Genomic DNA, 288,358 nt, shown 5'->3' with positions numbered 1-288,358 from the left:
TAAACCGATTTTTGGAAACTTAAAATGTTGTCAATCAAGGCGGTTCGACCGTTTAGGGGCTACGATGCCACTGAAAAACACACAAACGCACAGATAAACACTTTAAACTTATAACATTCCTTCTTAAATCATTATCAAAGTGATGATCAAGGACATCAGATGAGATGAAAATGATACTTAGAGAGCTATCATTTATTGGGACAAATTTTTGGAAATATTTTAATTAAAATTGAAATATTTGAGTTGACTTTGTTCTTTTGAATTATTGTTTTGAATTACTTAATTATTTTACCATTTCACTTTTCGAAATAAATTAAGCCAGGTTTATTTGACCATTCATTACCATAGTAATTATTTATATGCTAAATTATAGGTCATGCCTTGTCCAAACTGAATCGGTTTTGAAGATCATCGCCGATTTATAGGTTTTTCGGGTCCGGAACTCTAAATTTAATTCACCTTTCAACCAAAACCAAAATAATCAAAATCGGTTCATCCGTTTAGGCGCTACGTTGCCACAGACAGGCACACACACACACACATATAGCGATCAAACTTACAACACTCCTTTTTTATAGCTCGGGGGTTAAAAAATACGTTTTGCAAGCAAAGAAAGTTGTAGAAATAAACTTTTAAATCATCCTTGCGTATTTTTACTATCAAATTAAACTCTTTTAGTGAAGCTTTTGTTGTAAAATACTTTTTTCTTCACCAAGTTGTGAAGAGTTTTATTATATACGATCTTAGTTATAATAGTACCAAGTGTTTCTAAGATTTGAGTTTGTGGGTCAAGAAATGTGAGGCATTGAATTGAAATTTATTTTCGCGCGCCACTCAAAAAAAAAGTACAGGAATGAATGCGTAAAAAACCTGTATACAGTAGAAGTAGAAGTCATTAAAAGTATGCTTTATAATATAAGGCTGCTAATTTTCTTAAGATTCTTTTGGAAAACTTATAGTTGCTAAAAACATGACAAACATTTTCCTATAAAGAAAATTATATCCAGGGGCACTCGTTTTTCCATAAAATACATTTAAAATGATGAAATGAGTGGCATTTGTGTGTTATTCTTCTACAAGTAATTTTTTTTTTTGAATCTTTAGGCATCAATGCTGTTAATTGTCCCAAGTTTTTATAAAATCCACCCTAAAAAATTTGAAAATTAATTTTATACTTAATATTTTCATTACTTAGCGAGGAACGTCCTTAAACAATTATCTGATTGGAGGAATTTGTCAGTCAAAATTTCCAAGTCTAGATGAACTCTTTAAAAATTATTCTAGATCTAGACGTTTCACTTTGCTCGTGAGTATATATAGAACTGTAGATAACAAGGGGCGCTATCGAGCAAACACCCGATATAAACTTTGTATATGTGTATAATTTTATTACTAGTGTTGTTACATGTACAATTTTCTTGCCTTTCTCTGACATTATGTGTGTATTTTGTTACTGGTACAAAAAAAATGGAATTTTTTTTCTATCCATCACCACCACAATAAAAACACTGCAAAAAAAAGAAGAAAAAACCTCTCACAATCACCACACTTTGTACACTCCACACAAGCACCCAACAACCAGCAATCACCCTTCATTTCCCCTCAGGCTTAACCCCATTCATTTGTGTTATTGTATGCTGCAATAGAAATATATGTACATTTATATAAATTTTTTTTATTCCATTCTGTATTATTTAGAACGTACGGCTCACATAGATTTCAATTTCTTAAGGAGGGATATGAACCTGGAAGATTCCTGTAGGTCATCGGGCTTTTTATTATTATTTTATCGTTCAAAGTCGACTGAAAAAATGATGAATCATATAAGGTTATTCTGAGAGTGTGATAAAAAACTATCTAAAATATTCAGACAATCTTGTTATTCTGGCATGATAACCTGGACAAGTTCCAACATCAGATTGGAAAAAAACAATCTCCCGCGTGTGACATATGCGGAGAAAATTCAGAAGAAACATCAATCCACTTTCTCTGTTACTGCCCGGCGCTCATGCAGCAGCGAATTAAATGGTTCGGTCCGGCCATAGTCGAACCAGAAGAAATTAGAAAACTCAGCGCTAGGCAGATCCTGGGTTTCAGTACATCAGTTGGTTTTAATAGCCACTGAAAAGCGTAGCGGGGATAGAGTACAAGGGTCTATTTGGCTAGGTGCTCTGAACCATTGCTTCGAGGCGCGATGCTCGAGCATGGCCCGCTAACCTCCATACCCATGCCCATCTTGGACAGAGACAGTGGTGGAAAATGTCTTCATAGATTATTCATTTCCTTTCTATGTACTTACGTACTATATGTAACTAAATAAATAAAAAAAAAAACATTTTCTTCATACATATACATCTTGTGATAGACTTTTTCTTCTGTGTCATTAATTTTTTTTCGCTTCTTCCCATTTCCCATTAGTTATGAATTGACGACTCGCCTCTACTGTTATTTCAGCCAGCAGTCATGATGTTCGTTAGATGAAAGAAAAACTGTATTAAGTATACATTCATATATATGACATTATGTGAAAAATTGTATTTTGTCTAGAAAAATATTTCCTTGATTGGTTTTCTAGTTTTCTTTTTGTGTGTGTGTGTGTGTAATTTGTTTTGTATATCCTTGGTATTAAGGACACGTTACATGGTTCAAGGTTATATCAATAACAAATATTATAAATAATATATGAAAACGATATGCCATCATATATCATTTAGGGTCTTTCAATAAGAGTGATACATTTTTTAATTTGAATTTAAAAAAAAACAAGTGAAAACAAACAATAGACTGTGTTAATTGTTGAAATACCATGTATAGACAGTGTTGATTATGGGAATATCATTTATGATATTCCCATATAATACATACTATACAATTTGCGATTAATTGACCCATGTTACTATCATGGATTTCACTTTTTATGTCCTCAGCACGCTGTAATAATTTCAGCTTGATATCTCTTTTCATTTTTGAGTTATCGTGTTGTCAGATAGACAGACGGACAGAACAGACAACCTAAAATAGACTAATTAGGTGATTTTATGAACAACACCTGTACCAAATTTTTTTTCGTGGGATCAATATTTTTTAGCGTTACAAACTTGGGACTAAACTTAGTATACCTTGATAAATATTACATATATACATGGTATAAAAACATAATTTCAAGATATCGAAGTAAATTGGATTTTATTTTGTAGCTTAAGGTATAATGTCCGCTCTAGTCAACTTCATAAAAACATGCTGCTATATTCATACCCTATCGGTGACAACAGGCCTGTAACTGTGTTTGTAAAAAGCCTCAACTAAACCTGAAAATAACTGAAACTCACTGTTATTTGCTGATCAAACGATTAAACCATAGAAATATCTATTTTCGAAACTTAAATAAGTCAAAAATGCTTTGTGTGTGAAAAAAAGATAAAATTTGCTTGTGATACAACAAGCTGAAAGTGAAAAACTCGAAAACACAGAACAAATGATTGTTATATCAACAGTGGCGTAGCTAGGGGGACAAGGGCCCTGGTGCATAGGGAAAGAATCGGGCCCTCCTCCTCCCCTCTTTCCGCGTAGTTTGAACTTATATTTGCCTTCAAAATTATTGATAAGAATAAGAATAGAAAACAGTAAGTGAACTTATCCCTAGTAGGCTAAATCCATGCGTCGTCTCTATTAGAATCTCCATGTGTTTAATAGAATAAAAATGGAATAAATAAACAACGACGCACATGACAATATAGAATATTTATTATACAGATGAGATTAATTAATAGAAAAAACGATTTTTAACAGAATTAAAATTATAAAAAAAAATTTTAATTTTTTTTTTTTCAAAGCTGAGGTTTGAGGGCCCCCTGAGCTCCGGGGCCCTGGTGCACTGCACCACCTGGCCCTATGATAGCTACGCCACTGTATGTCAATCCGCTGCTTTATATAACTTTAAAAAATGTTTCGAATTTAAAATTGGAAATCATTCAAATTATAAAAACTCTCTGCGAAGAGAGTAAAAAACCAATTTTTTTGCTAGTATCAAATTATATAGATTTTGGTATCAACTGAAATTCTAAATATTATCGTGTGGGAAGAAAAACAATCAAAACTGAGCCAGAAATTCTCTTTTTATAAGCATATCGACTATCTCTATATATTATAAATGCGAAAGTAAGCATGTTTGTTTGTTTGTTAAGCTTTTAATAGTCAATATAAAATATTTCACGGCCATCTTCTCTGATATACTCAATGAATAATTACTAGTATAGATTTTAAAAAAAATAGAAAACCATACATATATTTTACCTGTGTTAAACAATCGTTACTATTATTTCGAGTGTAATAGAAAGGGGATAAGCGAGAGAAATCTTTATCAATCTTTACTTTTACATCCAGCGAAGCGGGTGGGTATCACTCTAGTAAACTTATATTTGTTAAATATTAAAACACAGAAAAACATAAAAATATTATACTGCATTCATTTATATGTATGAATAAAATTTATCGAATCAAATAATCAGCAGTTTGTTTTTGGGCACTTAACCAAAATAGTTTTTTTTTTTATTAAAAATCTAGTAAAAAAAACTTTGGAACAATAAATAACATATTATGGTGTTATATGTTTACTTCCATTCTAATATTAGAAACATTCGAGGTCAAATTTTCTAATATATTATATGGTTTTAAAAGTTTATTTTCTAATAAAGATGCAATTTGGATAAATATAATGTTTTCTTTTCCGTTTCAGAAGATATAAAATACGCTAGTAAACAGTGCTCCATTACTCATATTTTCCCCCTCAGTAATAATAATAATAATAATAATGGGGTTTAACCTCCGTTTCTCTGACATATATGCCTATACGTTCTTATCCAAGCGACGACAATGTGATCAATTCTGCACTCCCATTAATTATAAATTGTTCACACTGCCGCTGCCTGGATTCGAACCCGCAACCTAATTCTAAATGGACAAACAATTTGGATTCCATTTTATCAGCCTTAAAAGTGAAGAAAGTGGCATTTAAAAGAATTCGCTTAAAATTACTGAAATGAATAACCACTGGGCTTGTAAGCCTTGGCCAAGATTTGAGCAAACATTAGTGTTTGAATGAGGCTTGGGGCTAAAGACTAAAATACTAAGGTTTGAATCTCTTATGGTCCCACTTTTAGGGTCTGTATGGAGGACGCTGAAACCTTCATAAATGTTATTTACATCTGCAGAAACCTGCAAAACGTCAAGTTTAAAATGTTTGGGTCCGAAACTGTGTGGGATTTATGCTTAAAATAGCATCTGTAACTCGGCGACGTATCGTCTTCCCTTTCACAAAAAAGATTCATTGGTCTAGGTACTAGGAACTTATTTGGAGTGCCTTTCTTTTGTATTATTACCGTCAATTTTCTTGGGTAAATGTCATAAATTATGGAAGTTACATATGTAATATTCAATACATAAATTTATTGGACATTTATCAAAAAATTTTGTATAAACATTTCTAAAACAACAACAAAAAAAAGACTGTTAAACACGTCCTTGTTTTATAAATTCAATTTTTTGGATTCACCAGAAACAAAATAAGTGGGTAGTAAAAAAAACATGCATCTGAATAGTTTGAACAATAAATACATTGGTGCGGCTTTGGAATCTCAGACAACATAAAATTCCCTATCACACATAATAATATGATAAAAATATATTCATATGCTCTAACAATAAATGGATTGCGATGGCATCATAGTTTATTTAGCTCACTACAGTAGTCTAGGGGCCCATCGAAAATGATCTCGATTTGAAAAACAAGATAAACTGACACAAAGATTCAATAAGTGAAATTTTTGACTTGGATCAAACGCAGCTTTTTTGATTGGCAATCCAGCAGAGATACCACTGATTCATCAGAATTGAATTATTTACGTTTATTTTCGAGCAATGTTTCTGCAGAGGTGTATATTTATCAGTGAAAATGTATGCTGATTGGCATCAGGAGTATGATATTCAGGCTGCTAGGCCACTGGTACTATTTTATACACAAATAACAGGATGAATTAATTATGAAAAAAAATAAAAACTATGTATTAAAAATAATAAACAGGGTCACTGTACCAAGAACGACCGCCATTTAGATTCAAATGTATCTATCATCTCATATACACGCATTTTAAAAGTGATATTTTTAAGTAAATTGTATTAAAATATTTATATATCAACTTGTTTTATTTTTAACAGTGTGGTGTGTAAAAATTATCCAACCTGTGCTAGAATCAGGGTTCGAAGATATATATGAATGGATATATACCATGATATATATCCGATGTATATCCGATATATATCACGTGAATTTTTATGATATATATCAATACAAAAATGATTTTAAAAAATTTAATATTATTTAGTAATTTTTGGCGTATTTCTACTTCCCAAATTTTGATGGCATTGGAGTAGAGTTAAAACCTACTAATACTCAGCTCAAATCGTGTCGTTTCAGAAAAAGTTCGTTACTAAAGAGTAAGTTTAAGTAAGATTCAGAATCGGAAGATAATCTAGCTTTATCTTCCTTGCAGTCAAACCACGCACAATTATGAAACGACATTTTTTTTATTTTTTATTTGATAATTAACAGTTTATTACGAATGACTGATGACTGATTTGATAATTAAAAGACTGATTATACTCTAGAGTTATTATTTGTAATGTTTATTGTTTTGTTGTCTAAGTGTAGGTATGACCATTGACTGATAACAATTTATAAAATTGTTTTTGTTTTAAATTTGATTTTTATTTATAAAAATTTTATTATTTTTAATTGATTTTGCCTGATCTAGAATAATATTTTATGTTTTGGTTTCATTTGTCTGATTTGAAGTGCTTAAGTAAATAAAACCTTTAAAACATTTTAGTTTTTTTTAAATATCAAAATTTTGATTTATAGGTATCGGATATATATCAAAAATATCCGATATTTTGATATTTATAATAAATATCGGATATTTTCGAACCCTGTTTCTAGGGTAATCAGCTTCTTGTATTTTTTAAAAAATCAAATCTTGAATATATTTTTGGCATCAGAAGGGTTCAAAACGAAAAAAATCATATTTGAAATTCATACGTTGAAATTTAGATACCAACATATGGCGGTGAAAAAAAATGAAAAATTATATTTGGCAAGAATTTCAGTCAAAATAATTACAAAAATATCATTTATAACTTTTGAATGTATAAAAAGAAAAAGTTATGCAACTATAAGCATCAAATTTACGCATGGAAAACTTTTGAGCGCAAATTTTTCACACACTTGACAATCATCGTATACAATTTTCGTAAAAATAAAAATTAACCGTAGAGAGGAGTTATCAATATTCATGTGTCTATAAACATTTCGTTGAATGTTCGATGTTCGACTTGTAAAATTATATCGAATACATATTAGGTTGATTAGATTATACATTCAGCACGGCGGATTATACATTCAAAGCTTAATAAATTATTGAAAAACAGAAGCTTAGCTTTCGATATTTCGAAAACCAAGGCAGATATCGGAAAATTTTATTGTTATTTTTCGACTACATTCATGAACTTTCTTCATTAAAGTTGAAAATCAGGTACAAATACTTTCAAAAAGTCTAAAGTAGCCTTGGCGCTTGTACTACCTTAAAAAGCTGTTTATAGTTTGTCTTTTTTAATGTATCTATGTTTTTTCAACGTGTCGTTTTTTACTTGTTTAATAAAAATAAACATGTTTATACTTTTGGAACAAACAAACAAATATTTAAAAATAAAGCATAGACAGTTGTTATGATGTCTTGTAGTGTCTGGATACAACGTCTTAACGTCGTCAGTTTCCAAAAAAAATTTAATTTAAGGTAGTTTTCTCGCTACATTAATGTCAAAAAAAATTTAGATTACAATATTTGAATGATTTGAGATATAATTTTAGTCTAGTACAAAATATTGAGTATGATCGAACCTCCGGAAAATTTCGGGCTTACCTCGGAAATTTTCGGGCCTATTTGTGTACTTTCGTTAGTTTAATATAAGTCGTACTCAGTACATGAAAAAAAAACTTGTGGTAGAAATATGGTGGATTTTGTTAAAATGAAAGTTATTCAGATTTTTTTTCTGCTCTAATATAACAAAATTCATCATAAAAGTTGAAAATAGCGTACAAATAATTTCAGCCACAAGTCTAAACTTGCCTTGGCACTCGTATTGCCTTAAATCGCGTTCAAATTTTAACACGGTTTTCAAGTTTTGTAAATTTGAAGCAACTACTAATTGCCAAAACGTTTTTAATTTATTGAAAATATTAAAAGATGCTTTTCATTACTACTCACTTGAACATATTTTATTCTTTAATTTTCCACTATTTAATTGTTTTTGTGGGATCTGTTACTAATTATCGTAAACTACAGAACCCTTGTTTTAAGAAAATTTCAATCAATACACGCATAAAATAAAAATTAAATCCACTTAAATAATATTCTCTATAATACATATAAAACAATAAAAAAATAAATAAATTCAATTTTTATAGTTAAGTTATTAAATCATTTAAAAATTATAATTTTCCAATAACTATTAATCTATCCATTATGTATATCAATTCAAATCCATATAAAATTCAATTTTCAATAATCAAATCAAATAAAAACTAAATTTTCCATTCACAATAATATTAATAATAAAATCATTTATTGATGACTATTTTTAATTTTTTTATTATTATTAAACAATATAATTTTAATTACTGAAAAGATTAATAATTTTTATACAGTGTGTCAATATAATAAGTATACTGGATCGCTTAATTTTCTCCAAAAAAAAATATGTTCTCGGAAAATGAACTATATATGTCTAGAGGTATTTGACATTGACAGTCTACCTTTTTTTACAAGTTCGTGTCTAAAAACTTTTTCTTCTAGAAAAATTCATAGCCGAAACAATTTTTAAGAGTAATAGAAGCCCTAAAAATAAAATTCTAAGACGAAAAATCCTCTTCAATCACAAGCGGGATACAGTTTATTTAACGTCCCGGGGAGTAAAAATAAAAAAAACTGCGAGAGTTACGCTTGCGTCTAGGAAGGAAGGGTGTAAGTGCATCGAATCAAAAAATTCAAAAAAGAGGACTTTTCTTCTTACATTTTTAATTTCTACCTGATACAACAAGGGCGTCCATTACTCCCGAGACACCCAGTACTTCGAAGTTGGTACCATATAATTTTGAAACAAAAATTTCGCTTCTAAGGGTAGAAAAAATAGGGAATGATTAGTTGTTGATCCACTGAATTATCATCTACGAACCGATTCTTATGTATATTCACCGATTTTTCCACCAAAATTTTTGTTTCATCAAAATCGGTTCTATAGTTTTTAAGATATAAACTAATACGTGTAAGTAACATTGTTTTATCTATTTTTTGAATTTTTTCCTCCGAAGTTTTAGAAAATGTTTCATCTAAAAGTTCAACGTGAAAATATCCATATTATTGCTATTAGCTTTGCAAAAAAAAAATTTTTTAACCCAATAAACAATAACTTAACTTATTTTACCTACAAGGTTTTGTTATCAAATAGTGACCACAGACTTATGAAACACGCTGTTATATCCTATACATATACATATGTATATAATATTTTATTTCAATAATTAATAATTATGTTATGTAAATTAAAATTATTCATATATTAATAATATTATACACGTCAAAACATTATCATAATAGTAATAAAAATAATTCTAATAATAAAATCATTTAACCATAATGTACGACGTATACTGATTGTTTAATTTATATCTTTGCATAGCACATCACCCAAGAGTAAGAGAGAGTACGTATATGTATGCATTAAGCAATGCGTACAAGAAAGAGGTATTATAAACATTTGTTCTTGTTATGTATTGAATATACATTTGATACGCATTGAATTGTACACAGCAAATACAACCGCAGTGGAACTATCGTACAGCTTAAAGGGAACTGAGGCTATAACACTTGCAAGAAACATATAACACCTCTTTCTTACACGCATTACTTAAAGCATGTACACTCTGTCATACTCGTAGGAAATCTCTATGCCAAAGTGTAAACTAAACATAGTGTATACACTACAGTTACACTTATATTGGGTGTATACAATTTATAGTTGTTACGGAAATCATTACCGGAAGTGAAAGTATTACTATCGTTATCAATTTTATTGGGAATTTTCTGAACAACAAATTTAATTGATATGTTACATTATTATTTTTGTTCCGTTTTTATATCGAACGGCAGAACAGTAAAAAATGGTATTTTTTTAATCAAATATATGGGAACTTTTGAACATATTTTTATGACACCCAATAGATTATAAACTTTTCCTGTCTTTACAATAAGCAAATACAAGTTTTAACAACAATAATATAATTATTGTGTTTTAATATCATCAAACCATATTGTTTTAAAATAGATTTCGTATCGAATTGATTGAGAATTGTTAAGAAGTGAAACTAATTATTGTAGATCACATGAGAGATGTTTAATGTGACAAGGCATGTTGAGAAGGGTTGTGGTGCTCCTGACAGGGACACTGTCAATTGATCCCACTTGTAGGGCCTGTATAGAGAACGGTGAAGCTTTCATACATGTTATTTGCATCTGCAGAATCCTGCACGGCGTTAAGTTAAAAACCTTGAATTCATTAATCCTAGGAGAAATCCCGGATGAGAAGCTGCGCGCTTTATGTGTCAGGCACCTTGACAGAATCCTATAGCTTCATCTGCTTAGATATGCATCTTTTATCCGAAAATGTCTCGTCTTCGAATGACAGTTTTTTCTCAAGTAGGACACATCATTAATTTGGATATTGATATCCGTCAAAAAAGAAAGCCCCAAGCTTATTCACCTTTTAATGAAAGTATGTAATCCTACTAAATTTGGGCCATACTTTTCAAATTTGTGGTCAAAATTAACCTAGCTCTATTAGATTTCAAGAATGTGGAAGTCTGGTTCCGGAATTAAGCACATAAGTGATAACTAGCGAAAAACTGACATCACAGCTGAAAAGAATGATCCAAAATTAGTGGGTTTCAAAAAAAATTCCAATAAGATCACATCAAAATTGTCTGTGTTATTAAAAAAATCAAATTTTTGAACTTGATGACGTCATCAAAATTCAAAATATTTAATTTTGCTCTATTACATCGAAATTTTATCCAATTTTGATAAACAAAGTAATTAACCAATCAAGTACCGAACTGTCACGGAATTTAGAAGAATATGGCTCCTTGTACAGATCTTGATATTGGGTCCCTTCAGGACGTAAGCAACGCGTCTGGTAGATAGCTTTCATATCAGATTATATTATTTTTAGATTTTATTTTCTCAATCAATTTAACACCAACTCTTTTATCAATCATTTTCATTTGTTTATTTATTAATTACGTACATATTTTACAAACCTATATCTCATCGTGTGGTTAATTATAATTATCTCGTACAAAATATAATACAGAAAAAAAATATCGAATTTCTTATGAAACATATAATTTTCCAAAATAAAAACATTTTCTATAAAAAGATTCTCATTATTTTCATTAAAATTTAATCTTTAATATAATTTCAAATTTCAAAATTATTATAAAATTTTATATAAAATAACAAAAATCTTTTTTAATAAAATTGGTAGTACGATAGAAAGTCAAAAAAAATTCACGTTTGATGAAAATTTTTTCTTAAGCACATAGTCCAAAATAGACTTCATGAATCTAGACGAAAAATAAGAATAAAATTTTCGTTTATTTGCCTTGGTTTTCGAAATATCGAAAGCTAAATAATTAAACAAAATTTTCAAAATTAATTTAGACTTAGTCCAACTTCGTATAAAAAAAATCAAGCTATTTATTTAAAATTGTTGTCTTGGTGCTCGTACATCCTTAAACAGATTCGAAATTTATATATCATTTTAAATTTATCAGGAAGTATTATAATAATCATATCTGACCTTCGACCTTCTTTAATTTTTTTGCTAAATGATTAAATTGATATTTAGTACATAATCTAAAGTTACTTACTATATAGTCCTAGGGCCAGCTATTTATATTTTAGTTCGCAATCCGAAAAATCCTGAAAATAGATTTGTTATTTTAAAAAATCGATAAAAATTAAGCGGTTTTGATTACCGGACATTTTCAATTATCGAGCTTTCGAAATACTAAGTCTCTACTGTAGGTTTATCAAACACTTAACTTATTTCGTCTATCAGACACTTCGAGAATAAACTATTTTTCAGCCAACCCAAAGCGGCTATAAAACAAATTAACCTTACCGCTCCCTGTAGGCTTCTAGTGCCCACAAGATAGAGTTATCGCCCACTTGCAGAGACACTGCTTTACAAAGTGATTATTGAAATTCCAACGCCTATTTATTGTGTGCGAAGTCATGGTAGGGACAATAAAATCGATACCAGCGCTTCCAGTGAAAAAATTTGGCATTAAAGGAGGCTGTTATGACTAATTTGCAATTCTTTACATGTTAATGTTATAGAAAATGTCAAATTAAAATTATTGAAAAACACTAATTATAATTAATCAAACTTAATGCATTGAAAATTATGAAAATAAGAAATCAAATTGCACAAATATTATTTTTCAAATGTAAATTATCATAATTATTCATTTAAATTTGTGAGACAATAATATTAAATTTTCAATGTAAGTCATAAATGCAATCCATTCAATTATATATTATGCATCTATACAATTCTATAAGTAAAGTAGTGTATCGTTACCATGGAAACGCATCCAATAAAACTCACGCACGGTGCGAATTAGTGAAAAATCTTTACATTTGGATCGTAAATCCCATTGAGATTCCTGGCTACAAGACTAACAATACTTAAATACTTAGGTACTGACTACTGAGTATACATGGTAAGTTTTTAATTCACACAATGGCTATACTAGATTACTAGAAGCCACAAAGTATGTCCAGTTAAACTTGTTTAGCAAGTATGATTATATTACTTTTATAATCTTTTCGCTTGACGATGTCACCATATTCTTTTATTAGAATTTATGTGTATATTTCTGAGTATTAGTGAATATTTTTAGGATTCCGTCATAAAAAATGACGAAAACTATCTATCTATGACATATAAAAATTTCTCTCTCTCTCAGAGAATAATAAAAAAATTCCTAAAGTTTTTCTGCTCAACTGAACCTAGTACGAAGCTCCAATTATCCAAAAATTGTGGGTGTCCATCTAACTTTTAAGCCTTTATAGAAATCTGAACCATATGTATTGGTAATAATACTTACTTAATAAAGACTTCGATTGAAAATTTCGAACCTAATACGGGCGGTGTCTTCTCAGAAATCCAATGTCGATAGTAAAATACTCGATAAACATTTTCAAAGAAAATTATTTCGAAAGAGGATTCAAATGAAGCGGGCTTACAGTTAATTAAAGACTTTGCCTAATGATTTAGAGAAAATCATTTATAGAAGAAATAACACACAAATGACCATTCATTTCATCACTTTAAATGTATTTTATGGAAAAACGAGTGCCCCTAGATATAATTTTCTTTATAGGAAAATATTTGTCATGATTTTATCTAATGCATAGTAGTTTTCCAAGTTAATCTTAAAGAAATTAGTCTTACATAATAAAACATAAATTGCTTAATGAGAAAATTTCTCTGCTTAATAAGAATGCATATGCACGATTTTAAGTCCCCAGAACGTTTGTAACGGAATCCTTGTATGCGTTGTACGATACACACTTGGTCCATATTTTCATTAATATTATCAGTGGGATATTATCATTTTAAATTGATGATTATCAGCATCATCAATTTTATATGCAAATTAAATTCAACAGTTGAGAGTTGTGAATTACAAGAATTTTAACATTTGCATTTTAAAACGATTTAATTTTTAACATGAATATCTTCTATCTCAATTTCGATCGCATTTTGGACAACAGAAACTGTGCATTAAATTAAAAATAAACAACCAACATAGTACGTGTTATAATACTCTGTATATGAAATTCTATAAACGATCGACAAAAGAAAAGATAAACTTGTCATTTTAACTCTCGAAAAGGAGATTTTATGAAATATAAATACCTTATCCATTTTTATATTTTATAATACTTCAAGAGCTTAAAATATTGTGACATGTTTCATCTGATATAGTAATTTTTAAACTGTAAAGCTTATTTAATAGTCCTCGCATTAGAGGACTGATATTCGTATAAAATTTGTTTATTTCATTCCTTCATAATTTTTGAAACTGGAGGTCTGGTCCCGAAATTAAGCACTTAAGTGATAACTAGCGAAAAACTGACATCACAGCTGAAAAGAATGACCCAAAATTAGTGGGTTTCAAAAAAAATTCCAATAAGATCGAATCAACATTGCCTGTGTTTTAAAAAAATCGAATTTTTGAACTTGATGACGTCATCAAAATTCAAAATATTTAATTTTGCTCTATTACATCGAAATTTTATCCAATTTTGATAAACAAAGTATGTAATCCTACTAAATTTGGGCCATATTTTTCAAATTTATGATCAAAATTAACCTAGCTCTATTAGGTTTCAAGAATGTGCAGGCCTGGTCCCGGAATTAAGCACTTAAGTGATAACTAGCGAAAAACTCACATCACAGCTGAAAAGAATGACCCAAAATTAGTGGGTTTCAAAAAAAATTCCAATAAGATCGGATCAAAATTGCCTCAGTCTATGAACCTAATGGTCTAAGATTTCCAATCTATAAGCTTCTAATCAGCTCGAAATTTGAAATTGAAGAACGTTTGCTTCACTGCTGTGATTGGCTGAGAAGCTTTCTTAATTAAAACGACTTTTTTGGAGATCCTGAAGTAATTAACTGAGAAATATATGTCAAAAATTAAACACGACGGGAAATTACAAAATAAAACTTAATTACATTAACTTTGTTTAGTGTTATTTCATAAATATACGATTATGGTACAATATATGTAAGTTTGATGTTATTAATGATTATAGTTGCAATTAAAATTTATGATATAATCAACATATTTTATATACACCAACAAAAAACTTATTTAATTTAAATTTTAAAGTATACTCTTTATGTTTATTAAATATTAATAATAATAAATTAAAAGATTATTATTATTAATATAAAATATTGTATACATACATATAGTAATCATAACAAGTGAAAACAAACAATTGACTGAGTTAATTGTTGAAATACCATTCATAGTCAGTGTTGATTTCTTTATCACATAACACATACAAACATGTGACACATACATAACTGATAATCAAGTATAGTACATATTATAAAATTTCCGCCTAATTGGCGCCCTCACGAGTAAACAGTGATGTTTACGAAAAAATGTTTCAAACAAAAGTTGTTTAATTTTTGATAAGGAACATTTTTTACATTTAAACTTTTGTTCTATCTCTAACGGTTTACAAGATGGGTCCTACGGACCCAAGAACCAATTGACCTATGATGCTCATTTACGAACTTGACCTCACTTTTTACGTCCTGAGTACGCTGTAAAAATTTTAGCTCGATATCTTTTTTTGTTTTTGAGTTATCGTGTCCACAGACGGACGGACGGACGGACAACCGGAAATGGACTAATTAGGTGATTTTATGAACACCTATGACAAAATTTTTTTCCTGACATAATTATTTTTAAGCGTTACAAACTTGGGACTAAACTTAACATACTATGTATATTTCATATATACATGGTATAAAAACTTGTTATCAGTTCAAAATATAAAAATAAAAAGAATTATCAAAAAAAAGTTGTATTTTCTTGGTATTTTTATGTATTTTTTAAGTGTGATTTCCTTGAATAATTTTGCCTATTCATGACTAGGAATTTATTATTTTTATAAGCACTTTTGCGGTTGCTTTTAAAGTTAACAGATAATAAGTCAACATTAATTTGTAGTTCTTAATTTTCCTTTCCATAAGTAAACTTGCCTATATATTTTTCTATTTTTCCTTTCGAATGGAAAACAAAATTTTCGTAATTCTTATTTCAAAAATGGAAAAAAATGTGAAATAATGATATGTATTGAATTTTCTAAGGTAATTAGAACTCTAAAGCCACAAAAATCTAAATCATTGTACTATTTAACACATATTTCTTTAGAAATTACCTGAAATCGATGCAGAAAATCGGTTAACTTATGAGATTTTTGACATTATCTTGAAAATTATGTCTCTAATCATCTAATCCAAGCTATTTTTGTAATTTTTGGGTCAAAATTACCTTATTTACTGAGTTTTATTGAAATTGTAGATCAAGAATTTTTTCCGATTTTTCGGAATTTTTCTTAAGGGTAGTTTAAAAAAAATCGAAAAAATCGAGAAAAATTTTTGGCTTCCAATTTCGATAAAACTTAGTTTATAAAGTAATTTTGACCCAAAAAATACAAAAATCGGGTTCACTTGATGATTGAACGAATAGTTTCTGAGATATCAGTCAAAATACCCCATTAAGAGCGATTTTCACCAAAACTTGGCCTCCAATCGTCAAATGCACCCAATTTTTGTAATTTTTGGGTCAAAATTACCTTATATACTGAGTTTTATTGAAATCGGAGAACAAGAATTTTTTCCGATTTTTCGCAATTTTTCTTAAGGGGTACCCCTTTAAAAAAAATCGAAAAAATCGAGAAAAATTTTTGGCTTCCAATTTCGATAAAACTTAGTTTTTAAGATAATTTTGACCCAAAAAATACAAAAATCGGATTCACTTGATGAATGAACGAGTAGTTTCTGAGATATCATTCAAAATACCACACTAAGATCGATTTTCACTTGTGAACATAGTACCCCTTGGTTGGTGTCTTATGGTCGGTGAAATCACAATGGACAATAAAACTTAAGAATACGTGTTCCAGTATCCTTAGCTAAGATAATTTTATCCATCTGTCATTTATATTTATAAATAAATTATAAAATTTAATTTCATATATATTAAATTTTATAAATAAAACATTGAAATTATGTATTCATTTTTCATGTAAATCAAGGAAAGTATAAACTACTAAGACGATGCGATGGTGGTATAGGTATATCTCATAAAACACGAGCAATTCCAGGTTGATTCTAAAAATAATAATAAAATTTTCACCATTTACATAAAATACATGGTAAAAATGTTGTATTTCAATAAAGCATTTCCATTTGATAGATATAAATATAGATATAGTGAAAATCTTTTATAAAGACAATAAAAATCGTGTTCATTTAACCCGTCAACCGTTTGGTAATCGCGTTCTGCACATGCGACAAATATTTCGCACTAACTAATTAAAAATAGCTTGATTATGTGATTATTGAATGATGTTTGAGAATGAACAATCTTTGATTGCTTATAACTTCTTAATTTTTTTATCAATTTTAATTTCACTATCAAATTTTGTCATGGTATCAAATCCTAGTTTATTATAGTAAGTTATATTTTTATGGGTTACATGGCCAATTCGACATAAGGATTATCACTTATTGTGAGTAGAGACGACAAGTTACCTCTCCTTGAATTCGCACTCGATAAAGCTGTTGAACTAACTATTTTGACTATATTATTAATAAATGATTTTGACTATAGATAATGTAGTTTACGAATATCTTTTGAATACTTGTACCTACTTGTGTTGTGTTAAATTCAATTCAATTCAATTCCAATGTTGGTTGTATTATTAAAATAACATTATTTGCATATAAATTACATTTAAATATGTACACACAAACACTAGGTACTGTGTTCTGTAAAGACTGTACCGTTTAAATTAATACACAAAATAATAATACAGAAATGTATTTTATATTTGTCCTTTATAATATCATTCCATCTTTTGGATACGCTTCCCAAAAAAAAAGTTCGATCACAAATGTGAATTGAATTGATAGAACAGCCTTAAAATAAATATTAAATTTTTTAATTATGGAAAAACTAAGCATAAAAATGTCGTACATTCATTATTTTGATTCCGTGATATAATTAGATTAATTTCACTATCTCTAGACTTCTCAGAATTTTGAGGTGACAATCCTACTAATAATTAAGGATGTATGAGCATGGTAGTGGGGAGACAAATTTAAAAATAGATATTTTCAATTTTGATGATAAATTTATATTATTACTTGACGATATAAGACGAAAAGTAAGAATAAAATTTTTCGATATCTGGCTTAATTTTCAAAATATCGAAAATTGAAAATTTTGTTTAATTATTTAGCTTTCGATATTTCGAAAACCAAGACACATATCGAAAAATTTTATTCTTATTTTTCGTCTACATTCATGAAGTTATAACAAAATTCATCATCAAAGTTGAAAATAAGATAAAAATAATTTCAACCCTTAATCTACCCTGCTCTTACATCCCTTATATGGACACTTAGTTTTTTTCTTTTCTAATTCATTGCTAATATGTTTACTTTCTATTAAAAAGTTTTTTTTTAATTTGTTTTCATTCATTCCAAATGAAAATTATCAAAAACTTCCAAAATATGTCGTTTTTTGAGATTCCTCCATAAGAGCCAATGTATTTTATATCGATTTTTAATGACTTTTTTCTTAAAAATTTGCACGGATATCTAAGCTGAAATTTTAACCACATATTCTTTGAGTAAAATACTACCTACAAACAAATTTTGAGCCTTTAAATCAAACATTGTTGTCATGCTCATACATCCTTAAAACATTCAAATAAACAAAATTTCCTAGTTTTTTTAATTTTATTGAATCGATTGTCGTAAATAGATATTTATGTTATTTTTTTCTTCATTACATATATAAATAAATTTAAATATAATTACAAATACCCATTAAAATATAAAATTGTTTAAAATAAAAACAATGTATGTACAGTCTACACGAACTTTTTCTAATAATAATTACCTATACATGAATAATAGTGTAGTAAAAGATGCTACAAAAATCGGCTAATAAAGGAAAATGAAAGAAACCGCTCGCATTTTGCTGAAACCTCATGGAATGTGTTTCTTAGGTGTCAAATATCATGATTAAGGCATAAGTTAGTGGTGCAAATGTTTCTATTTGTTAATAAACAATAAATTTTTAATTCAATGTATTAACGATCAATGTTAAAGTTCACTAAAAAAAATTAATAAATAGGCAACTTGAATGACGTAAATGTTAAGTATTTGTCAAATAATAGAAAACTATTATACATGTATAACGTATACGTAATTCAAGTTGCCTATTTATTAATTTTGTAAGTCAATGTTTATTAACAAATAGAAACATTTGCGTCACTAACTCATGCCTTACTAATGATATTTGGCACCTAAGAAACACACTCCATGAGGTATTAGAAAATTTCGAGTGGTTTCTTTTATTTTCCTTTATTTGTAACATATTTAATTGTACTATAACGAACGCTACTAAGTCCATAATATAACAATAGTCAATATAATACGTATTCAATACAAGATACAAAGTTTATTTTCTAAAAAAAAATTATTTACATGGAAAAAAAACATAAATAATATAAAAATTATTGTTATTATTATTAAATTAAATACCTTTATACAATATATATAAATGAGTAAATGTATGTTATCCATTAACAACCACAATTCAATGTGGTTTAGTCACACGATAGCGTACCCGTAATCTTATTATTATTGTCACAGTAAATGTACTAAATGTGTAGCACTTAGTAATTTTAATTTAATTACTATATATATATATATATATATGTCACCGTAAGATTGTAATTTCCGTTAGATTGTAAACTAACTAGTAAAATAGTAAATTTGACTTTTTCGAAATCCTAAGCTCGCTCTTGAAGGATATCTGAGAACATTCTCTATTAAATTACTTTTTTCATTAAAACCTTCTTCAAACTGAACCGATTTTGAAGATCATCGCGCTATGTTTTAGTTGTTTCGGGTATGAAACACTCGGGTAAAATTACAGTATCATTAAATCGTTTTCCAAGGGATAGAAAAGGGTTTCCCGCGACTGTAATAACGATTTTACTAAGCATAACAATTTCAGATGAAAAGACTCAACTATCTTAGAGCTATAAATTCGTCATAAAGTATAACATTATACACATATTTGAAAAATGCTAATTACGTCCTTTTATTCGATATGTAACATGATATCAAATATAAATATAAAAAAAAGATGAAAAGAAGTTTTAACCACTTTAGACCGATTAAGAATTTCAACTGAAATATATAACAAACACAATGAAAATCGCGTGATTTATTCTGTTAGTTGGTGTGGAAAGAAATTATCACGCTAACGTTTGATTATACCACATACAAAAAAAAGTCAATATCGTTGATTATCTCTATTGAAAATTGTTATAGAAAAATGCTTCTGATTAAGTAAATAAATAACTTATTTTGAAAACAAAAAATATACATTTATAGATACAGACACAAAATATATGTTATATAGTAGATAAAAATATAAGTACCTTTAAACAATAATGTTATTTATATGAAGACTTGGATCGTATCGCGTCGCAATTCATGTTATTTACACTAGACCGATAGCTAACAACACTTTAAATTGTCTTCTCAACAAATGCCTAAGTAGTTATGCTAAATCGATTAAGGTACAATTTTTCATACACCATTATTTTCGATGGCAATGCATGGTTAGTTAATTGATGTCATTCTAAATCTGATATGGTTGACAGCCCCAACATGGCAGACTAAGGAATCAAATAAAAGGGTTTGCTGAGGAAAATACGAATAACATATGTAAATCAGATAACAATGAATTTTTATGGTAAAAGCATAACCTATTTTTTTCATCGCTTCCACCATATTTGATATACATACCTTTTTTACATTTAAATTAAAAATTTTAATAATACTTTTTTAAAAACAAACTTTTATTGTACAAAAAGTAGGAAATAATTACATTTCTTTGAGTCACTCATACATGATTGTTCGTAAAAGCATGAGGCGCTTTTTAGTACTAATTTTCCTCTGTCGCTTAACACTTACTGGCATGAGTTATTATTTTAGCCTTAAGCTCCTAGGAGCTTGGGTAGGGATTGAAATTTAGTGCTAATGTTCTTTTAAAATAACTAAATGCGTGTATCAAATGTATGAGAGATTTAGTTTATAAAACAATTTAAAATGTTGTTAGCCAACGGTCTATTATTTATATACTGTTTAAAAATAATTTGTAAATGCAAATATTTATTATTTCAGGGACAAAAGTAATTATTTAATAACAAAAATCTTTTTATGTTATCTATCAAAATTCTTTACTACTTAACATGATACGAAATATTACATACAGCTTATTTCTACAAAGGCTAAAAAATAACCTGTACCATATGATTATCTCACTTCTGTCCGCCCAGGGGATTGAAGAATATTCTGGTATTGACTAAACTGATAATAAATTTTATAGGTTTATCCACTTTTTTTTTCTTTTTTCGAGGTTTAATGAAAAATTTTTTATAAGCAGAACGTAACATTTAAAAACGGTAGGACAAAGATTTGCAAGGGGGAAAAAGGCTGCAAACATGAAAAGACGGATCTGTTTAAGAATTCGAAAAAATGGAAGAAGCAGTTCACCTGCAATTTCACCCTCACTTGAGGGTACCCTCATTTTCTTTCCAAAAACATTCTATATGTCGTCAAATACCACGTCCGATGTCTCTGTTTACGTCTAATTATTGAAGTTTAAAATCTTGTATCATTTTTTGAGCGATTTTAATTTTAATTTCACTTTTTGGCATCTCTTTTACGATATATTTTCATATTTTGTTAAGAAATGCGTAAAAAAATTGCATAAATATTTTCTATTTCCAATTTGAATAGAGTAAGTACTAAGTACAACGTACAAGACCATCAAACTATTAAATTACGTAAATCTACACTTAGCAAAATAATACTTACCAAGAAATTACTACATTACCTAAAAGTTAAAAGTCCATGCATACTTTTATACTCTATTATAGTTATTTTTATACCCTGTATATATGAAATATATATCAAAGTATATTAATTTTAGTCCCAAGTTTGTAACGATTAGAAATATTGATAATACAAACAAAATTTTGATATATAGAGGTGTTCATAAAATCATTTAATTCGTCTATTTCCGTTTGCCCGTCCGTCAACACAATTACTCAAAAGCGTCCTTATAGCGTGCTCAGGACGTAAAAAGTGAGTTTAAGTTCGTAAATGACCAACATCAATTGAATTTTGGGTTCGTAGGACCCATCTTGTAAACCATTAGAGATAGAACAAAAAATTAAATGTTAAAAATGTTTCTTATAAAAAAATTAACAACTTTTGTTTGAAACATTTTATCGTAAACATCATGTTTTTTACCCGCTTCTTTGGTGTCCATTTTTTCTTGAAACTATAACAGATAAGGAGTTGAAAATTTGTAGGTAGCTTCAACTAAAGGCGTTATGAAACATTCTCGAAAAACGAAAAAAATTTATATATATTTTCGAAAGTTTCGAAACCAAAAAAAATGAACACCGAAAGGCTGCCGTAATTGTGGCATAATGCAAACACTGGCATTCAACACTTTCTATACAGGGTATTTCAACAGTTAACTCAGTCAATTGTTTGTTTTTACTTGTTTTTTTTTTTTATAATACCTATGTCAGTCATTTCTATTATGTTGTTATTTTGTTCAAGGTAAAATATGCACACTATTTTTCAGTATTTTCCAATATCAGTTTCTATATATTCAGTATTGTATTATTGTAGTATTGTTATTTAGTTGTTCCAACATTTTTTCTCTTTTTTGTCCCACAAAGGAAATAAATTAAATTGAAGTTTTATATCAACTGTTTTTTTTCTTTCTAAACTTACATAACCAGGCAAATAAAGGATGTTTTATTTTTTGAGGTTCATCACATCTTTGAATTGGCAACAACTTTTGTTTGATAAGCGATTTCACAGAAGACAGTTGCTTTTTTGTTTTAGTTTATTTTGCCATTTCATGATGAATATAGACTCATGTCAGAGCAACGCTTGCAAATTGTTGAAAATTGTTTATTTTATGAAAGTTTTTATTAGATTCAAGTAATATACCTCCGAGAATTGCCCTCCAAGATCGTGCATTCTAGAGCTTCATTCAATTATTTTCTTTGGGGATATGTAAAGTCTCTTGGACACTTGGAATACAACATTTGGCGAGATATTGGCGAAATAAGACCGCAATTGTTGCGAAAAGAGTGTGAAAATTCGACACCCAGGTTACTCCATCTACGCGACAGCCCTTTATAACAACGTTTCAAATGACTTACACAAAGGGTTTATAGAAAATTTTTAGTTTAAAACTCCATCTCGTCGGGTTCCTCAAATATCCACTTACCTATTAAAATTTTTCTCATTTTCTGCCAAATCACACTTGAGGATGATGGTCGTCTTCAAGGATTTCAAACCAGGATTGCTCATGAATACTTCGAAGAAATAAATCGCCTGGGACTGATTAACAATGATCTGAAGACCAGCTAGTGATGAGCTTATGCTAGACAGAAGCAGACAGAACCAAAACTAATATGTAAGGCACCGGGTGTTAAAGGTAATCAAGTCTACCTTGATAACTGGAATTTTGTACAAAGCATGCGAAAGGTTAATTCTTGCATAGCCGCAACCAGACTATTTGATTGTGTTCGCTTGAAACTGACTACAATACTATTGAAAAGGATTATGAAGCTTTTTACACGACAACATGGGTTGAACTAGCATCTTCATAGTTTATAATCTCAGATAATCCAACTTTTTTTGAAGAGCTTTTGCGAAGAACGCTTATATATCTCTACGCAAGTCATTTGCATCTGGAGAAGCCTACAAGGAAACAGATATATTTTGATCCGAAACTTTCGACACATTCCCGGCATACAAGCTGTGAGGTGAATTCTGTAGATGGAGAGATGTTCTCAAAGAGAACTTGAGGTCTATTAACATTATTATTAGGCTAGGGTCACATTCTTTGGTCTTTTTCCCCCAAAACCCATGCTCGACGAAAGAACGAAATACTAAAAAAGGAGACATTCCTATATTATTCTATGTATGTCGTCAACAACAAATCATTATTTATTTTTGCTGTTACATATCTCACCATGTTTTTTTTTTAAATAAATATTAATGGGATTTTGTCTACTTTATAGAGTAGTACACGATACACCTCAACAAAATATGTAAATTTACGTTTTATGAAAGAGAAATAAAAAACCATTAATGTAAAAAAGTACCAACATATAAAGAGTGTTCCAATAAGACGTTTTTGGATTACGCGCCATTTTGAAAGTTACCATTTGTCATTAAAAAAGAAATGGCCGTTCGTTAGTAGACATCCGGAGGTTAAGGATGAACGACTAAATAAATTCTGAAAATTTTAGAGGGGAAGGATTTGAACACCTTTATTCAACGTCCGTTATCGAGCCAAAACATCGGGTGAAATCAATTTTTGTTTAGAATGAAAATGTGAAGAGTTGAAATGTACAAATAGAAAGAGAAGAAAATAGCACGTGCTGACGTCAGAACTTGCGATTACCATAGAAATTACATATCTTCTTGTACATTTTCAAGTTTCATCGAAGGATACATTGAAATCAACATACGGGTAAAAGCCTTTTATGGGCCATCGGAATGCTCCAAATGAAGCCACTGTGAGAATTACAAGACTACTGACAAAATTTGATAAAACTGGGTGTGTAAAGGACGTGAAAACACAAACATGCTCGACTAAAAATATCGCAGCAGTGCGTGCAAAGAGGAAAATAAACTGAAGAGCTGAAGCCGGAACAAACCCTCAACGATTTAAACCTTAAAAGGTGAAATTCAACGCTGTATCACTGACGTTCTTATTGGAGCACTCTTTAGTATTGGTATTACCATCATCACATGAGAATTGTGGTGCTATGCTGTTGATTTAGTAATAAGTGGAGTAGTCTAACATAACTAGTTAAGGAGCCAGTTCATCGAAAGAAATCCCAGTCGTTCATCTTGCAACTTTTATTCATGGTCGAAATTTTACTATTGTACAACTCAATCCGATTGTCGAAAATCTTTAAAAATTTTGAAAGAGAATCTTTCTATTAGACAATTATTTTCGAAGAAATGGAATCGACTCGAAAAACGACTCTTTGTATTAGATTTTGAACGATATTTCAGAAACTAAGCACACTGATTTTTAGCGAAATTGGGAACAACAAAATTTTTCAACAGATTGGCCTGGCTCTTCGACTATTATTCTATTATTTTCTATTGTATAGTGAATGCACAACGAACAAACCCAAGTCACTGATGTGTACAAGAGAAACGAACTATCCCAACACGAACAGAAACGAAAACACACGATTCGAATTAACATGACTGTTGTACAAGAAGCTTTTTGGCATGACTGACTGGCTGGCGATGATGGGAAAACAAGAAGAGAAAAACAGGGTCACACAATTTTCTTTTAAAAACACAAATTTTTTTTTGAATCAATATATATTTTATTTCAATTTTTTTTTCAGATGCAATAATAAATATTCTTAAATAAATTTTTACTATTTTATTGATTTGGTTTTTTTTTCTTCATGTTTTTATTTTCCATTCTTTTATTTTTACTTTTTTTTGAGAAAAATTGGTGGTGTGATGATTTTAGTTTTTATTTTTTTATTATTCATTTAAAATAAATTTTAAATGGTTTTTTGATTTGTTTTTTGTTTTATATAAATACATTTAAGTTTTCTAAAATTAAATAATAATTAATATCTTACACGAAAAACACATTTTTTTTTATTTAAAAATATTATTTTTTTTTTTTTTAGTTTATTTGGTGATGTTTTTCTCTTTCATCTTTGATACGAATCCCCAGTACTTAATTTTTTTTTTTTTATACTGTTTACAACAAATTTTGAAACTTTCGTTCTAGGACATTTTTTGGGACAAATAATCGGAAAAGAGATCTAATTAATTGTGAACATAAAATTTTAAAGGACACCCATTTTTTTTATTATTTAAGACAGAGCATTATTATTGTTGAATGGGAAAAATTCCTATGTTCACATAGGAATATACACTTTGACATAGGAACATAATTTCATTCAGTGTAAATATAGGGAAAATTTTATACTTTCCACGGGAATTTTCTATATTAAAAGTATACATTTTTCATTGTGGAAAATTATAACCATGTAAGCATAGGATTTTTCTCTGAAATAATCCTATGTTAGCATTGGATTTTCTCTGTGAGCATCCTATTTTAGCATAGGATTTTCTCTGTGAACATAGGATAAATCCAATGTATGATTATTGGTATGCTTACATGGGATTAATTCCGATGTTAACATTTTCTATGTTAGCATAGGATTTTCTATGTGAACATAGGATATATCAATGCCTGATTATTACTATCCCAACGTAGAACTCATTCTGATGTTTAAATTCGAGTTTTCCCTATGTTAGCATAGGATTTTCTTTGTGAACATAGGATGAATCTAATGTATGATTATTGGTTTGCTTAGATGGGATTAATTTCGATGTTAACATTCGAGTTTTTCTATGTAAGCATTGGATTTGCCATTATTTCTAGGTTTCATTATTTCCCTCTGTTTGTGCTATTGAAATTTTATTGGAATAATAAAAAACAACGAATATCCGATAATTTTAAGTTTCCATTGATAAAAAACACAATTTTTTGAGAGTTTCAACTACGTCACAGGGCGAAGTCACCATAACAAGTTTCAAATAATGTGGATAAACAATATAAAAAAAGAGATTACATACCGTGGACTATGACCTTGACCGTTTTATCTTGCGTTAATATTTTTTTTGAAAGTCATGTTGATGGTGAGTTTGACCAAAGAAAAACATAACACAAAATGAATGAATTGTTATTTTTTTTTAATTAATTAATGACAATAATAAATATGGCACAATTACTGATAAGATGATATTATTTACAAATGCTACTATTTTCTTCTTTTTTTTTATATCTTGATGAAAATTTTTTAACAGGAATTTTACATAAATATTTTTTTCTCTTTAAAATTACAATAAACTAAAAAAAAAAAACAATTAAAAATTACTTAACACATTTTCATTCTTTACTTTTAAATACAATCTCTTTTTTCTTCAACCCTGTTGTTATATATGATTTTCTTTTGTAGCCCCCCTCAGAGTGCCCTTTAACAAAATATTGAAATGTACGACCAAATTATTGTTTTATTTAATTTAATGCACAACGTTTCGGTAATTTTTTTAAACTTCATCAGGCTCTTACAATGTGATGTATGAAAGCTGATTTTATTGCAAATTCAATCTTTAACAAAAGATCTATTTACAGAAATCACAGTTTATGTTGTGAAGAGTAAATTTTGGGGGTTCTCTCACTTTTAGCAAATACCCAATAATTTTGCAGTATTTTTATAAAATCGAAATTTTAAACTACCTACACTGGTGGTCATTATTTCCACAAGAACGGAGGTAAGGAAACGCGTATGAAGAAAAACACTTTTATGTTCGTGTGGGAACGACTTTCTTTAAATAGATAAATATCGTAGAGGTGAAACAATTTAACTGTCCACTATACATCCTCCCTTCCTTCTATTTATTGTCGAAAGAAAATGTTTAACGCCCCCCCTCCTAAAAGGGAAGTGTAAAATGAGGAGAAAATATGACAGTTGACGGACCTGTGCTGGTAAATATACATAATATTCGGTGAGGACTGCTTTCTAGATTCTAAGATGTATTAAACCTGATGAAGATAGAAAAATATTGACGAAACGTTATGCGTTAAAATTATAAACATAATTTGATCTTAAATTCCTGATTTTTTTTACAAATTTAAAAATTATTAAAAGACACTTGTTTATCAAACACCCGTTGTAAAATAAAAAGTACAAAAACAATTTGTTATAAACAAAAACAGATCTTAGAAGATAAAATAATACAATACTGGTTCATATTATTTCTTCACTTGAATCCAACCCTGTGTCTATTACACTATATACTTTATCCATAATAAAATGTATCTTACATCATCACATCTTTTCAAAAAAAAATTTGTAAGTAACCAAAAATAAACGATTAAAAATTAGAATCCGTGAGGTGTGAAAATGAAATATACTAATATATATTTATAGTCCACAGTCAAATTGATTTTTTTCATAAATATTGTTTCGGATGGTGAAATTAAAAACAGATAATTTGGAGCGAAAGAAATAATTTCCTTTTCCCAAATAAACAATATTTTAAATCCACCATAACGAAAATTCGCGAACGAAAAAGGGACGATGTACTGTGGACTAGAAAAATTCACTAAATATATTTATGCAATATTACGAATTTGTTTGAAAAAGGGATTTTTTTCTTCATATATTGAAATTTTTTTTTTAATAATATTTTATTAATTTTTTTTAAATATTTTTACGAAATTTTTTTTTCTTGATTTGAGTAAATAAGCTATGTTTTTTTTATTTTTAATCTGTTCGGACTAGGGTCAAGCATAGTATTTGTGACTCATTTCAGAACGATTGGAATTTTAAGATCAGCAAATTTCCTGCCGTTATGAAAAGACTATCAAATACTATGTTCGACCCTAGTCCTATGTTTATATATGCAATATATATAATATAATTAATTAATTAATATGTAATAACTATCACAGGCATTAAACGCACAAAAAATTTAATATAACGCAAAAAATATTACATATTCTTTTTTTTTCTCGATTTTAAAAATTATAAATATTTTTCTTTTTTCTCTTAAACAATTTGTTTGATTTTCCAATTAACGAAAGAAAATTTGATATATTATTAGGAAGCGGTTTAATTCAAAATATTCCGCTTGAAAAATGTTTTTTTTTAAATACGTAACGAATGATTTTCTTTTGTATACGTAAGAAGCAATTTTCGTGTTTTTAGAATTTTCGAATACAAGTATTTTTTTTTTAACAAATAATTTTTTTTTTTAATAAGCCTACTATCAAGCAATTTAGACAGCTTTACACACCCCTTTTTTGTGATATTTAAAAAGTTGGACCAAATTTTGGTTTTGATGGATAAAATTGGAATGCCCTACATTCTTACAATTTTAGAATTTCTAATATTTCGGATAGAAATGAAGATGAAAGAATTGAAAACTTAAGGAAAATCGAGATCGAAAAATTACTTAAATTTTTATGACCATCTCGATTCTAATAATTATAAATTTAGCAATCCTCTCACAAGTAGCATGTTCTAGTTTGCGTTCCTCTACAGCAACTCTTTTTGCCTGGCTTTTACCTCAAAATATTATGTTTTTTGGTTAGTGAATATTCCAAAATACTTATCGCACCTTTTTTTTGACCCAACTAATTAAGATATGTTTTTTTTATTTATTTTTAAAACCAAACAAATCGATTAATTTAATAATTTGCCATTATTCTTAATTATTTAAGTGATATTGTTTCTTATTGTTTTTTAATACTAGAAAGATAAAATTAACAACAAAAACTTTTGAAGGCAACAACATCGAATTGTTTTTTTAATATTTTTAATTACACAATAGTATTCAAAATACGTAGGTGTATGTAAATGGGGCCCCGAGGTCACTACACTCAAGTTAGTTATTAGCTTAGAAAGTTTGACAATACTTAAGTGTTTGTCAATTGAGTATACATTTTAGATTAGATATGTATTTTTAATATTTCGTCAATTTTTCTTATGCTAAGATCACACGAGCGTCAAGTTTAACGCACGTGTGTTAGAATTATATACGATTATATAGAACTTTAGCGAGCGTTGAAATTGGTTCTCATTGCTCAAAAATAAGAATTTATTTGAGCTAGATATATATATTTATATTTATTTTAAAAAATACCTTTACAAAACAAGGTATTTGACAAAGGAACCATGCAAGAAAAGAACCAAATAAAATTGGTCTTGTATGCCCTTACAAAAATGTAAAGGCGCTGTTTGTTCCTCCACAATATTCCCAGAGGATTTTACTAGAATTATATTAATATTTCTTTCTCTTTTTTTACCCACTTAGAAGTTGAAGTGATGTACACATTGATTAGTCACCCTACCACCTAGTGGCTAAACGTAAAACATTGGACCAGTGTGATAGAAGTCGCAGGTTCGAATCCCGCTTAATTAATCAAGTGTCGGATATTAATTGCAAGAGTTTTAAAAGTCTTCCTAAAGATCTCTTTAGAAATGTAACCCTTTGTACCATCTGGTAAAGATTGAAGAGTTTAGTGAAACTACAGGCCTTGACAGGATCCCATAACTTCACCTTCTACCGAGAGCCGTCTCGCCTTCAACTGACAGGTTGTTCTCAATAAGGGTACAGAGAACTCTCTAGGTGCTACGAACCCATTTGTGATACCTAAAGATCACCACGTTGATTCCTACCAGGATCTCAAATATCAAAGAATATTAAAAATACAAAACATTCTTATTTTCCAAACGGGACCTTTTTTTCCAATAACTAGACCCCCGATTTACATACACTGAACTAAATAGACTCAGAATAAACTGATCTACTTAACAAAACGAAAAGTTATAATGAATCCCATAATTTATTTGGTAAAAATCTGTTGAGGGGAGTGTTTTTGTGTAATGTTTGATATTTTTTTTTTTTTAATCATTATTTTATTTAAATATTTTTTTTCTTGTTTCTAAATTTAAAACACTTATTAAATTCTCAAATTTATTACAAAAATATTTTCGTCTAGAACACATTAATTTAATTAGTTTTAGATTGTTTAGATATATTTTTTAAGTAGGGCATATTCTTTTTGTACCCAAGTGTACACATCCTATTTACACTGAAATAGAAAAGGATAGTCTGATAAAACACTGTAGCCACTATCCATGTTTAAATACACTGGTGGCAAAAAGAACAACCGTTGAATTTTTTTTTTTTAGATTTTTAATTTTTTTTTTTTTCATCTAAATAAATTACCCGTCTTTTATTTTAGTTTATTTTTGACATTATTCCAAAAAACACATATAAATATATATATTGAGAGACAATTAAGAACTTGTTTTTGAAATTTTTTGATTTATCTCGGAATATCACGTAAATAATTATTAACAAAAAAAAACTAAATATGTTAGATTGTTCATCGGTCAACGAAGATTAATTTCGCTTAAATTGACCTGTGTCCAAAAAACAAAATATAATTTTTAACTATAGCCCGTATTATAAGTCCCTTAAAATATGGTGGTTTGAGAAGTTCTGAAAAGTCTTGGGAAAATTATTATTTTTTAAAGTTCCTCAAATTCAAAGTTTCGTTTCAAAGATTTTAGGAAACTGGTATGTTAAGCCTTCATTATTAGTTTCGGATAATGCGCCCAGTTTGATTTTTCGCGCCAGCAATATGTTATGAATATAATACCGTAGCTGAGTAAACTAAAACTTTTTCAATCGAAAAAACGACATCTATGAAATAATAATTAAAGCTGCAATAATAAATCAAAATTTGTGTATTTTGTATGTGTTTCAAAGCGCAACGAGCAGAAAAACAGCTCATGTTTCTTTTTGGCAAGTTTAACCATAGTTTTCCCAAATGTTCAAGATCGTAGGAATGAGATATCTTCCAGAAATTTTTGAAAGGGATCTAATTTTTATAAATTGGAGGTTATGATTGAAATTGTTCGATCGATACTTCGATGCATCTTTATGATTATTTCAAAAATTGGTCCAAATTTATTCCGACTTTATACAGATTTTTTTGGGTTCAGTTTTGAGACTTTTCTTAAAAATAGTTCTAGAACCTCAGAAAAAATACCAAATTAAAGCATCTTTTATGTAGATGACGAATCCGTTGTCGAAAATAGTTAAAAATAAACCTTTCTGCAAACAATTCATTTCTCGGCTAATTTTTGGAAAGTTGGATGGACCCTTAATATCGACAAAGTTTACAACAATTAATTATTTTGGCTATTTGTGTACCCAAACTTTCCCTTCTAGATTCAAAAAGATATCCCCCAAAACTAGAAATTCCACATAAATGATTTGGAGAAACTGGAAAACAACAACAGAAAATGAAAAACAAACTGTTTCCCAGTGTTATCAATATTTTCATAAACATGGAAAAGCAAAATTTTTCAAGTTTTGAATTTTAGACACAAAACTACTCTTTTTCAAAATCTCAAGAACTTTTCAAAATTTCAAGGACCTCATACTCAAAGGAACATATAATACGCACCGTAATGGCGTTATGGAGGAGTATGGAAAATATATAAATATATTAGAAAAATCGATGTTTTTAGATTTTATGCGCTTGACTTATTTTTTAAAAAGTAACAAATTTTTTTTGGTGTTATCAGTTTCTTTAGAATCATTAAAAAATCCCCCAAGCCAATTTATAAAAATTATATTTTCTTTTCTTTGTAAAAAAAAAAAAATTGAATCAAGAGGACATATTTTGCATTAATCCACATAACCTAGAGCTTTTTTTTTTCCAAAAAATCGTAAACAAAAAATATTTACAATAATTAAATTTTCTTTTTTTAAAGAACTACACGACGTTTTCATCCCTAAAGCTACGATATTTTCTCAAAAATAAAAATTTTGAAATTGGACATTTCGTGCAAAAAGTGATGATTTTTTTTTTTTGACTCTTTTAAAACTTATGACGTAACTAAAATAATTATGACATAATAAAATAAATTATTGGTCATGTCTTATTTATTCTCTAATGGATACAAACACAAATTATTAAAATGATGAGAAAATTACTTATTGAATTTTCTTTTAATTTCCTCGGTAATGTAATAAGCAATTTAAAATAAATAAATAAATAAAAACAAACCTCCCAATTATACACATTTCCCCTAAGAAAATTAATTCTTCTCTCAAGAATAATCATAGATCTGGAGTCAGATGTAGAATTCGAAAGTCATTTCAGAATGACTAAAAATTTGAGAGACTATTGTCACGGTCTTGTCTATCAAAGTCTTTTCTTAAAGAAAATTTTGTATAGCCGAAGATTTCATTCAAGAAGTCTTTGTTTTAATCGATTTGTTGAAAAACTTGTTCGTAGTGAGTATATGTATACACCCAACGTCTAAGTATTTTAACTATTGTCACAAATGAGCTTTATGAATTTGATTATAATGTCCAAACTACCTTAAGGTTGTTGCGCCATTATAATTTTTCTAGGCTTCTAACAAGAGAATTTTCCGGTTGTGGATATTTTCGTGGGGGAAAACGTTGTAGACACAACGTTGATAACCGCCTCTGAAATTTTTATACGTTCTGAAATGACAAATGATACATCTGGCCCTAGACTATACTAAAAAAACCACATAAACACGACCATACACGAAAAACTTAAAAACAAAGAAAAGTATAATATTTACATTTTGGGAAAAATTACGTGAAAATTTGAGAAAATGATATTTTGAATAATTTTTTTTTAAAGATATTTGTTTTAAGTCCTACAAGATTTTTCCTATGATACATAATTTTTTCCTATATATTTAGAAATGGTCAGAGAAATTTATTTTTATTTGTTTTTCCTACACAACGAAAAAGAAAATTCGATAACCCCCAAAAAATTCTTGATAGAAACATTTAAACACATTCTTTTATGTGAGTTGTGTTGTGTTGTTTAGGTGGTGTGTGAACGGTGGAACGATACTATGAACCGTACGGTTTCTTTTTTTGACTTCATGAACTTTTGTCCCATCAGGTAACTTAGAAAATAATATATTTTGGTGTTTTTTTTCTATGAAAAAATTTGAACACTCCCTGGTTTGTTTTTTGTTATTTGCTATTTTCCGATATAAAATCAATGGGACGACGTTTTCATGAACCAATCGGTAACGACAAAATTATTTATGTGCCAAAAAATTCTATATATATAAAATTCAAGAACATACCGGGACGCTAAAATATTATCCCGTCCGTCCGAACTGAACAGCTGTATACACTCTGATTTTTTAAAAATAGAAAATTTTTTTTTTATATTGCTTATTAATTTTTTACAGAAAAAATTTTAAGTCTAGAGCCAAGTGGAGTATTTGGCAGTCATTTCAGAACTAATTCCATCAAGTTAGGTGAAATTTTGAGTGCAGAAATTCGATGCCAATTTTGAGCTTCTTTCTTGTAAAATAAAAATTTTCATAGGCGCAGAAAAAAAGAGTAATATCGGAAAAATTAATGATTTGCCGCATTTTTCCACAATTTCCCTTTTTTTGGCTTTTAAATTTCACCACTAGAGGGTGGAAAATAAACATAAGTATGCCTCATATATATTTATATAAATATATCGATTTTTCCAAAGATTGAAACCAATCAAAATATGAAAATCGATTGGAAATTTTATGCTTAACAACTTTTATACTGAGAAATTTTTCCCAAAACTGTGCAGTTTTTAAGAAAAATTTAAAAAAACTCGGAAAATTGTAAATTGAAGTTGATTTTTCAGAAAATATGGACGGAAATGCCCATATATACAAATCGATCAGAAATTTTACGCACGATAACTTTCTCTAACCCACTTTTTCTCTAAAATGTATAGTTTTCGAATAAATTGCAAAAAATTCCGGAAAAACGAGGTAAATCGTTGATTTTACCGAAAGCACCCCTTTTTTCATCGCATATGAAAATTTTGCTGAACCGTGAATTCCTGCACTTCTGTAAGTCATACGAAATTTCATCTAATTTGATGAGACTAAACAGTTGGAAATTCTAGAGCCACTTTTCTTAGTCAAGACTTCTTATTCAGAAGACTTGGGCAATTTTAAATTCCGTAACAAGCTTAAATTTATTGAGGGCGATATTCAAAATTTCTAGTGTCGGGCAAAAACCATTTTGTCCGAATTTCCGCTAAGAAATCTCCGGCTATGCAAATTTTCGTTAAGAAAAAATTGTTCGAAAAGATCATTCTGAAATGAGTATCAAATACTAAACCCAGCTCCAGACCTACTTTTTATGTTACTTGAGTTTTATACTAAGAAACCTAAGAGCACTTGAATTAAAAAATAAAGCGCTTAAATTTTCTTTTTATCCTAGCAAACAATTAATTGGGCACTTCAAAAAAAAAAGCTTTTTTTTTATATGGGTGATTTTTATATTTTAAACTAATTACGAAAAATGGCAGCGAACGGCAGGGCTATGTAGGTGTGTGTGTGTGTATTGTTCCAACAAAATTAAGGTCCAAAAAAAACGGTTCCTTTTCGAGAAACACACCAATCAAAACCATTTTTTTCTTCTTCGCTTTTACAAAATTTTACAACAGGGAAAAATTTAAAACGGACTTACTCCGTTTTCACATAAAATTTACAAAACTTGGATAAAACATAGGAAGCCCCTTTTTTTGTGTTTTTTGTATGTTTTTTTCGCTCTCTCTCACGAGGGGAAATCTCCTCTCGTTTGTTTTTTAAAAGCGTGAGCACGCTGCATTTGTTTTTGAAATAAATCAAGGGATAACAAATTAAAACTTACAAAAATATTTGTTTAAAATCAGTTTAAAAATTATTTTTAGGGACTTATGTTCCCAAAACACATAAAACCTGTTTTAAAAAATCCACACTGGATGTCCTTGCTGAGGAAAATCTCAAACACTGAATTAAAATCCAAAAAGAAAAAAGTAAATTCACTTAAAAATTCGCAAATTAAGTTGAGACAATTTTCCAAATATTTTCACTTTTTTAGTTGTCGGCCCCGCGCACAAACTACACAAAACAAACAAACGCAACGGAACTCTCGTTAGAATATGAGGAGAGGTCGGCGGGGGAGGTGGGGGTGGTAGTGATGGAGAGGGTAGGAGGTAATAATAAAATCCATTTTATGAGAGGAATAATCAAAAATGAATTTTGGATTGGATTATGAGAAAATGAGATATTTTGTAATCACTCAAAATTCAGCAAACTCCTTGGCACACTTTTCAGTTGATGAGATTCGTAATGCTTCTTCCTCGTAATCATCAAAATTACTTGTATCACCTGGACCCTTACAACGCGGTATAAACGGTGCTTCAATCTTCTTTTGAAACACGGCAATCCAATCAGTTGATGCGAACCATTTATGACCTTTGATATCATTCACCCCGGCTTTTAAATTCCCATAACGTTTAGTTAAATCAACTTGTAATAGATTACGTAATAAGTCTTTCAAATCGGATCCAAAATGTGATGGAAAACGCACTTTACCACTAACAATTTTCTCATAGATTTGTATCGGTTGATCGGCAAAGAACGGTGGATAACCGGCAGCCATTTCATAAACAAGTACACCTAATGCCCACCAATCAACAGCTTTATTATAACCTTTACTTAAAATAATTTCCGGTGCCAAATATTCTGGTGTACCACATAATGTCCATGTACGACCTTTAACACGTTTTGCAAACCCGAAATCAGTCACTTTTAAATAACCTTGTGAATCGATTAACAAGTTTTCTGGTTTTAAATCACGATAAATTAAATCTAAATAATGTAGATACTCGAATGCCAATACAATTTGTGCTGCATAAAAGCGTGAATGTGGCTCAGAAAAACGACCCACTTTACGTAAATGTGAGAACATTTCACCACCTGGTACATATTCTAAAACCATATATAAATTAGAATTATCTTTAAAATGAAATTTTAAACTGACAAGAAATGGAAAACTGATCGCTTGTAAAATACGTTTTTCATTTAACGTATGCTCAACTTGTTTTAATTTCACAACTTTTTGTTTATCTAAAATTTTCATTGCATAATATTCTTTTGTTGGTTTATGTTGAACGATCATAACACGTCCAAATGAACCCGTACCTAACGTTTTTATCCGTTCGAAATCATCTAATGCAGCAGTATTTGTTGGATTCTTTTTCCATTTTTCTTCAAATTCCTCTTTGGCTTGATCGAGGAATTCTTTAACACTTTCGGCAGCGTCCACCTTTTTGTTCGCCGTAGCGGCATTATTGCCCATGGTTTTAACTTTTAATCCTTCCAGGGCGCCCGACGAATGTTTATTTCTAACTAAACACCCTTATCTAAAATTAATACCCAACACAAACTATTTATCAGTATTTAGTTTGTTTTGGTCCGACGTACGAGAAATCACTCGGTCCCACTTATATTACGTAGTGAGTTCTAAATAAGCTACACCTTTATTGGTGCAAATTTAAACGTCGACATCATATTCACTGAGTTAAACTCACAGAAAAGGTCACTAAGTCGAGAAAAACAACACAAATTTTTTTTTATCACAAAATTACTTTTGTCCGTGTTTTTAATAAAATTTTTTTTTCTTTTAAATTAATTACGCACTATTAATTAACAGGACACAAATACTTTTTATATTTTTTTTTTTGTTATTATTATTAAAATATTATAAATAATATTGCACTTGAAGACACTTCAGTTGTTGATCTTAAAATGGCTTCCGTTATCCCAGATTTACTGCTGTAACCAGACGAGCCCACAGACGGGTCAATTCTGATGTGATAGTTGTACAATTGTGCCAGTAGATGGTACTAAGTTTACTGTCTTTAATCAATCGAATAGTGCTGCCTCCATACGAAATTATTATGAACTAACATAATATAATCGGCGTCCATTAATTTTGTACTTTTTGTAATCGTGAAAATAAAATACTTTTACTTATGAAGTTACAAAATTTTGTTTAAATTGTTTTGTAATTTTTTTATGATATGTTCTAATTTGAAATCAAGTTTTTGTGGTGTTTCCAATTAAAATTTTGAAATCATCTTTTACGGTAAGTGACTTTAATTTACAAAAATATAATCTGAAGCTATGATGGTTCAATTCATGTATCTTCAGAACTGTCATTTTTTTCTTTATGGATATTTTGTGGGATAATTATGCTACAATAATGTAATATTTTTCAATTAATTTTAAAACATTTTTTAGCAATTGTTATTTATTATTATATTTCCAACTTTCCATGTTTTACTATCGTAATTTTATTCTTAGTTATTTAATACTCTGTTACTATGGAAATTTAAGTCCTACCATTCTGCGCTCTGTCTTGGTGCTCGATACATAAACATAAATAATGAAAATTTTGATTCTTACACAAAAAAATCCCCTTCATTAACTCAAAGCAGTTTGCTTATTCTTTTTAGCAAGTTGTGATCTTCGGGAAAACCTCTGTCACACTTCACAGTAATGTTTGACCAAAATATCATATTTTATCACTGTTTCAACGGATTGACTTATGATTTTTAGTCCCAAGTTTGTAACGCTTAAAAATTTTGATGCTCCGAACAAAATTTTGATATAGGTGTTCATAAAATCTAATCCTTTCTGTCCATCAGTAACACGATAACTAAAAGGCGAAAACAGATATAAAACTGAAATTTTTATAGCGTATTCAGTACGTAACGAGAGAGGTTGACTTCTTAAATGAAAAACGTAGGCCAATCGGGTCTTCGGTCGATCTTAGGATCGATCTTGTAAACCATTAGAGATAGAACAAAAAAATATGCCTTATAAAAAAATAAACAACTTTTGCTGAAACCTTTTTTCGTAAACATCACTGTTTACCCGTGAGAGCGCAAATTGGGATCAAACTTGCATATACATTTTCTCCAAAACTGTACAAGATATGCTGTTGAAATTTGCAAGTAGCTTCAAGTATTGGTCTTGTGAAATATTCTCGAAAAACAAAAAAATAATACTCGAAAATACTTTCGAAAACCTAATAAATGGGCGCCATAATTGTGTTGATTTTTTAAACTCTTCTAATTTAAAAAGAAGAATGCAAGCACTGACATTCAACATTTTCTGTACAGGGTATTTCAACAATTAATAGTGAATTGTTTATTTTCAAAATAGAGGCGTTTGGAATGACTCTTGCCATGTGAGTGTATATGCTGCCTCTTTCCCTTGTACGATTGAGTGGTTCGGTACTAGGATCAGCCTGACTGTGCACCAGCTAGACCTTATTTAATTTTGGAAATTACAAGAAACGTGTATTCAGCTGTGAAGCTATTGTACAAATTCTGGCTCCAAAGCGCTTGAATTCAAAATCAAAGATAGTAAATACTTAGTATCTTAGAATATGTATGTCGTACGTTAAAATCGACCTGATTGAAACAAGTTCTTGTTCGAGTTGGACACAAAATATTTTACCTTATTCTCGCATCAAATGGAATCTACTAGAATTACTACTATGATTCCTATATAAATTTTATGCATCGTACCCCATCGATCGATTCTAAGGCGGTGTTTACTATATACGTTAAACATTTGTATATATATGTCCATCTGTCTGTCCGTCTATACAACACTATACTAGTACATTATGACGTATGCACACAACACAAATGAGGGTGATGCGCACACCGAGCGACCGTCACCGGCAGCAATATTTGAAGATGAGTTGATAGAAAAGAAGAGAAGAGACCGAACAAAAGCGAAAAGTGGCGGGAGGGGGGGAACAAAACCAAACGGTAGAGTGTGGTATATTCACTTTGTACTCTGTTTAAAAAGTAATGTATTCAACTTATATACAATAGTTAATTGGTTAGAGTGAGATATGAATACAATTTCTATATAGACAATTTCATATCTACCTTGTACATTATGAAAACGGTCGATGGTGGCTCCTCTATATTCCTTTATTCTCATAAAATCATTCGTTTATCTTCGTTTAATTTTCATTTGTATGTTCTTTTTATGATCGGTGAACTACAAGGAAGAAGATAGTGCTATTATAGTGTAATAAAAACTATCCTTTTCTATTTTACACTCAGTGTAAATAGTGTAGACACTAAGGAGAAAAAAAAAGAACCTACGCCATGTTTATTTGTATAGAAAAATGACTGTACATGCCAAAAGTGTAGGATTATTATTATTATGCTACATTTTATATCGCAATTATTTTTATAAATTTATGAAAATTAGTTTTTCCACCACACACAACTTTGAAAAACATGGTAAGTGAAAAGTTAAATATAAATAGATTAGTTTAAGAGAGGGAACATGATCTCTGTGTAATGAACATTTTAAATAATAAAAAATGTATTTAACGATGGTAATTGAATTTCGAAATACTTTACAATTTTCTAGTATTGTTATAGAAAAATTATGAAATCAGAGCAAAGGGGTAATGGAATTATAATTCCGATTATAATAAGGAAATTATTATCGTCTTTTTGGAGATTGTTCTTCTTTTTACTACCATTCTCGGCATTCTTGTACACTTACAAAGTATCCAAAACCAGGAAAATCGGAAATTATCAAAGAAGTAGCACACTAAGTACTCAACTAATCACAAATGGGCCCAGTTTAATCAATTTTTGAAATAAAAATGTGCTTTTTTCGATTTTTTTTGTTTCCAATTTCTATAAAACTCAGTAGATAAGGTAATCTTGACCCGGAAAATAGAAAAATCGGATTGTTTCTGACGTATCATTTAAAATTTCATTTGAAAAGTTCGATTCTAGTGAATTTCTCAGAAAATATTCGCCTTTCAGTTAAGTTAACTAAATTTTCGTGACTTTTGGATCCTAATTTCACCAAATAAGAATTATTTTCCATCTAAAATTAAGTTAAAAATTATCCAATCTGGCAACACTGCTCTCCCCCATTCACATCTTAATGTCCAATATAACCAAAATCTGTATATGTGTAAAAGTACGACATCTGCATACAAAAGACTGAACTAAACTAATAAATATTATTAATAATGATCCCATAATTTTTATAAACAGTGTACACATACAAACACAGCAGTGAACGTTAAACAAGGATAGTAATATATACACTAAATATAAAGTACACACAATTCCCGTACATACAATAATCTTACACAATATAAAATGCCTGAACTAGCATTCAACCAGATATGGGGCTTGTTCTTTTTAACTCGGTGTAGTACGTTTTAGGTGTAGGTAAAAAAGGATATTGCCATTGCAGTCTTATAAGATAATCTCTTTTTACTTACACTTATTTTAAATAGTGTTTACATGAAGTGCTTACACTATATGATTCAAAAAGAACGAAATATGTATGTTGTATATTTTGTATACTACCTTCCACCCCTCTCTGTACCCCGGCTTCTTCCAGTCCTCTTTATATAGTATGTTCCATATAAATAAATTATTATGTAATATATAAAAAAAACGTTTGAATATTGTTTGTTAGTATAAAAAGATTATTGAATTTTAATACGAAATTTAAAGTTTTTCTTCTATCGTTGAAACGAGATAGAGAGTATTATGTACTTACGTAATACAGAAAAATTTATACCATATTGTACTCATGTAGATTATAATTATTATTTTCAGTTTACTAACATATTTTACTTTCAAAATGCTTATTACCAGGGCTGAGAATGTAAAATTCTTAGAGGTTCACATCTTTCATTTGGTGACACTCTTTTTTGTTTGATAACCGATTTAAGGATGTAAGAGCACCAGAGAAATTTTGTATAAAAGGCTTGATTTTTTTTTATAAGACAGAATTTAAATCAACTCTGAAAATTTGGGGATTGGGATTGAAAATTCATCATTAAAGTTGAAAATAAGGTACAGATAATTTCAACCACAAGTTCAAACTAGCCTTGACGCTCGTACTACCTTAAATTGATATAAAATTTATTATTATTTTATTGATATAAAATTTATTATTATATATTATTTTAAAGTGAAATAGGGTATTCCACTATTTTTGAAAAAGTATTTCAAAATGTTGATTTTGCTAATAAAAAGTCACCAAAAATTTATTTCGGAAGAATACACACGCTTTCTTGTCAAAAACTTAAATTAAAATTTAAACCTTTTTTAAATTGTCAAAAACGCGGGCATCCAATTTGATGACGTAATATGGGTATCACTATATGAAATAACACAAATAACTTTGACAGATATATTCATAGACATCTGAGTATAATAAATATAAATACTTATTATCTATGTATATATTATACCCAGCTGTCTACACTGAATTAATTGATGGTCTATGACTCATATCGCTATGACAGCACCGCAGAGCTTATCCGCGTTTTAGGTCACGTGATATACAGTTTAAAAATTACGATTTTTAAGTTAAATATTTTAAAAGAAAAATGTGCTTTTGTGACTCGAAATCAGAATATTTAAGTATATTTTTACATAAATTTTAACTTTTTTTCAAAATGATTTATTTTTGACTAACGATAATACCCTGTTAATACTTGTTTTAATTCAAACTTCTACACCATATCCCAACAACATAATCTTTCAACAAAATGTAAGTTTTGTACAACCCTGTTTATGATAACTACCCAATATAAAAAGTTGATCAGGGTGTTTCAATTAAATTATATTCTGTTGAACTCACTACTCTATATACATTCAATATCCACCTAGGTATTATAAGTGAATGGTTTTTGATAAAATGAAATAACCGTTCGTTCTCATAACAGTTCCAGGTCGGTCGATTGTGTCACCGTTGTTGTTTCGATGTGTTTTCAATTTTTTTTTGTGTTTGTAATTTTATACCATGTATATATGAAATATACATAGTATATTAAGTTTAGTCCCAAGTTTGTAACGCTTAAAAATAATGATGCTAGGAAAAAAATTTTGGTCATAGGTGTTCATAATATCACCTAATTAGTCCATTTCCGGTTGTCCGTCCGTTCGTCCGTCTGTGGATACGATAACTCAAAAACGAAAAAAGATATAGAGCTGAAATTTTTACAGCGTACTCAAGACGTAAAAAATGAGGTCAAGTTCATAAATGGGCATCATAGGTCAATTGGGTCTTGGGTCCGTAGGATCCATCTTATAAACCGTTAGAGATAGAACAAAAGTTTAAATGTTCCTTATCAAAAAGTAAACATCTTTATAATATGTACTATACTTGATTATCAGTTATGTATGTGTCACATGTTTGTAAGTGTAATGTGATAAAGAAATCAACACTGACTATGCATGGTATTTCAACCAGTAACTCATTCAATTGTTTGTTTTCACTTGTAATTTTCATAAATTTAATTAAATTAATCTTCGTATCTATTGAGTTTGTGAAATTTATTTTATTCATAATTGATTTTATTTTTTTCTAAAAATATTTTATTTTATTAAAGATTTTCTTTTTTTAATTGATTATTTTTTGTAAACTTCCTAATTTGGAAGTTATATTAATTTCATCGGGAAAAACTTCAAAATTTTGGGAAGTTGGGAGTTGTGAATGTTTTATAGACCAAGCTTTTCCATAATTAGAAATTTTAATAAGTATCTTTAAAGGGCGTATGGGGTAGATTTAGAGTTGAAATTATTTTTATCTTATTCTCAACTTTGATCATGAATTTTGTTATAACTTCATGAATGTAGATGAAAAATAAGAATCAAATTTTTCGATATCGAAATATCAGAAAGTGCGTTTACAGCATGCATTTACTAGCTTGACTCGTGCAGAATTTTGCAATGCAGTAGTACCTGTGACTAAAAACAGGCTAGACAAAAAACATAGAAGTGATGAATGTAAATAGTAATTTACTTTTTTATATTATAGGCAATTTTATTACTGATATGATATACAAATTACATAATGAACAAAATTAAATCTTATATAGTATTTCTATTGTGTATTTTATCCTAAGCGGTACATTTTTAGACCGTGAATCTTTTTTTTGTCCTTAGCCAAGGACTATAAGCTTGAAAATGAGTCGTAAATCATGGAATTTGATAAAGGAATAAGGGAGATTTCGCGTAGGCAGGAAAAAACAGGCTAAAGAAGTAATATACTCACACAACTTGGTTTTTTATTTTTTTTTTTTATTTGAATTCTAGATGATTGTTTCAACATGTATTGTGTTCTGTCGGTGTTGAATAAATAAATACAGTTTGATAATTTAGTTTAATTGGTACAATTTTATTCGAAACTATGGAACCAAAATGCTTTCAAAAATCCAATTAATTTTTGTAATTTTAACCCATAAATATAAAAATTCGGTTCATTTGATTATTACAGCCCCTTTTTAATGGTGGTATATGAAATAGTCGTTATAAATGTTGGGTTTTTTAGTCAATAAGTGCTTTTAAAAATGTTTTACCATTTACATAAAAAACTTTTATCAATATTCCTCAACTTTTAAGCTTTAAAATCATATCAAAATTAAGAACTGTGCATAAAATGAAATTTTTTTTTTGGTTAAAAACACTGACTTTTGATTTTTAATTTCTCATAAAGCGTACAGAGAATCGATATGAATTTTTCACAAAAGAAAATTAACTTTTTAGATCATTTTTATTTTTTTGGTATCGAAAAACTGGATGCCTAAAACCGTATCTTTAGGCATCAATATTTCAAAAACTATTAAAAATTTTATTCTTAATTTTCGTCAAATTTTCCTTTTTTAAGTCCTAATAGAATTCATTGTAAAAATTTGAAACGTTAGTCTCAAATATTTTTCATAAACTCATTTCTTTTGGAAACATCCTTCATGTTCAAATCAATCTTAAGTTTGGATAGATGGATGGATGATTTGATGATTGTTACTCTTTCACGCAAAAACTACTGAACGGATTTGTATGAAATTTGGCACAGATAGATTATACTTTTGAATAGCACATAGGCTACTTTTTACGGTTCCTATGGGTTACCATACAAGAACCGTGTTTTTTAAAGGGTTTTGTAAAAGTTTGATTAATTATTGATTAATTTACACAATAAAGATAAAAAAAAACTCTCAAAATCACTTTTAATCGCGCGTAAAACCACTCTCTTTTAATCTTGGCTAACACCGCAGGACGTAGCTAGTTGTAAATATATGTGTATTCTTTATTTAAAATTGTTTCAGTTGAGTTTCAGTTTTATTGAATTGTTGTGTACCTCTTATAGTACATGTTGATTAGATTAACATTACCCCACTTTAGTTTTATAACAACGTATTAATTATAGATGGTTTTTCCAATTTAAAATAGGATATAAATAAATAGTGTATGTTGAAATACATTTTGTTTGTAGTAACGTTACATAGTTCACAAAAGCCATTGGAAATCAATAATTTTATATACAATCAAATATTGTATTTTATTTATATTTGCACGAATACTTACCTACTCTTTTTTACTTCCTTGGATAAAGTAAAGGAAGTATTTTAATCGTAGAAAAGTACATATTTTGAGCATTCAGAGAGAATAACACGTAAGATCATATCAATACACGGTGAAAAAATCTACAAATTTAAGGTAGTTCAAATAGATTTAGGTAGCATCCATAAACCACGTGATTCGGTCAAGTGGGATGGTTATTAGATCAAAAGCTATGCTGAGCTACGTCAAACCTCCCCTTACGTAGGTCGTAAATCTATCTGAACTATGAATACATTTTAACCAGTTTTTAATCGTACAAGGAAGTCATGTGATCTGTACATCAGAGTATTTTTTTTTTTTGCACGATATACTCTTTTTAGGGTTCTGTACCCAAAGGATAATCAACGAAATTTTATTACCAAGACTTCGCTGTCTGTCAGCGGAATGTATTTTATAAACCGCAATAATTAGACAGGTGAAATTTTGACAGAGTTGTTGTATTCCTATTGTCGCTCTAACAATAAATAATTACACAGAATATGGAAGGTATTCACCCTTTATAACTCTTGATGTGATTATGGGAAGCTCTGTTTCATCCCTTCTTGCCACCTTAACTTTGAAATTTCAAATATCACTCCCTACTTTGTGATACTCATTTAAAATGGCAGAAAATTCTCTCTTTAACCATGACAAAACAAATAAAATCGATCGATTGGTTCTTACGATAGACTACACCGAAGTTTGAATTCATACCTTCCATATTTCATCATACCTTATACAATGATGGTACGGAATCCTTAATGTGAGAGTCCGGTTCGCACTTGACCGAGTTTTTTTTTCATCAATTGTTTTACATGATTGTACTACATACAAGAGTACTCTACACAATATAAATATGGTACTTGGTACATGCAACCAACAAACTTTTGCTTTCTATAAAATTAATAAATACTAGAAATATAATTATTATTAATAAAATTTAATCAATTTTAATTTCACTACCGTGTATTTCAAACATAGTGTGCATGGAATTTTATTCGTATATTTCCATATTGATATTAAAATTAGCATTTTAATAAAAAAAAAAAATATATTAAATAAATTAACATTTACAAAGTCAATAACTTTTTAAAATGTAATTTTAATTTGAGGATGGAAATTTAAGGTGATTGTAAATCTACAGTATTGTAAAAAAGTTTCGGTTTATTACACGGTATACATACATATAAACCAAATACATGTTTTGTGGTGAAGTAATGAGTTATTTTTAGCTTTACAATACCACGCAACTACAAAAATATATAATATATTGTATGCAAGAGATGTTTATAAATTTGATAATATAGATATCGTTCTTCAATCATCAATACTCTAACTATAGTCGTCTCTGTTCATCAAAATGATGGATCTTCGATGACATAATTAAATTAAAATTTTGTTGTTATATCATCGACAATCTTATATTTTTATGATTTTATTATAAACTACAAGATTGTCTAAATATTTTAGATAGTTTTTTATCACACTGTCTATAGTTTTTGATATAGAAATATCCAATTGAAAAGGATAACCTATATGATTCATTATTTTTTCAGCCAACTTTGAATGATAAAATAATAATAAAAAGCCCGGTGACCTAGGAATTTTTTGTGATTTTTGGAAACTTTGTTAATCAAAAAAAATGTATTTATATAAAGTTTTATTGAAATCCCTAGTATTATTCAATCCTTGCATATCTTCTTAAATTGTTTTTAATAATAATTGAATCATTTGATATAAGTAAAATATCTAAGTATTAAATTTACTTATAAGTATAATAAAAATAAAAAAAAACATAAAATTTGCATATCAAGAATAATATTGGTATACTTATTTTTAGAGAGAAGGATATCCGTATTTATTTAAGTATTTTGATTATTATTATTATTATGAATTAAGTACTCAAAACAATCTATTTAAAAATATAAATTCAGCATAAAATTGTTATATACATATTTATAATTGTAATGTATATTATTAGATGAAAAAGTATATACACATCAAAATATTATATCTACTTACCTCCATATAGTGGTAATCTCTTCCCTCATGGGATAATTCGCCTCGCTGGTGGATATTCGGTGAATATTTAACAAAATGAACCAAAAAAAGGATATTCGAGAGTTTTTGGGGTATTTGGTCACGATTTCAACGTTAAAATGGGGATATACTACTCCCTTTTCTGGTGTTATTCCACCTTCGCTGGCCCAACAACGCAATATTCTGTAAATATTCAACAAAATGAAACAAATGTATACTTGAGGATTTTTGTAGTCACTGGTCACGATTCCGAGGTTAGAACGGTAAACAACTCCCCTCCTTTCCTTCTGGGGGTAGTCGTTCCTAGCTGGCCCAACACAGCAATATGGTAGTAAAACCAATCTGCCAAATCAAAATTTCAAAGAAATCGGAGGTCATACCTCCTAAAAATTGATATCAGAAGAAAGATAACTTTATTATACGAAAATAATGGTATAGGCTTGCCTGAAAAAAACTGTTCATGGAAAAATTGATTAAAATTAAATTAATTAAAAATAGCCATGAACACTTTTTCAACAGAAAAATCGAAAAAATTTCATAAGAAATATCTCATCTGGTTATAAGATGGATGAAGATCGATCTTATATCGTGATTTACATATATATGGGGGTTGTGTGGAGTTCAGATGTAGTATTTTTTTGATGTAGTAATGATAATATAAATACAATATGCAAAATATATATATATATATATTTTTTTTTTGTAATAGAATTAAAAAATTGTGTTGAATGAATCAAATATTTATTTGAAAGAATACAACAGTAATGATTTTTATTTTTATAAAATTTATAAATATTTCAATGAAATAAAAATGAGATGAAATAATTTATACAATACAATAATGAACTCATATTTCAAAATAATAATAATTATTAATATTTTTTATTAGTAAATTTAACAATATAGGTATACAATATGGTTCATAAAAATGGTATCTATGACATTAATATAATTCATTATTAATTATCGACGAATATGTTTGGTTAATCTTTACACATAGTGGTGTAAACCATTAATAAAATTATAGACACTCTAAAATGATTTGAAAAGGCTTTATTTAGTTTTCGATCTTACGAAAATCAAGGCAGATATCCAAAAAATGTAATCTTATTTTTCGTCTTCATTCATGAAGTGAAAATAAATTTCATCATCAAGTCTAAACTTCCCTTGGCGCTCGTGCTACCTTAAAATCAAATGTTTTATGACGTTAAGTTGAAAACCATTTCCAAAATTACATTCTTTTGGTTATTAAGGATTTATGAGCATGACAACAATGTTTGATTTAAAGGCTCAAAATTTGTTTGTAGGTAGTCTTTTACTCAAAGAATATGTGGTTAAAATTTCAACTTAGGTATCCGCGCAAATTTTTAAGAAAAAAGTCATTAAAAATCGATATAAAATACATTGGCTCTTATGGAGGAATCTCAAAAAATGACATATTTTGGAAGTTTTTGATAATTTTCATTTGGAATGAATGAAAACAAATTTAAAAAAAACTTTTTAATAGAAAGTAAACATATTAGCAATGAATTAGAAAAGAAAAAAACTAAGTGTCACCGTCCATATAAGGGATGTAAGAGCAGGGTAGATTAAGGGTTGAAATTATTTTTATCTTATTTTCAACTTTGATGATGAATTTTGTTATAACTTCATGAATGTAGACGAAAAATAAGAATAAAATTTTTCGATATGTGTCTTGGTTTTCGAAATATCGAAAGCTAAATAATTAAACAACATTTTCAATTTTCGATATTTTGAAAATTAAGGCAGATATCGAAAAATTGTATTCTTACTTTTCGTCTTATATCGTCAAGTAATAATATAAATTTATCATCAAAATTGAAAATATCTATTTTTAAATTTGTGCCCCCACTACCATGCTCATACATCCTTAAAAAACTGTTGTCATCACAATCCCCCCTACGTTCTTGAAAATAAGGAATCAGTATAGGTTTCAGATATAACATAAATAATAAATATAATATATTTTATAAGGAATAAACATTAATCATATTAAAACAATAACACCATTAGTTTAATTATGATAATTGCAAAAAAAACAATAAATTATTTTTTTAAATAATCATAATAAATAATATCAAGTGTATTTAGTGGATTTTTATTACATCCGGTATTAAAAATATTATTAAAATATGTTTGAGAGAGTTGTATAATGTTGTTTTATACTGTTTATTTCAACCAACAACCAGATTCATAGCGTTCTTCTTTATCGAGTATACAGTGTGATTTTTCCAAGTTTTCACTATTATATGGGGTGATTCTTTTAACGTAACATATATACGTGAAACACGAAAAATAAATTTCATCAAGGAAAATGCTTTGAACGAAAAATGTTACACATCATTTATCTATGGAGATAATGATCGTTCCACCATAAGCTGTAGTACATGATCGAAGACTAATCTATGAAGGCTAACAAGACTTTTTTAAATGTTTTTTCCTCTCTGGGAAGTTACTCGTGTGGACTGCAGGGATCGCACTCACACGACTTCAGTACCACACCGGCTATGTACTGCCAATTTTTTCAGCTACTTTGACATTTTATAGGTAAATGTGGCTACTTCTTTTAAAAACGCCCCATGGGCTAGCTTTGCTGAAGCTCCCTGTATACAAAGATAATCTGGATGTGGGGTGAATTTAAAGTACATATATAAATTGTAATTTTACTGAATTGAACAAACCCATTGGTTGTGTACTTACAACAAGCAGTACTTAAGCAGTATATACTTACATATTCTGTATGAGTGGTTCAATAAGTTTTATAAAAAGAACTTCTCTCTAACTCAACGAACCATTTCATTTCATATTATAAAATGTATAAAATATATACTTCTTGTAAGTTTATACTACAACACACAAAAACTTTATAATAATTCTTCTTTATATGGAATAGTAGTTTTTTGTACATGATGTTTTTATCATCATTGGCCATAGACAACATACAAATATATTGTTATCGCCTTCTATCTCACTTAAACTGCGATATAGTCAATTCACTTATTATACTTATCTATGAATTGAATGAGAAATACATATTGAACTGAATGTGTTAGAGTGAGTTAAATATAATTTCTATGTACAGTTAAACAAAAAACACTTTGTATAACATTCATGTTATGTTAAGTATGTTATTTTTCAACTCACTCTTTACACTGAGTGTAAGTGAAAAAAGATAAACTTATCAAATTGGAATAGTACTATTATTTTATACTTGTCCTAAGTGTACTACACTGGGGACAAAAAAGAACAAGTTTCCATGTTTTGTATTATAACATGTAAAATAAAGTTTGAAAACCTTATCTGTGGGTTCTTTACATATTATTATGAAGGTATAGAAGGTATACAACAGTTTTACACAAAGCAATTGAAAACTTACAATATGTGCTGCTTCAAGTGTTCAAAAATTGTATTAAAATACAGAGTGTTTATTGTGTGATGCTATGGAAATGCACATGCAACCCGTCAGCACTCGCGTCAACCATTCGAATTTCATTGATATCCTCTAAGTTTGTGTGGTATACCCACTAAGTTTGGGTAGTATTATCAATTTTTCCTGTGAATAATAACTTCTTAGACCAAATGTGGAAATCATGATAGTTAAATTTTGAAAAATATTACAGCTAGGTTTATTTTGACCAAAGATTTGAAAATTATGGCCCAAAATTAGTGGGATTACATACTTGGTTTATTAAAATAGGATAAAATTTGGGTATGATAGAGCAAAATTAAATTTTTTTTGATTTTAATGACGTAATAGAGTATAAAAAATCAACTTTTTTGATATCTTAGTCAAATTTTGTTCGATTTGAATCAAATTTTTTTAGATACCCACTAATTTTGGGTAGTATTTTCCATTTTTCGTGTTACTTATTCGCTTATAACACTCCTTGGACCACATGTGGAAACTATGATAGTGAAATTTTGAAAAATAATATAATTTGAAAAGTATGGCTCAAAATTAGTGGAATTACATACTTAATTTATTAAAATAGGATAAAATTTGGGTGTGATAGAGCAAAATTAAATTTTTTAGATTTTAATGACGTCATCGAGTATAAAAATTCAATTTTTTTGATATCTTGGTCAAATTTTGTTCGATTTGAATGAAATTTTTTTTGAAATAGACTAACTTAGCGTCGCATTTTTCATTCGTCGCATGACCCAAAATTAGTGGGATTACATACTTGATTTATTAAAATAGGATAAAATTTGGGTGTGATAGAGCAAATTCAAAATTTTTGGATTTTTATGACGTCACCGAGTATAAAAATTCAGTTTTTTGGATATCTTGGCCAAACTTTGTTCGATTTGAATGCAATTTTTTTTGGAACCTATTAATTTTGGGACGTAGTTTCCATTTTTTGTATTAGTAATTCGCTAATGCCACTTGGGTCAAATTTGGAAACCATGATAGTTAAATTTTGAAAAACATTACAACTACGTTAATTTTGACCAAAATAGGATAAAATTTGGATGTGATAAACATGAAAGGTCTGATACATCCGTCTAGGAGTTAAGTATAGTAATAATGTTTATCTTTAAGAAATTTCATTTCTGATACAAATTCATATATTTTTCCATTTCCTACAAACAAATATTTACTCATCATGAAGGTTACATAATATTTATTTATATATATTTTTTGGTGAATTATTAAAGTAAATAAAAAACCACAAATATGCAATTAGCACACACAAAAAAAAAAAAAAATAATAATAATAACATGAAACTTTCAAATTCACGAAAGTGTAAGTTATAATTTATAAATATAATATCAAACATTGAATGAATATTCATAAACAATTATTGTAAAAGCAGAGTTCTGCACAGTCAAGCAAGTAAAACGTTTTTTTAATGACCACACTGTATAAAAAATAAATTTGTAAAAAAATGGAACAGCAAACTCAAACTGCATATATAAATGCATTTGTGTGCATACGTAATGATTGTGTATTTTAGGACAATCCGAATCCGACAACTATATATATATATATATATATATATATATATATATGTATGTATACTCGAGTCTCTCTTGTGTCAACATCATCTATAATCTAAACACATATTATAGAGATGGGATATAAAAGGGAGTGAGGATAGTTAAGGTTGAAATGCATAAAACAAAGTAAACTTTGTCCGCCCAGAGCCCGCCACGGTATTTTAAATATTTTAGTTAAATTTATTACCCTTTCTTCTGAAAAGTATTTTTTTATTTTTGAGGAGAAATACTTTATAATAACATCAAGTAGCCAATAATATGTATTATATATTCATTACCGGTACAATCTTCTATCTTCTGTTAATCAAATACGTATTCCCTTTGTCATTTCACTTTTGAACACAACAAGCTCTACATATATACTGTCTCTCTCATTTACTTATAAACATATATTACATATCTCAGTCATAACAAAATCACACACACATATATTATATATGAATATAAATTTTTATTTATTTTTGAAACATGTTTTGTATTTTTTAACTATTGAAAGAAATATGATATGTACTTGTACATTTCATTTTACTGTCTTATCTTATTATCTATATTATTTTGGAAAACAAATTACAGGTTCGAATTTTCATGTCTCTGGGAATGCGGGCATCAATAATTTCTGGAATAATGCAATTAAAATAAAATTCTTGCAATTTTGGAAGCATTACAATCTTCCAAAGATCATTATTATCCCTAACGATTTTTTTGACTGCAATTTCTTTTCCATTATAAATTACCAAATCGCATAATACACTTTTTGTAATATTTAATTGCCCTTGTATTTGATAATAGTAGGGGTAAAAAGCTTACCGGTTTTTATTTCCCTCTACAGTGTAACATTTTTGTTTATTTGTGGCCAAAATATCTTATTAACGAAACGAAGCATTTAATTTCTACAATGTCTTCGGTCCCAACCAAACCACCGGGACTGACCCAAGACAAGGATTTTCAAAATCAATAAACAGGCAGCATCTTTCAACTGCTACATTATTCTGTATTTCATACAGATTTAATGCCACCGTTTTCATTGATACGACCATATTCCATTGATTTTGAAAATACTTACTCCCCATTTAGTAAATTTTCAACTAAATTATGGAAGGAAGTTGTTTCTTTACGATTAATCAACATATTTTTGTGAAGTTTTCGCCATTTTGCATTGTCATGTTGACCCCTTGTTTCTTCCTCGACTTTTTTTTTGATGGTACGTTGTTTTTTAATCGTCAAAGAAATGTTTTTGCTTCCTCTAACATGGCCTCTTCACAAATATTTGGCTGGGAGTTATAAGGCCCGTAGTTTTTATCAGGTCCAGCAAACACTTTTCTTTTCTTAAGTCATCTGGGAGCCGAGCTTGCTTTTCTTTTCATAGCTTTATTGTAGCTTTATTGGCCGTTTTGATAAATACTTTACTAAATGTTTTACCAATGATCGTGCATTTAGGTGAAGATGGGCCTAAATGTTAACTAGGTCCACTTGTATGCGATAGAGCAGCGTCAACGCTACGCATTTCATATCCACCTCGTTTCGTTAAGCTTGTCCTCTTCCCCTCATTAAATTTGGACACTAACGACATGCATCTATAAAAAACAATTAAAATCCTTATTTATTATTATTTTTCTGTAAACACTCCTTCTTATCATACCTGTGTTGTGTAGGTGGAGGTACAAATATCATACAACATTATTTTATAACACACAACAAATATTCATTGCATTTTGTATATGCATACAACATTGTGTGTATTCTTTTATTATTAAATTGAAAGCGTTTTTCCCTCTTATAATGAAAAGTAAAGAAAAATTTGAAATTTGAAATTTTCTTTCGCCAATTGGATAGGAATGCTATTTTATTCCATTTAATTAAATATGATTTTTTTCGAATTTAATTATATATTCGTTTTGAAAATGAAAATTGGGGAAATTAATGAAAATTTTGAAAAATCCAGCTAGACATAACAGGTAGATTTGAAAGTAGTACAACATATCCAAATTTCAAATTGAAATAATATTTGGTTCAACAGATTGGTAGGAAAAACCATCAAACGATTTTTTCGAATACAATTTCTTTTCCATTATAAATAACAAAGTCGCAGACTGCTTGTCAGGTAATATTTAATTGCCCTTGTATTTAATATTAGAAGAGATCCGCATCAACCTGAAATGGTTTTAAATGGACTTTAGTAAAATAATTTATATACAATTCTTGATTTTATAAGCTTACCTTATTTTAGATCCCAATTATAATTAAAAAATTCATATCAGCATTTATTTCATATAAGTTTAATTTTTCTTACCAATGTAAAATTTGTAAATGAGCTCATGCTGTGTGTCGTGAAGCGACCCTCATAATTTTTGAAATATAAATGTGGATTCATAATTTAATAAAAAACTAACCCATAAAAACAAATTAGCTTATCAATTTCTAAACAAAAGGTTCAGGAGATGCTGAAAATTTTCGCCCTTTTTGCCCTAAAACTAACCGTTCTCCAAATATAGCCATTTTCCCACTTTCACATGTAAGTTAAAAAATACGTATTCGACCAATAAACACAATAAAATTAAAAAAAAAAAATCCATTATGGGTATAACATTTTCCAAATTCTCGAGTTTTCCCAAAATTTTGCATTGATGTTATTTGGAAAAACATTACAAGCAAGAGGTTTAGGAGATGCCCAAGTTGTCCGTCTTACTCTATAATTTTAGAAACTGAAAAAATTTAAGATAATTACCTTGAATTGGACTGAACTAAACGGCTAGTAGACGCTTCAATATCAGGGAAAGTTACATTTTCAGTCGAGCTAATAAATGATATTATATAAAATTTGTTTTAAAAAATTGATTTAAAAACATACCTAAAAGTTTTCTGTGATCGAAACTAAACGTCTATTTATAAAAAAAATATTATTAAATTATGGTTAAAATAATTAGGTTATTAGAATAGCAGTATAATGTACATACCTTCTATATAAAAATCCACGTCAAAATAAAACACTTTAAAATAAATTTACACAAAGCTACAAATACTTCTTTAACTCTTTAAAAAACTGGAAATTTTTGTCACCAAAAAATGAAAATATCACTTAAAACTCAGTGGCACTAGGAAAAGATAAAACAAACCATATTCTATATAGACAGGCATACAAGTTTAAACAGACCTAACTAAACGAGGAGAAATTGAATACACATACATACACAACGTTTTATTGCTTATATTGTAGATAGGAAGGAGAATTGTAAAAATATATAAAATTGAAAGTATTTTTCCTACCAATAATGAAAAGTAAAGGAAAATTTTGAAATTTTTGCAAATGCATACTTCGCAAATGCTATTTGCTCCGTTAAGGCTATCTTGAATTTTTCGAATTTAATTATATATTCGTTTTGAAAATGAAAATTGGGGAAATTAATGAAAATTTTGAAAAATCCAGCTAGACATAACAGGTAGATTTGAAAGTAGTACAACATATCCAAATTTCAAATTGAAATAATATTTGGTTCAACAGATTGGTAGGAAAAACGATCCAAAATTTAATACATTGATAAAAAATATGTACAGAACACCCTTAAGAAACACAGTGGAATGAGTGGGATAACAATATCTAATTTTGCGAATAATATTGTGAATTCATACATAGTCCGGGCAAAATAGACATTTGGTTACTTAAATTCTGACATGAGTTTCAGTTGCGGGTAAATCTATCGGATTTTATTATAAATTCGTAAAATTTTTGGGAAACTTCCGAACGCGGTTTTTATCTCTACATTGTCTTCTTTGGTGACGTTTTCTTGAATATCTCTACTTTTATGGATCGAATTGAGGCGAATAAGAAAAAAAAGAATTGTTTGTTATGAATTTCCGCATCAATCTTGCTTGCTATCGCATCCTGAACATAGCAAAATAACTTCAAAATCTCAAGAAAACCGCATTAACCTCATATTTTCCACTTTCACTGATAACTTTTCGAAAAATGAAGGAATTGATTTGAATTCTGGAAAAAGATGTAACTTTTTAGCCCGATATATATCTTCTGGAAGATTTCTCCAGAATTTCAACTGAATTCTTTCATTTTTTTGAAAAGTTAGCAGGCAAAGTTGAAAATATGAAGTTAATTATTTTTGATCTACAAATAATCTTGAAAATTTACTTGGCTTCAAAAGTAATTATCACAGACGAATGACGTTTATTGTCCTAACTTTTTTCTTAAGCTAGCGTCGTTTTTCTTCATCAGATCAATAATGATATATTTTTGAGTTGCATTTACTCCAAAATCTAACGATTTTCGAACAATTGTTTTCGGAAAAACTGTTAGTTTTCTTGATAAGGATCAACTTTCTAATTTAAAGTGTTTTTCTATCTCTCTGATGTCTGAACATGATGTTCCCCCATCAAACTCTGTAACTTTTGTTTAAGTTATTTTTTGATTGGTTAACTACAAAACGAGCTATTAGCCATAATCGATTAAAATGGGTCCACCCTGTTTATAATTTTCCAGGGAAAATAAACTTAATCGATTAAAATGGGTCCACTCTGTCTGTAATTTTCCAGGGAAAATACACGAAAAATGAATTGCTTATTTGCTTGGACTAATACAGAAAATTTTAACAAGAGAAAACTTTGTGTAGTTCACACAATACACAAACAAACACATACATACTACATGCATGCATACATATATATATAAATGTGTGCGCCTGAATTTAGTTGATAGTGAATGTCTTTTCAGTTGAATATTGTATGGTATTGTAATAAGTTTGCTTTATTTAACTTCTCCCCTCCCCACCCACCACCACCACCACCACTTCTGCTCCATTCTGTTGCTACCTTCACTCCACAATCACCCTCATCTCTCTTAACATTTATGTCTTTAAACGATCACATTTGTGATATTAACAGTTTTGTACACGACTGTACAAAAATATATTGAATGCGTAAAGGAGATCATGAGGTACATTTCTTCAAAATCACATAGATGTCACTAGTGAATTTTTACTCAATATGTAAACAAGGAGGTGCAGAATTGATCACATTGTCGTCGCTTGTATAAGAACGAAGTAACCGAATCCATCCACATCAAATATGTAATGTAAATATGTAATTTAATAAAATAAATGTTAACAAATAATGATGTGGGTGGCCTCTGTGATAAGGCGTATATCATAAAAACGGAGGTTAAACCCCATTATTATTATTATTTATCTATTTAGTGGGCTTGAGAATTCAAAGTTTACATCACTGAACGTATAGCCTTCTAAGAATTTTATCTCTTTCTTCAAACCTTAGAGCCTTCATCGAACCGATTTTGAGGATCATCGCCGAAATGATCGCCATCTTGTGACGTCATAGTGTTCATCACATAAAACATATCTAAATATTAAAAATATAAATATATTTTTGTTAAGTATGATTGATGCATACGATTTAATACGATGTCACTTCTTCTTGACCATTCGTTTTCACTTAACACACAACAGTACAGCGATATAAAGTGAGATAACAAACTATATCTTTATCTTTATTATATTCATAATATAAATTTTATTAAGCGTGTTCTAGTTTCAGTTGAGTAAATTTTAAAATTAACGTATTATATCAATAACTCACGCAATTTAATATTTTATACTGAAAAGAATTGCAAATAAAGAAAAAAAAACAATCCTTTTTTTTTTGGAAAATCAACGGAAAATCTTTGTTAAAAGCTTATTAATGTAAGAAATAGCAGAGAAAAATTATTTTTCGAATAAATATAAAAACAATCATGATAAAAGCCATCAAAGCCATTTGTTTCTCTCTCTTTTTAACAAAATAGCATTTAGCATAAAGTAAGTAGCCTTTGACGTCATAGTATCTGTCAGATCTCTCTGTTTAATAGATCAGATCTCTCATATTTTGTTAAGAAATGCGAAAAAACTTCCGTGTATATTCTCTATTATGTCAATCTTGTCTCAAAACACATTATGCCATCTTTTTCTTTGTACCTCAATTTTCATATCCGATTCTTTTTTTTTCAGGAATGAAAATTTTTCTGGCTAACCAAGCGTTTCCTATTCAAGATGTCTTGAGATTATTTCTTCTGCACTTCCGTGATAAGGATAAGAAATGAAAGGTTTGCTGAGAAAAATTCGAATAACATTTGCAAATAAAATGCATTTTTATGGTAAGCATGAACTTATTTTTCCATAATTTCTAACTTTTTTTGAAGTACTGACAATTATTACATCTGACCCTAGGCTTAATAAAAACAGATATGAAACGTAAAAAAAATTCAACTACTAATAGCCTTTAAATTTTATGAGAAGTTAACATATATTAAATTTTCAATTTGTATTTTTCAAGGTTTTTTTGATAAAAGTCAAAATTGCATTTTTCTGTTATTATCGGTTTTCATTTGCATTTTTTCTTTTTTAATTATGAAAAACAATATTTTTTTTCCATTTTTAAATTGAATTTTTCGAGATAATTAAAAATATTTTGGGGAAAATGTATTAGAAAAAAATTTATCCTTCAGAAAATTATGAAAATAAAATATTTTTATTAATCATCGTATTATAATTTTGAAAAGGCATATTGCCAAAATTTACATGTTGTTACTATTTTTAAGTTAATAATTTGAGAGCGGAAAATTTTTCCATATTTTATGTTTTAATTGATATATTGACAAAAGCATACTTAGGCCCGACTTACCTGTAAATGGTCCTGGACGATAATTTACCAGATGATACTTGAAACGTAAACAACGTCAAAAATTTCGAATTATTTTCGTTATAGTTTTTACTCAAATTTCATTTCTAAATAAATTCACTGTATATTACTTTATTTTGAACCTTCTTTGAGTAGGTTGCATTAAGAACACGGGTGGCGCCAAATATTTTCCATTATATACAATAGCGAATTAAATATGATTGTAATTACGCCCTGAAATGAATTAAATGGTCAGATTAGATGATAAATTGTCCACAAGCAAAATAGTTAATACAGTAGAACCTCGATAACTTAAACCTCGGTAACATAAAAACCTCTGTTACTTCAAAAAATACTATGTTCCCTTCCCATCAGAGCCCAAAACCTCTATAACTTAAAATATGCAACCTCTATAAATTAAATAAATAATCTCTGTATAGGCCCTCAGTAACTACATAGAAACATGTACATACCTCTATATTAACCTTTACCTAACATAGACACTTGATAACTTAAAACCTCTATAACTTAAAATATTTTGTGTTTCCCTTGGACTTTAAATTATCGAGGTTCTACTGTATTAATAAATCTACAAATGTAATTTTTTACCGATATCAGTAAGTAAATTTGGCATTTTTTAAGGTAGAATGTTCCGTAAATCCACTTTTTTACAGAATGAAATAATGAACTTTTGTCCGTCAATTAAAAAAGATATTTGCTATTAAAGTTGGAACTTTTTTTTTTTGGGGGGGGGGGGAGGGCTTAAATGTACCAGCTTAAGTGTACAAATTTCGAATTATTCAGGTTTATGTTTTTGAACTAAAATATATACTTTACCGTGAAATTTATTGAGAAATAAATAATAAACTCAAAAAAAGTAGAGGTTCTTTTGCTACCATTGTTAACTTTTTTTTTTTTTAATACACAATTTACTTCCAGCTAGCGAAACGATATCCTTAAAATACTGAATACATACCAAAGCGTTTCGTACAATCCAGATTTAAAGTGCCCAATTTACATACGATCATATCTATATACTTTTTCAAATAAAGTAGCAGAATCAGTAATAAAATTTCTCAAGGTTTTCTCAACAATAAACACTATTTATACATTTAAATAATGGAAAAATTTTTTTTTTTAATGTATAAAATATATTCTCGTGTTCTAATAATATGAATTTATTATAAGCCATTTTTACCCAAGACAATATTGTGTCTTTCTTATTCATAAAAAGTCAATCAATATGTGTTAATTAAACCATTTTACTTGTTCATAAAGGGATATATGCATGTTCATAAAACGTTAATACCACTCCTTGGACCAAATGTGGAAATCATGCTAATTAAAAAATGCTACGGTTAGGATAATTTTGGCAATTTTGGAGCAAAATTAAAATTTTTGGATTCTGATGACGTCATAAAGTTCAAAAATTCAATTTTTTTGATAACACAGGCAATTTTGATCCGATCTTACTGGAATTTTTTTTGAAACCCATTAATTTTAGGTCACTCTTTTCAGTTGTGATGTCAGTTTTTCGCTAGCTATCACATATGTGCTTAATTCCGAGACCAGGACTCCACATTCCAGAAACCTATTACAGCTAGATTAATTTTGATCATAAATTTAAAAAGTATGGCCCATATTTAGTAGGATTTCATACTTGGTTTATCAAAATTGGATAAAATTTGGATGTGATAGAGCAAAATTAAAATTTTTGGATTCTGATGACGTCATAAAGTTCAAAAATTCAATTTTTTTGATAACACAGGCAATTTTGATCCGATTTTACTGGAATTTTTTTTGAAACCCATTAATTTTGGGTCATTCTTTTCAGCTGTGATGTCAGTTTTTCGCTAGCTATCACATATGTGCTTATTTCCGAGACCAGGACTCCACATTCTAGAAACCTATTATAGCTAGGTTATTCAAATTAAGATGAGCATTTCTGTGGGCTGTATTATGCATTTTGTTAAAATATCTCCCCTTAAGGACCCACAATAAAAATATTTAGCTAGATTATAAAATTATTAATTAGCTAGACCGGTTTCGATTGCTTTGGCAATCCTCTTCAGTAGCATTTATTCAGTGGCATAAATGCTACTGAAGAGGATTGCCAAAGCAATCGAAACCGGTCTAGCTAATTAATAATTTTATAATCTAGCTAAATATTTTTATTGTGGGTCCTTAAGGGGATATATTTTAACAAAATGCATAGCTAGGTTAATTTTGATCATAAATTTGAAAAGTGTGGCCCATATTTAGTAGGATTACATACTTGGTTTATTAAAATTGGATAAAATTTGGAAGTGATAGAGCAAAATTAAAATTTTTGGATTCTGATGACGTCATAGAGTATAAAAATTCAATTTTTTGGATAACTTGGCCAAATTTTGTTCGATTTGAATGAAATTTGTTTTAATACTCACTAATTTTGAGTACTATTTTCCATTTTTCGTGTTAGTAAATCGCTAATAGCACTCCTTGAACCAAATGTAGATACCATAATGATCCTAAGAAGGCGCGAAAATTCAAGAAAATGTAAAAAAATTACAAATATTGTCGACCATATTTAACGTATATCGTCTGCTTTTCAAGTGAACAAATTTTTTTTTCGTCTGACTTTTTTGTCGGGGTTAGGATTATATACAGATAATTGGGGATTATTGAACTGATTCTATAAATATAACGAAGAAAGTAAGAAAAAAAAAGAAATTAATATATTATTAATACATTTACGTGAAAAGAATTTTTTGGCAAAAATTATATAAAATAGCTTTACGTATACGAAATATTTTAGTTATAGAATGGGCGCTAGTCGGAATTGAGTATGTCAGAATAAACGCTTGTAATTTTCATCATTCAAATCAGTGCTTCTACCATTTGATCGTCTTAAATTTCGTTTTCTCAAACTATAAATTCAGAAAATTAGGACGAATTAAAAAAATATGCATTTTTCTGACATTCCAGGTCAGTTTTGTGCCAATTAAAAGCTCGACTTAGTAGAGGGCATACCTCCCAAATTGTAAAAAGTATAATAAGCGGTTTTTCACTAGTTTTTCCATAAAATTCATTCAAAGGGATGAAATGAATGGCATTTGTAAAGTATTTCTTTTAAAAGTGATTTTCTCATTAGGCATCAATATTTCACAAACTATGATTTATATTTCGAAAAATTTTTCTCATAATTTTCGTCTAATTTTTTCCAAGATTCTGACAGAATCTACCTTTAAAATTTGAAACGTTAGTCTCAAATAATTTCATGCACTCGTTTTTTTTGGGAACGTCTTTAACTTTTACTCATCAGATCATTCTCAAAAATCAAAATTTTATGCAGATGAAGAAATTTGGGTTTTTATTTACTGTAAATTTTTGTTTTTTGGTGATACGAATTTTTAACTTATTATGGCAGAGATATTTGTATCATCAACATCGACTAGAATCCGTTCTATCAAATTTTACACAAAAAAAATATATATATATATAACGTCGTTAATAATCGTAAGAATCGCGAAAGAATCGTGGGAGGTAACAGTGAGCAAATAAAACATCATATTTAATAAAAAAAGACAAAAAACACTCACTATACTATGCTAAAAATAAATTGACATACTAAACGAGGACTTTTTTTTTCTAAATTTAAAAATATAAATATTTTTTAAGATTATTATTAATTCCATTACAACGTCATTCATAAAAATACCAATTACCATATGGCATTTAAAAACTGTCCATTCAATAAAAAACATTTAATTTTACATTACTTCCACATACTATTACATGTTTGATAGTGGATAATTTTTATGAACCATTCGGTGATATATAAATCTGTAAAAGTGTTGTTGTTGAGCCAATTTGTCTGGCTGGCTTTTATTATGAAAAGAAAACATTTATTGATGCTTTTTCATTGAAATTTTATTAAAATATTTTCTCAAGTTGTTATATACAGGGTGGAACCAAAGTTCATTTCATAGTAGATTCAACTCTTCGAGTGTAGAGACATGATTAAGTAGAAGAATATAGATCGATTTTTGGAATATTTTATCAAATTTTGCATGTGTATTTCTCACCAAAATGACAAATTTTGATGAAGACTCTGAAGCTCAACTTTTTGATTTAGACTATTCAATTTTGTACAATGATTCCCGTGACGAGACGTCAAAAATTCTCTCGAATCATTCGAAATTTGCAATAGAAATGCGTTTTCAAATGTCTACCAAATGATTCACGTTCTACAAATTTTCGAATGATCAAATTTGCGTCGTCGAAAACATACCTTAAATCGGCAATATCTGAAATCCAGCTAAATGATTTAGCCTTACTCAATAAACATTGCGGTGTTAAAGATCGGTGCACACAGAGTTTTGAAAAATGTCACAATTATCTTTTACTCGAAAAAAGATTTTCGTGATTTTATGGGCTTTATAAGCTAACATAATAATAAAAAAAAGTTTGAACCCCTTCCTTCGATAATTCCTGCGCACAGACCTTCCTACATATTTCTTCACGGTGTATATTCAAATTTGTTCGATGTTATTAATAATTTTTCCATTAATAATAAATAAATTTGTCATTTTTGATGATTAATATTTATGGGTCAATTAGTTTTTTGTGTTTAGAGGTAAATAATATTAAATATATTAGCTTTTTGAAATAAATAATAACGTATCATTTATAAAATATTTATTTTTTTATAATTAAAATTATATAAAAGTCGATAATATTTGTTAATCCAATTTTAATTAACAATTATTTTAATTAATTTTCAATATATAAACTATCTATGTGGCTTTTAATACATAAAATAATATATATTGATTAAAAAATAAATAAATTATTAATATTTCATAAACGTCATCAGTTTATATGGTTGGATGTATAGGTGATCAAAAAGTTAACCCTTCGTCTCTCGAGTGAAATTTTCTCACAGTGTTGATAGCTAACGTAATTTGGCCATCCCACAATTTGATCAATTAAAATTATTTATTCAATCGTTGTTTATTTATTATTTATTAGACAATTATTTATCATTAAGTTAGTCTCCCATACTATTGATTTCCAATTTTTACTTCTTTAATCAATGTATTTTAAGGAATTATTGATTGTTCGTTTATTATTAGCAATTATTATTTAATTTTTTCATTAATTCAATTGCAAACGCTTTTCCACTTTTACTGTCAATGTTTAAATGATAAGCGCAGGTGTATTGATATCATTATGTAGATTTATATTTGTTTTGATCTGTAAAAATTAATATTCTTCCGAGATAATTAAAAATTCCGCAAAAAGTCTTTACACGTCTAAAATAATTAAAATATCTATTATTTAATAAATTAAAAATATATAAAAATTTTATAACAGATCAAAAACATTTGAGCATTTCTTATTTTCATGAAAAAAAAAAAGATAATTATTGCTGCTCTATCAAATCATACAGAACAGAATTTTGCTTTAAAAAATATAATATCAAAAAAAAAAATTTATTGAAAATAGATGAGTAAAAGGTATTTATATTATATTATTGATGTGTTATATATGTGAAAAGCGGAGTAGTGGCTAGCCCAGTCGGCTCAGGTTACAGAGTACCTCGGTTCTTATCTAGCTTTGTCCCGATTATTTTTTAATTAAATAAATTATGTACCGAAATAATTTAACTTTTTAAAAAAAATTTAAAATTTATATTAATTTAGAAAAAATGAAAAAGTTTTTATCCCGAAAATTGATTTTATATTGTATAAAATAATCATTATTATTCATTTATATTTATTTTAGGTGAAATATGTACAAATTAATAAAATAAAATATCGTTTTTATCAATATTTCTGGTTTAATTATTATTATTCAATATTATACCTACCTTTATCCTTTATCCTTTACATCGATTTCAGGAATACGAAACATAATATCATTTTTAACAAAATATTACTACAATTATTCATTTATAGGTAAGCTTATTGAAAAAAAGGTAAGTAAAAAGAAATTGATAATGGGTAAGTTTAATATGAATTAAATGAAAAAAAGTCATTAAAAGGAAAATAAATACTAAGAAAATAAGTTAATAGTAAATAGGTAAGTAAAAGGTATGTATATTACATTATTGATAATTAAAACATGTCATAGTTGGAATAGTGGGTAGATGACTCGCCTTGGGTTATAGAGTCCCTCGGTTCGTGTCCAGAATAGGCCCGATTAGTTTTTAATTAGTTAAGTAATTATTATGCCTTTTTGAACAAAATTATAAATTAATTAATTATTTACTAAAGGTAAGTATTAAGATAATTATAATATTACATATAGACCAGGTAGCTGTGTGGATACAGTACTTGACTTGGAAAACCAAGGTACCCTGGTTCGTATCCTGGTGGAATTAATATTTTTACTTTTAAATAAATGAATTTTTCCTGTTGTTTAAATTTTCCACTCTTTTTATAATTAAACCCGCCTTCTTGTCATAAATCATGTCAATTATACATAAGTCATAAATCACTATTCTTTCAGGGGGTGGTAACTTAAATAATCATAAATGTTCTTTAAAGTCATAAATCATTTTTGAATAGGAAAACATGTAATGAGGTTTATCTCACTCATATTCTCCTATTCGCATCCAAGCGGTGTTTCTAGTATATTAATTATTTATTAATTTCCACTCACCAAAAAAGTGAACAGACCAATAAATAATAACTTTCTGATTTTCGAAGTTAAAACAATTACTTACCTGTCAGGCAATTCCTTCCTGTTCATCATATTCTCCTAGTACAAATGTGGAAAAAAATCAATCATTTTCTCCTGCATTCAATCAAATTGAAATTTTTTTATCAAAAAAGATCGAAAAAATCTTCAATTTTTTCAACATTTGTACTAGGAGAACATAAGTACGAATTAGTAGTTCCTGATAGGGAGAAAAAGCAAGTAAGTGTTTTCACCCCGAAAGTCTAAAATTTTATTTTGGCAGAAAGTTATTGGTCTGCCCAGAAGTCATACTCACCAAACACGGGTGTGCAGACCACTAACTTTCTGACTTACGAGGTGACAACAATTACCTTGCTATCAGGTACTACTTATTCCGTCCGTCCATGATGTTCTCCTAGTAGAAATGTGAAAAAAATTGAAGTTTTTGAACGAAAAAAAACTAATTTTTTTCATCATTTGTACTAGGCAAACATGTTGTGGTGGAAATTTGATAAAAAAAATGGAAGTAAAAAGTAAAAATATTAATACCACCAGGAAACGAACTAGCGTACCTTGGCTTCATAGTCAAGTGCTGTAACCACTCAGCTACTCGGCTTATGTTAAATCATGTAATTTATAATCATATAAGTTAATACTTACCTTTACTAAATAATAAATTAATAAATAATTTTGTTCTGAAAGGAAAAATGGGATAGATAAAAATCAAACAAAATTTAAAATATACAACGATTATTATTTATTTAAATTTACTTTTATTAATTCCTAAAATATGAAAAAGCTGTTATATATTGATGGGGTTAAATAAATAATTTGAACTATAAAAAGAGTAAGAAATTTTTAAAATTAGGAAAAAATTCATTTAATCTAAAAGTAAAAATGTTAACGCCACCAGGATACGACCTAGGGTACGTTGGTTTCAAAGTCAAGTTCTGTAACCACTCAGCCACTCGGCTTATGTGTAATCATATAATTTGTAATCATATAAGTTAATACTTACCTTTACTAAATAATTAATTAATAAATAATTTTGTTCTGAAAGGAAGAATGGGATAGATAAAAATCAACAAAATTTACAGTATATAACGATTTTTATTTATTTATATTAATTTAGAAAAAATGAAAAAAGTTGTTATACCGAAAATCGATTTTAAATTGTTTAAAATAATCATTATTATTAATTTATATTTATTTTAGGTGAAATATGTATAAAATATATATAATAAAATATAGTTTTTATCAATATTTCTGATTTAATTATTAATTTTCAATATTATACCTACCTTTATCTTTTATCCTTTACATTGGTTTCAGGAATATCAAACCGAACCTACATGACATGTTCTTAAAGAGTGAGATATATTTATGATAGTTTAAATCCCCACCCCCTGACAGAATAGTGATTTATGATATATGTATAATTGGCGTTATTTATAATAAGAGGGTGGGGTTAAATGAATAATTTAAACTATCAAAAGAGTGGAAAATTTTTAACATCAGGAAAAATTCTTTTAATATAAAAATAAAATTTTAACACCACCAGGATACGATATAGAGTACCTTTGTCTCAGAGGCAAGTGCTGTAACCACTCAGCTACTCGGTATATGTATAGGCATGTAATTTTTAATCATATAAATTAATACTTACCTTTACTAAATAATTAATTAATTGATAATTATGTTCTGAAATAAAAAATAGGTTAGAAAATTTAAAAAATAAAACAAAATTTAAAATATATAACGATTTTTATTTATTTGTAACAAAAAAAAAATGTACATTTTTATAAAACAAATTTACAGAGATTCTTTTCTTCTTTTTAAAGTTTTTATAAAAAATAAGTAAAATTCTATCACTTTTATATAATAATAATTATATTAACAAAGGGTGTACCAAAATTAACGTCTAATTCGAACTTCCTGCGTTAATTTTCGGACACTTCTTTATAAAACAAAATATATACTTTTTTATAAATACTACTAACTAAACCATGGAAATATGAACATAGCGAACGTCAGCTTATAAGTGGATATGATTAGCGAAGCCAGAGAGAAAACTGCCAGTAAGTTCCCCTGTGTCCTTGTCTAATAATAAGTATATATGTTCATATGATTATGACAAGGACACAGGTGAACTCACTGACAATCTTCTTTTTGATTCATCTTATCGTATTCACTTACAGGCTAGCAAATCTCCCGCGTTCTCTATGTATAATTACAATTCTATGAACAGGTAAGGTTTTTTTTTGTAGTGCCTCAACAACCTTAATAAAAAATTTGTGACAAATTTTCTATGTAAACTAAAAAATAAAACCCTAATTTAATCTGTAATATACAATGTATACAAATAGTACACTAAAATATGTTACAAAAATCGGCTAATAAAGGAAAATGAAAGAAACTGGGCGCATTTTACTAAAAGCTCATGGAATGTGTTTATTTGGTGTCAAATATCATTAGTGAGGTATGAGTTAGTGGTGAAAATATTTCTATTTATTAACAAACAATAAATTTTTAATTCAATGAAACGATTAACGTTCAAGTTCATGTTAAAAAATTAGTAATTAGGCAACTTGAATGACGTAAATGTTAAGTGTTTGTCAAATAATTGAAAACTATTATACATGTATAAAGTATACGTAATTCAAGTTGTCTATTTATTAATTTTATACCATTAACCGTGCCATTAAATTAATAATTTATTGTTTATTAACAAATAGAAACATTTGCGCCACTAACCCATGGTTAGTAATGATATTTGACACTTACGAAATACATTCCATGAGGTTTCTTTAATTTTGCTTTATTTTTAACATCTTTAACTGTACTAAAACATATCAAATCAAATTCAGAGCATATCATAATCTGTTGTTTTTTTTTGAAGAGAAAAATATATGTCCCCCCTTTCAAAAAAAAAAAAATCACCACGTTAAAAAATACCTTTATACAACCCAACATACACATTAAAAGAGAAAAACATCTGCCTGCCGAAACGATGCCATAATAACATAAAAGCAATAATAACAGCAGAGAGAAGAGTATTTAAATATCAATGAGGACATTGAGAGGAGTGTGTTCCTTGTACCGAAAAAAATATTCAATAAATCGTATGGTTTTTTTTTACGAACACGTGGCATTTTTTTTTTTTTTTGTTGTAAAAAAATAACTGAATGATGGAGTTTTTTTTTCACGAAGAAGCGTTTACCGATTCCATATACATAACTGTACTCAAACACCTGCTTTTTTTATAAAAATACATGAGTGTTTTTAATTTATTTACTTCAATAAAAATGAAATGTGCAGAAATGTGTTTTTAATCAAACTGAAATCGCGTTTTTTTTTAATTCAACTAGATGACGGTTCATAATATATATCAGTTTAGCTATTCAGCTAAACTATATATAAAATAGGAATACAAAAGATAGGATAATTCTGTTTTTAAGGAGATATGCCAGGATTCAATAATACTAGGGATTTCAATAAAACTTTATAAATACATTTTTTTGATTAATAAAGTTTCCAAAAATCACAAAAAAATTCCTAGGTCCCCGGGCTTTTTATTATTATTTTATCGTTCAAAGTTGGCTGAAAAAATAATGAATCCTATAGGTTATCCTTTTCAATTGGTTATTTCTTTATCAAAAAATCTAGAGAGTGTGATAAAAAACTATCTAAAATATTTAGACAATCTTGTAGTTTATAATAATACCATAACAATTTAAGTTGGCCGATGATATAAAAATAAAATTTTAATTTAATTATAATGTCATCGAAGATCCATCATTTGATGAACAGAGACGACTATAATTAGAGTATTGATGATTGAAGAAAGATATTTATATTATGAAATTTATAAGTATCACTTGCACAGAATATATTATATATTTTTGTAGTTGCTAAATTGTAAAGCTAAAAATAACACATTATTTGATTACAAAGCATGTATTTGATATATATGTATGTACATACCGTGCAATAAATCAAAACAATTTTACAATATTTAAAAAAAAAATATTGAAGGATATAACTGGGGATCAAACGCAAGTCCTTTCATTTCAGAGTCAGTTATCATAACCATTGGACCACATGAAGATATAATATGATGATGATTCAGATTTATCGCATCGTGTGGACATAGTTTTAAGTTTATTTGTATACCATGTGTGTTTGTATCATCTAGGCATATACATATCTGTAGTATGGCAGAATACATCCGTTTAGTAATGCATCTAAGCATGAGGTATTATATACATGTATTGAACATTAGTTGGAAGACGCTTGGAGAGTGGGAGTTTTTTAGTTACAGATAACTAGTAAGTATGCAACAAAACTCCCACTCTCTGCATGCATACAACAGAAGATCTGTCGTATCGTATCTGTAGTCTTACAACACATGTATATAATACCTCTCGCTTAGATGTATTACTAAAGGGATGTATTCTGTCATACTACAGATATGTATATGCCTAGATGATACAAACACACATGGTATTATAAAAATGGTAGTTAAATGATGTTTCCAATCCACTTTTAAATTATATGACATATCAATTAAAAGAGGAACAACGATCATACATTTAACACAAACTAATTATAAGGAGGAAGACACGTGTGTGTGTTATGTAATTGATAACACAACTTTCATACATGTTTTCATAACCTCATATTATATTATTAAAAATTAAAATCAATTATTATTATTTTAAAATAGGAAAATGATAGATAATATTTTTTAATAAAACATAATTTAATTTTAATGTAATAAATAATATTTGATTCAAACTTGTAAAATCCACGTGAATAAAAAACCTTCTGTCTATCTAAACACTAAAAATAATATTTATAATAAATAAATCTATCATCCAGTTATGACTTTTGTTATTTAATAACAATATAATTATTAAAATCAATGCACATTTAACGGTAAAATAATATAAAATATTGTAATGAACATTATTGTTTAAAATTAATTAAAAACTCTATTCAATCTTAAATTATTGAACATAAACTATTTTATATTGAATTTATATACCCTGTGTATATAGTTTGTTCGATTTTATCTTTGTTACTGAACCCTAAATTAAGCCAGGAAATAATATCGAACCTCCAATGAAATAATCAACACTTGATGCTTGTAAAATAATAAATTTTTTAAAATTATTGATTATTGATAAATTAATTAGCAAACGCGGTAAACGCTTCAGGTATCCAAATATCCAGCCTTACAAATTCAGTCTCCTTATACAACCTATTTACACTTTTAAAACAGACCTTTTGAAACAAGATTGATCCAAAAGTGGTCCATAAGGAGTCTATGGAAATAAAAAGGGGTCTTCGGTAGTGAAAACAAGAGATCTATAAAAAATAATTATTGTACATATATACAGGCATTGCATAACTGAGGGCCCTCGAACTCGGGGTGAAAAAATTTTGAGAAAGAGCTTCGATCATAACGCCAGTTTGTTGATGATAGAAGGATTAAAGGTACAAAAATTATAAAGAACTCGTTGTTGATAAAGAAAAAGGGAAAGGATACGGACAAGTAAATGAAATGTCGGCTGATAATACAATTTGTTACGGGCCCCACGCTATCTTAATCCGACATTGCGTAGCAAAGGGTCTGTCATGAAAAAAGGGCAAATGGTCTACGAGACAAAAAAAGGTTTGGGACCACTGCTTCAGACCTATACTATTCTCTATTTTTCCGTACAATTAAAATTGAGTTAGTTGTTCAGAAGTGCAGACAGTAAAGACAGACAGACAATACACAGGGTATAAAATTTGATACTTATGAACGAACACAACAGGAAATAAATGGCCTTCTTTTATGTCTCTTTTAGTCTTGTAGTTGTTATATGTTTGAATAGTCTAAAACAACAGGACGGCCATGAACTTAAAAAAATAATGTAACACAACATACATACACACAAAAAAAAAAACTATTAATTTTTATAAAAATTATTTTTTAACTTCTTTTTATATGGCCAAGAATTTTTTACAATAATTTAAAATGTATAACACACATGCCAAGTTAACACAGACAGACAAGTTCATCTTTTTTTTTTATACCATGTATATATGAAATATACATAGTATATTAAGTTTAGTCCCAAGTTTGTAACGCTTAAAAATAATGATGCTGCGAAAAAAATTTTGTCATAGGTGTTCACTAAATCACCTAATTAGCCCATTTCCGGTTGTCCGTCCGTCCGTCCGTCTGTGGACACGATAACTCAAAAACGAAAAGAGATATCGAGCTGAAATTTTTACAGCGTACTCAGGACGTAAAAAGTGAGGTCAAGTTCGTAAATGAGCATCATAGGTCAATTGGATCTTGGGTCCGTAGGACCCATCTTGTAAACCATTAGAGATAGAACAAAAGTTTAAATGTAAAAAATGTTCCTTATCAAAAATTAAACAACTTTTGTTTGAAACATTTTTTCGTAAACATCACTGTTTACCCGTGAGGGCGCCAAGTAGGCGGAAATTTTATAATATGTACTATACTTGATTATCAGTTATGTATGTGTCTCATGTTTGTATGTGTAATGTGATAAAGAAATCAACACTGACTATGCATGGTATTTCAACAATTAACTCAGTGAATTGTTTGTTTTCATTTGTTTTTGTATGAAAATACAGTGTGACAACAATTCTAAGAAATGAAATAGGGGATAATCCTTATGTCGAATTGGCCAGATTACCCATAAAAATGTAAAACTAGACTTGATACCATGATAAAATTTGAAAGTAAAATTAAAATTGATTAAAAAACGAAGAAGTTATAAGCAATCAAAGATTGAATTCAAAGGTTTCCCATCTCCTTTTACCAAAACAAAGTTTTATATGTAATCTTTATGGCAATACACACGTATGACGTCACTAGTGTGTATCTTTCTCTTTGTTTAATTAGAAATTTTAAACGTTTTTACCAGTAAAGATTTTTAAAAACCAACTTCACCTTTCTATTCGTGTAGTGAGAGTTCTTCATCTGAAGAGATAAAAAAATTTAGTCCGATCCCAGTGGTTGTTTTTTTATGAAGCTGTAATTTCGGGGCCTCGAGTTAAGAACCTTAAATTCTCCTCAAATATTATTTAGTTGGCAAATGTCTCAGCGCTTAAAAAATTTCAAATAAAAACTAATTTCTTTTGAAATTAATGTGTAGGTTAAAATAGTTATGTTTTATTTTTAATAGTTGGCAACAAACAAAAAGAAAGTCGGTGTTATTTTATTCATAGAGTACTCTTTTTCACATCCACAAATAATAAATTAACAGGAAATAAATGAAAAAAACAATATTTTAACTTTTAACTCTAAATTCATCTTTAAAAAAAAGAATCAAAACTTTAAAAATAAAATACATGAACCTTGAATTTTAAATAGGTGGTAATATCTATGAATTGATGAATAATCTAGATTAGTAATAATATCGATTTAATCAAATATTTGATTAGTTATGGAATTGAAAACAAATAATTATGGATTACCTAGACGATTATCAATATTATTTTACCTTGGTAAATTTATTATTATTTTAGTCTAGGGCCAGGTGTAAATTGTCAAAATTTTTAATATGGATTCTCATGCTGTTCTAAACTTTTTGAAAAAATGTCTCAATGGACACAAAGAAAAATAATGAACAATTTTAGAGTGATTGCGGATTTTATTCACTGAAAAAGCAATATTTCATTCTCATTTCAATATACATTTAGTCAATGATATTTTGTTGTAACCATGGAAATAGTATTGAATAAAAGATTGTTCTCATTTCATAACGAACATATTTTTTAACCCCCGAACCAAAAAATGGATGTTTTAGATTTGACCGCTATATGTGCCTGTCTGTGGCATCATAGCGCCCAAACGGATGAACCAATTTGGATTTTTTTTGTTTGGTTTTGTTTGAAAGATAATTTAATTGGGAGTGTTTTTAGTTATGTTTTAAGTGCGATTTTAGGATACCGTAACCGGAAAAACTAAAATGTAGTCGATGATTCTCAAAATCAACTCGGAGCGAATATTGAAATAGCAATGAAAAATATGACTTTTTCCGTGGAGAAAATGATTAATAACTCCAAAACTATTATTTATTTGTCGCTGTACTCATTCAGACATTTATTTAGAAAGCTTAGAACTACAACATATCAAAAATTCAGACAATTAAGTTGGGAGCCAATTCCCATAAACTTTCGTTTCCCATTTCTACCATTCTAAAACGGCTGTCAAGTACTGTGTCCTGGCCCTAAACCTATTATTTATGTTTATTATAATTTCACTTGTAACTTGTTCCAATGACTTACTCTAATCATTAAATTAAACCGCGTGTATTTATTATGTGAGTGAGTACGTTCATACGTACGTCGTACATACATACCTCATAAAATTGTATTATCAGTCCAAAAAACAAAACCGAATAAATACGAAGATTGGCGGAATTGTTTTTTATAATAATAATATAAACGATGAAATAATGAATATAATAAATACTTTTTATAAAAAAACAGAATATGAGAATATAATAATAACAAAAATATTATACAAATAACTTATACAAGAGTTTAGATGAGATAAAAACTAAGATTGTGTACCAGTAAGAATGCTTTCAATAAAAAATGGCATAACAAAAAATGACCCATTGACATTACAGTTACATAGAATGAGTTTCAAACGATTTTAAGCGTGCCAACATCTGAGGTTATTGCTTAGATCAAATCCATTGTAGATTCATAAGAAAAAATGTTAAATGATACGTGATACGTATTTTTTTAAGTCAAAAAGCGAAAAAGTTCAGTGAAATCACGATGTTTTATGAAAAACATTTTGTGATATGAAAATATCTCTAGCTGACCTAAGCAAGCAATAGAGTATTCCACTATTTTTGAAAAAGTACTTCAAAATGTTGATTTTGCTAATAAAAAGCCACCAAACATTTATTTCGGAAAAATACACACGCTTTCTTGCCAAAAACTTAAATTAAATTTTAAACCTTTTTTAAACTGTTAAAAAACGCGGGCATCCAATTTAGGTATCACTATACGAAATAACACACATAATTTTGACAGATATATTCATAGACATCTGATTATAATATAAATATAAATACTTATCTATGTATATATTATACCCAGCTGTCTACACTGAACTAACTGATGGTCTATGACTCATACCACTATGACATCACAGCAGGACTTATCCGCGTTTTAGGTCACATAATATTTTTACATAAATTCTAAGCAATTACTTCAGATGTAGGCACGTTTCTCACTGTACAGAAAGATAGGCGATGCTTAGTCTATGTATAACTATAAAGTCAATGGAATGACCCCTTAATTTAAACAATTATACAACAGTTTATACAGTGCAACCTTAATATAACGAACCTCAATATAACGATTTCCTCGATTTAACGAATTTTTCGTAATCCCCTTGAATTGTCCATAAGAGTCAATATAAAATATACCTCTACATTACGAATATTCTTTGCGTACAACCTCTATATAACGAATTTTCAACTATCAAGAAATAGTATAAATACATAGCAAATACATATACATATGTAGTAATTTGATAAAAATGTGTTATCATTTATTAGTATAAGTACGTAATACATATTGAGGTGAATAAAACTATTCTTTTACCTCTTTATAACGAATTTTAGACCAATCTAACCTCAACATAACGAACCTCAGTTCAACGAATTACTTGATATAACGAATATTTACTGGTTCCCTTCAGATTCGTTATATCGAGGTTGCACTGTATTAATAAATTTATGAATAAAATAATAAAATAAAAACGAAGTATAATGAAATACTCTACTCCGGCATTGAGTAATTGTGTTTTACCGTGTATGGTATCTATAAATGTGTGTGTGTGTGTGTGTGTGTGTGTGTATTTCGTTATATGACTTTTTTGTATAAAAAAAATGATTGCCGTTGGCTACCGGCCGGCCGGCTTCAAACATCATATTTAAGTTAGATTATAGATATAATATACCTAACATAGACAACATTTTATTATAGATTCAGCTCCTAAATACATACCGTCATGTTACCCAACACAGTTTTATGTATCTCATTCTTATATTAAATACATAGGAATGATAAAGACAAACTATAATGGGCAGCATGATGGAGTGTATTTAAGAACAAACTTAAAATGTATATTGTGTACTCATTTTATTTGTTTTTTAAATATTTTACCTAACCTTACAATATATTTACGTACATTCCCTTCCACCTTTTCTTGATGTCTTGTAAATTTCCTAACAAATATGACGTCACAATACAGCTAATGTAATGACCTTCCCTAGGAAAATTTATAGATATGAACTTTTATTTATTTTAAAATATTGTTTTTTCATTTACATGACATGATCTTGATGATTTTAAAAGGGGTAAAAGAATATCAGTTTTTACCAGAATGGAGACAAAATTCGCAGATTTCGAAAAATTCGCTGTTTATACAGGCCTATCTGGGCATAGGCACCGATCTATTTTTCGATCGTTGCGTACTTTGAACTACGCATCAGGCTGTCTTTTGTTTTCACTTAAATAGCCTGATGCACAGTACAAAGTACGCAACGACCAATGAGTAGACCTCGCCCAGATAGGCGCCGTAAATTCAGCCACAGGCGCTTATAGTTCGGCATAAGAGTTTCACGTCCTCATATATAAGGATAAATATACGTTCTTGGGTCTGATTTTGTAAGTAAAAGTGGACACAGTGACATCTACAAAATACCCTAAGTTTACTCGCAAGATTCCCCTCGATTTAGTTTTACAGTCTTTAAAGTGTTTAAAGTGGTACAAAGGAGGATCAAGAATGCCTTAAGGAGTTTCTAGTTAGAAAACAGGGCAAAATCTATGAACCATTACTTTCTGCCGCGTGGTAAATAAGCTCCTGAGTCGATATGGAGCATTTTATCTCAGAAGCTTATTTATCACGCGGCAGAAAGTCAAGGATCATGGATTTTTTATGCGCCATTTCCTAGAATAATAAGTTTTAACTGTACAACGAAGGAATTGTAAAATTAGAATTATCCTAGCGGGTAATGGCTAGTTGATATCAAAATCTATATTTAAATTACATGTCTATGACTTATATCAATGTGTTGAGAAGCCAACCTCAAAAAAAAAGATGAATTCTCTATTTCTCATGATTCTTATAATACAAAACAAGAGAACAGACAGAATAAAATATAGAATGAACACGAATAAACAATAAAAAAAACGCAGAGGAAAGATAGAAAAAAAAGAAACCTTGAGAATTTTTTTAATATAAATATATAAACAAAATCAAATATTTTTAATCTAAAAAATTCATCTTTGGTAATAATAAATTTTATAATCTATATTTAAAAATTAGACCTCGTGGTACAATTAAAAAAAACGAGCGAAAATAAAAATAATAAACTATTTCAAATTACAATTTTGTGTAACGGTTTTATAGAAATTAAAAAATTAAATATTTCTAAGAAGATTATAAATTAAAAAAAAAATAATAATAAGCACATCTATGAACTGAGATGAAGTGATGTTAGAGTGACCTTGAATTGAAAGTAAATTTCTGCAATATAATAATTTATAAATAATATGATCAACCGTTAAATTTTTTAAATGGAAGAAATGGTTTTTTTTTAACTCTAATTTTTTTTTTGTATGTATATGAAACAAAAATAGGCCACCATGTTCTGTTATTCTAGGATATACCGCGTCAAAAATTCCATGAAACCGATTTTTCTGGTAAATAAGCTCTTGAGGCGATGGGAAGCATTTTCTCTCATAGGAATTATATATATATCAGAGGTACCACTTTCGAGTTAGGGGAGGGGGGTCGGTGGGTCGCTGAAGGGGGAAAGGCAGCTGAAAAGGGGGAAAAAACTCACGCACGGTGCGAATATAAAATTTATATAATATATTTTGAGTAATATAAAATTTATCGGTATTATATTTTAACTAATATAATTTATCGGTTCACGGACCGTAGGTAGAATAGACACGATATATATTTACAACAAGTGAAAACAAACAATTGACTGAGTTAGTTGTTGAAATACCATGCATAGTCGGTGTTGATTTCTTTATCACATTACATATACAAAGATGTGACACATACATAACTGATAATCAAGTATAGTACATATTATAAAATTTCCGCCTAATTGGCGCCCTCACGGGTAAACAGTGATGTTTACGAAAAAATGTTTCAAACAAAAGTTGTTTAATTTTTGATAAGGAGCATTTTTTATATTTAAACTTTTGTTCTATCTCTAACGGTTTACAAGATGAAGACCCAATTGACCTATGATGCTCATTTACGAACTTGACCTCACTTTTTACGCCCTGAGTACGCTGTAAAAATTTCAGCTCGATATCTTTTTTCGTTCTTGAGTTATCGTGTCTACAGACGGACGGACGAACGGACGGACAACCGGAAATGGACTAATTAGGTGATTTTATGAACACCTATGACAAAATTTTTTTCCTAGCATCATTATTTTTAAGCGTTTTGGGACTAAACTTAATATACTATGTATATTTCATATATACATGGTATAAAAACGTTAAAAATATATTAAGATCCATAGAATTATAATAAAAAGACAGAGAGAACACAGTAAACTTCACAAGGTGGTATCAACCAAGAAGTATTAGTTGTAGGTATTATTCTTATTATAATAGAGTAGTTAGTAGAATGGGTCGTTGACATATAGTTTGAACTTAAATGAACTTCTTGAAAATTTTTCACATTATTGACTTGGATTTAAAAAAAATGTTTTTGTTATATATTTTTTTTTTAATTTGAAATGAACTGATTACAAAAATTATTTATAAAATAATTATTAATTGAATAATATTTAGAACTACTACTTTTTTTGCAAAACTTTTTTTTTTTTAATTTACATATAATCTTGTGTTATGTAAGAATAAAGAAACAAGTTTTTGTGTTGCTTGTATTTAAATAAGCTTTTTAAATAAATTTGAACGTCTCCGAGGTCAAGATTTTATCAATATGGTATAATATTATGATTAGTATTTTTATCGATAAGAAAATGGTACGGGATATGCATCGGAAAATCGTGAAAAACATGGCTGTGTCGAGATTTTTACTTAGATTAAGAATCAATCTCGTAACTCTTTTAGGGAGGCTTTTTTTACAAGGTTGGATTGCGAATCGATTTCAATCAGAGGAGAGTTATATAGCCCAATTTTTTTTCCAAAAATTTTCAATTTCATGAAGATAGATGGACTAAATTTGAGGTATCGTCGAAGATAGGTCTATAACTCGTGATGTTTTCCTGTTTCGTGGGGCAGATTTGTTGAAAAAGCCTTCCCGGACATATTTTCCCCTGATTGGAGTTACGATTAGCGACTTTGAATGCAAAACGGTAAATAAGACGCTATGTTTAACTAGTTTTAAAAATTCCCGAACATCTCCCGGACCAATACTAGTTCATTTTAGTTTTAAAGAGTGGGGATAGATCAATTATTTGAAAATATTTACCCAACTTAAGCCCTTTGTCCACGGAATGGTATAACAGTACTCCCTGCTTTTGTCAGCAGAACCCTCAAACACCGCACTGTTATTCTATCAAGAGATTTTCCGTATTCTTCTCCATTTTTCTATATAAAATATTAAATTTTCCAATTCTTCTATTCTCTATTAGATAACTTGAAAGCAAACTTACCTGAAACTGGAGAAGATTTAGATTCAAGGATGCAACTCTCTTTGCATTTTCGCCTTCCTGGTGTCTTCACGATTGAAACATTCTCTTAAACGGTAGAAGATCCACGATTCTATAAAATAATCGAAAATAAATATTTATGAGTATTGTATAAAACCCAAGAACTAAACAATTTGTATTCGGGGATAGTCCAAATAGATAATATGCATAAAATCGAAAATATTCAATATCGCTACGATTAATCACCGCTACGCAATAGATTTCTAACCCCTATGCAAAATACGTAAATATTTTATTTCCGATATAAAATCAGGTTTAATTGATTTGTTTGCGGCATCGTGCTGAACTAATTCCGATTTTTTTAAAGGTAATTCGATCGATTATGTTACAAAAAAAATCTGTTCAACCGTTTGAAGTTGATCACCTCTTTTCTAGTTCTTTCATGTACGGAATCCTATGCACTTAAAACATACAAAATCGGTTCATCCGTTTAGGAGCTAGGATGCCACAGACAGATCGACAGATACCCAGACAGGTGGTTATTTCCTTTACTTTGTACAAGGAAATAAAAAGAAATGAAAGTTAAAAAATTAAGACAAAAGAATAAACAATTAATTAAGTTTGTGATTTGTAGCGTAAACTTCTTCTGCTTTCAGAGAAACGTCATTGACATTTCTTTGTTTACCTTATCTATGTGTGTAATCTAAACGACAAAATATAAAAAAAAATAATTTGAATATGTTTCCTCATAGAAACTAGATATGGAATTTTGTTTAAAGAAATCGAAATTCATGCCTTTTTGACATCAATCGAATATATTTATTTAACAACAATTTTGATATTTCTCCTTTTGACTTAATCCTATTCAATCCCCCCCCCCCCCTCCTAAAATATTCGGAATAGGGTATTATCGTTAGACAAAAATAAATCATGAAATTTGAAAAAAGTTAAAATTTATGTAAAAATATACTTAAATATTCTGATTTCGAGTCATAAAAGCACATTTTTCTTTTAAAATATTAAAATTAAAAATCGTTAAACTGTATATCACGTGATCTAAAACGCGGGTAAGCCCTGCTGTGATGTCATAGCGGTATGAGTCATAGACCATCAATTAGTTCAGTGTAGACAGCTGAGTATAATATATACATAGATAATAAGTATTTATCTTTATTATAATCAGATGTCTATGAATATATCTGTCAAACTTATTTGTGTTATTTCGTATAGTGATACCCATATTACGTCATCAAATTGGAGGCCCAAGTTTTTGATAGTTTAAAAAAGGTTTAAAATTTAATTTAAGTTTTTGGCAAGAAAGCGTGTGTATTTTTCCGAAATAAATTTTTGATGGCTTTTTATTAGCAAAATCAACATTTTGAAGTACATACTTTTTTTAAAATAGTGGAATACCCTATTGATTTAGATTTAGTCTGGAATCATATTTAAAAAAATCAATGCTTTTATCCAAAATTGCCCTAGCACTCGTACATCCTTAAGTAAACAAACATTAGTTACCGTTAAAATTTGAAAAATGAAATTAGTTTAATATATAATTTCTTAGGAATTTTGATTAAACTATATCAATTTTCTCACATACAACGATAAAAAAATTTTATAGCCATAAATAAGCTTTGAAAATAAACATCTACACATTTGATTATTTGATAATATAAAAAAAAAACACTAGTAAAGAATTCTTTCACATTGAAATGTGCTGAATTTGTTTATTTATAAATTTTTCAAAAATGATAAAACATGACTTTTATCTAATAAAAAAAAAAGTTAAATAATATTTTATTTTATTTAAGAGATTAATTGTAATGAATAACGGTTAGTTAGATTATTTTTTTTTTTTTGGAAAAGTGTCTTTTTTTTTGGCATCCATTTATTGGACGCTATTTTAATTTAAAGTACGATGGCAACGGAATTTTTTATTACTTTAACACTTTTAACTTCCTAGTTTTTCTATAAATAAATATATATTAATTTATTAATAAAAAAAAAACGTTGAAAAATCTACGGCACACTTTTTTAGGCTCATTTGCAAAATAGCAAATAATATGGCCTCCTTTCAAATCCGAAAAACTTAAAAAGTTAAATTTTGATATCATTTTACAGCCAGAATCTTTGAAATAAAAAAAAATCCTAAAAAAACTTCCTAATTGTAGAGATAAATTTCAACGTACATACTATATAATGTTCTAACCTAATATGCGCTCTCGCGGGAAAAACATGTTTCAAACAAAAGTTGTTTATTTTTTGATAAGGAACTTTTTTTAATATTGAAACTGTTGTTCTATCTCTAAAGGTTTACAAGATGGGTCCTAAGGACCCAACACTCAATCATCACAGACAGACAGACATTCGGAAATGGACTCTTTAGATGATTTTATGAACACCTGTACCAAAATTTTATTCTTTGCATCATTATTTTTAAGCGTTACAAACTTGGGACTAAACTTGGTATACCTTGATACATTTCATTTATGCATAGTATAAAAATTTAATAATAAGTAGATTGAAGAGAGATTTGACCCAAAAAATTCTCGAAATAGTTTTGATTATTCACTTCAAAAAAAAAAAACTGAGATATAACAAAGCTCAATATATTTGAGGGCTTTCTTTTAGAAAAAATTTAAGATACGAAAATGTTTAGCTAGGCTTTTTCAGTTTGAAAGATAAAGCTGACATCTTATTTTCATGATCATAGATATTTGTGATATCCAAAGACAAAAAAAAAAGATAAAAAAAAATACCTTGAAATATCCATTAGTTTCCAATAAATAACCGGGAACAAATTAAATAAGAAACAACTTCTTTACAAAGGTATTAATTTAATTGAAACAAGAATTTAATTATTTCATTTTCTGACAGAAACACAACATTGGCAACATTGGCCTATTTTTTTTTTAAAAACAAATGACAATCAAAAACGAAAGGAAACATAATAAAAAAAAAAAACCGCATAACTCAAAAATTAAAAAAAAGAATACTTCAAGTTAATTGAATAATAATACAAAAAAATTAAATAATAATTACCTAAACTTTCATTTTATTAATTAGCAAGAAAACAATTTATTTATATTCATGTTTATGTATATGCATACGTAATTTTAAAATAAATAATAAAAATAAATTAAGATCAGAGAGTACTGCTTTAAAATAAACTTTAAAACATACATTCTTTTGTGGAATTTTCCATACCTAATGTTTGTTGATAGGTACATATGAAATTTTGCAATATTATTTTTTTTAATCTGAATTAGTTTACTTAAACATTAAAAAAAAAATACTGAATATATTATTGAAAAGTTTTAAAAAAAAAACGTCGATAATACATATTTTTTTTATCATCAATTGGAATAATTAAAAAATAAATAATAAAAAAAACGTAAACGAAAAATATAAAACAGTGTAAGTTTTATATTTGATATTTTTTCAAAGGTGTATTTTGTTTGTATGTTTTAGAAATATACAATAAAATAAACTTTTAACGGATTTATAGAAATATCAACTGTATGGTAAAGAATACGTATTCGTATTATTCACATTGAGAGAAAGTGTTTTTACACACGGGGTGATGATCATAAAAGTAAAATATACCAGTGGTACCACAAATCATTATTTTTAGGTTCGTGTACAGTCTATACCGACCGGTACATTGTATAGTTACGATAAATTTGTAAATACAGTGCAACCTGAATATAACGTATCTCAATATAACGACTCGATTTAACAAATTCTTCGCAATCTCCTATTGGCTATATATATAATTGGCTATAAAAGCCCATGACAAAATCTCTTAAGGTTAGGTTAGAGTGGCTGTCCTGGGGTGGGACACACTTAGACCATAGGGTCCATTGTGATACCGTAAATGGGTTGGCCCACTACTCCATGAACCATTTGGAGCTGTTTAAGAACAGCAAGAGGGCTTTGACGTCGACTGACTTTAGGTCGGAGAGGTCGTCAAAGAGAGGCTGGGACAAGTAAGTCCATCTCCTCATGACAAGAGCTGGGCAATGACAGAGAAGATGAGACATTGTCTCCTATTCGTCATCACTGTGACAGCTCTTGCAGTAGTCGTGATACACTGCCAGGTCTAAGCGTTCAGCATGCTTGCCGCCCAGCCAGTGTCCTGTGATAGCCGCAACAACTTTGCGAACATAGGCCCTTGGAAGTGATATGAGAACTTCGGAACGCCTGCGATTTTACTCAGACCATATCTGTATTGTAGTACCACAAGTACGTTCCTCCCTCAGAACGACACAGAAACGTAAAAAGTGTTCCTTATCAGTCGTAGAAAAGCGAAACATCATTAATTACCTCTATAACAAATTTTCGACCAACCTAACCTCAATATAGATTAGATATTTTAGATATTTATATCTTTAACAAAAGTTGAACGTCCTTTCTACAGTATTATTTTATTAACTAAAGACAAAAATTATAAAACGCTCAGTAATGGTTGAAATTTCCATGAAAAACACAATAAAACACGGATGAAGTCATGTTAATACAATTAATATTTAAGATATTAAATGTTAAAGAAAATAAAATAAATCAATTATAAATTTGAAAAAAGCATTATTATTAATTCAAAAAGAAAAAAAAAAAGTTATAAAATGTTCAAGGTGAATTCAATAGTTGTTGCTAGGTGCTATACACTCATGAATAAAAACGTTTGAGTATCACTGAACAGTACCATCTCTTTAGCGCGGGAACCTGTGCGGGTTACCGAGTAGCATGCGCTTTTGGCTTCCTCTTTCATTCGAGCGTCAGTCTTTCAAAGTGTTGCTAGCAGTGAACACCGTTGCAAGTGTACTTGTTGCAAAAGTTTATTAATTTTTATTAAAAAACCAGTTAATTATTTAAATTTATTCAATAAAAATGGCAGACGTAGCAGTTGAAAAGTAAGTGAATATATTTTATTAAGAATTTTATCGATTTTCATTTGAAAATTGATGAAAAATAAATGGAACAAACAGTGTATCATGTGAATTGAATATGTTGAAACGCTAATGCCGGACAAGATGGCTACACATATAACAGTGTTTGTTCGTACATAGTCTGTTATTACTGTGTTTGCAATATTGCGCAAAACATTTTCATTAATTAATATGATTCTTCTTATGATTTAGAACAATTTTCCATTTTCTTTGGGATACTTAGACAAATTTTTGTTGTTATTTTTTTAAAAGCGCGATTTTTTTTCATTTACCGGTAATTGTTACCTTGATTTTAATTGAACCACATGTTCGAAGTTTTCAAGAAAATCGTCTAATTTTTTAAAAATTATATTTATTTAACAATATATTTGTAAATAATTTAATATTTTATACAGATTTTTATATTTAACATCATAAATATGTATTTTTAGTATTGTTGAACTATGATTATTGCGAAACTAGTTTGGCGCCAATAGTTACACAAGCTGCCGCCATGTGGCGTTGGGCGCTAGTGTTGCGCGTCGTTATTTTTTAAATAAACGCGCGTTTATAATAACCTAAGAGATGCTTCTTTTACATTTAATTTTTTTACAAATATATTTCAATTTTTATATTATTAGAATTTGGAATATTTTATATTATTTTTGGTGACCTTTTTAATGATGCTTCCAAATTTTTTAAATTTCAATTTTCCATTTTAAAAAACACTTGGAACCTGATGTACCATTCATGAAATAAGGCTTCGTTTATATTTTATTCACAGAAATATTATAACGTTAAAGTTCAAAGAAAAAAATGTTAATGATTCAAAAATTATTTTCTATAACTTTGTTTCTTATAAAAAATTTAATATGCCCAAAAGTTTTATATTGGTAGGGGAGTTTTATATTCACATGTCTTTCCCCTTCTGTTTGCCACGCTCTACCAATGTTCTTCATAAATACAGTAGAGCCTAAATGGCCGAGCGGTCTAAGGTGTTTTCTTTGACTGTTTGTCCATTTAGACTTAGGTTGCTGGTTCGAATCCAGGTAGCGGCAGTGTGAACAATTTATAATTAATGGGAGTGCAGAAATGATCACATTGTCTTCGCTTGGAAAAAAACGAAGTAACCGACTCCACCCATATCAAAATGTAATTGTAAATATGTTTGTAATTAAATAAATAAAGGTTAACATATGTCAGAGAAACGGAGGTTAAACCCCATTATTATTATTAAATACAACATTATAAAAAAACTAGTTACGACAAAAAGTTCATTAATTAGCTATGATTTGCGAACGTCATGTTTGCCCAGACACCCCTTCCGTCTATATGCGTGACGTATTTTATCAGCGCCGAATTACCTAGGGGGCTGTAGCCTCGGAACCAACAAGCTTCGAGATCTCTCATGCTATTAGATGATATTGGTATTTTACCATGTTATTTAAATTAAACTTTTGCTTCAATGAAAATTCATTGTATTAATCCAAAACTTTATTTGTAAACAGAGAAACTAAAGTCGCTTCCCCCGAAAAGAAGGTAGAGAAAGAAGTAGTAGAAAAGAAACCAGTAGAAGAAACAGAAAGTAAAACAGAGAATGGTGATGAACCAGCGGCAAAAGAAAATGGTTCAGCTGAAGAAAAAACTGAGGAGAAAGAAGAAGCTAAAAACGGGGATGCTGAAGCCAAAAATGGTGCTAAAGGTATAAAATTTGTGAACATTTAAACGAGTGAAACATGTTTATACAACGAAAACTTTAAATTTTCAGAAGATGCCTGCATCATAAAGAGAAAATCAGTAGGCGCCGATGCTACAGATGGTAGCAAAGCAGCAGATGGTGCAACACCCGAAAAGAAAGCTAAACTCGATGAAAAAGTCGAAGAATCCTCAAATGGTGAAGCAGAAGCAACAGCTTAAACGCGATTTTAAAATATATTTTTTGTCAAATTAGTTAAATACTATTTAATTTTTTTTATAACTGTTGATTGAGCGTACAATATAAACTAGAAGCGAATTGGAAATGGGTTGCAATGGGTTTATTGTGAGAGAGAACATCAATTAATCACACCCACAAAATATTTTCAATTTTTTGTTTTTTTTTTCCTGATTTAAATCTCATTTGTATAATTTTTTTTAAGTAAGATAGAACTTCGAAACGAGTGTAGGGGGTATTGAATTTTGATAAAATTTCGACAACGAATCTTATTTGATTTCAAACAAAATTTTTGACAATTCAGAAAAAAACTGAAGATAAAAAATTCCATGTCCACTACACCTTTCGAGTTTGAACGATTGCACATAATAATTCTAAAACCACATGTAAATAATAATTTTTTAAGTATTCCCCTCTTATTTGTACGCTCAAAGATTCCGTTTTTCGATTTAAAAAAAAATATATTTAAAGAAAAGTATATTAATTATTCGCACAATGCACCAAAAAAAGTTTTGCAAGAGATGCATTTTTTTTTAAAAATAATTTTAAAAGATTTTGTTTTGTAATTTTTTTTCGTAACATTCCTTTTGTGGAGACAATACAGGATGCCGCAAAATTACCGCATACGAAGAGTCAAGATCAGAAAGTTTAAATTTTTCTGTGAAAGAAACAAGTTTCATTCTATAAAAACGATCTGCTTTCGTACAAGGTCATTTTGGGACATCCCATATACAGGGAATTCTATAATTGATTCTAGAAAAGCATACTAGTGAATTAAGCTTAGCAAGACGAACGAAAAAGCTTTTTACCAATTTTCGATCCGGTGCGTACTTTCCGAAATACTTAAACAAATCAATGTTCGGTGAGGTGATCAATAATAGAACACTCTGTATACACCAATATTTTTTTTTCATACAAAAAAAAATTCAAAGAAAATTTGCATCGGAATTTTGTGTGGAATTATTTAAAATTAAATAACAAAAAATGGTGCTTAAATTTTCCACATAAATTTTCATCTTAGTATCAAAAAGAGTTCAAATTGTTCAAATAAATGTACCTAATTTTATAAAGCATTTTGAGTGGAATTTTTTTTTGAAATCGTATTTTGGATAATACGTTTTAGCTGTAATCATCTCGAAACATGTTTCCTAAGAATAAAAGTCTTATTTTATTGAAGGGGATTTAATAATGCCTTCAATTTTTTTTCTTAACAAGGTTTTTTAGGTGCCAACTTTTTATATTTAAAAGAAACAAAAAAAACGGTGCAAAGTGCATTTTCGACTTAACACTCACACACATAAAACACGTTTAAAAGATTGTTGAAAGAAAACAAACGGGTAAATTTTTCACAAATTTTTGTTGTTTCATTTTCTAAAAAAAAAGAAAAACCTTTGTGTGTTCAAAATTTTTGTTCAACAATTTTTCCACGTGTAATTATTTTATAAATAAAATCGTCGCGTTTAATAAAAAACTATCTCAAATTTTTCTGTGTATTTGTGAAACTGTAAGATAGAAGAGAAAAAAAAATTCAATTTTTTTTTATTTTTCAAATTTTGTTTTATTAAATTTTCCAACAAAAAAAAAATTCATCATATCACTGATATTCAAATTTTTTACTAAATTTTTCTACTGGCTTTAATTTTATATACTTAAAAACAAATAAACCGTATTTGTATGGTCTCGAATTATTCCTTCAAAAATTTAATCGATTTAAATGTCGTCCAAAAGAAAATAATAATACATTTCCCCCCAACACGTATTTGGAGAGCAAATTAAAATGGATGCTCCACAAATACTACAAGTAATTACCTGTGTAAACAATTTTTAATTCTTTATGTGATTTTAAAAAACGGTGTAAAGAATTGTAAAATTTTCAGTTAAATAAAAAAAGAAAACTGAACGTCATAAACACATTTTTTCTCTTTTCAAACCATAAATTGGGCCAAGAACGTAAAATCCTATATCAAAATTTTCCTTTCTTTTAAGTTTCGAAGTTTTACACACGTAATTGAAACGAAAACTGTATTAAATATGAACAGTGGTGGATTTTAGAAAAGAAAAAGGTCAAAGGGGGCAATTCTTGTAGAGTGCTCGAGTAAAATTTTGAATAATTTTACCAAACACTTGAATTATTTGAATAAAACTTACAAATAATTTCAATAATATCAAATTATGGCCAACTAGGTTTTGGGTTGAGGCAACTCAATTCGATCCTTTCCAACTATTTTTTTGACGAGCAGGCTTTCATTTTCGTCGAAGACAGATTTTAGTATCCTCCAAAGAAAAATGAATTTCGATAATCAAAAGATAAACTGAAATACCAAAGTGTTGGGTTGGGGCGACCCAATTCGATTCTTTTGCATTTCAACTGTTTTTTTTTTGCCTTACTTTCCCGGAAAAGGGACATCTTAGTATCCATAAAAAAAAAAATTAAGTTCGATCGTCAAAAGACAATCGGGAACATCAAACTGTTATTTTGGAGCGACTTAATCCGATCATTTCGTATTCCAACTTTTCTTTTGATAAACAGACTTTCGTTTTTCCTAGGAGAAAGAAAAATTTAGGGATGGAATCACCAAATATGCTCCTACTAGTAACATAATTATTACTGGATACTAACACACATGCTGTGTAAGAATTTCGACGTAGAAAGCGAAATCGGTACAACCATTTCTGTCTGTCAAGTTTACTCGAGGAAATTTTAGATATTTAATATCCCTAGGTATGAGGTTAAATATTTACCGAAAGCTTTAAATCCGCCACTAAACGTGAACCAATTTGTTACATAACTACTGCCAGTGATAAAAAAATATATACATGTTGTTTAATAAAAATTGCATAATACATAGTACCTTTCAATAACTTAAGTGAAAAATATTTAAAAAAAAAAAAAAGAAGAAAATGAACAAAAAAAAAATCAATTTATTATCTTAGCTCGGGTTTGTTTTATTCACAACATTATGATGGCATCGGTATAATATTTGCGTCCAAAAGAAATTACAAACGCAAATCATCCTGGACGGCATGATAGCATGTGTTGCAGGAACAGAAGCTAACATTATATCGACGTTATCATATCGTGATGATATCCTTGATGTTGTGAATAAACAAACACAAGCTTTTAATTCTAGATTTAAAAATAATAAAAGAAATATGGATTTTAAAAATAAATTTAAAAAAAAAAACCAATCACATTTAATAATATTACAATATTTTATGGATGTGTATACTAATAATAATAATTAATTATTAATTAATTAATAATATTAATAATTATATATTCTGTACAAAATATTTTGTCTTTTTAAAACAAAACAAATATATCTTAACTCAGTTGTTAGTCCGGCAATAAAGAGTAGTTTCAGTCTAAAAAGAAATTTTTGATTTGTTCTTTATTTTATTTTTCATTTTTTTCCAGAAATCAAAAGGTACTAGTGATTTTAAAAACTAGATCTCATTAAAACCCATTCCCCTTCTACCTTTTACGATGGATATCAATCCTAAAACTGTACAGGAATGTAAATATTGATATTCGAAAATGTGTGATTTTGGAAAAACAATAGCCATCATGTTATTTCTATGTCTTTCTTACCGAACTAAAATACCACAAAATTTTGAAAAAAACATTTGAATTTTTCGTTAGTTAATAAATGATTCAAGTTAGAAAAAGTGGGATGAATCATTTTATTGGTAATTGCATCATTTTTTCAGAAAAGTGGACCTTATGTCTACTAATTTTGGTTGTATCAAATTGACATATCGAAAGGAATAAAAATTAATACCTTTACAAAAACGATTTAAAATTCAATCGGTTTACGCATGATTAAGTAATATCAATAAATTTATTAAGCCGTTATTAATTAGCTAAACATATAATGAATAAATTTCATAAATCAAATGTAATTATTTTAAAAAAGGTAATACAATTCTAAAATAAAATAAAATAGTTACCCTTTTCCTTTTACAGAGGTAAGCATGTTTTCTTTTTATTCAATAGTTTTTTTTTTGAAGGTTATCTTGATAATTACCCGTGGCACCATGTTTTAAGACTCGAAAACACTTTTTAATTCATATTTGTCCCATAAACTATAGACTTATGCACTGTATCGAAGGTCAATAAGGAAGGAGTTTGATTTTTAGTTATTTCAAATAAGTCGAAATTCGATATTTAGGGCTATTAATTCAATCGAAATTGAACTAGAGTTAATGAAAATCTAAGAATTTTCAATTAAGGAAAAATACGCACTGACAGATCTAAATAAACAACTTCAACCAAAATGGCGGTGACTGGTACCAGTCATATCTCTATATAGGTAAGAGAACGCGAGAAAGATCAACCAAGAGTGAGAGAGTGAATCAATGCAAGAATCCTTGTCTAACTATATCATAGATTGATCCATGAAGGTTATAAAGAAGGATTTACTGTCAAGGATGTGGCCTCTTCTCGCGCTTTGTGTAAACATTTAAAATCTCATTTCAATAAAAAGCATCTAATGAGGGGGGAAATATGACCATAGTGATGCAGCTTTACTGATCTTTTTTTTTTTTAATGAACTATTTTCTAGAATGAACTATTAATGTTTTGATAAAAAAAATTATAAATAACGTTAAAATTTATTATTTTTATCAAAATTATAATTAATTTGTATGAGCTAAAACACAAATTCCAAGTGAATTGTGTGTCTGGGTTAGAAAACCAATAAAATTCATATTTAAAGTTTAAAAAAAAATTATGTATAAACTATCGATTAGAATATTATTCAAATAAACATAATATTTACTAAATTAGATTAATAGAAATCAATAAATATTTATTTTGTCTTATATGCCTCACACCAAACCCCGCTTCTTCGTCATTTATTAATATCCTGATAAGAAGTATATTGTTTTCACCCCCTAAAAAAACTAAATCGAAAATTTTGTGATATTTAAATCTTTTACAGTACCTCCAAATTGAGCTACAGAGTTGAAAATCGTCTAAAGAAAGTGCCTTTTTGAGTGTTGTCAATTTTTTTGAACACCTCCCCCCTTTACTTATGTCGGGTTTTTTTACTATCAAGGCTTTATGTAAGTTCAGATAGCATTAAGGAAGTTCTTTTTTGGAGTGGCAACTTTTCCGCACTCCTACCCATTTTACTTTTTTCGCGATTTACAAGCCAACATCCTCGCCAAATTGATTGGGAGGTTTAAGATTTTGAGTGAGACTTCTGAAGGGGAAATGTGACTTTATTACAATAGACCTTTTCATCTAAAAAATCGATTCTTGTCTGTTTCGAGGAGATGTCAAAAAACTGTTCAAGGAAAGACATATCAAATATCTTCCACCTTTTTCAAAAAACGCTGTATGATAAAATATATTTATTTTCTTTACTTGAATAGTTTTTTGACAACTGCTCGAAACAATATTGTTTCGGAATGAATAAAATGTTTAGATTTATCAGAAATTTATTGGTCTATCCCTTCAAAGCCATACCCTACACGGTTTGTATTTATATGTTTTTTAGCGTTCTCAACAAAAATCAATAACTCCATTTACCAGTTTATGAATAATAATAATTTTACCGAGCATACAAAATTAGTATAATGTATGAGGTAAAATGACACATAATTTTCTTGTTAAAAATGGCAAATATTTATTGTTTTCTTATAAGTTTTGTTTCGCTGGCATATTAGATCATCAGAAATATCATACATTTTAAGACCAAAGAACTTAAATTATTTCGTCCTTGAATATTTTTATGCAAGGGGGGCTAGCTAGCTAATATTGAGAAAATAAATTTTTCAATGTCATTAATTAATGAATTAAATTATTAAACTCGATTTGAGTGTCAGTCGGGTCATATTTATTTTCATAATTATAAACGAATATAATTAAAAATTGAGTTCAATTCCTTTATTCTTAAGTTTATTAATTTTTAAATAATAGTATGGTGTGAACGTCAAATAACCTCTATATACAGACTTAATATGAATAAATGTCAAATAATTAACGAGGCGCGAAGAGTATGTCGAAACATTTCTTTAAAAGAATATGTGTCTAGAAAATTACTCCTTCAAAGACATCAAAATTTTGGACAAAATGGGCTCCTTCAAAATAAACAAACACATTGCGGTGTTGGCCAAACAAGCCAAATATATGTATATAAATAAACATATGTCAGCCATTTTGTTTCTTTTAGTAGCAAGATCAATAGCATGAGTCGGATTCTTGCAATAGACTTATATATTATAGAGGGACTTTACTTTTGTGAGAATCAGGAATTTGAAGTCAAGACTTATGACATTTTGGACCTGGTATTATGATACTTGTATACATTTTTTGATGTAATGTATTTTTAGTTTTGCTTGTTTCGTAATCCTACTTGAACTTTATTTTACCTTCTATTTGAATTTTATCTTTTAATTGATACATATTTTTAATATCTAAAGTATCTTAGAGTGTGGTGGCCATATAGATACTTAAGTATCCGAAAAATTCCAATGACATAATAGTTTGATTATTTATATCGGGCTATTTTTTTTTATAAACATGTGAGTAACTAGCTGTTATTTGCCCGCCTCGATAGAAAATTTAGTATTTATTTATTTTCTGGGATAAACTTGCAAATTTGGAATCACATTGTACCCAAACGAAGAAACTTTGTAACAAACTTAGTTAAATCGTTTTATTAGTAGAATTTTTATTATCATTGTATCAGTTTAATGTAGTTCATAGCTGTGTATTAGTTTTCAAATCCAATGATGCGTTAAGTGACGACAAATTTTGTCGTCACTTAACGCATTTGCACGTGCTCTACGTTTTCCACATCAAATTTATGGTTGAATCCAATTAAAATTTTAATTAAGATTGCATTTCATTCACGCACGACAAACATGGGCATTCGGTGATCGTAATAAATTAAAAGCCTTCTTACTTGCCGTTTATGGCACGACAAAAGCTAATAGAGAGTCGTTACGTTAACGCTTGACGTCACTCTAGAGAGTTATCTGTATATTGAAGTAAAAATATAGAAATAGAAAATTAGTCCAATCTAAAAAAGAGAGTTTTTTTTTTGAAAATTATTATCGTAAAAATTATTAAGTAGTTCTTCTAAAATAAATATATTAAAACTATTTTGAAATTCCCGTACTTAGTACGTCTGCGTTCAATAGTTTTTTTTTTCTCTAGCCGCAGCCGGTGAAGAGTAAAAGAAACAACTGTATATAGTGGTCTCATACTAAAATCATATGACATAAAACAAATCTGATTAATCATTCAAAATATTCTGTATTTTGAAAACAAAGAGAATAATTTTTTTTTTATCATTCGAAGTTTAAAATATATATATATAGCAACAAACTGTACAATTTTTGCTTACTAATTAATAAAATTGATAAGCAAAAAATATTTAGAACAATAGCAAAACGAAGCAACTGAAAATGTTGCGTCTTAGCCTTTTATTTTTAATAACATTTTCCGTTGTGGTTAATTGTTTTGTCAAGTAAGTTTTATACATTAAAATTAAAAATTTTCGTTAAATATTTTTTTTGCATTTTTCATTTTCTTGTGTAGAGTACCTCTTACGAAATTTCAATCACCAAGACGATCATTAGAAGATGTCGGTACACATGTACAACAAGTACGACTTCGTTATGGAACCAAAGTTGGGTCACCAGAACCATTATCAAATTATTTAGATGTAAGTTTTATTTTTTTTAATTTTTGGGTGGTTTTATTTCGAACACTAGCGGGTCCGAGGCACGTACGAAATTTCCCTTAAGGTGTTTCGATATCAAGACGAAAGTGTTAATAAAAAACTGAAATTTTGTGTGTCAATTAATGAGTATTTAAATACGCCTTCTGTATGAAATTCAAGGCAATTCTTTGTACGATTTACGATTAATTATTAAAAACAGCCCTTTTTACATGATGGTAAATGAAGAAGTCGTAATAAATGTTGGGTTTTTAGTCAATAAGTGCTTTTAAAAATGTTTTATCATTTACATAAAAAACTTTTATCAATATTCGTCGAGTTTTAAGCTAAGCGAATTTTTCACAAAAGACGTATAAAAGGCTTATTAATTGATAAATTTTTTGAATCATTTTCATTTTTTTTGATATCGAAATACTTTAGGTTAGGTTATGAGTGGCTGTCCTGGGGTGGGACACACTTAGACCATAGGGTCCGTTGTGATACCGTAAATGGGTTGGCCCACCCTTGGCCACTACTCCATGAACCATTTGGAGCTGTTTAAGAACAGCAGGAGGGCTTTGACGTCGACAGACTTGGTCGAAGAGGTCGTCAAAGAGAGGCTGGCTCAAGTAAGTCCATCTCCTCATGACAAGAGCTGGGCAGTGACAGAGAAGATGAGACATTGTCTCCTCCTCGTCACCACTGTGACAGCTCCTGCAGTAGTCGTAACACACTGCCAGGCCTAAGCGTTCAGCATGCTTGCCGCCCAGCCAGTGTCCTGTGATAGCCGCAACAACTTTGCAGAACAACAGAAGCCCTTGGAAGTGATATGAGAACTTCGGAACGCCTGCGATTGTACTCAGACCATATCTGTCTTGTAGTACCACAAGTACGTTCTTCCTTCCATTTAAGATTGGTCTTTTCCAGAATATCCTCTTAAAGTGGTTTAATTTCGTTGATACAACTCATGCAATCTTAGCGAAAATCAATAACAAATTTTCGTGCAGTTAAATTTGTTGGTAATTTTTATTTTTCATGTATTTAGGCTCAATATTATGGACCAATAACTATTGGAAGTCCACCACAATCATTTCGAGTGATCTTTGATACAGGATCATCCAATTTATGGGTGCCATCAAAACATTGCAGTTTGACAAATATCGCCTGTTGTAAGTAATATTGATATTTTTTTTAATCAGAAATAACCCCAGAATGACCTTAAAATTGTTGTGAAACTAAAAATAACATTGATCTTTGTTATTGTTTTTATCTCATAACATAATTAACGAAAAAAACATGATTTTTCTTGTTTTCTTTTTTGAAAATAGTATTACATAATAAATATGACAGCAGCAAATCATCGACATATGAGAAAAATGGAACTGAATTCGCAATTCGTTATGGAACTGGAAGTCTTAACGGATTCCTTTCCACAGATGTTGTAAATGTAAGTTTTATGTCAAAAATGATACGAATATTCATACGTTAGCGTGATAATTTTCTCATACGAAAATTGTTTATGTTTGGAAATTTAAAAACAAACTAAACTAGCTTCATGGTAGCCACTGTTTTTCTAAAATTACTTTTTCATGTTTTCAACCATTCTCTGATCAAATTAATACTTCTAAATTGATTTGAAAGAAAATGGAACGAAAATTTTATAAATCACAAGCTTGAAAAATCTTAATATTAAATATGGCTCAAGATATTACGATCAAATGCGCCATTTATTTAAAGTACAGTAGACCCTTGATAGCTCGAACTTCGTTAAGTCGGAAAAAAATGCCATTCCCTTCCGACCATTTCGTTTATAACTCCGTAAGTAAAAGTAAAATATAATTCCTCCCTTTCTAAGTCGAAATTTTAGCAAGTAAATCCTCTTGTATTTCAAACTGCTTGTTAAATTTAAAACTCATTAACTAGAAATTTTTTGTATTTCCTTTGAGGTTCGAGTTATTGAGGTTCCACTGTAATTGGAATAGAAAAATAAAATTATAAAAATATTTCAAGAAATTTGCTAAGAAAATGATAAAATTCCTTGACTTTTCCTTTTTTCACAGAATTCCCTGACATTTCAAAATTTTCCAGTAATGTAACCACCGTGAGCTTTCAAAACACTATAAATTTTGAAATGTTTTCATAAAAAAATCACTTTTTTATTTGCTTTAGAAAATTTATAAATTGTTTTTGTATTCAACTCAATAATTTTATCTAAACCGGAAACTCTTAACCACCAAAGTTTTCGTGATTTCATTGAAGGAATATTACAAGGAAAAAAATAAACGCTAGCGTGTGAATGGACAATGATATACTGATGTTAGTAAAATTCGTAATATGAAAAATTTGTAGATTGCTGGATTAGACGTTAAAGGTCAAACATTTGCTGAAGCAGTGAAAGAACCAGGTCTAACATTTGTTGCCGCTAAATTTGATGGAATTTTGGGTCTTGCCTTCAGTTCAATTTCAGTTGATCGTGTCACACCTGTATTCGATAATATGATCTCGCAAGGATTAGTTCAAGAGCCAGTTTTCTCATTCTATTTGAACAGGTAATTTTTTAACGGATGAAACTTTTTTTTTCTCTCATCACAAGAGTAATAATTGTCGTACGAAAGAAGACCAATCTGAAAGGTTAATAAAATAATCAAATAATACAACGTCTGACACTAGACTGGAAATGGGGGAAAACGAAGTTGAAAGAAAATTAATTTTGACTCAATTTCATATTTACAGAAATCCATCAGCTCCTGAAGGTGGTGAAATAATCTTTGGTGGTGTTGATCCAGCAAAATATAAGGGTGATTTCACATATGTGCCAGTCGATCGTAAAGCATATTGGCAATTCAAAATGGATTCGGTAACAGTGGCAGGTAGTAAAACATTCTGTGAAAATGGTTGTGAAGCTATTGCTGACACTGGTACCAGTTTAATTGCTGGACCATTAGCTGAAATTACTGAATTGAACAAAGCTTTAGGTGCTACACCAATTATGAATGGTGAATACTTTGTTGATTGTAATTCGATTCCCAATTTACCAGTTATCAACTTCAAAATTGGCGGTAAAGTGTTCCCATTGGAAGGAAAAGATTATATTTTAACTGTAAGTAGACATTTTTTTTAATAATTGGTTATAACGACCAAGTCCACACTGAATCCAAATTATAAACGACCAACATATGCTATTTTGAACATTTTTCACTTAATATTGAACCTGGAGGCCCATTGAGACTCAGTGCCGGATTAACCGTCGCGTGAAGGCCCCTAGGCAATTCAATTCTCCAGGGCTCCTAAGTGATGTAAAAATCAGACTTTGGAACCCCCACTTGTCATAGAAATTAGCCATTTCCCCTTTTTTTATTTAGTCTTCGTAAATTAACTTGGCGCGTCCTTGTGTGTGGCCCCTCTCATAAAAATTTGTTTTTTTTTTTCCTTCGTAAATCAACTTGGCGCTCCCTAGTGTCGCCATTCTCGTACATATTTATCTTTTTCTCTTTTGACCTTCCCCAGGGACCCTAGGAAGTTGCCTAATCCACCACTTAATTAAAGTATTATTAAAGTCATAAATATCTCTGTAAAGAATTACGACTTACAGAAAAAAGAATCGGATAATAAATTGTTGTAAAATTTATTTTCTACAACTTTTATAATGATAAAAATTTCGATTTTATCAATACTATTAAACAAAATTTTTAAATTTTGTTTCCCCAAAACTGTATTTAATCTAGAAGTCTTTCATAAATGAGTTTCTGTTGCCGATTCGTTTCCCATTTTTATTCTAGTTGAACATCTGCTAAACACTCCCTTATTGATGCTTACACTTAACCAATCTTTTTACTGCAAACATTATGGTTTCCTCTGCTTCAAGCTGCAAATTACACTTCGTGATAAAAATTGAATAACACCAACGTAGGAATAAAGAGCTTCTCTAGTAATTTCCATTTTTTTTTTAAGGTTAATCAAATGGGTAAAACCATCTGCTTATCTGGTTTCATGGGCATTGATATCCCACCACCAAATGGACCATTATGGATTTTAGGTGATGTATTCATTGGTAAATATTACACAACATTTGATGTTGGTAATTCACGAGTTGGGTTCGCTGAAACTGCTTAAGAATAGTATTTTTTTTTCCAAAGCCTTATAATTTTTTGTTACCAAATAGTAAAAAAAAATCAAAAAAAATAAGACTGCTTTAATAAGAAATGACAATTTGTTAATTGTAATTAAGAATGACAATGTGTGAAGTTTTGAATAAAAGTAATTAGAAATAAATATTTTTCTGTAATTTCGAGTAAATATTTTAATTTCCTAATTTTGAACTATATTCTTTAGTGTCAATTTTCGTTGTTTTTTTGCCTACTTTTCTTCAAGAGGTAAGTTTCGACTACAAATAGTCATCAATTTAGATCCAAAGGTTGAAAAATTACAAAATTTCTGACCATTTAACAAGTAGCCAAATAATTCTCATCTCGAAATATTAGAGTTCCAGTACTCAGATACAAACTACGGCGACGAAATTTCCAAAAAGTTCGATTTCTTTGAGAGAAGCTGTTGCAAGTCATCTGTTAGTGACCAGGGATTCCAAAAATGTTATTGTATGCCTGCTCTGAATCACCTTTGCAATAATAGATGGACTTGTTTTAAAAACAAAGTTCTTTGTGGATCCAAATGCCATGGAAGTTATAAGTTGCGTCAACAAGTAATATTTTAATTACTTAAAAAAGAAAATGAACAATTTCTAATTTCAGATAAAACACCTTTTTTTGTCAAATTTATTTGCATAAATGGCCTAAGCATCAGACAGTCAATTCATTGAATGTTGTTGTATTAAACGCTTCGGCTGAATATCGAAAAGATTAGTTTGTTAACTGAACAGCTAATTATTCTAATTGGCTGCGACATATACACTGATTAAGTTAACGAGATGTAGCAAAATATGTCCTGAACAGAAACCAATCCAGAGAAAGATGATAATTTATCGGCTCCACACAAGAGGGGCTACTCTTTTTAACAATTTCTTAAATAGTATATCCTTTTTCTATGTTCACTGAACACTTTCGATAAATGGCGGGCGAAATATCTCATAAAAAGAATGTATAAATTATTTTGGCACTCGGTATTTTAAAAATTATCGCATCTATGTAAGGAATTTCTATTATCGGTTAAAAAATGTGTAAATATTTGAAATAATTGAGCATATCTTCTCACCTATTTATTTTCACTATAAATTTTTCTGTCAATAATAAATATGATAAGATATTCCAAATGGTATACATTATCAAATTCCTTTGAGTTAGTGAAAATTTAATTATTTCTAGCGCCAGTAAATCATTTGTGACGTATTCTTCCCGAGAATTTTAAAGAACAGAACCCAAATCACTTATAATTATTTTGCCTTGGGTGTCCTCAATAGATCGAACCAAAGACTGGATATCCTATTTTGGCTTAAAGAAGGCATTCTGCCAAAATTTAAAGAGTATGTTATGTATGCTGTCTTAATCCGAGCATGATGCTCAGCCCCAAAAAAGGTTAAATGCCTTTTGGCTCTAGCATAACTAGCATAGCGATGTTTTTAAAGCTCGAATTGGTGTATCCTGTGTAATAGTAAATCCGGTCCAACTGTACATTCTACTGTTTCTCTAACTTGTCCATTTTAATCATCCAGAAGAAGTGAGCTTTTTAAACTTTTGTTTAAAAAAAATTTAAGATTAGAGTAATAGATTTAAAACAAGATATACAAATTTTCAACCGTTTTAAAATGACTGTCAAATATCTCGCTTGACTCTAGACCTATCAAAGAGAGATGATGTAAATTATGAAAATTAAAATAATCAGACACTGATAATACAATTTTCAAATTTTTCTACATAATTTATTCAAGAATAAATCATCACTCAATCAAAATATCACTAAATTAAGAGGCGCATGCTGAATTTTTTTTATTTTTTAATAATACATTTTTTTGTTAAATTAATAATCTTCACTCAAATAACCAAATTTGTTAAATTTATATTATCATTCCTTCCTCAAACTTAAAATATTATTCACAAAGTTTTCTTCTTACAAATTCTTTTTCCTGTTTTCAATTCATACTAAATTTTATTATTTTTTTTATGTTACAATTTATTATTAAAATTTGTTTGCATGTATTTATTCAACGATGGCACAGAAATTCAAACTTTCGATGAATTCTAAATAACGTGCTAGGTTTATTTTAAAATTTATTCGTAAAATATTTTCTGGCGCTGCCCTGATTAGAAGTGTAATTCATATATGTTTATGGTTATTTCTGATTTTATTACGACTATGGAAGATAGAGATAAAGAGAACCAAATAGGGGTCACAAAGTACAAAATGCCCAGTTGAAAACAGAAAATAACAGTTCTAAAATTAACCAGAATGGCGCTTGTGTAACCAAAGGTGTTTCATGTGAACTTCTCCACTCTTCTTCTCTAAAAATTTGTTTACATCTTTATCTTAATCTTATTACTTTGTGTTTGATGTGTACTTCTCTATCCATCTCTAACCATTTGTTTACATCTTTATCTTTCTCTTATTACTTTCGTTTAAACAATTTTCTGCTTTTTGGTGGACACTTTTTATATATACAGAGGGTTCTCCTTATCTCTACCCTCCATAATTACGACAGACCTGCAGCGCTTTTAATAAAGTAAGTATAAAAATTCATTCATATTTTCTTCGTTTTTGGTCGATTGCAAATTTTGGCTTCCAATTTAATCCCTGCCAATGTTACTTCCATTCATTTAATATAAACTCTCATAGTGGAGCGTATCTTTTTATCTTCAACGCTTAAATCGACAGATTATTGGAATGTACGTACACTTTTTAGCATCTTAATATGACGCGCTTGAGTTATTCCCCAAAGCCCCTCTTAAGCTCCCCTACTACAAAGAATTAGACATAGCAATACACAACAGTGGGATCTGATAAGCAAGATTACGGAAAAATTAATATATTTAGCATCAATTTTTAATATTGTCGAATAAATCCGACGAATCCATGGGTCATTTGCCATGGATTTTTAAGTTTCATACTATTTGAGATAAACTTTTCAAGGATGGCGTCTTGTCTAAATTATATAAAATTATAAAGGGCGTGCCATCTTTCATCAAAATAACCGATTTCTGGTTATTCAGTGTTTCAAGGCAAGCTTAGGCTATGTTCGACGGCCTTCCACAAAAAAAGTTTTTTTAATTTGAAGGTAATCTGCAGCTTTAATCGTATCGTATGATGATAGTGAATTCTTCAAAATATTAGGAAATTCTTGCAGAGGCCGTCGTTCAACAGACTTAATACGTTGGATTCTATTTTTACTATCTTAACTCTAAGACGATGGCAGTGAATTGTTCTTACGTTTATTCTTCACGAAATCACGTGACATCGTTGAATTTTTTTTAAAATCAATTATTGGAAATGATTACCTCAACACCACACGCTTTTTTTAAGCGAACTCGCCCTCTCTCTGTAAATTTGGAACTCGTTATGTTTTGTTTTTTGTAAGAAAAAGATAGTTTACAAAATTTATTGGAGTTCTAAATTTACAAGGAGAGCAGTACTACAGACAATAGAGAATTCTTTCTTGCGCTAAATAACACAAAATCCTTACAAATTTGAAAGGCGGAAGTGCCAGCATTTTGAGAAATACCATTTCGACCTATTTCTCAGTAACCGTGCATTTTAGACCAAAATGGTAATAACCTTTATTGTAGATAATTAAATTTCCTATAATTTTCATCATTTAGCGTTTTGTTCTCTTTCAAAACTAGTCGTAAACGATAAATGATACAAAAAAATTATCTAACAAGAAAGATAGGAAATTTAATTACCTATAATCAAGTTTATTACCATTTTTGGCCTAAAGTACACGATTATGGAGATATAAGTCGAAACGGTTTTTCTCAAAATAGCGGAACTTCCGTCCTCTAAGTTTGTAAGGATTTTCTCCATTTAAATTCACTACGTGATACTGAATCTCTTTGAAATGCATTAGGGACAAGAATAACGAGCTTCTCTATGACCTGTAGTACAGCCACTTTAAGAAAAACGCGTCGTATTTTCTAACCATAGCCATTAATTTTTCAATAATAAAATTGTAAATTTTTTTAATTTTTTTATAAAAAAAAACTTTTTATTTGAGCATTCACACACTAAACACAACAAATATATTTATATAGTTTTTTTACACATGCGCACACCACACACACGTTTTCACACAACACCCACAATCATGTATTACATAATAATAATATTAATTTATTAATTTTAATAATTATGTTATTACTAATTTATTAAACTAAATTGTTTTTTTGAATCGACAATCGAAAAACTTTCATAAAATGCGCATGTACATATACAACTTATTTGTTTTAATTTTTGTTTAATATAATAATTAATTAAAGTAATTAAAAAATAAAAATGTTTTATGTACAACAGATATAATAATATAATTAATTAGAAACAGTTGCGAATTCCGTTTGTTTTTTGTTTGTTTATCCCCAAGTCCTATCCCCACATTTATTTATGTTTTTTTTATAAAATGAAAATGAAAAATTACTTTAAAAAAAAGTTTAAAAATAAAAATTGTTCTCTTACACATAAATTAATTACACAATTATCAAAATACACATTCATACAATTTTTTTAATCGATTGTTAAGTTATTTTATCTCCTCGATTTGTTTTCGAATTCTTAAAATGTTTGTATATCAAGTTTACGATTGCGGAGTGTAGAGGTAATGGAACACAATCTCTTATGGTTGTTTTGACACAAAAAGTGTCCATAAAAGTAAATCAAGTGGCTAGAATGGCGCTTGTGTAGCAAAAGATATTTGAAAATTTGTTTTCCAATAAAACCCTCAATCAAGTTGTCAAATCCTTATTTAACTTTTTGCTAAAAATGTGTAAAACTTGATCATTTTTAACATATTTTTCTAAAAAAATTGCTTATATTTATCACCTCTGTATATACGGGGTGTTAGAATAAAGCCGAAAAAGCAAAATAATTTTTGTAAAGACTAGTTAGTTTTTCGAAAAACGTATTCTACAAAATGCATTCTTTCTATTATACAAATCAATTTAAAAATTTTCTCTGTCTCTTTCTATTATTAGAATTTCAACTTTCTATGCAAGAATAATTCGAATTTTATTCAAATCTATTGAATTCGCAAAAAAAGTTTCGAACAAATGTTGTTGGATTTTTTATGAGGAACAACTTTTTAAAGTTTTTTTATCTTTCTCTTAACAGTTACATGTTCCCCTTAAGTTCAGAACTCTTTTACCTTTACAACTATTGTATGAAACTTTCTTTTTCTAAAAAACAATTTTTTTCCGAGCTTGGCTCCTTATACAAACATTTTCAGAATTATAAATATTTAAAATTTAAATATTTTTTAAAAAAATATATGTATAATTTTTTTGAAAAAAGAAGGGTCAAAATTGAAATTGAAAAAAACCTAGAATAATAAATTCTAATTTATACAATATTTATGAGATGAATGTGATAAGTTCTAAAGCAATTTGAACGTAACAAACCTGTACTTACATTTTTTTTCATCATTCTTTTACGCGCAGTAAATAAATTACATTTATACAGAAATATCGCATAGAAAACAATTATTTGGGCAGTAATATAAACGCGTGCTTAACATTTAGGCGATACCCAGAAACTATACGTTAAATATAATATGAACCTCTTTTAGAATCGTTTTGTTGTCTACTTAACTCCAATTTAGTTCAAAACTAAATTGATCATTGTAACTGATACTTACCCTTTTAGAGAGGTAAACAAAATCCCTTTCTTAAGTTTAGAGAATTATATTGTTTCAACTCAAAATAAACAATGTTTTGAAAAAAGGTGCAATTTATAATAGAATTCATCCAACAGAGGAAAACAAGTTCATATGAAATAAGCTCCTAAATTTTTTTTCACTGTCGATCCAATAAGAACTGATTTTTTAGAGAGTAATTCCGAAGATTTCACTCGATTATTTTCGAATATATTCATTTGAACTTGTTTTTCTATTTTTAGTGAATTTTATAAATTTATTGCATCATTTTTCCAAACATTCTGTATATTGTATGGTAAGTTTTAGTGCGTTAAAGACTTTTAAGGTTATTCTCAGTTAGCTCTCAAAAGAACAATAATTTCCATTAAGATCAATTTTTGTACGTCAATGAATGCGATCTTTGAATTTTTTGGGTCAAAATTACCTAATATTATCGAAATTGGAAACAGCAAATTTTTGCTGATTTTTTTTATTTTTTTCTAAGGGGTACCCCTTAGAAAAAATCAAAAAAAATCGGCTAAAATTTATTGTTTCAGATTTCGATAAAACTTAGTATATAAGGTAATTTTGACCCAAAAAATTCAAAAATCGTGTTCATTTGGCGATTGGATCCATAATTTCTGAGAAAATCACATTTTGTATAGAATTTTGGACGATATATCAAAAACTCTGGATCCAATCACCAAATGAATGCGATTTTTGAACTTTTTGGGCCAAAATTACCTTATATACTGAGTTTTATCGAAATCTGAAACCATAAATTTTTGCCGATTTTTTTGATTTTTTCTTAGGGGTACCCCTTAAGAAAATTCCAAAAAATCGAGATAAATTTTTCACCTCTGATTTCGATAAAACTCAGTTTATAGGGTAATATTGACCCAAAAAATTTAAAAATCGGGTTCATTTGGCGATTGGATCCATAATTTCTGAGAAAATCACATTTTGTATACAATTTTCAAAAATCGCATTCATTTAGTGATTGGATCCATAGTTTTGATGATATATCAAAAACTATGGATCCAATCACTAAATGAATGCGATTTTTGAACTTTTTGGGTCAAAATTAACTATTATTCTTTGATCTGAGACATTCTTTAGTTACTACTATTTTTCTCCACGACAGAGGCAGAAAGCGGCAACTCCGTTTTGCACAGCCGGACGAAAGTTGACACTTTCTGCACGGAGGTGAGAAAAATAATTTTATTTCTTTAAAAAAATTATATCTTAATGGAAATTTTGTATAGTTAGCTAGATCAGATCCATAAATGAAATTAAATTGCCTACAATCTCAAAACTAGACCCACTTAAAAAAAAAAAAAAACATCCTGACCTGTTATACTCTTACAACATACCTTCGTCATTTTTACAAGGATAAAATAAATTTGGGTACATCATTTTTTTTAGGGAAATACTTAACTTTGAACTAAATTGGGATAAAAAACAAAATGTCTTAAGTATTTAAAAACCCGACGTCTTTTGTGTCCCGTACCATTCAAATAAAAAAAAATTGGATATCACACAGTTTCACTGAATAAAATTATTCTTTAAACTTGCTCATCAAGCTTTTATGTTTTGATCAACACTTTATTATGGATTTTACGATTTTTTTTTTTATTACTTAAATTATTTATAAATATATTCTCACATTCGAGGAGGCATTTTGTTTTGTTACCGAATAAAAACTATTCGAATATGTGGTGGTGATGGAGATTTTTTTTTTGTTAGATTATACTTTTACTCTAGAATTCAACCTGATCAGCTCCAAAATGTCGTTTTTGTCCTATAGAGAGGAAAGGAGATGATAACATACTTTTAGAATAATTATCAAAATAAGATAATATATGATTTCAAAAATAAAATAATTGATAATTTAAAATTAAGAAAAAGAATTTACTCACGGTTTTGGTAATGTTTGTGGCATTGATGAATTCGTTTGTACAGCGTTGTTATTGTTGACACCACTATTTGTAACACCACCGGTGTTACCACTATTTTTACGATTTGCAATACGTGCTCTACGCACGTACGCATCTATTAGAGATTGAATTTTCTTTGGATTTATTTCACCAGATTTATTGTGACAAATCTATAACAAAATAAAAATAAAAATTAATAATTTATTGTTTAAATATTGTGCATATACTGAGTTAATTTTTAATCTCTAAACTGTTTAGACGCTTATCTGGTGCAAAAGAGGGTCTTTACTACAAAAAACATTCCCTCCTGAAGTACTCAAGGTATTATATATGGTAGGTAAGGTTACAGAAGCTGCCCTTGGGTAAGACAAACTTAGACCCTAGAGTCCGTAGCCTCCATTACTCCATGAACCATTTGGAGCTATCTAAGAACAGAAGTTGTTAAAGAAAGACTGGCTCATGTGAGTTCATCTCCTCGTGACAGAGAAAGATGAGCCATCACTTCCACTTGATACACACAATCTATCTTCCTCTTTAACTTAGATCAATCTGTATAGAATACCATTCCCTTTCGCTTAACCAAGTTCTCATACCATTTCTGTCTGGTGGATATCTTTACTGAGAACTTGTTCCCATAGTTAGGAAAGTGAACTCAGTCCATGGTGAGACCTCATTTAGCCTGAGAGCCGTACCTGCTGCACATTTCTCTCCAACTCAACTCAAGGTATTGCTCATTCTAAAAATTTTCAGTGGCTATCTATTTTATAATTATTGAGAGGATTCTGAAAATTTCTACCGCTTAATTTCGTGATATGCGGGGTTCTGTTTATAGGTATCACTAGAGAAATTAATGAGGGGGTATCGAGACACCGAGTAAAAGTCAAGTTTTGTACTATTTTATAGTTTTCGAATGTGTTTTGAAAAAATTAAGGTTATTTGGTAGATGTCTACAGCGTTTTAACTCTTGATTATTTAAATAAGAAATGCAATAAAGTATAAAATTGGACTTACCTTTGGTACAGATCGTCGTAAAATATCTTTATATTGTTCCTTAGTAACATGTTTCTTATTATAATGTGGTTTTAATACAAGTTTTACTTCTTCAACAACACGTTCTTGTCGATTCAATTTCTTTAAGAACTGAAACAATTAAAAATAAAAAAATTTATTAGAAATTTTTGAAATGATTATTTATCAATTGAAAATTTAACAAAAATTCCCTATCCTTACCTTATTTTTAACTTGTAGTTCAACAGCAGAACTGGGTAAATCATCTAAAATTTTTAAACTATCTTCATCTAATTTGACACCAACTTGTTTACCTCCTGTAAAAAATAAAAGAACATCTTTAAAATAAATCCATTTCTTTTAATCATAGCTTCTAAAACTTCTAAAAGAATAATTTTTTTTGGGGGCAGGCCATGGTCTCGTCGATCACGACACGAGGTCCTGGGAAAGTGTCTAATGGAAAAAAGAGGGCCTGAGTGTAGGTGTTTTCGATAAAGAAGTCAAATAATAAATAATAAATTACCTTTCTGTTTCTTATCATATTTAACAGGTATTTTCATCGCTGTTCCACTCTTCGATTTCTTATTATTAATAGCTGATGGTTTATAAACCGGTGAATTACCAAACAATGAATCGAATGCATTTTGATTATTTGGATTACTATTTTTGGCGGGTGATTTAGTATTTTTAGTATTATTTGAACGTGAACCCTTATTATTTGATTGAATCTCCATTGGTGGTTCAAACAAATCTTCAAAATCACTTGAACCAGGTGAATATGGCGAATCAAAATCCAGATCCACATCAATCACTTCAATACCATTTTCATTATTATTATTACGATTATTTTGTTTCTGTGGCTGTACAGTACCGCTTTTCTTTAATTGCCTACTCGGTACATACGGTTTGGTTGACGGTAATGGTAATTTTGATATAATTGTCTTTTGCATCGGTTTAATCGGTTTGGATGTAATTGGACCTTTTGTTGTGGATGACACCGCTTTGGTAGGACTTGATTTATTCGCTGCGTTTGGTAAAACAATCCTTTGTGGAATTGACGAAGATGTGGCTGTATTACGTGCCCCACTTGCGTTATTAAATATATTTTGTCGTGCTTGTCCTGCGACACTCTGTACAACTGGTGTTGATGTGATCATCATTGTGGCCGCTTGTGATGTCATCATTGATGACACCATTGGTTTAACAATCGCTGGAGGTGGCTGAGAATTCGAAGTTTTCGCTGATGTAGTCGATGTTGTTGCGTTATTTACGATATTCGTAGCAGAATCTAATGATTTCTCTGGTGATGTTCGTGTTTGTGAGTCCTGTTCAGATACAGTTGCGGTGTTTGGTGTAGGTGGTGAAAGTTCTGGTGTTGCCCCTTGTTTTGGATTTAATATCGATAGTACCCGTTGAATAGGAGTTGGTTCCGTTGCGCTATTTAAATTTGTGCTTGGTTTTTCAAGTGGACCAACTGCTAAATCAACCAACGAGGACTCTGATTCAGCAATGTCAGGTGGAGTAGCTTTTGTGGAGATTGGATCAACATCACTACTCGCCACTGGAGGTTCAGTTGGGGACGGTGATCGTGATTTAGTAGGTTCAAATGGATCATAAACATCTGGAGAGCTTGGTGGTGAACTAGGTGGTTCTGGTGGTGTGTTTGGTCCTTTATGCATAACTTCATTTAGACGTAATTCCAATTCTTCTTGTGGATCAATCATATCCTCTTCGGGTCCAACATCATCGTCTTCGTCATCTTGATCATCGTGTAATGGATTTTGTACATTTCGTATTAATTGTGTTGGTTTTTGTATTAAGAATTTAATTTGTGGTTCTGGTGGAGTTTTTGGACCACTTGTGTAATTATTTTCCGTTGGAGATTGTGGTACAGAATTATTCTCCTCTTCCATTTCTAATAGTTCTTCACGTAACATTTCTTGTCGTTCCATTAATTCAGCCTCTTTTTCACCGTTGTCACTGTCACTTAATATAATAACGTCACGTGGTGATGGTGCTACTTCCTTGAACGGCGATTGATCTAAATCAATTATTGCTACTGGTTTAATATTTGATGTATCCTTTTTCTTCTTTTTTGATTTATCACCACTCTTTTTCGATTTGTCTTTGTTACTCTTTTTCTTTTTATTAGAGCCATCTCCGTCTAAATCACCACGTTTACGTTTACCAGACGATGATATAACGTCTCGGACATTTGCCACACCGTTGCCATTATTTTCATTGACTTTGGGAAAACTAACGCTTACTAAAATATTATCACCAGATGCGAATACTTCCTTTGATGGAGGTGGAGTACGTTGACGTTGTTCAAGACGACGACGTTTAGATTTGCCTAGAAATAAAAATGAATTTGTACTCAAAGATTTCTGAATTTCTAGTACAAATTATCACACCTTTCTCTAATTTCTTAGAATATTAAAACCACACTTTTAAAAAGAAAGCTAGCTCGACCCGTGCGGAATTCCACAGTTGCTTAAATTAGTATTAGGAGTACATGTTTTGAAAATAGTACAAATATTCTTCTAATAAACATTTATCTTTATATTTTCGAGTAATACATTCTAAAACTAGAAAGTACAAGTTTTCTAATGAGTTTTCAGATTAAAAAAAAGCCTAAAACAGGAAAAATTCTGTTTTTTTGCATATTTTAAAATCGAAAAGTGGGATTTTTCGCAGAGATACGTCTGTTGTGAAATTTGGGTAAAATTTTATTCCTTTAAATATTTGGTTATATTTCCCAACATCCTTCAGAAATGCTTTTTAGAATTCCCTGATTTTCTTGATGGTTCCCAATTTCCCCCAGTTTGTGGCCATTTTGACAATCTGATTCTATCCTCTAATTTTAGATTGAAAAGAAAATTTAAAAAAATTACCTGATGTGGCATCTTTGTTACGCTTTTCTCCACTCTTTTTCTTCTTATCCTTTTTCTTACGTATCGCTTCATTATTCCGTAAATATACAGTGAGTTTCGGTGATGATGGAAGGGCTGTTGTCGCGGCTTCATTATAGTGTAAGGGTGGTGTCCAAGTAGCTATATTTTGTACATTCGAACGTTGTATCCGTTGATGGGGTGATGGAGATCGAGACCATGATGGTGTCCAATCACGACGATATCGGGTACCTCCGCCACCCACCCATTCAGTTTGTGTTTGCGTGATATTTGGATTATCAACGTTACGATGTAACGGTGGTGTTGCTGATAACGATAATCGGCTACGATGATCATCGGGAGAAACACTCTTCTTCTTTTTGTTTTTCTTTGATTTCTTATTAGTTGTAGACTTCGATTTCGGGACGTTATGTTGTTTGCGATAACGATTTTTATTTGCTGGAGCATTTGATCGAGATCGCGATCGTGATTTACGACGTTTATTTGCATGTAACGGGCTACGACTACGTCGAGTTGAACGTGGACGGTATGGTGAATAACTACGTGAACGTGATACTGATCGTTTATTACGACGTGGTGAATATGAACGCGATCGTCCTGATGAACGTCGACGTGTTGGTGGTGGAGTTAATGATCTTCTATGATTTGATAAGCTTCGACGACGCGGTGACAGCGTACGTCGTCGAGAAAATGATCTACGACGAGCACCACGTACAATTGGTGTAACAGAGCGTCGTGTTCGTGGTGACAGACTACGTGAGGATGATTTTCGTCGACGTGGTGGTGGTGTCACTGTTGTACGTCGACGATTACGTGATGCCGGTGGTGTGAATGATCGTGAAGATGATCGATCCCATGAATTTTCTTTTCTTCGTCGATTTTCATTACCAGCGCCAGCCGGTGATTGAGAACGATGTCGTGTTTCATCACGTCCAAACATATCCTTTTTCGCACGTAATCCAATTACATTACGTACATCGTACCGTTCTAATTCTTTCTTTTTCTCTTTTTTCTTTTTTTGATTCTTTTTATCACCAGCGTTACCAGAATTACGATCTTTACCTGATTTTTTATCTTTAGATTTACTACGATCACGATTGTCACGATTGTTTTCTTTATCACGATAATTACGTTCTTTTGTATTTTTACTAACTTTCTTAAACGATGAATTTACAGCACTAGATAGTCCTGATTTCTTTTTCTTATCTTTAACTGGAGCTTCAGATGGTACTTCTTCGTTATCGTCAGTTAAAACAATTTGTTCTTGTACAGGGGGTTCAGTAGGTGCTGGTTTTGGATCTGCTTTCGCAGCTTTAGCGGCTGCATTAGCAGCACCCTCAACTATTTCACCTTCTTCATAATCTTCAGGACGTGCCGCTAAATCAAGTTCATGATCCTTGGCATTAATTTCCAAAGCTTCACCATCAGATGCAGTTTTCATTTCATGTGATTCATCAAAATCATTTTTCTCATCTTCTGAGACCATTTCTGTATCCAGCCCACCAATACCTAGTGATTCGTTCCGATCATTTCCGTCTTTGCCATCTTTCTTTTCGTCCATACATGGTGTATAACATCGTTCCTCTTCTTCACTAACAGCTTCTGTCATTTTTTCAATTTCAGCCATAACATTATTATCGGTAGATTCCTTAGATGGTGCATCTTTATCTGTAGATGCTCCAGGTGGTGGAGCACCACCTTCAGACCATTCTTCAAAATCACTATCGTCATACAATTGTAAAATTCGCATAGAACTACTACTTGTCGGTTTTCGATCTAAATCTTTCTTCATATTTGCATCAATCTTAACCGGTAATTTTTTTGCAGGTGTTGCTGAAGATGTCGACGATTCGTCAACCTTCTGTGTTGTGGTCGTTGATATTTCTTCACTTTGATTCTCATTTTCACTATCTGTTAATTCAGGTTCACATTTTTCCATGTTATTTGAATCGGGTTCAGCATTTTGTATACCCGAATCAGGTTCTTCCTGCTTTTCTTCATCGACAGTCGTAGCAACAACTGCTGGTGGCGGTGCTGGTCCAGGTGGTAATGGTAACGATGAAATTGAATCTTTTTCAAAATCTGTTGTGCTCGATTCAACTTCATCATTTTGTACGGAATCTGGTTCATCATCTCTTGATTCCGCTGGTTTATCACCACTTGATTCCGCTTCAACGGACGCAGTGCTTGGTATTACTATATCATCGTCATCGGTAACTTTTGCAACGCCCATACTTTCAGCGGAATAAATGGAAAAGTTTGGACAATCATCGTCGTTATCATCTTTCTTTTCTTTCTCTTCATTTGGCAATGTTGCTTCTCCAGCAGGTCCAACATCTTCATCGTAATTTGCAAAGTTTTGTGACGAATAAATTGACATATTTGGACATCGATCATCATCTCCACTATCTTCGGCATCTTCACCGACTTCGTTCACTGATTTCGGTTGCAAAAGTATGATACGTGGTTGAACAACATTCACTGGTGGAAGTTGTTGTGTTTCCTCGTTAACTAATAATTTTCTCATTTCTTCTGGTAATTGTGGACCAATAATTTTACCTTCATCTTCACCAGAAGTTGATGCTACTATTTGTTCGGATTCAGCAGATTGAGATGGTGGAGGAACCGTTGTCGAAGATGTTGAAATATCTGGTTCACTATCAGTTTCAGCCGATGGTTCAGCCGGATCGTATCCATCATCTTGTTTATCTGTGTCATCAATAACTAGCTCTGTGTCACTGTCATTTACGTCTGAATCACTCCCATAAACTATTCCAGGTAATGATGGAGGCATTGGTGGGGGTACTAATGTAGGAGCTGAGCTTCCAACAACTTCATTCGATGGAGATGATGTTCCTGTGGAGCAAAAAAACAATATTAGAAAAAATTATTTAAAGTGGAACTACACAAAACGGGTCTAAATCCTATTTTATTTAGTAATTTAATTTGCTCACCTGTATCTTTTGTTTCGATATCACTGTAAATATCCAAATCATCATTATTAGCATCTTCGTCATACGACGAAGTAGTTGTAGTGGACATCATCGACGATGTATGATCTTGTGGATGATTACTTGTATCTGGTGGTGGTTGACGGTGAGTCTCACTAGATCGTGATATTTCATGATCTTGTACATTACTACCGGACGTCGATGATAGATCTAATTCTTGTTGAGTGTGCTGATCAAATGGGAAACTATGCCTTTGATAATTATTCTCATTTGGTCGTCGTGTTGATGGAAAACGTGGTGCACCACGTCCCCGTTGAAATGGTGGTCCACCACGTGATTGTTGATACGACGATGGTCCACGATTTAAGAAATCCATATATCGATTGTTATCGCCACGTGAATCATACTGGTTATTACCACCATAACCACTGGTACCACCTCCTCGACCACGGAAACTATTATTTCCATAATTATTACCACCATAATTACCCCCACCACCGCTGCTGCCACCACCACCACCACGATTATAGGAATTACCACCACGATTATTATTAAATGAAGATGATCCTCCATACGAGGAACGATTTCCACTATTCCCATATCCAGGATACATAGGAACTTGTGTTGTGGATTTAGTATTTGAAGAGGATTGTACGTCGACTTTTTGCTCGGTAGGAAGTTTTGAATTTGTTTCAGCATCAATTACAATTGTTCCATTTTCACCAACTGATAATTTTGCATTTTTTGATAAGAATTTTGATTGTTGATCTAAAATACTTCCTAGAATATCACATGGTGTTGTAGCTGCTGGTGGACTTGGGACAGATAATGTTTTAAGTTTATGCCGATGTTGTGGACGTAAACTGATTGCTGATGCAGGTCGAGCACGTGCTAATATACTTGAACCAGCTGAACCACCTAGAATTAAAATTATTATATTAATTAGAAAATTATTGGATTACATCTTAAGAAAATTCTATTACCTAAAAAGATATCAGCACCACCACCATCGTCGTTATTATCACTATCAGAAAAATAATCTAATTCATTACGATTTCCAAACAAAGAAACTGATGTAATACCAGCTTGGCTTCGTTGAAAACCAAGTACATTATTATTCACTTGTTTTGGTTTCAAAGCTCCTGAATTCGCATATATTCCTAATTGATTGGCTAAACGTCGTTTAACAGTTTTTGGGGCTGCACTAACCGTACGACGTAATCGTTTAACTTTCTTTTTACGACGTCGACGTTTCTTTGCTTTTAATGCAAATTTAACACCAGACTCTTCATCAATTTCATACTCAATCACACCGCCAGTTCGTCGACGACGCCTTCGTCGTTTTCGCTTTTTTGGTTTATTTCTCGAGGTAGAAGTTGTTGTGGTACGACTACGTCGCCTAGAACTTGTAGACGGGGACATATTATCATCAAAACCCGATGAAGTCGATGGTTGATTATCTAATAGGGAGGATGATGATGGACCTGGTGTGTTTAAGGTTTGTTGATGCCGTTGTGTTTCGATATTTGCACGTACACGTTCACTTTGTCGAGTACGTGGTAATAATCGACGACGTCTTGGCGCTAAACGTCCACCACCGATTTCTTCCATTTCTGTGATTAATGCATCTAATTCACCTTCATAGATTTCAACTGCATCTGCTAATGGACCTGAATTGTCTCGTGAACAGTCTGAACAGTACCTGAAAGAAGAAATAAACTTTGTATCAAACATGTCAGAAAATAATTTTTTTTTTGTTAAGGCCAGATTTAGTATGGGGTCAATGGGACCGGGACCACAGGACCTCCATCAGTCGAGGGAAATTTTAGTATAGCCTTATTTTAAACAAGTATGAAGGGCAGAAAGATTTCATGGAAATATTCGTATAACCTGGAAATTATCATGAAGATCCAATAAAAATCAAAAAAATATTAAAGAATGATTACCATTCATCAACAGGAACCGTATCCAATGGTGGTTCCAAACATTCCATATGATATCCTAAATCACAACCATCACACAACAACATACGATCTTCACGATCACTTTGTCCACATATTTCGCAATAAGTTAAATCAACAATCGCACCACCATCTCCCCCAGTCATCAATTCATCAGTAGCTTGTTTCCGTGTGACCGGTATACGACGTACAACACGTCCATGTAATTCACGTCGCACCAATATTAATGTAAACTCTTGTCGATCCACCGGACATGTGTTCACATTTTTCGACCATTCCTGTATACATTCCACACAAAATGTGTGATCACATGTTTCCGGACTACCAATATCTTGTGTTTTAAATGTTAACAAACATATTGGACATTTCTCCGATTGTCCATCACTACTATCTGACCAATTACCACTTTCTTTTGATTGGGTTTGGGATTGTGTAGTAGCACTTGCAGCGGCCACATCTTGAGTATCATCTTCATCGGATTCTTCGTATGATGATGCACCACTATCATTGTCTGTTGAACATTGACTATCGTCTTCTTCGGCATCATCGTCAGAGCTTCCGCTACTTACAACACACATTTTTTTAGTTTTTCCACGTTTATGGACTAAACTAGAATCAGATTCACCTTCTGATTCGCTTTCAACTCTCTGTAAATGAATAAAAACAAAAATTACGATTGTTCCTAAATTCATTGAATATATGACGGCTGATAAAACCTCCTTCTGGAAAAACTAAAATGCCGAAATAATAAAACCAACTTCAAAGTCTAAAATTTTATTCTCGAATTCAATTTTCTCGTGTTCATTAACTCACATTCTCGATTAAGTGGAAACTTAGTGATTTTTGCGGGGAAATTGTTGAATTAGTTACACATTAAGTACCCGTTTTGTAATTTTTGGTAAGTTCTATTACTAAACAGAGGACATTCACCATTAAACACAGGCAGCTTTAAGTAAACTTAAAGAAAATTCATGTAGTATAAACCTAATTTCATTCTGTTAGCCTACTAACTTAGCCGTTACATGACCGCTTCGCCAGAAAATTCCCATTTATTTTCCTTAAATCTCGCTCCGACGACGATTTTGTAATCTACGTAAAAAATATTTTAATAATCACGATAGTCACCGAAAAACCTTTTCGAAAAATAAATCGGTGAAAATTTGAGTACTTTTAACTTACAGATTCATAACTTGCTGAATCTTTCAAACTGAAACTTAGTTTCAATAGACTAAATATATGGTTAGGATTATCAAAAAATACACTTGTAGAAATTTAAGAGTTTTAACTTATCAACCTATGAGTACCTTAACACTTAAAACTGTACCTAGTTTCAAATTCAATGGATTTCAAAGAAATTATAAATTGAAGCCTACACAAACCAAAAAATGCACTAATGGAAGTTTGATTAAGTTAGGTTAGAGTGGCTGTCCTGGGGTGGGACACACATAGACCATAGGGTCCGTTGTGAAACCGTAAATGGGTTGGCCCATCCCTGGCCACTACTCCATGAACCATTTGGAGCTGTTTAAGAACAGCAGGAGGGCTTTGACGTCGACTGACTTTAGGTCGAAGAGGTCGTCAAAGAGAGGCTGGTTCAAGTAGGTTCATCTCCTCATGACAAGAGCTGGGCACTGACAGAGAAGGTGAGACATTGTCTCCTCCTCGTCATCACTGTGACAGCTCCTGCAGTAATCGTGATACACTGCCAAGCCTAAGCGTTCAGCATGCTTACCGCCCAGCCAGTGTCCTGTGATAGCCGCAATAACTTTGCGAACAGAGGCCCTTGGAAGTGATATAAGAACTTCGGAACGCCTGCGATTGTACTTAGACCATATCTGTCTTGTAGTACCACAAGTACGTTCTTCCCTCCATCTAAGATTGGCCTTTTTCAGAATATCCTCTTTCAGGAGTAACTTGCAGTTCGCAAATGGAACTCCCGGGTATTTATTGATGCTTGTGTCCGGCAGCATCGTGCCATTTCTGGCAAGCTCGACGGCTTCACAATTTCCTGGAATGTCCCTGTGTCCCGGTACCGATACCAGATCTACATTCATTCGTTACCGTAAAACGTAAAAAAACGTATTACAAATCAATTATTTTGTCATTAAATCGTGTACTTAATGCGTAGAATGAAAAGATTCTATAAAAAAAAACGGAAAGTAAAGCTCAAATTAAATACAGGAAGAAATTGTGTAAGGGTGATGCGTTAATATGACGATAGTCGAACACGCTATCAAGGGTAAGAAAACTAATATTTATTTCTCATAAGCCTTACCTTCTCATGTAATTATATTTATAGAATTTACAATATCACTGATACGTACAACATCAGCCATTTATATTATTCATCCCAATTTATGGATCGAACTTAATAGAATATAAGAAAAAACTCGCAAAAACTTACCTGTAAACGTCGTCTACGATTATTATTTATAATTTGAGAATCATCTGAATCTGAATTACTATCATTAACAACACAAATTTTTCGTTTGCCTTTACGACAAACATTTATGTCTTCAATATCACTATCGTCACTCATTTCTTAAATATTATTCCTACAAATAAAAAGAATCGTGAAAATAACGATTTAAAAATTAAAAAATCGGTAATAAAAATTAAAAAAATTGTGTACACATTACCTCTCTCAACTAAAACTAAACAAACTAAATGAAACTTTTTACATTATTTTATTTTAAACTCTATATATAATAAGCAAATGATTTTAAACTCTATATATTGAAAATTATCTTAATTAAAACATTTTACAAATAACTTGATATTTAATTAAAAAATCACATTGATATTTGATTTGATTCAACTAATTTTTGATAAATATTTCAATCACGATTGACAGTCAAGCCGCCCATCATAGCTTTTATTTGTGTCGGCCATTCCCTTTCGTGTTCATGATGAGTGCAAACGCAACTATTTTTTTACAAAAAAACTAAAATGCCTACAATATGCTACGAAATTTTTATAATTTATCAACAAATACTTGTTCGTTCACTTATTTATCAAATAATTTATATAAATTTTTGTTGATTTTCTTTATATTTTACTTGAATATTTGCAATTATTTTTATTTGATTAGTTTTATATATATAAAAAAAATTGATATTGATGATTGAAGCGACATCTATATCTACGAATATTTTGTTTATTCTTGTATTGGTCTGTAGGTATTAAAGCAAGCACCATTATATCAATAATTGCAGTGAAGAATGAAAATTTTGAGTCTTCGAAATACTAAAAATTAACAAGTGAAAACAAACAATTGACTGAGTTCATTGTTGAAATACCATGCATAGACAGTGTTGATTACTCTGTCACATTACACATACATGCATGTCACACATACATAACTAATATCGCTGATATTCCCACATAATACCTACTTTACAATTTACGCCTAATTTGTGCCCTCACGGGTAAACAGTGATGTTTACGAAAAAATGTTTCAAACAAAAGTTGTTTTGTTTTTTATAAGGAACATTTTTTACATTTAAATTTTTGTTCTCTCTCTAACGGTTTACAAGATGGGTCCCACGGACCCAAGACCCAATTGACCTAGGTTGCTCATTTACGAACTCGACCTCACTTTTTACGTCCTTAGTACGCTATAAAAATTTCATCTTGATATCTCTTTTCGTTTTTGAGTTATCGTGTTGGCAGACAGACGGGCAGACAACCGGAAATGGACTAATTAGGTGATTCTATGAACACCTATACCAAAATTTTTGTCGTAGCATCGATATTTTTAAGCGTTACAAACTTGGGACTAAACTTAGTATACCTTGCATATTACATATATGCATGGTATAAATATTCTAAAGGAAATTGCCTTTGAACGAATCACAGGATTTGTTAAACTTGGTAAATACATCCGGGTTATTTTAGAGATTCTGCTTTAAAATAACTTATATTTAGCAAAATTATAAATTCGAATGAGCTTAATTGTACTACTAGAAATCGAAACAAAGTTTTAAGAACCCAAGGTTGGCCTCTGAAATAATTCTCGCGTATAAAGTAATTTTAACTAAAATAATACAAAAACAAGCCTGCGGTATACCTCGAAATCCTACATAAAGCTGTATAATTCGAAGATATTTTCGTCGACATCTCGAGAACTCTTTATCTAGCGATCTAATGAACTTGAGTTTTTTACTATTTTGGTATTCTTTATCCTATCTATCCGAAAAAAAGATAACAAAAATTTTAAATTTCTTGGTTTTAAGAAAATAGCAGGTTCGATCTGGAATATAGCTCAGTTGTGATTATAGCTATATTTTCAAGAATATTTAAGTGTTAGCTTTTTGGAAAAATGAGTACCTAGACATCTCTTATGGCATAGTGCATACACACTTGACAATAATTATAATCTTAAATTTATATTTATTTTCAGAAAATGATTATAATTTAAAGAATGGAAAATAGAGTGAAAATAAAGATTTCAAATAAAAGAAATTTGTTTAAAAAAAAGATTCAATTTTAATAGAAAATAATAAAATCATAGAATAAAATAATAAAAGTGATTGAAGAGACATCTATAGGTGATCAACTACATCAAACTGAGTTTGTCTGGAATCGGCCATTTCTTGTTCTTTCGGAAAACTAAAAAAACGTGAAACATGGGTCGTATGCACGCTCCTGGGTAATTTATCTTGTTTTATTATAAAATTTTAACAAATAATTTAATAAATATTTTCATAAATACTATTTAACATAATTTAATTATGTTTTCCATTAAATATAGTTTTAGTAAATCGATTTTGTGTTAAAAATTTAGGTTAAATTTTTACTAATACCACGTTGTGATTGTATGTTTCAGTAAGGGTATTTCCCAATCAGCACTTCCATACAGACGAAGTGTACCAACATGGTTAAAATTAAGTGCCGGTGATGTCAAAGATACAATCTTCAAATATGGCAAAAAAGGTTTAACCCCATCACAAATTGGTAAGTAATTCACAAACAATTTTTTTTATGTACGAATTCGTAACTTAAACATGTTTTTTTTTTTCAACAGGTGTAATTCTTCGAGATTCATATGGAGTTGCTCAAGTACGTTTCGTTACTGGTAACAAAATTTTACGAATAATGAAGGCAATGGGTTTAGCACCAGATCTACCTGAAGATTTATACTATTTAATTAAGAAAGCTGTTGCTATTCGTAAACATTTGGAAAGAAATCGTAAAGATAAAGACAGTAAATTCCGTTTGATTTTAGTTGAATCACGTATTCATCGATTGGCACGATACTACAAAACAAAGAGTGTACTTGCACCAAATTGGAAATACGAATCAAGCACAGCTTCTGCTCTTGTCGCTTAATTATGTATTATTATATATTATAAACTTTCAATAAACAAATTTTTTTTTTTGATTAAGTATTGTTTTTTAATTTACTCATACCCAGAGTTTTGTAACTTTAGGCTGTGACGGAAGTTAGATTTAACCCCGTGAGGTCTAGGCATAAGTAACATTTAACTAGTTTCTCCTCCCAATCCTGTCTGGAAGGGATCTTTACTGAGAACCTGTTCACAAAGTTAGGAGAAGGAAAAACGTAGTCAACGGATTTTGGAAGCCAAAGGTGGTTGTTTTCTACACTGACGGATCTAAGTTAGAGAAGAAGGTGGGTTGTGGGATCTTTTCTAAAGATCTTGATCTGCGTCTATCATTTCGGCTGCCGGTTCACTGTAGTTTGTATCAAGCGGAAGTGATGGCTATTCACGAGGTTTGTGAATGTCTAAAACTGAACATCCTTAGGTGCAGGAACATTAAAATCTTCATCGACAGCCAAGCGGCTCTAAAATCCTTCAGCTCTGTCTATCTAACGTCAAAGATAGCACAGGACTGCCGTATATCCTTAAATGAGCTGGCGGAACGAATGAATGTAGACCTGGTATGGGTACCGGGACACAGGGACATTCCAGGAAATTGTGAAGCCGACGAGCTTGCCAGAAATGGCACAATGCTGCCGGACACAAGCATCAATAAATACCCGGGAGTTCCATTTGCGAACTGCAAGTTACTCCTGAAAAAGGCCAATCTTAGATGGAGGGAAGAACGTACTTGTGGTACTACAAGACAAATATGGTCTGAGTACAATCGCAGGCGTTCCGAAGTTCTCATATCACTTCCAAGGGCCTCTGTTCGCAAAGTTGTTGCGGCTATTACAGGACACTGGCTGGGCGGCAAGCATTCTGAACGCTTAGGCCTGGCAGTGTATCACGACTACTGCAGGAGCTGTCACAGTGATGACGAGGAGGAGACAATGTCTCATCTTCTCTGTCACTGCCGAGCTCTTGTTATGAGAAAATGGACTTACTTGAGCCAGCCTGGATGACACGAGGACGATGAAACCTCTATGCATGTTATTTTCACCTGAAGAAACCTGCAGGGTATTAGGTTTAGAATGTTGGGATCCTGCTAGAATTCCCGCTGGAGAAGGTGTGAGTTTCTTGCGTGGCGTCAGACAAGTTGTTCTCAAGGAGGGCACAGAGGACCCCATTTGCGGTACTTTTGTTCTTGGAACATAGCTAAGAACACTCTCGATAAAATTACCTTTTAACACACACACAGACACACTTAGCGGTTAAATTTCGACGATTTAGAATTAATTAAAAATGATTTAACGATATGAAATGCACGATTTACAATTTATATACAAAATATATTATATTTTTATAATTACACAGACTTTTGTATTAAAAATAACAATTTTATTCGAAATAAATTAAAAATCGTTTTGGACTTTTTTCCATTTTTCTACCAACAATGATACTTCTTTTTTCTTTAATGTTAAACCGCTACCTAATTTTGTCTGAAAGCATATCAATTAATTTATTAAATTGTTTAATTATTTTGTTAAATCAATAAAATTTACTGTACGAACTTTCTTTTTCTTCTTTTTGACTTCTTGTATTAATTTATCCTGGACTGGAGGAGCTATTGGTCGTGTTTCAATATTATTTATTACAGGAGTTTCATGTGTCTCAGTAGTTGTGGAACTAGTTGCATCCAGAGATGCAATGTCTGAATAAAACGATTCCAATTCAGAGCCTAAACTATTATTTTTATCAACGTTATTCTGAAAAAAAAATATTTAAATAATATGTTACTATTATTCGTCTACATTATTCTGGACTGATCTCGAACGTTCTCGATTAGTCTAGATATTTCTAGAATATAAACTTTGAGAAACTTACTTTATGCAAACCATTTTTAGAGACTTCAGAAACACCAAACGAAACTTCCGATGGTGAATCGATGCCTGGAGGTAAAGGTTGTGAAATACCAGCCGTCGGTGATGGTGATACACGTTCTGAATTTAAATCTCCTGTATCATTATCAAATGCACTAATTCGTGGCGGTGGAGGTGGGCTTGGACTTTTTTCACGTATTTGTGGAGGTGGTGGTGTTTTAGGTGATTTTACACGCACTTCTACTGGACTTTTAGGCGGTGTAGTAGGTAAAGGTGGTCCTGGCACCGTTGGTATTGCTGCGGGTAACGGTGGCTGAGGAGGTTGTTGTTGTTGTTGCTGCTGCTGCTCTGGCACATCGTCTTCTGGTGGCGGTGGTGTTGTACAGATATCCATTGCTTCAGCTCCGCCAACAATATCAGTGTCAGTTGGATATTCCCATTGTATATGCCCAGTTTGTTGATTCCGATAGAAATACCGTTTGTTCAATCTAGAAATAGCACGAACAAAAAAGAAAAACTAAATAAATTACCTGGAAGTGGAAATATTTCTAAGTAAATTTTTTTTAATGAAATTGTTACACAAAAAAGTATTTTCTACACAAGAGTTCGTGTTTATTCGATGTAAAATTGATACAAAGATAGTTATTCGATCTAATAAAATTCGCTTCTAGACTGATACATAAGATAGTGATAGATTTGAGTGCCTCTTTTTCTCTTATGCTTAGAAAGTGGCCAAAAGAAAAGGAATAAATATTGTTTTCCGATAGTGGATTCTATCATAGAATTTATTCAGTAAACATGGGACATTCGGAACTTTTTTTCTCATTCTAGACAAAACTGATATTCGTTTCAGCCACCTTTGGAGCAAAAGCGAGAAAATAGGGCATCTTGACCTGTCATTATCTTACGATTTTCTTCTACGCAGTGTTGAAAATATTCAAGTAATTGAATGGTGGCATTGATGATGTCACATATTGCATATTTGTAAAATTTTAAGAAGTAAATTTTCTTTGAGAGTTTTAATTAAACGGAATTAGATTAAAATCAATTCGAGTTTCTCTAATAAACAGATTTGAAATTTTTGTTAATATCTATGAAGGTTTTGGTTCCGAAGTTTTTGTGTAATTCTGACTTTTTTCTTAAAATGCAAAATAAGAAAATTTACAAGTAGGTATAGATACCTCTATCCGGGGACACACTGTATAATTAAAAGGGGGGATATAAAGTGATAAAATTTTTGTGTAACAATTTCTCGGTGCGTTTTCAAATATTCAATTTCTTAAAATACTAAAAAAAACAACTTGATAAAAGAGTAGATAAAGATAAACACCCATATAAGTATAAATGTTTTTTTTTTGTTTATTGGCGGTTGTTTGTACTATACCTTTCATGAAAATTTATTTTTCCTAATAATTAAAAGAAAAAGAAAGAATAATAATTATATTTTGATAAAAACACAATTTATAACTACTAACTATAAAATTGTTTAAGTTTAAATCAGGTTGTTTAAGCTTTTTTTATTTAGAAGAAAGTTGCAAGCAAGTTGTGTACGTAGTAGAACGAATAATGATCCAAGAATGGGAATAGAAGGTGTTGTCAAGTACTTGATATCCATTTTTATCCACAACGAAGATAGTGTCTCTGCAAATCTAAATCAGTAAAAAAAAAACAAAACAAAAGAAAAACAAAAACCAAAAAAAAATTATCGGTTAATCAAATTAATCATTAAATATTTTATAAAAAATTGATACTTACCATATTATTCATTTATCATTTTGCGAAGAAAATCTTCATTTTAAAACTATAATTGAAGGTGAGAGAAAGATAACACTACGTTACTAATTTTAGCTTTTTTTTTGGTACCTTTGATCAAAATAGCTATTTTCTATAAAAAAAATTAATCTGCTATTTACAAAAATAGCTACCGAATTTTACTAATATGTCAGTTTTGATACGTTGGTTGGCTTTCGGAGTAAATGCGACATAAAAATATGTCATTATTAAATTTAATCGAAAGAAAATACGCTTAAAATTTATTGATAATTTTAGATCAAAGTCATGGACACAAGCGAATGTCCTATATTGCCCTTGACAATTTTTGGCTAAAATATTTTTCCGTAGTTAGCGTGTTTTCTTTCGATTAAATGCAATAATGCCATATTTTTAAATCTCATTTCCTCCGAAAGCTAACGTTTTCCGAAAAAATTAGTTTTTTTATGAGGTTCAACTTTCTAATTTAAAATGTTATTCTATCCCCTACTCTTAAGGATCTGAGTTAGGCTAGGCTTAGTTAGAGTGACTGTCCTGGGGTGGGACACACTTAAACCATAGGATCCGTTGTGATACCGTAAATGGGTTGGCCCATCCTCGGCCACTACTCCATGAACCATTTGGAGCTGTTTAAAAACAGCAGGAGGACTTTGACGTCGACGTGACAGAGAAGATGAGACATTGTCTCCTCCTCGTCACCACTGTGACAGCTCCTGCAGTAGTCGTGATACACAGCCAAGCCTAAGCGTTCAGTATGCTTGCCACCCAGCCAGTGTCCTGTGATAGCCGCAACAACTTTGCGAACAGAGGCCCTTGGAACAGAGGAGTGATATGAGAACTTCGGAACGCCTGCGATTGTACACAGACCATATAAGGATCTGAGTTAGTTAACTATTAAAGGATCCACAAGACGTAGATCAAATCTGACGCTAGAATATGATGTCCCAAGTATTTTAGAGGAATTTGAGTCCGATTAAAATGGGTGACCCTGTATATTTCATTCAGATATAATCATTTTTCGCCGAGATTGACCTGTTTAAAATTTTGTTAAGTTTGTTTTTATATAGTATTAAGAAAATTTGATTGCTATTTCTGTTTCAAGCAAATTTAATTTCATAGAAAATGGATAATATTATTTCGGGTACAAAAAAAATCATGTAACGTAGTGTAAATAAATGAAAATCTTTTTTTAGCGGCTATTAACCACAAATTAGCGGTAATTAACCACCACAATATAGGGAGTACATTACAAGAAAGGAGTGTCTGTATGAAAGGAATGGGAGTAATGAAAGGTGATTGGATAATAAATAAGTAAAATTAAAATTTTGAATTAGAATACCGTACCTGTCCCATTGACAACACCAGCCCGTAGGTGCGGCTTCTTGTTCCAATTTACTTAATTCGGTATTTGTTTCTTTTAGCCAATCGTATAAGTATTGATTTGTTACACCTTTTTTCCCATGTGCTTCGAGTAATGTCTATAAAAAAAACAAAACGTTAAAAATTAAAAGCTGATTTGGAAGAGGGTCGTAAATGTAAGAAAAATCGGAATAAATGGCATCCCTGGTGGAAAAAATATTTGAAGAAAGAATAAGAAATTCTGAAAAAGTCTTAGGAACTTTGAATTTCTCAACGTTTTCGTACTAGTCTAAATCAGAGTTATTCAGAGTTCTTAATACTTTTTTAAAGTTTCTAAAGTTTCAGAGTTTCCTAAGACTTATTAAGACTTATTCTTTTTTCAAATATTTTTTCCACCAGGGACATCTTTAAATTTTACTTACATCTAATTTAATTAACATGACTTGAATCGGTGTTATTGGTTCTTTACCAACTTCTAAAAATTGCACTTTTTCACGTAACAACGAAGCCATATCATCTAAGCCATCAATATTTTCATTATTTTCCATAATTTTCTCAGAACACTCTTTTGGCATATTTATTGTTTCAGCTTTAACAAATGAAATACCATATTTATTATTTGAATCAGATGCTGTTACTGCTGTTACTGTTGACGACGGATTCGTTGTAGACGTACACGACGACGTTGTTGACGATACTGTGGTGGTATTTATTGTAGATTCTGTAGTGGTTTGTTGTTGAAAACCAAAACCAATATGAGTGGAGGATGATGGAAGAAGATCACTATCAAAATTATTAACAAGTTCAGTTTTTTTAATTTTTGTTGGAAGGACATCTAATGCAATACGACGTTTTCGTTTAAATACTTTTGAATCGAATTCTTCTGGTATTGATTCTAGTAAAGTAGTTGATTGATTTTCAGAAGGCTCAGAATTTTCCTTAAAAAAAAAATTAAACATCAATTAATCAATATTTTAAGGGATTGTTTTAAAATATAAATATTTTCCTTTCAACTGAGCCTGTCATTTCCATAGCAAGATCAACCGTAATTTGCCGAGGAATGGCTACAAACTAACCACAGCCAGATTATTCGACTGTGCACGCCTGAAATTCACTAGAGCACAGTAGAGGAGGATGGTAGGACTCCGAGCACTGTCGATTGAACTACCATTTTCAAAACATGGGAATCTCTGATAATTCCACTTGTAGGGCCTGTATGGAGGACCATGAAACCTGCATACATGTTATTTATCACATGCAGAAACGGAAAAAGGATGCGGGAAACCTTGGATCCATCAATCCTGGGAGAAATTCTGACCGAGAAGCTGTGGCCGTAAAGTCCGACTTCGATAGAATCCTATAGCTTTATCTGCTTAAAATAGCATTTCTTACCCGGAGACCCCTCTTATGTATTATTATTATTACCTTTGAAGCTTCTGTAGCTTTGAGATCGGTTTCAATGTGCTGTAATGTTTCCGTAACATTCCCAACAGTTTTTAGCTGCAATGATACCACGGTACTGTCTACATCACTTTCAGTGATTGGAAACAAACTTTTTACAGGTATTTGATTAATTTCTGTCGATGTATCAGACTTCTTATCATCTTCATCCTCTTCCTCTGAATCGTCGCCATAGCCCGCCACTAATGAAATTAACGGTTTACTAGACGTGCTGGTCACGTCTTTCTTTTTTAAATCAGGCGGTTGTTCTTTTTCAATTTGTGCAATAATATCATCAATTTGTGGTGTTGGGCTCGTTGACGATGGGGACGATACTGTCACAGGTTTTATTAATTTTTCAACATCTTGTGATACTTCACCGCCTAGTTCTTGTAAAATTTGTGCTTGTTTACGTAATTGATTTAAAATTAATGTATCCGAATCCACTGGGATTGCGCTACTACTGCTGGTGATGGCGTCATCTGCCTTTTTCATTTCATTTTCTCGATGGAATTTATTAACTAATGCTCGAATGTCATGGAATTGTGGTGGAGGAGGTTTTAAATTATAATCGAGCATTTCTGTTGTATCCGTTTTTTGTGGTTTAATGACTTGTGGTTCGGGTTGTATTCGGTATATCATTGTTGATCCAAATGGAACCTGTATAGAAATTTAAAATTTCCAAGTTTATTTTTGTTTGAAAGGTGGTTTGGAGAGGGTCGAAAATATAATTCAACTCTAATAAAAATCGAATTAAGTGATATTCTTTTTACAATTTTTGGGTCAAAATTACCTTAGTTTTATCTAAAAAGGAGCAAAAAATAAAAAAATCTGATTCATTTAACGATTATGCGAATATCTTTTATGGTATCGCTCGAAATCGGTTTGAGAAATCGGCCGTCGTATGGGATTTTGCGATATCTCAAAAAGTATGCCTCCAATGATTAAATGAACACGACTTTTGTTATTTTTGGGTCAAAATTACCTCAGGTACTGAATTTTATCGAAATTGAAGACGAACAACTTGCTGTATAGAATCAATTTGACCCAAAAAATTACACAAATCGGATTGATTTAGTAATTATTTTCTATGGTATAATCTAAAATCAAGTCCAGGTGCTTGATTTTTTTGCTTATGTCTTGACTAAAAAGTTATACTTTTTTCAATAATTTGCTTTATTATAATCCTCAGTATTTGCGAATCTTTTATTTGTGGGTTTTCGGGTAGGGATTCAAAAAGAAGATAGAATTTTGGTTGTGTAAATCGGACAAAAGACTCTAGCAAATATTTACATCACAGGATTTAACAAAAATAAAACCAAAAGAGCAAAAAAAATGCATCATTTTGGAGTCATTCAGATTGAAAACTTTTAATATACAGTGTGTACCATAAGTAAATGATACACTTCAGCATTCAATTTATCATCCTTATGACTAAAATAATAATAGAATATGTTGGTTCGAACGTTAAAAAGCTAAAAATTGGCAAAGGTAGCATTGCTGCACCTAAAACTTCAGTAAATCATATGAAATTTCATCTACTTTCATGGAACTATTAATTATTAATTTAGACTTACTTTAGGTATTTCTACGGTTGTCGTTTTCGGTACAGGTAATGTGACTTTATTACGTTTACTTTGTGTTTTTTTCGTAATTGGATTTTCATCTTCGGATTCAGATTCTTCACCATACGACGTTATCAATTCAATTTTTTCATCTTCTGATTCACTCGACTTTCGATGTGATCGTTTTGATACCACTGATGGTTTCTTTTTATGATCTTTTGGGTGTGTTTTTGATAAAATTGATGTAGTTTTTGATGAAGTCGGTAAAATTTTCGTAGCGGATATACTTGGTTTAAGTTGTGGAGATAATAGTTGTGGAGTATTTTCTATTGAATTTGTACTTAATGCTAATTTATATTCTGGTGGCATTTCCCATGTTACCGCATTCGTGTTCACATTCCAGTAATATGGATAACCTGTTGATTCGTCAAAACATTCTTGCCATGGGCAACCCATTTCTGTAAAATATATTTCCCCCAAGTTGTGTAGAAATAATATTTTAAAATTATTTCTAGGTTAATTTTTTACATGTGTTAATATCGTAAAATTTTTCATTTTCGCAAGGAAAAATAAACAATTACCTTAAATATTTAAGTAAATTTTATGTTTTAAGATCCGGTCTACAATCATTTATTACTGATTTTTATTTATATCGTAACTTAAACTAACGCCCAAATTGTTTGAAAAAAATTTTTGGCAATAACTTTCATTTAAAAACATAAAATTGTACAAAGTTTATTTTGATATTGAATCGTTTTTACTTTGAAAAATTAGATTTTTCTTTGAGTTTAATTTTTAAAGCGTCAAAGTGTCATCACACGCTTTACAAATATTCATGAATGGATTTACTTTTTATTTGACATTTTGTAGCTTATAGCGTTTCCACTTTGCTTGTTAGGTGTAATATACAGTGCAGCCGGGGTGCAATAGTGTAATCAAACAGTATCGCACAAAAACTACTGGACCGATTTTTGATTGAAATTCTTATTTTAAAAGCTTATGGGAGTTAAAAACTGGTATTTATATTAAAAAATTACATATCAACCCGACAATATTTTTATGATTTCAGCGCTTTGCTAGTTAAAAAATTAACCTTTTATCATTTTCATTGAATAAAAAGATTATAGAACGATTATAGAATGCTGTCCTATGTTACTGATATTGAAAATTTAATAAAAGCTGAATTTGAAAGAAGAATTTGAAAATTAATAGTATAAAAAATCTTTTATTTTAGTCATAAGGACGATAAATTGAATGCTGAAGTGTATCATTTATTTATGGTACACACTGTATATTAAAAGTTTTCAATCTGAATGACTCCAAAATGATGCATGTTTTTTGCTCTTTTGGTTTTATTTTTGCTAAATTCGATTGTCCGATTTACACAACCAAAATTCTATCCTCTTTCTGAATTCCTACCTCAAACCCACAAATAAAAGATTCGCAAATACTAAGGATTATAATAAAGCAAATTATTGAAAAAAGTATAACAGCATCTGTGTGTTAATATACTTTTTAGATCCCTCTCGAGAAATAAGCGAAAAAATTAAGCACCTAGACTTGATTTTAGAATATACCATAGAAAATAATAACTAAATCAATCCGATTTGTGTAATTTTTTGGGTCAAATTGATCCTATACAGCAAGTTGTTCGTCTTCAATTTCGGTAATATTTAGTACCTGAGGTATTTTGACCCAAAAATAGCAAAAATCGTGTTCATTTAATCATTAGAGGCATACTTTTTGAAAATAAAAGTTCCGCTAAATTTTTCAAATAAATGAAATGAATAATGAATTAAACAAATCTGTAGGTACTTAGAAAAAAGTTTTATTATTTAAATCACAGTCAATTCGTAATAATTATAAAATTAAACAAAGTTATAATTTCACAATAACTTTTTTGTATAAAGTTGATAAATACTTTTACTAATAGCAGGACCGATAAAACGATTCATTTTACTATATTGTATTGATGATAATAATTTTTCACCAACATAATCTGGATTTTTTATGTAAGCAATACGTAAACGTAATGGCGTTGGATATTTTTCCGTGATTGCCATTGCTTTTTCAAATGATACTCCTTTTATTTGTAATAATTGTCGTATAAATAGTTCACGAACTTTAACATTCTACAAAAAAAATAAAATTGAAAATGTTAATGATAAATTAATTTTTAAACTATTTCGAATTGATAATACCTTATTCTTGGTTGATGCTTTATTGAATTCGGAGAAAATCATTAAAGGAATTATCCGATCGGTAATATCCGAATCAATAAGACTTTCTTTTGAACAACCTGTTAGAGTTTTATCCTAGAAAAAATGATTTTTTATAAAATAGATTATCAATTTTATTTTTCTTAAATTAAGGTAGTATAGCAGTATCAAGGGTCAAAGTTAACTACTAGTGGGGTAAATCTACCGCATTTTGATAATCAATTCAGAAAATTTTGGGAGTAGGCTAATTTAAAAAAAATATATAAGTTTCTTTCGTTGTAAAAAACAGAGAATAGGAATTATCCGGTTCAGAAGCGTTCCGCACGACTTTCTGTACGCGGTTTTGGGACAGTTTATCTCTACATTGTTTTCTTTTCTACATTGTTTCCGGGACTCTTGATACGTACTTTAAAAATTTGTATCAATTGTTTTGTAAATGTTGAAATATATGCCATTGAATGTTTATGACATTCTGTAAATTTAACAATAAAATTCTCTTGCACTTGAGTATTTGTAGCCGCTTGTAAAAGTGTATTAAATGGTAATCCCAAATGGTCCTTCGAACCATAACTCTCGACTAAATACATTAAATTTTGTATTCCACAATGTTTTAAACGAAATTTTTGCTCATGAAATCGACCATCTTTAATACTTGAACTTAAATCATCCATACGTTTCCGTTCTAAAATATATGGTAATATTAATTCTTGATTTAAATTGTTCCGTGCAATCCAAGCAAAATCTCCAACACTTAATCGACGTATCTCGAATTTGATACCGTGCCGTGTTAATTCATGTTGTGTGACATCATTTAAGTTAGATTTTTTCGGACCAGCAGTTTCCTGTGTATCGACAAGTAAGATAATTTCAAATCGAGATGGTTGGAAAATAATATCATCGAAATTGCTTCTGGTATCTTCTTTCGGTGAATCTTTTTCTACTAAAATATCCTTATTCAATTTTTTATTTCCTTTTTTCTCCTTACTTTTGGAATTATCGGATAAAATCGTATTTTTATTTGAATTATCAGTGAATTTTTTTGAGATAGTATTTTCATCTGTTTTTGTCTCTTTATTTTCTAATTTCTTTTCTGCATTATTAATTTTTGTTTCTATATCAGATAACTTATTTTTGATTTTCGAAAATATTGGATTTTCCAAAATTATGATATCATCATCCAAATCAATTGTTTCCGAACTTTCTGAATATTTTTGTTTCCAATTTAATGACGACTTTGGTGGGCTGATTTCAATATCGGAAAACTTATTTTTGATTGACATTTTATCAGAGCTTTCTGGAGATTTTGAATTCCAATTTAATGGCGATTTTGGTGGACTATTAATCGGTAAATCGTAATCCTCATTAAAATTATAATCATCGCCTCTTTTATCATAATCTAAATCAATTGTTTCCATGTTATCCGAGACCTCTGGGGATTTTGATTTCCAATTAAATGGTGATTTTGGTGGACTATTAATCGGTATATCGTAATCCTCATTAAAATTATGACCATCGCCTATTCTATCATGATTTAAATCAATTGTTTCCATTTTATCCGAGACTTCTGGGGATTTAGATTTCCAATTTAATGGCGATTTTGGTGAGCTATTAATCGGTAAATCGTAATCCTCATTAAAATTATGATCATCGCCTCTTTTATCATAATCTAAATCAATTGTTTCCATGTTATCCGAGACCTCTGGGGATTTTGATTTCCAATTAAATGGTGATTTTGGTGGACTATTAATCGGTATATCGTAATCCTCATTAAAATTATGACCATCGCCTATTCTATCATGATTTAAATCAATTGTTTCCATTTTATCCGAGACCTCTGAGGATTTTGATTTCCAATTTAATGGCGATTTTGGTGGACTATTAATCGGTAAATCGTGATCCTCATTAAAGTTATTACAATCTTCATCAAAATTAAAATTAGATATTCGAAATTTATTTTTAAACAGGGGTGAATTTAATATTCCTTCAATTATTTCTTCATTACTTTCGACTTTCGGTGTTGTTGGTCGATTAAATATTTCGGTTGTAGTCAATAAATCGATTGCTACATTTAATCCTTTATCTGTAATTGAAATTTTATTGAAATCATCCTCAATAAGTCCATTCTTGAGTAAAATTTCCATTGAAGAAATATTTTCAGGTGAGAGATCAGATTTCAATAAAAATCCTAAATAATTGAATTCTTGACTTTGTAAAAAGATTTTCCTTAAAAGAATGAATTCATTACTTCCAGAATCAGGAATGTATTCACTGGAAACGCGTTTTCCACCTTCTAAAGATTTTTTGTCCCCGGATAAATTAAACTCGAATTTGTGTTCAGAACTGTTTGGAGAATTACTGTCATCATCGTCTAAGCTAATGATTTCACATGGATCAACAGGATCTGGAGAAATTTCAGGAGAAGATTGTTGTGAGGAAGGGAATACGGTATTAAATTTATAGGAATCAATATTTGGATACTCATTTTCATCATTCAAAGGTTTTGTAATAGTTTCGCATTTTTTCTCCGAATTTAACACAGTTTTTTTGGAATTATATGTTTTGGTTTCGAAAGGTTTTTTGAACGATTCTTCTGGTGAAGATTTCGATGAATTTTTCGACTTTTCTGAGGACCGTGAACTATTTAGGAATTGATTTTCTAAAGGATTTGAAACGATTTCGTCATCTTCGTTTGTAATATCTGCATGTAGGTTGATAGCAATGTTTCTTCCATCATCAGTAAGCGAAAATTTTGCTGGATTTCCTCGTTTTCGTACTAGATCTTTTTCTAGTAAAGTTTTCATAGAAGACCAACCAGTATATCTGGTACCTGGTTCAGCAACCGTCATAGATTTATCACAATAATGTTGAGCGCTTGTAATCAGGTCACTTTTTAATACAAATCCTGGATAGGTGGCTTCCTGTTCTTTCGTTAATAACGCTAATAAAATTGCATACCCTCCAGATCCCGGCCGTGGGATGTAATTATTACTAGATGTCGAACTTTTTTGTTTCGAAACTTTAACAGGTGAACCTTTTGATTTTCTCGAACGTTTAGGTTTTGAAACTGCTTCATTTTCTATTATCAGATTATCATCGTTTTTATTTTCTCGATTTGCTCGATATTCGCGTAAACGTTGATCTAACATTTGACATATTCGTGTAGCAAAACCTTTCAATATTGCACATTCTTTTCCACTTTCTAAAGGGATTGGATATTTTTGTAATGACTTTAATGCATGTTGAAAACTATATTTTAACTTTGAATCTTTCGTTTCAGCTTCAATTTTCCATTCTGTGAGCCATTTTTCAAATAATGGATTCGGATGAGTTAATTTAACGGTTACTCGTCGTTTCTGACCTGCAGTTTTTGGATTATTTATTTCCATTTTGTGGCAATCATGTTACTATAGCAATCATTTGAGAAGAAAATAAACAATTGGATTAATTTTCCAAATTAATTTATCCTTTTGACAGGTGTCAAAAAAAAATTATTCATGTGATAATCAAAATTGCCGATTAGTGTATTCCGTGTTTATTTTAACTAGAAGAAAAATTGTAATGCTGGATAAATTCGAGCGGAATATTAAAATCTTTTGGAAAAATAATGCTCAGCATGATTGCTGGAACCCCTGATTAAGAAGTTTTACATCTCAATTTTATTAGGGGTAGCCAAAATTATTTTTTAATTAGGATGTGTTTATTAAAATTGTTTACATATAATGAGTAGTTCGTTCACTTTAAGTAAATAAATTTTCTTTTTTTTATTATTTTAGAACCAGTATAAGCAGAATTTACTTTACAATCACAATAAATGTAAATATTTTGAAATCATATTCAAAAATTTAAATTTTAACTGTTTATAAACTTTATAAATTGGATACGTTCAAAGCGTTTTTCTAATGACAAGGATGCCTATAAGGTTGTCCATTTTATACGCTCGAATATTCAATGTACAATTTAAAGTAAATGATATCTTATACTGCGATTAATTATTCAATCACTTTTATAAAATTGCCCGTATTTAGAATTACATTTCGATTTTTGCCCCAATTTCCTAGATCAGTTTTTTGTATTTTATAAATACGTATTTCGACTACCAAGTAGTCATCATCAGTAAGAATTAGCTAGTCGTGATTACTCTTATTATGAATGTTACTCTTTGCTAATTTGGTGGCGGACTGCAATTAGCAAAAAGAGTAACATTCATAATAAGAGTTATCACGATTAGCTAATTCTTACTGATGATGACTATGACTGATCTAGAAAATTGGGGCAAAAATCGAAATTTATTTCGAAATATCCTAGAGTTCTCATTTATTATCTTCGATAATATCTATATACGTATTTAGAATATAAAGTATTGGAAAAAATTGGTGAAGGATCATTTTCAGAAGTATTAAAATGTCAGAATAGAGTTACTGGAGAATATTTTGCTGCGAAACGATTAAAAAAATGTTATCGCAAGTAAGTGTTAAAGTAAAAAACCCCTAATTAAATGATTCCCCGATTAATGAAATCTAATTATATTTAGTCGTCAAGAAGTATATGAATGTCCTGAAATTGTAGCCATGAGAAAAGTCAGCCGACATCCAAATATTTTATATATTATTGAAACGCATTAGTGAGTTTTTTATTTATTTATTAAATTTGGGAAAAAGTACGAATTTGTACTTTTAAATGCGAAACGGAGAATAAATTTTGATCTAGCGCACTTACAAATTGATGTTGTACCCGTTACTTTGTCGCTTGCCAAATTTTTTTCAGAGATACGAATTCGTACCTTCATCAATTGGTTTTATAAATATAGGTAACATTTCGATCATCTTAATTTTAGTGAGCACTTGTTGGGACGTGTTACGTTAATTTTTGAACTTTTGGATATGAGCATTTATGATTATATGAAAATAAGAAAACGGTATGTTTTATATAATTCCGCAGGTTCCATGAAAAACCAAAACTTTTTTAAATCAATTATCCGTTTAATAATTGTTTTTCCTTTCAAGTTGTATTCCTGAAGATCGTGTTAGAAATTATCTTTATCAATTATTAAAGGGTTTACATCATCTCCATAAAAATGGATTGTTTCATCGTGATATTAAACCAGAAAATATATTGATTAAAATTACTAATTATGATCCATTAGATAGAAATAAGGTAAATCATTTTTAAGTGAGCGCTAAAAAAGACTGTAATGGCCCCTAGACAATGCAGTTCTCGGGGTCTCCTATCAGTCGTTTGAACATATAGTTTTAAAGTTGATATGACTAAAAATGAGAACTGATTTTTAGGTAGAAATAATCAAATTAGGTGATTTAGGATCAATTCGTGGTATTTATAGTAAACCACCCTACACTGAATACATTTCAACTAGATGGTACAGATCACCAGAATGTTTATTGACAACTGGCTATTATGGACCTAAAATGGATATATGGGCAGTTGGTTGTGTTTATTATGAAATGTTGACGTAATATTTTATTAGACATATAAGTTTTTAAAAATCATTTATTGTATGATGAATCCCGCTAAATGTATGGTGAATTCCAGGTCCAAACGGAGGACAGTTGCCTACCCCTGCTCTCCTCTTGATACGTCCATGAATAAATGTACATACCTTTCTTGTACAGTTTATTACGAAAAATAGGGATTGGGAATCCAAGCCGAAAGTCCTCTGATTTTTTTCGATCTGACGCATGGTTAACGAGTTAGACCTTCGCCAATTAACGTTTTTAATATCAGGAACTTTTCGACTAATTTTAAGAAAACTGAAATTTGTAGAATAAGCAAAGTTATCACTTTTCTTTTTTCACTATTTTTGACCATCCTGTGTAAACTTATCATTTTATAAATTTCATTTTATACTTAATTATTTATTCACAGATTAAAACCATTATTTCCTGGTAATGATGAAATCGATCAAATTCATAAAATTCATCAGTTATTAGGTTCACCTCCATCTAGGATTTTAAATAAATTTCGTCGACAGTACGTATTTTTAGTATTTATGGACTTTAAAAGATCATTTTAATAGTGATTGTCATTTATTCGAAAATTATAAAAGCGACAACTTAATGAAAACAATGGCTTCAACTCAGAAATAGATTATTTGGAAAATATTTCTTACTTTTCGTTAAAGAACTATCGAACAACTTGAGTCCAAAATACCCCTTCCTGGACCATATCTTTATACGGATGGGTAAAGGGCCGGAGATCCATTTGGTGTAAGCCTTCCCCGGCAATATAGATTTATTAAAATGATCTTGTGGTATTCCACCTTTAACTTGCTACTATATATTTTATTTCATTATTTAGTAAATCGCGTAATTGCGATTTTACTTTTCCAATTATTGATGGTTACGGATTCAATAATTTATTACCGATATTATCAACAGATGGACGTGATATTTTAAAACAGATGTTAATATATGATCCGGATAATCGTGCAAATGTGCGTTTGCTACTGGAACACAGATACTTTAAAGAACTTCGAGATAACGATATTTTATGGCAACGTAGATCTTTATCCTTGAGTAAAAATGTTACATCGGCTATGTCAATTGGTGATTATGTTGTTGAAAAGAAAAAGGGTTCTTCAGAAATAAAAGTAAACTCATACATTTTTTTTAAATATTCAACTGAAATCAGAATTTTGTGATTTAGTGTCCCAAAGGTGTCTCAAAGGTGCAGAGTCCTCAGTTCTGTCATTTTTAAATTATACAGGGTGGACTATTTTAATCTATTATGGATAATATCTCGTTTTGCAGGGATGTCTGAACACGATGTCCCTCCATCAAACTCTGCAACTTTTGTTTAACTTATTTTTTGATTGGTTAACTACAAAACGAAATATTCGGTGTATAGATTAAAATGGCCCACTCTGTATGTACACGGGTTTCGATAACAATTGTCAAATCAAAATCAACAATTGAACCTAAACTTAAGTAAAATTCTTCGAAGTCCCTTCAACTTTATTTTAATTTCAATTTGTATTATTTTGTTTATACTTAGAATTCGATTGAGAAAAAATCCATGTTTTCTACGCATTCAGTTGTAATTGAACATGAATCCGATTCAAGAAAAGAATTACAATCAAAGAGCGGTTCAATAAATTTAAATCGCATAATTAAAAAATCAAATATTTCAAAGCCAATAAGTGGAATACGTCCAGCATTAAATATTAGTCGTTCACATTTACCATCAAATAATATTACATCGAATAAATATCGTAAAGTTGAATCGCCATTAAATCGTGCATGGGATATTGCAGCAAAATTACAAATTATGCGCAACACTCAAAAATCAACTTACACAACTGGGATTCCGAAATTAAAACTACAAGAGAATACTAAAGCACATTCTATGGAAAAAGTGCAAAGTCAAGGACGTGAAAATTATTTTCAAATTTTAAAGTAATTTTTAATTTTTTGAAGTTATAAGAGAGTGAATAGGCAAAAATGTCAAAGATTTATAAGAAAATTAATTTTTTTAAATTGTTTTAGTAAAATAAGGCAGCCAGTTATAAAAAAAACTTCGGATCCAGGTACGTCAAAAGATTTTGAAATGATGAGTTTTATAGGTAAACAATTCGTTTCAAAATCGTTTGTGTTACCGCATACAGTGCAAGCCAAAGAAAAATTAACACCAATTCGTGAACAAGAGAAATATCATCCAACGTTTGACGCTGGATCACGAATGAAAGCTGCTGAAAATAAAATTGTCATTGAACGGCCACAAGGTCGAAAATCTACACGAACACAAATTGGAGCTATGATTAAATAAATTATAATTCTCACTCATTTTTCTCCAATATTACCATTCATTTTCATTTAGGCTGTTGTAAAGTTTTTGTGTATCATTTGTTTATTTGAATAAAATTTTTAAACCATAGAGTGACGTATCTCGAAAATGGTTGGGTTTGAAGAAAAAGTTTTTATTTTTTAGAAATTTTATAAGTCCTTAAATTTTAACCATTTTGAAATGTCTGTCAAATAATTACGATTGGTTCTAGACTTATATTTATAGTATTTTTAAAATACATTTGCAAATATTATTCAATTTTTATCAATTCGACTTTTTTATTGAAAAATAGGAAAATATAAAAATTTCAACATTGTTTTAACATTTAAATTTCTTACAAAATTTGTGAATAAACAAGAATATATATTTATTTTAGGGAAATTAAGGCCTTTTAAAATATAAATTTCTATAGCATATATCAAGCAGAATAGAAGAGTTTGCTTAAATCCACATAGATTCAAAAAGTTCCAAAATTTCCTGCAAATTATTTCATGTCATAAAATTTCAAAAAATTTACCGTCAAAGCATATAACAACAGTTTGGACCTTTTTAAATGTATGTATTTTAACAAAATCATATCAAATTCTACTAAAGCTTTTTAAAATTTGTCATTTTTTTTCTAATTTGTAAAAAATAAATTTTTTTTTGTATTAACATTTTTTGTCTATCAAAAATATAATCATTTAACACTTAATATATATTTAGGATTAGAAAACGAAATTTCCATTTATTAAATTCTATGAACATTCAAAATCAACAGTTCAAAATATTCATAGAAATTAATTTGAAAAAAATTCTGAAAACATTAAATGACTTAAAACAATAATAAATTCGTTTAAAAATATTAACTTAAATATTAAATTCACAACACTTAAATTTTATGCTTTGATCGATCATGAATTAGTGACGACTTTATTTGAAACAAATATTTCCATTCCACAAAGCGTGTGTGGATGACAATATCGCTTATCACAAATAAAAGACACATGGCTTATCAATTAATAAAATATTGTTAGCACTTAAGTTGCATAGAAGCCACTTATAGAAGTCACTTCATTTAACAAAAAGGATGTTGTCCCGAGGACTAAAATATCCTTATTCGTACAAATAACCTACACTTTTTATAATAGGAGAGCCTAAGAGGGGATTTATGTAGTAACTCGAGCGCGTCAGATTAACATATGGGAGGTTCCTTGGACCTTCCTTAGTACCTCCTCCAAATATTAGCCCTAAATATAGGGGGATGCGTGTAAGCGTACAGACGATCAGATATGTAAAAAAAGAAATTGCAATAGATGAATTAACTCGAGCGCGTCAGATTAAGATGTGATGGATTAATTACATGCTAAAAAAAAATGTACATTTCAATAATCTGACGTTTTAAGCGTGAAGCAAGGAAATGCGAGGCTTGGAAAGTTTCGTTACCCGTAGTAACTCGAGCGCAATCAAAATTTTTTCAGATTATTAAAATGTACATTTTTTTGCATGTAATTAACCCGCCATATCTGACCCGCTCGAGTTAATTCATCTACCCCCCCCCCTTATTTAGGGCTAATATTTGATGGAGATACTAAGGAAGGTTCAATGAATCCCTCATATGTTAATCTGATACGCTCGAGTTACTAACGCTCTGCTCACGAGCCTAAGCATAAATCCACCTCTGGTGGTAACAGTACAAAAATTTGAAAATTGCCCAAATTTCAAACGATTATTTTGTAGTAAAGGAAGATTCAAATGAATGTTTTACCCCTTTTTAATTTCATAATACTCTCAACTAATTGCAACAACCGTTAACAGATTTTTTAAAGCCGTTTCTAAAAAAAAATTATACGATAAGTCTTATTTCGATAAATCTATCAATTAATTAATTGTACGTCATATCTATCTGATATCTGATATTTGGTAACTAAATAAATCTTAAAATCTAAAATGCACCTTCATTTTCACAAAACAAAATTTTATGGCAATTAAATGACTATTACTGTATTCTATATCAACAAATCCCTAATTCCCCCCATAACACAAATAAATTGGTCATGTATAGTTTCAAAATAGAGTGTGGAGAACCGGAATTTCCGGTATTTATCAAATTAAACATTAACTTATAACATAATTAACAATATTTCAATCTTAAAATCTATACAAAAATATAATTATTTCTCACTTGCAAATAAACGTCAAAAATTCAAATATCTAGCTCTTTTCCAGGAGGACCTCGTGCCTTAGGTAGCCTACAGCTAGGACAGACAATAGGTCATCAGAGACTGGACACTAGATAGTCAAGAATCCGAATCGTTAACAATTCCTTAATTCCCTATACTAAAAAAAGGTCATGTTTTAAAATAAAATGTGGAAATCCGAGAGTTTCCGGTACTTAATTTCTTTTATCCGGAGATCATATTTGAACTTACGAAAAAATTTCAAACTTAAAATCTAAACAAAAAAACATATAAACTTACAAATCAGCATTGGAAAATAAAAAAAGTAGGGTTTTCCGGGAGGGTTGCATCATGAAACATGCAGTCAATAGGACTTTTTAAGAAGCCCTTTTTGGATTACGTTTTACGGTACCAAAAAGGTTTACCTGCACATTTCTCGATGCAATCCAAAGTATATTGTGATGTTACATCTTGTACGCCCATCTCGTTACTTGGTCATTCAAAAGATCCAGAAAACAAAAATATTTTCTGATACTGTATTGAACTTTAAAAGTAATAAAACGGATAATACTGAACTAATTAAAATAACGATTAAAACCAATATTTTAACGCAACGATCGAGATGGAATTCGAAGATAATTATCTTGTTTTAAATTAAGATAACAGTCATCATGGTTAAGTTCTCCGTTTTCTTTTACCCAATAATTTTAGGCGAATCTAACATAATTTTAATTAGTAAAAAGTGACAAATATTGATAAAATCCTTAGGTTCTAAAGTGATGTGTTTTTAAGCCGATATTTAAATGGAAAAATGGCTTAATACTCCTGACGCGCGGCTCAAATTAAATCAAATGTCGCGTTTTTACTTTCGTAGAGTGTATTACTAAGTATGGCTTGTTTTGTAAAATTTCAAAACATAATGTAAAAAAAAAAATAAATGGTGCATTTTTTATTGTGAATCGAACAAACGTTCAGAAATTTCGAAGTGTTCCATTTATAAAATAAAAATCGAGTACTCGTCGAATTCATTTAATATCTTATAAATGGAATGAAATATATTTAAGATATTTTCAAACATAAACAAAGAACTGAATATAGTTTCTAACAAGTATAGAAATACTCAAGCCCGTGTGCACGGGGCTTGGGGTGAGGTTTTGGGGTAAACCCGTTGATTGCCCGTTTTATTTAAGAGAATTTGTCATTACATCATAATGACGTAGTTTAAACTTCAATAATCCAGGATTGATGAAATGATATCTGTTGAAAAACATAAGGAAATAATTAAAATAAGATAATGCACAGAATATGAATCATTTTCATGATCGCTTTTTATAACAAGTATCACCGCACAAGGTATACAAAATTAAATTTTAAAATGGTACACCCTATATACAAGTTTCTCCCTCAGAATGATAAAATTTAATTTAAATTTCATGAATATTCCCTATTGACAGCAAGGAACTAGTAACACTAGCCACGATATGAATTCGATTGATACTTGTGAAAAAGTGATCATGATAACGAAGAATAAAATAAAATTACTTTAAATGTCGTTGTTTTAATCGTCGTAAAACAGCTGGTTTAACACGTGCCCTTCCTCCAGCACTACGTGCACCACGTCCCGTTATCAAATTCAATGTAATACATTTTTTATTGGTATTTTGTAATTGTGATATATGATTATCAATAAATAAATCTAATACTTGTAATGCTTCGCTCACATACAAATAATGTAAATCCAACAACGTATTATTATTGTTATGTTGTTGTGAATGTGAATTTACAAAATATATTGCAGCGGATTGATTCGCTTGTTCATATTTATTTTTATGTACTTGTGCCAGCTCTGAATAATATAATGCGGCGGATGTTAAACCACGTAAATACATGTTACGAGCTTTCTCTAAGCATTCATTACGTAAACGTAATTCTTGTTGACCAATTTCACGATAGTATTCGGCATCACCATATTTATTTTGTGTCTGTTGAGATGGTGATTGTTGTCGAGAAGATGATGTTGGCGCTGATTCACGTACTACAATCATTGGTCGATGTTCGGTATCGACAATCTGAAAAAATTCAATATACTCAAAACTAAATCTTGTTCTTAGCTATGTTTCAAGAAAATTGCTTTAGTTTGGAGTTTACAAATAAAAATAGGAATAAAATACGAAGGAAAAAACCGCATTTGTAGGGAGTTTTTAAATATACAAGTGTGTGGCTGTTCGCATAAAAACCCTGTAATCAAATGTGGAAATAAAAAAATTTTTACCTGCAAACTAGCTAATTTCGCTTGTTCAATAAGTTGTTTCTCTTGATTTGATAAATTTTCCTCATTAAACATACTTCCAATTCCTTCATGATTTCCGCCACTACTACTTGAATCACCCATAATACCAATTAAATAATTCACTGTTTCAGCATATTTATTATTAAAATTATCTAAAATATCATTAACCGTTTCCTGTGGGATCCCTGAGAACATTTCATACAATTTTTGTTTTGTTAATCGTGACGCTAAATCCTCGTAACTTTCATTTGTTTCGCTACCACGTTTTGCAATTTCCAAATCAATTTCCATATTTAAAATTTCTTGTATCGATGGTACTTGCGGTTGACTACCACTCGCTGATAATTCGGTTTCTTGTTCTTGTAACTTTCGAGCGAATTCTTCATCTTCTTTTAACATTTGTTCCCAACGTTCTTCATGTGCACATACCTGTTGATAATACGATTCTAGCCAAAGTAAATGTAATTGTTGTGCAATTGCTTTAGGGACTTGAATTACTGGTTGTAAACCTTCTGGATAACTGGGATTCTCTTTACCAAATACTGAATCTAAACGATTAACAAATTCAAAACCTAATGTCATTTCTAAACATTCATCGTCTTCCATACTATCTTCCGTTTCATTTGAATCGGTTTCATCATCACTCTCGTTCACTGAAGTCTCTGAAATACTTCGTTGCTTAGCAACGGCGTCATCTCCAGCTGGCGGTAATTCTCCATGTCGGAAACGTCGTATTTTTAAACAATGCTCTGAATAATGAGAATCATCGATTACAAATTGTTCTTCGACTTGTTTTTTTACTCTGATAACATCGTCCGGATGAATTTTTTTATTTGAAAAAGTTACTTTATCATGTTCAATTACTGAACATTTTTCCTCTTCAATTTCAGGGGACTCTTCAATTTCCTCGTCTTCCGACGAAGATGAATCTTCAATTTTTGTATCCTCATCAACAGGTGTATCCAAAAGTAATTCAACTGCCCAATAAAAATCACCGTGACATTTATCATAAATATCCCGTATAAAATTTTTACGAATTTTTGGAAACATTGCAACTAATTCGATTAAATTCTTATTAACATCATCTTGTGAGCGTGTTTCTTCTAGGAAATTATCTTCGTGTGTCATAGAACTTTTATCTAATTTTAATATTTTCGGTGGTGGTTTTTCTACGGTCACATTTGGACATCCTGCTGATATATCACGACTATGTGTTTCTAAAATATAACAATCTGGATCGTTTAATTTTATACTACCATTTGTAATTATAAACGTATTCATGTTAGTCATGGTGGAAGCATTTGTTACGGTTGGACTCTGAAGAAGTTCTTCAAGTGTTGTAATAGACGAGGTTTGTTGAGACGGTACGATTGGTTTAGGCGTCAAGAAATTAAAAAAGTTTTTAAATGTTGGTAACGAGAATGTTTTATCCGAACTATTATTATCTTCGATTTCAACTAATTGATTTTTATCGTTATCACTAATTTTTTGTATTTCAGTCACCGGTAAATTATTGATAAATTGATCGTCAAGATCAAGTAATGAATATGCGCTGATAAGGTTTGTTTCATCATCATCAACTTTTGTAATATTTTCATCAATATTCCATTCACTGGTCCAATCAATTAATTCACTATCATCATTTTCTTCCACATTATCTTCTTCATCGTTTCTAGATGATGTTTCGGTTGTATTTGATTCGGTACGACGTCTTCGACGCGAACGTTGTCCTTTGATTCCATCTAAAATGTGTTGAAGTTTCACTCGTAAATCTGATGGAAGTATATTTAATAATTCTTCACGTGAATAACGATGTTTTGAAGTATTTTCATCCGATTGTTTTTCAGATTGATCCGTTTCGACGTCTAATAAACATTTCATATCTCCACTTTCATATTGAAGATTCAATGATTTTAGAAAATCCCATAATGGATCTAATGATCCATTTTTAATGATTTCTTTTAAGTAATGAATTTTTAATTTTGGGAAAATATTACATAAATATCTGTATTTTATGAATAAGTCTTCACTTTTATCGTCATTTTCTTCGCCACTCGAATCTTCTGAGCTACTATCACTGGCAGTAGTACTATCTTCATCAGTTTTTGGAAATAGTCGTAATTGTGGGGGTTTATTATTGTCTTCATATTGTAAATTGAAAACGCCTATAAGACGTGCGCCATTTAAACGCGCATGTTCATAACGTTCATTCATCGCTGTGATTTTTGCTTGTGGTACGTTATGGATATTTCGTCTAGCTAATTCATTGTTTTTAAATGCCCACGGTGTGAACGGTTCGAGAACCTCAATAACGTAGCCCAATTTCATTCCTATATACACACAAAAAACAGATTTTTAGCTGTATTAACAATAATAATTATAAAAAGAAAGAGGGGTACCACAAATGGGTCCCTAGCATCTAGATCAAGAGTCCTCTGTGTCCTCCTTGGGAACGACTTGTCACCCGAAGACAATATGAAAGCCACGCAGAAAGTCTACAGCTTCTCCATCGGGATCTCTCCCAGAATAGATGGATCCAGGGTTTCGGACTCAAACATTCTGAATTTAACGCTCTGAATTGGTAACTTTAATTTTAAAATAAATTACCTTCAATAACATATGAATGCATTTCCCAAGCCATAGTGTTTGTATTATCCACAATAACCGGACTAATACCACGATTTAATGCCTCACAAAATCGTTTACGATTCCATTCATGTGCCTCAGTTAAACGTGTTGGATCAAATTGATAACCTTTTCGACCACCCAACCATTCAAAATATGTATCCGTTGAAAAGATATGATACTCTGGTTTTGTTTCGCCGCAAGATTTCACAGTTTTATCAAATATTAAGTGAGCTAAATGAGTTTTACCGCTGCCAGGTAAACCACGCAATAAAACGACCACTTTGACACCCGTATTAATAAGATTTACAATACGCTCAAATTCTAATTCGCCAGGACTCTTCGGTGGGATCTTTTTAATGGCTCCCGTACTACGACGCTCTGTAAATTGAGTTGATTGTCCAGATGCAAACATTTCGGAGAATGATTTCATTGGATGAAAATTTGCGGGTGGTAAAGGGAGTCCTGGTCCAGAACTCGAACGTGTTTTTGTAGAATGTTTTGGTTTATTAATATTTGTTGAAGATGTCGAAGAATTTTGGTTTTTTCTTGCGTTTTTATTTTGTTTTGATTTATTAACAATCGGTGTCGATGCCGAAGAATTTGATGTTTGTTTTACATTTTTAGGGATTTGATTTGATGTCGAAGATGTGTTTCCAACATTTTGTTTCGTAGTAGGCGAATTTATTGGCTGGGATTTAACTTTAGACATTCGATCAGCGTACGCCAAAAGGTAGCTTGCAGTTTGCGATACTAAAAATAATAATCATTAATCAAACAAATCAGTAACTACCCTTAAAATAACTAAAACAATTTAGTCAAGTATACAGGGTGAACCATTTTAATCTATTATGGCTAATAGCTCGTTTTTTAGTTAATCAATCAAAACTTAAACAAGTTGCAGAGTTTGGGGGAGACATCAAGGTCTGAAATCAGATTGGACCTAAAAAAACTTCACTGTTTTCGATATATAAGCGTTTGAATTCGTATTTTTAAGCTAAAATTTGGTCATTTTAACAAAATGGACGATTATCGTATGATTGTGAGTTTCGGTGAAATAAACTAGAATTACTTATTTTCAAGGGCATGAACAGGATCGAATAAATTTTTACTTACCATCATAGTTATGAGCTTGAGCAACTTGATTAATAAAATTATTACTAATACCCATTGGTCCAAACATTTCTTGTAAAGCTTTCAAACGATCTTTCGATAAGCCTTTATTACGTACATTTGAATGATTTTGGGGCTTCCCCTTATTGTTATTCTTACGAGAATCCATTGTTTATTAAAAGATAAGATAAATAAAATGAACTTGTTTACTTGTTTATTTTTATATCATGATTTAAAAAAAAAATATTATATAATTTTTAGAAAACTAATAATTATTTATTTAAAAAAAATGTTTTAATGGATTTTATTTAACACTTTTATAAAATTTGTAAATATAATTTAATGAAAAAAATGTGTTATTTGAAATAAAAAAAATAAAATTAAAATGAATGTTATGAATTGCGCCGTACATCTCTACTTTAATGTTTTTGTAATTTTTTTTTTTGTGATAAGGGCCTTCAAGTACTGACAGTAATTTTGACACGTTTGTTTGTTACCAACTCTTAGTTTAATAAATTTCCTAATTATAATTTGACATATGCAAATTTAAAAAATATTCTTTTAATAGTTTTGCTCATAATTAACGAAAAAAGTTTTTTTCCTTGAACATATTTTCATGATTTTAAAGATTTCCTTCTTATGGGTGGTAAGCTACAATGCTTTTTATACGCGCGTTGAAAAATTCAAAATAATGTTTGAGGGTTTCCATAGTAACCTATTGGTTGCTATGGTAACAAATATTATGGTTCGACGTGTTTCAGCCATAGATTTTTATATAAGTCTGTGGTTTCACCTGGTGCAACTAAAAAAGCTGGCTTTGAGCGACAAATTACGATTTCATCTAGTTCTCTACAAGTGTTATTGAAGGGGTATAAATGAAATCAAGAGAGTGAGGCTATTCGCTCCGAGCGTGAATTTCGTTTCCATGACAACGATACACTACTTTAATTATAGAATTAATGGATGCATATATAATTGTGTGGATTGCATTGAAAACTTACATTTAAAATTTAATATTCTTGTTTCACAAATTTAAATAAATAATTACGATAATTAACATTTGAAAAATAATATTTGTACAATTTGATTTCTTATTTTCACAATTTTTAATGCATTAAGTTTAATTAATTAGTGTTTTTCAATCATTTTAATTTGACAGTTTCTATATCATTAACATGTAAAGAATTGCAAATTAGTCATAACAGCCCACTTTATCTCCAAAATTTTTCACTTAAAGCGCTGGCATCGATTTTATTATCCCTACCATGACTACGCACACAACGAATAAGCGCTGGTTTTTACTTTTAAGCCAAGTAAAGCGGGCGGGTATCAAGCTAGTATATTATAAATGTGAAAGTAAGCATGTTTGTTACGCTTTCACGCAAAAACTAGTGAATGGATTTGAATGAAACTTAACAATAATATAGCTCATACATCTGAATAACACATGAGCTGTAATTTATAAAGATATATTTAAAAAAAATTAATTTTAATCTAACATTACCATAAATTACAAATTTCTGTAAAAATAGTCAATGTAAAACAATTCATGGCCATCTTTTCTGATTTACTCAATGAATCATGACTATTTTGCATTAAAAACAAAAAGTAAACTGTACATATATTTTACTTTTGTAAAACAATCCCTATCATTATTTCGAGTGTAATGGAACGAGGATAAGTGAGAACAAGGGAGGTGAAGGCTATAACGGGGTGGTTTTTACCTATTTTTACTTTTAAACCTAGCCAAATAGATGGATATCAAGCTAGTATTTTTGGTGTAAAATAAAGATTAAACAATAAATAAAATACAAAAAGATGAATCTCAAATTTAATATTCAATATTATTAATTACATAAATAGCCTCATTATCACATCCACATAAAACTTTATCACGATTCACATCCAATGAATTCATTGGTAAATTTAAATTAGGCATTAAAGATAATATTTCCAATTTATCTTTACTTAAATCCGCATTCAACCATATATTCTCATCCGATATTTGTGTCATATTCAACATATTATTCGTAATATACTTAGAATTTGAATTCCATGCCCATAATTCACTGCCCATCGAACAACTAAACAATTTATTTGGATGTGATGGATGAAATTGTATTTCAGCAACAGCTTGTGTATGTGCATTCAGTGTGGTAACGGGATACATATTCTGGCGTAAATCCCAAACACTTATTAAACCATCTTCGCTGCCCGTTAACACAACGTGACGTTGTGTTGGATGATATGTCACACATGTGGCCCCATGATATTCATCACTCAGTATGAATGTACTTGTTGGCGTGTTGGTTGATTGTGTTGCACGAATATCCCATATTTTCATTTGACCTCGCATATTTCCGGTTAGTACTTCGTTATGTTTTAGAAAACATACACATTTTAATGTACAACTATCAGCATTTTCTGGAAAACATAATTAATCTTTAAATTGTTTGAAATCGATTTGATAAAATACTTTTCGAATGGAATTTTGAACGATACGTCAAAAATTAAGTATCTAATCATCAAATGAACGTGAATCAGGTGGAAAATGACAGAACGACTAGAAGATATTGATTATGCTGATGATCTTTGCATTATGTCACATAATATCAATGACATTAAAGGCAAAATAAACGACCTAGTCGAAGAAGGTAACAAGGTGGGACTGAAAATCAACGAAGGAAAAACCAAAGAGTTGAGAATAAACAACGCCAACAATGAAGATCTTATCATTAACAACCAATCCATAGAGCGTGTACGACAGTTCCAATACCTCGGAAGTATTGTTTCTGAAAACGATGGCACTGATGAAGACGTAGAACAAAGAATCAGAAAACCCAAGGCAGCGTTTGCGCAACTTCGACCCATCTGAAGATCACACCAACTCAGAAGACACACTAAATTGAAAATATTCGAGACTAATGTTAAAAGTGTTCTTTTGTATGGATGTCAAGCCTGGAAAGTCTCGCAAAGCATCACCAGACAACTGAAAGTCTTTATCAACATTTGTCTCAGACACATCCTCAACATTTATTGGTCCAACACGATTTATTCCAGTAGCACATACCATCAAGCAACGCAAATATGGTTGGATTGGTCACACACTCAGGCGAAACAACAGCATTGCCAAAGAAGCACTTGAGTGGAACCCCCAAGGAAAAAGAAGGGTGGGCCGACCTCGTCATACGTGGCGAAGAGCCCTGGAGCAAGAAATTACTGAAGAAGGCAAATCCTGGGGAGAAGTCAAGTCCATGGCACAGAATCGAGTTCGTTGGCAAGCATTTGTTGAGGCCCTACGTCCCCCTCGGGATTATAGGACATAAAAAAAAAGAACTGTTATCGCAATTGGCGACCAAAAAATCAAGAAAATCTGTTACAATCTATGTGTGATTTGAACAAACTCAGTGTCTAAGTCAATTAAAACCAACAAAATATATAAAAATCCGTTGATCGTGGCGAATCGATATATAACTTACCAATAACTTGAATAGGACGACTTTGTCTAGCATTAAGTAAATTAATACGACCATCTTCTCCAACAGTTACGATATCTTCATCATATACGGATAGCCCTGTACATGGACTCGATTCAAATTTATTGAAATAGTGTAGATTCGAAAATCTTGATATTTCTTCAAGTTCAAAACCTCCATGTTGATCGTTTTTAACTCGAATCAATATCGCGTAACCATCTGATGACGATACAACAGCCGTATTCGAATTAATAAACTGTATATAATTAAAAAATAAAAGAGGTTAAACTTAACCTAAATAATTGTTTCATGCATTATTTCATTACTTTAATTTCGGTGACATCGCCCTTAAATGGTAATGTTTTTAAAACAAATGGATAAATATCAGGATCTTCTTGTGATACTTTATAAGTCCATAACTTAATATTATTGATTTCATTATCCCAACTACCGGTTAGAAATGTTTGTGTTTCAAATAACTCTTCTGGCTTCCATCGAATTTTACTTGGTTTTTCTGATATAAAAGTTCCATGAACATTTTCACCCATTATTTAATTATTTTACTTTTAAAAACTATATTTAATTCAAATTTTTTCCTTACGAAAATAATTTGGCGGTTCTTCTTAAAGTTTGTGTTGAAATCACGACAAAAACGCACATGTATTTTATTATAAAGGTATGTTTCTATGTAACGCGTCTGCGATACCGTATTTTCGTAGAGTTGGTAGTGTTTGTAAGTTTTTGAAATCATAAACTGGATTGAATTAAAATAGGGGTTCCACTGTAAATAAAAATATTTTTGAAGTTGTTCCCACCTACCGCCCCTGTTGGACGTTTGAAAGGGTTTGGCGGCAGCAACCTTTCAATCCGTTTTCAAACCTCCATACAGACAACTTCTATGTTTTTATACTTAATAAAAATTACTTAAGATTATTTCTAATCCCTGTGAAACTTACCTAAAGTAGGATGTTAAGCCGATCAATCACAGAAATACAATTTACAGCTGGCACTCAACGAGGATTTCTCTTCCTAAAAAAATATCTAATGTCACCTGAAATAAAATGCTGAAAAAGAGGGCGAAAAAAACCTTTCTATTTTTTAAAGATTAGAAGTTTATGATTAGAATTTATTAAAATCACTAACCTTTTGGTCCGTTTTTCATTACCTTCACGCTTCACATCCGAAACGCTGCAAAAAAAGAAAATTTTAAGATTAGTGAGGTTGATAGCTTTCGTTTTAAAACCTGTTAAAATCTATAACTTTGAGTAAAGTTTGGTAATGAAATTCCATTTCAATGTCGAGTCGGGGGGGAGGGGGTGAATATACAAAATATTAAAAATAAAGATAAGTTCTTAAAAAAAGTTTGATAAAAATGCTTTGATACTAAATTGCTTCTTAAATTGAGAAATGCATAATGTTGTTACATCTATGTAATAAAAGTTGTAAAAATAGGCAACTTGTATTACATTCATGTAATAATTATTGCTTATAAAAGTTGAAAAAATAAGCAACTTGTATTACATTAATGTAATAATTATTGCCTATAAAAATATTTGATGCATCTAAGTTTATTGAAACCATTTCCCGCATTATTGTGATCATCACGCGGTTTTCCATGAAAATGCACATTTTACGCAAGGTTTAGGTGTTTGAAAAATCTTTTGCCAATATCGGCCACCGGTCATGTAGACCAGAGCTAATATAATTCTGAACTTCGCCTAAATCGTAATTGATTGATTTTTTGCAATTCTTACCTCATTGTAATGCAACCATCGCAGTCGTCAATTCCATATGAACGGCTTGCACAAACACTTCACACAATTTTCACTACGAACATTTCACAAATATTAGAACACAATTTTTTTAAACAAACTTTATTTTGAAACACAAAAAAAGTTCAAAGTTTTAAAGAATTTCCACTAGATAACAACTTAATTTCCCGATAATTCTTGTTCAGCTTAAAAATAGCGCGGTTGTCTCTTAATAAATTTATCACCCGTTATATATTTCTTTTATTTTTTATGGTAAGAAAGAAACAGATAATGTATGGAGAAACGAAATTAACAAGAAGAAAAAACGAAGGAATTTTTTGTTATCCGGAATTCGCTTATTGCTAAGCTTGTATTCAAACCACGATATATAAAGTGTATAAATTTGCCACTAGGTGGCATTGACATTTAAAAGTAAAACATACGTATGTTAAACGTATATTTTTTAAAACATCATTTTTTATATAATTTATTACATGACAAACTTTCATTTTAATATTTACTAACGAAAATTCATATAAAATTCTTTATTTTCACTTTTAATTACTTTCTCGAATAAAAATTTTACCAAGATAGTATTACACAATTATATTAGTGAAAAATTAACACGAAATATTTCTATTCGTCTGTCAAATATATTAAAATATTTTATGCACAAACTTTATTAATCACTTTTTTTCAAGTTTAAGTTAATTATCAATTATTTTTATTTAAAAAAAACTCGAAATTTTATTTAAAATTGTAACAGTTATTCTTATATGCAATATTCAACAAGCTTAAGCGTCCTTTTGTGATAAACAACTTCTGCGCAGGCTTGACGTTGTTCATTTGTTTTTTGAATTTTTTATAATTTTAATTTAATAAAACATACATTTTGAAAACGTTTGTTTTAATAAATAATTATGATATTATTATTAAACATTTTAGCGATACAATATTTTTTTTTATTATATTAATTAAAATAATAAAATTTACAATGTTCACACAGTCATCACACAAATTATAATAAATGTTTCTCTGTAACTGTAACTGTAACTGTTTACGCATGCGTCAGGAAAAGGATTATATTTTTGGCACTAATTTTGAATGGAGTAAATTTGTTTATTTCTATTTCAGAAATGAAGATATTAAAGATGTATAATCTTTTAAGTATTATGCTAAAAACATAAATTTCTTTAAAGAAATCATCGAAATTGATCTAGTTTTGGTAGTTCCTTATACATTCTGCTAATTTTACGATTATAGAACTTATTTATTAAAAAATGTTTGTGTCTGTAAAATTAATTGACTTAGAATGAGTCGGTTTCATTAATTTTAGATTTTTTTTATCGAAAATGTGGTTTTACAGCCCTAGTTAGAGTATTTTTGCATACGAACTCAGAAAAATTATTATTTTTTTTTCATTTATCATTTAAATGTGTTACGATTTAAAAAAATCAAATTATCAGAACCACTGTAGGTTTCATTTAATGAGTATATGTGACCTTTCCGGGTTTTTTTTTTAAAAAGCTGTGGGTTCTGGTCCATGTGGAGTCTGGCCTCGACAATCTCCTGTAGCTTCATCTGCTTAAAATAGCATATCTTTTGAAGAATCATATGAAATGGGAGCAATCTAGGCTTGTTTAATCTTACAAATGATTCAAATTTTTAGGGAAAAAGTTGAATCAGATCATCTGTAATCGTTAAATTACGATGAATGGGGTATTGTATTTAAAAAATTGCGTAAGCAAATAACCAAGATAGATATTAAACCAAATTTTGAAAATACTCTCAAGAAAAGGCAGGATTGATCAAGATTAAACTAGATTTTAATTTCGATAACTTCTACTAGAAATTAAAAACTATTATAGTCATTGCATTTAAACAAATGTATGTTGTATGTGAAACTTTATTAATCTTATTACACTGAGGAAAAAATCTTTAATATCTAAAATAAATAAATTTTTCTGTATTCAAAATTGGCGCAAAAATATATCCTTTTATATGAGACATGCGCAAGACAAGTTTTGAAGTAGTTGAATATGGTATAGCTTGTGAATAGGATGTGTGACAATTGTTCATTTAATTATTAAATTAATAAATATAATAAATACTTTATCCCTCGAATTGTTATTAATAATATTAAAATAACTTATTAAAAACATAAATTTAAGTATAATTCGTAACAACATATGTGTTTTAATAAAAAAATATATAATTCATATTTAAATGAAAAGCAGTTATTTGAGACGCATGCGCAGTTAAAAAGACGCTATAAACTTGTTGAATATTGCTTGAGAAAAAAATGCAATGCAATTTTCAATAAAATTTATGTGTTTTATTAAAAAAAAACATTGTTAATTAATTTAAACTCAATGAAAGTTATAAATAAAGTTATTACATAAAATCTTCTAATATATGTGACAAACAAGTTTTAAGTATTTCGTGTAATTTCTTGTATAATTATATAATTGTCTTGTCTGACTGGCTAAATTTTTATTCAAAGATGCAACGAACAGAAAAAATAAAATATTTTTTAAAATTTTCCAATGTTACTTTTCATAATTTATATTTTTAAATATACATTATAAAAAGTATCTGCTTTTAAAAAATCTACGTTAAACTTTCAGATGCTTAAATTATGAGTGTAGTTTCCATCTAGTGGAAAGCTTTTAAAGTTTATATATCGTGAACTTTGAATGTGTTTCAAGTAAGTTTTTCAACATTTGTTTGATAAAATTGTGTTTAAAGATGTGTAGAGTTTTTGAAGTGATAAGTGTGATGTGTTTGGAGCAAATCTTTTATCTCAAATTGACGACTGCTATGGTTGCATTACATTAAGGTAAGAATTACAATTATTTGCTCAATAAATCATAGAAAATCACATGAAATCGTTAGTTCATTTCGAATATATTCTATATTCAAAATAATAAAGGTAGCTTTGGGCTACAATACTCGTGTTCGATATTGCCAAACTTAAAGGTTGCAACTTGCGTAAAGTATGCGTTTTTATGGAAAAAAAGCTTGCTAATCACAACAAATAAGACGGTAAATATAACATAATAACTTAGTCATTACATAAATGTAATACAAGTTGTCTACTTTTAATTGTTTAAAATGGACTTATTGTTATCTTAAATTTTCTTTTTGTAGGCAACTTATATTACATATCTGTAACACTATATATTCGAATAACTTCCGGCTTTAACGCCCCTTTCCTCTTTGTCGAAATAGATTTTCATTACCACTATCAATATCAATATATTTGAAACTAAGACCTTAATAATCTTGAAATTTTCTTTGTTTGCAGCGTTTCGGACGTGAAGCGTGACGGTAATGAAAAAAGGACCAAAAGGTTAGTAATTTTTATATATTTTTACATTCTAGAAGAGTTTTATCAGCTTTAGTTATGCAAACATTTCTATTTGTTAATCAATATTAAATTGTTAATTAAATAAAACGGTCGAATCCACGTAAAAGTTGACTTAAAACAATTAATAAGTAGGCAACTTGTAGTACGTACATGTTATACATATAACTTGTTGCATTAGAAATTGTGAAAATAAGAGAGAAATTGCATAAATAATATTTTTATTTAAATTTATTAGCTAATAGTATTAAATTTTCAATATAAAACATATATATAATCCATAGACTTGTATGTCCATCCATACAATTATATTAATAAAGTAGTGTGTCGTTACTATGGTAAATCTTCTCATGCACGGAGCGAATAGGTAGATAGGTACATTGTTCATTAGAGAATTAATGGGATAAATACATTTACTTCTAACTCGTAATGTCTCCGTGTCTGCTTGTCTCCCGAAAAAAACTTTGAACCGATTTGTAATCCTTTTTCCTTTAATCCTGTTCAAAATCGTCACAATTATGCGTACGTAATTAATTTGCATTGCATTCTCAGACTGCGTAGCGTAAGGATATGCCTTTAGAATTATAATTTTTGACATTTTCGTAAACTGTCAAATTCAAAAATAAACAGACACATGAGAAACAAGAAATGTATAATTTTGAAATAATATGTCGAACATGCTCATGTGAGGGTGATTTACAATCACTTTTCATGGATATTCCTTTTAAAATATCAGAAATATTAACTGAAATCATCAACATAGAGGTACAATAATACTAAAAATACAAGTTTTTTCCCACATTCTGTTCACCAAATTTTGTTTTGCCAATAGATCGTCGAAGATGATAATTTTCCACAACAAATTTGCACGAAATGTTTAGAAAAATTAAAAATTTGTTATGCTTTTAAACAGCAATGTTGGAATGTTAATCAGAAATTTAAAGAATATTTAAATAGCTCAATAATCAAAATCGAAAAAGATGAATTCATTGAAGAAAATCAATCTGATTATTTAAATAGTCCTGAAAATGATGAAGTAGATCAATTTACATTACCGGATACCACGAGAAACTCATTGAAATGTGAATCGTGTGGCGAACAGTTTCAATCACATGTAGACTTTCGTAAACATCTAAAAATTCATAGAAAGGTGCATTCACATGCATGTAAAACATGTAATCGTGAGTTTTCACAAAAAAGAAATTTAAATCGGCATATTAAACAAAAACATCCGTCAGAATATCTTACACGTTTAAAACAGACTGTCGAGCTAAAAAATCATTTTGAATGTAAAATATGCCATAAAATTTATACGCGCAGGGGTAGTTTGTACAAACATATGATAACACATGAGGAAAATAAATTTTTATGTAATTTTTGTGGAAAATCATTTCCACAAAATAATAATTTAAAAATTCATAAATTAATACATACAGAGGAAAAACCATATAAATGTAAGTATTGTGAAAAATCATTTCGTCATAAAAGTCGATGTACTCTGCATGAACTAATTCATACGGGAGTTAAACCACATGAATGTGATATTTGTCATCGAGAATTTCGAGAGAAGGCACATTTAGTGAAACATCGTCGTATACATACGGGTGATAAACCGTATAAATGTAATATTTGTGAACAAAGTTTCCGGCAACAGACACATTTAAAATATCATATTTTTACACATAGTGGAGAAATGCCGTTTAAATGTAATTTATGTAGTAAACAATTTACAATGAAAAGTAGTTTAATTGTACATTTAAAAACTCATCAATAAATTGTAATTAAATTTTTTTTTTTTAATTGAAAATATTTATGTTGATCTTTTTATTATATGTCTGTGGGAACCATAGAGATAATAACATAGAGGTGTAAAGATATAGGAAACGCAATAAATTCTTGACCTCCAGAGAAAGAGACAGAATTGGTAGGAATTTTCATTAATATGTTTGTATATACTGGTCTTATCTCTATCTCAGTCTTATTGGAGACAGCTTTACGCGTCTATCTGATCTCATCTCTCTCTACTGCGATTAACTGTTTAAGCGGCAACTTTACGGCTCTATTGTATGTATGAAAATGAATTATATTTTATTTCAATTTCAACCAGCAATCTTCGCCATGTTGAGAGGTGCCTAGATCTGTAACTTGAAAGGTTAAATGGTGGAATATTAAGACAGCTCTTCGGGCCCTTGGGGCGTCAAGATTCCAATCGTGAATAATGTATTAATGTTAGCACTGAACAACAAAGTCAGGCTGATCTAGGTACCGCTGGCTTTCAAGGGATTGAAACAGCTGGCTCGTTGACACGAGAGGGTTCGTCTCAAACGCTCCTTTTAGCCAGTCATTCCCATAGGAAGATACTTCGTAATGTACCGAATCAATGGCTACGACACAGGGCATGTGGCAAGACAAACTGTGTATAACCACAGCTAGGTCATTCGAATGTGCTGAAATTTACTAGAGCCCAGTTGGGAAGGGTGATGTGACCCCAAAGCCGTTTTTACGAAGCACTTTTTTTTTTTTCCTTAAACTTCGTTCTTCCTTCCAAAGCCCTTTTTAGCACATTCTTTTTTTTACTTCGAATATTTTCTCTGAATTCTAATCGACAGAAGTGGCTGTCGCATCTACCTCCCAGAGAAAAAGAAAAATAATCAGACAATTCATACCGATGACAATTAAAGGGTACTAATTTTTCAATTGTATAATTGAAATTTTGAACCATAAATGAATTCGATAAAAACTTTTTATCTATAAGAAAAAACTAACAGGTGGAATTTACAGCTTCAATAGAGTTTAAATTAAAGAAAGTTGAAATTTTGAAATTCGCGCTAAACTTTGACAACAAATTCCTACAAAGAGAAATATTTTTTCTGAAATTTTGACAAAAAAAAGTGTATGAAATACAATAAATTTTTAAATATCAGACAAAAATAGATCCTAAAAATGATTAAGAAATATTTTCGATCGCCTTTTACTTGAACTTTCTATATCTTGTACATAACCTAAATCTGAATTTGTTCAGTTCAATTTGATACGTTTGCTGTGTATAAACAAAATTGATAATGAACGAAAATCAAAAAGAAATAGATCGAGATCAATTAAAAATTGATCGTAAAATACGAAAAAAATTAAAAAAAGAGAAAGTACGTGAACAAAATCAAAAAGAACGTGAAAAGGCGGCACTTTTAAAATTACAGTCAACTGATCATCGTATACAAATCATTACAGAAAATTCATATTTAAATTCAAAACCAATTCGACAATGTTCGTGTGTAGAGTAAGCTTATTTAACTTTTATCTCCTGAAAAATAATACAAGGATGAAAATGATTTGAATCCATTTCGTTTAACCCATGAACGAAAATTTTCTTATCCTTTACCCCAACTCAATTAAACTTAAATTCAAATTTAAAACTCTCTTAAATCAATTTGGAAATGAAAAACATGATATTCGGCCGCGAAAAACATGATATTTCAATTGAAAAAACTGGCATCAATTTAAGGTACTTACAAATTTCATTAGCTCAGTTTGAAAAGGTTGTGTAGGTGCGTTAAAAATATCGACTATTATGGATAATACTACAGTTATTTTTACGTTTAGGTTACTGTTACCCGCGGAATTTTACGCTTTTTCATTTCTTACGATTTGGATATGTCGCGGCCAACTAGCTTAATTAGCTGCTCAATTAACAGCCTAGGCAAATGACTTGGATCATTAATGATGTTTAACTACCTGGCTAGCCGAGTCATTTAAATTTAGTTGCACTTTCTGCTCCCTGGTGCTGAAATCCACAAATTGTCAATATGGCGTCGGAAAGCAACAATATTGTTGAGTGTAGTTCCGACAAAAATAATGTTAATTTAGCTGTGGCCAATTCAATAGTTTTACTAAGTATTCTGAGTTTCCAGAACAGATTTTTGTCCAATATTCGGCCTGCAAATGTTAAGCTCCACTCGGAAATCATCGCAAACTCGAACTCTTATTTGATGTGCTGAAAGTGGATTCAAATCTGCCTTGTGTTCATTTTCAGCAAGGGAAGTTGAATTTAAAAAAAAATTTAATCATATTTGTCTAGTGTTAATTTAGAAAATGATATTGAACAATTTCCATCGTTAAATTTAACTGTTAAGCAAAAGAAAATTAAAATTAAACAAAACCATAATGAAAATTGTTCTTTAAATATATCACCAGCTGTATCTGTAAATAAGAAAAGTAATGCTCCAATCACTGTTGATATTGTTGAAGTTATTGAAAATATTAAAAAACCAGCTCCTGCAGTAATTAATAAAAAACATGTAAAAAAATTAACAGATAATCGTATATTATTATCTGGTAATATATTAGATTCAGATAATCCACAACGTCGACATGGAAAAATACGTGAGAATAAGAAACCGCATTTATCACAAATGAAAAAACAAATTATCAAAGAGAAAAATTGTATGGAAATGTGTGAAAATAAAAATAGTAAAATTAACATGTGCGTATTTTCTAATCAATTTTAAACACTCGACTGCTTTTCTGGGTAATTTTAACTTTGAAAACAAAGACAACTGCGTTTATAGCGATAAATTCATTTCCCTTGACCTCACTTATGCCCCCTTTTGTTTTCAATTTCATGGGTTTTAATTTTTTGATGTGGGAGCCCTAATTTTTGTTACATTAAATATAGCCCATGTTACTTGCTGATAATGTAGCTTTATATATTGATGAAAGAATTTTTAAAATCCGTCCAGTAGTTTTTTCGTTTATCCATAACAAACAAACAAAAAATCAAATCTTTCCTCTTTATAACATTAGTGTATAAGAGTTTTGACATGGCTTTAGCCATGAATGTATGCCCAAAAGCGGTTGGACTTGTATAGTTTTTACTCAAAATCGTTTTAGACTTTTAAAAATTTTTAAATATAGTTTTTTTTTTAACAGATTATGTGATAATCTTATAACGCCCGAATTAAATTCATATGTTGAACGTTTATTAAAAGATATCGCCGATTTTTATTATCGACAATTTCAAGATTCAACTAAAACGGTTCATAAAAAACGATTTATTGTTGGATTTCATGAAATTGAAAAATATATGCCGACTAAAAATGTTAAATTACTTATAATCGCCTCAAATTTACAACCATTTGGTACGTTTTTAATTCATTTGCAATTTTTTTTGTTGGGATTTTTAATGTTGGATTAATGTTTTTCTTAGATGCCCTTAATGAAAAAATTATTAAATTTAAAGAATTAGCGATCAATTATAATATTCCTTATGTATTTGCATTGAGCAGAAGACATATGTCACGATGTTTACGAAAACAAACGCCAATTAGCTGTGTGGCGATTTTAAATTATTTTGGATCTGAAGTAAGTATATTGGACCCAAAAAATAGGTCGCCATTCAAAGGGGTCCCCAAATTCTTAAACTACTGCCAAAAGACTTGATTGACGCGTAATAAAAAGGATCCAAAAGAGGCTGAATCAGAATAAAAGATCCCCGCGCACCGAAGATAAAGTTAGGTTTTCTAAAAGAATCAATGATTCACTAAATGAATCGTTTATTAAAATCGTGGAAAAAAGCTAGTTATTTGAATAATTTAGTGTCAATTTTTGGAAAGTTTGCCATTAAATAGCATTTTCTTCATAACAACGTGAAATTTAGAACGGATTTAAAAAAAGGCCAAGAATCAAACGGCCAAGATCGGGCCTAGAATGGTCGAGATCCAATTTGCGTAGCAATAAAGCAATTATTTTTGGTATAGGAACCATTTTATGCATACAATTATATTAAATTAAAATTAAATCCAAATGTGAAGAAAATTTTGTTTTTGTAGGGAAATTATCATAAAATAATTGAATTATTAAATGAGACAAGAATGGAGAATGATAATTCATCCTTGTCAGGGAGTGATCAACGTGATTTAAATCGACAAGAAAATGAAATAAACGAAAAAGTGATTGAAACATTAGCAAATAAAATTGGAAAAGTTGATTTAATATAAATCGTTTTATTATTACTTATGGAGGGTAGAGTTGAAGATGACCGTCTTAAATAAAGATCAAATAAATTAAAATATCTAGCTTAAAACATCAAATAACAGTTCTAGAATAAACCAGAATTGTGCTTGTATAGCAATAAAGTGTTTGATGAGAACTTCCTTATCCTTCTCTAATTATTTGTGTAGTTCTCTATCTAATTCTTATTACTTTGAGCACTTCTTTTAAAACTTACATTTTTTGCTACAGCAGTGCCACTCTTATTTGATATTTTTCGACGGACATTTGTTGCTACTATGGTAGTCCTTTTTACCTCTACCCTCCATAATTATTAGTGATAAAATCACAAATAAAATATGAAAAAGTGTAAAATTATTTTATATAAGAAGATTCTTTTTGGAATTCAAAAATAAGAAAATTTTTATTTTACGTAAATTCGATTTATTTATAATATATTGTTACATTTAAAAAAATTATAAACTAACAACTGCGGTATTTTAATTTCTTTTTATAAGCTAATGAAAACGTTTACTTCCTGTCACCACCACGAGTTGATTTAAGGCTTCCACACATGAATGCAACTTGTGGTTATCTGCATGAATCATATTTTTTGATCTGCAAATTTATAAATGATAAAAGAAAACACAGTTTGCAAACAAAAGTTGTATCCTTGTGAGGAGGTCCTTATCATTTTTTCAATTTTTATACAAATGCATTTTTATAACCATTAACTAGTTAAGACGGTTTTTCATTCATTTTTCAAGGGCGTGAAATCATTATTTGATTGGCGTGAAACTTTATAATTTTTTTAAGACTCCTCTTAAATATTCATTGGTGGAAAAAAAAATTTATAAAGAAAAGCGATTTCCCAGAAAAGAATGGTTAAAGTTGCATTTGAATTTCAAGCACTACGATTATACCTTTTACCTTATCGATTTGAAATTTGGATATGTTATATGTACTCATATTCTATCTGCCCTGGTTACTTTCATTTTTCGAAAATCCGCTTAATTTTCACAATTTTCATTGTTCAAATTCACATATAGTGAAATACAAAAAAATACCTAAAAGTGAACAGTGAAAATTGTGAAAATTAACAGGATTTTCGAAAAATGAAAGTAACCAGGGCAGATGGAATATGAGTACATATAACATATTCCAATTTTAAATCGATAGGGCAAAGGGTATAATCGTAGTGCTTGAAATTCAAATGCAACTTTAACCATTCTTTTCTGGAAAATCGCTTTTCTTTATTCATATTTTTTTCCACCAAACCCCGACAAATTTTTCGGTTACGGAACCCTTAACCTATACTTGAAACATAACTAAGAAAACTATTCATTAAATTATCTTTTAAACGAAACAAAAAAAATCAAAATCGGTTCATTCGTTTAGGCGCTACGGTGCCACAGACAGACAGATATGAATAACTAATTAACTATTAATTATTTGAGTGGAACAATTGTATATTCTGGAGGAACATTTCAGGAGCAATTTTTTTAGATTTAATATTTGGAGCGATTTTATTATTGTTTGTACTTTTTATCGACCGTTTTTAAATTCCTTCTGTGCTTAAATCATTTATTATTACAAATGGTTCCCCACTATGATATTTCGTATGATGTCGAATTAAAGACATTTCATGTTTAAATAATTTATTACAAACATCACATGGTAATGGTTTTTCTCCGTAATGAAAAATATGTTTATGCCTAGCTAAAGAACGTGGGTCATTAAATGTTTTAGTACAAACATCACATGAAAATTTGATTGGTTTTTCTTCGATATGAAAAATTTCGTTATGAAAAATATGTTTATGCCTAGCTAAAGAACGTGGGTCATTAAATGTTTTAGGACAAGCATCACATGAAAATGAGTTTTCTCCGTTATGGAAAATATGTTTATGCCTAGCTAAAGAACGTGGGTCATTAAATGTTTTAGGACAAACATCACATGAAAATGAGTTTTCTCCGTTATGGAAAATATGTTTATGCCTAGCTAAAGAACGTGGGTCATTAAATGTTTTAGTACAAAGAAAACATGAAAATGAGTTTTCTCCGTTATGAAAAATAAGTTTATGTCTAGCTAAAGAACGTGGGTCATTAAATGTTTTAGTACAAACATCACATGAAATAGATTTTTTTGATTTTTTTTCACCATTATGAAAAATATCTTTGTGTCTAGCTAAAGAACTTGGATCATTAAATCTTTTTTTATTACAAACATCACATGAAAATGGTTTTTCCCCATTATGACAAATTCGTTTATGTGTAACTAAAAAAATTTTATAAGTAAATGTTTCATTACAAATATCGCATGAAAATGATTTTGTTTCATTATGAATCAATTCATGTTTAAATAAAGAGTGTTTATGAGTAAATTTTTTATTACAAATAGTACATGAAAATGGTTTTTCTCCATTATGCAAACGTTTATGTTTAACTAAATTACTTTGATAAGTAAATGATTTATTACAAATATCACAAGAAAATGGTTTTTCTCCGGTGTGAATACGTTTATGTTTAATTAAATTACTTTTCTTATAAAATGTCTTATTACAAATTTCACATGAAAACAGTTTTTCTCTTAGATTATATATTTTCAAAGGTTTTTCTTCACTATGAATCCGCTTATGGTGAACTAAATGAAGCCGGCAAGTAAATCCTTTATTACAAATTTCACATGCAAATGGTTTGTTTCCTAAATCAGTTTCATCTAATGTTTCATTTTTAATGATCACTTCTGTATGTAATTCTTGTTCAAGTTTAATGTCTTCATCATTAATTATTATGTACAATTGTTTATCATTTTCATCACTCACAGGTTCATGTTTTACACTCACAACACTATCACTATCATTGCTGCCTGCCTCTTCATTTGTAATGTGTCCACCTTCCATTAAAATAGTTTCATCTAATATTTCACTTTTAATAATTAGTTCTGTATGTAATTCTTGTTCAAGTTTAATGTCTTCATAACTAATTGTGTAAAATTGTTTATCATTTTCATCACTACCAGGTTCACGTTTTACACTCACAACACTATAACTATGAATTACATTGCTGCCTTCTTCTTGTATTTCAATTTTAATTCGTTCACCTTCCATTACAAGATTTTCATCCCATATTTCACTTACATTGCTGCCTTCTTCTTGTATTTCAATTTTAATTCGTTCACCTTCCATTACAAGATTTTCATCCCATATTTTACTTACATTGCTGCCTTCTTGTATTTGAATTTTAATCCGTTCACCTTCCATTACAAGATTTTCATCCCATATTTCACTTTTAATAATTAGTTCTGTATGTAATTCTTGTTCAGGTTTAATATTTTCATTATTAATTGTGCACAATTGTTTATCATTTTCATAAACAGGTTCACGTTTCACACTCACAACACTATCTTCTTCTTGTATTTTATTTTTAATTCGTCCATCTTGGATTGTAACATTGTCATCTAATATTTCACTTTCAATAATATTTTGTTCAGTTTGTAATTCTTTTTCAACATTAAAATTCTCTTTATTGATAAACAAATGATTATTTTTATAAACAATTGAATTATTTGCCATTCTATCTTAATATAGTTGTTCCCAAATTCAAGCAAAAAATAACGAATGCTATAGAAAAAACATAGAGGTATAAAGATTGCAGAACGCTATCCTGTAAATAGATGCTATATGAGATGCGATAGATAAGACTGCCAGTATATTACCTTAGATCATATATTTTTCAAAGTATGTTCCCCTGTGTCCTTGTCTAATATATATACTTACTAATTCATATAATTGGGATCTGACATATGGGCGGGGCTAAAAAAACATGGCTGACATAAAGTGACAAATTTAAAAAATAACATAGCAATACATAAACTTTTTGCAATTTTTCAAGAAGAGAATGATTAATATTAATGAAATTTATTGTTGGGGACAAGCAAAATCGAGTAATCGTAACTGAAGGTGAAAGACTTTTGAAAGCTGGTCATGTGATTAAATGTAGAAAAAATCAAGTCGAAAGTGAGGAGGATGTGCTCAGTTTAACGTCATACTGTTTACAAACAACTAATTTAAAAGAAAAGCCTCATCAAATCGATATAGATAAATAAATATCCCTTCAAGTATTCTTGAGAGCTACTGAATATGACATAAATTTTGCCGCCCTTCAAATTCTGCCACCCTAGGCCCGGGCCTCATGGGCCTAGGCCTAAATCCATCACTGTTTGTCTTCTAATAAAATAAAGTGAGGTTTTTTTAAATAAAATAACAAGTAAGAATAAAATCAATAATTTATTGTAATATTTGAAACAAAATAAGCTTTGTTCACGAACATCATACAACGGTGATTTTATTTTGTAACAATTTTTTTTGTGCTTTTTATTGGCCGCGAATAAGTTTTTAAATTACTTCTGTCAATAACTAATTGATTAATGATGTCACTTTGATGATTTCCATGATGTAGATGTAAAACTAATGAATTTTGGTGTCTAAATGTTTTATTACAAATTTTACATGAAAATGGTTTTTCTTCACTATGAATCCGTTCATGGCTAGCTAAACAACTACGTCGCTTGAATTGTTTATTACAAATATTACATGAAAATGGTTTTTCCCCATTATGGATCCGTTGATGTACAACTAAATGACTTTGCCGAGAAAATTTTTTATTACAAATATCACATGAAAAGGCATCTAACCGAATAGATCTTTTTTTTCCATTATGAGGATTCCTTTTATGTAGAGTTAATGAATTTTTATCTTTAAATGTTTCTTTACAAATATTACATGAAAATGATTTTTCTCCACTATGTATAAATTTGTGTTGAACTAAATTACTTTGCCATTTAAATGTTTTATTACAAATTTCACAAGAAAATAGTTTTGCCCCACTATGGATCCGTTCATGTTTAAGTAAAGAATTTTTATAATAAAATGTTTTATTACAAATATCACATGAAAATGGCTTTTCTCCACTGTGAATGACTTTGTGTTGGACTAAAATATCTTTTCGATTAAATGTTTTATTACAAATTTCACATGAAAATGGTTTTTCTCCAGTATGAATCCGCTTATGGTGAACTAAATGAAGCCGGCGAGTAAATCCTTTATTGCAAATATCACATGCAAATGGTTTGTTTACTAAATCAGTTTCATTTTTAATAATTAGTTCTGTATGTAATTGTTCAAGTTTAATGTTTTCATTATTAATTGTAAACAATTGTTTATCATTTTCACTAACAGGTTCATGTTTTACACTTACAACACTATAACTATTAATTACATCGCTGCCTTCTTCTTGTATTTCATTTTTAATTCGTTCAACTTCCATTACAACATTTTCATCCGATATTTCACTTTTAATAATCATTTCTGTATGTAATTCTTGTACAAGTTTAATATTTTCATAATTAATTGTGAACAATTGTTCATCATTTTCAATAACCGGTTCATCTTTAACACTCACAACACTTTCCACATCATTTCTATCTTCTTCTTGTATTTCATATTTAATTCGCCCATCTTGGATTGTAATATTGTCATCTAATATTTCACTTTTAATAATATTTCGTTCAGTTTGTAATTCTTTTTCAACTTTAATATTTTCTTTATTAATAAACAAATGATCATTTTTATCAACAAGTGAATTATTTGCCATTCTATCTTAATATAGTTGTTCCCAAATTCAAGCAAAAAATACCGAATGTTATAGAAAAACCATAGAAGATTGCAGAACGCTATCCTGTAAATAGATGCTATATGAGATGCGATAGATAAGACTGCCAGTATATTACCTTAGATCATATATTTTTCAAAGTATGTTCCCCTGTGTCCTTGTCTAATATATATACTTACTAATTCATATAATTGGGATCTGACATATGGGCGGGGCTAAAAAAACATGGCTGACATAAAGTGACAAATTTAAAAAATAACATAGCAATACATAAACTTTTTGCAATTTTTCAAGAAGAGAATGATTAATATTAATGAAATTTATTGTTGGGGACAAGCAAAATCGAGTAATCGTAACTGAAGGTGAAAGACTTTTGAAAGCTGGTCATGTGATTAAATGTAGAAAAAATCAAGTCGAAAGTGAGGAGGATGTGCTCAGTTTAACGTCATACTGTTTACAAACAACTAATTTAAAAGAAAAGCCTCATCAAATCGATATAGATAAATAAATACCTCTTCAAGTATTCTTGAGAGCTACTGAATATGAAATTATTGTCCAAAAAGCCCCCTGCATGGAGTACGGTTACAGAGACTTTTTTTTTTTGTTTTAAATGGTGGGAATTAGCTGTTATTTGAATTATTTCTATTCAAATCAATTTATAATTTTTTTGTACTTATTTGTCTCCAGTAACGGATTTAGGCTTGCTGCCGCCCTAGGCCCCGTTCGATGCGCCACCCTTTTTGATAGAATGAATTTCATTAATTTTGATCCAGTTTTTTATTTTAAAGTAACTTAATTTATTGAAATATAATTTTTTAAATATTACTGATAAACAAGACAGATAAATATATAAATAAACTTTAGACAGATAAATAATTCATATTTCTTTTAATATTAATCAATTTGAAAATTTCTTTTTCCTGGCTTTGGTCCGTGCAAAAACGTCAATTATGTCGTCGTAATTAATTTCTTGGACTAGTTGTTAGGCTTCAATAGACAGTAATGCAAGTGCATTAAGTCTATCTTGGCCCATGCTTGCGCGTAAATAGGTTTTTAGCCTTCTAAGAGTAGAAAAAGATCTTTCTCCTGAACAATTTGTAGCCGGAATACTCAAAAAATTACGAAGAGCAGTGTCCACATTCGGATGAACATCTCGAAGATTCCGTGAATGGAATACATTGCATATTTTTTGTGCAGAGCGTACATCTTCCATATTTACCAAAGAATCTTTCAGTTGACAATGTAAATGAATGCATACAGAAAGTAAAGAACATTACTCGATAAAGAATATCATTGATCGATTAAAAAATTAACATCTTTCCCACACAGATTGAGAAGTAGATTAATGAATTGGATTATAATATTTTCTATCGAAAATTTTTTATAAACTAAACTATTCTGAACCAATTTTTTATAAGTGATTGTCTTTACTTTTTTTGACTCTAAAATTTTGGTATTTCATAAATTTTGCTGCCCTAGGCCCGACCCTCACGGGCCTAGGCCTAAATCCATCACTGTTTGTCTCCTAATAAAATAAAGTGAGGTTTTTTAAATAAAATAAAATAAATTAAGTAAGAATAAAATCAATAATTTATTGTAATATTTGAAACAAAATAAGCTTTGTTCACGAACATCATACAACGGTGATTTTATTTTGTTACAATTTTGTTTGTGCTTTTTATTGGCCGCGAATAAGTTTTTAAATTACTTCTGTCAATAACTAATTGATTAATGATGTCACTTTGATGATTTCCTTGATGAAAAACTAATGAATTTTGGTGTCTAAATGTTTTATTACAAATTTTACATGAAAATGGTTTTTCTTCACTATGAAACCGTTCATGGCTAGCTAAACAACTACGTCGCTTGAATTGTTTATTACAAATATTACATGAAAATGGCTTTTCTCCACTGTGAATGCCTTTGTGTTTAACTAAATTACTTTGCCATTTAAATGTTTTATTACAAATTTCACAAGAAAATAGTTTTGCCCCACTATGGATCCGTTCATGTTTACGTAAAGAATTTTTATAACAAAATGTTTTATTACAAATATCACATGAAAATGGCTTTTCTCCACTGTGAATGCCTTTGTGTTTAACTAAATTACTTTGCCATTTAAATGTTTTATTACAAACTTCACATGAAAATGGTTTCTCTCCGGTGTGAATTCGTTTATGTCTAACTAAACAACCTTTCTGAGTAAATGTTTTATTACAAACATCACATGAAAATGGTTTTTCTCCGGTGTGAATACGTTTATGTTCAACTAAATTATATTGATAAGTAAATCTTTTATTACAAACATCACATACAAATGATTTTTCTTCTAAAACAGTTTCATCTTTAATAATTAGTTCTGTATGTAATTCTTGTTCAAGTTTAATATTTTCATAATTAGTTGTGAACAATTGTTTATCATTTTCATCACTCACAGGTTCATGTTTTACACTCACAACACTATCACTATCATTGCTGTGTTCTTCTTGTATTTCATTTTTAATTCGTCCATCTTGGATTGTAACATTATCCTCTAATATTTCACTTTTAATAATATTTTGTTCAATTTGTAATTCTTTTTCAACATTAAAATTCTCTTTATTGATAAACAAATGATTATTTGTATCAACAAATGAATTATTTTCCATTTTTTAAATATTTAATATTATCTTTATACTTATTTATGTAAGGTTCGGAGTCAGAAACTCAGAAATGAATGAATTTTTGTTAAGTAACGTATCTTTTATGGAGTGGATGAAATTCCAAAGAGTATGGTATAGAGTAGATCTCGCTTACACAGACCTGAATGCCACCTGGTATTTGTATCCACGTACTAAAGTATATTTCCAAGTACTACTGTATTTACATTTTTCTTTTGTAAAAAATGGAATAAACTTTATAAATTTCAATTTTTCCTCTCCTCTATCTAATACTCTTTGGACAGATCCATAAAAAATTATTTTTGTACCAGGACCGTAAAATTATTGTATAGTTCTATCAAAACAAAGTGGCATGTACTGAGCAAAAGAGAGTGTAGATATAAATAATGAATTAAATGTGTATTTTCATGATAACGCTTGACGCTGAGTTTGAGCGTCAAATTAGGTCATTTTAGGTCGTGCTGCCATCTGGATTTCCCAGAAGTTTATTGGTAAATCAAGTACAATATATATATTTTACTGTTAGATCGCATCCTTAATATGCACGATTGTGGCTACCTAAGAGTGACTATCATCATTTACGTAAAAAAAAGAAGAAGATTGTATTGATAATTGGGAGATGCAACTCGCCAACTGGCGATAATTATTCGTAGTTATTAAAATCAGAAGAAGACCTGAATTCACTAGTTACAATTTCGACAACCAGATCGCAATACTTTTACCTACAATTTTTGTAGGCCAATTAAAATATATCAATCAAATTCAAATCGGATAAATCTCGCCAATAGGCGATAAATAAGAAAGAGACCGCTTTTTCAGTAGTTCCAAATTAGACCATCTGATTACTTACCATTTATCAATAAACAACACGTCTATACATGGTATTTCAATAATTAACTCAGCCAATTGTTTGTTTTCTCTGTAATTATTAAATATCTAAACATCGTATTTAAGTATTTTATATTAATTTAAAAATCTATTTAATTTTATATAAATTCATTTATGAACGTATCCTCTTTGAACGTTAGCTCGTTGTCCAAAAGGACCTGGACAGATATTGGACTAGAGGTCTCTTCCAATTCTTCCCTATAATATTGACTATATATAATATAGATTTTCTTAAACAGTGTAAAATTATTCTGAAATAAGAAAATTTGTTTAGGAATTTAAAAATAAGAAAATTTTTATTTTACGTAAATTCGATTTATTTATAATATTGTTACATTTAAAAAAAAATGTGAGCCGTCACGGGACTCCTGTCAGGTGTGAAACATCGACATTATTTTGTAAAAGTAATATGCAAAAAATAACAGATTGTGATAGGAACTAAATATGTCATAATGATAAAATAAAATATTACGGTTTTTTTTCCAAATTTATTGAATAAACATTTATTTTCATTAAATACAAAAATTTACGAATTTATTTCAAATCGTGACTACTTAATTCGTTTAATCAGTGACTTCTCGGTAATAGTTATATTCGATGTTGCCTCTGAGGACGGTATTACTGTGACAATTGGTCGATGGTAACTGAAGTATATTACAAAAGTATTGGACATAACATTATCAAGATATCTAATAAATACAGCATCTATTGTACACACTACTGCATATAGACTGTATATATATATACATCATATAGCTACTACTACTGTCTACACACTACTGCATATAGACCGTATATATATATATATATATATACCAACATATAGAAATCGGTTTTACGTGCGGCTATCGATGTTTCACATCAAAAAGAAAAAAAAATGTGAAAAAGGTCTATTACTTCTAACAATAAATCATTTATTACAAATTCCACTATGATGATTCTTATTATGTAGAACTAATGAATTCTTATTTCTAAATGTTTTATTACAAATATTACATGAAAATGGTTTTTCTCCACTATGAATCCGTCTATGATTATCTAAAGAACTTTGTTGACTAAATGTTTTGTTACAAATATTACAAGAAAATGGTTTTGCTCCACTATGAATGCGTTCATGTGTAATTAAAGAACTTTTATGAGTAAATGCTTTCTTACAAATAGTACATGAAAATGGTTTTTCTCCACTATGAATGCGTTCATGATGAACTAAAGAACGTTGTTCAAGAAATTTTTTATTACAAATATCGCATGAAAATGGTTTTTCTCCACTATGAATTCGTCTATGTTTAACTAAAGAATTTTTTTGACTAAATGTTTTATTACAAATATCACATGAAAATGGTTTTTCTCCATTATGAATGCGTTCATGTATAACTAATTGATTTTGCCACATAAATGTTTTATTACATATTTTACAAGCAATTGGTTTTTTCCCACTATGAGTAAGTTCATGAGTAACTAAAGAAGTTTTATAAGTAAATGTTTTATTACAAATAGTACAAGAAAATGGTCTTTCTCCACTATGAATCCGTCTATGACTATCTAAAGAACTTTGTTGACTAAATGTTTTATTACAGACATCACATGAAAATGGTTTTTCTCCAGTATGAACCCGTCTATGGCTAACTAAAGTATTTCGTTGACTAAATGTTTTATTACAAATATTACATGAAAATGGTTTTGCTCCACTGTGAATTCGTTCATGTATAACTAAATTATGTTGATATCTAAATGTTTTATTACAAATATTACATGAAAATGGCTTTTCTTCACTATGAATAAGTTCATGTGTAATTAAAGAAGTTTTATGAGTAAATGTTTTATTACAAATTTTACATGAAAAAGGTTTTTCTCCGCTATGAATCCGTCTATGGCTTACTAAAGAATTTTTTTGACTAAATGTTTTATTACAAAAATCGCATGAAAATGGTTTTTCTCCAGTATGGATCCGTTCATGTATAACTAACTGATTTTGCCAAATAAATGTTTTATTACAAATATTACATGAAAATGGTTTTTTTCCACTATGAATAAGTTCATGTGTAATTAAAGAAGTTTTATGAGCAAATTTTTTATTACAAATATTACAAGAAAATGGTTTTTCTCCGCTATGAATAAGTTCATGTGTAATTAAAGAAGTTTTTTGATGGAAGGTTTTATTACAAATATCACATGAAAATGGTTTTTCCTCACTATGAATACGCGCATGTCTAATTAAAGAACTTTTCTGTTTAAATGTTTTATTACAAACATCACACGAAAATGACTTTTCTCCGCTATGAATACGTTCATGTGTAACTAAATAATTTTTATGAGTAAATGTTTTATTACAAACATCACATGAAAATGTTTGTTTTCCTAAATCACTATCACTATTAATTACATTACTGCCTTCTTCTTGTATTTCATTGTCCTCTAATATTTCACTTTTAATAAACACTTCTGTATGTGATTCTTGTTCAAGTTTAATATTTTCATAATTAGTTGTGAACAATTGTTTATCATTTTCATCACTCACAGGTTCATGTTTTACACTCACAACACTATCCACATCATTGCTGTGTTCTTCTTGTATTTCATTTTTAATTCGCCCATCTTGGATTGTAACATTATCCTCTAATATTTCACTTTTAATAATAATTAGTTCAGTTTGTAATTCTTTTTCAACTTTAATATTGTCTTTATTGATAATCAAATCATTATTTGTATCAACAAATGAATTATTTTCCATTTTTTAAATATTTATTAAATTTTTCCTTTATTTATCGAAAGTGTTGAGCAGGATTCACGAATGCTAGCAACTATATTTTATCCAAAGAGGATAGGATAGATGAGAAACAGCCCATATGAGCTAATGTAAAATCGTAGTATACGAGTTTTAGCTCCTCTACCGAGTAAGGCTTTTAAACTTAATAGATAATAGTCGCCCCCGCAAAGTAGTCTAACTTAATAGTCATACCCGCAAAGGCCGACAAACTTAATAGTTGATCGCTACAGACTCCAGATATCACTTAAAATTATATTCCTGCTTCTCCTCTACCCTGTACTTTTTGATTTTATCTATGAATGGTAAGTTCATGATATTACTGTTACATCCGAGCATGCCTGCCAGTAGAGCCAACCTTTTTAATATTCCGTTGGGTCACTGAAATTATTACATAGCGCTGTACAGACATAAGGAACGCAATAAGTGAATTCTTGACCGCAGTGAAAGAGGTAAAAAGAACCAGAAATTATAGACGTATACCTGAGAGGAAGACATACGTACTTACTTAATTTGTTCTCTCTTTACTGCTATCAACCGTATGGCGGCGACTTTCCAGTTCTATGGTATTATCTCTATAAATAAAATTATTAAAGTTCAGAGGATAAATCAAGAACATATATATATGTGCCCGATTTCTAGATTCCGACCATATAGACGCAGTTAATTCTGCCACAGGCACTTATAGCTTGGCATAGAAGTTTCACGTCCTTATATGCTTCTAGTAGTTTCACGACTCTATATATTTTCTTGGGGTTAATTTCCCGACACCAAAAAATTACATTTTTCAAGATGCCAGTCGACGGACTCAAAGCCCTAACTATTCAAACTTGTAAGGCACAGCTTTGCAACTCGAAACTTCCAACCGCTATGAAACTATTATCAAATAATACGCCTAAACCTAGGCCTCTAATTAAATACATGGAATTTCAAATTTCAGAACTCGTTTCGGTCTAAAAGACATAACTTCGGGCTAAAAGATCAGAAAATATTGGGCAATTAATAAAAAAAAAAGACAATAAAGTCATTTTATTTAAAAATTAAATCATAATTTTAAATATATATATATAATATATATAATTATATCAAATTCATCAGTCATTTTAATAAATACATTATTTTTTTATATAAAAATCGAGATTACAAGCGTAGAATATCATATCCAAACAATTATCTTATTAAGGCCACAAATTTATTGTATCGTTTTACAAAATATCTTTTCATTTTCCTAAAGAATTTCACGAAGATTTCATTTTCTAGATAATCGAATTTCAATTTATAGCTATCATTATCATTTATACGAAATTATCTATTATTTTATTCTGGTACAAATTTTAAGGGCGTCCCAAACTGACACATTTTGTGTGTTTTATTTTTAATCCAATTAATCTACGAAACGGATGAAAAAACTGCTATCAGAAAAACGAAAATTTTCTTGTGAATTTCTCATGCAAGAAAAATGATCATAAATATAGTCGAATGCGTATTATAAAAATATACGAAAATACCGTAAATAAATAATTTATTTGTTTTTTGTTTTCGAAGGATAAATGTTATAGATCTGCGACCAAGCGAATTGGTTTTACGCAACACTAAATATGACGGTTCTGTTTCATTAGGAATTTGATTTCAGAAAAGAATCTGCCGGTTCTATCCTTTCTGGAATCAATTTAAACTTGAGACAAGCACTCGATCTTTGACACTTTATTAGATCGAAGTTCCCCGCTTTGGGAAGGCGGAATAGGCTTACGATTGAGGACACAATGCTGACTATATCACCTATGAAATTTTCAGCCTTTCTGATATGACTCACTAAAACGGCGCTGGGCCGCAGACCAATATTATCTTTATATTTTATATTTTATCAGCAACAATAGTAACTAATAGCTTATGATCTGGCCATGAGAATGTTTTCGGTAATGTTAGTAATTCTGGTTTAGCTAATGTTTCAAAACTTGTTGCCATATGTTGTGCTAAATCATCTGGTATTAATACTTGTAACCATGCACCTTGTGACACATACGGATGATCTGAATCTACTAATGTTCCAGTCACACTGCTTGCTACCAGAGTTATGGCTGTTTCACCTAATACTGATTTGTATGTAAAGTGTCTACCGTGTTTTACACGACCTCTGAAAAAACAACAAAAACAATAATTTTACTTTTTTATTTCGATTAACGATTCATTATTAATTATTTCTAATCGTGGAAATAGAACCGAAAAAATAATCCAATAGCTCTAGAGCCCGTGTCAGTAAAGCTGCACTTATAAGGATTTCGAAATTTCGCATATTAATCAATAACTATTTAACGATTGGTACAATATGGACTAGATGTGTCAGAGTTTATCCTGGCAGAAATCTTTTTTGCCAGGATTTTTTTATTTTTTACTGGTGTGACAGATATTTTGATCAAGTTTTGAGCTGTCACCACAAAGAGATATTTCGAAAGTAGAAAAATCGGTGTGACAGACCTTTCTGCCACGATAAGAGCTGCCACACCAAATTTTCCTGAAAATAGATAAAATTTGCAATAAAATGATCTCTGCAAAATTAAAAAAAAAATATTTCTGTCAGGATAAACCCTGGCACACCTAGTCCAGATTGTACTTGTCGTTAAATAGTATTGATTCATATGCGAAATTTCAAAATCCGTGTAAGTGTAGTTTTACTATCACGAGCTCCCTGCTTATAAAAAATGTATATTTTTACTTACCGAATAGCAAGAGGTAATAAACTACCAGCTTCTAAATTAAACGTTAAATGAATTCCATCTAATTTACGAATTCGTAACAATTCTGTTGATTCTAACACACTATGAGATTCACGACCATCATCCGATTTCGATTCATTTGATTGTCGATCTTTCCGATCACTTATTGAACCGGGTATTGTGCTTAGTCCACGTTGTAACGTTGTACGAATTTGATCCGATTCCTCTTCTGATATATGTGGTATATCACGATTATTTGCATTACGATCTTTATTACGATTATCCTGTGAAATATCCGCTTCAGCCCATGAACACCGTGCACTAACACCACTTAAATTTGAACCTTCCGTTTCAAAACCACGTTCAACTTCTTCATGTGCATTTGGATCAATTTCAAATATACTTTCACCACGTCGCATATCCGTTACTAGCCATTTACCGCCAGCACTAGGTAATCGACTTAACATTTCTAGTACACCAATTCCATTCCATTGTTGGGCCGCTTGTAATTCGTCAGCACACACACCCACAATTTGTACGAAATCGACTGTACCAAACGGTGTACGAGTGATTGCCAATTGTGGATCACGGGCCATCAGCATATGTTGGATACGTGATTCACTGTTATCGAGAGCACAATGCCATGAAACATGATCTCCCGCACATAAATTGTTACCCGATTGAAACACGTATTTAGCAAGTGATTGCATTAGTGTGGCGGGCCAAGTAGGTGGTGCTGTTTCTCCAGGTTCACGTTTTAAACGAAATGTTAATTCAAAACCAAATCCAGATAGACCTTCGGGATTTGTATTGATTTCATGGACCCGACCATCTCCATGTAAATCCGATAGACCAAAACTGAAAAAATAAATTTTATTAAAAAAGTTTTGTTTCAAATTTGGAATTGAATGAGTAGTTGAGTAAATAAGACATTTCGCCCAGGAATCGACTTCTCGCTAATTGTTGTTTATGGGAGCCATTGGAAAATATTTGTCGGAATGTATTTAACAAAATTATATTCATGCGAACTTGTGCTTCTTCGACTTATCCCCATATTTAAACATTTTCCATCGACACCCATACAAATCTACTGGCAAGGAATCGATTCCTGGATCATAATGTTTTTTTCGGTTTTATTTTCTCGATTAGAGATGTGTTCTAGTATTATCCAACAAAATTCTACATTTTTTCTCGATACGCTACTTCTGAATTATGTATCAAAAAGATGTTTTTCCATTTTTCAAAAAAAAAAAGATAAATGTCCGATACGTGAGCAATATTCGAATAATCTTCGCCAGAATTAAGTTCTTTTCTTTCAAGAACAAAATTTAATTTCTATTACCTAATATAATGCCAATGTGGAGGAATGTTTTCTTGTGGAATACCAGGATTTGCATACATACTGATGTAGTCTAAAGGATCAGGACCACCCAACCTAAAAAAAAATTGTATATATTATATTACTCTAGCAAGTTTTGTTCTGTTCTTCCCTCATCTTCCTTGCCCCTTTATCAAATTTCATAATTCACCCCTCATTTTCAAGCTTATTATGGCTACCCTGGTGGAAAAAATATTTGAAGAAAGAATAAGAAATTCTAAAAAAGTCTTAGGAACTTTGAATTTCTCAACGTTTTCGTAAATCAGAGTTATTCAGAGTTCTTAATACTTTTTTAAAGTTTCTAAGACTTTTTCAGAGTTTTCAGAGGTTTCCACCAGGGTAGGTTTCACGAAAAATATACTCATGGTCTAAAAATGTACCGCTTAGGAAAAAACACGCCAGACAAATAATTTAAACGAAATTTATCCATAAATTTAAATAATAGGTATATATAATACTCAAAATATTATTAGGCAAACATGTTAGGTTTTACAGATGTTTTCTTAACACTGTAAACATATAATTAACTATTTTTAATACATGTTCTCCTAATATTAATTTAAGAATTTTGTAATTTACTTCGAAATTTGTTGTTTGTTGTTATTACGATAACTACGGGAGCGGAATTCCGCACGAGTCGAGCTAGTATTTATAGATTCGGTAAGTTGAACAGATGTTGTGAAAAAAAATCGGAAGTGTTTTTAAAAAGCAAGGGGTGACTAAGATACTCAGTTAAAAATAGATTTGAGTATCTATTCCCAAGTCAATAAACTTAAACTTAAAAATGTATTATATCGTCGGTGTATTGCCAAAAATTGACGAAAGTTACAAGAAAATTTTCGAACGTGTTCAAGACACTTACGACAGGCTTTAAGACACTTTATGTCATTTTTTTTTTAATTTTTCTGGTCTATATTAGTTGTAAAAAATAATTATAAAAAAAATCATACCAATATTTAAGTAATGCTGTTACTTGTAAAGGATTCGCTTGATTTGGATAAATTTGTCGGCATAATGAATATAAAGATTCCAATCCTGCAGGAGTCGGTGGTAAAATATTTAATGCAGGTGCTTGTCTAATATGCTCATCCATGGTTTTTTTACAAAAATTAATTAACAGTTAATTAAATAAATAATTTTTTAAACATAATTTAAATATTTTTAAAACGTTTTTTTTATATAAACATTATTTTGTGTTGAAAATTAAAACTTCGTCACAAAAATACTAAAAACTAAACTTTTTTTTTTTTGGTACACAAATTTGCTACAAAGAGGCAGCACCACATTAATAGATATGGATCAAATCTTAAGAGTGGGGATTGATGTTTTTGCTCTATTTCATATATTTTATATTGGTTTGACAGGGATATCTATATTGGGGAAATACATATGTCATTTGTTTCAGGTACGAATACACTAAACAAATGCATTACTTAAGTTCTTCATTTGTTTGATTTTTTTCCCGAAAATGAATAGTGGCTATAAATGGGGAATTTTTATAGAAATCTGTGTGAAGTATTCAAAAATCTGAGAAACTAACAAACATGAGGTAATTTTGTCCCAAAAATCGTTAATCTAATTTTTGTATTTTTTTGGGTTAAAATTATTCTATAAACACAGTTTTATTAAATTTCAAAACAAAAGTTGATTGCGATTTTTTCGATTCGAGAAAAATGTTACGTTTCCAATTTCGATAAAACTCGTTACATGAGGTAATTTTGACCCAAAAATAGCAAAAATCGTTTTCATTTAATGATTGGGGGCATACTTTTTGAGATATCGCAAAATCCCTTTCAACCGTCGATTTCTCGAATCGATTTCAAGCGATACCATGAAAAATAAAGGTCTAATTGTTAAATGAATCCGATTTTTGTTTTTTTTTAGGTCAAAATTATTCCATAAACAGAGTTTTATCAAATTCCAAAGCAAAAAGTTGATTGCGATTTTTTCGATTTTTTTAAAGGGGTACCCCTTAAGAAAATTTCAAAAAATCGAGAAAAATTTTACGTCTCCAATTTCGGTAAAACTCAGTAAATGAGGTAATTTTAACCCAAAAATAGCAAAAATCGTGTTCATTTAATGATTGAAGGCATACTTTTTGAGATATCGCAAAATTCCCTTCAACTGTGGATTTCTCGAATCGATTTCGAGCGATACCATGAAAAATAATCGTCTTATTGTTAAATGAATCCGATTTTTGTATTTTTTGGGTCAAAATTATTCTATATACAGAGTTTTATCAAATTCCAAAACAAAAAGTTAACTGCGATTTTTTCGATTTTTTTTGAATTGGTACTACCCCTTAAGAAAATTGCAAAAAATCGAGAAAAATTTTACGTCTCCAATTTCGATATAACTCAGAAAATGGGGTCATTTTGACATATTCTACGAATTTTGATGATTGTTATTTTTAGCCACGGGTGCAGTGCAGCCACGGTTTACTGTACAGCCTCCTAGACATAATAGTCTCCTTTAAGTCTTCAGCCAAAATTATCCACTTGAAGCGACCATGACTATTGACTACGCACAGTGTCATCAAAAGTTATCACCTTTATTATCGTGTACATTTACCTTTAGTTTTAAAGTAATTTCAATCCATTGAACATAAAAATAAGGATAGAATATCCGACATAATAATCAAAATTGAAGGCCGTAATTGTTATTAAAAATAAAGTATTTAAATGTAAACATAATAATAATAATATTATAACAAACTTATTAAAATAAGTTCGATAATTGAACATTATTTACAAATCAATCATTTTATCTCTGTTTAACAATTTTATCGAATATTTATTATATTACCAAAGAATACAAAAAAAAAAAGTTACATTGAAATATTATTAAAAAAAAAATTATGTTAACATTTTTAAATGAAAGTGAAGTTTTAAAAAGAGTTTTAATTAGGTTATAATTTTTGTACAAATAAATAATAAATAATTAAATTAAAAATAATGTATTTACTAATTAATTATTATCAAATAATGTATGACTTAATTAAGTACGAATCGTTTTCTGTGTTAGTGGGTATTGTAAAATTGTGAAAATTATAAATTGTTTATTGATTTTTTTTCAATCGTTTTTAATTTTTTTTTTTGGTGACAGAATCTCTGTGTGAGATTAAACTAAACATTTTTTTTTACAATAAATTATGTTAGATTCATCTCCTGAAGATGAAGATTTTCCGGGACGTTTGTTACATCAGGTATGTGTGTTTGTTGATGATTCGAATTTTTTTGGGGGAATATTTATTATTTCTTAGGTGACAAAACTTTGATTATGGATTCTGATTAATTAACAAAAACGAAAAAGAAATGATAAATAGAAATTTGTATCGATATATGAGTTCGAAATATGCCTCTTTTAATGATACTTTCTAAGGAATTTTCATGTATCCCTATATTCCATACTTAAAGTCCCTACAAAAAGGGTTGTGGTCGTTAAGAAAAGTTTAAACGTTCAGAAAATCTTTTTTAGTAAATAATTAATCCATTTTACTGAAAATTGTTAGGGTACAAGGTCTCTTAGTGATACTTTCTAAGGAATTTTCATGCATCCCTATATTCCATACTTAAAGTCCCTACAAAAAGGGTTGTGGTCGTTAAAAACAGTTTAAGCGTTCAGTAATTCTTTTTTAGTAAATAATTAATCAATTTTAATGAAAATTGTTAAGGTACAAGGCTTATAAATGTCTTTAAACGAATTTTTAAAATTGTTGAGTCCCTATGAATGAGATTTTCATCACTTTAGAGACTTGAACCCTTTTTAAAATTTATTATTATTTAAGTATAAACTTTATACAAATTATTATTTTCAATTATATTTGAGTTTTTCAAATTTTTAATGATGTACAGGGAGTTTCGTATATTCTTGAGAGGAGAATAAATTTGTCTGCTGGCTTCCGTTCAGTAGAAAGTTTAAATTGTCTATCGAGAACGAAATATAATAAATAAACAGGTAGTAATAGGTACAAAATCTATTTTTACTTCATTTTAGCTTAATTCATTAATTAGGATGCTGTACCAAAAAACCATTAAAAAACGCAAATGTTATTGATAAAATTTTTTTTAAATTGTCTTTCAAAATTTTTAATCGAAAGCTTAATAAAATTCCGGAGAGAGGTTGCAATTTCCTCGAAAGTTAAACAAGACATATTTGTTAATCTATAATCTAAGTTTTTTATCAGAATATAATCGTCAAAGATTGTCGGTTAAAAAAATGAACTGTCAGTTATAAAACTTTATGAAAATTATTATCCCCTAGGCTGCATTATGGGATAATGCTGAATTATTGGAAGATTTACTACACGGCGAACAAAAATGTCTTTTAAATTCACAAGATAGTTGGGGTCGTACTCCCCTGCATGCGGCAGCTATTACAGATAATTCACGATGTTTAAAAATTTTATTGGAAGCAGGAGCTAATCCTGATATACAGTGTGGTCCAAGAGGTGACAATAGAGTATGTTTTTTTTTAAAATTATTTTATTCGTAAAGTGTGTTCCAAAATCAACGCAAGTTTTTAATTTTAATGTATATGACAATAGCGTGGGATTAAGCCTTGATGGGACTTGAGGTTTGAAGGAAAGAGGCACTTTTAAGGCTTGTTTTTTTTTCAATATGAAGTTGGACTGTGTAAATCATTTCTGTAAATTTTAGGGGAGGTCGTCAGAATTGGTAGATGGATGACATGTTTTCATAGATTTATTTCTCCAAAACTAGTCTGTGGAAATTAAAAAAAACTATTTAAATTAAAGTTAAAACCTTAATAAATTTTTGAAGACAAAAAAAGCTCATTAACTTGACTAGAGAAATAATATTATTAGTGATAATTTACTTTCTTTTTCTTTATGGGCAATTTTATTACAGATATGATATACAAATTACATAATAAATAAAAATTAAATCTTAATAATGTATCTCTAGCCTGTTTTTCGTAAGCGGTTTATTTTTAGACCTTGAATTTATGCTTCGTCATTAATCAGCACGATAAATTTTAAAATGAGGAGTAACTCATGGAATTTAATAAAAATCTATTTACGTATTACAACCTTGCGTTTATTTTGAAACACATTGTACTTATTATTTTAAATTACAGTAAAACTGATTTATAATAATATACTGTTTGAATATATTAGACAGCATTACATTTAAGTGCTGAACATGGACATAAAAGTAATATTGAAACTTTATTAGAACATAATGCCAGCTTGGTTGTACGAGATTCAAGTGGGATGACTGCCTTTGATATTGCGGATAAATCATCGCATGTAGAATGTATGAATATACTACGTGAAGCTGCAGGTATGTTTCATTTTTTTTATATAAAATTTATACATGAAATTAGTGCCGGATTAATTACATTATCGTAACTGGCACAATACTGATTACATTATCGTAAAATCTAGATTTGAAATAGACTTACAGGGTGGTTCAAGATATAACAGCAGGATTTCAAATGGTAGATAACGTTAAAATAATTATAGTTAAAAAACACACTTACGGTAGGGAAAGCGTCGATATTTCGATATTTCGAAAACGAAGGCAGATATCGAAAAATTGTATTCTTATTATACCATGCATATGTAATATGCAAGGTATACTAAGTTTAGTCCCAAGTTTGTAACGCTTAAAAATATTGTTGCTACGCACAAAATTTTGGTATAGGTGTTAAAAGTTTGGTATAAGATAAAATCACCTAATTAGTCCAAAAACGAAAAAAGATATCAAGTGAGGCCGAGTTCGTAAATGAGCAACATAGGTCAATTGGGTCTTGGATCCGTAGGACCTATATTGTAAACCGTTAGAGATAGAGCAAAAGTTTAAAAGTAAAATGTTCCTTATAAAAAAGTAAAAAACTTTTATTTGAAACATTTTTTCGTAAACATTGTTTACCCGTAAGGGCGCAAATTAGTACGCATGCCATTACAACTTGAATCATCCTGTAATTTATTTTATATCTAAAAAAATCTAAAATAAAAATTAATAAAATTTTCTATTTAAGAAACAGGTGTTTTGCGTATTAGAAATTTATTTGTTAATAATTAATTGAAACAACCCACGTTCATTTTGTTTTGCAAGGCGTATTTTCTTTTACGTTGGTTTGTATTCAATGATTTCTTTGTTAATAATAATAAAATATTGCATAATATCATTTAAATGTTTTTAATTTTTATTATATAATTACTTGTAAAATAATTCTATATTTTCTATTGATTTAAGTGAAAACTCTTTGTGAAAAATGTTTAAAATTTTACATAAATTATTAAAATTAAGGTAGTATAAGATAGCATCGAGACAGGAAACAGTTTAGTTAAAACAATCATTTTTGAATTAATTTTTTTTATAACTAATAATACAAAAAATTTTATAATAAATTAAAATAATACAATTTAATATTTTATATCAATACGTACAATGATTAAGAATCATAAAAATATTTTTTAAAACTGAGTTGACTAAAATTTAACTGTCAAATTCAAGTTCAATTATTATATTTAATTTTTTTACTAAAAGCTATATGTGGTAGAGCATTGTAAAGACCTTTTAGACCAGGTATGATCGAGTTTTTTTAAGTCGAAGTCACCATTGTTATAACTTTATTGTTTGTTATAAACTTTGTTGTGTGTCTCTTTATCCAAGTCCGTATTGCTCATAGAGGAGGAAGCGAGATGGGTATACGAATTTTCTACATATCTCAGTCTCTCTAATAGTAATGAGATAGGTAGAAAAAAAATGTTGTCTCTCTGTCCTGCTCGTATTTTAAGTGAGGAGTCCCAGGGACTTCTCTAAGTCACACTTACCCATCCCTGTTTTTGGGACATCCCCTAGTCCTCTCGACTAGTGGAAGCCTCTGGAGCCTCGGTCCCTTACTAAAACCAGCCCTGATGTCCATACTGAACAAGGAGTGTATTTCTTCAACTTGCTCATCGCTCAGATTTGTGGGAAGTTTATTATAAACAAATTAAATGTTTATACGGCCATAGCTCGAATCCTAAACTATTGAAAATTTTACCAAACAATTTACGACGTCGAAATACAATCCTTGTTCGGTACGACCTGTAAATGCATACGAAAACTACTCAGCGTCTATACTAAAGTTGGAACTAGTTCTATTCGATTGAAAACATTTGTCAAACTCCGGAAGTACATTTTCTATTATACTATTATTAAACTTTTTTCCGGTAGTATAAACTATATTATCGGAGCTTCCCATTGACTGAGTATAACATTATTGATTTGTTTACACCCATCACGTGCTCTCTACCCGCTCTATATGCTTCACATACCACCAACCACTATAAAATGGTCACTATGGCAGTCACTTAGTGATAATACACGCATGTGAACAAAAATCTATGTGTTATGATTTTGTTGAGAAAATGTTTTTTTTTTTGTATTTCCTCACAAACATTTAAACATTTTACCGGGAAATATTTGTCAATATAAATGAAAATAAAATGTTTTTGTGATACAGAGATTCATGAGAGATAAACACGGCGATTTTTTTTTTTTTGTAAACATATTTTACGCACGCGGAAATTGGTTTTTTTTTTTCTATAAATAGGAAGTGAATTAGTTATGAGAATAATTGTTTCTTTGGATGCGGTTAATTGTTTGAAGGTTGTAGGAATTTTAATCTGTGAGTGGTGTTGAATTACAAGAAAAAAAAAATAAAGAGTGAAAAATTGAATAGTATTGTGTAAGAAATTGTATATGAAAAATAAGTTGGGTTAGATTACGTATTTTAATAAAATATGGACCCTTTCAGAACCCATAATAAAACTATTTAGCTAAACCGGTTTTGATTGCTTTGGCAATCCTCATCAATAGGACTAAAACCATAAAATTAAAATCAAAATAAATTAGTTATGGTTAGATTAGGTTATGTTTAAATTAGTGAGGTTAAATTATTTTGTTTTTCTGTTAAATCGGGAATTATTAGGGAATATGATTAAATCGGGGATTATTATACAAATTGGGGAACTCTAAAATGTTTTAAATATAAAAATACAAAATATTTGACTACTAAATTAGTAGCTAGTAATTAGTACCGAATTTTTGACAATAATACAGAAATTGTTCAACCAATCGTCAAATAAACACGATTTTTGTATTTTTTGGGTCAAAATTACTCTATATACCTAGTTTTATCAAATTCCGAAACAAAAATTTTCTTGCGATTTTTTCGATTTTTTATAAAGGGGTACCCCTTAAGAAAATTGCAAAAATCGAGAAAATTTTATTTGTCTCCATTTTTGATAAAACTCTGTGCATAGGGTAATTTTGACCCAAAAAATACAAAAATCGGGTTCATTTGATGATTAAATGCATACTTTTTGAAATATCGCAAAATTTCATGTGAAGGTCGATTTCCCGAATGGATTTCGGACGATACCATAAAAAATACTCAATTAACTGTCAAATGAACCCGATTTTTGAAATTTTTGGGTCAACATTACCCTATATTCAAATTTTTATCAAATTCCGAAACAATAAGTTCATTGCGATTTTTTCGATTTTTTTAAAGGGGTACCCCTTAAGAAATTTGCAAAAAAAAGAGAAAAATTTTACGTCTCCAATATCGATATAAATCAGTACATTAGGTAATTTTGATCCAAAAATAGCAAAAATCACGTTCATTTAAAGATTGAAGGCATACTTTTTGAGATATCGCAAAATCCTCTTCAACCGCCGATTTCTTGAATCGATTTCGAGCCATATCATAAAAAATACTCGCCTCATCGTTAAATGAATTTGATTTTTGTATATTTCAGATCAAAATTTTTCTATATACAGAGTTTTATCAAATTCCAAAACAGAAAGTTGATTGCGGTTTTTTCGATATTTTTAAAGGGGTACCCATAAAGAAAATTGCAAAAAATCGAGAAAATTTTTTAGTGAGTCTATTTTTTGTCATTTAGCCAGCAGGATAAGCTTTAAAATAAGGGATACATAATGAAATTTGAAGGAAGGATTCACGTGGATAGGAAAAAACAGCGATAAGCTTTAAAACAAAATAACCCATATGGGTACCCATAAAGGAAATTGCAAAAAATCGAGAAAATTTTTTAGTGAGTCTATTTTTTGTCATTAGCCAGCAGGATAAGCTTTAAAATAAGGGATACATAATGAAATTTGAAGGAAGGATTCACGTGGATAGGAAAAAACAGCGATAAGCTTTAAAACAAAATCATGAAATTTGAAGGAAGGTTGGATAGGAAAAAACAGGCCACAAAGACCTTTAGAATAAAATAATATTTTAAATATGGTTATAGACAACCATTGAACCATCTGTTTTATAAGAATATATGATAGTGAAAGTGATATAAGCTATAAGGGGGAATCACACAGCACAGGGGAATAACTTTAACAGTTATTATTTTGTTTAGAAGACTTTATTATTTCATATTTCGTGGTAACTAACAAGAAGTTATGTATATTTTTAAGTCATCATTTGTACTTTGTACGTTCACTGTTCAGTGAGACAAGTAAACAAACTTTGTTGAGATAAACTCTGCAACAACCACAAAAAAAAATTATTTAAATGAATTAAAAATATATAGTTTTGATGTGTTTCTAAACAAAAAAAGTTATATGTTAAAGTTAAACTCACAAATGTGATCTTTTAAATAATGCCATTTGGTGTGTTATGGAATTATTATTAAAAATATATAATGTGGAAGAAAAACTTAAACACCCGGTGACCGGTATACAATTAAAGCAAAAAGTTATTTGTGATTTTATTTTTGAAAAGTACAAAAATTAAGAATAACCTAATTCATTTGACCACCTGGTGTGGAGTTCTCGAAAGACGGTCGAAAATCTCTTCGAAATATAAAGTTTCTTTTAGGATTTCTGTCATTAGTATAAAAAATACTCGACTTATCGTTAAATTAACACGATTTTTTTTATATTTTCACTTAATCTTACTCTATTACCGAGTTTTATCAAATTCTGATATAACAAGTGAAAACAAACAATTGACTGAGTTAATTGTTAAAATACCCTGTATAAAAAGTGTTGAATGGGCAGTGTTTGGATTATTTTTTATAAATTAGAAGAGTTTAAAAAACCAACACAATCGGGGCGACCTTTCGGCTGCCATTTGTTTGGTTTTCGACAATTTTTCGAAAGTATTTTTTTTTTCGTTTTTCGGAAATGTTTTACAAGACCACTAGTTGAAGTTACCTGCAAATTTTCAATTGCCTACTTTTTATAGTTTTGGAGAAAATGGACACCAAAGTTTGGCCCTAATTTACGCCCTCACGGGTAAACAGTCATGTTTTTAAAAAAATGTTTCAAACAAAAGTTGTTTATTTTTTTATAAGGAACCTTTTTTTACATTTAAACTTTTGTTCTATCTCTAATTGACCTATGTTGCTCGTTTACGAACTCAACCTCATTTTTTACGTCCTGAGATAAAATTTCAGATTTATATCTTTTGTCGTTTTTGAATTATCGTGTTTACGGACAGACGACTGACGGATAGCCGGAAATAGATTAATTAGGTTATTTTATGAACACCTATACCAAAACTTTGTTCGTATCGTCAGTATTTCTAAGCGATCCAAATTTGGGACTAAAATTTCTATAAAATTTACTACATACGAAAATTTTGACCCAAACCCAACCCAAGTTTTGGGCTAATGGAGTGGGGGGTTTATTTAAACAGGTAATTTTGCCCTTGAGGGGAACAAATTAGAAATTTTGATCGAATAATTTCATAAATTCAACAGTATTTTTGGCAAAAACACATACCTATCTAACAAAATTTAGAGTACGTGAATATCCAGGGAAAATTTGTCGTGACGTCCCCCTCCTTCGGTACGCTCATGATTTGGTGCACAGTTTCTGAGATATCGTCCAAAAAATATTTGTCTAATAGTCTTAAGAAATCCAAAATCACAAATAACTGATTGCATGTAAAATCGAAAAAAAAACCACGTCTCGTTTTTTCCATAATTACTACCCACAAAACAGATCATTTTTTGACCATTTACCTTACAGTTTTCGAGATATTGCCTGATAATATATGTAGAAAAAAACACCAAATTTATTTTTCCAAAATTTCTACCTTTTATAACATTTAAACGTAAAATTCTACCTAAGAACGTGTTCTAACGTAAAATTCTACCTAAAAACGTGAAGTGAAATGTGTTTTTTTAACAAGATGACATTAAAGTGAGATATTTTATAATGTGTTTTAAAAAACAAAACCAGTTATAATTAAAAGAAACTCAATGTGATAATTTAATAATGCCATTTTATATTTCTATTGTGTGCTATGGAAATACTTCCCAAAAATATGATATGGGAAAAAAACAGAACTGAATACGTCCTGTATACATAATTATTTATTATTATGTATACTAAAATAAAGCCGGTCTGATCACTTAATCCAATTTGTATAAAAAATCCATTTAATATATTTTCGGATAAAATTACTTAATTACTATTTTATATTAAAAATAAATTATTCAAAATGTTTTTATAATGCAAAGCTTTTTTTAAAATTTTTTTGATATAATAATTTTATAAATGTTGGTGCAATGTTAAAACGATTTACAAAATCGGATACGAAATTAATGTCTCCAGAACAAGCGTTTGATGCTTGCGCATATTTTCCGGATGATGTACAACAACCTGGAATTGTTTTAGGCAAGTTTTATTAAATATTTATTTTTGATAAATTAAATTTTTTATTGATAAAAAAAAAAAAAGTTGTTGATATTTTCAAAAATTTGAATTTGTAAAATATACAGAGTGGGTTATTTTAATATATACACTTAAATATCTCGTTTTGTAGTTAAACAATTAAAAAATAACTTAAACTCAAAAGTTGCGGAGTTTGATGGGAGACATCACGTTCTGACATCAGATTGAACGGTAAAAATGGTCGCTGGTTCAAATCTGACTCGAAGAAATCTAATTTTTTTTAAACAATTCTAATAAACCTCTTCATGTGGTTGTGACAATCACATCAGTATTTTGTTATGATACTTATAAGTGGTAGACCTAAAGATTATTTAAAACTATGTTGCATTTCAAAACAACAATATTTGAAATTTGTTAGACAGTATATTACTTTCATACAAACAACTCATGCGTTTGTGTCAACTTCACTACTCAACCTCGTACGGTAGTTGTATAACATTCGTCGCCCCAATCGCCATATTTGATCTCGCGATGTAGTCCCCCATCAAAATCTACAACTTTTGTTTAAGTTATTTTTTGATTGCTTAACTACAAAACGAGATATTTAGGTGTATAGATTAAAATGGCCGACCCTGTAAATTTTATTCATATGCAGTCTGTGTGATGTCAGATTAAAAAAGTACCTTTTTCATCCATGCTAACTACTGTAATCCCTCGAAGAGGAAAAAGGAAGATATACTCTTTGTTATATAATCCGAAAAGAAAAGCTTTTTAGATTTTATATCATGATTTCTGTCCTCAGGTCTTTTGCGGTCTTACAAAACAGCATATAATGATAGATAAAAAAAATTAACTTAATATATTTCCCTTCATTATTGTTATTTCTAATTCGAGGATGATGTATGGAAATATTTTTATTGACTAGGTAGTTATGAATAATATCTAAATATAAATTATTAGAATTACCGATTTTTCTTCGTTGTTTAAGTCAAGGTCTACATGCACAACTCAAATTTCAAGTTATTAATAATAAAATATAATTAATTATCTTCGAATACACGCGAAGTTTCTTATACACAAACTTGTCTAATTTTTATTGAACTAAGTAATAAAATAATTCTTAAAATTGACGAATGTTGATTTGTAAAAAAATATCGCTTATTTTTTCAAAATTGAATCAGTTTTATACAGTTATGCAAGATTTCAAGATAAATCTTGAAATCGGAAATATGGGCGCGTTTATTAGAAAAAGTTTTTCATATTAAATTTTTTCTTTTATTATTCTAGAGAAATTTTTCTTCTCTCTTATGTATTCCTTTATGAGGGGATGCTCTTAGCTGTAAATCCCCCATTACAGCTTTGGAAATAAACAAAAAATCAAAATTAATAGGAGTATCATTATTTATTTTATTAGTTTCTGGGAAAAATTTAACGAACAAATCAGATCTATCGATGACCTGAATGAAAAAAAAAGTATAATCCAAAATGTTTTCCGAAAAAAACGCTCCCAAATATCCTATACTACATTGTAAGCCACTATAAATAAAGTGACAGATAGATGTTATTTATTTTTGCGGTTTTAAATTACTTCATACAATCAGTTATGAGATGACCTTTTTATGTATCATAAAACAAATAATTATACATTTTTTTAATCGAAATAAAACTAGTCTTTTTATTGTACCCTAGCGTATACTCTTTTACCATTAACAAGTGTAAAAAGGGTAGTCTATAGGCCCCTTTTTACTTCTGGACACATTATGCACTTGCACAGAGCCTTAAAATTGACAAAGGTCCCGATCTACCTTCAAAAAAACATTGTGTTATGAAATAAATCGATTTTTTGAACTTTATGACGTCATCAAAATTAAAAATATTGAATTTTGCTCTATCACATCCAAATTCTATCCAATTTCTATAAACTTAGTATGGAATTATACTAAATTTGGGTCATACTTTTCAAATTTGTGGTCAAATTTGACCTACCTATAAAAGTTTTGAAGATAATGGGGTCATGGTACTGATATTTCGAACAACGGTGAATGTTAACTAAAAAATAACATCAAAAATGAAAAGTTTAATCCAAAATTAGTAGGTTTCAAAAAAAATTCCATTCAGATCGGATAAAAATCTGCAAAGTTACAAAGAATTTAAAATCTTGGAAAAAATATTCAATGCTCCAATGCTCAAATGTTATCTATCGGTCAAATTGTCAAAAAAAAAATTATTTTTTTTTAACTATAAATGTATTCTCAGGCACTATTGGAAGTATTGAAAGAAATTTTAAAAGCAAAAATATCCAAAAATGTAATCAGTATTGTGTTTTTATTAAAAAATTTCCAAAACTAACTAGAACTAATTTCCTTGACTTTTTATTTTAGATGGACGTGAAAAAGCACGACAAGAAGTCCATGCATCATTACGTGAAGCATGTTGTACAGGAGATGTGGCCGCTGTACGACAATTGGTTGCATCGCTTGGAACGGATGCCGAACTTATTATCAACATGGCACCAAGCGGTGCAAATACGTTACTGTTCACAGCATCTCAAGTTGGTCGCAAAGAAATCGTCCGTGTATTATTAGATCATGGCGCAGATGGACGAATTCATCCCGTAACAAAATATTCGCCATTATATATTGCCTGTTACCATGGCCATAAAGATATTGTAGAAATGCTATTAAAAAAATTCCCCGAATTAATACAACAACATACCGTCGAAAAATGGCTACCGATTCATGCATGTTGTATAAATGGTCATATTACCGTATTAGAATTATTATTCAATTTTTCCTATCCGGTACATTTACTGCGAAAGTTTAAGGATCCAACACAACAATGGGAATATTATTTAGCATTCGATATCAATGAAAAAGACGTGACGGGCCAAAATATTTTATATGTTGCATGTCTGCTGGGTAACCAACAGATGGTTGAAATGCTTTTAAAGTTTCGTGTGAAAGCAGATCGAATTAAACATGGTGACGATGAAGATGACGTAACAACTCCAACACCAGAATCTTTTACTACTCTAAGTCCAACACGTCGACGAATTTCGGATGGTATACAATCAATAATGACACGATTAAATTTACGAAACGATTCCGAGAACTCTGATGGCATTAATAAAACAAACGAATCATTTTTAAGTCCTTTAAATTTGGATCTGTATTGTCAAAATGATTGCGAAACAGCTTTACATGTTGCTGTTAAAGGGAAACATTACAACATTGTTTCTCTACTTTTATTAGCTGGAGCAAATCCAAATTTAGTAATAAAAGTTTCAAATGATTTGGAGGAATCATATCGTAATACCATCGGAGAGGAGGATGTAAATAATCAACAATCAACGGCATTAGTTGAGGCATCAAAAAATCGTGATTTACCAATGATCGATTTATTGTTGAAATATGGTTCAAGAGATGATGATTGTAAAGCGTTATGTATTGCGGCAAAAAATCGTGATAGTACGTTAACCGCCCGTTTATTATCAATTAAAGCACATCCCGATCCCGAATATAAAATCAATAAGAAAGTAATGACAGAAAATGTGGTCGCAACAACATCAAAATTTTCAATGTTTTCACAGTTAACAAGTTTAACATACAGTTCAATATTTCCAAATGTACCGGCCATGATTAATTGGCATAATCAAAAATGTCATTTATCGCAAATACGTCCAGAATGGTTAATTGATGCTGCATTACATGTGAATCCAAAACTAAAGCAAAATCCACGCTGTCATGATATCGGATTGTATGCAATTACACGTTTAGATATATCAAATAATAGTTTAACCACGTTACCCTTGGTTGTCTTCCAATTATGCAGTTTACGTTATTTAAATTGTGCACAAAATAAAATTGAAAAATTACCTGATTCGTCGCAACCATCTCCACATAAAAAATCATCATCATTTCGTTCGCATCGTAAACGAACTAAATCGAATGAATCGAAATACGATTGTCCAGTATTAGAAGAAATTTATTTACAGGATAATCGTTTGGAGTACATACCAGAAGCTTTATTTAAAATACCCTCTTTAGTAACGCTTGTTGTATCCAATAATAAGTTACAATACATTCCATACGAAATGTGGAAAGCTCCAAAATTAAAAGAATTAAATGTATCGTTTAATTTATTAAAAGAATTACCGACACATCCAATTGAGAAGATTACGAAAGAATTGGATACACTTAGTTCATCATCTCAATATGATGGAGCTAGTGATTCGGTTGATGAACCAACAACACCGGTATTGGAGTTTAGTGATTCGGAAAGTCGATTTTCGGATAATGAAAGTATGCTAACATCACATGTTCGATATCGTAAAAAACATGCATCGGTACGGCAAATCGAATTAATTAAACATCATGTATGGACAAAAAGTGTTGAAGTCACCGAACAAATCTTCCATTCGGACGATGATCTTTTAGAACAATCTTCGAAATTATCCGCATTAAATTTAGCACATAATCTATTTTCAAGTATACCATGTTCGCTACCATGTTTAGCGGTGAATTTAACTCGATTAAATATGAGTTATAATAATTTACGATCTATGTCACATATAACATCGTATCCGAATACGTTAAAACAATTAGATTTAAGTCATAATCAAATTACATGTTGGCCTAGTTTACCACAAGTTGGGGAACCATCTCCTACAGCTGCTACAACTTATACAATTGATTCAATGGAAATCGCGAATATTACATGTTTTTCACCACCAGCGAGTACAACTTCTAGTACATCATCGACAACATCATCAGAGACTACGAATCTCTTAGGTAAATTACCTGTTTTAACGAATGATTTTACAAGACGTCGAAATTCGGGACGATCTGTACGTACGGCTGTGTTACATTCGGTGTGTTCGCATCGACGTCATTTACGATTGGATAATTTACGTACTCTCGTTTTGGCTGATAATTATTTAAATCGTATACAATTGACAACGGATGATGATGGAGATACGATTAACGAAGATGAAGAAAGTGATTGGAATATGGTGAATTCTGGAAAATCACGTTTAATGTTTCCAAATTTATCGATGTTGGATGTTAGTAATAATAATTTGAAAGAAATTCCACATAATATCCATGAATTAACGAATTTATCCGTGTTAAATATCAGTGGTAATGTGGATATTTCTGAATTACCACCCCAAATGGGTTTGTTGTCACGTTTATGGAATTTAAATACACGAGGATGCGCCTTACAAGGTCCACTTAAATCTATGATTGATAGTAAAAAATTCAAAACAATGGATATTGTTGGATATTTAAAATCGGTACTCGAAGATGCTAAACCGTATGCTCGGATGAAATTAATGATTGTCGGTGTACAAGGTATCGGAAAAACCAGTTTGTTAGAACAATTACGACAAGAAGGTGTTGGAAGTTATCGTAAAAAACCTGTTGAACATTGGGCAAAACGTATGGGAAATAAGAATATCAACGTAAAAACATCTCGTGGTACAAATATGTCAACTGTTGGTGTTGATATCGGTGATTGGATATATGAGAAAAAATCACGAGGACATTCTTCGTTACACGGTCCCGTAACATTTCGCACATGGGATTTCGGTGGACAAAAAGAATATTACGCCACCCATCAATATTTCCTATCAAAGCGTAGTTTATATTTAGTTGTTTGGAAAATTTCCGATGGGCAAAAGGGAATCGATGAAATTTTACAATGGTTGGTGAATATTCAAGCGCGTGCTCCTAATTCTCCTGTGTTAATTGTTGGCACCCATTATGATTTGGCTCAAGAATATTTCCCACCACATATGTCCGAAGATTTACAACAAATTATTCGAGATCGATTTATAAATATTGTGGATGCGGAAAAATGTGGATTACCGCGTGTGTTAGATACAATTGAAGTTAGCTGTAAAACTCGGCATAATATTAAATTACTTTGTAATTTAATTTACGATACAGTTTTTAGTTTACGTCCTCCTGGAAGTAAGGAATTACTTTTGGAACAACGAGTACCTGCAACTTATTTAGCATTAGAGGATGTTGTTAGTCATTTAGCAACAGAAAGACGTGCTTCTGGAGCGGATCCTGTACTATCTGCTGAACAATATAAAGCACTTGTTACCCAAGAAATGCATTTACGATACAATCGTGCATTTCGTGATTGGGCGGAATTACATCAAGCCACGTTATTTTTACACGATAACGGTGTTTTGTTACATTACGATGATGCTACATTGAAAGATCTATACTTCTTAGATCCGCAATGGTTATGTGATATGTTAGCTCATGTAGTGACAATACGTGAAATAAACCCGTTTGCACGGACTGGTGTCATGAAACTTGATGATTTGAAACATATTTTTAAGTCGAGTAATATTGGACCCATTGATACTCGGGGGTATATCGTAAACTTATTAAATAAATTCGAAGTGGCTTTAACATGGGATTCAAGAACTTTGTTAATACCATCATTACTCCCTTCCGAAGAGGATATGCGTAATGCACAATTGTATCCAGGTTTAGGACATTCTGTTGTTAAAGTTAAAGTACCATTACGATCACGTGGCTGGGCTGTACGAAATAAAAAATTAACGATATCACCGAAATCAATGTTGTATCCAAATTTTGATGAAAGTAAATTTACATTAAATGCACCAACACCTCATTTAAGTACGAGTGGTAATCAATTAAATGAATCTGAAGAGTTAACACATCAACCGGGGCTAAGTTATCGAAGTGAACCTGATAAATCAATTACGCGATTATTATTAATGTCGTATTTTCCATCTGGATTCTGGTCACGGTTAATTTCACGTATATTGGCGGATGATTCGATTGTGGATATTGTTCGATCATTTTTTATGGTTCCAAAAGAGGTGAGCATTTTAATACTGTATTCTTAAAATTTATTTTTTAACCCCCGACTCAAAAGGAGGTGTGTTATAAGTTTGACAGCTATGTGTGTGCGTGTGTCTCTGTGTCACCCCAATTCTAAACGGATGAACCGATTTTGATTATTGTTGTTTGTTTGAAAGGCAATTTAATGGAGAGTGTTCTTGCTATGTTTCTAGAATTTCGGTTTATTAGTTTGGAGAGAGATACAAGGAAAATTCACAATTCTCGGCTTTTTTTAATTGTGTAAAAAGACTGCCAAGCTTTGTCCGCGGGACAGCACCCTTTTTGTCAAATAATCAGTATACAGGGTGTTTCTTTTTTAACTTGACATTTGTAAAAAAATTAAAAAGTAAGTCGAATACAAAAAATTGTCACGCTCATTTGAAATCACTCCACTTTCTTAATTCATAGAAATCGAAAATGTATCGAATTAAATTCGATCTTATTGAAAAATCTTTTTTCTGGAAATTCACTCTTGTAATATAGTTTTTTTATAACTTAACAGGTTTTACAAGATGTTCAATTAGCAAAAATGTTAGATGTTAAAGCTGAATGGGTTTTATGGCAAACGGGTTTACAACTGAAATATGGCGATATCACATTATTTCGAATGAAAGAAGTCTTACACTCAATACCAGCGTATTATCGACATTTAAGGTGAATATTTACGTCTTTTTGGTCATGGAGTAGGCGTAATATTTGACATTTATTTCAGAACGGCTGAAAATTTGATTAATGGTTCTCAAGTCGTGTCAAATACTATACCTAATCCTAGAAATAAGAGATAATTCGGAATTTTAATATTATATATTTTACATTTTCTTCCCCAGGTTTAAATTAAAACAAGATGGCGTATGGTGTGATGTTGATCTAATAAACTCATCGATATTAGAGCTATATTTTCCAATTGAAACATTATTAATCAAACAAACCGATCAGAAAATTATCACAATTGAACCGAATCCGGAGAGTACAGCGCAATTATTATCTTTAGCTGTTGACCACATAGATGTATTATTAGAAGATTGGTATCCAACATTAGGAACACGTTTTGTTCACACATCAGAAGGAAAATTTTTAGTTACACGTTTAGTACCATGCCCAAAATGTTTAAGTAATGTATCAACTGACGTAACAGACAATAACAGTGATCCAAATTTACTTTTTCCACCTGGTGGTGGACATTTACCCACATCGAGAAATTTATCGGAAGCATTTAAACGTGCTGAAGTTGATCACAATTATTACGAACAACGTAATAAACAACAACCACGTGTACGAAAATCACAGGAATCGTATACGTCAGAGTGTGATAGTGGTGTAGGTCCGGATTCAACGGGATCGAGTCGAATGCCATCAGTTGAAGGACATCCTGGTGTACTTGGTGCTAGTGGATCCATGGCCGATGAACAAACTAATTCAATTGTGTATTATAGTTGGATGATTGAAGAGTGTATTTTGGAAGCATATGGAAAGAAATTAATCAATTGTCCGGCTCATGGGGATATTCCATTATCAAAAATTGCACCAGATACGGTACGATTTCAATACTTAAACGAAACCTTTTTCTTGCTGTATAAAATTTTTTATTTCGAATTTACATTCCAGATTTTTATGGATTTGGGTGAACGTCATTTAATTCGTCCAGAAAATATAAAGAAAGGTCGTCTTTTAGGTCGTGGTGCATTTGGTTTTGTATTTAAAGGTACATGCCGTATGCGTGGTTCAAATACTACCGTTGAAGTGGCCATGAAAATGTTACAACCTGTACAACCAGGTCAAAATGCACGTCAATCGGCCATTATTGCGTATAAAGCTGCACAAGGTAAATGGGATCGTGATCCATTACAGTATGCGTGCAAAGCGTATTGTACAGCACGTCAAGAATTGAATATTTTATTGGCATTACGTCATCCAAATATTGTACCGTTGGTGGGTGTTTGTATCAGTCCATTGGCATTGGTCTTGGATTTAGCACCACAAGGTGCATTGGATACAGTTTTACGTCATTTTCGTCGATCTGGGGCACGTATTGGACCGTATACTCTACAAGCGATTATTTTACAGGTATGTAAATAATTTTTATGAAAATCAAGAATATACAGGGTGGACCATTTTAATCTATCAAAATCGAGGCTCATTTAAAAAGAGTGGATTTATAGTTTTTGAAATATCAACCCAGAAATTTTAGACGAATTGAATTTTGTTCTTTTTTTAGGTTGCACGAGCAATTGAATATCTACATCGGCAGCGTATTATTTACAGAGATTTAAAATCTGAAAATGTTTTAGTATGGGAAATGCCACCACCATTTCAAGATCATCCGGACAACGTGGTTCATATAAAAGTTGCCGATTATGGTACGTAAAAAAATATTGTATTTTTACATCGATTGTTTTTCTTTTATAATTAGAGAACGAGTAAAGGTACAGGGTCGTGTCATGGCTCAAAATACGTATTTTTGAATTATCTTCAACTTTTTATTAGATGTTATCAGCAAAAATCAATTGTTTTCCCAAAAACCTTTGTCCTACCTTTAAAAAACCAAAAACTAAGAATAATTATTATAATTAATGTGTGTCTGTCCAAAAAGTTTATTTCCAAATAGAGGTACTAGTCTATTTTTGGGACACCTTATATAAAAAGTCCTTATTATTCTAGTTGATTATTTAAGTTTCTATAAAATACGTCAACAATTTTATTTTTTTATCGAACAGGAATCAGTCGTTTAACTTTACCATCGGGAACAAAAGGTTTTGGTGGTACCGAAGGTTTTATGGCACCAGAAATAATGCGTTACAATGGTGAAGAAGAGTACACGGAGAAAGTTGATTGTTTCTCATTTGGAATGTTTATTTATGAATTGTTAACATTACATCAACCATTCGAAGGACATGAATCAGTTAAAGAATGTATATTAGAAGGTGGTCGACCACCACTAACATATCGTGAAACATTATATCCAAGTTATAGTTTAGATTTAATGGTGTTATGTTGGTCACAACAACCACGTGATCGTCCATCAGCCAGTCAAATTGTTTCAATAGCATCCGCACCAGAATTTACACATTTATGTGATGTAGTTTCATTGAATCATTCCGCACCTGTTATGGCTACAACTAGTATACCGATTACACATATTACGGGTAAGTAACCGATTTATTTCTGAATTTTAATGAAAAGATATTGTCGATATTAACGATTATTGTATGATTTCGATTAAATATTTAATTGAAACGTATTGGATCTCATATTTTGGATTATTTCGTTCCTAGATCTTCCCAGAATTGTATTGCTCACAAGTTCTTTTTTGTATATTGATAGATGATGGCTTAAATGGATCTGAAATGTGGTTGTTATGTGCAAACGGTCGTGCCGACTTACTTTTATCAACGAGTCAAGGTTGGCTACAACACAATTGTCTTCCATTACCAAATCGGCCATCATCTGCGTGCACAGTGGGTCCAACCATATGGATTGGTGATTGTTTAGGAAATGTTCATGCCTATGTGTAAGTAAAAGTGTCTTATTTCTTGGAGTAAAAATAAAATGAACTCTTAAAACTTTTTTATTATATTTTTAGAGCTGGCGATGGTACAAAATTATTTACATACAAATTAGAACCAGATTTATCCGTTCCAAATTCTGTGATTGCATTATTATATTTACCAACGTTACAGCGTGTTGCGTGCGCATTAGCAAATGGACGATTATTCTTAGTAACATCTGAAACAGCACCAAGTACACCAACTGCTGGTGAAGGTAGTTTTGTAATGACAGAACTTGGTTCAAGTACTTCGTTATATTCATTATGTACAATATCCAAGGATAGTGGCAGGTAAATTCTGATACAATTTCTAGTCACACGCTAGTGCTAATTTGTTTAATTTTCTTAGAATTGTGGAAATATGGTGTGGAGAATCAGGTGGTCGTATATCAATTTATACGATGAAAGATCAAGTGGTATCATCACATGAAACCATCAATCATTTTGATCCAATCGTTGAGGGTGTCAATGTGTTACAATTGATATCCTCAAATAATACAACAGTTTGGTCATATGTGTATCCAGGATGTACTGTATACCAATGGGACAGTGAATCACGTACAATTATCAATAAATTAGACTGTTCGAAATTGGTACCATGCTCGGAAAGTTTAAAATCGATTTCTATTGAGGAACATTTAAGTCCTGGAAAATGTCAGGTAAAACATATACAATTTTTATACTGTATGTATCAAATCAAATTCCAAAAAAAGCAGTTATTCGCTTGATAGCTTTTTTCGTTTTTGAGTTATCGTGTTGGTAGACAGACGAACAGACGGACAGACAACTGAAAATGGACTAATTAGGTGATTTTATAGTATTAATATTTTTAAGCGTTACAAACTTGGGACTAAACTTAGTATACCTTGCATATTACATATATGTATGGTATAAAAATCGTAACTGATATTCAATAAGACTAAATCATTTAACACTTTTCGAGATATCGCATGAATTAATCATAGTCTTTAACCTTTGATCGTGGATACATAAGGATCACGGGGCAAAATTCATATTTTTCTGAGCAAGTGCCCCCAAGGAAAAGAAGGGCCTGCTTGGAACTAAATACATTATTGAGTAAATTTAAAAAACTTGCAAAGTCTGATAAATTTAATTGTAATTCTAGGTAACTTGTATGGCAATTGTCGATAATGAAATATATATTGGTACAACCTGGGGTTGTATTATAATTGCCGAACAAAGTACAATGCGTCCAATAACAATATTTCGTCCATTCGAAGAGGAGGTACGTTCAATTGTACCATTAATGTCGGTATCGAGAAATCCAAATATCAAAGAGTCATCGTACATTGCGACAATTGGCCGTGGGTATCGTAGTTTAATATCACGTTACACGGATATACCATTTACACCGTCTAGTTTACAAAGTCCAATGATGGCGGCGACCTCCACGATAACTGGTAATAGTACACCTCTGTTAGCAACAACTCCCACAAATGAGATACGTATTAATAATATTTATGCTTTATTATGGAGAGCTGAACATTGGGCATCTTCATAAATAATATTTTATTTATTTATTTTAGGTTTATGATCAGGCGTAAGACTTGACAGCTATTTCAGAACGGCTAAAAATTTGAGAGTTTGTTGTCAAGGTTGTGCCTAATAACTTTTTCCTCTACTAAAATGTTCATAATTCCGAGACTCCTCTTCCAGGGAGTCTGAAAATCGAGGATAATTTCAGAAAATAATAATAATACGAAAAAGGGGGGTTCCGCAAATAGATAGAGGCGTCTTCGGATAAGACAGGCTATTTTAAGCAAAAGAAAGTCCCCGGTTCTGAGGAAAAAGTTGTTAGATAATACGATCTTGACAAAAGCATCTTAAATATGTAGCTATTCTGAAATAACTATCAAATATAGGATCATTTTCGATGTTATTTTTAAATGTGCCACCGCGCCGTTTTGGCGTTTGGTACTAGAATTGTATTTTGATATGTGACGATTAAGATCATATAATATTTGAACGATTTGGAAATCGAATAATCTTTGGTAAAGCAGACATTGATCGTCTAGATTTTGCGATTTAACGCCTGTTGAAACCTATTTGAAGGTAAAGATCTACGCTAATGATTCTCAAACCAAAGATTATCTAAAAATAAAATGCCGTTGATGTCATTCAAAAGATAAATGAGGAAATAATTCGAGATTTTATCAAAAATTTTGATAATTAGAATGGAAAACCTTCATTCAAACACGTTCATCGATTGAACACTTCACCATATTTGTTAATCGGAATGTTACTGTCACATAGCACACAATTCTTGAGATTCTAGTACAAAAAACCAAAATGATGGAATTTATAATAGCATCGAAAATAGAACACCTTTTCTACGCTTGACCCCAGATCTATTAATATATTATTTAAAAAATGGTTGTGTTTTGAAATATTAAAAAAATTAATTAGTACTTAGATTTCAGAAATAATAAATAAAAATAAAAACTATCTATAAATGTTTGTTCGAAACGGGAATTTTAAATTAGAATCAAGAAACCAGATCAATGAAAAGTAGCAGGTTTACTTCCATTATAGACTGAATTGAATTAAAAAAAATATACTCGAAAAATTAAATTTATTAATAATAATTCTACTTTAAAATTCCCATTTTCTTCGAACAAACAAAAAATAAATTATATATTAATATTATTTTTTATTGGTCTAGCACCAGATATTCTAATTGACAGTCATTTTAGATCTGTTGAAAATTTGGAAGACTGTTGTCCTAGGGCTCTTTCAGAGTGAAAGGGAAATATTGCGCGATGAGCTTCATTCGGGGCGATTTCAAATAAGAAGATAAATCAATAATTCAATTCAATATTCTTCTATTTTAAGCAACACGTTAAAAAATTTTCATAGAGGAAAAAGTTGATAACCACAAATTTGACAACAGTCTCTCAAATTTTCAGTCGTTTTGAAATTACTATCAAATATTAAGTCAGGCCCTGGATCTATGAATATTTTTGCGTGTTATCTGTGATTTTTTTATGTTTGATGCGTTTTCTTTTTGTAAATTTTTAAATTGAGATTTTTATGCGTATTATTTTTTTATTCGTTCGAAATTTTTTGATTCTTTTTATCGATATTATGTGTTTTAATTTTATCCAATTTTTTAATATGACTAAATAAACTCTATTGAAACAACTCGAAGAAAGTGATTATTGATTGGGTGTTCGGTGTCACTGGGTGATCCATTTGAAACTGTTTAAGAACAACAGAAGTGCTTTGACGTCACTAGATTTGAGGTCGGAGAGGTCATCAAAGAAAGGCTGACTCAAGTTCATCTTCTCAGGGCAACAGCTGGACAGTGATAGAGAAGATAAGGCATCGTTTCTCCATCGTATCGCCCACTGTGACAGCTCCTGCAATAATCGTTATGCACTATAAGGCCCAAGCGTTCAGCGTTCCTTCCGTCTGATCAGTGTCCTATAATAGCCGCAATAATTTTGCTTATAGAGATCCTTTAAAGCGATATAAGGTCACGTAAAAGAACTTTGAATGTGACATTGCATAAGACAGACTGTCGATCCAATCAGAATGATTAAAGCACATAAAATTCGATAATGATTTGAATGTAATTTGTATATTTTTAAACTAAAATCGACATCGCTTATAAATTATTAATAATTTTTAATTTTTGTTTATATAAATAACAAAATAAAGAAATAATGCTTTTAGTAAAAAGGCTGTGCTCTAAATCTGTAATTTCTAATATTATTATTAATGTCCTTTTTGTACCTTAGTGGACACACTAAGTGCAAGTAAAAAAAAGGAAAGTTTTAAAACTATTTACACTAAGTGTGCTACACAGGTGCGAGAAAAACAAATGATTTAACTCATTATTAGCAATGGCGGATTTAAGCGATAGGTAAAGCGATTGCACTTTAGGCTCCCTAGCAGATGGAGTCGTTGGTCTCCTGTAGCAGAATTTGTGAATTTCTTAGGTAAATTTAATTTTCGCATAAATACAGAAAATATCGGTTATAGTTGTTCATTGCTACTATGGGCTCACTTGGTGACTCTCTCACTAAAATCATCCTTCTTCGAATTAAAAGAATGTTGAAACGCTCCAATCTAACTCCTTGGTATTTCGGATAGTCTTTCGTTGACCATATATTCATTTTATTAAATGAATTAATTCGAAGAGAGGTGGTGATTTTTAGTGAGTCACCAAATTAGCTCCTAGTGATGTTTCACTTTGGAAGATAATTATTCCTTTTAATGCCTTTTTATATAAAAATCCGCCATTGTTTTTAACTCATTTATTTTTATTTAATTGTATATTTTTCATATTTTTATTTTGCACATTAATAATTTTTATTTTAAAATTATTATTATTAAATTAAGAACAAAAAACAATTGTTTTTCTAAATATTTTATTAATAAAAGTGATATGAATTCGAGAAGCAATTTAAGAATAATGGACATTTCTTTTTTTTTACATTCCATGACCATATCGAATGTGGTATGTCGTGCTCGGTATGGAAATCCGTTGTATTTTTAGCTTTTTGTTCGAAAAAATTTTAATTCAAAATTTTAATATTTTACGGCAAATGAATTGGAACGAGACATTGAAAGTTTTTCATAATCCTTTCGTCCAAGAAAACACAAAAGAGGACTTGCATTTATACACTAATTTTCGATTTAACTACTTACAAGGAAAAACAAAAAGGTGAAACGTTATAAACTGAAAAGAAAAATTGTCCACTAATTTTAAAGCCACTTTGAAAACAGGAAAAAAAACTCAAGTGATAAAATTTGATTCGTTTATTTAGCCTGTGTATGTCCTTATTACATTTCGATCCTTAACTACACATCGACCTGCGACAAAAACTTGATTAATATTACGATCATCCCCTAAGTAAATAAATTTTTGCAATAATTCGCTGCTGGTGTAATCTTGGAGTAAATGTAAATCAATTGGTGTATTTTCACTATCCAAATCGATAAGTAGCGCATCAAATTCTTTACCCACCTTAAAATTTCCAACACGATCATCGATTCTTAATGCTACAAAAAAACAAAACAAAGTTTAAATAAAACAAAATTACTGGCCCGTGCGCATGGAGGTCAAACCTGCATACACAGGTCAAATATAGTCCTGCAAATGCAAAAATTATTGAAAACGAAAATATGAGTAAAAAATCTGCGATGAATACGACATGGAATTGCGGAAGCCAAGATTGATTCAGTTGAAGGTTATTTCCGCAATCTACATAACCGTACATCGATTTGTTTCTGGTATATTAACAGGATCGATTTTTGAATCATCACAATATTTTATTAAAGTTTGCTTGTCTTTTTCCCAACAAAATGAGAAATTTTGATGAAGACTGCGCATCTTTTTTTAACTGAGTCGACGAAATTCAACTTTGGCAAAAACGCATTGCCGGACAAGACGTCAAAAATTTACTCGAAGCATTCCTTTCAAAATGTCAACCAAATGCTGCGTGTTCTGACAGTTTTACCTATGGCGACAGCGACGAATGAACACTTCAAATTTGCGTCGTCTCAAAACAAACCTTAGATCGAAAATGTCTGAAGATCGATTAAACGGTTTAGCCTCGCTCAATATACATCGCGTTGTAGATATCGATGCGTTCAGAGTTTAAGAAAAGTTTTTTTGACTGAATTTGACGTAACATAATGAACAAATGTTTGAACCCTCCCTCCTGTCTTGGATGATTCCTGAATGAAAACTTACCTTGAGCCCCACCAAGAGTGGCTAAATAAAATGCATCTGTATAATCAATTGACTTATAATTCTCCTCCTCTGATTTGGAAAATGACACACCATTAGAAGTTGTTATCGATGATCGGATCGCATCGAGAATTGATGGACTACAACCACCGGATACATCGGTACCCAATCCAACATTTATTCCACGATTTAGGAAATCACGTACATCACAGAATCCACTATGTAAACAAATATTTGAATTTGGACAATGAGAAATGGAGGTACCTCGTTTTAGTACTGTATTTTTTTCATTATCATCTAAATATACTGCATGCGCTAAAATTGTCTAAAAAAAATATTCGCTTTAATTAATTTTTAATTTTAGGTTTTCAGTACATTAGACGGCGGCTTTTTGAAATGCCGTGAGTTCAGACCTTCAATTCAAAATATTTCGTGAAAATTGAATTTTTTTTTAGTAAATCGAGTAGGTATGTCGAATTGACATATTTTCAGCATTCGATTTTGAACGGGAGAGTTCCTATTTTTGGACGGGAACCTTGGGAAAATGTCCAGTGGAAAAGAGAGGCCTGTTTCTAAAGTTACGGATAATTACTTGTATATACCCTGTATTTTACGTACCTTTTTTGTAAGTAAATTGGCTTTATCATAAACTTCAGCATAATTTTTATAACCAGGATATGTTTCTAAAGTCGCTTCGATTTCTTTTTTATTTTCACTTATATGCGTCTTGAAAATATAAAATTGTTACTTTTAATTAAATATAGCATACAAATTTTAATTCTTTTAGATTTGGGCCCACAAAATGGTATTTTTGTTTTCAAAGAGAGGCAGGCCTACGATGGCTAATGCGATTCTGTAAATAAAAAAATACAAATACTGGTGTTTCGGAAAAGCCGTGCGCGATAGATAACACAGGATCTTATGACAATTAAAAACCTCTGCATAATTATCAATCTCGAAGATATATGATGAAACCGTGAAAATCCAAAGAAAAAAGAAAAACGGAAATAACGTTAATGAACTATAATTTAACATAAAAAAAAAATATCCAATTTAAATCCAACAATCGATCAAGATTTTAGAAGAAAATCTATCATTTTGGGCACAAATCTAAATAAAATTAAATAATTACTTGAATGTTGACATGATATTTTGCCGCTAAATCTCCCAAACGTTTTAGTAAATCTTCATTACAAGAAAGTGCAAAACGTGGTGTAATTACTGGTTGAACAAGTTCATTCTGAAAATCGTAAGTAATATGAAAATTTAAAACATTACACTGAGAATGAAAATTAATTCAGCGGCGCAACAATTTACAATCTCAAAAAATTTAATGAGGGTAAAGAGAATTAGCCCTGTTAGCCAATTCCGTAGCATTTTCAACATTTCTATATTGTTATGCCACTGAATTGTAATTAATAAATATTTGTATTTACTTTTTTTTTAAAAATTATTTTGATAAATTCTTCAGTTTCTTTTATGGAAACGTCGTTATTTTCATGTAATAATTCAGGTGGTGCATTTTCCGTCATATTTACTAAACCAATAAATGCTCGCTGTCCCTTTGCGCTTGTTACATCAGATAAAATAATACTGCTTTTTAAATTTGTTGTTCCGTAATAACTGGCTGTAGTTGTACCATTTTTTAAAGTTCTATTCTATAAACAACAGAAAATTTATATTATTTTAAAAAAATTTGCCGAAGTATCCAATGTCTAAAAAGAAGAATAAATCATTGTGTAATAGTTTTGTTTGGCAGATTTATCTTCAATGAGCTTTCCCTTCTGCATCCTTTTTGTGCCCTTTTCATATTCTTTGACTATAAAGAGTTCTAAGACTTGCTAATCATTTTTATTAAAATTTTCTCTGTCTGTAAAACTTTTCTCATGTGAATATTTCGCAAGATAAGTAAGAATTATCTGTTTTATCGATATATTATGTAAATTACATTCTGGAAATCGGTTAAAACTAGTTATCAAAAATTGCAAAACATTAATGATAAATCTAGTCGTAAAAATAAAATTAATTTGTCTGATATTGTAAAAATTAAGATTATAATTTGTAATAATTTATAAGTTGAGATAATTTTATTGTTATTGTTTTATTAATTATTTTATCAACTTAAAATATGTACTACAAAAACTATCTAAGGTCTTTTAAACTATCAACTATTAATTTTATTTTGATAAAACTGATTTAATCAAACGAACTGATAAATTAGTAAATTATAAAAAAATATATTAGGTTGTACTCCAAAAAAAAGCTTTTGAAAGCATGGTCTTTACTCTTTGTTTTTCTTATCTACAAAGATCTTTTTATTCTAAATTACGATTCACTTTTGTTTCGGACTAAAAAATCAGATCTTCGTAAAGGTAAAAGGTCTTAAAAGGTTTAATGAAATCCAAAAACGGTATCAGACTCGAATCCCGATTAAAACGATTCATTTATTAAAAATATTTTTAAAAAATTTAATTTTTGCTCTAAACATATTTGGTAAGAGGAAATCGTAAACTTTCTATATATAGAGGTAGTGTGGCGTTCACAACGAAGTGTTATAACATTTTTGTAAGAAAACTTGCTTATACCATTTCATTAGAATTAAACTAAAGGCAAAATAATATACTGAAAGTTAGATTTATGAATAGTATATTTCTGTCTATTTGTTACGGAACCCCAAAATTGGGAATGATGTTGAAGTTAGCTTCGTTTTAATTTAATCGTACTACCAACTTTTGACATTTTAGTTTTATTAAGAATGTTTCACACCGTGCAATTTCTTGTGAGTTAAGTTTTGTTCACATTAGGTTGACATTCATGCCTGGACCTTCTCTACCAGGGTACTGAAAAATTTGCAATTTCGCAGCAAATTTAAAATTGATTTAAATGTGAAGATAATTGAATAAAAAAAGTACAAAAAATCATTTTGCCTGTCTCTCGAATGAACGAGATCTTTTTCGGTATCTTTAAATGATGAAAACAATTAAACATCGTCGTCAATAGGCTTTTTCCTCGATTTTCTATTGTTTCGGTAAATTGGCAAAGATAGAAGATAGATGATATGTCTTTACTTGAATAGTTTTTTGCCATTTGCTATTACCCTGGTGGAAAAAATATTTGAAGAATGAGTCTTAATAAGAAAGTTCAGAAAAAGTCTTAAGAACTCTGAATTTCTCAACGTTTTTGGATTAGTCTGAATAACTCTGAATAACCCTGAATTAGACTAGTCCAAAAACGTTGAGAAATTCAGAGTTCCTAAGATTTTTTCAGAGTTTTCTAAGACTTATTCTTTATTCAAATATTTTTTCCACTTGGGTATGTAAACAAAATCAAGCTAGGATAATTTTAGCATAAAATTTTTGAATGCGATCTCTTCAGGACGCTTTTTTATCATTCTACGGCTGAAATACTTAACAACTTTTATCGTGTAAGCGAGCCTTTAGACATCTGTTCCAAAATTTGAACTGTTCAAAACATTTAAAAATTGAAATCTTCTATTTTAAAGACAGATCGAGACTTGTTTATATTTCAAAATTTCTAAGAAAAATCGTTAAATTGTAACGTGAAATATCTTGGCTTACCACAACATACGGATAAATACATTTAGCATGATCTTGATCGTTAAAACGTATTTCCGTTGGGAATGTATAATTATCCAACCATTCCAATAATTCAACATCATATCCTAATCCAATATTTGGATATTGTGGTGCATGAATATGTGTATCAATAAAACCTGGTATTAAAAATTGATATTTAGTCAATTTATATGAAATCGTATCTGCTGGTATATTCTCAGGCTTCGTTTTTCCAATATATTTAACCTATAATAACCGTTCTAAAGTTTATTATACAATTTTTTTGTTAAAAAGTAAATATTATCAAGCTTACGTACCTTACCACTCTCAACATGTAAGAATCCATTTTCTAGAATATATAATTCTAAACGATTCGGACAATGGATAATTGTACCTTCAAATAAATAATTAAACATTTTTTTCAAGGAATGTGTTAGATGCGTTATATAATAACTACGATAACTATCTTTTTTTGGGTATAATAGCCCAAGCTATGAATCCAACTATATATGGTAAAATAATCTCTTTGTTAATAGTAATAATACAATGTTAGATAATAATAATTATAACCTATTTAATTCTAATCTAAAAAAAAAATGTGTATTTGAAGACAATTTCAATAAAAATTATTTTTAACAGTGGCGGAATTTAAAATTTTTCCTCAAAAAAATAAAATATTTGTGATCTCGCATCGATTTTTCTTCTCTAACTATCCATTGTTCTGATTCACAATGAATCTTGAGGATTTTGATATACCTACTGGCAGCAATTTTTGTAGGTAGACGGAATTCGCTTGTAAAATCTTTCTTTCAACAAATGGTGGAAGCGATGAAAAGTCCAGGAAGTTTGTAATATACTAGTTTCTGCATACTATATTGATTTTCAAATTTACTATAGTATATTATTCATCGTTTTTTTATAGAGACTATCAGGTTCCTTTAACTCCCTCTCTCTTGAATATAGTCAAGACTTCAAAATTCGAAACTTTTGCAATATGGATTTTACACTAAGGTACATTTGATATGTACACTTTTAGTTAAAACCAGGGTAACCTAGTCTTCTCAGGGCAACAACAATCTTCAACTTTCCCATTTAATGTTATCAGCGAAAATCAATAGTTTTCACAAGAAACCCAAAAAAACCGCCTTTTTCAAAAAACCCGCCCAAAAAAAATTGTTCTAGGGCAAATTTTTGTGCAATTTTTTTGAATTTTTGTTTTTGATAACATTAAGAACCCAAAAAAGTTGGTCTAAATATGCAGCGACTGGTCTATAAAATATCGGGGGCTTTTTAATTTTAATATAAAGCCGATTGATAGTTCCGTCACTGTTTCTAATCAATCATATTAAGTGCAAATTGTTTAAAATGTTACAAAGTGATTTTATCTCTGGAAAAATTTTGCAAAATTACAATTCAATTTTGAAAAAATTGTTTAGGGTAAATGTGGGAATATATATTTTAACAGTTTTTAACAAACCAATTTGATTAGTCATATAATTATTTGAGAAAAGATTTTTTAATATTCAAGCTCTTTCCCCGAAATAAATTCAATCAACTTTTAGTTATATGCTACTCATCCGTGACTGGATCATTTAACTCTGTTGCTATTGACCAAATTTCAACGTTTTCTGTGGCAGGCAGTCGACATACCGAATTGAAAGAGTTAACGTTATTTCATCGAATGACGAAATTTAGTGCCACAAAGAGTATTTAAATTTTTTATATATTTTAGAACTACACCCATTCAAACATTCAAAATGTTCGAATGAAAGTTTTGTTAAAAATTTTTAAATTTTGTACCTATTTCCCTTATATGGAAATACTAAATAAATTAGATATGTACATTTTTATTGTGAGAATTGTTAAACAGTTCCATTTTCAACTCTAAAGAAGTTCTTTGTCTTTTATCTTTTCTTAAACTGTATCAAATTTTAATAAATCAAGTATGTAATTTTATTGAGTATAGATTTTTCAAAGAAGCTTGGATATCCCAAAATAAATTAACAGGTTATGTGTAGTTATAATATATAAATTATAAATCAGCCTTTCTGCATTTTTGGGACTGGGAATTCCTTAATGTACCCATCACCATGGGCGTCGCTAGGATTACATTCAGGGATGTTCATCTGTGTCTACACTAGGTTGGGTCTAAACAATCAACTTTTTTTTAACTTCAGATATCGCATAATGTGTTGCTATTCACCCCTAGAAAATTATCTCCAAATATGTGCACTTTAATAGGAAAACACTTCTCGTCAAAGTTTATTACTTACTATAATTTTTACCCACGACTTCGCCTGCGTTTTTGTCCTTCAATAACAAACAAAGATACTTAAAAAGTAAATTAAATAATATGAAAGAAACAGAGTTAAGGAGATAAAATTTATGGACATCAGTTCAACCAAGTTAGTTGAATAGATGTCCATAAATTGTATTTCCTTCACCCTGTGTAATGTAGTATAATTTGTTATTCTGATGTATGCACTATATTATTGTCAAGTTTCATTCAAATCCGTTCAGTAGTTACATAGAAAAAAATGATTATTGAATTTTCGCATCTCCAAATGGAAATGGAATAATTTATGGGACAAGGTGTTAAAAACTAATGAATATAATTAAATTGTTTTTATGATTAAAACTTTTCTTCGCTGCATAAATGTGATGAATCATTGATTAATTGTTTGTAATATAAAACAATTTATCATAACAAAAAATAACATAACCTTGACAAAATATCGTGATGTATTTGTAAATAAAATAATTTTTTATTATTAATTCGTAGAAAATTATTTTATTTGTTCCAGTTCCAGTTAACCATTGCTTATCAATCGTCTATATAAATATATTATTAGCGTTTACCTCGCGACTTCGCTGTGAGACTCTCACGAAATTAAAATTCATGGTTGTTGAGAAATTGAATCATCTTTGTTACTTTCACACAATTATTTTTCTTAAGCAGGGAAACCGTGACAGTAAAACTGCACTTGAGATTACGTATTGGGCTAAATTTTACCATCCTTTTTTATGATCATAAGTTAGATCTTTTTCCAGAATTTCAACTCAATGACTTTATTTTACGTAAGTTTATCAGATAAAGTTGAAAATATGACGTTACAGCGGTTTTCTTGAGATTTTAAGATTATTTTGCTATTTTTAGGATTTGATAGCAGACAAGATCGATGCAGAAATTCTTAACAAAAAATTCGATTTCTTATTCGTCTCAATCCGATCAATAGAAGCAGAGATATTCAAAAAAACGTCACCAAAAATAAAACAAAAACAATGTAGAGATAAATCGTCTCAAAATTGTGTGCAGAAGGTCGTGTGGCTCCTTTCGGTACCGAAAATCTACTTTCCTGTATTTTTTACAACGAAAGAAACCTTTAAAAAAAAAAAAAAACAGCCTTCTCCCAAATTTTTCTGAATTCATTATCAAAATGCTCTTCTTCTAAAATGCGATAGTTTCGAGACGAAGTGTTATTCTTTTCTTAGTTTTCTACTTTAAAGAGAATGTGCTAAGACATTATACGCTCATGAATTTCTGTTTACTCAACTTTTTTCAGTAACTACGCCATGTAAAAAACGATGAAAATAACTTACACGAAAGTTTATTATTATATTCAACATCGAGTACGAATTCTTTTGCTTCATATCGGGCTTATTCAGCAGAAATATGCAGTTGGTTTTTCACTTTTTAATTCTGCTAGACACAAAGTATTTTTACACATTCGCATAAAAGCGAATACGTATTAAACCGTCGATTTCTGCTGTGTACAATAACCCAGGGTTTTTTAGACTTTAAAAAGTTATAAACTTTTAAAAACTGTCAATTTTCAAATGAATATTTTTTCCCCATGTTTCCGATTAAAAAATTGTACAGAACTTATGGAAAGATTTAATCGTACGTATTTACAAGTTCATTCAAAGTTGTCAATTTTTAGAAATCTTTTTCCCCAAAGGTCTAAAAATACAACTAGAAATCGGAGTTTAATTAAAAGTTTACGGAGGGTAGAAGTGTAGAAGTGTAAAGTAGAACTGGAGAATCATCTCTTATGTGTATTTTCTATAGAATTAATAACATAGAACTGTAATGTGGGCATCCATCGGTTGATCGTTATTCAGAGAGAAATTTTTCTTATTTTTACTTACTTATGCGTACGTAACGAAAAGTTTTACTTATTTATCAGCTTGATGCGATTCCAATAGTTTATTATAGTAAAAAAAAACTAGTAATTAAAAAAATTTGCATAAAATGATTCATACGTATTTTCCGCATAATCGGCACAATAACCATCGTGAATTATATCATTAAAAAAAGCATCGACATACAGAACTGGACTTGCTTTGGTAGTAAATCGTTGTAATAAATTTTGTTTGTATATAAGTAAAAAGATATACAAAAATCAGGTTTATTTTGCTATCAAACCCACAATTCTAGGGAATTTTCAGAAACTGCGTTCCCAATCGCAAAACGGAACCTACATTTAAAGGTTTTTGAAATCTCGTCAAAGAAACCTTCAACAAAAGGTTTTATTTTGGACCAAGCCTCGAGATAACTCGAAAATGCTCATCTGACCTTCAGGTTAATTCATTTTTTGCCCATAATTAACAATAAATTTCTGACCAGGCGAGTACTTGATCAAGACAGTACACTCGTAGTTAAAATTCAATGTTAAAAAGAGTGGGGTGCTATATATAATGAATATCTTTTCGGGAGATTGAAATGAAGAGAGATACTTCATCAGTGGCGGATCTACCCATACGAATGTTCCTAATTTCATATTGTGAGCGAACAAAAATCTTGGTCAGGGAGTCATATATTTTGTAAACATCTCATTTGTAGGAATGCATTATATCGATCATGAGCGAGTTATTCTTACTCCGATTCGTATTTAGCTGATTTTCGGGTACTGTGTCATGCCTTTTTTGAGGGCTGAATTCATGCTTGGGCTCCACGCTTTTAAACATTAGATTTTACATCACAGTTAAAATTATAATTAAATATTTTATATTTTTAATTCATTTTTAAAAACGTGGTTAGAATGGTATGAAAATTTCTTCCATAAAAGCACGTCCAGTTGTATGTAATCGATGATAAAAAAGCGTACAGGTTTTTGGTCTGATAACAAAAATTTTTATTTATTTTTTTTTTTAATACACATCATTTGAAAGTATTTAAATTTCTTTTGGCCACTATTTTTATTGATGATTTGACTTTCGACCAGTTTGAACAAAACAAGTTTTTTCTTTATTTACTTATTTGAATTTTTTTTTCCTTTGTGTGTAGTAAATTTTGCTGAGTACAGTGATAAAAATTTTTAATAATGAAGTTAATACTCTTAATTTTTTGTTTAATTTTTACTAGCATAGAGGTAATTATTTTTTTTTGAAATTATCACAATTCTTCCGAGTTTATTTAGACCATATGCCTGGAACCTAGTTGTTGTGAAAAATATAGATTTGTATAAATATTTGATTTTATATTTCTAATAAGATCAAATATTAAAATCTTACAACTTCAAAAAAAAAGTGCGTGACATTTTTTTTTGAAAATTTGATATACTTTTGTTCATGGAAATGTTTGGTAAAAATCCGATAGTCTTTTGGAATATTTTATAATCAACTATTTATTCCTTGAATGTAATAACTGCGTCAATTTTTGTAAACACTTGTAAAAAAGTCTACTTTGATGTTTGAAGTAAAAATTATTTTCCAAATGAACCGAATTTTATCGGATTCCACATAAAAGTGATTCAATCAAATTTTGATTTATTTTTAAATTTACAGGCATTTGGTTTCGATTTTTCAAACATTTTTGGACCAGGATGTAAGTTTTTTTTATTTTATTTAAATATACATATGGGCGTTCCCAGCTTTTAGCCTAAGGTGGTTAATACTAGAATTTTTGGTTTAGTGGCTTAGAAGGCAAATGAAAAATTATCGGCCAAAAAATTTCATATATTCAACAGTATTTTGCCATAAGTTTATACTTAGTCAAAACAATCAATGGTTAAGTTAAGCGGGGGGGGGGGGGGAGGTTCATCATATTGAGTTCTCCAGGGTTGCTTTAATAGTCAATTTAGATCCTAAAATGCAAGAGATAGAATAACACTTTAAATTAGAAAATTAATCCTCATCAAAAAATATTTCAGACATTTTTTTCGAAAGTCGTTAGCTTTCGGAGGAAATGCGACTTAGAATTTATTATTAATGCATTTAATCGACAGAAAACACGCTAGCTACAGAAAAATGCTTTAACCAAAATTTGTGATAAGCTCAAATATAACGGCATTCGCCTGTATCCATAACTTTGACCTGAAAGTCTAGTTTCAAGGGCATTGGAACTAGACATAACGACAACTTTTTCTCCCATAAAAGTCATTTTATGGGAGAGAGAACTTCTCTTTTAGGGGGGCTAGAAAATTTTTAATTGAATAACAATATTGTTTGTGTTTTAATTTTTGTTTTCAAATATTGCAGTTCCATTTAATCATGGTAACAATCCTTTCAACAATAACTTTAACAACTTCGGAGCTCAAATACAATCAACTTTTGATCAAAGCATGCAGCAAGTCGCTGATGTCGCTAAAAGAGGCGAAGCAACCAATGCTATTTTATTTATGGTTCATGGGGTTGGTGGATCTTCAAAGATTGTATACAATTGTAAGTATTTTTACCAAATTATCTATAAGGTTCACTGTAGCGTGTATCAAGCGGAAGTAATGGCTATTTACGGAGTGTCGAATGTATGAGCAGCGTTAAAATCCTTCAACTCAATCTACCTAACTTCAAAGGTAGTACAGGACTACCCATACGTCCTTAAATGACCTGTCGGAACAAATAAATGTAAACCTGTAATGGGTTGTACCCGTCATAAATTGTAAACAACAAGTTGGGGGTGTGATTATTCATGGGTGGGGTTATAAACTGCAAATTTACGATTTTATTAAACGATTTTCTTTTATTTTAGCTCAATCTGTGCTCGTCAAGGATTATAGTGTAACAAAATGTGACGGTGACATTACTACAAATGTAAATGGATTTGATTTGGTATGTAATGGACAGAGTGTACCAGTGGATGATGATGTCTGCGTACCAGGAGCCAGTTCATTTAGTCAAGTTAATGATGTATTTTGTGTATTTAATAAAGGCAGTAATAGTGGTTTCTCCGTAATTAATGGACGTAAGTGTTATGGACCAAGTTTTTACCACGATAAATAAATATAAATTCCGAAAAAGCTAGAAAACAATTCAATGATGAATTAATTATTTTAAAATAATTCTTTTTCGTTTTGTTTCAGATATAAGTTGTGAAAATGGTCAAATATATACAAAAGAAAATTTAGAGAGCAAATGCGGTTCAAATGTTCTATCAGAAAATTATGCGAAAGTTTATTATATTCCAGATGTTAATAATCCACAACATATTCCAATACCATCAAATAATCCACATATACCATGCAAAGATAAAACATCAAATATTTGTGAATTTGAAACCAGTTTAAGTGGATTTAAAAATGTTTGGAATCGATAATTTTTGCTACATAAGATTTTTTTTAATTCTGCTTGAGGGTGATGTCGAATACTAAGCGTTAACGAACACTCACGATTATCATTCCTCAATATTCAGTCGATTATTCGGCAGTATTCAGAAATATTTGGTGCTGTCCTTAACATCATCTGGCGAAAAACGAATAAACTTCAGATGAAATATGTTTGGAAATTTATTTTTTTTAAAAACTAGCTTTAAAAAAAAATTGCCACAAATAAATTTATAATTCTCAAACGTTACAATTAATTTAATTTAATCGATTTTAGTAATTTATTCAAATTAATTGTAAACGTTATATATTTTAATAAATTTTTTTAACAGCGATTCAATTTTTTACATATTTTTATACCATATATATATGTAATATATATTAAGGTATACTAAGTTTAGTCCCAAGTACGTTAAGCTTAAAAATATTGTTTCATAAAATTACCTAATTAGTCCATTTTCGGTTTTCCGCCTGTCATCACGATAACTCAAAAACGAAAGGAGATATCAAGTTGACATTTTTATAGCGTACTTAGGACGTAAAGAGTCAGGTCGAGTTCGTAAATAAGCAACATAGGTCAATTGAATCTTGGGTTCGTAGGACCCATCTTGTAAACCATTAGAGATGAAACAAAAGTTTAAATATATTAATAATGTTTGAAATAAAACATTGACTACTTTTTGAATTGTTACTTTTAATCACCATTTAACTTTACAATGCAGCTCAACTGAACTGTGTCAAATACAAAAATTCATCGCTATTTATACACAAATCTAAGTCTACTAGAAAAACCTAGAAACGGTATATTGATCATATAAAAATGCATTTGTTCGAGATTCTTCTAAATAAAAACATTTTCTGTAGTTTATTAACTTTCTAATGGATGGCGCTCATATCAACTTTTTATTTATCTATTTTATACTTGACATTTCTAATACTCCCACCAAAAGTTGATATGGGTGCCTTACAGTTTTCTTAACCCTAAATTATATCTCACAAAATTATCCATATAAAATCTGAATTACCTTTTCCTTAACTAAATTTTCAGGAACAAAATTGACTTCTCTCAATGTATTAACTTTATCTTTAATGTAATTTTTAAGCTGTTAAAACAACAGACAAAAAAATAAAAATTTAAAAAACAAAATACATCTATGTGCCATCTATGTTAAACATATTGAACTAACTATTAATCTTGACGGTGTTGCCATCTATGGCAAAACTGTTGAACTAACTATTAACTTCGACGGTAATGCCATCTATGACAAGCCCGTTGAACTAACCATTATTTCGACGATGGTGCCATCTATGCTAATCCTGCTGAACTAACATTAATTTCGACGATGATGCCATCTATGATAATCCTGCTAAACTAACATTAATTTCCTCGATTTTTTACTTAATAAAAGATGTTCATTTTTAGTTAATTTTATATTTAATTATCGATTAGTTAACGGGAATCAATAAATACTGTTTCTATAATTGTATGTGTTTTATTTATTTGATAATTTGTGGCAAGGAAAATATAAAAAAATAAAGTATAAATTTTAGAAATCATTTCAGACAAAAAAATAAAAATTTAAAAAACAAAATACATCTTTGTGCTATGGTAAACATATTAAACTTGTTTTGCTTAACTAATAATAATTAATATAAATAAATAAAAACGTTATATATTTTAAATTTTGTTTTATTTTTTTCTATACCATTTTTCCTTTCAGAAAAAAATTATTAACTAATTAATTATTCATAAAGGTAAGTATTAAGTTAATTATAAGGCATATATATAAGCTAGGTAGCTGTGTGGAGATAGTACTTGTCTATGACATCATGGTATGCTGATTCGTAACCTGCTGATATTAAAAATAGATTAAATAAATTTTTTCTGAAAATCGTAATTTATTTTAAATTTTGTTTTATTTTTCAAATTTTCTATCCAAATTTTTCTTTCAGAACAAAATTATCAATTAATTAATTATTTACTAAAGGTAAGTATTAAGATAATTATGTGTTTATATATAGACCAGGTAGATGTGTGGATATAGCAGTTGCATTTGAAACCAAGGTACGCTGGTTCGTGTCCTGGTGGGAATAATATCATACTTTTAAATAAATGAATTTTTCGTTTAAGCAAATTCTGATTTTTATTTTCATTTTTTTTTTAAATTTCCACCACAACATGTTTGCCTAGTACAAATGATGAAAAAAATTAGTTTTTTTTCGTTCAAAAACTTCAATTTTTTTCACATTTCTACTAGGAGAACATCATGGACGGACAGAATTAGTAGTACCTGATAGCAAGGTAATTGTTGTCACCTCGTAAGTCAGAAAGTTAGTGGTCTGCACACCCGTGTTTGGTGAGTATGACTTCTGGGCAGACCAATAACTTTCTGCCAAAATAAAATTTTAGACTTTCGGGGTGAAAACACTTACTTGTTTTTTCTCCCTATCAGGAACTACTAATTCGTACTTATGTTCTCCTAGTACAAATGTTGAAAAAATTGAAGATTTTTTCGATCTTTTTTGATAAAAAAATTTCAATTTGATTGAATGCAGGAGAAAATGATTGATTTTTTTTAACATTTGTACTAGGAGAACATGATGGACAGGAAGGAATTGCCTGACAGGTAAGTAATTGTTTTAACTTCGAAAATCAGAAAGTTATTATTTATTGGTCTGTTAACTTTTTTGGTGAGTGGAAATTAATAAATAATTAATATACTAGAAACACCGCTTGGATGCGAATAGGAGAATATGAGTGAGATAAACGTCATTACATGTTTTCCTATTCAAAAATGATTTATGATTTTAAAGAATATTTATGATTATTAAAGTTCCTACCCCCTGAAAGAATAGTGATTTATGACTTATGTATAATTGACATGATTTATGACAAGAAGGCGGGTTTAACTATAAAAAGAGTGGAAAATTTAAACAACAGGAAAAATTCATTTATTTAAAAGTAAAAATATTGATTCCACCAGGATAGGAACCAACGTACCTTGGTTTCCAAGGCAAGTACTGTATCCACATAGCTACTTAGTCTATATGTAAATATATAATTATCTTAATACTTATCTTTAGTAAATAATTAATTAATTTATAATTTTGTTCAGAAAGGCATAATAATTACTTATCTAATTAAAAATTAATCGGGCCAATTCTGGATGACATGTTTTAATTATCAATAATGTAATATACATACCTTTTACTTACCTATTTTAAGTAAACTTGTTTTCTTAAACTTAGTTTTTATTTTCTTTTACTAACCTTTTTTATTAAACTTATCCATTCCGCATTTCTTTTTACTAATTTTTTTCCAATAAACTTACCTATAAATGAATAATTTACTCAAATTTTTACCATAAACTTATTTTCTTAAACTTACTATGAATGATTAATTGTTATTTCATAAAATAAGAAAAAAGGTAATTATGTTGGTCCCACTTTCCTACTTATGTCATAAATCAATCTTCTGTCAAGGGGTGGGATTTAAAATAACATAAAATATGCTCTCTTACTTAATTAATAAAAAAATTTCAGGGCAAAGCTAGATACGAACCGACGTGCTTTGTAACCGGAGACGACTGAGCTAGCCACTACTCCACTTTGGACATATTAAGTTGATCAATAATGTACTATATATAACTTTTACTCAACATTTTATTATAAACTTATTTTCTAAAACTTAGTATTTATTTCCTTTTGCTGACCTTTTTTCATTTAATTCATATTAAACTTACCCGTTATGAATTTCTTTTTACTTATCTTTTTCCAATAAACTTACCTGTAAGAATAATTGTAGTAATATTTTGTTAAAAATGTAGGTTCTGTTTGATATTCCTGAAATCGATGTAAAGGATAAAAGATAAAGGTAGGTATAATATTGAATATTAATAATTAAACCAGAAAAATTGATAAAAACAATATTTTATTATATATATTTATTTGTACATTCCTTGAAGAAATAAATCTGTTCTGGAAGTCAGAATATTGAATTTGAAATTCAGAAAAAGAATATGTAAAGTAAAACTATCTCTGAAAAAGTCTGAAAATATCAAATAAATCATTAATCAATCATTTAATGACAGTAAATGGTCGTTGATTGAGACTTTTTCGGAAGAAATATTCTGACTTACAGAACAGATTTATATTGCACAAGGGATATTTCACCCAAAATAAATATGAATGAATAATAATGGTTATTTTAAACAGAATAAAATTATTTTTCGGGATAACGTTTTCATTTTTTCTAAATTTTCAATAATTTTATCCTGAATTTTTTTTAACAGTTCTTTGTTAAATTCTATTTTGAATTTCCTTGGTGGAAAAAATGTTTGAAAAAAGGATAAGTCTTAGGAAACTCTGAAAAAGTCTTAGAAACTTTAAAAAAATATTAAGAACTCTGAATAACTCTGAATTAGACTAGTACGAAAACGTTGAGAAATTCAAAATTCCTAAGACTTTTAATAATTTCTTATTATTTCTGCAAATATTTTTTCCACCAGGGTTTGTTGAACATGTTCTCCTAATATAAATATTTAAAAAAAAATTCATGAATAATTTTATAACATTTTGCAATAAGAGCATTAATTAAATAACGGCGATGTTATTTTTTTACAAATTTGTTTCTACTTTTTATCGATTGTGAATTCGTTTATGTTGAACTACATAATCTTGTCGAGTAAATGTTTTATTACAAATATTACATGAAAATGGTTTTTTCCCGCTATGAATTAGTTTATGTCTAACTAAATGATGTTGTTGAGTAAATGTTTTATTACAAACATCACATGAAAATGGTTTTTCTCCGCTATGAATTAGTTTATGTTTAAATAAAGAGTGTTTACGAGTAAATGATTTATTACAAACATCACATGAAAATGGTTTTTCTCCGCTATGAATTAGTTTATGTCTAACTAAATGATGTTGTTGAGTAAATGTTTTATTACAAACATCACATGAAAATGGTTTTTCTCCGGTGTGAATACGTTTATGTCTAACTAAATCACCTTTCTGAGTAAATGTTTTATTACAAACATTACATGAAAATGGTTTCTCTCCGGTGTGAGTTCGTTTATGTTTAACTGAATCATCTTTCTGAGTAAATGTTTTATTACAAACATCACATGAAAATGGTTTTTCTCCGGTGTGAATACGTTTATGTTTAACTAAATCACATTTATAAGCAAATGTTTTATTACAAACATCACATACAAATGATTTTTCTTCTAAAACAGTTTCATCTTTAATAATTAGTTCTGTATGTAATTCTTGTTCAAGTTTAATGTCTTCATCATTAATTATTATGTACAATTGTTTATCATTTTCATCACTCACAGGTTCATGTTTTACACTCACAACACTATCACTATCATTGCTGCCTTCTTCTTTATTTGTAATGTGTCCACCTTCCATTAAAATAGTTTCATTTAATATTTCACTTTTAATAATTAGTTCTGTATGTAATTCTTTTTCAACTTTAATATTATCTTTATTAATAAACAAATAATTATTTGTATCAACAAATGAATTATTTGCCATTTTGTTTAATATTTAATATTATTATCATGAAAACTTATTTATCAAAAGGTTCAAGCATTAATTCACAACTCCAGTAAACATAACCTACAATGACAGCTGAACAGACTATAAACCATTGACTGACTGATTGACATTTCAGTTATCAGTTATATGAAACGTCAATGGTAAAAACCTATAAACAAGGTTGCCAACTTTCAATTCTCAAGCCCACTAAACAGATGATAGAAAACCACTAAAAAGCTACTAGACAGCATTATTACTAAAATACTTTTCTATTTTTATCATAAAACTTTCACTTGCCATTAAAATATTAAATTATTTGCCCTCTAAAAAAATTGTGTTTGTTTAAAAAAGAATAAAACTGCTGAGCTTGCAACATTGCATCTCTATGGTATAAACAAATAACCGAGAACATATCGGAGAACATGTCCTATAGTTTATCTCACTCATATTCTCCTATTGGCAGGGAGCGGAGTATAGAGTGGGGACAACTGAATCGATCTCAGCGCTCGATGTGGTCAAATTTTCGTCAAATCATGCTTTTATTATAAATACACGTGAAATTTGAATAAAAAATGGTTCATAATAGTTGTTGTGTTGTTAATTGTAAAAATACAGGTAGAAATAGTAACTGTAAGTTTTATTCATTTCCAGTAGCTAAGTGGAAAGTGGATAAAAGAAATAAATAGATAAATGCAGTGAGGAGAAAAAAATAAGTAGTGTATAACCTTATTCTGTAGCATGTCAAATCAGAGTAGTGTATGTTTTACTTTTACTCCAAAAGTAATATTTATTTTTTCAACATAAAAAATATTTGCATTCAAATAAAATTAATGGGTAGAAATAATTGAAACTTAAAGATCTATAAAAAAAATTATACATTGTAAAAATAGATAAAAATATTATGTTCGAATAAATTAAAATATTTTGTGTGTGATAGACTAGAATAATAAAATGTTGTTGCCTGAAAATCATTATTAAATACATATTGAAAATTGTTACAAACTCAGATACGATCCACAATTTAATTATCATTAATTTTTCTCATTTTATTTAAGATAATGTTATCAATCACCAACAATTTTACAAATTTTTACTATTGCAGTTGTCATGTTTCATATTTGTAAACATTTCACTGGTTAACCTCAGATGATTTAAAAAAATTGTTTTATATAATCATTAACCTTACTTTTTTCATCATTATAACTTTTTGACACTTCGTATACTTAAAAAACACAATCACATTGTTTTATAATTGATATAATAATTTTAAATAATTTTTTAAAACTATTTATTTTATTTTTGTATGAATTTTACATGTATCCTACTATTGTCGAGCATGATTTTATGTAACCATCAGATGTCGTTTTCGTCGCGCTGCAGCACTAAAATTAAAAAAATCGGTCGTTAACACTAAAATTTGTAATTTTGTGATAGGAGAACATGTCCTATAGTTTATCTCAATGTAAACTGCACTTAAAGGGATTTCGAAATTTCGCATATAAATCAATACTATTTAACGACAAGTACAATATGGACTAGGTGTGCCAGGATTAATTGTTTTTTGGAAGGATTTTTTTATGTGTTACTGGTGTGACAGATATTTTGGCCAAGTTTTGTGCTGTCACACCGAGATATTTAGAAAGTAGAACTCAAAACGAACAAATTTAAGAAAAATAAGGAATTCCGCGATAATAGTAAAATTTTATTGGCTTTATATATTAAAAATCGGTGTGACAGACCTTTCTGCCACGATAAGAGCTGTCACACCAAATTTTCCTGAAAATAGATAAAATTTGCAATAAAATGGTCTCTTAAAAATGAATTTCCATGAAAGTACACAATACTTGTAATAATTAAAAGTATAAAAAATATTTCTGCCAAAATAAACAATAACACACCCAGTCCATATTGTACCTATCGTTAAATAGTATTGATTCATATTCGAAATTTCGAAATCCGTGTGAGTGCAGTTTTACTATCACGAGCTCCCCGCTTATTATATGAAAAATTATGAAATAAAATAAATTTTTTAAACAGATTAGTTAAAAATTTTATTTGCTTACTATTCAATAAATATAAAAATATTTTATATAAAAAAAATTACAAACATTTACGTTTAATGGTTGCGTTTGCGTTGACGTAAGCGCGTAGTATTGTTACGCTAGCTTTGATATCCCACCCCATGATCTTAAAGATAAACGCATGACTATGGAAAATGTTCTAACTAAGCTTTATCGAGCGCTCATTTCGACTGGACGCAACCAGTAATATCACTTAAAACATACGAAGATAGTTTGTCTTTAATTTTGTTTAAGAGGTTAAACCCCAGTTAGAATTTTCAAAGAATCGATTTTTTCTGCATTTCCGGAATGTAAGTATATTCTCTGAAAATTTCAAGTTGATCCGAGAAATATTTACAAAGATAAAGGCTTCAAAAAAAAAAAAAAAATTTAACTGAGTCTAAACGTCTTTTGAAACTTTAAAAGCGTTTTTCTAGAAACGCTATTCCATCGAATAATATCTGTATTCGCCTATCGACTAATGAAATTTTCTGGATTTTTTCATTTTGGATAATCCAAGCCAGAAATATGGTGCTCACCGCCGGACACCTTTTTTTTAGGATCTCCAGATGATCGCCTACAAGAGCCGTACCATATCAAATTTTTGAAATCGGACAAAGGGATCTTAAACTTAAAGAAATTTCCTATATGTATACATTTTTTATATTTATGTAAAATAAATGGTCTTCCCAAAAAAAACTCGTGTTTTTCTACGCTCGCAACTACTGGATATAACCCCTTAAACTTATATTGGTTAAAGTCATTCCAATTTTTTTTTTAAATGGATCAAAATTTTCACATTACGTATAGAATTATCTTTAAAATAAAATGTAAGTTTCGAAATGGTCTGTAATCTGTGAGTGAATTAAACAAGTTACAAGAAATCTTAGTCGGTAATGAAATTAAAAAGAAGAGGGAAGCACACATGATTAATATTTGATCATTAAATTAATCGTAGTACGTTTTTATTTGTACGCATAGTCTAATTGGAATCTGAAAATATACCGTTAAACTCCTTCTACATTCTTTCCTATTGCTCCGATTGACCAGCAAATTTAGGATTAAGCTTTGTTCACCATCTAGATCAAAAGTTATATGCTTTTTCCTAGAAGGTGGCAACCAACCCTTCGAAGCGGTGGAAAAAGGCAACGGAAGTCAATAGAGCGATGAAATCTAAGCAAAAAGTATCATTTAAGTATATTTCGAAAACTTCCTACTTACTTCATATGATATACTTATTTCAAAAAACGTCAAATTTTTCAGTTATTTAACGTTAAATATTCCGAATTTCAATCGCCAATAACTCAGAAAGTATTGACTTAGTCGAAATATACTTAGATGGAACTTTTTGCTTAGATTTCATCGTTATATTGCCTTCTGTTACCATTTTCAACATATATATTTTTCCACCGCTTTGAAGGGGTGGTTAGGCACCATATAACTTTTCTTTTTCTTTTTAATCTAGAAGGTGAACGAAGCTTAATCCCAAATTTTCATCGAAATCAATGCTATATAGGTAAACATTTCGTCTTTTTTTCTGAATACTACTGAAATATTTTCATACAATGTGTAATCAGTAATTCAATTAAAAAAATATCCGATGAGATATCTGGTGGTCCATTATTATATTGTGAAGCTGCCATATTATCACCGGTTGCAGCCATATGCGGTGGTCCAATTAGCGTTGGTGCAAACACTGTTGCCAAATTATGTGCACTCATTTTATTAATGGCTTGATGTTGTGAAACACGTTGTAAATGTTCTAATAAATACTGTAACGTATGATAATGTGCGGTTGGTAATAATGTTAGAGAATCACGTATACCATTTAATTGATCGGGTAATTGTTTACGACGTGTTGCTTGTATCATTGAGGGATGCGCAGAGAATGTTATCAGTGGAACTGGTAACAAACGTAAATATAATTTTAATGCACCGGCTACTACATTTATGTTGCTGTATGATGATTCACTTAAATCAGCATGTTCACCATCTGAAAATAATTCATGGTTTTTTTTTTAATCAATCACGTATTTAGCTTTCCCTAACAGATGAGTCAAGGGTCCAAGATTTATTTAGAGCGGGGGTTATGGATCTAGATTCGATAGTGCATTCAAAATAAATAAATACTCATCAAAAGTATTAAGGTTGTTATGAAAGTGGAAAGGAGTCTCATTGTTCCTACTAGTAAAGTATTTTTGACATAATAGCACACTGAAATTTGTCTCATTGTCTCATATAATTCGGACACAGCCTTCTTTTTGACCCTTTCATATGGTTTTATAAAAATGAAAATCACAAAAGAGACCTTTTAAATGTTCGACAGAAACGAGGAGGGAATTTCTCAGAGGTTGAACAATCCAGAAAGATTCCGAGTAAGAATATTATTTTCATATGAATTCCTTTAAAGCATACTTTAGCCCCTAGAGCCTAACATCGAATTATAGGTTGATCTATATCGTCTCAAATACCCGTCTCGTCCGAACCTGTCATTCTTATAGTAAAATGCACCCTAATTTACCGAATCAAAGGTTGATTACGACAAGCTCACCGTCAGCCCATTAAAAAGTTTAAAAAAATTGATGAACATACCTGTATCTAATGCCATTTTTAATGCTTCAATTTCATCGGCAAAACCAGATAAACGATAAATACCCTCACACGTTAAACCACGCGCTTCAATTTCCGCAACGCATTTAACAATAACAAATGGTAACGTAGCTTTACGTGATGCCAACACATTCGTTAAATCAATACCAAATACACCACGTAATTTTTTTAAGTCTGGTACACAATCAGCTGGTACAGAATTCGAACATTTTACGTGGGCAATAAAACCACAATCTAGGAAAAAAAAAAGAATCACGAATGTGTAGCATCGCTACAGAAAAAAAATGGTTTTTATGTAAACAATAATTACCTTCACATTTAACACCCTGTTGTGTAAAACCCCATAAAAAGTTTCCACATAATTCACACCAATTCAAACCTTTAAATGTATTCACACGAAATGCGTGTGGTTTTTCAAAGAGAGCTAATGGTTCAGTTGGTGTGATTTCTCCACCAGATCCATATGGAAAACCACCAATTGTGGGAGCTGGTGTTGGTACACTAATTATTGGTGGACGATTATTTTGTCCGTCACCACGTTTTGTTGGTGATGTTGTAATTGTTGTCTTGTTAGCTGCCTTCCTGTAATTTAAAAGTAAAGTTTGTAACCGATTAATAGAATCACAATAATTTATTTATTTTCCCTCATCGAATTCAAACGATATCTCGAAAACTGTGAGGTAACGGCCAAATGAAAGTGTTTTTACGATATTTATTATCCAAGATATTGAATTTTATCCAAATTAAAAATAATTTGACCAACAAATAGACAAATATTTTTTAAAAAGTTAAATCTATTTTTTGATTTTTTGGTTAAAATTACTTTAAAAACTGAGTTTTATTGAAATTGGAAATGGGGGGAAATAATAAAATCGAGTTCATTTATCAATACGGCCAAATGAAAGTGTTTTTTAGATATTAATAATCCCGCATATTGAATTTTATCCAAATCAAAATAATTTTGTTTCGATTTATTTTTATATAGTTATTAAGGCCAAAAGTTTCGAAAAACCAGTTCATTTGATCAACAGGCACATATTTTCTAATAAAACTGTCTGAAGTCGATTCTAGAAATTGCGGTTTCCTATAAAATTTTGGATGATATTTCAAAATTACTTGATTATCTGACTGATTTAGGCCTGAACGAGCCTCGAGTTCTGAAATTGGATCGAACTTTGTCAGAATTAGTTCGACCTTCAAACCTAATTCGGATCTGGTTCAGATATTGTGTTAAGGCCTAGTTTATTCCAAATTAATGATTACTCGGTAACAAAATAAATCATAAATCAAATGAACCCTATTTTTGGAGTTTTTGTCATTTTTAAAGTGTGATGTAAGAAATTTTTATACGGGGGACATTATGTTCTGACATCAGATTGAAGTTCTCCATAATGGTTTAGTTGAAATGTCCAGTCATTAAAGTTACGGAAGAAATATATTTGAACCGAATTTAAATTTCATGAATATGCCCTATTAGGAAGATTTAAGAGCCCAAACAAAGTCACGAATATAAGTTATTAAAAATGATAAAATTACTTACGTGGAATGTTTAGAGAGAATTTTCAATTTACGTTTATTTAATGTCATGTATGGACTTTCTTGATAATTGACAGCGGTATCCAAACGTTGTAACAATGTTGGTACTTTTAATTCTAGGTACATTGTTACAAGACCATCGGCCACCAATTGTCGAACAGTTTCATAACGTTTTTCACGTACATAGAATCCTTTGCCATTTTCATAATACAATTTGTAATGATGAATTTTATTGTTAAATCTGTAAATCAAAATAAAATTTACATAAATCTCTCGATCCGTGGTGCTTAAATATTTATAATAAATGAAAATTTATTTTTTTTGTTAAATCGTACTTTAAAGATAACGTATAAAATTGTCCATTCGCCGAAGAACTACGTCGTACCAAATATGCACCCTCTGGTTCCGTGTCCAATAATTGAACAGCTTGTATGTGTGTGATAAGACCATGGTATTCATATCCTTCAAATAATGTTTCACATTGATCTGGAATAAATTCGGTACATGGTACTGATTTTGGTGTAGGTGCCTCCAATTGCATCCGATATACTGAAAAAACCAACAAATTTCCCAAATTAATCTATAATAGATAGCTATGAACATATACAGGGTGGACCATTTTAATATGTTATAAAAATAACTTAAACAAAAGTTGCAGAATTTGATGGAGGACATCATGTTCTGACATCAGATTGGACCTAGTTCTCTGGGTTGCTTTACTAGTCAATTTAGATTCCAAAAGGTAAGAGATAGAATAATACTTTAAATTAATAAGTTGTTACTCATAAAAAAACTAAATTTTTTATTTAAAATGTAGTTATTATTCGTAATAGATTAGAATGGACCACCCTGTATAGAAAAAAGCGATATCATAGAAAATTAAATAGCCCCAATCGTCAAATGAAACCGATTTTTGTAATTTTGTCTCCAATTTCAACAAAAGTCAGTTCAAAAAGTAATTTTGACCCAAAAAATCTAAATATGGAGTCCATTTGATGATTGCGTTCATACTTTCTGAAATATCGTCCAAAATTCTATGAAAACCGTCCATTTTCGGTTTGATTTTAGAAAATATCGATCTGTTGGTCAAATGAACTGATTTTTCGAACCTTTTGGACTCTAATAACTGTATCAAATTAAAAAATCAAAACAAAATTAATTTGACTTGGATAAAATTCAATATCTATGGATTATTAATACCAGAAAAAAACACTTTCATTTGGCCGTATCGATAAATGAACTCGATTTTCTATAAAATCCATAAAAAGGGTTCATTTAATAATTGTCCTACGAGAACCGCCATTTTTTGGATTGATTTCAGATAATTTTTTATAAAAAATTTGTATGTTGGTCAAATTAATTTTGATTTGGATAAAATTCAATATCTTGGATAATTAATATCGAAAAAAGCACTTTAATTTGTCCGTTACCAAACAATTTTCGAGATATCGCCTGAATTCGATGAGGGAAAATACATAAATTCTTGTGATAATAAACGGGTACAATCTTTACTTTTAAACAACAGGAAAATAGCTAACAAGATAACAAAAACAACATCCCCAACAGAACGTGGTGACAGACAAAATAATCGTCCACCAATAATTACTGTACCACGAACATACCATTGATAATTACACGTCTAGAAATTCTTGTGTTGCTTCATTAAGCATTATAATTGGGGCGTACTCTCTCATTAACATGGAGGGACAAATAAAAATTTTACAAATCGCGTAAAAGAAAACGCCTCACTTAAAAAAATTTCCAAAGTTTAAAAACTTACTTTTTTTAAATATTTTGACAACCAGGTTTTAAATTTTATTGGAAGAAGAATGTTTGTTAGTGAAATAGTCCCCCAAATTAAGTCCTAGTGATATTTCTTCCAGAAGATAATTATTCTATACATACAAATCGACGACTATCGACTATCGGATATAACGACCATAATTTTACTATCTCTATAATGTCATTCATGTCATTATAACAGATTTTAACTGATAATTAATATAAAATAACTTACATTCTGGTTTCCATACACTTTGAAGTGTTGCTTCTTGTTCAGACGGCATTTTGTTACACTTAATTGATAAGAAATTAAAATTAAAATAATTTATTTCAAGTGAATGTAATATTTTTGTAACATAATATCTAATAATAATTTTATAAACATTTTAAATTAATAATAATATGTCATTTGAGTAGTTATTGTCAACATTTGACAGTTCATGGCTGTGTTTATTCTAATTTGTTTACAAAAATTTTCTTTTGCAATGGCGCTCGTTATGAATAGTAGCGGGAATTAAATTAAACTAAATTATATTGAAGAGTAAAGACTCAATATTATCATTGATAAAATTTATTTATCATTTTTGATAGTATGACTTATCTAATTAATATTAAAAAATATATACGGGGGTTTAATTAATAAACGAGCGTTAATTATTTTTTAAATAACTATGATGTTATATTTTAACGGAATCTATTCATGAAAAGGACTGTTATAGTCATGAGCGTATCAAGGAAGGTGTCAGAGAATTTGTAGGTCTAAATTAAATCTGATCTAGGTCTTATTCAAGTCTGAAGTAGACTTGAATTTGATTATAACCGGGAAACCCCTTACAGTGAAACTGCACTTAAACGTATTTCGAAATTTCGCATATGAATCAATCCTATTTAACGATAGGTACAAAATGGACTAGGTGTGCCACGGTTTTTCCTGGCAGAAATATTTTTTATATTTTTAATAATTACAATTATTTTGCACTTTCATGGGAATGATCAAGGCCTAAATTAAATCTGATCTAGACCTGAACAAAACCTGAAGTAGACTTTAATTTTTTTAGAACTAGTTCGGGTCTGGTTCACACTTTGTTCTGGCCATTTATTCTAATACATCCGGTATAAAAAATGTATCTTAAAAAAATTTTAAAGTGTTGACATTCAAAAAGTTTGGCTATTATTTTTATCAAACTGGCTGATAGTGTGATAATGTTTGTTTATTGATATTTCATAGAAATTTATCTTTTCAAGTACCTCGTTCCTCGTTCATACAAAATAAATTTTTATAGATTAAATAAATTTAAATTGAAAATCAAAATCTTGGTAAATATTTACAAAGTAATAAAAGCGACACTTGCCGATATAATTAATAGTATTTTATAGCTCTTGATTAATAATGTACTATAGTGTCCACCCGAAGTATTGTACGGTCAATACCGGAAGCAATGTAAAGTGCATTTTTATACCCTGTATATATGTAATATATATCAAGGTATACTAAGTTCAATTCCAAGTGTCTAACTCTTAAAAATATTGATCCAACGAGGACAATATTGGTATAGGTGTTCATAAAATCACCAAATCAGTCAATTTCCCGTTGATACACACGATAATTCAAAAACGAAAAGAGATATCTGGGAATTTTTACTCAGGATGTAAAAAATTGGGCTAAGTTCCTTGGGTTCGTAGTAGGATCTATCTTATAAACCGTTAGAGATAGGAAAAAAGGTTAAATGTAAAAAATGTTCCTTATAAAAAAATAAACAACTTTTGTTAGAAACATTTTTTCGTAAACGTCACTGTTTATCCATGAGGGTGCAAATTAGGACAAAACTTTGTTACTCATTTTCTCCAAAATAATAAAAGACAGAAAGATGCTTTACATCGCGTTTTGCAAATTTAGTTACTTTTTACTGGCGTAAAACCAAAAATTACTCGATTTTAATTATTTGATTATAATCAAATACCTAATTATAAAAAATTCATAACCAATTAAGGATATTCGGAACTACAACTAACAATTTTTATGAAAGTTTTATAAATACTTGTTATATATATATATTATTAAAAACGCAACTAATACAAGTTGCAAACATGTTGCAGTAGGTAGGTATAGGTACATGAAATCACACCTTAAAAAGGTATGGAAGTACACTAACTACCGATTCAATTAAATTATGAATGTCAAAAGATATTTAACATATAAAGTCTTGTTTACAATAATCTTTAAAAGCGGCAAAAATGACAGCGGACGTATTTACATAGTTTCTTTTTGTAAGATTTTGGTTATGGAGATTACAGGTAAGGAGGAAAATCTTAAAAAGAGGTCAAAAATAAAATAAGTGTCCAGGTGAAAACAGAAAAAGTTCTAAAATTGACCAGAATGGCGCCTGTGTAGCAAAAGGTGTTTGATGTTCTCTAACTTCTCTATCCTTCTCTAACAATTTATTTAGATCTTTATCTTACGCTTTTATTTTGTTTTAAAACTTACTCTTTTGCTGCGGCAGCGCCACCAATTTTATGCTTTTCGTGATTCTCCTTATCTCTACCCTTCATACTTTCGTTGTCGAAAAAAAACTTCATTTTGGTTTTTAAAATTCTTCCCTCCGGTGTCTTGTTGATGCATGATGTTCCGGAATTTAAAATATTCACTCTCATGTTCTACCAAAAGTATTTAAAAAAAAATTAAACTGGTGATGTTAGGACCAACCATTGTAAATCATTCTTTAACAATTATATAATCAATTTCTTTTATATTATCTCAAATAAATTAACTGATTCAATTTAATAATAAATTGATATAAAAGATACTTTCTCCATTGGTCGAGTCATTTTTAAATTACATTTGTCATCCATTCAAAGTAATTTATATGCGCGAATATTTAATAAACTTGTATTTACATTATTTATTACATAATTATTTCTTTGCTTGTATCATGGATTTTATTGCAATAAATTTTTTTAAATTTTTATAATTGTTCACGTTTTATTTATGAGCTTACATATTTCTTCCTAGATCAAAACTTGCTTAGTTTTTACACAATTTTCTTTATTAAGGAGTTTAACTCGCCAGTATTAGAAAAAAATAAATGAGTACCGGAATATTTCGAAAAACTATTTTAGATTAAGACTTAACCTATTATAAAAAAAATTATTTTACCATGTATAATCTAATATTTTTTAATTAACATGGGAGGCGAAAGGATCCTTTAAGTTCAGGCGGCTGTAGCCGACTGTGCAGAAATAGACGGTAAATTCACGAAGATTTAAAAAAGCCCCTTTTGATAGAATTTGCTACGAGAACATATATATGATTTCTCGCTATCAGATATCTTTAATAATCATTAAACAATCATGATTTTAATCAGATGTTCAAAAAAGCAAGATTGTTATATAATCTTAATTATTCAAAAATTCTGAGAATAAAAAATAATAAAAATATTTAAATTTTTGCTATATGCAATAAATTTAAATGAAGCAACTTTTTATTATTAACCGTCTTCAAAAAAGAAAGGTCCACTGTTTTTAAGTATTCACGGTGTCTCCGATTACAGATGCCAAATAAAATGAGACAGGAGTACATAATTGAACCAAATTTTTAGAAAATAAAATTTACTTCAAATTTATCTTCTTTCTTCTTTTTGCTATAAAAATGTTTTGCTTCAAATAATTGTACTAAAAATAATAATTCATTAGACCTCAGCAAGTTAAAAAACCTAAGAAAATTATTTTTTACTTTTAAATGCATGGATTTTTTTAAATCAGTACCATTTTTTAAAAAATATTTTTGTTTTAATTGAGACAACACTCAAATAAAATATATCTTTTGAGAATAAAATGAACAGCTCACTTTCCCCTTTAAAAATAACAAAACAGAAATGTATGTCCATTTGAATAACAAGAAAGAAATTATATTTATTAAAAAAATTAATGTAATTTCTTATTATCGTACAAATATGATCCATAATAAAATATATCGAATCTTGTTCAACTGCTTTTTTATGCCTGTTTCACATGTCACATTAATGCTTTCTTTTTTTTTTTTAAACAAGTAAAATTTACAAAATTTTAAACAATCTCGAGAACTTTTTCGGGTACTGAACCCTAAGCTCGCAAAACGTACTTAACCAAAAGACGTAAGACAAGCAAGTCATTGAAAAGTTCCAAAAAATTTTACTCTTAGTATTTTTACTAAAGGTAGTCTTGACCATATTTTTTTTAGACAATCTATTGCTATTTGCTAACATTAACTTTCATTCGGAAAGCAGATGGGTGAAAGTCGAGCTGAATTCGGATCTTAGACTATAAGAGCATGAGTAGTATAAAATTATAATTACTCAAATAATATCCATGAAAAGTTTCGCTCTCCAAAAAATATTTCAAGAATCGCTTGGGGTAATTATCATTGCTACATGTGAATCAGGCATAAATTTAAAAGACAATAATACGATATACTTAAATCTTATGACTTTAAAAATTAAATCATTTTTCCTTCCTCATTCCCACTAGGCACTAAGAATTTGTGCGTGGGGTCATCTCTACCAAACCCCAAATCCGTAAAAAATTTATAAATAGGATGAAGTAATTTCATAAGATTTTAGTTTACACAAAAATTATTGTGCGTGAAATATTAACCCGTTTAAAATATTACGTAATGTTTGTTATGTAGTTTTACTGTAATTGGTATATGTTATATAGAAAATGAATAATCAAAATAATCACGTGAAGGGATGGTTATCCCTAATATTAATTTTATTGGGAATTGGTACAGTGAAAGCTGGTGGACATTTATTACGATTTTTAATATTGGCTGCGGTTGGTTTATGTGGTATGTGGATGTTACATACGTTAGCAACAGATTTTAATAAAATACGAAAAGGATTTCAGTCGGCGCGCTCGTTGTTACGACTCAAACGTGATTTAAATATGTATGATAATTATAGTATGACACAACGGAATATGTCGTTTGCGGTACCATTTATTGGACATGGGATTGACGAAAATGTAAGGCATAATTTTATTAAAAATTGATATTGAGGAAATCAATTAAGATGTAATTTCATGATAATGCTAGTTCAAAGTTCAAAAGGACTAAAAAGTTTAAAATATTTTTGGTTTGTACACAACTTTAAATTATTTATGATAGGCAACTAATAATACAAACAGGTCAAATAATTGCCTATCCTATACATACACAAAGAGTAAATTTGGACTGCACTCCGCCACCAAATTAGCAAAGAGTAACATTCATAATAAGAGTAATCATGATTAGCTAATTCTTACTGATGATGACTACTTGGTAGTCGAAATACGTCTTTATAAAATACAAAAAACTGATCTAGGAAATTGGGGCAAAAAATCGAAATTTATTTCAAGGTAAAATGGTTTAAGAAATATTTGTCCTCATTTATGATTGAAAAAAAATTTCCAAAACAATGAAATTGAACTAAGAACTGTTTTGAAAAAATTTAACTAAACTATCGATTTAAGATAATTATTTTTAATTTTAGATGAGCTTTTTGGATCAAAGTTTAGCTGGTATATTAGAACAAGATCCAAAACAATGCGTGAAAAGTTTTGTTTGTCAAATAGCTGCAATGAATCGTACACAATGGAATGCCGAAGAAAATGCTATTATGAGAGTGATTAGGTAAATTTTGACATAAATATTAATGACCTAAGACTTAAAAATAAAATTTGTTTTTCAGTTTAACTGCGAATAATCGATATTGGCCAAGTATGGAATTACAGAAAGCCATAAAAATTGGAAAGAGAAAAAACAATATTAAAGATTGTCAAAATCAATACGCTAGTTGTCCGTTTAAAGCTGAAACTATGTTATCAATATTGAGAATGTTTAAAACTTAGTAAGTATATACAGGGTGAAATGTTTCAAACGAAAATTGTTAATTTCAAAGTTACACATCTTATTGAATTCGATCTAAGTTTCCCGGTTCAATTAAAACCCCCTCTAATTCATAACTGGCAAACATTAGATGAACACTTTAAATTAGAAAGTTGTTCTTCTTAAAAGCGCAAACACTTTTTGCTTGCAACATTTTTTTGTAAATCGAATAGTTTAGACAATAATTGAGCTTTTTGCACGTTTCTCCATTCAATTTAAACAAAGACGGGCTTTTGTAATGTACGTAATAACAATTGTGATAAGAAAAAACAATTTTGAATAAAATTTTTCAGTCCATTTTCGCCTAAACTATACGATTTGCGGAAAAATGTTTCAAGTTTCTAGCCGTTCTGAAATCGACTATACCCGATCCTAGATCCGCATATAAAGTTACTAGCTGTTACCCGCCCGCTTTGCTGGGCAACATCCCCACTTGCACCTCTCCCTACACATTTCCTTGCGTTGGATAACATTTTTGTAATGTACACGTCATGCTCTTTTATTTGATACCCCACTTAGGTATATTTGTAAATATTCGATATTTCCTTCCCACTTTCTCGCTACACCTTTCTACCCTCCGAAGGTTAAAAAAATTTCTAAATGTAATTTAAAACATTCTGACCAAGTTTTGAACTATTAAAAGCCATAATTGAAAAATATGAATTTTTTATTCATGAACATCCCCGCAACCCCCCTTGTGGGTGGAATTTCATAAAATCCGTTCTTAGCTGACCTCTACTTGGCAAAAGGAATATTCCTCCCAAATTTCAAGTCTCTAGGTCTTATAGTTCCAGAGATATCGTGATGAGTGACTATCTATCTATCTATCTATCTATCTATATCTATAGAAAGTCTCCTATATATTTATAGATGTAAAATAAATTTCCTTTTTATTTTTTTCAGGGTTGAAATTGTAGAATAAAATAAGTTATATCGTTCAAAATATTTTCAAAAATTTTGATGAAGATTTATCTTGAAGACTGAATATTGATAATTTTAAATCAAAATTTCAAAAAGAATGTTTATTAGAAGACTTTAACCCATACTTGTAAATTATTTGTAATTATTAACAAAAAATTTGTTTTAAATATTTTTTATGAATAAATTTTTACATTTTTGTTTTTCAAAATTGTCTTTCTTAATTAAATTAAGTATTAAGTTTACGATTGTTTTTCAGGTGTACCCATTTGAATTGCAATTTTTTTAGCATTTATACGTTCGGCACGTCGTCGACGCGCTTCTTTAGCACGTGCACGATACGCTTCAGTTTGATCACGTAACATCTTTGTACGGGCTTGCTCCGCTTTCTTCTTGTGTATATGTTCAATAAGTACACGGCGATTTTTGAATATATTACCTATAGGAAATCGAAATAGATTAGCGGTTGTCAAAATTTAAAATTACAAAAAAATTGTACAATCATGGGCGGTTCGAGAGGAGAGAGGGTGTCATTGTCAGTTATCTCTTTGACGTGGACTACCCATATTGGGAGGATATGGGTAGTTAGATGAAATTTTATATGAAATACTGATGTTTTGGGTACAGTAATGCCACCTATGTCAAATTTTAAAAAAATCAACGATTTTCCACGTTTTCCCACAATTTTTTGCAATTTACTCGAAATCTATACGCATTTTAGAGAAAAAATAGAATTTCCGATCGATTTGTATATACAGAATGGACCATTTTAATCTATATGCATCTGAAAATCTCGCCAGCGGGGCCATCTATTAAAAAATGACCTCAACAAAAATTGTAGAATTTGATGAGGTACATCATGTTCTGACATCAGGTTTGGCCTAGTTCTTCGAATTTCATTAATAGCCAATTTAGATCCTAGACGGTAAGAGACAGAAAATCACTTTCCCGTGAATATGCGCTATTGGGGAACCATCGATCTTGCCGATGACTCCACAAAAAAATAACGAAATTATAATTACCTTTCACCTGCAAGTATAATTTATGATACAAATGTTTATCAATTTTCTTCTTTTCCCGATACTTTTTCAATAAATTACGTAATACCCGCATACGTGTACACCATAATACGTCACGATGCATACGTGCATTCATTGTACCTTTACGTTTACCAAAACCACGATAACGTCCTTTTAATTTAGCGATTTTCCGTTGACGTATATGACTCCGTGAATGAACTGCTACCGGTTTCTTTATTATTAAACCATCTTTAATTAATTGTCGGATCTTCATACGTGAATTTACATTGGCAATTTGATTCGTTTCATTTGGATCAAGCCAAACTTTACCTTGACCGCAACGCATTACGGCCGAGGCTAAACGTCGTTGAAGACTTAAATTCATATTGTGTTATTTTCTATTTCTAAAAAATAATTAGGTAAATTTAATTAAATTCATTTAGATGTTGAATTAAGTAAAAATTTTACTTACGATAAATTCAAGTTTCAATCACTGAATATTCTGCTTATATCTAACAATAACAATTGAATTTTGTTTACATATCCGCCGTTGTAGATCAAATTCAGGAAGTATGAAATTGGCGGAAATATAAATGTACAGAGGTTATACATTTTACCAAAAAAATTAAGGAACTATTAACGTGTTGATTGTCAGAAAATATAGGAATCGAAAAATTATGGCGTTTTTTGGCTTTGTATGAATGTTTTCTTTTTAAGGGGCTATAATTTTTTGGCATATTATACGTAAATTGTCAATCACTTCATAAATTTTTTTGGGATTTCTCCTTTTGGTACGAGAACTGGCAACGTTTTCAAAAGTTTATTTTAAGACGGCTGAATTTCAGATATTTCTTTCGTTATTAAACTTAGAGATGAAGTACGTTTTGCACCTAAGAGCGGTTATTGTTATCGCTGAATGCGTGCTATAGTAAACCAGCCAAAATTCGTTCTGGCAATTTAAAATTACATTATTTAATTATAAAACTAGGTCATATTAATATTACAGTCACGTTAAAATGATTTCAAAACATTTTTATTTTAATTATTAGAATAATATTTGGCACGATGTTAGCAGCGGTAAAACTGTCGGGCAATTATAATTTTTATTGCTTAAAAGACATAAAAAATGATTTTAAAATATACGTTTTTCGCAACTTTTTTCTGGAACTCAGATGTCAAATATACTTCATTCTTACCAAATTTTTAATACGAAAGGAAATATCCAAATCCAGCTGTGTTGGAATCAATTTTCTTGTAACGTTGCTAGCTCTTATACTATTTGAGTTCCCGCAGGCCTTTTCCAGTTAGGGCAAGCACTGTTGTTCACTTAATAATCTTTAAATAGATGATCTAAGCTCATAATTCTGTGCATATATTGTCATCGACAAATATTCCGCTTGAAATTGGTGAGTGGCTTAATTATACCTGGCCTAACAACTTTATGGGGCATTCTCGACATCCCTCACTCTTTTAGACACGACTCGGTAACTTATTGATCGAGTCAACTTTATTTTATCAATGATAATGTTTACTGATGGACTCCAAAGCAAGTTTAGTCGATTTTTATAAGCTTTAACTTTAACCGTTTAAACTTGAAAATGAAAATAGCGCCTAAAATGTATTATATGGGAATATCAGTTACATGTGTGTGGCTATCTTTGTCTATACTTGATATTTCAACAATTAACTCAGTCAATTGTTTGTTTTCACTTGTTATTAAATTGTTTATAACATTTGTAATTTTTACCCCCAACAAAAATCATTTGTGTCTGAAAAGTTTCTCAACATAGTTCCGATTCCGTATCAAATAAGACGTTAATCATAATTTTTCGAGAAGTGGATATCAGGTTCGTCCCAAAATGGTGCTTATTGATAAGAAATTTCCAGATAGCTAGTCGATTTGATTGTTTTTCCTCATTTTCAACTACTTTTCCAGAAAAGTTAAAACCTTTATTAAAAAGGTAAACATAGACATACAAAGGCAAAAATAAAAATAAAATTTACGTTTTTTAAAAATTTATTAAATTTTTTGTTTTTCTAAAAATCTTTTTAAATTAATTGCATTTTTTATAAAAATCATGAATAAAATTATTGTTTTGTGGATTGCAATTAGTTTTTTTTTATTTTGACTAGTATTAGTCTCAGTAAATATTTTTTCTAGATCATGGATGAATTACTTGTTTTGTTTCGAATTGGTTACATAAACAGGTTTTATTATGAAATACCAACATGTGCGTATGTATATTTACGCACAAAAAATAATGAATAAATATTATCCCCTTAGTTATCCTTGGTTTGAATGTATTTAATTAAATCAATAACTCGACTTGAATAACCGTATTCGTTATCGTACCATGAGATTAACTTAACGAAATTGTTGTTTAATGAAATTCCAGCGGTGGCATCGAAGATACTTGATCGATTGTCACCAATAAAATCACATGATACAACTTCATCTTCTGTATAACCTAAGATACCCTTCAATGGACCATCAGCGGCTTCCTTAACTTTAGCTTTAATTTCATCCATGGTGGCTGGTTTACCCAAACGTACAGTTAAATCAACAACGGATACATTTGGTACTGGTACACGGAAAGCCATACCGGTAAGTTTACCATTCAATGCGGGAATTACTTTACCAACAGCTTTGGCAGCACCAGTTGAAGCTGGAATGATATTTTGTCCGGCACCACGTCCATCACGCCACAATTTACCAGATGGACCGTCAACAGTCTTTTGTGTGGCAGTTGTGGCATGTACGGTGGTCATTAAACCTTCAATAATTTCAAAGTTATCGTTGATAACTTTGGCTAATGGAGCCAAACAATTGGTTGTGCAACTAGCGTTTGAGATGACTTTTAAACTTGGATCGTATGCTTCTAAGTTGACACCACATACGAACATTGGTGCGTCAGCTGATGGTGCTGAAATGATTACTTTCTTGGCACCACCTTCTAAATGGGCAGAAGCTTTGTCGATTGTTGTGAATACACCAGTGGATTCAACGACGTATAAAGCACCAGCTTTTCCCCATGGAATTGCCTGTAAAAAGGATATTTTTGTATTAGTACTAGTTTTTTTATAAGTCCAGGCAGGAGGTAAAAACTTGATAATACCTTTGGATCTCTTTCAGAGAATACTTCAATTGCTTTTCCATTTACAACGAGTTTACCACCTTCAGCTTTAACATCACCCTTGAAGATACCATGTGTGGAATCGTATTTGAATAAGTATACCATATAATCCAAACCGATGAAGGGATCATTGATGGCAACAACTTCTGCGCCACGTTCTACTGAAGCACGTAATACAAGACGTCCGATACGTCCGAAACCGTTAATTCCAATTTTACTCATGATTGGTATCTGAAACAAAATTACCACAATTAGATGTTATACAGTAATTAAATCACGAAATTTCGAGTACATTTATCTATTAGACATAAATTTTTTGAAATCAATCTGGGAAATGATATTTGAAAGAAATTTTTGAAAATATCTGAGAAATCCCTGACCATTCCCAATTTTTCCTGGTTGGGAATATAGTTAAGTAAATAACTTAAATTTGCAAATAGGAGTATAAAATTGTTTTTAGTGGGTTTTAATAACGATTGATCCAACATCCCAAGGATGTCATAATCATTAAATAATTATAGTCAAGAGATAATTAGCAATACGTAACAGCTTTTTCCCCATGATTATAAATTAGTGTGGATCCTATTTCCTCGAAATAATTAAAAAGATTTTAATAATAACTGAATTAAAGAAATAATAATTAGATGCAAGTGAGAACAAGTAAAAAGGTGTGGAACTTATTTTTCTTCGTAAGATTAATAATCAATCGTTTCAATTTATGCCGGTTTAATTAATTCAATATCCAATTGTTTAAATAATCGCATAAACAAGATTAATTAATTCCAAAGCTTTAATAAATAAATAAAAAAAATCAAACCCGGCTTAAAGGTCAAATGAAGGACATCTAAATCAAACAATTCTATTTGATTCTAATACAACTTTAAAAACAAAAAATTTAATTACTTGAAAATTATGACAAAATGCAAATAATTAATTATTAATAATTTATTTAAATTAAGTTAAAAAAATGTTTATATAATTACCTGATATTTGTTAGAACAATTTATTACACTGAATGCACAACTTGTCCGTACGGTTTCTAGTTTACGAGTGTCGTATGAAGGGCACGAATTTATAGTTATTCAATCCAAAATAAAGTCATAGGAGGGTCACGTGGTTAGATGGTGAATACGTGCACCGTTCGCGTACATCGCGCATCGTACATGAGCTATTACACGCATATTATCATCAATGTACTGAATGTCCCAGAAGAAGCGATCTTTTACAATTCATACCCAGAATTATTGCCTTATAATAGTCTTCGTCTAAGAATTATTATATATGGACAATATATTATTAATTTCTGTCAGGAAATGTTTAGCACAGTTACTGTCCATAAGACCCGTATGAAAGATATCCTTGGCTGTTTTCAGTCAAAATATGGCCATAACTCAAAAATTCTCCCTGCTGGTGGCCAAATACGTTCGCAGTGATACCGTGAGTATACGAGAATCATCGAACTTACTAGTTAAGTTCCTGCATAAATCTATTTCGCTATTTTTTTTTTCCAAATCATAAATGCATGCAATCTACATCCACACTAATATTATAAAGAAGGAAGATTTGATTTTTTGTTTGTTTCAAAAGGATAAACTCAAAAACTACTGGACCGATTTAAAAAAATTCTTTCACCAATATAAGGCTACATTATCCGCGAGTAGCATATAAAATAGGGTTTCGACCAAAAATTAAAACCTATGATATTGAAAAAAAAAGGGAGCATAAATGAGGGTAAGGGAAATGAAGTAACGCAGTACAGATTGTTTTAAAAGTTGAAATTTCGCAGCGAATCGGTTATATGTCTACTATAGTATCCTAATATAAAAATAAATTTAAAATCCATGTATTTGCAAATTTAATTTTCTGATTTTTAGCCAGGGAAATCATTTTCAGATAATATAATAATGAAAGACTCAATTTTGGAAAATTATTCTGCTTTTAATTGTGCGTAAAATGTGCAGAAAGCATATTATTACAATTTTATAAACATATTATTAATTATTTTGGTGTAATTAAAAAAATCATTGATGTGTTAACGGTATTTGATCGCTATTATTATGGACCTTAGATCATTTATGGATCGATGTAGACATAGCAGGTTGTTGCATTTTAGTTAGTATGCCACATCTGTGATATTTGTGGCAAAGTGTGTTTTTAAAACCGCAGAAAGTGTATTGAAATTTGCATATGGACCCAAAACTCTTTAAAAAAAAAATCCAACGTTTTTCGAAAAAAAAATTATTGTGTCTTGGATATGCAGTTTGCAGACAGTCAGTCCTTCATGGGAGAATTATTTATATATTACAGTTATCATCGTGGGAGATAACTACTTTCTGGATAAATAATTTTTTATTAGAATATTCGTGGTAAATTTAAAATAATTCATGCCAGAAATATATTCGCTGTACCACGGGTTTATCTCATTCTAACTGTATGAAACAAAAAAAGATAAAAGAATGCACTCTAAACAACACACAATCGTAAAAACATATGACAGTTCATCAGCAGCCATTTTGAATTTCTAGAATAAATTCACATGGACATAAACAAATAAAAATTTATAGTTTTTGAAGAAAAAAAAATTAGTTTTAAATAATGTATAGATCAAAAAATAATTCACCTGAACGCAGTTCGAAAATGTCCGATAAAGAAATGCGTAAAAATGAAGAAAGGTAAGTGGTATCTCATAAAAACATTTCATAGTTTCGTTAATACATTTTTTTTGTTTTTATCAGGCGTGTAAAAGATGATTATTTAATGTCTTATGGTCCAGTACCAATATGTCAATCAGAATTAAAGAAAATTGAAGTAAATATTGATGGTATTTCATCACCAGTGGAATGTCCTCAACCACCATTACAGTATGATTTGGGTGATCCAGAATTATTTACAGTTTATCGGCGACCGGGTAATTTTTCAATCATTTTATGTTAATTTTCAAATTGGATTATTATTTTTTTAATAAAAATTCAAAATGTAATATTTTCTAAAGATCAATCACAGATTATAGTTACTTAATTATTATCTAATGATGCTGCAAAGAAGACAAATGAAGATTGTAGAAAGAAATGAAGATTAGAAAATTGAAGAATAAATGAAGATCAAGAAAGAAAACAGAAAAATAATTGAAGCTCAAATATCGGTGAAATAAATTATGGTAATAATTCTTCTATTTTCATTAATTAATTTGTAGAATTTGTTTTTTTTAACTTTACTAACATTCGAATAAGAAAATTTTCCAAGAAGATCGAAGATAATACACTGAAGAAAAAATTTTTCTTTAAATTGCATGCTAATTTTCAATTCTTTTTTTTTAAATTAATTAAAATTCATAATTGTTCCTGAATATGAAGAAATCAGCAAAGAAGATTCAAGAAATAAGAAGAATATTTTTACTAGAATTTTTCAATTTCAATAATAAGTAGTACTAATTTTAAAATTTTCAAAAAATCTCTTATTAAATTCATACTTTAGTGGGGATGGTGAAAAATTAACAGTTTTTCTTATCGAAAATTATAAATTTTGATTATCAATAAAAGTTATTTTATTCCTAGAGTGGCTGTCCTGGGGTGGGACACACTTAGACCATAGGGTCCGTTGTGATACCGCAAATGGGTTGGTACATCCCCGGCCACTACTCCATGAACCATTTGGAGCTGTTTAAGAACAGCAGGAGGGCTTTGACGTTGACTGACTTTAGGTCGGAGAGGTCGTCAAAGAGAGGCTGGCTCAAGGAAGTCCATCTCCTCATGACAAGAGCTGGGCAGTGACAGAGAAGATGAGACATTGTCTCCTCCTCGTCATCACGAGTTAATTACCTTATTTATTATTAAATATGCTTAAAATGTACAATTGAAATTCAAAAAACCCCCAACAAATTTTTCTGGTACGGAATCCTAAACTCGTATGAATATATTTATTGATGCAAAAACACTATTGGAGAAAATACGCTATTCTCGTTAATTAAAGAAAAACTGTTTATTTTTCACCATCTCCGGCAACAAATTGGTAATCTACGTAAAAAATACTTTAATTTGGTTTTCTTCTTGACATTCTAAGAGCAGTTTTAAGAAAAGTCGCTAAATGACTTAAAAATTTCAAAAAATTATTGAAATTTTCGAATAAATATTTGTTAAAATCGTTCAATTTTGAATTCATAATTTTAGAAGTATTAAACTTACAAAATTTATAAATGAAAAAATATTATTTAGGGAAATAATTTACTTTCCTTAATTTTTATTTGAACTATTTTCTAAAATTTTGATTTACAAATAGTATGAAAATTTTGAATAGAAAAACGAAAAATCTGGTGAAAAACTAGTTGACAAAATTGATCCTAGCTTAATTAGTATTATTATTTTTATGATAAATAAATTTCTAAGAAAATGGTTTATTTATTTCAAATTTAGAACCATTTTTAAAAATTTTAATTTCGAATAGATAATAAACCTAAAAAAATCAGGTGAAAAAAACACAAATTTCGTAATTTTTTTAGGTGAAGGATCAAAACCAATATTTGCTAATGTCCTAGTAAATCAACTACCAGATTTTAGACGAGTTTCAATTAGAAATTCTCGTAGTCCAGAATTAATAAGTGCATCTGAAGCGATACGTTCAACTCGTCGGCCTACAAGTCCAGCCCATACAAGTAGTCATCGGCATCGTGATCGAAGTCGTTCGAGACATCGTTCTGTCAGTCGTAGTCGATCATCACGAAGTAGATCTCCACATAAATCGTCAACTTCACATCATCGATATAGAAGATCTTCTCCCGAAACGGAACCACATAAGACTTCATCGGGATATAAGCCATCACGAAGTGGAAGCGTTCATAGAAGGAGCCCAAAACCAGAGACAAGTAAACATGATAGATCACCGAAACGACGTAGTAGCCGAGATAGTCCAGGTCGGAGTCCAAGTAGACGTAGCCCAAGTAAACGAGCAAGCAGCCCCGGACGACGAACCAGTCCAAGGCGATACAGCCCAAACAGAAAGTATAGTCCGAGTCGTAGTAGCCGAAGACCAAGTCCTTCAAGTAGACGTGAATATGAACGTGACCGAGAGCGTTACAGAGGACACCATTCTGATAAAGGACGTGATTATAGTAGTAGGCGAAGTCCTGATAGGTAAATATTTATAGTTGTTTTCACCCTCCAGAAATTATAATCGCTAAAAATTCATGAATAAAAAAAGATTAAAATCTAATATTTCTTGAATTTAATTGACATTTTAGACGTTCCAGTCCTAGAAGACATCACACTCCACCTAGAAACGAATTACCCGTTATGACAGTACCCATGGATCCATCATATCACGGATTCTATCAGGTATATAATTAATTGTTTCACTTCCAGCTCCAATTTAAGAAGAAACAAAAAGGTCGTTTGTAAAAAATTCAGTTTATTTAACGACTGGACACTCTTGATCGAGAGACAGCCGAAAATATATTCAAAATAAAGGGATTCGTATACGATTTCGTGCGATAAAAAGATTTTTTCAAAGGAGACAACAATTTTTTTTTCTTCAATTTGAATAAATCAATATTAAGAATAATTAGTACCCAGAATACACGATAATTTGATTTTTTTCGAAATGTTGCTTAGAATTTTCTAAAAATTCTTTAATCAATTTTATTTCGTTTAGATGCCAATTCCTCCTGAATATTGGATGGGTTTAGCTCATGCAGCAGCACCAATGTTTAGACCACGATTACCACCAGGTTTTATGCCACGACCAATGCGACAACCACGTATTCCAGGTGTTTATATTCCTCGCCAACAGCATCAACAACAACAACAACAACACCATAACCAACAGCAGGCAAATAAACAAACAGATCGTCCTGCACCTTCAAGTACTGTCACATCGGCACAACCGTCGTCAACGGTTACCACGACTGCAGAAAAATCATAATTCCATATTTTTTTTGAAGATTTAATTTAATTTTTGTTTTTATATTTTGTTAAAATGAAAGAATAGAAAGTTTTTTTTTTTATAAATAAACGTAATTTAAAAATCCAAATTTTTTTCGTTTTTTTTAAAGTACAATCAAATCTGAGTGAGTCAGATCTGGGGATAAGGGTCCCACCATCTTGTCTCAGGGATCAAAAACCGCCTGCTGGTTAATAAATTGGAAGTTGGTGAAGGAATAAACAAATTAAAGATTAAAAAAACTACTTTATTCATACAAAAAAAAAAAAAATTAAAAACTATTGATTATTCAATTGACACGCTTTAATCGCCATCAGCTGTAATAAAACAAACAAAGCTGCAAACACTTCAGAATATTCTAACGGTTCACCTTCCAATTTCTTACATAATAATATTTTAAAGAAAATCGGTAAAATAAAGTATGCAGATGAAGAGAAGGCACGTACAAATGCCACTTTAAATGAATTCTCCAAATATAATCGTATCACTAGGATAACATTAAAATATGCGTTTAAAATATCGCATACATATAATGGTATAAAAATTATAAACCAATTATATTCATCTAAATAATTATCCAATTTTAATGGTAATAATATTGAGAAAATTGTTATCGATATTAAATGAATCCATATTTCAAATATACTTAAACGTAACCATAATACAATCTCTTCAATTGTTAAAAACATTGTTACCACACTCTGAAGATGTTTCAATCGCAATAATTTATTTATTGTTGTTGAGTTGTTGAAGATGTTGATTCAGTTGGAAGATTTGTGCGATAAATTCGTATATGTATGGCGGAATTCTGACGTATTTGTGTTTCATAATCTACATGATCGTCTGTTGGTTCAAAATCATCTACAAAATATTAAATTAGAATTAATAATCTACAGACTCATGGCAAACAATTAGAGGAACCGAAGCCCCTGGAAGAGGATCTTAAATAACTTTATTTTGTCTCACAAAAATTATGGGCTGTTATGTTCCGATATACAGTGCGACCCCTGTAAGGTATGACATTTATTAAGTATACTGTGAAGCCGTTCCTTTATAGCGAGCTATACTGGTTACTAGTTAAAACGGAACGTAGCCCAGTATACTGACAATCCGCCTTTTGACACCGTTGTCAAATGAAAATAATTTTCATTAAAAAGTAATCTATTCAAACAAAAAAATTGTTTGAATAAAGATTAGTAGATTATAATTGATATATAGGTTAAATATGTATCTAAATCTAAGCATATAAGTAAATTGTTACCCATATAAGGATTTAAGGGCTCAAGTACGATAACTGTGGCGCCAAGATTTGACAACAGAATATTGCCAAGCACACTTAAATCAAGCGAAAATGAAGAATACTAATTTTCGAGTTTTGGTTTGGTTTTCGAGATCATGAAGTCTAAAAAATGAAATTTTTATGTCATTAAATTCGCCATTTTTGTAATTTAATTCATAACCATTTTGCTAACTCGACCCCATTAAAGGCATGACCAACCTGTAGATCAGTGAATGAACGCAATCACAGGGTAAACGGAAGGGCTAAAAACCCGCAGACCTGTGCTAACACGACTCCATTAAAGGCATGGCCAACTTGTAGATCAGTGAAATAGCAGTTTTAAATTCAATGTGTAAAATGGGGACAAAATTATCTGATATACTGAGTTTTATGGAAATCGAAGACGTAACAATTTTCTAAAGTGGTATCTCTTTATTTCGTTAATTAAACCTAAGCGATACACATTAGAGTATTTTAAAAGTCACAATAAACTTAGAAAAAAAGCGAAAAATACCTTGTAATGAAACAGTGCTAGTATTAACGTCAATTTCACATGTATCCATAAATTTTTCCTTTAAACGTAATGCCAGATTAATCGTACGATCAATTGCTGCTCCTAGACCATGAAGTAATATCTCATTATTATTTCCATCAAGAAGTTTTTCACATTTTTCAAATTGAGACTAGAAAAAAAAAATTCGAGAATATAACCTATATTTTTTATGATTAAAGAAAATCACATATTTCTTTTATGCTGGGAAATGTACATACCTTAAAATTTGATTTATTTGAAATATAAATATCGTTTTCACGTTTTGGAAATCGTGGTGGAATTCTTTTTTTAAAAGTATGTTGATCCCTATTCTGAGAATGTTTCACTTTTCTACTGTCAGTTAATTGCTGATCAGCCATTGTGTGAATATAAATTTTTTTTGGGAAAATTGTTTATAAATACACGGAAAATTATCTAATGAGTCATTTATTATTTAAATCGCAGAGTTTTAGTATATTTTATTTTGATTAAGCGTAAAGTTTATTATTTCTGGTTTGCTAATTTTTCATCGAAGAAAATTAGGTGTGTGCTTATTGATACAATAGTCAAATATGTCAAATTTTCTTTGTCAATTTTCGGCTTTGAAAAACGAATGGGATTTCTCTTGTTTGATATCCCGCGTCAGCCCAAATGATTTATTCAATTTTTGCATATTTAAATCGTGTTCAACTCGATATCAATCAAATTTAAGTTTGTGGGGTAATTACAAATTTTCCAAGCCCACTATGGGAATTTTGCTAAAGGAAAAACTTATTAAACCCGAATTTACCAACAGCGATTCAAATTCCTGGCCTTAATAAATGAAAATTTACCCAAAATTAGAATTAAGATTAATAACGATGATATCATTTTTTTTTATAGATTAAAAGAAAATGGCCACGAATAATTTTCCACCATGCCCTGCATCGTTGAAACCAATTATGCACTACTTGAAGGTAGCTGCCGAGCACGATGAACGTAATCCTGTAATATCATATTGGTGTAAGTTATCTAGAAGATGCCCCTGAAACTATCAGCGGCTGATATTCTACCAGCCCAAGTAATAAAAGAAAATAAAGGTCGAGTCTGTCTGTCCTATCACCTGGATTCATCTGCAATCAATAGAAACCAGAAAAAAATAATTCTCATTAACTTTGAAAGGCAGAAAAGTCGAATTTCATCGGTTTATTCAAGGTCAAGAGATTTTAGACACTTTCTTAGAGATCGAATCCGCCTGTTCAATCACCTGTACTCTTCGAAGAACAAGTACATACCAAGAAAACCAGAAGAAAATTCCCATCAACTTGACAGACTAAAAGTTCTTAACTTGGCATCTTCAATCAGTTGATGACACTCCAGACCTTTTTTAATCGACGAGGCCGTCTGTCCAATTACCCGGGCTTCTTCTGTACACTTATTTGACTTAAGCTACTTCGGCTGATAATTTCAGGGGCATATCTAGAAGTTATTTCCCAATAAAAATTTTAAAATTAATTTTCAATGATTTCAATATAGGTCGACTTCATGCATTACAAGTAGGAATCAAATTAAGTGCTGGTCGTAAGAATCGAGAGGAAACAAATTTATTAAGTGCCTTAATGGATTGGTTGGAAGCGAAAAAGAAGGAATTGTCGAATAATGAAGCGATTACGAATGATATGTGTGCACAAGCTGCAATTGAAGAATACGTTTTGAAAATGTTTAAGTTTGCAGATGAACAGGATCGTGCTGAAAATTTTAATAAGTATGTTTACTTGGATTACAAAAAAAAAAAACTATCTCACTTTGAAAGTTTTGGCTATAAATTCGTAAACAATCTCGGTAATATGAACAGATCCCCTGGTTTTTCTGAAAGCCCCTGGTTTTTATTGAGTCCAGATTATCGAGACACTATTATACACGGAACGATACCGAAATCGAACCCTTTCAGAATGCAGATTTCGATTGTAACTTTTAAATCCTACTTACTGTTTAAAATAAAAATAAACGAATTTTTTAGGAATTTGGTAAAAGCATTTTACACTTGTGGCATCGTAATGGATGTGTTAGTTGTGTTTGGTGAACTACCAGAAGACATTTTAGAAAAACAAAAGTATGCAAAATGGAAGGCAGCATATATACATAATTGTTTACGAAATGGCGAACGTCCAATACCCGGGCCGATGGGTGGTATCGATAATCAAAATGATGCTGATGGAAATGATTCAGAAAACAATTATCAAAATCCACCAGCTGGTTTCAATGCACCTCCAGGAGGGATGCCATCCCCTTCAATTAATATACCACAACGACCTTCCAGTCCACCAGCAGGTGGTCAAGCGTCAAGAAATTCACCACCGGCTGGTGTTGTACCTGGAGGTTTTCATCCATATGTAGCTCCACCATCATCCACCTGGGAGAATAATCCAGCGGTCCCGACTGTTACACCATCTGCAGATAGTAATAATTTGCCAACGTTAAATGCCGAACAAATCACTAAAGTTAAGAAATATTGTAAATTTGCATCGTCTGCTATGGATTATGATGATAATAAAACGGCCGTTTTAAATTTACAAAAGGCTCTGACATTGTTACAAACAGGTCGTGATCCTGCATAAATACCGCACCTTGTGATGCTACGAAATAGTTAGGAGACAATATTACATTATTTGTTAATTTTTTTTTTTAATATATGCCGATAATTAGGCCTTAGCAATTTTTTTAATTATTCTTACCATAGGCATAATAGATCTAAGGCCAAGAGTCAGAGGCGTAGTTAGGACTGTGAAATACTACGATTGGCCATAGACCTAGAATAAAAAATAGACTGCATACTTGTATTTTAACAATTCAAGAAAATATAACACTGGGGAACAAAATTTTTGTTGGATTTATTTAAACATTTGACCATACCTAAATCGAGTGAGCTGATTTCGAATTTTTTTCTCCAAGAAATTATACGATACACATTTTTGCAATAATCCTAGGGCAAGAAATTCTAAGCAAATAATATAAATCTGTAAAGTTTTATGGAAATTTCTCTATTTTTAAGTTAATTGCGATTGGAAATGTCGATTTTCATTCAAAATATAAATACTCGGTTGATATTGGCACCCCATGCATTTTAAGGGATAATTGGATTGTCAATATATGGGGTGCTAGTATTTTTTTTTTAAAGAAATCTAAAACACATAAAAACTTTGTATAATATAGTTATGAATGCGTTTGGTTCAAGTGAGCGCTTGGTTATCACTCGGTTAGTATCGGCATCCCATGTATCTTAAGAAAAAATGGATTATCGATATATGGGGGTGCCGGTGCCGACTGAGAAACAGCGAGCGCCCACTTCGACTGAACGCAGCCAATGCTTTATTTTTTTAATTTGTATTAAAATTATATTATATGGCTTTATAAATAAATTAATAATATAAACTTTTCAAAAACAAAACAAATTAACAACTTAATTTATTAGACGTTAAAACTTTCTCATAGTCTAAGAGGTGACTGCTTAAAAGAAGCTTAATCTTTATTAAAGCGTTGATATTAGAGATATTAAGGAAATCTAGATATTAATGTTTGGATCACACGATATGTCCACGTTTTCGTGGAGGAAAAAGTGGTTAGATACGTTGGCCATTCCAAAATCTAGACTATTTTATAATAGACAGTCATCTCCTAGCCTATTAAAAAATTTTTTGAACATATGGACTTTTTACCGTATTTATGGATTTATTAAACCTTCACCTGATTCCTGAACGCCAACAAGAATATTATATATTAATATAAACTGCATGGGAATTATAATAACACAAACAGAGGAAAAAGGAATAACTTACTCAGAATGGAATTAGGGGTGGGCTTAGACTCAGAGGAATCCATTATCATGGGGGGGGGATAGTAAAAAAAGACGTTCACGATAATTATCGTTGAGTTAGTAGGGGAAAAAGATTTTGTTATTATAAATCCATGATAAATTGACGTTGATAAGAACTCATTCACACCCAAATCATATATTTAGAAAATTAAATGTTGAAGGTACAAATGCAATCATTTTTTAATAGTTTCAGAAAGAAACGAATAAATTCGAATGGCTAATTTAGGACGCAAAAATTTCATAAATTTCCTAGACGTGAATGAGTCCTAAATATTTAAAACAGTATTTAACAAAAAGTCAATTAATTAAAACTACATAACAACATTATTTATAGACCGATATTTACGCCTCTCAAATCGTTTCTTTGGATTCCTTCAAACAATATTTCTAGCCTGCTCCTATAATTTTCATTAACGTTTTTTTCCATATGTGTTAGACATTTTACCTTGATTTGAATAAAATTTTAAAATGCGTCTAGAATCTAATTTACATAGATTTTTGTTTAACATTTGCTCTTGCTCATAAATCGATAATTTTCGAAGAAATATAAATAAAAATTATCGGATTAAGATGTATAACCTCTTGTTGACGTTTGATACCTGGATTTAGCATCAAATTAGGGTTCCACAGAGCTGAAAAATATAGATTTATGTTCAGCGTCAAAAAGCTAAACTATGTTCAGCTTTTAAGGATCAGACACTGCTAAGTTTTTTCCAGATAGTCTTAACTTACCACATGAACTAATTTGAAGCTCAAACTCAGTGTCAAGCGTTATGAAAAGAAACCTTTTGAGTAGACTATAATTGTTGTTTGACAGAATCCCAAAAACTGATGTTAGTAGCGTCAGTCAGAATCAGAATCCCAACACATTTTTCGTGCTAAATATCGGTCTATTCGAAAAAAATATCTTATAATCATAGAAGAAATGTCTTTTTAATATTATACGCTAGGCATTATTTTATTGATCCGTAGACAAAAATCAAAGATTATTAATTGACATATATGTATTGAATCCAGAGAATTAGGCAATTCTTTTACCTTCCAGCTAATTTTTTTCCAAAGTTAAATTTTGATGTAATTTCTCTGGGCTGTGTATACTGTTTAAATTTTTAATTATATTGCAAAATTTGATCATTTGCTCCAAATTTTTATTTAAAAAAATAGCGTTAAGAAAGATTAATCTTAATGCGCTTTATAAATATAGTAATCTTAATATAATTATTATGTCTACAAGATCTATTTGACGATATGGCCGCTAAAACTACAATATTGACTTTGAATTAATTGACATTGAAACATTGAGACATCAAATCTCTAATTCTATCGCACATTTAAAAATGTTTGCTCATCACAAATATTATATTGAATTTAACGTGCAGCATTGTTAGTGCTGAGCGTATCTTTGCTATCCCGTAATTTTAAGAATGTTTTTGGACCCACACATTTAATTACCCTGAAATTAAAAAAGAAAAAACAAATTAAATTTTTTATTGCTACAATTGACATTGGAATATGTTCCAGGAAAATTAAAAGGATGGAAATAGTTCGGAAGTTCGGGGGAAATTTTAATGGTAGGTAGAGTCCAGAATTCATCCAAGGGGAAGGGGGTTTTATATATATTTATTATAACAAAATGTGATATTCGGTCACTATTTTCAATAAGTTAATTTTGCGAGGAACAGAAAACTCTAATACTTACAATTTGCAAAAGTTTGGCCAGTAAACAAATGCATAAGTTATTGGTAATACAGGAAATTTCGCCATCCAAGCTTCAGTAACCTTATTTGCTAAAGCAATTCCACATAAATATCCACAACGATCAGCTGTCATACGATTATCGGTACTAGATGTTGATTGTTCTAATACTTCACCAGGGCGTGTTGTAAAACTTTCTGATAAGAAATTTGTGTGTACGGGTCCGGGACACAAGATTGATACCGTTATTTTCGTATCCATTTTTTCAATACGTAAACTTCCATAATAACCCTACGGAAAAATAATAATTTTATAAACAAATTAATAGACCGTAAGATAGTGCCATCATTTTCTTGAATCTGTTTTGGAGAGGGCTAAAAAGTTTCAATTTTGATCAAAATGAGGTAAATTAGAAAATTTTAGTCAAACTTCCTGAAGTTCAATGTCAAAACTAATATATTTTTCAACTCCCCTCGAAGCAGAAACCAAGAACTTGAGAAAAGAAAATTTTGAACGTACATTAATTGCATGTTTAGTGCCGGTATAAGTTGCTGAATATGGTGCTGGAATTACTCCTGCAATACTTGATGTAACCGCTACATGACCTGTTCCTTTTTGCAAAAAGTATTTAACCGCTAAACGAGTTAACGATACTGGTCCAAATACATTCAATTCAAACATTTGACGGTCTACTTCCAATTCAATATCCTGCCAAATTGCTCTTTGTGATCGTCCAGCATTATTAACAAGTATATCCAAAGTTCCAAAATGTGCCAATACACGATTCAAACATTCTTGATGTGTATGGATTTTGGTTATATCCATTGGAACAATTAGTATATCATTTTCTGATAAGAGTTTAGACCCCACTATAAAAAAAAAAATTTAGCTTTTCAAATATATTTTTAAAAAAAATTTTAATGATTTTATGAATATTGTACCTAGGCATTCGCGTTGAACTCGTTCTAGCTCTTCAACTCGACGAGCCGATATTGCAACACGAACTCCATATCGTGTTAAGGCTTTTGCTAAACCTTCTCCAATACCACTGGATGCTCCAGTAATCCAAACTACTTGACCCTTTAAATGACCTAAAGAAAAAAGTAAATCAAATTTTTTGGAAAATGACTTAAATTAAACGTTCAAAAATATTCAATTTAGATCTTAAATTAATAAATTGGACTTATTTTTTGAACCATTCTCGATTGTTCAAGAAATTTCTTGAAAGTTTCAAAACTTCCTAGAATAATTTGTTATTCGTACGTTTCCGACTTTTACGTTTCTCAGTTAAAGAAAATTGGATTTTTGCAGGAAGTTTGCCACCGACAAAACCGACGTATGATATCGTAGGTATTTGGGAATCTTCTTTGTTGCAGGATGCTTGTCGTTTTGTTTTCTAGATATTTATTTGGAGTAAATTGGTCGAAATTGGGAGCTTAGGCATTAATTATCTCGTGTTATAAACGGTCAAAATTTCTGAAACTTTTCAATTTAATACTAAGCCCTATGGCCTACTCTATCGAAAAGTGAGTTTTACCATAGTTTTAGCATAATAACTGCAAATACCGTGCTGGAGGTACCTTAATATTTTTCCATCAATGACTATTATCAAAATTAACAGAAAAAATTAAGCTGTTTTGAAATATTCTGACTTTGGAAAAAGTTATTTAAAATCAGCAAGAATAATAAAATTCGATCGAATTAACGGATGGCAAATTTCCAATGAAGAGAACCTTTTAATCCTTGCCGAATCTTTTACACAACTTGGTTTAATATATAAAACGACTTTTAAAAATCCCGCTTTATTAAATTTGACGTGACAGTAAACTAATGCGGAAATACGTGATGGTGAGAACGCCTCTTTATATTTAAAAAAAATTTTTATTGGTTCAAAGATCAATGTTCTGGTATACAAACAATTGAATTTATAATCAGTATTGTACTTTAGAGCATGAAAACTTGTAAAAATCAGGATAATGACATTGGAAAAAATTGTCAAGATAATAATTTCAAGTGAAAAAAACCGGATTTTCGCAATTTTTTTTAAAAATGAATCCTTGTTTCTTGATATAAAAACTTACTTACCTATATTATTTCCAAACAATTCAAGAAATGCTAACCAAAAATCACAATCAAGTATTAAAAAACCGATTAAATACACTAAACAGTACGTAACGAAAATTAACTCAATTAACGTTAACAACATTTTCCCGAAAATTTTTCCACACAAAATAAGATACCTTGTAAACACAAAAAATAAATCACTGTTTTATTAGTACTCAATGAGTTGAATTTATTACAGTAAATAATCGACGTTTTTCAATAAAAATACCGTTTTGTTTACTGACTTAAGTCAACCTCTGGGCAATCTAGCGTGGTCATATAATTTTTTTTTTATTATTGTATGTTATTATCAGGTGTGTGCGTATATAATTAATTATAAATACATGATAATTAATAATTAAGATATATTATGTATTATAAAATGTAAGATATTTATAAAATTATAAAAAAATATATATCCTTAATAAAAATTCCACAAACAAAATTGAAATGTGAATGTTTTTTTTTTATATATAAGCTCTATTGTTTTGGATATGTTATATTTATATCCTCACATAACCTATGCAACAGGTATGACTGGAATGCCTGTCGAGAAATAGGGAAAGTAGTAATATAGAATATAGCTCGAATGACGACGACACAAGTGATTGTAATAACAGGTTGTAGTATGCGCTGTTTGATTTGAAAATTTTTTAATATGAAAATGAACATCCCATATTATATTTCGTCACGTTTTCCGATGGTTTATTTCTATTTACTCGAAGACTTGTGTTTTGTCAACATAATCTTTTTTTTTATATAATAGGCAACCTTCATTACATTAACGTATTTATGTTGTTCCAAGGATCTCCTTCAGTGGTTATACCAACTCACTTTATATACTACATTAATGTGTTACAGATTGCCTAACAATAAAAATCTATTGAATAATATAGCTTATTATTAACCGATTTCAAACAAAAACGGAAGAGGTTATCAATTCGACTGTATTTTACCTTATAACTTTCGACAGGGTGAACCGATTTTGATGATTCTTTATCTATTTGAAAGCTAGTGTTTCCCGTATGTTCCCATTTCTTTTTTGTCCAGTTCTGAAAACGGCATCCATGAGAAAACCATAAGTCTTAAATTTGCATTAAGTATGCACAACAAGAGGGCGAATAACTCAATATCACGCCAACCGATTTCGATGAATCTTTTTTAGTGACAAAATTAGTTAGTGTACTTTAGATTCACTAAAAATCACAAAATAAAAAAAAAAACTTTTAACAAAATGAAAACGGACTTCAAAAGAAAAACTTTTCCAAAACAAATTAAAACTGGGATTGTAATATTTAAGTTACTGTACAAAAAGTTTGTCACTTTGTTTTATTATTAGCTAATCGAAAATATCAATGGGCATGCCGAGAAGAAAACCGTCTCTTTCAGTTCGGCTGCCTCCTCCCTTCATTCTGGATCTGTATACAACCAAAATACTATTAAATTTATGAAATTTTTAGTCCAAAAATTTGTGTTTGTCTCCCTCTAGATCAAAAATTCCTGTTTCAACCCTTTCTGGACCAAAAGCTGGATATATCTATGAATATTATATAAGTATTCTGGCTTTCCAGGTTTATTGTTTCTCAAAAACAAGTTGAAAGCAACAGGGCCGTATCGAGAATACACAGCGTTTGTGGCAAGTATTTAGATTGCGCCCTTTCGTAAAATACATATACCACATTTAACTGTCGGCTTTTATTTCAGTTATATTTTGCGTATGCTTATATTAAATGATATATTCGGAGAATTTTCTACCCTTAACTATACCCAAAATGGAATTGGGACACTCCCTCTTTAACGAAAAAAAAAAAAAACAAAGAAACAAACTGACAGTATAGTGGGGAATACAGTTGTGTTTGATTAGCTTCCATGATTAAAATTGATGAGGGCTCCTTATTAGTTTACGCCCATGGAATTTTTCTAGCATTAACTACGCACCTGGATTACATTACATTATGATGATTGTATGTATATATATGTAAAATGTTTATTTTTTCTCTCGAATGTATTGGAGGTGTATTTGACGAACGCATGGCAAAAAGGCAACAGGATAAACATCTCTCACCTGTAGAATTGTGGACCTGCCTACTTTATTGATTATATCAACGCAACGTTCTACTTGAATAAAACAAATAAATAAACAAATGTTTAAATAAATATTTTTTAAAGTGAGCAAGATATTTTCTTCGAATTCTATTTACATCGTTATCTTCTTATCTTCTTAATACTACAATCACTTAAGCTTTTTATATCTAAAAAAAAATACAAATAAACTTATATTTGACAATGAGAGAGTATTATAATATTTGATGTGAGGAATCCAATAAAAATAGTTGACGGTCTATCAAAATTTTGGTACTTTTTTGACCAGAAAAATTTTGATTGCAATTCACTTCGTAGATCATAGTTATCGTGGTCTTGTTATTGGTCTTGGTAATTGTATCTCGGTATTGGCCTTGGCATTAATTCTAGTTTTAGCCTTGGTCTTGCAAAAATAATAAATCCTAAAAAATTAATAGATATTAACAAGTGTAAAGACACAAGTGCACTTGAAACATATCTAAGAACACTCTCCATTAAATTACCTTTTTTTCTTAAAGCCTTTTCCAAATTGAGCCGATTTTGAAGATTATCGCCAATTTTTTAGTTTTTTTCGGGTACGGAACACTAAACTAGCACTTGAGATATAGCTAAGAACATTCTCCATTAAATTATCTTTCAAGCGAAACAAAAAAAAAAATCAAAATCGGTTCATCCGTTTAGGCGCTACGATGCCACAGACAGGCAGACACACACAGGGGTTAAAAATGTATAAGTTTTATTTTATAAACTAAAATATTAATTTTAATTACGTTGCCTTTTGTAAAAAAATAGGTAATTTTGAGGTTATGTTTATTCATTTAAACAACAGCTGATTATTGAATTTGACAGTTAATTTTTGTCAACTCAGTTTTCGAAATTGTTGTTATGATTTTATTTTATTTTGTATCATTTCTTTTATAAAATAATTCAAAAAATGATTATCGATTTGACTAAATTGTATCGCCTCGATACTGCTATTCTACCATAACATTTCAATTCAGTGATCACAAAAACTCGCTTAAAAATTGCCTGTAAGTTAGTGGAAATCCTGCTGTTCTTAAACAGCTCCAAATGGTTCATGGAGTAGTGGCCGGGGATGGGCCAACCCATTGACGGTATCACAACGGACCCTATGGTCCAAGTGTGTCCCACCTCAGGACAAGGAGATAATTTTTCAAGGATTTTAAGGTCTAAATTCTATAGCTAATAAAAAATATATATCTATATATTCAAAAATATTTTATAAAAGTACAAAAAAAAATCGTAATAATAAAATTGTATCTATATAGTTACATAACATAGAATAATAAAAAAAAAAAACACATTTTTTAACTAAAAAAAAAAAAAAACACAAAATGGAAGAAAAAAACAAATGAAAATACTATCTAGTATAATTGGAATAATAATTACAAAAGATATGATATGATATGAAAACCAAAGTTTTCATAAAACACGTATGAGTATTAATTTATAGTCAGGCAAATAAACAAAAATCGAAAGAACTTAAGTGAAACAAGACCGATTTACTTGTGCAACAAGTCATCTTGTTCGCTTGAGCGTTTCGAACAAAGTAGTCGATCGAAACTATTTTAAATTTTCCAAAATCTTTCGGTAAGAAATAGACTTTAACATAGACTCATAAAAAAAACTAACATTTTTCATCTAAACTATTTTTTCGAAAATCTTCATCTTTCGGAGAAAATGCGACCTAAAAATATGTCAATATTGTATTTAATCGAAAGAAAACACGCTGACTACGGAAAAATGCTTTATCCAAAAGTTGCCAAGGGCAATAGAGGACATTTGTCAATGACCATGACTTTGACATACAATTATTGATAAACTTTAAGCGCATTTTCTTTCGAATAAATGCAATAATGATATATTTTTAAGTCGCATTTTCTCCGAAAGTTAACGTTTTTCGAAAAAATGTTGTGAAACAAAAATCGTTGGTTTTTTATGAGGATCAACTTTCTAATTTATAGTGTTATTCTATCTCATACCGTTTAGAATCTAAATTTGCTATTAAAGAAACCCGAAGAACTAGGTACAATCTGATGTCGGAACATGATGCTCTCTATCAAACTCTTGTTTAAGTTATTTTTACTAAACAACTTTTGTTTAAGTTATTTTTTGATTGGTTAACTACAAAACGAGCTATTTGTAGCCTGTTTACTTTTCGTTTTGGACGTGATAAAAATTTTAAATTTCCAACCTTGTTCTAGACATCATAGCGAATAAAATGACTATGTATTGTAGAAGTAAATTGATTTTGTTTCATACTCTTAAGGCTTTCGAACGCAATTTTTGCACTGTTATTTTCTTGACTAATATGTTTTTATCATCGAAGTATATGAATCGAAATGATATTGTATCGAATATCAGCAACGTCTATTATGGATTACATCGACATACACAACATGATGGGAATAAAAACCAATCCATAAAAATACCTTTGCAATCGTTATCTGGATCGTATGCAAGTAATCGATGCCATTTATATTTTTGCTCACATTCACAATCGTCTTTGCATCGTGCTGTTTTCATGTTCCTAAACAAAAACAAACAAAAATTTTATATTTAGTTCGTGGTAAAAGCATTAATTTTTTATTTACAGTGTGGTTAACAAAAACGTTACACAGAAAATATTATGATCGGAAAACATACTATGTTTAGGCGCAGGCGCAGAATTTTTAGGTAACTTCATTGATTCTAATTTCATACTAAACTCATTTAACTTTGAACCATTTATGTGATTCTCTAGAGGGGGGGGGGGGGGATCCGTTATAATTTTTCACAGATGGATGTTAATGTTCACAGATGGCAGTGTTTTGAGAACCATATTCTCTTAATTTTGTACATAAAATAGTCAATACTTTTTACTTACTTGCAAACTTCTTGATGTATGGCTTGTTCAAAATTTTGTGTATTCACAATAGCACGTATTTTACCCGCTGAATTCGATGCCCAATATGGTGTAACAATTTCAATTTTACTTTCGCATGCATCCACACGATTACTTTTCGATTGATTTTGACTAAAATTTGGTATGGCTGATTGTGGCGGTCGTGACGACGATGACGGTGATGATTGACGTGCTTTACGCAACTTTGCAAAATATGAATTTGTACCTTGTTGTTGACTATTTGTGTCGTTACGTTTTTGATCGAACGTGACTGGATCCGGTATTGGGTCACTGTATAAATCAATGGCCCATAATGGCATTGTGTTGTTATTTAAATGTTCCATGCTTCCATGTTGTCGATGTTTTGTATTGATTACGCTACGGGTTGATCGTTTATTTTTACGGGATGATTGTGATGACGGTGGTGATTTTGATGCGGGATTTGTATCTGGACTCATTGTAAAATCCCCATACATACGTTTCATTAATGCTTTATTTTCATCTATAAATAATTCTATACGATCTCTGTAAAAAAAGAAGAATTATTAAGAAGAGAAAATACAACACTAACTGAGTAAATTTTTTAAATACCCTGCATACATTGAAAAAATGCTTTACGAAAAAATTCCAGAACAATGGTTCATAAAAAAATTAACATTGGGCTCGTCCGGGATTTGAACCCGGGACCTCTCGCACCCTAAGCGAAAATCATACCCCTAGACCAACGAGCCAGTTGTAAAACTATCAAAAAAATATTAAAATTTAGCTCGTTTGACAATTAGATGAATATTTTTCAAAATATATCCAAAATTGCTTCTGAATAAAAGCTTTTCGTACATCATTTTAGGCAATATCTCAAAAATTAATGCCCTAAACTTTAAATAACACGATTTTTGTATTTTTTATGTTAAATTTACTCTATAAATCAAGTCTCGTCCAAATCCAATACAAAATTTTTGATTTTTTTTATTGGGACTCCTTAAAAACTGTATAAATTCGGGAAAATTTTTTTTTGTATTCGATTTGGATAATAATTATTTTTGATAGTTAATTTGGTCCAGAAAAGCAACAATCCAGTCCATTTGTCAAATCTTCCCGAGAATTCGCTCAAAATATTGATTGAAGGGCATAAACTTTAAATTCAATTAAATATACATGGTATAAAAAGCTAGGTTATTGCGCAGATGGCGATTTAAAAAGTTACAATCGATGACAGAAATTACTTACATTGGGTAACTATTTCCAGCAGTCGGACAAAATAATTGATGATATCGTTTTATGCAAGGAACTCCACGAATAATTTCACCACGTAATTCCCATCCTAAGGCAATCGATAATGCTGTCCAAAAAATCTGCAACGAATATTCGAATATTATTATTGACATTATTGCTAATAAAAATCATATTTTAATTAAAAAGTTAAAATTATATGTGAATTATTGGACACTGAAACAAAAGTTTCAAGAGTCATTAGAATTATAAACCGTGAAATTTAATGTATTAAAATAAAATTTCGCATGCGTGCATATACTTTAAATAATTATAAGTAACATGCTGCGGATAATAATTTGATTTAACCCTTAAGTGTCTATTTTTGGATTTTTTTCTAATTTTATTTCCTAGAAAAACAATGGCTTTTTTTGTACTTTCGTAATAATTTAATGTTTTTCAAGGGAAATATCCAATTTAAGCATCATTTTTGACTAAGTTAGCCAAAATTGATCTAAAATGAAAAATACAGCCAAAAAATAGAAAAATATGGTCTAAATTTAGTAGAAATACTTGATTTATTTGGAAAAAATTTGCGTGTGATAGAACAAAATTCATTTTTTTTTGTTGTGATCTCGACCAAATATAAAAAATCGATTCTTTTTATAAGTCAGTCAAAACCAAAAACTTTAGTAGGATCACATACTTAGTTTATTAAAATTGGATCAAATTTGGATATGATAGAGAAAAATCTATTTTTTTTAGTTACAGCAAAATCAATATCAATATTAATACCAAAATTCTACATGGATAATTTATTTTAGTAAAACTAAATGACTCGACGGCACCAGTTAAGGGTTAAATTATTTATATAATTATATGTACCATGTGATATTTTTCAATCATATTCTGAAATCTCAACTAAGAAAAATTAAAAAATATTTCTGTTGTAACTTGTGAAGAGAGAGAACGAAAAAAGAAATTATCAAAGTCTTACACTTTTACATATTATAGAATTTTTTCGGGACCAGGCAAATAATAGATAATATCTGCGGGTAGGCTTAAGGACGTTTCCAAAAAACTGAGTGTATGAAAATATTTGAGACACACGTTTCAAATTTGGAGGATGGATTCAGTTAGAACTTGGGAAAGAAAATTAGACGAAAATTAAGTGTAAAGGTCCATGATCCTAGGAAAACATGATTTTTTAGGGACGTCCTTAAGGCACCAAGGTGATTCTCCATGAATAGATGAAATATCCCGAAGAGAGGGCTGTAGAAGTGCAAAAACCTAAAAACCGTGAGAAACATGTTGTTTCGGCAAATTTCGGCAAAGAGGCAAGGGATAAAAAAGGTTAGCTCCTCTTAATTTGAACGGGCTGTAGATATGAGCAAAGCCTTAAAGCGTAGAAAAAAGACGTTTTTCTCCATGGAATCCTCACCAAATTACTGAATGCTATCTCCGTTTTTAAGATATTGTCCCATCTAAAATAAAAAAGTCTACAAAGGTATTAAATTTCGGGATATTTTGTCTAAAGAGGGCCCCATTATTGGTGATACACAGGGTATATTGGATATTGTAGTAAGCTTCATTTTTAGATAGAATAAAGAAAATCGTCTTAGTTTTTCATAATGATTTTTTTCTTGCAGTAACAAATTTTTTTTTAGTCTTTGTTACACGAAATACAAGCAGATAAAAAAAATTAAAAATTGTCCACATAAATTTACATAGATTTTACGGTTTGCTTACCGCAATGCTGATAGAATAAATATATAATCTCTTCTGTGAATTGGGAATTTGGAAATCCCAGAAATTTTTATTAAAAATTATTACCGGGAAAAATCAGAATATTTCTTTTCTTTATAATCATGATTTAAAATTTTTTAGATAATTGTCAGCAATTTGAAGTACAGAGTGAGCAAATATAAGAAATATTGAGAAATTTTGGATAAAAGGGGGAGTTGTCCGATTATTTAAATAAATAAATGACTTCAAAAGTAGGCATATTTAACATTGATTTTATGGGAAAACGGTAGATGGATGATATGTTATCATAGATTTCTCCAAAACGAGTCGGTGGAAATTAAAAAAAAAAAGTATTAAAATTAAAGTTAAAACCTTAATAAATTATTGAAAACAAAAAGGACTTGAATTTTATAAAAATCTACATCAATAATTTCATTCACATGAATAAAGTCTTGATTTTGACATTCATGAAAGCATTCTGAATGTTTTATGTAAAGCAAATGCAAAATATATTGGCAAACAATTGTAAAATGTCATGATTTTAATGTTCAATCTGTCGTGATTGATGAATGATACTGATTGACTGATTGTCTTGTCTTGTTTTTACATTACAACTATTTTTATTTTAACAAAAATGCAAGACAGAAATGCCCGTCGAAATTTTTAAAGTTTATTTTCATATTCTAAAATAAATTTTACCAATTTATTATCATAAATGTTTTTTAGCCTCGACGTCAAATTGACAAGGTGGGAAAATTACAACCAGCTTTTGGCCCAAAGAAGAGTAAAACAGGAATTGTTGGTCTCATATAATACGGAGAGTGGGGGAATTAAATTTTTTGATCTAAAAATTTCTTAAAATTGATAGACAAACTTGGCCAGTTAAATCAATGATAAATCTAAGTCCAGGAATAGAAAGTTGCCCTAACCTGCTTTTCCCTCGATACGTCTATAACTAAATACCTGTATCAATGACAAATATCCGTTTACAAGACATTTTAAAGTGTTGGTACCTGACGGTCAATGGCCACAAATTAGAATAAACAAATATATCTATTCGCACCGTGCGCGAGTTTCGTATCCATGACAACGATACACTACTTTAATTATAGAATTGTATGGATGCATATATAATTGTATGCATTGCATTTATGACTTACATTGATTTAATATTATTGTCTCACAAATTTAAATAAATAATTATGATTAATTTACATTTGAAAAATAATATTTGTGCAATTTGATTTCTTATTTTCATAATTTTTAATGCATTAATTTTAATTAATTAGTGTTTTACAATAATTTTAATTTGACATTTCTATAACATTAACATGTGAAGAATTACAAATTAGTCATAACAGCCCCCTTTATCACCAAAATTTTTCACTGGAAGCGCTGGCATCGATTTTATTATCCCTACCATGACTACGCACACAACGATTAAATTACACAGAGGATATTTAAGAAAATTATGAATGTATTCGATTTTAATTGAACATGGTAAAAAGATTTTGTACAATTTTTAACATTATTTGCGCACTCATTAAAAATTAAAAATAATAAAACAACATTCTCCCCCGAAATGCATTTCGAATACTAATTAAGTTATTAAATTTCATTTCAAATACATCGAACTATACAATAAAGAACCATACATTGTGTGCGTAGTCATGGTAGGGACAATAAAACGATACCAGCGCTTCCATTGAAAAATTTTGGCGTTAAAGGAGGCTGTTATGACTAATTTGCAATTCTTTACATGTTAATGTTATAGAAAATTTCAAATTGAAATTATTGAAAAACACTAATTAATTAAACTGAATGCATTAAAAATTGTGAAAATAAGAAATCAAATTGCACAAATATTATTTTTCAAATGTAAATTATCATAATTATTTATTTAAATTTGTGAGACAATAATATTAAATTTTCAATGTAAGTTATAAATGCAATCCATATACAATTGTATTATGCATCCATACAATTCTATAATTAAAGTAGTGTATCGTTACTATGGAAACGCCTCCAATAAAACTCACGCACGGTGCAAATATATCGAAAAATTATCCTCTTAATTGTTGTCTAATTTTCCCAACTTCTAACAGAATCCACTCTCAAAATTTGAAACGTAAGTCTCAAATATTTTCTTGCACTTAAAATTGAGTATATTTTTTTGAGAACGTCTTTAAAATTATAATCATACAAGTGGTGGAGTAAGAGAGTTGTTTTCCGAAAGGTAGCGAGGGAAAATTTCGAAAGGTATCCTTTAAGCCGTAAATTAGGGATGATGCAATAAAAAAATTGTCATAAATAATGTTATTATATCCAGTCGAAAACATTTATGTAGCGTGTTAATTGCAAAAAAAAACTTGATTGTATTCCTTAAAAATCGTGAGACAATTCAAGTCAATTTTGAGTTTTCAAGGTAATTACGGTTAAAGTAAAACGTTACAAAACAAATTATATAAAATTATTGAATGAATAATATTTGTAGTGACAAGGCAATTTATATTACTTTAATGCAATGTCTATTGCATATATTTCACAAGAAATACAATGTTTATTGGAAATTATGGTTATAAGAAATTATCAGTTTTTAGTAATAATTTAATTACATAAGTTGTCATAATTTTAGCAAATTTTAAATAATATATTCTTATTTGTATATCTTCGAGCCAGTACTATAAAATAGAGTAGGTGTAAATTTGATTGAACCATGAACATTGTATTAAATTAGTAAAATTACTCAATCAATTTGATATCAGCTCTATATACTTGAAATTATCAATAAAATTTATTTGTTACTATAATTATCAGTAATAGAGTAATTTATTAGTAAATATAATATTTATAGAAATTTTCAAAAAAATTAACATCTTTATGATATAAGTATTTATATTTTATTCTTGTTGGTAAGTACTTTGTCTCCGCACAATTTTCGTGCGACAAATATTGAATTACCCATTACGTGTGAAAAAATATCATTGACATAATAGTACATAGACTGGACATCACTAATCTTTCCGTACAGTGATAGGCGTGCCTACATCTGAGGTAATTGCTTGGGACAGCTAGGAACATTTATCAAAAAAATAGAGAATATAAGGACATTTATATAAAAAAAACATAAATTGAATGTCAAATTTTCATACCACAAAATGTTTGACATAAAACACCGTGATTTCACTTTTTCGCTTTTCGACTTCACTTGTATGCGTAATATGGCAAATTCGAAATCATGCAACTACCGTATTGACAATTTATTACACTTGTTGTACAATATACTAATAAATGGAAAAAGGTCATTCATTTAATTAATAATTTCTTGTAAATTAATTAATCAATCAATACTCAATACATTATAATATAAATTCCTGTTTATATGAAATAAACAATAAATTTTTTAAATAACTATAATGCGTGTTTTTTCATTTTGAATTTTAATCAATTTTATCAATAAAAAAAAAATCCGTTGTTGTACTTTGCAGATGATTCATGAACTTGTGTAAATAATTGTGTTCTGATGAAAAAAAAAAAAACTAGTCGATGAAAGGCGCCATAACTGAATTCATTGGATTAGAAACATGTTTTACAATTTTTTTTATAAGAATTAATAAAAAAAACTTTTGTTAGAAATATTTGCAGATTTTAAACCTAAATATTTAAATTAGTAATTTGCAAATGTGATATAATTTTTCCATTCTAACTAATTCAGTGTGCTGTTTTTGAGGAAATCCGAAATATTTGTAGTTTAAGATGAGTGACGTAGGGAGCTTAACTCGCAACCGGGGTATAATACCTTTTTAAGGGCATGATACACCCCCTTTGCCCCCCCCCCTCGCTGCGCCACTGAAGGGGCATTTGTGAAATAGTTTTATATAATAATGAATTGATGATGAATGACTAATAATGTGACTTGATTTTGATTGCATGAAAGTTGTTCGGTTTGTGGTTCGTTGATCATGAGGCACGTATGCCTGTTAATAGATATATGTTTTATATTAAAAAAAAAACTTTTAACAAAAAGAAAACCGACTTCAAAAGAAAAACTTTTCTAAAACAAATTAATATGTACTAAAAAGTAAAGAAATAACGAGAATATAATGTAGTTAAAATTATTGTTATCATATTCTCATGGATGCCGTTATCAGAATGAAATGGGACCACACGGGAAGCACTAGCTTTCAAATAGATAAAAAAACCATCAAAATCAGTTTACCCAGTCGAAAGTTCTGAGGTAACAAACATAAAAAAAATACAGAATTGATAACCTCCTCCTTTTTTGTTTGAAGTCGGTTAAAAATAATAAATAAAAATGCTTTAATAGTTCATATATTTTATATAAACAAGACAGACAATGTTAAATAGGCTCACCTTTATTTCATTTTATTGTAACATAATAAGAATAGTTAGTTATTACAGTTAACAAGCACGGATCCAGTAAATTTTTTGGAGTATGAGCCTAGCAAATTTGTTTTTAAATTACTCCGGCATGTCATCTTTCGTGTATTTAAGGATGTATGAGCATGACAACAATGTTTGATTTAAAGGCTCAAAATTTGTTTGTAGGTTGTCTTTTACTCAAAGAATATGTGGTTAAAATTTCAGCTTAGGTAACCGTGCAAATTTTTAAGAAAAAAGTCATTAAAAATCGATATAAAATACATTGGCTCTTATGGAGGAATCTCAAAAAACGACATATTTTGGAAGTTTTTGATAATTTTCATTTGGAATGAATGAAAACAAATTTAAAAAAAACTTTTTAATAGAAAGTAAACATATTAGCAATGAATTAGAAAAGAAAAAAACTAAGTGTCACCGTCCATATGAGGGATGTAAGAGCAGGGTAGATTAAGGGTTGAAATTATTTTTATCTTATTTTAAACTTTGATGATGAATTTTGTTTTAACTTCATGAATGTAGACGAAAAATAAGAATAAAATTTTTCGATATGTGTCTTGGTTTTCGAAATATCGAAAGCTAAATAATTAAAGAAAATTTTCAATTTTCGATATTTTGAAAATTAAGCCAGATATCGAAAAATTTTATTCTTAATTTTCGTCTTATATCGTCAAGTAATAATATAAATTTATCATCAAAATTGAAAATATCTATTTTTAAATTTGTGACCCCACTACCATGCTCATACATCCTTAATCTGAAGAAATTACTGCTCTGAGAATCTAAAAAAAACTTCGTAACCCGATTTTTCGAATATTTTTTGGGTAAAATTTTAGAAAATGATTTGTTTCTACATCGAGAACAAAACTTTTCCAATTTTCTATTTTGCAAAGTCCCAAAAAAATTTGGTGATATTCCATTCTAGCTATGAGCTATTATTCAATTGTATCAAGTTATTTGCTGTAATTAAATAAAATAGTTATTTTTCTTACACCCTCTTATCGTTTAGAGGGTGAAATTGTTCCAATTGCCTCTCGATGGATCCGCACTAGGTTAAGAAGCTAGTAAGTAGAGATTGTGTATTTGTAGCATTTAAAAAATAAAATTTATATATATATTTATGTTAGTATTATTGTTTACTTTTCAGGGTTATTGTTAAAAGTAAATGGACAATTAAATTATTTTAAAATGTATAAATTTTAACAATATTTTATTAATTATTGTGAAATCGAACCAATCTCTATTTATATATATGTAACAGTAAAATAATGACTCAATTTTAGATTGTGTGTGTGTTGTTAATAATATGCGGCTAATTTAACAGATTTTTATTTTTAATTATTTATTTAATATTGATTTTTATCAGAGCTTTGAAAACTAAAGTATCGTTTTAACTTAGCTGTATGGACATCTGGTGATAGATAAAATGAAACGAAAATAGAGTGCTTTTGTTTTATTTAATGATTTTACATGAACACAAGACCAAGTCCTCGTCCAGAATACTATAAAAAAGTATCAATTTACAAGCACAAGTTTTTTCGTTTTGATGGTCCCCTTTCCCCCCAACCAGAAACATAATTCTAAAATGCACTGCTATCGGAATAGGATATTCCACTATTTTTGAAAAAGTACTTCAAAATGTTGATTTTGTTAATAAAAAGCCACCAAAAAATTATTTCGGAAAAATATACACGCTTTCTTGCCAAAAACTTAAATTTTAAGCCTTTTTTAAACTGTCAAAAACGCGGGCATCCAATTTAATGACGTAATATGGGTATCGCTATACCAAATAACATAAATAAGTATGACAGATATATTCATAGAAATCTGATTATAATAAATACTTGTTATCTATGGATATATTATACCCAGCTGTCTACACTGAACTAACTGATGGTCTATGACTCATACCAATATGACAACACAGCAGAGCTTATCTTATTTCATGATTTATTTTTAACGATAATACCCTATTGCACTTATATCATGTCTTTCAGATCAATCGTTTTAGGAGAACTTGTTCAAAATTCGGTTGATTTTGAAGTAATTTTATTAAAGTTTTGAATAAAACCCACGTTTTTTTTAAATAATAAAAGTATGTATTATTTATAAAATTAATTTTTAATAATCAATCTTATTAAATTTAAATTAAAAACTAAAAAAAAAGATATCTTTTCGAACTAAATAATTGAACAGAGTTGTTACTTAAATGCAAATTAATTTATTATAAAAACGAATGAATCAATCAAAATAATTATGCAATTATCTATAAACATTTATTAAACACAAAATAAAAATTATTATTATTATTATTAAATTAATAATAATTAAGTGTAGGAGGTGGCTTTTTATTTTTAATGGTTAAAAAAAGATTTAAAAGAGAAATAAAAGTAGTATCTAATAAAATTGACAGAACAATACACAGTAAAAAATTATATTTTTTGAGTTAAATGTTGTTTTAAATATTTCGAAAATATTTCAGAGATCTCTTAAGCAATTATTTGAGTTGATAAGATAATAAAGGTAGTACTATCGGAAATAGACTTTGCATTCAGAATTTAATGAAACTTGACATAGTTGTCCATTATTATATCATAATTAACCAGTTAAATTTTTAGGAGCCTTTAGAGTGACTGAAAATCTGAACGTCCAGTTTGGTGAAATAAAATAAAATCTGTGATTTCCCATAAGAATCAATGTTAAAATATCTTTTTTTCATTTCTCTGAAGGCCCCTAAAAATTTAACTGGTTAATTATGATATAATAATGGACAACTATGCCAAGTTTTATTAAATTCTGAATGCAAAGTCTATTACCGATGGTACTACCTTAAATGCGACACATTGAATAAATTAAAGTCTTTTCAAAATTTAGAGTACCTCATTATAACTTAATATTTTTTATGGGGCTGTGAATGAATAATTTCTTAATCCACTTTCATGTAAAATCTATAAAAATTTATGAAATGTAAAACGTTCCATTGGAGACTTATTAAAAACGAAGCACGATTTTACAGGTATATGATTATTGATCACATACTGTGCTTCTATAAATTACAGTAAATCAAATTGAACAAATTATAATAGCTGCTATAATAATAAAAATAATTTTATGACTCTCATTAATTTGAAGAACAAAAACAAATATAAAATACATCCTTGCAGAATTGTACAATTCAAAATAAGTCAATTTCTCTGGACTTATCATCACAGTTACATAAAATTACAAAATCTACCAGCTACCAGCCGAAGACTCCAGACCTTTTTTAATGATCGAGTCCGTCTGTACAATCACCTGGATTTTGTACACTTCGAGTGATAAGTTTATATCAAGAAAATCAGAAGAAACAAATTCTTATCAACTTGAAAAGCAGAAAAGTTAAATTTCACCGGCTTATTCAAGGCTAGAGATTTCAGGTCTTTCTTAAAGGTCGAGTCCGTCTGTCCAGTCACCTGGGTCTCTTATGTACACGAGTACATACCAAGTAAACCAGAAGAAGTCCATTATTACATGATTTTCAAATATGCGATAAATATATTTCGAAAAACTATGTTCAATTGTTTGCAGATATTCTTCAACATACCGCATTTGGACTGAGGAATTTTGGTTTCACCAATGATTTATTATTTATGTTCTCAACCCTGTAATCTTGGATACTAATAAAAAATAAATCCATACACAACAATAAAAAAATCCGTAAGTAATCGTATTAAAATTTTTATTATTTAAACAGTAAAAAAAAATCGTAAAATAATAGCAATACATATATACTTATTCCTTTCACTTTTGATAATATACAAGCACACATTATTAGGGGAGAGTATTGTACCAAGGATCATTGTTTAATATGTTTTAAATGAAAATAATCTAGAACTATTATTCTTACACGCCAATTTAAATATTAAAGAGCTATCGATAAAAACTTTATACTTTATTATCATTTGATCCATGGTACACCACCATAGTGCACCATTGATTATAATCGAATGTAACTTGAATCATTAGTTCCCAACTAATAGTACAGATCATGAAGGTTATAAAGAAGGAGAACGATCGCAATAGAAAATATTGTCCCCAATATTTTGAAAAAATAAGTGAGGCGCTGGGATCGCTAAGTTGTATCATTAAATGCGGGCTGTTGTGCGCTAATATACTACTTACCGACGACAGCGCGGCTGGTGGCTGAAAATGAACTATAAATTCTACAAATTTTCAGGGACAGGTGCGCTAATGCTTTAGTACATAGCGATCGTTCTCCTTCTTTATAACCTTCATGGTACAGATTGTCAAAAACTTTTTCATTATAAGGATAACGAAAAAAATTTATTCTTTATAAAAAGCTCTGCTTTCGAAATTATTAACATTCAGCTATTCAATTTTGACATCGAATATAGAAAGTGTCGACAAATTGAGAAAGTTCGATAAGGATGTTAATGGTCGTTTAGAAATTTAGATCATTTTGAACAGATAATATGGGAAACGGTTCAAGAAATTACTCTCGAGAGATATGTAGGAGTGAATTTAAACAATTTTGTAAAAAGAACAATTACATTTATCGAACACGAAGGTGGATACATTCAGACAAAAACGAATTTAAGTTAACGATCCATATGTTCCAAGTTTAAGGTAGTACTATCGGTAATAAACTTTGCATTCAAAATTTTAATGAAACTTGGCATAGTTGTCAATTATTATATTTTAATTAACCAGTTAAATTTTTAGGGGCCTTCAGAGAAATGAAAAAAAGATATTTTAACATTGATCCCTATGGGAAATCACAGATTTTATTTTATTTCACAAAACTGGACGTTCAGATTTTCAGTTCTCTGAAGGCCCCTTAAAATTTAACTGGTTAATTATGATATAATAATGGACAATTAACTGGTTAATTATGATATAATAATGGACAACTATGACAAGTTTCATTAAATTCTGAATGCAAAGTCTATTACCGAAAGTACAACCTTAAGAATGATTTAAGATACATTACCGTCAAGGTACAACACCTTTCCTTACCATTAAATACCATGCTTTTAATAAAACAGTTACTTACACACATGTTAACTGCTAAAACATTGACAGAATAGGCTCTTTAGTTATAGTTTTATATGTGTATGCATTATCATCACAATTATTCGCGTATTAATAATCATAATAAAAAAAATATTGTGATCTATTTCCCAGGTGTTCTTGGAGAAAAAATTAATTCTCATACGTATTCAATTACATTAATTTATATACAAGACATTTATGTTTTTTTTATTTGCTTTAATATTAATCATCATGGTGAATGCATGTATATATGTCACAGCCAATTGGCTTAATAGGGTATTCCACTATTTTTGAAAAAGTACTTCAAAATGTTGATTTTGCTAAAATAAAAAACCACCAAAAATTTATTTCGCAAAAATACACACGCTTTCTTGCCAAAAACTTAAATTGAATTTTAAACCTTTTTTAAACTGTCAAAAATGCGAGCATCCAATTTGATGACGTAATATGGGTATCACTATACGAAATAACACAAATAAGTTTGACAGATATATCCATAGACATCTGATTATAACAAATATAAATACTTATTATCTATAGATATATTATACCCAACTATCTACACTGAACTAACTGATGGTCTATGACTCCTAATGCTATGACATCACAGCAGGGCTTACCCGCGTTTTAGGTCACGTGATATACAGTTTAAAAATTACGATTTTTAATTTTAATATTTTAAAAAAAAAAGTGCTTTTATGACTCGAAATCAGAATATTTAAGTATATTTTTACATAAATTTTAACTTTTTTCAAATTTTATGATTTATTTTTTACTAACGATAATACCCTATTGCAACCGAACGGGAATTTATGATGAAATGTGCAAAATCGTGTAACTTGAAAAAAACAAACTTTGAAACTGTAACTGTATGATATAGTTAGTAAAGTTTTCCTTCATAAAAAACTTAAGCTCATGAACTCTGATATAATTAATATGTTTAAATATTATTTATATTTAGAATAATAAATATATTTCTAATAATTAATTGATTAAAATCAACATGGACTTGTATTTATCTATCTATGAGTGTGTGTTACAAATAGATTGAAAATACTCCTTAGACAATTATTTATTCTTATGATTAAAAATTTCGCAATTAATATAACATATACCTATTATATGTAAACATATATTAGACCGGTAGCTAACAACACTTTAAATTATCTTAAGAACTTATCTTTGTCATTAATACAAGCATATAATTATTATAAAATGTAAGTATTGGTACTAATTTCCAATTCGCATCATGGATAATAGAAGCAGGAAGCTAGAAATAGTTCATATGCATACTTCGTAAGAGATAAAAGAAAATTTTGTATTTTTATACCATGTATATATGAAATATATCAAGGTATACTAAGTTTAGTACTAAGTGTATTACGCTCAAAACTATTGATGCTACAAATAAAATTTTGGTATAACTGTTTATAAAATTACCAAATTCGTCCATTTTCGGTTGTCCGTCTGTCTATAATCACAATAACTTTGAAATTTTTATAGAGTGCTCAAAATGTAAAAAGTGAGGTCGAATGAGAAAGTGAGAGAAATGATACGAGTGGCTATCTTGTTTTACTTATGTGACGTAAAAGAGCCAACGATTGCCCTATCAATACTGTCTATACAAAGTATTTCAACGATTAACTCAGTCAATTGTTTGTTTTCACTTGCCATGCGTTTAATTGTGTTCTAAGTTGAGTCATTGTGCTTTTATTTGATGTTTCTCCAATTCTTTCCAACTTTCAATGATTCGCAAACATAAAATCTTGTTGTTTTTTTTCTGTTAAAAATATTTTTAACCCCCGAACTAAAAAAAGGGGTGTAATAAGTTTGACCGCTAAGTGTGTGTGTTTGTCTGTCTGTCTGTCGAATCGTAGTGCCTAAACGGATGAAGCGATTTTGAATTTTTTTATTTCGTTTGAAAGGTATTTCAATGGAGAGTGTTTTTTTAGCTATCAAGTGTGAGTTTAGGATTCCGTACCCGACAAATTTGTCAGAAGTTAAAATGAATATTTGTTACGTAATTTTTCAAAAGAAGATTACGAAAGGTATGCGTATAAGCTGATTGACTCGCGCCCCGCTCGGTTGAGTTAAGCCTAATGGCAGACATTATTTTATTAAGACAATTTAAAGTGTTGGTAGCTATCGGTCCATAATTTTTTGTTTTTTTAATATACAAAATATTATAAAATTATTAATATACATAATATAATATTTTATAACAATATAATTGTATATTGTAAATTGTAATTCTTTATTATTATTATTCATAACATGGCCTAGTTTTTAATAACTATATCTCGTTCATTTGTTTGCTCTTGTTTACCCGTCAACGTTGTTTTTTTTCAGGCAAGCAAGTATACCTTTTTAATAATAAAATGACTAATTTTTAGCTATATATACATTTACGTATCTAATTTACTAGATCACCAGATTTGCAAATTATTGGCAAAAAAAAAAAAAACAAATTTCTTGGTATATGATTAATAAAGTATTATTAATTGCATATATTATTTATAAAGCTTTTTTTTATATTTAAACACTATATAATTATTATTTAATTCGATGCAATGAATTATTAAATATTGTAATGAGAGTGTGTTAAATGTTCAAGGTGGAATATGGATCGATTTTATATGAATTCTTAATTTATAGTTCAATTTATAAAAAAAAAACCAACCAGTGCTATTTCAACCTATATTAACTCAAGCTAATCCGACTATCAAATTTTTTATCCGACTATCAAAGAGTGGTTATGTTTTTCACGTGTATCTTGTATGTAATTATCAATACATTAGGTTTACTTTCGGACATAAATTAAAAATGAAATATGACTTTGAAATCTACTATATTTATTACTTTAAAACTTACTTTCTTCCTTCAAAATAACAAAAACGTTCTGTACTTATGTCTTAAATTTGTATTCACATATTCTCCATTTTATTATGTCATTCGTAAAGTATTATGCTCTTGATAAAATAAATATATCTTTCAAAATCTTTTACGGTATGATATTTAAAATATATGATTAATTATTTTGTTATTTTTTTAATTATATGCAGAAGAAAAAGTCTTTTAACAAATAGTAAAAAATTTATACCGCTAATTTAATAAGAGTTTGGGGCTAATCAGCATATTTAATAACAAGTGTTAACAAGTGTATTAATCAAATATAGCTAAATATTTTTTGGCTAATTTATACAGTACAGTCACGATACGAGGGTTAAAGAATAAATTAGATGCAAAAGTACTTTTTTGTCATATTCGTCTTCAAATCCAATTATTTCCTTTTAAGATATCCTCTTTCAGGAGCAACTTGCAGTTCGCAAATGGAACTCCCGGTCCAGTCTGCTGGTTAGATAATAAAAATTGTTAAACTTTTATCAGGTTAATAAAATAGCTTTTTTTTGCATTGTTCATCAATTCATCAGAGCACCATGGCTTACGGCTCATAGCATGACAACACAAACTTGACAATTGAAATCTATTTTTATAAAAAAAAAAAAATAACGCCTACATACAAAATTAATAGATTTATTAAAAATTAAAATGATATTTTAACTGGTTTTTTATTTATCGTTTAAAATTATTTATTTTTTGTGTGTGTGCAAAAAGTTTTTCATTTAAATTTATGGCCCCATTAAATTTAAATGAAACTACAAACTACAAGTAACTAAATTTGGTAAGAACTTGCACTATAAAAATAAAAATCTTTTTTATTTTTTACATGCTCAGGTTTTTCACATTAAAACAGTCATTAACTTTGTATGTATTGTATTAATTTATTTTTTCAAGTACGGATCCAGAAGGGGTTTCCAAAACAAGTGGGCATATTTATCATACTTTTTTATTAAGGATGTACGAGTGCCAGGGCAATATTGGATAAAATACGTTTTTGTTCAAATATGAAGTTGCACTCAAATCAATTCTGAAAATTTTAGGGGTTTTTTGCCAACTGCCTCCCCACAAGAGAAATCCGCACCTGTGTCTTTTGTTGAGTAGGTATGATTTATGGACAAAATTTTTCCGTTAATGTAGTTACTTTTTTTATATAAAACTATTTCCATATATTTTTTGTCCTCGAGTTAATTTAATGAAAACTAGCCTTCCGTTTTTTGAAGACACAAAAAATGTCATTAAAAAAGCAATTTAGTTTATTTTTTAAAGAAATTTTGACCCAAAAATTACGAAAATCGTATTTATTTGAACAAAAATCGAACAGATGTCGAAAGATTTATTTTTCGTCTACATTCATGAATTTATAATTTCATCATCAAAGTTGAAAATAAGATAAAAATATTTTCAACCCTAAATCTAGCCTGCTCGTACATCCCTTATATGGATGAAGACACTTGGTTTTCTTTCTTTTCTATGTCATTGCTAATATGTTTAATTTCTATGAAAAAGTTTTTTTTTGTTTGTTTTCATTCGTTCCAAGTGCATGGATACCTAAGCTGAAATTTTAATAACATATTTGAGTTAAAGTCTATCTATAAAAAAATTTTAAGTTTTTAAATGAAACATTGTAGTCATGCTCATCATACATCTTCAAAACTTAGATTTGATGAAAATTGTGAGAACAATTTTCTGTTCGCTTTTCTTTAGGAAAGTCTTAAAAATGGGAAAAATTATTATCTGTCTATATCATAATTTGATGTTGTCGGTTCATAGATTCTACAAACAGGGATCTCTGACTTTTCAGGACTACCGTTCGACTCGGGACTTGAGTTATCAAGTAAGTAGATTCTACCATCAGAGTATCGAGTTAACATCGTTGTGTGGTAGTTATGGTAGGGGCAATAAAAACGATGCCAGCGCTTCCAGTGGACAATTATCTCGATAAAGGAAGCTGTTATGACTGATGTACAATTCTTTACATGTTAATGTTATAGAAAATGTCAAATTAAAATTATTAAAAAACACTTATTACTTAAACTTTATGCATTAAAAATAAGAAATCAAATTGCACAAATATTATTTTTCAAATGTAAATTGTTATAATTATTTATTTAAATTTGTGAGACAATAATATTAAATTTTCAATGTAAGTCATAAATGCAATCCATACAATTATATATGCATCCATACAATTCTATAATTAAAGTAGTGTATTGTTACCATGGGTAAAACTCACGCACGGTGCGAATAATAAATCTTGATGCGCAACGTTTTTTGTTAGCCATGCTATATTTTTTTTATCATAAACTACATTTGATTTTATAATAATTCTTTCATCAAATATTTATTTATATTTTTCGTGTTCGCAATTTATTTAAAAAATGATGGAAAGTTTACTTGTTTATTTATTATTTATTTATTTAAATATCAAATAAACATAGATAGATTTATAAAATTACAAATCCAAATCTGATGCATCTTTGTAAACATTTGTGTATCATCATCCATTCATCCAACCTACATGATATCAATAATTTTAGCTAAAAGCTAGAACTAATAAAGATTACACGACCATTACAGTTAATTAGTTAGTTATTTGCCAAGGGGTGAGTAAAATTACATATTTCATATTACGAAATTTTTTGTTACATGTTCATTTATTGTATCAATATCATTTTTCATATTTCTTGAAAAAAGTGGAGGTATTTTAAGGAGATAGACAAGGATTGAATAATACTAGGGATTTCAATAAAACTTTAGAAATACATTTATTGATTAACAAAGTTTCCAAAAATCATCAAAAATTCCTAGGTCATCGGGATTTTTAATTTTTATTTTATCGTTCAATGTTGGCTGAAAAAATGATGATATAGGTTATCCTTTTCACTTGGATATTTCTATATAGAAAAATATAGTGAGTGTGATAAAAAACTATCTAAAATATTTAGACAATCTTGTAGTTTATAATAATATCATAAAAATATAAGGTTGTCGATGATATAAAAACAATATTTAAATTTAATTATGAGTTCATCGAAAATCCATCATTAGATGAACAGAGACGACTATAGTTAGAGTATTCATGATTAAGAGCGATATCCATATTATCAAATTTATAAGCACACAATATATTATATTTTTTTGTAGTTTCGTGATATTTTAAAGCTAAAAATAACATATTATTTGACTACAAAGCATGTATTTGAATGTACCGTGCAATAAACCAAAACTTTTTTTTACAATACTGTAGGTTTACAATCACCTTAAAGGTTCATTTTATTGAAACTTTCTTTTTCCCATCGTGGAAAAAATTAAATTAAAATGTGTTCAACCCTATGCTAGACAGACCTTAAAAGACAGACAGATGGACCAAAATATATGATAATTATAAGATCAAATTTTTTTTTTAAATACAAACATACACACACGACAACAGCCTGCCATATACAGAAGAAGAAAAAGAAGAAGGAATCATTAAGTCATTTATAATTATTATATAATTTATTAAGAAATTAATCATAATTATTAGTTAAGATTTTAAGAGTTTACAATAACTGATAGAAAGTTAATAGTTTATACGCCGAAAATCAAAATCAAACTGTAAGACTATGGAACAGGTCAAGGTGCATCACTTTCCTCGCTTCTGATTCGAAGAAGATTGAAAAGCGCATGGTAGTCGCTCGAAGTCGGGTGAGAAACGAGAATTTGAAGATGATACTTGCGGTGTCTCGCCTAACCGTGCCTCTCCTCCGACAACACGAGACATTCACAAAATTATAAGCACACAAAAATATATAATATATTGTGTGCTTATAAATTTGATAATATAGATATCGCTCTTCAATCATCAATACTCTAACTATAGTCGTCTCTGTTCATCTAATGATGGATCTTCGATGAACTCATTACTAAAATTTTGTTTTTATATTATCGACAACCTTATAACATTAACATGTAAAGAATTGCAAATACTATGACTACGCACACAACGAATATCTCGTTATCTGCAAGTTATTGAGATGACCTTTAAGAAGATCATAATCACCTTGTTTTAGTAATAGTAGTAAAATAGTCAGTTATTAGTTATAGTAGTAGTTATTTTATTGATTTCAATATATTTAAAACATCCTCGAACCATTCAAAAAAAACATACACACACACAAAAATGAAACTTCTCATCTGTATAGCTCTAAAATAGTCTGTTCAGAGTCAAAACATGTAAATTATTATGTTCATAAAAAGTCGGTCAAGTGTGTAAGAATTTAATGAATGCATTGCATTATTTTTTTATAACATGTGGTGACCTCCTGTAGTTCTGTTTTTTTTTTTTTTTTTTTTTTTTACATCTATTATTTAATATTTAAGAAGGTAATATTTGCGTTTTGTTTTAAATACAAAACGAATGAGGTCACGCAGAATGAAGACGAAATAAATTTTATAAAACATTTTCAATTTATTAAAAAGGTACGAGTAAAGTATGAAGTTGAACTAAGATCCAATTGACCTATGTTGCCCATTTACAAACTCGACCCCACTTTTAATGTCTGAGCACAATTTAAAAATTTCATCTTGATATCATTTTTCGTTTTTGAGTTATCGTGTTGACAGACAGACGGGCAGACAACCGAAAATGGACTAATTATGTTTATCAAAAATAGTGGAATACCCTATTTCTAAGAAAATCGATTTTACGATTGCGCTGCCTTAAATATTATAGACACATTTTGATTGGATTTTGTCAAAATAAAAACACACATAATAATATGATGATGTTACCTGTTTTGACTACCAGAATAGTAGAAAGTTTTGAAAGCAAAAGTTTAATAGCTATTACTGCATAGATTAAAACATAGGTAATAGTAATAATCATGTGATGATGATCATCTAATAAGATAGACTAAGACTATAGCAAGATATTTATCATCAGCTGTTATTATAACTTCAAAATAATAGTATAGGCGCTATGTGCTAGCTAAAATTGTCTAGAAATCATTTTTATGTAGAAAGTTTGAGCGCTATATGTGTGTATCTGTGTGTGTGTCTGTCTGTGGCATCGTAGCTCCTAAACGGATGAACCGATTTTAATTTTTTTGGTTTCTTTTGAAAGGTAATTTAACGGAAAATACTAAAAAATTGGCGATTATGACATATAATTTTAACATATAAATAATTACTATGGAAATGAATGGTCAAATAAACCTGGCTCAATTCATTTCGAAAAGTGAAGTGGTTAAATAATTAAGTAATTCAAAACAATAATTTAAAAGAACAAAGTCTACTCAAATATTTCAATTTCAATTATAATATGTCCAAAAATATGTCCCAAAAAATGTAGCTCTCTAAGTATTCTTTTCATCTCATGTGATATCCTTGACCATCACTTTGATATTGATTTAAGAAGGAGTGTTATAAGTTTAAAGTCTTTATCTGTGCGTCTGTGTGTTTCTCAGTGGCATTGTAGCCCCTAAACGGTCGAACCGACTTGATTGAGAACATTTTATAGCTAAGTTTCCAAAAATCGGCTTACAAGAAAAAAATCGCATTTGTCGGGGGTTTTTTAAATTTTGTAAAATTCACGTCCACCCCAAAACTTCTAAAAATTAAACTAGAAGGATGAAAATTTGTATGTAAGTATTTAGTTTACTTGAGGGGGGGTATAAACTTCCCAGCTCTCCTTTTTTTTGACAAGGAGAAAAGAAGAACGGGGATTTGTTAACATATATCGTGGAAATTCGCTTCTCAAATTTGCCGGTGGAATTAACATGTATATCCATGGACACATCGCTTAGCGCCTGTACTTGATTCATACATAACATGTGTGTGTATATTTTGATTAGTCAAGTGTTGTTAGTTGGTTCATTCAAGTCTTCCAGTTCTTCACTTTACTATACATAACACCCAACAACAACTAAAAAACTTTTTAAAACGGTGATTCATTGTAAGTAAGTTAGAGACAAATATTATTAATAATTTACCATAATATTTTATTCAGTAGCGGTTGTTTTTTTTTTATAACAAATTCATTTGTAATTGTTTAAATGACTCAATGAATAATGTATGTATGTGTAATGAATAAATGTAAACGGATTGAATTCTATTTTGTGTCTTTCTAAAAGGTGTGTTCATTTTTGGGAACTCATTTTCATCACTCTTTCCCTTAGGTACTCCAAAAAGTTTATGAGCATGCAGAACATGTCATAAAAATGGATAGAGAAAAAAGAGGTATGCAGCTATGGCTGATTTAGTTAGGCACTTAAGTTTTCTTATTCCCAGGCACCCAAGTGCAAAAGCGTACCAAGGAGAGGACAGGTAAGGGCAATCCCCCCCCCCCCCCCATGAACGTAATTTATCATTGATTTAGTTGGCTTCGAATATGTTTATTCTAAAATACTGTTGAATTTATGAAATTTTTATTTGCTTCCCTTTAGACCAAAGTTTCCTGTTTTGTTCCCCCCTTTAATAGGGCCGGATTAAGCATGCTGAGACCCGTAGACAATGCAATTCTCAGGGCAACTTTTCAGCCGAATTCAATTTGTTGAAGAGATGCGAAGGACTGAATAATAGTAGGGATTTCAATAAAACTTTATAAATACATTTTTTGATTAGCAAAGTTTCCAAAAATCACAAAAAGTTCCTAGGTCATCGGGCTTTTTATTATTAGTTAATCGTTCAAAGTTGGCTGTAAAAATTATGAATCATATAAGGTTATCCTTTTCAATTGGATATTTCTACATCAAAAAATCTAGAGAGTACGATAAAAAACTATCTAAAATATTTAGACAATCTTGTAGTTTATAAAAATACCATAAAAATATAAGGTTGTCAACGATATAAAAATAAAATTTTAATTTAATTATAAGTTCATCGAAGATCCATCATTTGATGAACAGAGACGACTATAGTTAGAGTGTTGATGATTGAAGAGCGATATCTATATTATCAAATTTATAAGCATCACTTGCACACAATATATTATATATTTTTGTAGTTGCGTGATATTTTAAAGCTAAAAATAACTCATTATTTGACTACAAAGCATGTGTTTGGTTTATAAGTATGTACCGTGCAATAAACGAAAACTTTTTTTACAATAATGTAGGGAAACAATCACCTTAAATGTAATAATTTTTTGGATACAAAATCGTTCATAATATCTAGAAGGTTGATCTTCTCCAATAAATCATTTTCAATCAGTTCATATTAGTTCTGCTACTCGATACTATAAATGGTTCTATCAGTATGAAGTATTTCCTCTTTATTATGGGCTCACGGTCTGTTAAGACAATTTAAGACAGACATAGACAGTCTATAACCGTCACTGACTCAACATTTTATTAATTGTGCATACATAGTACGTTTACAAGTGTACATATATGATGCCAATGTCTTGTCTATAAAAAAATATACTTTTTGAATTCATTAAAAAAATATATAAAAATTAACAACATAACGAACTGACAATTCACACAACATGAACTCTCCACTCCATGATGGTATCCATACATCCACTCCAGTTACGTGACATGAAATTTCATACAGTTCTTTTAAAAAAAATATATAAAAATTGCACCATATATTTGTATAATTTCGTAACTTTTACTGTTATTTTATTATAAAATCTATTCTCCTAGTGTTTAGAGTATTCTTTTAAGTCTATTACACACATCAATCTATTTACAGGATGTCCAAAAACTATCGTATTACACGAGGTAAAGTAATGTGGAAGAGAGTTCCTTTGCAGTTTTTGGTTCGAATGTACTATTTGTGAAATAAAGCTTTGAGGAATCCAACTAACGTAACGTAACAGGATGATCCAAGTTATAACAACAAGACTTTAATTCAAAGAGTTCTTTTCTAGACGATGTTGAAATTTTAGAAAAAAATTTAATATTGTGAATAGTACCAAAACGACAGCGTTGAAAAATTGGAAATTTGGAAATGCTCATATGTGTGTTCCCATGCTCGGAAAAACGTTGGATAACATTATTGTATTTGCAATAAAGACAGTTAGAATTTTTTTTCTCGAAACTTAGTAATTACACTATTTCTTCCGCTGGTTTTCGTGATTTATCACCATAAGATTTAAATTATGAAGGATTTTTAGATCATATTGTCAAATTTCCAGTTTTCTAAGCTGAAAATTTCAATGCCCTTATCTAGAAAAGGACGCTTTTTCGACTTGTGAATAAATTGTCATTATTTTAACGTTAAACCAAATTTAAAAATAGGCTCCTTGCCTAAAAATAAGAATCATTCCCGAATCAAATCCCTAATTAATCCCCGAATCAAAAATAGGGGTGTTATAAGTTTCACCGCTATGTGTGTGTGCCTGTCTGTCTGTGGCATCGTAGCGACTAAACGGATGAACCGATTTTGACGTTTTTTGTTTCGTTTGAAAGATAATTTGATGGAGAGTGTTCTTAACTATGTTTCAAGTGCGAGTTTAGGGTTCCGTTCCCGAAACAATTAAAAAATAGGCGATGCTTTTCAAAATCGGTTCAGTTTGGAGGACTCTTTAAAGAAAAAGGTAATTTAATACAAAATGGTCTTAGATATGTTTCAAGTGCGAGTTTAGGATTCCGTATCCGAAATATTTTTCGGTTTTTTTTTAAAATTACACTTGTTTTATTAAATTATTTTGGCAATATTCATGGTACATCTTGTAGATGTATCACACACATGCAATCAAGCAAGGTATCACAGTCAATCAGTGTTCGTCACGTGAGTATAGTAAATTTTGTTGGTTTTTTTTTTTTTTTGTATAGTTTGCTCTTTGTTACGAGAGGTTTAGTTTAAATTAATATTCCACACGATTTTCATTTTATCTATTTACGAAATGAAACACCCATTGAAATATTAACGATTCACTAGCTTATACAGTGTGTAGCATTTACGATGAAGACACCCTCATATTTTCGTTATTTAAAGAAATATCGATTTGAAATTTTGCACAGTCATACAGAGTGATCGGGTCACATTTTTTAAGATACTTAACCGAAATCTGAACTTAAACTCAGTCTACTACAAATTGAGTAATAGGGCCGATTATAAATATTTTGTCTGGCGTCCGAAATGGTTAGAAATATCGAAAAAAATCATTAGAAAAACTTGCTTAGAATATTTTTTTTATACCCATACAACTGAGTGGGATATGAGCGGATATCGAATCATTGATGTTCAATACAATTATGTAAGATATTTAATACTATACCCTGGTGTTAAATTTGAAAAACGAAGGGTATATTACGATGTCTTAATATGGTAGGTGTGTTTTCACGTTAATGTAATTTAAACTAATCAATTTTATTTTAGTTTGCAAATATTTTTTTTGCAAAATTACTTTTGTTAACTCTCTGTAATTCAAGAATTAAAAATAAGTTTGAAATCTCTGTATGAGTTTATTTAAAAGTTATTTTTCTAACACATAATTCCAATAATAATTTATGTCATAATAATAATAAGTCATTAATTTCTTGGTAAATATTGCATTGTTATAATTAATTAATAAATGAGTAAAGTTATCCCGGAGGCTGGTAATACCTTTTGCATCTTGCAAGACAATTATTTATAATTTTTGTTTGTTTACTTTTTATACCATGTATATATGAAATATACATAGTATATTAAGTTTAGTCCCAAGTTTGTAACGCTTAAAAATAATGATGCTAGGAAAAAAATTTTGTCATAGGTGTTCATAAAATCACCTAATTAGTCCATTTCCGGTTGTCCGTCCGTCTGTGGACACGATAACTCAAGAACGAAAAAAGATATCGAGCTGAAATTTTTACAGCGTACTCAGGACGTAAAAAGTGAGGTCAAGTTCGTAAATGAGCATCATAGGTCAATTGGATCTTGGGTCCGTAGGACCCATCTTGTAAACCGTTAGAGATAGAACAAAAGTTTAAATGTAAAAAATGTTCTTTATCAAAAATTAAACAACAATTTTGTTTGAAACATTTTTTAGTAAACATCACTGTTTACCCGTGAGGACGCCAATTAGGCGGAAATTTTATAATATGTACTATACTTGATTATCAGTTATGTATGTGTCACATGTTTGTATGTGTAATGTGATAAAGAAATCAACACTGACTATGCATGGTATTTCAACAATTAACTCAGTCAATTGTTTGTTTTCACTTGTTGTATACAAATTTAACTCGTTAGCACAGTGGCGTAGCAAATGAGTGCAGCTCTACGATTTATAGTAAACTTACGAAAGTACATGAATTTTCATCTTTTATCGATGGTAAAAAATCGCTATTATTCGAAATAAACGTGATTGAAAATTATGGGAGTAAATTAGAAATATTTCTTAGAGGGATTCTAACAACTGATGCAAGTCCTGTCCAAATCAGTGGAGTTTCGACCGACTTTTCGAGCTAAAACCCAATCTATACATAAAAAACAAATGCACATTTTATAAGCGTAAAATCACACAAAGGTGTGAAAGTTCTTTTAGCCTAAGGGGCTGCTATAAAAATATCAATTCGTTACTGCCTTGAGAGTTGAGACAATTCACATATGCATTTTAGAATGTCTCGATATATTTTATAAATGTGAAAATAGAAAAAAAGAATTATTGATCTAATTTACAATATTTTTTAGTAAGAATGTAATCTGGCCTTCATAAATGAATTATACTCTGAAATGTCCAAGCAAAAAAAAATTAATCAGGTAGCAACAAAATCCGGTATTGAATTGTTCACTTTGGCTTTTCCAGAAATTTCAATCAGTTAAACATTAATTTTATTTTCAATATCCTGTTTCAATTTATCAAATAGGATATCCGTAAATTGTTCGTTAATTCGTTATCTTGAATTATTTATCAAGTGAATTTCTGAGAATTAAAAATTACCCAATTACAAATCTCTTCAACCAATATTCAATCAAGTGTCTTTTTGTATCCGTAATTTTTTGAAGACACGGATTAGATGTCTAAAATTGGGTTTTTCTTGAGCACATCTTTATAAGTAAATTTAACAAGGCAAGGCAAACTAGGGACAAGCCTAACGGGTGAGGTTACAAAGGGGCGCGCGCATGGACGTTTTCAATCAAAGAAGCTACTTATTAAGTACTGGTTAAAATGTGTAATATATATGGTCGCTAGAATTGCTCCGATGAGGTGCATGCCTAGGGCACCTTCGACATTTAATCAGCCTCTGGTCTGGAAGAGGAATCCAGTTGTGGCAAACTTTGGGAGTAAGATTATACTGTCGATTGTTTCTGTCACTCTTTTTTCAATCTTGAGAACCTTTCATCTCCTAGCACTGTCGCCTTATTTCTCTTGAAATTTACTTTGGCACAAAAGTGTGTACATTTCTTTACGAATTTAGGCAGTTGAAAAAATTGACGTCCCTGCTAATCGATTATTTATAGTATAAATCGATTCTATTTCCGATTCACTCATTTTCTACTTATTATGTTGGTACGCATGCCAACGAAATTGGCCAGAAATTCAGCTTCTATAAATAAAAGAATTTTTCAAAGATTTCGGCCTAACTTCAGTTCTTGACACCCTAGACACGAGCTTACTCTCCCTATATGGTAAATTCGGACCTGGAATTACTCCTACTTGTTACTTGAAAATGAAAAGAGTTTTAGGAGATAACTAGAGTTTGAGACGCTTTAGAATTTAGAAAGTTCTTTTCTACGAATACTGTTATTTCATTCTAAGGAAAAGAGGGTCAAATGCCAGATTTTTGTTATCAAGAAAGCTAAATCAGGAATTTTTTTGCCTAAACAAAAAAATCTTAATAAATAACTCAAATCCCATCACCAAAACCAATAATTCCAAAAATTTACTCACAGGAATTTGTACAAATGTACCATTATTTAATATCGGATACGAATACAATGGCACAACTGGTACAGTACCATTCTTCAGGAAAATCGGTCCTTGTATGGGTGCAACATGTAACGGAGGTGGTATCGGTGGTGCCGGTGGCTTGGGAGGTGCCGGTACAGGCTGACCAGTATCATCATCGTAATATTCATATTCATCGTAATCGATAATCGGATGTATCGATGTTTTCTGTGAATCTGGATCAATACGTTTATATTCAATCGGTCTATTGGGATATGCGGATTGTTGTCGCTCTTGTAATTCTTTCTCTGTTAACAATTGTACCGGTTGTTGAGCTCGTGGTTGTTGTTGTTGTAGTGGGGGTATTGGTGGGGGTAATAACTCAGATTGTGGTTTATTCTGCCTCTGTTGTTGCTGTGATGGCAATGGTAATTGTTGTTGCTGTTGAATGCCACCATTTTGTTGGTATTGTTTCTCAATTTTCTCTGTCCTCTGTTGATACTGTTGCATATACGCATTATATGGATTATTTGTTCGACTGTTTAACGCTGATGGCGGTGATGGTAAACCTAAATTTGGCACTGGGATTTGTGGATACAAAATGGGCGGTTGATTTGGATGTGACAGTTGTGATGGCTGTTGATGGTAGTTATTATATTGTGGGATAGATGGCGTTGATGGTATGTTTGATGCAAATGGCGGTAAACTATAATTTAATAAAGCCATTTTTTGTTTGTTTGTAGTTATTGTTATTGTTTTTGTTTTTTGGCACAAAAAAGGACTATCTTTGTTTTTAGTATCACTTAGAATTAATTTCTATCACTTAATTTCATGTTTATTCACATTTTTATCGATAAGATGGACGAATAAAATTGATGTCAATTCACGCCTGAAAAAGAAGAAGAAAATTATTTTATAATGAGCAAATAAATTTTCCTACAGTTTGACCCACGCCACTTCCAGAATCTGTTGTCAAATGCGAATATAGATTGAAGATAATTTTGAGTTAATTGCCGCCCCCCTAAATACTTATGCAGTATTTACGATAATTAGGGCCAAAATCATAAGAGTTATGCT

General features: G+C 29.8%; 28 protein-coding genes and 1 non-coding gene across 31 annotated transcripts; 10 read left to right on the top strand and 19 right to left on the bottom strand.

Annotated features, from left to right (window-relative positions):
- Window positions 1-34,353: 34,353 nt before the first annotated feature.
- LOC123301774 (cAMP-dependent protein kinase catalytic subunit 1) lies at window positions 34,354-37,353 on the bottom strand. The gene has a single exon (XM_044884669.1). It carries the CDS (start codon window positions 36,868-36,870, stop codon window positions 35,809-35,811), a length of 1,062 nt encoding a protein of 353 aa, XP_044740604.1. The 5' UTR covers window positions 36,871-37,353; the 3' UTR covers window positions 34,354-35,808.
- Window positions 37,354-70,479: 33,126 nt separating this feature from the next.
- Window positions 70,480-116,921, bottom strand: LOC123301761 (serine/arginine repetitive matrix protein 2). Its single transcript, XM_044884648.1, has 13 exons — window positions 116,805-116,921; window positions 116,570-116,720; window positions 114,151-114,812; window positions 113,188-113,906; window positions 112,208-113,122; window positions 109,236-112,109; window positions 106,865-108,694; window positions 106,564-106,658; window positions 106,345-106,473; window positions 105,316-105,503; window positions 79,082-79,190; window positions 78,898-79,016; window positions 70,480-71,258 (listed from the first exon to the last, which is right to left on the bottom strand). Exons 2-11 carry the CDS (start codon window positions 116,702-116,704, stop codon window positions 79,148-79,150), a joined length of 7,590 nt encoding a protein of 2,529 aa, XP_044740583.1. The 5' UTR covers window positions 116,705-116,720; window positions 116,805-116,921; the 3' UTR covers window positions 70,480-71,258; window positions 78,898-79,016; window positions 79,082-79,147.
- On the top strand, window positions 83,838-86,389 carry LOC123301783 (circumsporozoite protein). The gene is made up of 3 exons (XM_044884682.1): window positions 83,838-83,991; window positions 85,515-85,708; window positions 85,775-86,389. The coding sequence occupies exons 1-3, from the start codon at window positions 83,969-83,971 to the stop codon at window positions 85,921-85,923; spliced, it is 366 nt and encodes a 121-aa protein (XP_044740617.1). The 5' UTR covers window positions 83,838-83,968; the 3' UTR covers window positions 85,924-86,389.
- On the top strand, window positions 93,262-97,897 carry LOC123301771 (lysosomal aspartic protease-like). Its single transcript, XM_044884665.1, has 7 exons — window positions 93,262-93,420; window positions 93,492-93,618; window positions 94,658-94,781; window positions 94,941-95,059; window positions 95,962-96,161; window positions 96,346-96,712; window positions 97,564-97,897. Exons 1-7 carry the CDS (start codon window positions 93,359-93,361, stop codon window positions 97,723-97,725), a joined length of 1,161 nt encoding a protein of 386 aa, XP_044740600.1. The 5' UTR covers window positions 93,262-93,358; the 3' UTR covers window positions 97,726-97,897.
- Window positions 116,922-118,665: 1,744 nt separating the features above from the next.
- Window positions 118,666-119,552, top strand: LOC123301782 (40S ribosomal protein S13). The gene is made up of 3 exons (XM_044884681.1): window positions 118,666-118,816; window positions 118,994-119,121; window positions 119,192-119,552. Exons 1-3 carry the CDS (start codon window positions 118,794-118,796, stop codon window positions 119,494-119,496), a joined length of 456 nt encoding a protein of 151 aa, XP_044740616.1. The 5' UTR covers window positions 118,666-118,793; the 3' UTR covers window positions 119,497-119,552.
- Window positions 119,553-120,913: 1,361 nt separating this feature from the next.
- LOC123300384 (formin-binding protein 4-like) lies at window positions 120,914-128,229 on the bottom strand (the record flags this gene model as incomplete). Its single annotated transcript, XM_044882953.1, has 8 exons — window positions 128,085-128,229; window positions 127,516-127,961; window positions 125,924-126,598; window positions 124,921-125,436; window positions 124,484-124,617; window positions 121,374-121,857; window positions 121,061-121,255; window positions 120,914-120,988 (listed from the first exon to the last, which is right to left on the bottom strand). Coding segments are annotated over exons 2-8 (2,523 nt in total), but the record flags the coding sequence as incomplete, so codon positions are not given.
- A 1,085-nt stretch (window positions 128,230-129,314) lies between these two features.
- Window positions 129,315-133,425, bottom strand: LOC123301786 (crossover junction endonuclease MUS81). Its single transcript, XM_044884684.1, has 3 exons — window positions 130,130-133,425; window positions 129,705-129,818; window positions 129,315-129,635 (listed from the first exon to the last, which is right to left on the bottom strand). Exons 1-3 carry the CDS (start codon window positions 133,106-133,108, stop codon window positions 129,390-129,392), a joined length of 3,339 nt encoding a protein of 1,112 aa, XP_044740619.1. The 5' UTR covers window positions 133,109-133,425; the 3' UTR covers window positions 129,315-129,389.
- Window positions 133,426-133,441: 16 nt separating this feature from the next.
- On the top strand, window positions 133,442-137,548 carry LOC123300383 (MAPK/MAK/MRK overlapping kinase-like). The gene is made up of 10 exons (XM_044882951.1): window positions 133,442-133,463; window positions 134,072-134,186; window positions 134,254-134,343; window positions 134,557-134,637; window positions 134,726-134,841; window positions 135,009-135,189; window positions 135,603-135,707; window positions 136,035-136,326; window positions 136,731-137,131; window positions 137,222-137,548. Exons 1-10 carry the CDS (start codon window positions 133,442-133,444, stop codon window positions 137,499-137,501), a joined length of 1,683 nt encoding a protein of 560 aa, XP_044738886.1. The 3' UTR covers window positions 137,502-137,548.
- An 822-nt stretch (window positions 137,549-138,370) lies between these two features.
- LOC123301762 lies at window positions 138,371-145,918 on the bottom strand. The gene is made up of 5 exons (XM_044884649.1): window positions 145,710-145,918; window positions 144,576-145,346; window positions 141,951-144,298; window positions 141,221-141,747; window positions 138,371-140,935 (listed from the first exon to the last, which is right to left on the bottom strand). Exons 1-5 carry the CDS (start codon window positions 145,873-145,875, stop codon window positions 140,860-140,862), a joined length of 3,888 nt encoding a protein of 1,295 aa, XP_044740584.1. The 5' UTR covers window positions 145,876-145,918; the 3' UTR covers window positions 138,371-140,859.
- Window positions 145,919-147,524: 1,606 nt separating this feature from the next.
- Window positions 147,525-149,905, bottom strand: LOC123301773 (nucleoporin Nup43). The gene is made up of 3 exons (XM_044884668.1): window positions 149,509-149,905; window positions 149,186-149,438; window positions 147,525-148,130 (listed from the first exon to the last, which is right to left on the bottom strand). Exons 1-3 carry the CDS (start codon window positions 149,728-149,730, stop codon window positions 147,538-147,540), a joined length of 1,068 nt encoding a protein of 355 aa, XP_044740603.1. The 5' UTR covers window positions 149,731-149,905; the 3' UTR covers window positions 147,525-147,537.
- Window positions 149,906-154,948: 5,043 nt separating this feature from the next.
- On the top strand, window positions 154,949-156,723 carry LOC123300382 (zinc finger protein OZF-like). Its single transcript, XM_044882950.1, has 3 exons — window positions 154,949-155,065; window positions 155,133-155,998; window positions 156,534-156,723. The coding sequence occupies exons 1-3, from the start codon at window positions 154,949-154,951 to the stop codon at window positions 156,721-156,723; spliced, it is 1,173 nt and encodes a 390-aa protein (XP_044738885.1).
- A 506-nt stretch (window positions 156,724-157,229) lies between these two features.
- Window positions 157,230-159,491, top strand: LOC123300381. Its single transcript, XM_044882949.1, has 3 exons — window positions 157,230-157,577; window positions 158,376-158,780; window positions 159,227-159,491. Exons 1-3 carry the CDS (start codon window positions 157,363-157,365, stop codon window positions 159,489-159,491), a joined length of 885 nt encoding a protein of 294 aa, XP_044738884.1. The 5' UTR covers window positions 157,230-157,362.
- A 3,061-nt stretch (window positions 159,492-162,552) lies between these two features.
- LOC123300379 lies at window positions 162,553-164,089 on the bottom strand. The gene is made up of 4 exons (XM_044882948.1): window positions 164,064-164,089; window positions 163,541-163,755; window positions 162,940-163,387; window positions 162,553-162,562 (listed from the first exon to the last, which is right to left on the bottom strand). The coding sequence occupies exons 1-4, from the start codon at window positions 164,087-164,089 to the stop codon at window positions 162,553-162,555; spliced, it is 699 nt and encodes a 232-aa protein (XP_044738883.1).
- A 542-nt stretch (window positions 164,090-164,631) lies between these two features.
- On the bottom strand, window positions 164,632-165,871 carry LOC123300378 (zinc finger protein 271-like). The gene has a single exon (XM_044882947.1). The coding sequence runs from the start codon at window positions 165,649-165,651 to the stop codon at window positions 164,632-164,634; it is 1,020 nt and encodes a 339-aa protein (XP_044738882.1). The 5' UTR covers window positions 165,652-165,871.
- A 4,106-nt stretch (window positions 165,872-169,977) lies between these two features.
- LOC123300377 (zinc finger protein OZF-like) lies at window positions 169,978-172,146 on the bottom strand (the record flags this gene model as incomplete). Its single annotated transcript, XM_044882946.1, has 2 exons — window positions 169,978-171,334; window positions 171,473-172,146. Coding segments are annotated over 2 exons (1,593 nt in total), but the record flags the coding sequence as incomplete, so codon positions are not given.
- Window positions 172,147-173,375: 1,229 nt separating this feature from the next.
- LOC123301760 (suppressor of fused homolog) lies at window positions 173,376-177,528 on the bottom strand. The gene is made up of 4 exons (XM_044884647.1): window positions 177,312-177,528; window positions 176,326-176,418; window positions 174,987-175,841; window positions 173,376-174,403 (listed from the first exon to the last, which is right to left on the bottom strand). Exons 1-4 carry the CDS (start codon window positions 177,452-177,454, stop codon window positions 174,124-174,126), a joined length of 1,371 nt encoding a protein of 456 aa, XP_044740582.1. The 5' UTR covers window positions 177,455-177,528; the 3' UTR covers window positions 173,376-174,123.
- A 1,917-nt stretch (window positions 177,529-179,445) lies between these two features.
- LOC123301759 (leucine-rich repeat serine/threonine-protein kinase 1) lies at window positions 179,446-202,071 on the top strand. 2 transcript variants are annotated; one of them, XM_044884645.1, is made up of 14 exons: window positions 179,446-179,566; window positions 180,625-180,822; window positions 181,499-181,664; window positions 190,400-192,268; window positions 192,347-194,883; window positions 195,408-195,559; window positions 195,733-196,438; window positions 196,511-196,969; window positions 197,121-197,262; window positions 197,620-198,048; window positions 198,227-198,413; window positions 198,486-198,740; window positions 198,799-199,108; window positions 199,576-202,071. In XM_044884645.1, exons 1-14 carry the CDS (start codon window positions 179,513-179,515, stop codon window positions 199,969-199,971), a joined length of 7,860 nt encoding a protein of 2,619 aa, XP_044740580.1. In that variant the 5' UTR covers window positions 179,446-179,512; the 3' UTR covers window positions 199,972-202,071. The 2 variants fall into 2 exon arrangements, with proteins under 2 accessions (XP_044740580.1, XP_044740579.1); XM_044884644.1 differs by having other exon boundaries at window positions 190,400-194,883.
- Window positions 202,072-203,219: 1,148 nt separating this feature from the next.
- On the bottom strand, window positions 203,220-208,274 carry LOC123301758 (guanine deaminase-like). Its single transcript, XM_044884643.1, has 7 exons — window positions 208,061-208,274; window positions 207,747-207,989; window positions 205,605-205,826; window positions 205,301-205,408; window positions 204,787-204,894; window positions 204,172-204,493; window positions 203,220-203,477 (listed from the first exon to the last, which is right to left on the bottom strand). Exons 1-7 carry the CDS (start codon window positions 208,157-208,159, stop codon window positions 203,239-203,241), a joined length of 1,341 nt encoding a protein of 446 aa, XP_044740578.1. The 5' UTR covers window positions 208,160-208,274; the 3' UTR covers window positions 203,220-203,238.
- Window positions 208,275-212,943: 4,669 nt separating this feature from the next.
- On the top strand, window positions 212,944-215,475 carry LOC123301756. Its single transcript, XM_044884642.1, has 5 exons — window positions 212,944-213,115; window positions 213,531-213,570; window positions 214,224-214,406; window positions 214,714-214,926; window positions 215,045-215,475. The coding sequence occupies exons 1-5, from the start codon at window positions 213,068-213,070 to the stop codon at window positions 215,275-215,277; spliced, it is 717 nt and encodes a 238-aa protein (XP_044740577.1). The 5' UTR covers window positions 212,944-213,067; the 3' UTR covers window positions 215,278-215,475.
- An 8,206-nt stretch (window positions 215,476-223,681) lies between these two features.
- LOC123301755 (N-chimaerin) lies at window positions 223,682-229,310 on the bottom strand. The gene is made up of 6 exons (XM_044884641.1): window positions 229,055-229,310; window positions 227,373-227,586; window positions 227,042-227,278; window positions 225,812-226,083; window positions 225,484-225,735; window positions 223,682-224,884 (listed from the first exon to the last, which is right to left on the bottom strand). Exons 1-6 carry the CDS (start codon window positions 229,101-229,103, stop codon window positions 224,436-224,438), a joined length of 1,473 nt encoding a protein of 490 aa, XP_044740576.1. The 5' UTR covers window positions 229,104-229,310; the 3' UTR covers window positions 223,682-224,435.
- Window positions 229,311-235,859: 6,549 nt separating this feature from the next.
- Window positions 235,860-237,212, bottom strand: LOC123301754 (60S ribosomal protein L19-like). Its single transcript, XM_044884640.1, has 3 exons — window positions 237,128-237,212; window positions 236,659-237,059; window positions 235,860-236,075 (listed from the first exon to the last, which is right to left on the bottom strand). Exons 2-3 carry the CDS (start codon window positions 237,038-237,040, stop codon window positions 235,879-235,881), a joined length of 579 nt encoding a protein of 192 aa, XP_044740575.1. The 5' UTR covers window positions 237,041-237,059; window positions 237,128-237,212; the 3' UTR covers window positions 235,860-235,878.
- Window positions 237,213-238,759: 1,547 nt separating this feature from the next.
- Window positions 238,760-240,917, bottom strand: LOC123301753 (glyceraldehyde-3-phosphate dehydrogenase 2-like). Its single transcript, XM_044884639.1, has 3 exons — window positions 240,773-240,917; window positions 239,772-240,020; window positions 238,760-239,697 (listed from the first exon to the last, which is right to left on the bottom strand). Exons 2-3 carry the CDS (start codon window positions 240,009-240,011, stop codon window positions 238,936-238,938), a joined length of 1,002 nt encoding a protein of 333 aa, XP_044740574.1. The 5' UTR covers window positions 240,012-240,020; window positions 240,773-240,917; the 3' UTR covers window positions 238,760-238,935.
- A 1,394-nt stretch (window positions 240,918-242,311) lies between these two features.
- LOC123301752 (serine/arginine repetitive matrix protein 1-like) lies at window positions 242,312-245,732 on the top strand. The gene is made up of 5 exons (XM_044884638.1): window positions 242,312-242,461; window positions 242,525-242,697; window positions 244,285-244,915; window positions 245,023-245,116; window positions 245,433-245,732. The coding sequence occupies exons 1-5, from the start codon at window positions 242,385-242,387 to the stop codon at window positions 245,700-245,702; spliced, it is 1,245 nt and encodes a 414-aa protein (XP_044740573.1). The 5' UTR covers window positions 242,312-242,384; the 3' UTR covers window positions 245,703-245,732.
- Window positions 245,733-245,971: 239 nt separating this feature from the next.
- LOC123301751 (transmembrane protein 203) lies at window positions 245,972-246,409 on the bottom strand. The gene has a single exon (XM_044884637.1). The coding sequence runs from the start codon at window positions 246,407-246,409 to the stop codon at window positions 245,999-246,001; it is 411 nt and encodes a 136-aa protein (XP_044740572.1). The 3' UTR covers window positions 245,972-245,998.
- On the bottom strand, window positions 246,352-248,007 carry LOC123301750 (ribonuclease P protein subunit p20). The gene is made up of 3 exons (XM_044884636.1): window positions 247,771-248,007; window positions 247,514-247,682; window positions 246,352-246,581 (listed from the first exon to the last, which is right to left on the bottom strand). The coding sequence occupies exons 1-3, from the start codon at window positions 247,909-247,911 to the stop codon at window positions 246,451-246,453; spliced, it is 441 nt and encodes a 146-aa protein (XP_044740571.1). The 5' UTR covers window positions 247,912-248,007; the 3' UTR covers window positions 246,352-246,450.
- On the top strand, window positions 247,913-250,389 carry LOC123301749 (vacuolar protein sorting-associated protein VTA1 homolog). 2 transcript variants are annotated; one of them, XM_044884633.1, is made up of 4 exons: window positions 247,913-248,074; window positions 248,414-248,533; window positions 249,047-249,275; window positions 249,531-250,389. In XM_044884633.1, exons 2-4 carry the CDS (start codon window positions 248,425-248,427, stop codon window positions 250,126-250,128), a joined length of 936 nt encoding a protein of 311 aa, XP_044740568.1. In that variant the 5' UTR covers window positions 247,913-248,074; window positions 248,414-248,424; the 3' UTR covers window positions 250,129-250,389. The 2 variants fall into 2 exon arrangements, with proteins under 2 accessions (XP_044740568.1, XP_044740569.1); XM_044884634.1 differs by lacking the exon at window positions 247,913-248,074 and adding an exon at window positions 248,229-248,251.
- A 2,146-nt stretch (window positions 250,390-252,535) lies between these two features.
- LOC123301748 (dehydrogenase/reductase SDR family member 7) lies at window positions 252,536-255,475 on the bottom strand. Its single transcript, XM_044884632.1, has 5 exons — window positions 255,165-255,475; window positions 254,021-254,170; window positions 253,599-253,948; window positions 253,084-253,370; window positions 252,536-252,837 (listed from the first exon to the last, which is right to left on the bottom strand). The coding sequence occupies exons 1-5, from the start codon at window positions 255,283-255,285 to the stop codon at window positions 252,753-252,755; spliced, it is 993 nt and encodes a 330-aa protein (XP_044740567.1). The 5' UTR covers window positions 255,286-255,475; the 3' UTR covers window positions 252,536-252,752.
- Window positions 255,476-259,261: 3,786 nt separating this feature from the next.
- On the bottom strand, window positions 259,262-288,156 carry LOC123301747 (protein spaetzle 3-like). The gene is made up of 4 exons (XM_044884631.1): window positions 287,285-288,156; window positions 261,397-261,521; window positions 260,152-260,694; window positions 259,262-259,815 (listed from the first exon to the last, which is right to left on the bottom strand). The coding sequence occupies exons 1-4, from the start codon at window positions 288,005-288,007 to the stop codon at window positions 259,659-259,661; spliced, it is 1,548 nt and encodes a 515-aa protein (XP_044740566.1). The 5' UTR covers window positions 288,008-288,156; the 3' UTR covers window positions 259,262-259,658.
- Trnap-agg lies at window positions 260,829-260,900 on the bottom strand. Its single transcript has one exon. It is a non-coding gene; the product is annotated as a tRNA-Pro (tRNA).
- Window positions 288,157-288,358: the final 202 nt, after the last annotated feature.

This window comes from Chrysoperla carnea, chromosome 5, assembly GCF_905475395.1.
Source record: "Chrysoperla carnea chromosome 5, inChrCarn1.1, whole genome shotgun sequence".
Taxonomy (NCBI): Eukaryota; Metazoa; Arthropoda; class Insecta; order Neuroptera; family Chrysopidae; genus Chrysoperla; species Chrysoperla carnea.
The sequence above is the reverse complement of the archived record's forward strand: the minus strand, read 5'-3'. Positions and strand labels throughout refer to the sequence as shown.

Bases quoted from the DNA above. Each gene is read 5' to 3' on its own strand.
- LOC123301774 (XM_044884669.1), bottom strand. From the start codon at position 36,870: ATGGGCAATAATGCCGCTACGGCGAACAAAAAGGTGGACGCTGCCGAA.
- LOC123301783 (XM_044884682.1), top strand. From the start codon at position 83,969: ATGGCAGACGTAGCAGTTGAAAA. The intron at 83,992-85,514 runs GTAAGTGAATAT...ATTTGTAAACAG, and splicing joins GCAGACGTAGCAGTTGAAAA to AGAAACTAAAGTCGCTTCCC. The intron at 85,709-85,774 runs GTATAAAATTTG...TTAAATTTTCAG, and splicing joins AGCCAAAAATGGTGCTAAAG to AAGATGCCTGCATCATAAAG.
- LOC123301771 (XM_044884665.1), top strand. From the start codon at position 93,359: ATGTTGCGTCTTAGCCTTTTATTTTTAATAACATTTTCCGTTGTGGTT. The intron at 95,060-95,961 runs GTAAGTTTTATG...AAAAATTTGTAG, and splicing joins TTTCCACAGATGTTGTAAAT to ATTGCTGGATTAGACGTTAA. The intron at 96,713-97,563 runs GTAAGTAGACAT...TTTTTTTTTAAG, and splicing joins GAAAAGATTATATTTTAACT to GTTAATCAAATGGGTAAAAC.
- LOC123301761 (XM_044884648.1), bottom strand. From the start codon at position 116,704: ATGAGTGACGATAGTGATATTGAAGACATAAATGTTTGTCGTAAAGGC. The intron at 112,110-112,207 runs GTGAGCAAATTA...TTTGCTCCACAG, and splicing joins TATCGAAACAAAAGATACAG to GAACATCATCTCCATCGAAT. The intron at 105,504-106,344 runs GTAAGTCCAATT...ATTTTGTTATAG, and splicing joins TACGACGATCTGTACCAAAG to ATTTGTCACAATAAATCTGG.
- LOC123301782 (XM_044884681.1), top strand. From the start codon at position 118,794: ATGGGTCGTATGCACGCTCCTGG. The intron at 118,817-118,993 runs GTAATTTATCTT...TGTATGTTTCAG, and splicing joins GGTCGTATGCACGCTCCTGG to TAAGGGTATTTCCCAATCAG. The intron at 119,122-119,191 runs GTAAGTAATTCA...TTTTTTCAACAG, and splicing joins TTTAACCCCATCACAAATTG to GTGTAATTCTTCGAGATTCA.
- LOC123301786 (XM_044884684.1), bottom strand. From the start codon at position 133,108: ATGGAAATAAATAATCCAAAAACTGCAGGTCAGAAACGACGAGTAACC. The intron at 129,819-130,129 runs GTACGTATCAAG...CATTTTTTCTAG, and splicing joins AATTGATACAAATTTTTAAA to GATAAAACTCTAACAGGTTG. The intron at 129,636-129,704 runs GTATTATCAATT...TTTTTTTTGTAG, and splicing joins AAGCATCAACCAAGAATAAG to AATGTTAAAGTTCGTGAACT.
- LOC123300383 (XM_044882951.1), top strand. From the start codon at position 133,442: ATGAGTAGTTCGTTCACTTTAA. The intron at 134,638-134,725 runs GTATGTTTTATA...TTTCCTTTCAAG, and splicing joins TATATGAAAATAAGAAAACG to TTGTATTCCTGAAGATCGTG. The intron at 135,708-136,034 runs GTACGTATTTTT...TTCATTATTTAG, and splicing joins TTAAATAAATTTCGTCGACA to TAAATCGCGTAATTGCGATT.
- LOC123301762 (XM_044884649.1), bottom strand. From the start codon at position 145,875: ATGGATTCTCGTAAGAATAACAATAAGGGGAAGCCCCAAAATCATTCA. The intron at 144,299-144,575 runs GTAATTTATTTT...GTGTGTATATAG, and splicing joins GCATTCATATGTTATTGAAG to GAATGAAATTGGGCTACGTT. The intron at 141,748-141,950 runs GTAAAAATTTTT...GAATTTTTTCAG, and splicing joins CGAAATTAGCTAGTTTGCAG to ATTGTCGATACCGAACATCG.
- LOC123301773 (XM_044884668.1), bottom strand. From the start codon at position 149,730: ATGGGTGAAAATGTTCATGGAACTTTTATATCAGAAAAACCAAGTAAA. The intron at 149,439-149,508 runs GTAATGAAATAA...AATTATATACAG, and splicing joins GCGATGTCACCGAAATTAAA to TTTATTAATTCGAATACGGC. The intron at 148,131-149,185 runs GTAAGTTATATA...TATGTTTTCCAG, and splicing joins TCGTCCTATTCAAGTTATTG to AAAATGCTGATAGTTGTACA.
- LOC123300382 (XM_044882950.1), top strand. From the start codon at position 154,949: ATGTATAATTTTGAAATAATATGTCGAACATGCTCATGTGAGGGTGAT. The intron at 155,066-155,132 runs GTACAATAATAC...TTTTGCCAATAG, and splicing joins CTGAAATCATCAACATAGAG to ATCGTCGAAGATGATAATTT. The intron at 155,999-156,533 runs GTTTAAATGTAA...TATTAATGTTAG, and splicing joins ACACATAGTGGAGAAATGCC to CACTGAACAACAAAGTCAGG.
- LOC123300381 (XM_044882949.1), top strand. From the start codon at position 157,363: ATGAACGAAAATCAAAAAGAAATAGATCGAGATCAATTAAAAATTGAT. The intron at 157,578-158,375 runs GTAAGCTTATTT...ATATTTGTCTAG, and splicing joins CGACAATGTTCGTGTGTAGA to TGTTAATTTAGAAAATGATA. The intron at 158,781-159,226 runs GTGCGTATTTTC...TTTTTTTAACAG, and splicing joins AAAAATAGTAAAATTAACAT to ATTATGTGATAATCTTATAA.
- LOC123300379 (XM_044882948.1), bottom strand. From the start codon at position 164,089: ATGTCAGATCCCAATTATATGAATTA. The intron at 163,756-164,063 runs GTAAGTATATAT...TATTATTGAAAG, and splicing joins GATCCCAATTATATGAATTA to TGAAATATTAGATGACAATG. The intron at 163,388-163,540 runs GTGAACGGATTA...TTGTAATGGAAG, and splicing joins TGAAAATCTTGTAATGGAAG to GTGAACGAATTAAAATTGAA.
- LOC123300378 (XM_044882947.1), bottom strand. From the start codon at position 165,651: ATGATTATTAAAAGTGAAATATCGGATGAAAATGTTGTAATGGAAGTT.
- LOC123301760 (XM_044884647.1), bottom strand. From the start codon at position 177,454: ATGGATGAGCATATTAGACAAGCACCTGCATTAAATATTTTACCACCG. The intron at 175,842-176,325 runs GTAATAGAAATT...TTATTTTTTCAG, and splicing joins CCACATTGGCATTATATTAG to TTTTGGTCTATCGGATTTAC. The intron at 174,404-174,986 runs GTAAGTAAAAAT...TTGTTTTTTCAG, and splicing joins TTATTACCTCTTGCTATTCG to AGGTCGTGTAAAACACGGTA.
- LOC123301759 (XM_044884644.1), top strand. From the start codon at position 179,513: ATGTTAGATTCATCTCCTGAAGATGAAGATTTTCCGGGACGTTTGTTA. The intron at 197,263-197,619 runs GTACGTAAAAAA...TTTATCGAACAG, and splicing joins TATAAAAGTTGCCGATTATG to GAATCAGTCGTTTAACTTTA. The intron at 198,414-198,485 runs GTAAGTAAAAGT...TTATATTTTTAG, and splicing joins GGAAATGTTCATGCCTATGT to AGCTGGCGATGGTACAAAAT.
- LOC123301758 (XM_044884643.1), bottom strand. From the start codon at position 208,159: ATGTTTAATTATTTATTTGAAGGTACAATTATCCATTGTCCGAATCGT. The intron at 205,827-207,746 runs GTAAGCCAAGAT...TGTTGTTTATAG, and splicing joins GTATTTATCCGTATGTTGTG to AATAGAACTTTAAAAAATGG. The intron at 204,895-205,300 runs GTAATTATTTAA...TATATTTTCAAG, and splicing joins AATATCATGTCAACATTCAA to ACGCATATAAGTGAAAATAA.
- LOC123301756 (XM_044884642.1), top strand. From the start codon at position 213,068: ATGAAGTTAATACTCTTAATTTTTTGTTTAATTTTTACTAGCATAGAG. The intron at 213,116-213,530 runs GTAATTATTTTT...TTAAATTTACAG, and splicing joins TAATTTTTACTAGCATAGAG to GCATTTGGTTTCGATTTTTC. The intron at 214,927-215,044 runs GTAAGTGTTATG...GTTTTGTTTCAG, and splicing joins TTTCTCCGTAATTAATGGAC to ATATAAGTTGTGAAAATGGT.
- LOC123301755 (XM_044884641.1), bottom strand. From the start codon at position 229,103: ATGCCGTCTGAACAAGAAGCAACACTTCAAAGTGTATGGAAACCAGAA. The intron at 227,279-227,372 runs GTACGATTTAAC...TTTGATTTACAG, and splicing joins TTTTATACGTTATCTTTAAA to ATTTAACAATAAAATTCATC. The intron at 225,736-225,811 runs GTAATTATTGTT...TTTTTTTCCTAG, and splicing joins ACAGGGTGTTAAATGTGAAG to ATTGTGGTTTTATTGCCCAC.
- LOC123301754 (XM_044884640.1), bottom strand. From the start codon at position 237,040: ATGAATTTAAGTCTTCAACGACGTTTAGCCTCGGCCGTAATGCGTTGC. The intron at 236,076-236,658 runs GTAATTATAATT...GATTTCCTATAG, and splicing joins ATTATACTTGCAGGTGAAAG to GTAATATATTCAAAAATCGC.
- LOC123301753 (XM_044884639.1), bottom strand. From the start codon at position 240,011: ATGAGTAAAATTGGAATTAACGGTTTCGGACGTATCGGACGTCTTGTA. The intron at 239,698-239,771 runs GTATTATCAAGT...TCCTTTTTACAG, and splicing joins TCTCTGAAAGAGATCCAAAG to GCAATTCCATGGGGAAAAGC.
- LOC123301752 (XM_044884638.1), top strand. From the start codon at position 242,385: ATGTATAGATCAAAAAATAATTCACCTGAACGCAGTTCGAAAATGTCC. The intron at 242,462-242,524 runs GTAAGTGGTATC...TGTTTTTATCAG, and splicing joins ATGCGTAAAAATGAAGAAAG to GCGTGTAAAAGATGATTATT. The intron at 244,916-245,022 runs GTAAATATTTAT...TTGACATTTTAG, and splicing joins AGTAGGCGAAGTCCTGATAG to ACGTTCCAGTCCTAGAAGAC.
- LOC123301751 (XM_044884637.1), bottom strand. From the start codon at position 246,409: ATGTTTTTAACAATTGAAGAGATTGTATTATGGTTACGTTTAAGTATA.
- LOC123301750 (XM_044884636.1), bottom strand. From the start codon at position 247,911: ATGGCTGATCAGCAATTAACTGACAGTAGAAAAGTGAAACATTCTCAG. The intron at 247,683-247,770 runs GTATGTACATTT...TTTTTTTTCTAG, and splicing joins CAAATAAATCAAATTTTAAG to TCTCAATTTGAAAAATGTGA. The intron at 246,582-247,513 runs GTATTTTTCGCT...AATATTTTGTAG, and splicing joins TAGCACTGTTTCATTACAAG to ATGATTTTGAACCAACAGAC.
- LOC123301749 (XM_044884633.1), top strand. From the start codon at position 248,425: ATGGCCACGAATAATTTTCCACCATGCCCTGCATCGTTGAAACCAATT. The intron at 248,534-249,046 runs GTAAGTTATCTA...ATTTCAATATAG, and splicing joins TCCTGTAATATCATATTGGT to GTCGACTTCATGCATTACAA. The intron at 249,276-249,530 runs GTATGTTTACTT...CGAATTTTTTAG, and splicing joins CGTGCTGAAAATTTTAATAA to GAATTTGGTAAAAGCATTTT.
- LOC123301748 (XM_044884632.1), bottom strand. From the start codon at position 255,285: ATGTTGTTAACGTTAATTGAGTTAATTTTCGTTACGTACTGTTTAGTG. The intron at 253,949-254,020 runs GTACAATATTCA...TTTTTTTTATAG, and splicing joins AGTTCAACGCGAATGCCTAG to TGGGGTCTAAACTCTTATCA. The intron at 252,838-253,083 runs GTAAGTATTAGA...TTTTAATTTCAG, and splicing joins TGGCCAAACTTTTGCAAATT to GGTAATTAAATGTGTGGGTC.
- LOC123301747 (XM_044884631.1), bottom strand. From the start codon at position 288,007: ATGGCTTTATTAAATTATAGTTTACCGCCATTTGCATCAAACATACCA. The intron at 261,522-287,284 runs GTGAGTAAATTT...TATTCGTTGCAG, and splicing joins GTACATTTGTACAAATTCCT to ATTTTTTGGACAGCATTATC. The intron at 259,816-260,151 runs GTAAGTAAAAAG...GTTTTTGTTTAG, and splicing joins ATACATCAAGAAGTTTGCAA to GAACATGAAAACAGCACGAT.